The sequence below is a fragment of the Colossoma macropomum genome, unplaced genomic scaffold (genome assembly GCF_904425465.1).
Source record: "Colossoma macropomum unplaced genomic scaffold, Colossoma_macropomum, whole genome shotgun sequence".
Taxonomy (NCBI): domain Eukaryota; kingdom Metazoa; phylum Chordata; class Actinopteri; order Characiformes; family Serrasalmidae; genus Colossoma; species Colossoma macropomum.
Window position 1 is genome coordinate 10,388,651 of NW_023494809.1, and position 211,953 is coordinate 10,600,603.

Below are 211,953 nucleotides of genomic sequence, written 5' to 3' on the forward strand. Positions count from 1 at the left end.
AAATGTAATTAGATCTCTAAATGACTGTCAGACATCTTGTTCTCCATTTTACTCTTATTCATTCAGCAATCAGACAGTGGCTGAGAAAAGAGTGGTTTAATTTCCTGCTGGGGAAGCCTCAAATGTGTAGGGCCGGACTACACCAATTGGCTGTGTTGCTCACCACTGCCAGTGGTTGTTTATGTTGCCTGAGAGAAGCAGCTGCCGATCATTATGCGTTCTGACACATCCACACAGCTCTGAGTAGGAAGCATAGGAAGCATATAATGCATTAAATTATATGAATTTCTGTATGTGTTTCTTGAATAGAACGCTGCAAAAATGCCTTTCTGCAGCATATCTTTACTTTTAAAACAAAAAGGCAAACAATTAAAATCATGTTAACAATAGTTGATAGATCGATTGATCACGTTATTAATTCCAGAGGGAAAGTTGTCAATTACAGCAGCACAAAGTACAATAAAGAGCAAAACAAGAGCAAAAGTATTGCCGTACGCTATTATACACATGCATAGATAGAAGAAGTAAAGATGTATAATAAAATATACTAATACAACCAGAAAATATGATGTGCAGTGTGAGAATAAGTAAAATCGCATAAATATTACGCAGGTGACAATGCAGTGGAGTGACTAAACACTGTAAATGACAACATAATTTTAATAGTTGTGCAATATGTCTGGGAGTATAAACAAGTGACAGAGCAATATGCAGTATTTATGGACGTATAAACAAAGTGACAGTGCAGTTTGCAATATCTATATGTAACTATTTAATCAGTCTACATACAGAGAGATGTGATATCAGTCCTTTTAGCCAAGGGATAGATCCATGCACACGCCATTACTCCTCTGTAGCAGATTTAAATGAATTTAAGGGCCCATCACTAAACTCACAGAATGGATCACTGGCAAACTTCTCGATTCGACTGGATTAAACCTGTATAAACGTGTGTGTTGTGTCTTATTAAGCTTATTAAATTGTAATTATGATTTGTGTTAAATTTAATGTTTGTTGTTGATCCTCAGGAGAGATGGCGATCCCTCATTACACAGGTAAAATGACTGACTGGATCATGAAAGAGGACGAACCTGAGGCTTTCAGTAACGCCATCAAGGTCATGTCTGTCATGACAATCATGAGGTAAAACACAACTCTGTGGGCCACAAAGTGTTACAGATGTTACAGCTACATCTGCATTACAACCAAAGCACAACCTTTCTCATAAACTGCTGCATTTGTCTGAGGAGCATTACTGTATTATTATTATTATAACAAGCGATACAGTACCTTAAATGCTAACGTACCACTGTGTCCACCTGTTTTCTCTTGCAGTGCTGTGCTTGAGTTTGTGTGTGACCTCATCTATAACATCACCATGAGCCTCATCCACACCTCCATCCAGAGTCAGGTCTTCCAGTGCGTGCTCAAACAGGAAATCGCCTTCTTTGATAAGATTTCAACAGGTAACTATCCTATACATACTTAGGTCTACAAAGTCCTGCAGAAAATGATGCTACTTACGATTGTCCAAAAATCACTATATGTTTCCATCTCATTCAATTTTTAGAACGGTTGCTAAATGTTATATAACAGAACAAAGCCTCATAATCATTTTAGCAAAAATACCAAAATAAATAAGTAAATTTGATCGTTATTGGTTTATCAGTTTAGTTTATCAGAGACATTGTTGGTCTACCTCTTATTTATCAGCTAATAAAACTATTATGCGTTCTTTAGTTCCTCCCTTTGCCACTATGATCAATCTGTGCAACAAGCTGTTATGTCTTTCATGGTGCAGTAAAATAATAAAAGCCATATCAGCCACATCCTTCTTGCCATGTACTGCTGTCTGTCAGAGTGACCGCGCAGATCATATAACCAAAATAGGACATTGTAAAGTGTTTTTTTTAAAGATGTATCAGTAATAAAACTGTGTGTCGCATATAGGACTGAAATACGAAGCAAGGTTAGGCCTTTTTAGCAGAATGGGCAGTTAACCAGTATCTATATTTTTGAGTTTGACTGGCTCAAAGAAAAATGATAACTTTGCTGTGGTTATTACTCATCCATTTCTTCTTCTACTGCCTCTTCCTGCATTTCCAGCATTAATGATTTCAGTGTTTTCAGTCGGTAAAAATGTAGAAATTTCGGTAGAAGTAGTTTCGGATAGTGGATTGGCACACAAAATGAAAAAAAAGATTAACTATCAACTTAATTTTTGTTATGGATAATTCTAAGTGGTTCCAGTCTTAAGTGCCCACAAGAAATATATCGGTATCACTTTATTTTGAGGTGTTCCTTGGCAGGTGATTAATAAACTCCTCTTAAGAGTATATATTTATTAGTCGTCTTGGGTTCTGCGTAGGTGAGATTGTGTCTCGGATCACCACGGACACCAACACCATGAGCGAAAGCCTGAGTGAGGAACTGAGTCTGCTGATGTGGTACTCCTTCCGCATGCTCTTCCTGCTAAGCTCCATGCTGTATCTCTCTGCCCGGCTGACCATCTTCACCATCCTCGGCCTTCCTGTTATTTGGATCATCCCAGAGTTTACTGGAAGGTTCTACCAGGTTGGTTAAAAAAGATTGGTATCTGTACTTTGTCCCCAGTTTACCACAACCCAAATGTCGATCAGCCAAATTTAGCCTTTTCGGCTTAGCGCTGGAGCTACGAGGATAATGTTGCTAACAAACTGTAGAAGTTCAGAGTCACCCAAATCAATTTTTTTAAATACATCCCCAAAACTTCTCTCAACCCACTCAAACTACCTCCAGCTCTTCAGACTAGTCGATGTGGTTTAGGACACAGTGTGACTTACTGTGAACTATACAACAAACAAAACTTAACTGGTTTGGGTGACTATTGAGTTTTAGTGTTTGTTAGCGATGTTAGAATTGCTGCTCCAGTTCTAAAGAACTAAACAAGTATTTTATGACGATATATACAATGAATACCAAGTTCACATGCAGAAAACAACTCAGTTTCGCTTAATGCATCCAATGTCTGGGTGGGAGTATTCATGTTTTAAGTACATAACCTGGAGATTAGCTAAAAATATTGCTGCATTGTGGTGATGTAACTGCATCAAATTTTGTAATGTAAAATTGATTGTAAGCTATTATAACAGTGTCCACTAGTTATGTTTATTCAGTATATTTGAAAAAATATTTTTAATGCATGTGTTTAACAAAAATTAATTTCCTTCCAAATTAATGTGTTGTTTAAAAGATGCAAAAACATTTTATGATATTTGTTGTTTTGTTTAACTGCAGTCTTTTTAACTGCACCTTAGATACTGCTGATGTGTTTTGGCAAAAAATTTAATGTTATTTACATTTTTTATAATTAGCCCAGACGTAGTTGTTCAGCTGAGACATCAGCCAAGTTTGGAGAGCAAATTTTGCTTCTTTAGTTTAGAACTGAAGCTACAAATCTAATGTTGCTAACAAACACTAGAACTCAATAGTCACCCAAATGGTTTCTGTAAACATAAACCCAAATTGCAGTGAATCATGGTGAAATCTCAGATTTCATGATGCACTGATTCATTTTTCGTAAAGAATCAGATCTTTAGCAGGTCAGAGGCTTCAGTGACAACCTTTAATGTATCTTTCCTAGACACATTCTGTAAAAGTGCAAGAATCTCTGGCCAAGGCGAATAATGTTGCCATGGAGACGTTTTCGTCCATGAAGACTGTGAGGAGCTTCGCCAACGAGGATGGAGAGACGGAGAGGTACAGGAAGTGCCTGGAGGACACCTACTCACTCAACAAAGTTGAAGCTGCTGCTTACGCTGCCTCGACCTGGACCAACAGCGTAAGACTCAGATCTTAAATCTACTCTTCAGACATTTACATGTGAAAAATCTAAAACAAAATAACGCAAATTACAGTTTATTGATTTTCTAAGTGATTATATGTTAAATGTCATGCACAGAGAATAAACAAGCATTTTACTGCAAATTTTAGTGCACAATTTCTTTTTTTTTTTTTGATGAGTTAAAATATATTGGAAAAAAAATAAAACATAGAATATTTGAGCTGCACGATAAATTGTATTTTTTAATTTCTGTGATGAACACATTGTTAGAGCGACAATAGACCACTGTAGTCGTACGTCATTCTGTAGACCTCGTTATGCCAATATTAGGAACTCCGGGTCTAAGCTCCGTTGCTCTATGGCCAGAATAAATAGGGTTTTCGAAAAATCGCCTCTATCGCACGCTGTGTTAAATAAAAGTGTTCAGAACCCGATACGTTTTGTCCTGTGAACATTCTTTTATATATATATATATATATATATATATATATATATATATGTATATATATATATATATATATATATATATATATATATACACGTGTGTGTGTGTGTACAGTTCTGTGTCACTGGTTAAATGACAGGTTATGTGTGAGTATGTGTGTGTTTGTGTTTATTGTCTGCTGCTACCTTTCATTTATCGCTGTGCACTTTAGATGTTAGTGTATTTCTTTCTTTAAACATGCTTCTGAAAATCACTCTTTTTGATCAGATGTCTACTCTGGCTTTGAAAGTCTGCATCCTGTACTATGGGGGGCAGCTGGTGGCAGGAAATGATGTCAGCAGCGGCGATCTGGTGTCTTTCGTTCTTTACGAACTTCAGTTCACTTCTGCCATGGAGGTAAAGTTGAAAACTGTTCTAGTTTCTAATAAAATGATTTAATGTTAAATTAATATCCAGAATGAAGTTCTTATAAAATTAATTCCTAGAATGAAGTTGATAAAATGAATATCTAGAATAAAGTTCTAAAAAAATAAATAGCAGGACGTGTGTTACTGAATCAGTGTGCAAAAATTTACATGCAAAATGAAATTCTAATAAGATAAATATCTAGAATAAAGCTATTTAGAATGCTTTGTTTTTGAAAAGTGGTGATCAGGCAGAAAACTTAATGAAGAAATATAAATAGATAATATGGTATAGTTATTATGTAGTCATTTTTGTTGTTCTGTTGTTATTCTAAAACTATTGATTGTTCCCCCAAAATCAAAAAGCACTATGGTGTAGAGCTGAGCAATATGACAACATTTATTGTTCATTTATTCTTATCATGATAAATTACATCATAATGTGACATGGTATGCTTTTTGAGTGCGTCGCGGACATTGTCAGCACTTAAAACCTTTCCAAACTTGGTGCAAGAAGAGCAGAATTAGTCCTGTTTAATTGGATTTAGTGCAGCACAGAGTGTGAAATGCTGAATAGAAGTCAATGGATTCATAGTTTTTCATAGCATTATTTAAATGCGGCTATTTGTCTCTTCCAGCTTATCAGACTTTTGAATGGTAGTGTATAGATTCTAACTGAGTTGCTTCTTTGAACATTCCTGTTGCTTTTGCAGGCTCTGATGTCATACTACCCTCGCGTGAAGAAGGCTATTGGAGCCTCACAGAAGATTTTCGAGTATGTGGACCGGAAGCCGGATATTCCTCCTGAAGGATCTTTAGCTCCTGAGAAACTTCAGGGTCATGTTCGCTTCAACAACATCACCTTCGCCTATCCCACAAGGCCTGAACAGAATGTTCTCAAGGTGGGGCAGAAAAACAAGCACAAACAGCTATTGAGCAGTGGACCTGAGACTGTGGATTATTTCTGTAATCAGTTAACCTACAGGCTGTTCCTGTTTTGGTGTCTGCGTTTACATGCAAAGATTTTTGCCAATCCAAGTGAATACATTCTGATTATAGATTAAGACTGAAGTGTTTATATGTTCACTCTGCTCAACAGTCTGATGGAAAATCTCTGTTTACATGCACACTACAAGTAATTCGATCCAAAATTACACGCATGCGTAGGGAACCACTTAGTGTAGATGTTACAATGACAGCAGTCAGAGTGAGACGAGCAGCAGTGAGCAGTGCTTGTGTTTTAATAACTTTAAGGGATGTCAGGATCTCAGGAAAACGTACTTCACTTGTACTTATTAAAGAAGGGTGAGAGGAAGTCGTCGTGTTCTGAGACACATAAGATGGGCGCCCGTCCCACCGCCGTCTTTTAAAGATCAAAGCATGAACGTTGTCCCCTCTGCAGACCAGTTTCTGTTCCTGCCATGTTGAACGTTATAAACTTTCGCTATGTTGCATTCGCGCAGAACGTACTTACACTTTCCGATTGGGAATATAATCAGATACAGGCGTTTACATGGTCATTATTCTTCTATTTAACTGACTATTTACAGAATTACTCACCTTGTTCAGTTGAATGGAATTGTATTGCCAATGGTCTCAGTCTGGTCTAGTCCAATTGAGGTGTTTACATGAATGTATTCTTTTCCGATTGAGCTATTAGTCGAATTATTAACGCATTATGTATGTAAATGTAGCTACTGAAATATAAATTTAAAGCTTCACCTTATTCACATTTACATTTTCTTGAAAAATGTAGGTTAATTTGCGCATCCTTAAGAATATAATAGCGGTGTTTGATTTGCAGATAAACACCATAATACATGGATGAATTTAATGAGACAAATAAATGTGAAATAGCAGTTGCAGCTGGTAAAATGAAGATGTTGTGATGGTGTTATCCACTATGCTGTCCAGCTGCTACAGTGTATTGAAATCTGTTGCAATGACAGAGACCAATTTAGTAAATGACGCACTGTTTAAAATTAAAACTGTATATTTTTTCATGATTGAGGTTGTCGACTGTGACTAATCGCTGCAGTGCTACTGAGCAGAACATTCCCTTTTCAGCTGAGGTTGAATATCTGATTATATGGGTTTGATGTGTGGCTGTGTGCAGGGTGTTTCTTTGGAGCTGAAGCCAGGGAAGATCACTGTCCTTGTAGGTCCAGCAGATGGAGGCAAGAGTACTATCGTCCGTCTGCTGGAGAGGTTTTACCAGCCCCAGAGTGGTGAGATCTTACTGGACGGAGAGCCACTGCTGAGCTACAAGGACCAGTACCTGCATGAGAAGGTAATTACATCAGTGGCTGCACACAGACGTAATTTTTATTTCTGATTTATGTGTTTTTGTATCTGATACATGTCTGATCTTTGGATTAGATTATATTAATTTTTTCTGTGATGATATGAGTGACCACAGTTATTACAGTATGATGTTATTGCTAAATTGCTAAAACACAGGGAAAATGTTTAAAAAGCGTTAATGTATATTCTAAAGTTATTATATTATATTTTAATCTCTCACAGTACATTACCCTAACCCTAACCCTACAACTCCAAAAAAGTACACAAAAGATGATGTGAAGTGCTTCCTTTAAAATTAGTTTTGAAAAAAATACTAGATATTTTAGAATATACTCAAGGATTCAGTGGTATCGTACATCTCTACCACACACTACACTACAGTTTAAATCATGGCCAGCACCGCTAATGTACATCATTAAACTCGGTAATCATCTCATCCTTACTCTTATCTAATTTTTAAAATGTCTGCATAATTAAATCTGATTCAGAGTCATTCAGAGTAGTTTGATGTGAAATTGTACAGAAGTTGTACAAAAACTTGTGTACAGCACAAATATATATTTTATTTACTACTGAAAATGACCCATGAACCTACATGTGTCTTCTAAGCTTTTATATGTAATATTAAAGATGATAAAATAGTGGTGAATCTGAAAAAAATACATTTCCTTTAGGGACTATTTTGCCTCACAATGCCCTGCATATGCTTTATGCCAAAACCTTCTCAAAACTATCCTTGAACAATGTTTCAGGCATCAGGCAGTGTATTCATAACCATTTCATGTAGTGACTTTCTATAAGGGAACTTTTAGAGGTGGACGTCTGGTTCCTGTCCCTACCACTGTGAGCAATTCTGACTCTGTATGTTTATCTACAACAGAGTGTTTCATACCAAATCACTCTGAATTACTTTGTTTGCATCTAAAGCATTTAAATCTGTGGAAGTTTTGTGAAATGGTGGATTTCCCCTTTAACCTCTTAAATGGCCTGGGCCCACTGGTGGATCCAAAGTTTTGTTACACACTTCTATAACTTAAGAATAGCTGAACCAGTCTGTAATAAGCCTGGGATTGTAAGAGGTTAATTATCATATGATGATAGAATAATTCAAATAGAATAATATAAGTTAATATTGTAAGTTAGTTTAGGGTGCCTCTCAACATTAACAACCTTTTTGGCTAACTCTGCTTATTTACAATGCAATTTATATTTTTTATTAGTGGCCACTGTGATTTGTGACTTTGAAAAATTGGTGGAATTCCCCTTGTATTATCCATCTTACCTTGTTGAGGTTATCTTGCTAAGAGATCTTGTTTTATGAAATGATCCCTAATTGGCTTTTTAAAAAATAATATAAAAAGCAACAAAAACAACAGGTCTGTTTTGAGCGTTACAGATAGGTGTTAACAATTACAGGCCATAGATACATTTCATGTAACGATTGAGTGTATTTCAGTATACAGTTTATAGAGTTTATTATCAAAACCTGAAGGATTTTCCCAAACAGTACCACCTTTACTACTGGCCCTTGTTGTACTCAGCTTGTTGTTTCACGTCCTGTTCAGATTAGCGTGGTGTCCCAGGAACCAGTGCTGTTCGCCCGCTCCATCAAGGAGAACATCAAATATGGCAGAGTGGCCGCCTCCAATGAAGACATGCAGAAAGCTGCCAAACTGGCCAGTGCACACGAATTCATCAGCAGCTTTCCAGAAGGCTATGACACCGGTGAGTTAAAGAGAACAAGAAATTTACCACTATTTAAAGCCAAAAATGACACTTACACAATTTATCTTTTACCTCATGATAGATGATCAGTATCCAAGGTTTTCTTCTTTAGTTTTACGCTAAAATTAAAACTTCTTTAGTTTTATTTCACCGTCTTTGTTCATTAGCGCGACACTATACACTCTATCTACATCACTTTGTATCAGCGAGTATCAGAATGTTAGTATCGGTAACAGTATTGGTATCGATGCAACTCTAGTTTTAACTGTGCAGTTATTTTAATCATTCTACTGGTGTGTGTGTGTGTGTGTGTGTGTGTGTGTTGAAGATGCTGGAGAAAAGGGAGGCAAAGTGTCTGGAGGTCAGAAACAGCGGATAGCCATAGCAAGAGCTTTGATTCGACAGCCGCAGATCCTCGTGCTGGACGATGCCACCAGTGACCTGGATGACCACAATGTACATTTGGTGAGAAACTCTACCGTGTCATATCAGATCATGCGCGCAACAGCAGATCTAAGGGCTCATTATCTTATCGTGCTTGTTATATTTATATTGGAGTTGAAGTTGACTGGCGTCACTGACAGCTGCAGTGTCTACAGGCGATCAGCCAAGCAGCACAACACCTTCACAGAATAGGTTTTTAGAGAAATTGAAACTGAAAATGGTAGTGTGAACAACACTGCACACATCATAACTTGGTAAGTGAAATCATCTAGTGAGTATATCTAATATAAAGAAACCTTCAGGGCAACTTTGGAGCCCTGTGTGTCAAAGAGCCTTTAGCTCGTATAAGAAAAACTGACAAGCACTTGCAGCGGCTTGCTTAATAGCGTACAGGTAGGCCCAGCTTGATCACAGGCCGGTCCAGTCAAATTGATTTGAATAGCCCCGTATGGATCTGATGAAACTCAGCAGTGTTAAGATTAGGATTAGGGTTAGGACCAGGGCTAAATTTAGGACCAAGGTTAAGATGATGTTTAGATGTTTGGTTAATGTTAGGATAGGATGAGGGTTAGGGTATTAACACAAAATAATAATAATAATAATAATAATAATAATAATAAGTCCTGTCATGTGGTAGGCAGACATTTTGAAGAAAATAATAGGTAGGAGAGTGAAAAGGAAAAAAATCCATGAGGTCCACGTTTTCTGAATTTGTCTGAAATCTGAAAAAAATGTTTTCACACGTTTTGTTCACATAGAAATACTAACTTTTAATGAAACGTAAAAATATTACATGTAAAAAAATTCAAATGGTTTAGATGTTCATCCAAGGCATCGGATAATTTCATTGTAGACCAACCAGAACGAGTTCAGTGGCTTTTTTCTTTATCATATTAAAATTAGTTGTTGGACATGAATGGGTTAATTATTTACACCCTGTCTGAGTTATTATGTAATTTAATTTACTTTAGGCTTCTAAAGCTTAATGTTCATTTTTTTCATCTTGGTCTTATGTATATGGGCTGAGCAGTTTGAAAGTAATCAGCTGAATGAATGTTTTCATTGGGGCTTTAGTGCAGTAGAGACTCAACAACACAGGTCAATTTGCTTTGACTACTCAGTTAACTGACGATAACAGCCTTACCCTTCAGACTAAACGACACCACAGTGACTTGTATATGTTCGTGTTCCAGGTTCACCAGGCTGTGCTGAACTCAAACTCGGACCGCACGGTTCTCCTCATCACCCACCGGATGAGCGGAGTGGAGCTGGCTCATAATGTGGTCTTCCTGCGGGCTGGCGAGGTGTTGGAGCAGGGCAGCCATGCTGAGCTTCTGAAGAGGAACGGACCCTATGCCGAATTCGTACAGCAGCAGAGAACCAGCTTCTATCGCAAAACGGATGAAACAACGGACAGCAACTCGTCTTCCTGAAAGGCCTGATGCATGTTTAACAAACCAAACAACCTGACAATAAGCAGAGTCTGTAGGTCGTATTAGAAATGCACTATACACTGAAATGTAGTACAAATGTGTCAGAAAAAAGTAGTTATTTGGATTTGTTTGATTTAAATGTGTGTATCAGTTGCACATGAATAAAATACATTACATGAGCAATTACTGCCAAAAGGAAGTAAACTTAAAGACAATTTTGAGGCATATGATTTAGGTGCGACTGATGTTTGAATCAGGTCAGTTCAAAGCACTATGTACTGCATAACAGTGTGCTATAGACATGCATATCTAAGTCTATGTCTAATCCCAGAAACATACTTCATACAAGTATGTAAATGCATGCGCTTCAAGCTACACAGTTAGTTTCACGCCTTAGTACTCTATAATCAATAGAATGCTCAAGCTGCATTCTGAGCATGACAGCAAGGGGGCGCTATATTGGCAGCCAAGCCTGGCTGAGCAGTCCTGTTCTGGCAGCTTGCTTTCTCCTGGTCAGTGCTCCTGGCGGACCAGCAGTTTGACAAGTTTCTCGCAGAACCGGTTTATTTGTATAAAATATAATACTCTGTCTCCTCTTCATTCCAGTAACAAGTAAAGCAGAACGCACTCGTCTACTATCCACATGTTTAGTTGTTGTGGCTTTTGGAGAAACAGAAGATCCTGTTTATAGATGTTCTGGACTGAGCTTTCCAAAAGCATCTTAGCACAAAGACAATTCCTAAATGGTAGAGCGAGCATCGTAGTGAACACTGTCTCTAACAAGATGATCTTAACGCTAAGATGCTTTTGGGAAACTGGGCCCAAATTTGTCCTCTCTCTCTCATCCCCTTGAGTACTGAGTGTTTTAACTATCACAGTAATGTAGAAACTCACATTGAGCTTGTGCATTTGCAGTGTGTTAGCTTGGTGTGGTCATTTGCGTTCGCATATTTGCATTGAGTATGTTTCTGGCCTAAGAATATTCCAAACAAGCTCATCCAAATATTCTCCCACTGAAGCTGTATTTATAGGAATGGTTTTGGTGATATATCCAATTTACACACTTATCCACTTAGTCTAGATGTACTTGATCAGCCAAAGACATGTTTGATGTCCAAATTTCTCAGTTTAGCCCTGGAGCTACAAGGCTAATGTTGCTCACAAACACTGGAAGTCAATAGTCACCCAAATCTTTTCTGTAAATATATCCGCAAAACTCCTCTCACCCCGCTCAAACTGCATACAGAACTTCATTAGGAGCACTCAGACTTGTCGAGGTGGTTTAGAGCACAGTTTGACTTACTGTGAAATACAAAAATGTAGCCAAATGCTGCAGGCAGCCCCTTTAGATAGCAAGTGTGGTTGGTATAGTGTAGTGGGTAACACCTCTGCCTTCTACACTGTAGACTGGGGTTCAAACCCCACCTTGGTAAACACCCTACGCTATACCAGTAAGAGTCCTTGGGCAAGACTCCTAACAGCACCTTCGCCTACCTGTGTAAAAATGATCAAACTGTAAGTCGCTCTGGATAAGAGCGTCTGCCAAATGCCGTAAATGTAAATGTAAGTGACTCCCCTTCGTGTGCATGCACCTCACGCAGGCATATGGATGCTAGGTCACATTTATGATTTCTGTTGTTTCTGTCTTTTAAAATATATCCTCAGTTTAAAAAAAAAACGGTTATTAAAAAATAACCGGTGTGTGCATGTGAAGTCGGAATTCGTCACAACACTTTTTTGGCTTTCAGGAGTAAATTATAAGCATATAGCAATATGTGTATGATCATAAGACACATTTTCTATTAATTTGAGGGGACAAAATATAAATAAATAAATAAAATAAAAATTTACATTTACTTCATGCGGTTACTGAATAATTTGCCTTTGATCGTGTAAATTCAGATGGAAAAACCAAAGTATACCCTGGAGAATAACAGGCTAAACCACATCAAGTCTGTGTGACCTTGATGATGTGGTTTGAGCAAGAGCAGTTAGTATTACAACACCTGAGGCACCAGAATGTAACTGCTGTGCTGTTTAAGGTCGAATGAGAAAATTTGAACAAGAAGCTGGCAAATATGAAGCCAACTTCAGCCTCGTTGTTCTCTGTGGCTAAAATCAGGCTGGTTTGTAACATTACTGTCCTGTCTTATATGTACAACTCAGAACATGTAAAAATTATTTTATGCACTGAAGTTGACTGCTCTGAATTCCCAAGCTAGCACCAATGCTAATGATGCACTGCATTCAGATAGAAAGATAATGGTTAGCGCAAGTAAAATAATGGCTAAATTAAATGTTTTAACATCTTTTCTACTCTTTTTCTGGAGAGAAGGTGGTGCATGAATCGAGTAGTCCCTCCCATCATTTATACCGAGATGTAATATCCCGTGCAAATCGCTTCCTGAGGTAAACTTTCATTACCCCACCTCCCCATGGACAGCTAATCCCATCCGGGTAGGGCTTTAGAGAGGTCATTTGACCAGTGTTAACTAAATATTTGTATTGTGCCTTGAAATGTGTTTTTTTCAGTGTGTTTGTTAGCAACATTAGCTTTGTAGCTTTACACTCAGAAAAAGAGGTACTCAACTGTTACTGGGGCAGTACCCCTCTTGTCACTGGGGTGGTACCCCAGTACCTTTGGCACATCTCAGTACCTTTAGTCAGGGAACATAATTGTACCATAATATTGAAATTATATTGTCGAAGTTGTATTGACTCCACACACCCCGTCTCGTCTCCAGGCTTTTTATTTTATTATTATTATTATTATAAAACATTAGGTTATGAAAAGATACCTGGGAAAAACGCATTTAAGGTACACAATCGGGCCTCAAAACCACTGTTTGTGGTTGTACCTTTAAGGTACATTTACATTGTTTGTGCCTTGATGAACGAAAAATCCACCTGCACAATATCCTTATTTCTAACAGTGTAATGCTAAACTAAAGAAGCAAAATTTGGACACCGAACATGTCCTGGCTGGTCTACTGCAGCAGGCATAAGTGGAAAATTGTATAAATGGGAATATATAGTCAGCCTCTTGTATAATATCTCCACCCACCTTTTGCATGCCATTGTCATTGTGAACAGTCACATTCATGTGTCTAAGGATAAGAGGCGCATTGTTCCATGCATGCAGCCTGTAAACTGCACATTTTTAAGCTTGTTGATATGTAACTTGCAGACAGAATGCGCACTGATGCTGCAAAGGGCCAAAACAACTGAATAAACTTTTTACTTTGCTGTTAGAAAGAGGTGATAAGCATGCTTTCAATGGGAGGAAATTTCAGAAACTGTGTTTGGAAATATCGCGAGTACTGTATGACCCCAGATACACAAACACAAAATTTTCATCAGTAAGTTGTTTGAATGATTGACGTTAAAGTGATTTTGACTTTACATTATTTGAGAAATTTGCTTGTTGCTGTTGTTTTTCACTTTATTTAACTTTCCTATGTCTGCATTTCTTTCTGGTTTTATGTTTTATGTCTTGAGATCATGTTGAATTCTAGGATTTTTAAATTAGGTGTAAATATCATAAACACTTATTTGAAGAGACAAAAACAGTAGAAGAGCTTAGCTGCAGCACAGAAGAGTAACCACTTACAAAAGGCCAGCCATGAGACCACAAGCATGCCTCTTATTATTAAACGTGTTTGCTATGCTCTAGATTTAAATCTCCAGCTCTTTTCTCTTGTAAAACACATTTAAATTTCCCATGAGCACTGTAGCACATCATATGTATCACAGTGGTTGCTGCTGGGAAACCTGTTAGAGGTCAGTCAGAAATGCTGGCCCTGCTGTGAATGCTTTACTTGCTCAGTCTGTAAGTTTCTCATAGATCATTTTTTTCTGTTAGGTTTTGCATAAGAATTATGGGTAATAGATTTAGTGACCAGCTTTAAAGGTACAATCAGTGCATTTTGCAGAAGAAAGTAAGAGAGATCTGTTGACCAGTGTTAACTTACTATGTATTTATATACCAACAAACTAGAGAACTGGAGATTTAAAAGGACTCGAAGAATAAGAGCTGAAGCTGTTTTATCTGAGAAAAGGCTTACTTTGCTTCCATAACACGAAAGATACAGGGACATGAAGTCCAAATCCAAAATGTTCTGATTGTAGTTTGATATTTTTGTGCTGTTTTGTCAATAAAAATTCTCAACCCTGAGCTAGTCTGTTGAAGCTCTTCTGTTATATTTCCACAAATGGCAGAAAACAGAAGTTTACTGCTTCCGGAAACTCCAGGGGGAGTTTACAGTGGATTTACGAAAACTGTTACCTTGCTCTGGATCTGCTGCGGTGTTTCTACATATGTTCTAGCAAAAAAGCCAATCAAATCCTCATTGCTAATGAAGTAATGTGTATTAATGAGCAAGTCTAATGAGTGAAGGCCTGTTAAGTGCCAAAATGAGCATGTTATGTCTACAATGACTAAAAATCTCAATCATAACACATCTTAGAGTTATAGAGCTGTCATATTGGTGCATTATGCTTGCAATCTATGTTAAACCACTGTAAAGAAACAAATTAAGTCATTTAAAAGAAAACAGTACTACTGATAACATGTCTGATAACATGTCCGACAACCTGTGCGCTGCAGGAGCCTGTCCCAAATGCGCATTTCTGAACGAGAAAAAAAAGGTTCTTTAGTAACGGAAATGGTTTTATTTAGAATCATGAATGATATATCGGACCATTTCATGCTTGAATAAGTTTTTTTGCAAAACGGTTTTCTTAAATGTTCGGACAATTTCTATATAGAACCATGTACAGCACATTCTCCATCAATCTGAAGAACCATTTTATGACGCAAAGAACTATTTAGGCTCTATATGTATTACGTTCTATGTAGGACCCATGGGTGCCTTTACTAAAGAACCCTTGAAGAACCATCTGTAGCCCCTTACCCTGCCCATATAGTCATTAAATCACTAAAGTGTGGACTTGGAGCAGGGCCATAGGGCTTAGGGTGCCTTTAAGCTACAGGGCCATACAAGCACCACCCACACTACCATGCCAGGATCACTGCTGTGTTGAATGGTCCACAACCCAGATAATAATAATATCTAGTAAACAGCAGCCTTGTGGTCAAACGATGTAATGACCCAGAGGGTGACTCACCATGCATATGCTACAGTCTGTCTGTATTAACTGTATAGTGGACCTACAAGGTAGGTGGACCTCAAAATGTGGTCAGTGAGTGGAAACATAAGGTAGGTCTAATAATGAGAGTTTAAAGCCATTCACAACGCAGCAAATGTCCTCACAATATCAAACACGAGCACTAGACAGCAGCACTGAGCTGAGAACCGGCATCTGTAATTGTACACAGTGAGGGTTGTGGGGGTGTCCGCACCTTGACCGGCAGGGAGTTTAGCCAATGAGAAGCAAAGGTGTTAGGTAGGGCTGCGCTGTGATTGGCCGAAGGTGCGCCGCTATTTAAAATGTGGAGGGTGGAAAGCGAAAGGCGCCATTTGCCGTAGCGGAGCGACGGAGTAAAAACAGACAAAACCTGCAAACCGCAGCGCGGATTAAAGACCGGCCCCGGCCTTATGGAGGCGGCGGGCAAACCGTCTGTGGACAGGTAACGTAAAATCGAGCTGTTTTTTTTACATGAACAGCAAGTAGTGCTGTTTATAAAGCCTGCAGTACTCGGCTTGTTTTTTAGACGTAGCATTAGCATCGTTAGCTAGCTCGCTTCGCCAGCCGGTTCGAGTCCGCTGCACCAACGGTAACTACAGACTCGGAGATAAAATGCTGTTGGGCATTAAAATGTTGTGGATTAATTAAAAACAGGCAAGGATGATTTTTATTTGGGTGTTGGGTAGAGTTTTTCTTTGAATTTTGTGTTTGTATGTTGCTCGTTGTCTACGAGATTTCGTTGTTATTAGAATTTTCCGTTCCACCTTAAATAGTGCAGCAGTTACATTTTGGCGCCTGCACGGGCGCCAGAATGAGACTGCTGCACCATTTAAGGTGGGACGGAAAATTCGACAAGAGACTAGCTTCAGTCTCTGCTCACGACAACAGACGGGCTTCATTCTGATTGTAACGTGAAGGAGACCCCATAAAGTGAGCAGTCAGTGATAGTAGGAGTTAGGGGCTTCTTAATAGGTTGAATCGTGAGGGTTATTTCCCATTAGGGAACCGTTTGGGTCTCAACAGTAAATCGGTAATCTGGCTGCTGCTGTTCTGCCGTGTTGTTTTTTTGCAGCTCTGTGTTGTAGCTAGGTGTAATCTGTGGATTCAGGCTGCAGTGTTGTAAACAGTCATTTCTTTTGGCGGGTAATGGCACCAGAAACCTCTCTAAAGGCCACCATAGAAAAGGGAATCTGTGCCTCCCAAGCTGCGTTAGCCAGCTAGCTAAATGTCTGCATTAAAGGGCTCCATTTAACGTCGCTGTACGGTGTTTGCTTTATTATCTAACGTTACAGCTTGGAGGTGGGCGGGATGGCAAAATGCAATATCACGATACTTCAGGAAGATTTTTGTAATAGACGATGAGTCACGGTGTTTATTTTTTCTGACATCTGATAAGTTAAAACAGACAAAGTAGTGCCACATATTTATAAGTAAAAAAAGAATCCAATTACTCATTCAGCATTTCTCACAGTGTGCTGCACTAAATCTCCTGAACAGGACTAATTATTCTGTCTTTTTAATCAAACATGCAGTTGGGAAATGATTTTTAGACCTGACAATATGCTCAGAAAAGCATAATGTGACATATTGTGGTGTCATCTGTCAAAATAATGATAAATATTGCCACATTTCCCAGCTGTAGTACGATATAAGACTGTATGCTTCCGCTTGTTATTACAAAACTTCCCATGTGTATAGAATGGTAAGACACTGATATTAGCTTTGGAAATAGTGTAGTTGTCAGGATGATGTCTGGTGATCTTTTCATCTCATGTGTTTAACTTGCATGTAAATAAGCTTTGAATTTGGGAGCTGGATGCAGTGCATGACTTGATTTTGTAAGAAAGTGTATTGTGTGAAACTGTTTCTTCCAGCAATGAGTGACAGGTTTATACACAGGGAATAGGTGGGGCAGCTCAAGCAGTGGTCATCTGCTGAACCTGATTTACTTAGAGGGTATGTGTTAGACTTTCTGATGAGGCCACCTCAGCTTATTTCCCTTGCAAAAGGTAATGGACCTCACTAAGGTCAGTTTCTCTGAGTTATTCAATCAGGTTTTGGCTTTTTAAATTAGAGATGGCATGAGAACACTTTCTTTTTGAATACTGTTATGGAAAGCTTGAGTATTGGCAGATACTGAGCATATATATGTATTTATATGTACTACTCTTTTCTTGCTTTTCATATATTCCCCAACGTTTGTGTGTTTTTATGAACCAAAACAGTCATATTACATTTTTACATGACCTCTCTTTATCTCTTATTACTACATAGACTGTTTTTGTTGCTGTGCATTTGAGTCTGATTAATGTAACAATTTCCTTTCTGATTGGCTATAGTATGGACTATATGGACTGGGAAGTGAATGGCAAAAAAAGCAAGAAAACTATTAAGCTTTTAAATGAGCTATTTTTTATTTGAAGCTCTTCACTTAAGATGAGCATTTATAAGTAGGTTATCATGCTCAAACTACTCAAAAACATGGCTACCCCACAGGAAGAGCTACACAGCTATATCAGCTCTCACCTCATACAGTGTGAGTGAGTGCAGTTTCAGGACAGATTCGTTACAGGATGAATTACATTCATTCTTTTTTTCCCTCCAACATCTGATCCATCATCTTCACCTGACATAAGCCTGATACCCATCAGTATTAATATGCTGTCGAAAATTTAAATTAGTTTTTTTCTAGAATCTCTCATATCTAGATTTTGTTTGGCTGTGTTTTCAAACTTAGTTACAATATTAAACCTTACTTTAAGATAACATATTGTCTGTGCTGGTTAGAACATCTCTGGCTTTGAGCCTTTTTTTATCTTGACTGATTTTTTTAGTTATCTGACAAATAGGCTTAATTTCTACCCAAATCTGGTTACTGTCAGTTTTAAATATTTGATCAAAGCTGCAAACTGTAATCTGATTGCATAGCATTCGGGGAGAAAAGACTTCTTGTACTGAAACTCAGTGCCTCATTTTGCAGTCTGCTATCCTGGGGCAATATGTGTAAAATATGTATGATCAGCTTGCCTGTCTGTATGTGTTTTTTAGGGAAAGAACCTTCTTGAGTTTTCCATTCATATGTTTTACCATTGGCTGCAGTTTGATTGCTGCTTTAGGCTCACTGTGTATCATTAGAGTCCTATTAAACACAGTCGTATGTCCCATCACTAAAGTGATCCTAGATCAGTTCTCCTAGCCTGCATTTACAGCACCTGAGAACTTATAATTTTTCGTTTTGGAACATCTTACTTTTTAGCTCTGGTTTTCTAAATGGGCTTTGAGTTAGAAGGCTGTTAAAGTCAGTGTTTTTCCTAGATTTTTTTTTTTCTTTAAGCAGGGTGGTAAAGTCTGCAAAGCTACCACAGTTGTATTGCTTACCTAATGTCATCAAATGCACATGCACTGAATTGTTTTTAAAAAGACAATTTAAACATGTATTTTTAGAAATTCAATCATGATTCTACAAATAAAATTCTAATGAAAGTTGTATCAGAAGAATTTATGTAGGAATGAATGTTTTAAAGTTCATTACTTGTCCAAAGAACAATTCTCATTTGTTTCTATAAAAAAATGTTCTGTAGATAGTAGTTCCCTAAACCATCATTGTATACTGTTTGGACTGTCAAGTCTACAAAGAAGCACAAATAGATCAGCTTTTGATTATTATTTCTTAAAGAATGCTGTAGTAAGTTAATTGCTAACGTCTGCAGACGTTCAGAAGTGTCCTCTCTCTGGTTTTACTCATCAATAAAACAACAAAAGATGAAACACCTTGATTGAGTTTGACATCTTTTCAACACTATATTTCAATAAATCAGCACCAAACTAATATTTTAGTTTGCACAAAAACTAAAGCTGTTTCTTCAAGGACCAATTTTGTAATTAAAGCCTACTGTGACTAACTTGGACACTAGAAGACTAGAGCTTGATGCTCACACCGTGGTGTATCACTTTGCTATATCACTGAATTGATCTGCCCCAGACCTGAGATCTGAATATAGTGCATCTTTACACTCACCGAGCACTTTATCAGGAGCGTCTGTACACCTTCTTATTCATGCAGTTATCTAATCAGCCAATCTTGTGGCAGCAGTGCAGTGCATAAAATCATTACCTGAAGCAAGCAGCTTCAGGTAAAGTTCACATTAACTGAATGGGGTGAAAAATTGATCTGACCGTGGCATTATTGTTAGTGTTAGACGGGCTGGTTGGAGTATTTCTGTATCTGCTGATCTTCTGGGATTTTCAAGCACAACAGCCTTTAGAGTTTACTCAAAATGGGAGCAGAAAAGAAAAACTTCCGGTAAGGGGGACTTCTGCTGATGGAAATTTGTTGTTGAATAGAGAAGTCAACAGAGAATGGCTAGACTGGTTTGAACTGACAGAGAGCCTGTGGTAACGCAAACCTCTTTGTTCAATTGTGGTGAGCAGAAAAGCATCGCAGAACGCGCATCATGTCAAACCTTGTGGCAGAACAGCAGAAGATAGTCAAGTTCCACAAGTTTGCCAAGAACAGAAAGCTGCAGTGGGCACAGGCTCACCAAAACTGGACAGTTGAAGACTGGAAAATATAACCTGGTCTGATGAGTCTTGATTTCTGCTGAAGCACACACACGGTCGATTCAGAATTTGGTGCCAACAGCCTGAATTTATGAACAACCAGCCTTGTGTGAACAGTCCGGGCTGGTGGAGATGGTGTAATGGTGTGGGAAATGTTTTCCTAGCACACTTTGGGCATGTTAATACAAATCAGTCAAATTTCAGTATTGTTGCTGACCATGAACATCCCTTTTATGGCCACAATTTACCATCTTCTAATAGGGAATTCCAGCATGATATTGCACCATGTTATCTACTCAAAGGTCAGAAATTGTTTATGACTGAAGCAGTCAGTATACTTCAAATGAAAACACCTCCTGACTGCGATTGGTCTTTTGTCATCTGACATGTTTTGCCTGCTTTAGGCATGAATGTAGCATTACTCCTCAGTTCCTGTGTGTTGATGTGAGCATCTTCTCTTCCCTCAGCAGGTCTCTGGGAGTGGGGCTGTCTTTGGTGGGCGGGATGGAGTCCAGCACGCCCAGTTCAGGAAAGCGCATCCGCAAGCCTTCGCTTCTCTTTGAGGGTTTCGAGGGTCCGGCTCTGCCACACGCCCCTGCACCGGGACCGGCACTTCCACAGCAACCTCCCGTCAAGGACCCCAGCCGGCAGGGCAGGATGACCAACCAGCTCCGTTACCTCCAGAAGGTCGTGGTGAAGGCCCTCTGGCGCCATCATTTTGCCTGGCCCTTCCATGAGCCTGTGGACGCAGCCCGACTCAACCTGCCAGTGAGTGAGCAGGGCTGTTTTTGCTAGTAGCTAAGGGGTTTCCAGTCTTTGGGGACCATTAGCCAGTCCATATTTTTGTTGTTTTCTACTTGCTAATACACATGAGCCGAGCAATCAGCATTTTACAGCACTTGATTGCCTGGCTGAGGTGTTTTGGAGATGGAACAGAATGAAAAAAAATAGACTGCCTGGGGGTCCCTGAGGACTGGGCCTATAGTTTACAGTTCTTTTTAAGTTTTGCACAGATCCTGTTGAGGGTGGCCCTGCTTTCTTTTGTAAAGCATTTGTGTATTTATTTAGACTGATGGGCTTATACAAGATGATTTTATATTCACCTCGGGAGCAGTGTCGGCACCTATGATGCAGTTAAAGTTAGACTTTGTTTCCTAGGACTACCATAAGATCATCAAACAGCCCATGGATATGGGCACCATCAAGAAACGACTGGAGAACAACTACTATCGCAACGCCAGCGAGTGCATTCAGGATTTTAACACAATGTTCACCAACTGCTACATCTACAACAAGGTGAGAACACACACTTAACCCCGACACTCAAGGTCTCCTGCACCAGAAACCATTAGGGTTGCTATGGAAACGCTCTCTAGTGATCTATTTATTACACTGATGCAAGCTAGCCATGTTGTTTACAGTATACATGACTTATTATTTAAGGAGCATTTTTCCATCTGTAGGTTTATAGCATCTTTTAGTCTTAGCATGCATAGAGCCGAATAGGTTTACGTTCATGTTTTGGGTTGGTGAATGTGAGGAACTGAAACAACGCTGTTTGTATTTCAGCCTACTGATGACATAGTGCTCATGGCCCAATCTCTGGAGAAAGTTTTTCTGCAGAAGGTTGCACAGATGCCCCCGCAGGAGATAGAGTTACCGCCTCCAGCCCCGAGAAGTAGAGGAGTTAAGGCTGGGAAAAGCCGGAGAGGCCGAGGTGAGTCAGGAGGGGCAAGAGAGAGTTCTTAAAGAAGTACTCCAGCATTTTAAAACCTAATCTCTTTCTGTCACATCTGATTATCAAGCATAATAATTTCATTGTGTACTTAGGAAAAAGCAGGAAACCAGTGTAACAACACTTTTATTTTCAGTATCTGTCACCAAAATTTTGGTGGATCCCTATTTACAATTAAAAAGCATTTTGTGTTGCTTTTTGAGGCCAACAATTTTTTTTTATTTTTTATTTTAAGTTTTGTCCTACTCTACCAAACAAACTAGGAAATAATGTTGAAGAGATTCTTAGGGGTTCTTGTTTTTCACAACATAGCCATAACAGGGCTCATGTTAAAAGCTGTGGCTGTGCTTGTGAGTGATGTGTTTTCTAAAATAGTTACTGTGTGTAAAAAATGAAGTTGGTGCCTGCCTGTGGTGGAAACTGACAACATAATCGACAAAACATTACATCCTTCTCAACTCTGTCCCTCCCTTTTTTAACCACACTTGTTTTCTTTTTTTTGAATAAAGAATAAAGAAGTGTATTTTAAGCTATTGCAGTAGTACTGGTAACGTAAATGTAACAGTTGGCCAGATCTGACAGAATCTGTTTTGATGCACTTAGGTCCGTATCTGACCAGGCAGGTGAAAAGTAGTTGTTTTGTTATTAATGGTGGGTAAAAACAAAAAAAAATCTCCAAATCAAGTGACGTTGCATGGCAAGTGCATTTTAGTGGCCAGAATTTAAAATATTGTGACCAGGGGCACCATGCAATATGTAATGACAGCTCCTGGTAACATCTCTGTGCGAATGGGAAGTAGTGTCAGCTCCTCTCTTTTAAATAAATATACTCTGCTGCTAATGTCCAAGATTTCTTCTCTCTCCCTCTTTTCCAGGAGGAAGCGTCACTGTAGCCCAGCAAGTCCAAGCTATCTCGCAGTCTGCCTACTCACCGTCCTCTCCAGACACTCCAGACTCCAGCTTTTCCGGGTCTCCTCATATGATGCTCAGCAAACCTGCCCCGCCTCCGACCCTCATGACTTTGCCTCCCACACAGCCCACTGCTAAGGTATTACATAGAGCTGAACCAAATACTGTGAATATATTTGTAGACACTTTTGAAACAGTATAGAAGAGGAGATGGTAACTTGATAACAATGAAATGCCAGGATATGATGTAAAACAGGGCTCGGTGTTGTGTGCATGATTTTATCACAAAATGGAGTTTATGCCATCGTCAAGCCCTTGTGTAATGTTATAAACATGCAGATCATCAATGTTACGCAAAAACCTTTTGTCTCCATTTTGTTGTGTTTTACTTTTGAGAATAATTTGAAAACTCCAGGGAACATTTGCATTGTGTTAAAATTTCACAGAAATTGCGCAAAATTACTTAGAAGAAAATCTTTATACATTAACTTCCATTACAAAGCTTTTCTTTTTTTCCCCTTTTTTTAAATAAAGTTTTTCCTTCTCCTCTAAAGTTACCATTTTGGATATGTAAGACATTTCCAATAGCAATTAAGTATTTTTTTTATCTATGGATTTTGAAAATTAAGTTAAAGTATAGAGAAATTAAGGCAGGTCTACTGTCACTTTTATGTGCTATGACCTCTTCCATTCTCTCTTTTTTTATTTAAGTATTATTCTACATTTTTCTTGGTTGTATGTACTAGAACAGTTAATTCTTTTGTTTACATGACTCTAACCAAACTAATATGTAAATGAGCGCTTTTCTAAATGGCTGAAGGGGTGGTTGCACAGTCTGTAAAGGTTTGGGCGCCCCTGGTCAAATAACCTGTTTTGCTAAATAAGTTAATACATCCTCTACAGAGAACACACTTCTGCAAATGTTAATGCACAATTACTGTTTTTTATACTGAATTTATATTTTGTGATCATTTTCAAATATGTTGAACTCAGCAAGTAAGTAGAAGCTGTGCACTAAACTTTGCAGAAAAAAAAGCAATTTTTAAGTTTGTTCCCTGCGGAGGATGTCAACTTATTTTCACTTGGAAAATCAACAAAATGTGTAATTTGAGAGAGGTTAATATGTGAACATGTTTAATTTTAAATTGGCAGCTTATTTTACATTAAAATGTGTAAGCTAAAGAGGTAACAGTACATGTTGACATTTGCCCCTTAATAAGAAAGACACATGAAGTCATATTTTTATTATGATAGATAACCTGTTGGGGCCAGTTGGTTCATTAGCATGACTCTCCTCTCATGCCTCACAGAAAAAAGGGGTGAAACGCAAAGCGGACACCACCACCCCCACCACCATGGGCTTTCCTATGGCATCTGTTGGGCGTGTCGGGGGCATGGGTAAAGGCCGTGGGGGCGCAGCCGGAGGTCTGCCCATATCCCTCTCGCCCATGCCCCTGGACTGCGTGCCCAGCCTGGTGCGGGGGGTAGGGACAAATGAGCCTGTTCACCTGCAGCCCGTCATGGGCCGAGCCCTGAACCGCCGGCCCATCAAACCTCCACGTAAGGACCTGCCGGATTCGGTGCGCCCCAGTCAGCCATCACGGCGAGGAAAACTGAGCCGGCAGCTGCGTTACTGCAGCGGCATCCTCAAAGAGCTACTGTCCAAGAAACATGCCGGCTACGCATGGCCCTTCTACAAACCTGTGGACGCATCAGTGCTTGGCCTGCATGACTACCACCACATCATCAAACACCCCATGGACCTCAGCACCATCAAGGTCAGTCCACGGTACTTGTTTTGGTGTGCATGTGGTTTCTTTAGATCTGTAATGTTGTCTCGAATCAGCCCTGATAAGTTGTCTGGGTTTAGAGTGTTCTAAAGCAGTGCGAGGTAGATCTCAAACCAGTTGTCTTGTGTGTTAAGCAGTTAAAGCTGTGCAGCAGCCTTTCCAATGGAGTGGCTTCACCTAACATGAACAGAGGCTTACCTACTATTAAGGGAGCCTTAGAAATATCCCTATTTCAGATCAGCCCTGTGTGAGACACCATGTGTAGATATTCCATCATGTCCTGTGGAAACAACTGTGTTTTTGTTGTTTTTCTTAGTATGGAAGCACCCCAGAAAGCATTTACTTGTTCACTGTGGACCACATCAAGACAATATTTGTTGTCTTTCTTCAAGTATATAACTTTAAGCATTAAAACGTTTAAAATGACAAAGAATTTATGTAATGATGTTGACTAGTTCATTAACCATAAACAGCCAGAAATATTACAGACATCCTGTGGTAAAATCCTCCACCTCACCGTAGACGTCTTCTCCTAAATAAATAGTACTAAAGTGTGTCTCTCTACCTCTTTTCTCGTTGCTCTGTCTCAGAGGAAGATCGATGAGCGGGAATACAGGGATGCACAGGAGTTCAGTGCTGATGTCCGACTCATGTTCTCCAACTGCTACAAGTACAACCCCCCAGAGCATGATGTGGTTGCCATGGCGCGCAAACTACAGGTACGCACAGGCACACAGCTGTAAACAGCAGGCATTGTTTCATGTGCCCTCATCTGGTGTAGAACTGTAAGTGCAGTTATGATATGTGTATGTAGTTATATATTTATAGTTGACTCATCATTTATTGATTCCTGTAATGATGTAATGCATTTATTCAGCAGATAATTTCAAGGATAGCTTATGAAAGACGTTTGTGTGTTAGAGTTGAAAATTGTGCAGCATAGCTGTCTTTTTTTTTATTTTTATTTATTTAGTCAAAAATTATTATTGTATGTATTATATAAAATTCCGTTTCAGGATGTGTTCGAGTTCCGTTTCGCTAAGATGCCGGATGAAGTTCTGGAAGATGAGGAAGAAGATTTGGTTCCTGCATCTTTAGGCCATAACATGGGCATTATGGGAATGCACCACTCCTCCTCATCTTCATCTTCCTCATCGTCCTCGTCATCATCCTCATCATCATCGCCTTCCTCTTCATCAGAGAGCGAACCAACCAGCGAGAGTGAGGCAAACAGCGAGAGCAGCCCGAGCTCGGACAGTGAAGAGGAGAGAGCCCAGCGCCTGGCCCAGTTGCAGGACCAGGTGTGCACTCAGGTAAGGCTCATGCACAGACATGCAGTTACAAGTGCTTCTATGTGGTGTATCCAATATAGGTGTAAATACTCTGAGAATAAAGCTGACATTCTGCTCATTGACCGTATATTCAAATCCAGTGTGCTGGAGTTCACACTATAGTATGTACAGGAAGGTAATTCATAAACCTACGCGCAGGTTGGAGGAAATTGGTACAGCAATTCATTTTGATTTTATAGCACAAAAAATAAAATCTTTAAAAAAGGACCAGTCTTTGTTATTGAAGCAAGAAGGTTATTCTCAGTCCAGCAATGACACTAAGGTATGAAACTCCAGCAACACTGCTGTGTCTGATCCACTCAGCACAACACACATTAACACACCACCACCATGTCTGTGTCACTGCAGTGCTGAGAATGACCCACCACCCAAATGGTACCTGCAGTGGTACTGACCATTGAAGATATAAAAAGTAAAAGAAGTATAAAAAGTATAAGAGAGAAACAGATGGGCTGCAATCTGTATGCGGGTGTGTGTACACGTATACGTGTATAAATACTATTCCAGTGATTTAACAGTATGTCATTTCTTGCTATAATTAAATTTGTTTTTAGCAGCTTGTGTTCTCCATGGCACCATATTAGAGTAGACAGTACGAAGCTCATTTAAGATAAAGGGATGAGTGAAACCTCAAGATGTTTTGTGCAAGTGACCACAGCTCCTTATGGTAAAAGTGGTGCATTTGCTGGTTGAACCATCTGTGCAAGTGTTGAAATGTGTGCCATCTTTCTGTTGCAGTTAAGGGCGGTGCATGAGCAGCTGGCAGCACTGTCGTCTGCTCCCATAGTCAAGCCCAAGAGGAAGCGAGAGAAGAAGAAGGATAAGAAGAAGAAGAAAAAGCAAGAGAAGCGCAAGGGCAGCCGGAGTGTGCCGAGCAATGAGAGAGAGAGGGAGAAAACAACCAAACCCACCAAAAGCAAGTCCAGCAGGGCGGCGCCCTCGTCCACTCAGAGCAAAAGATGCCCCACCAAGAAGAACAGCAAGAGCAACAAGTAAGAGATACTTGTTTGTATTTTGGCTCTTTACTTCTTTTAAAGTGAGCTTAAATTATGACAGGGCAGTATGAAAAGATATATTATTATAGGCGACAGTATGCTTTTCTGAACATATTGTGGATATTGTCAGTACTTGTAGACACTGACCAACTGCATGTTTCATTACAGAGCAAGAATAGTCCAATTTAACAGCACAGTATTGAATAAAAATCATTGTCATCAGTTTTTGATAGTATTTTTTTTAAATATTGCACTGCTGGTTCTTTTTTTTCCTCTCTATTTCACCTGATCGGATGGCTGCAAAAATAAATATCGGGACATATGTGTGTCATGAAAATCTCCTAAAGTATAGTAATATTGTTTTTGCCATATCACTCTCCTCTACCAGGAACTAGTCAGTGTTGGCGAATGCTAACTACCTTTGTGTAATGGTAAGCAGGCCTACATATTAACAATTAATGGGTATTGTTGTTTTTGAACTATGGCTGTTGCTAATAACCATATAATAAACTATGCTTAGCTAGATTCATTTATTGAAGCATTTATTGATCCAAACGATTCTGCCGTGTTTGTCACAATTTTTCTTCTTTAGTTTAGTGCTAGGCCTTGTTTAGTGCAAGGCTAAGGTTGCTAACAAAAACTAAGTCAGTAAATATAGAAATCTTTCTGTAAGTTTGTCTGTAAAACTTCTCAGCCCACTGTAACTTCATTTAAGACCAGGGAAGTGTTTCACAAAGCAGGATTTCTGAGTTCAGCCAAATAACTTAAACCCAATGTCGAGCCTGTCCAATAGGAAAAGAGCTGTGGGGTAATTCTCATATTTGGGCTTAAGTTCTCTGGCTGAGAAATCTTGCTTTGTGAAATACCCCCTTGATGTGGATATTGGGCAGACAAGCTGTGGACATTGTCAGAGAGTCTCCTCAGTCTGTAGACTAAGGTTAAGAGCAGCCTTTGTCCACTTTTTTGTTGTTTTTGTTTTTGTTTTTTTATTTGTTTGCTTCCATTTACACTGTGCATTTATAATCATAGTGTTTACAACTTTTACATGATTGATTGACGTCAAATCACAGCGGCTCAAACCTGAACTCTGTTGGTATGGCACACTATATTTGGCAGCTTAATGGATGTGCTTTTGTGGTCCTGTCACAGCCGCACTGCTATTACTAAGACAGTTGCTATTCTTGCGCCTGTACATTTCTGTTTAAAATAGCAGAGGGTGGCCAGACTTAATTTAATTATAGTGAAATAATTTAATCATGCTAACTGAGCTACGTTTGTCAAAGTGCTACTTGATGTTCCCAAGGAAACCTTTGAAAGTCTGTACCAGCTCAGGTTTTGTCATTCTGTAGAAATGCTGTCAAAGTATTAGTGCCTGGGAGTGTAATTACAGTGTAGGTGCAGCCTGTACCAAATAATAATAGTAATAACTTTTATTTATATAGTGTCTTTCCTAAGCCCCAGGTTGCTTACAAAATCAATCACAGAGAACACATTGGAACATACAAATAAAACAGCAGAAAGTACAAAAGGTATTAGGATAACAGAAGTAAACAAGCAAGCAGAAGAAAACAATAAAAACACTACACGTCATAAGGTAGCAAAGAGAAAAACACAAGACACACTGTTTATTCTTTGGTCTTGTTTGCTGTTGTCAATCCACTTCATTTTCTTTTCTCCATTTCCTAGGACCACCAAGAAATCCTCTGCTGCAGTGCCTCGTTTCACTGCAGCCACGGCCACTGTATCTCATTACGACTCAGAGGAGGAAGAGGATGTTCTGCCCATGAGCTATGATGCCAAACGGCAGCTCAGCCTGGACATCAACAAGCTCCCGGGTGAAAAGCTGGGTCGTGTTGTTCACATCATTCAGTCCCGTGAGCCATCACTGCGTGATACAAACCCCGAGGAGATCGAGATCGACTTTGAAACTCTGAAACCATCCACGCTGCGTGAGTTGGAGCGATACGTCATGACCTGTCTGCGCAAAAAGCCAAGGAAACCCTACGGTGAGCCTGCAGACAGCGTGTACAAACACCACCTGTAGAGGTGGTAGAAGAGAATTTATTGTTTTATGTTAAATAATATAACGGTGATAATATTTTGCCCTTAATTAATTTCTTTACACCAAACTGGCTGTTCAGAGTGACATTTTCTTTATTAGCTCAGAGTTATTTAAGTCAGCTTTCAATTTATGCTCATATAATAAAGTTTTTACTTTTTCTGTGTGTGTATAGTGGCGAAGAAGGCTGGTGGTGGGAAGTCTCGTGAAGAGCTGGCTTTAGAGAAGAGAAGGGAGCTAGAAAGGAGGCTTCAGGATGTTAGCGGCCAACTCAATTCTGTCAAGAAACCCCAGAAACCCAAAGGTGAGAAACATTCTCGGTATCCAGAGGTGCCCAATACTGGCACTAGATTACTTTGGTTTCAGTGATAATGAGCATTGTGGTTCTCTAGCACATAGGAAAAGAGCAAAAATGTGGAATTACAGGGGATCGCTTAGGAGTGGTTTTAGGAAAAAAAAAAAAATTAACATGTGTGATGCACATAATATTAATAGTGATGCAAAGCACTGCCCTTACGAAGCGCCAGAAGCTTCCTGACAAGTACTAATAGTGCCCCTTTGTGGAGAACGTTCAGCTTGCAAAATGTGGAGAAGTTAAAAACCAGGTCCATGAGGTGCATTTAAAAATGTCACTAGAGGAACTTGAAGTAGTGAAATACATACAATAAAAAAAAACAAAAAAAAACGCAGTTTTATTTTGGCCAAAAAAGCATCATATACTTTATGGAATATTATTATAATGGATTAATTGATCATACCATTTCAAAATTATTGTAGTTGAATTACTACCCACACATTATTGCTTCACAATTCGTTTTTACACCACTTTTATCATCAGATCCAGTTATCAGTGTTGACTGCTGGTAAAAATGGTTCTGGTGTTAGCTGTTACTCTGCAGCTTTTACAGTTTCGAATGTCCTGAGGTTTGACAACAGTCAATATAATATATTCCCTGGGGTTAAAACGTGTGCCTTTTCCTCTCTCTCTGTCTCTCTGTCTCTCTCAGTGGAGAAATCCAGCAGTGTGGAGCAGCATGCAGTGCCCGCTCGACTCAGCGCCAGCAGCTCCAGCTCTGACTCCTCTTCATCATCATCCTCTTCATCCTCCTCCTCCTCAGACACCAGTGACTCTGACTCAAGGTGATCAGTCACACAGAAAGAGAGTAAACTTGGCCTTATGGGAGCTCCAGGTCCTGCAGGCTGAACTGTGGAAAATTCTGGCACAGTAGGCCCTTGTATGCCTTTGGAGGGTGATCCAGAGATGGAGGGATAGAAAAAGGAAAAAGAGAGGAGGGAAGAGACATTCCACTTCATTAAATTTTTCCACAGTAGACACAGTGATGTAATGGCTGCAGATCCCTGAAAACAATGTGTTTTTGTGATTCGTTTGTAAAAAAAACAAAAAAGCAACAAACTTGTACATAATGTATTGGATTAATTTTTTCTTTTATAAAGAAGACTTTTATAAAAACGCCCATAGTGGGAGACTTTAAATGGGATTACATGGACATAGAAGCTGCGCTGCTGTCTTTAGTTGGTAATATGAAAGTTGTTTTTGTTTGCATTCTGTGTGGATTTAGCGCTTTGTTTGAAATCCTGTTCCCTCTGAACCCCAGTGTTTGAGGCTTAGTCTGAGTGGAGTTCCTGAAAGCTTACCTCTGAAGCCAGCAAAGCAGTGATAACTGTAATGTCCTTTAAAGGAGTTTTCCAGAGCTTTTAAATCTAATCTATATCTGCTACATCGATATTGTGTCATTGATCACCACATGTAGGTCCCTGTACTGTAAAAGAACAGGAAAAAAAAAAGTATTCACATAGAAGGCAGAGCTGGGCGATATGGTGAAAATTTAATATCACAATGCTTTAAGAATGTTTCACGATACGCGTCATTATCTTCATATGTTTATTGGTTTATTTTATCTGAAATCTGATAAGTAGGAACAGACAAAGTAGTGCTGCATTTAAAATACTGTCTAAAACTATGAATCCAGTATTTTTTTAACATCTCACATACTGTGCTGCACTACATCTAGTTAAACAGGACCATTATGCGCTCTGTAATCAAACATGCACTTGAAAGGTGTTTAAGTACTGGCCGTTTCCACGATATGCTCAGAAAAGCTTATGTAATTTATCATGATAACGATAAATATTGTCATATTGCCAAGCCCTAGTAGAAGGTATTGGGCAGTTGCTGATTTCCATTAATAAACATTTTAAATGCATGACTGTGTAACACAAATTTGTTAATGGTTATTAGCTGTTTAAGTCGTACGATGAGACAGACATAAGAGAAAAGCTGCTTTTCTGACATTTTATCCATTTTTGAACATTGGAACAACACAGTGGAAAGTAGTTCCAGTTACTTTTGCTTTCCATATGGTTTTGTGGTATCTGCAGTGATCAGGCAAGGAGCTTTATGCTGATAATAAACCACCTGGCAAAATGACATCTTTGATGGGGATAATTATGCAGGTTTATAGCTTAAAAATACACATTTCGCATAAACATTTGTTTACAAAATTCAGCACCTGCCCACTAGTTTCTATTATAAGCCTGTTTTGAGTCAGTAGGTATTTTCTGAAGACAGGGACGTTTAAAAATGCTGGTACACTACAGACTTTGTAGTACAGATTAGGCTGAAAAACGCTGGAGTGTTCCTTTTATTCCTTTTAAGACTGGGTGCTTCTTGAGGTGAGCAGTTTGGAGGCTGTACAAAGAGAATATGTGCTTTAAATCTGAACCAGTAAGCAAGAGATTCCACTGAATATCTGAATGTGGAAGAAAGCTCATGGCCTTGTGCTCGTTTGCCGACTCTGCTCAGTCAGAGTTTGATTTTCTTGAATTTCTTTTAGTGTGTAATGACCAACCAAAGGGAGAAATAGCTGTTCTAAAACTTGGATGGTTCAAAATAGCCAGTCTTCGGTGTTCCAGTTAGTGTGCTGCAGCTATTGCAGTGACCAGTAGTGTGTTTAAAAAAAAAATAGATCACTTAATTTCTTTTGTTCCTTTTTTATGTGTTGAAGTTCATTTGTTTGATTGTTTTTACTTCATCAAATATGAATGTGACCTCCCAAGTTTTGGACCTTTCAAAAGATCGGCCTCGAGCCAAAGTTCATTACATTTATCCATTAATTTCCTTCCCTTACGCAGTAGACAAATGAGGTGCGTCCATCCATAATTTCCAGTGAGGCCCACATTATCAGTGCAGGCTGGAATGACCTCAGTTGTGTAATGCTGACTGTGTCTGTGCTAGCTGTCGTTCAATATTAGCAATAGTTTTTTGGGTGAAGTACTGCTTTAAGGGGTGGATCCAAAACTTGAGTATTTCCAAAAGGGAAATGGCATGATGTACAACTATAACATTGTCAGATGGGCTTTTTTAAGTTGGTTTGGTGCTTTTGGGGAGGGAAAAAAAAACAGCTAGTGCATTAAAAGCAACAGCGTGATCTTTTATTATCTATTCACTGTATATAATGTCAGCTGAACGTGATTCTACTTTTTCTTTCTGCTTTGTTTGTAAGAAATGTCTTTTTTGCCCCCAGTGTAAAGGATATCACCAGTTTCTTGTGACCCTTGTAAGCTGCACAGATGCAACATTCCGTTACTGCTATATTTATATTATACCCTTTGAATTGTTTGGTTTTACTTGGGTGCAAATACACATATACCAACTTCACAGAGATGGTGTTTTTTTCATGCTGTTGGCCTCTTCTATTCATTGCTTCAGTGTTGCTTTCAATTTCTGTTAAAGCCCTTGGGAAATCCAGGGTGTTTTTTTTTTCCTCCCAAAGTTGGTTAATCTTGCTCTTGTGGGCACGATTTTTATATAATATACACACACACACACACACACACACACACACATGTACAAAGCATGTCTTGTGAATAACCTTGCAATGCCCAATAAATGGCAGACGTTCTCCTCTTTTGGTGTAAACTGGGCAGTCCTAATCTTTGGGTAGTGCTTGCGTAAGCAGTAATCCCACCAATCACAAGGCTGATGTTGTCCCATTTCTGTCCCCCTGCATTCTCTTTCTGTTCAGTCACAGAAATTTCCTGAGAGAAAGCTAACAACCAAGCAGAGCTGAGCTATCAAGCTTTCTTATCTGTCTGCCTGTCGTCCATCTGTTCGTTCTTCTGTCCATCCGACCGTTTGTTTGTTCCTTCATCCAGCCATGGCAGCACTCCCTGAATACACATCCCACAATTCACTTGATCAAAAAGTTCTTTGCACCATGATGGAGAACGTGTTTTATATGGTTCTGTATAGAACCATTTAAAAAAAGGGTTCTTTATAGTACCGAAGGTTCTTCTGTTACAGGCATAACAACAGAAGAACGCTTTTTGGTGCTATATAGAACTATCTTCAAAAAGGTTCTACATAAAACCATCTATGGCACATTCCCCAACAATCTGAAGAACTCTTTAATGATGCAGAGAACTCTTCAATAATGCGGAAGTAGCAAAAGTGCCAACCAGTCAGCACTACTTAGGAGTAACACAGTTGTCCTGCTGCCCAAAACCTGTTTGCTGTAGAAAGCTGGAAAAGATACAGTTTTAATGTTTTAATTTTTTGTTTAGCCCCTTTCACACTCATTTATTGAGGACTCACTCATGGGCACCCCCTAGCCTTTTGCAGTTTTTATATGTATGTATGTATATGTATGTGTATATATATGTATGCATGCATGCATATATATATATATATATATATATATATATCATATATACTATATATAATACATATATACTATATATATATATACACACATACATACATAATGGCTGAAACAAGAAGCGGCCAGGCCCTTAGATATAAATACAGTATATAATACTATGCATGGTACACGTATATAAAATAGATACAAATCTATGTATATCTATGGCCAGGCCACGGACATGCCCAATCTGTCGTCTTCGTTGTCACCTTGCCAATGCTGGAGATGACCGAAAGCCATTAGTGAGTCACAAAAGTTCATAAAAATGGGTTGAATAAAACAATGTTGCAATTTATAGACACGAACAAAAGTGTTTAGTTTTTCTGAGGTTTGTGGACAAGCCGGAAAAGACCAAATGCACCAGTGCAAAGCAGTGTAACATATAAAATGAATTAATATGAAGACTTTTTAAGATCAGCATTACAAAAAAAATTAAGAAATAACAGGAGTAAAACGCAAACAGCTGATAAAAATATTGTTTACAGGCTCTAAAATTGGTCTAAATCTCTTTTTTATGATCCATGTGGTTCTTCCCTGTTCTAGAAGTACTTACCATACCCATCATATACACTGATCAGGCATAACATTATGACCACCTTCTTGTTTCTACGCTCATTGTCCACTCATCCACTCATACCAGCGCAACACACACTAACACACCACCGCCACATCAGTGTTACTGCAGTGCTGAGAATGATCCACCAGCCAAATAGTACCTGCTCTGTGAGGATCCATGGGGGTCCTGACCACTGAAGAACAGGGTAAAAGGGGGCTAACAAAGTATGCAGAGAAACAGATGGACTACAGTCTGTAACTGTAGAACTACAAAGTGCACCTATATAGTAAGTGGAGCTGATAAAATGGACAATGAGCGTAGAAACAAGGAGGTGGTCATAATGTTATGCCTGACCGGTGTATTTAGAAAAGTGTGTTGTGACGTAATTTATCGTATCAGTGATAACATATTGTAATATCACCCACTCTTAATACAAATCAGGATGCAGTGTTTTCAGTGCAATGTGCAGGCAAAAGCTCACAGTGGTGCACTTGTATCACAGGAGGTGCATGTTACTGAAAGGCACTTTGCATAACAGGAAAAACCAGTCAGGCTGTCACTGTAATGAGGGAAGCAAAATCTTACAGCCTTACATTTTACACATGCAAATAGCTCTGCTTTGTTCTGTAGCTGTGGCCTCTGTTCTTACACTTAATGCATTTGATATCAGCACATTCATCTCCACACAATAACAGCTAAACCGTGTTTACGCTCAGACTTTATTATACACTGTAGTTTAATGTTTGTCAGTTTAATTCCTTCAACAAATAAATGCGCTTCACTGGTTTCTAATGACATCCTAGTCTGACCATTGTTATCAAAGGGCTTTGTTAAATGCCAATGCCACACAACTCTCACGCAATAAGAGAACAGAAAGCTGAGCTGGAATTTATTCTGTGTTTTCCGAGATCCATTAAGGTATTTACATAGCAGAGACAGCGAAACAAGAGGAAGTGCCCGAGTGCCAGTGAACACCTTGTGTTTGGTGAGAAGCTGCCAGTCGAGTCACTCACTGTGATTTGAACAGACAATGTGGTGTGTCCAACACTGTTTGGCCTGTTGGTGGTCTTAAGTTTACATGTGGCTGGTAAGTTAAGACGTTTATTGCATTGGCATGAATATCTGTTCAGTGCACTATGATCTGTTGCTAACACTTTTAGATGTTTCACTATTAGGTAAATAGTGAAGCATTGATCTTGAATTTAGTGGTTTGTCTGCGTTGATTCTATAATATTGTAAACAAATATAACTAATTCAAATAATTTAGTTTAAAATTAATTTTAAAACAACCCCACAACGTCTTGGATTTCTGGTCTGTATTCAGTCACAGTTTCTCATGTTTGTTATATGAATTGAGTAGTAGAGATTGCACTAGGACTTTCCAACATTCAGATGTTTTGTGGTCACTTGATGATATAATAATGTCTGTTAAAGGGGAATTTCTGCATAATTTGGTCACTAAGAGGTGGTCATTCAGTGCAGTTTGATGTGAAATCAGTATAGAGTTTAGCTTTGTTAAAGACTGAATACACTGATAAATCAATGTGATCAGTCATTAATCTGTGTTACTGAGCTCTGCTAAAGCCTGAATAGACTGATACATCAATGTGATCAGTCATTAATCTGTGTTACTGAGCTCTGCTAAAACCTGAATACACTGATAAATCAATGTGATGATCAGTTATTAATCTGTTACTGAGCTCTGCTAAAGCCTGAGTAGACTGATAAATCAATGTGATCAGTTATTAATCTGTGTTACTGAGCTCTGCTAAAGCCTGAGTAGACTGATAAATCAATGTGATGATCAGTTATTAATCTGTTACTGAGCTCTGCTAAAGCCTGAGTAGACTGATAAATCAATGTGATCAGTTATTAATCTGTGTTACTGAGCTCTGCTTAAGCCTGAGTAGACTGATAAATCAATGTGATGATCAGTTATTAATCTGTTACTGAGCTCTGCTAAAACCTGAGTAGACTGATAAATCAATGTGATGATCAGTTATTAATCTCAGTGTTACTGAGCTCTGCTAAAGCCTGAGTAGACTGATAAATCAATGTGATGGTCAGTTATTAATCTCAGTGTTACTGAGCTCTGCTAAAGCCTGAGTAGACTGATAAATCAATGTGATAATCAGTTATTAATCCCAGTGTTACTGAGCTCTGCTAAAGCCTGAGTAGACCGATAAATCAATGTGATCAGATAATTAATCTCTGTGTTACTGAGCTCTGCTAAAGCCTGAGTAGACTGATAAATCAATGTGATCAGATAATTAATCTCAGTGTTACTGAGCTCTACTAAAGCCTGAGTAGAAATCAATGTGATGATTAGCTATCAATATCAGTGTTTCTTGGCTCTTTTGAGGGATGATCACTCCTCAGTAGTGGACATATTTGCGACTGATAGGTTTAGTATCAGTGTTGTACTGGACTCTTACTCTGTACATCACTGTAAGCAATTCTGAATTGGTAAGTATCTCCAGAATGGAGCACTCTCACTCTTAAAAAAGATGGTTCTTTGAGAGTTCTTTAGTAAAGAAAATGGTTCTATAATGAACTATGAACATTGAGAACCATGAGAACCCTATGCATGATTAAATGGTTCTTTGCATCATGATAATGTTCTTCAAACTGATGGAGAATCTTGTGTACATGGTTCTATAGGTTTCTTCAGATGTATGGAGAATGCGCTTTGGATGGTTCTATATAGAACCTTTTTGAAAAGAGTTCTATATAGCACCAAAAAGGACTCTGCTGTATAGAACCCATTTCAAAATGTTCATGATTCTATATAGAACCATTTTCTTTACCAAAGAACCCTCAAAGAACCATCTGTTTTTGGTGTGTACATCAAACCACTCTGGATGACTGTGTTTACATCTTAACCAGGCATTTTGAAACATTTTCCCCCTTTTAAGGCCCCAATAGCAGCTGTTCAAACACTGATTAATTCATTTAAAGCGTTAATGTAAACCCTTTATTGTTCTCAGAAGGTAAGCATGTGATGCGAGGGCTCACGTTTTGTCAGCTGAAGGATGTAGACGCTGGGTTTGATCTTTCGTTTGATGAAGACGAGCTGTGGTACGTGGAGCCGTATTACTATGAAGCGCACCAGCGCTTATCTGAATTCGCAGCAGACTGGAGCCTTAATCCAAGCTTGCCCTCAGATGCCTACTACTCCATCGGAACCTGCTTTTACAACATCCCCCGCTGTAGTAAAGGGGAAGAATACCCACTGGAGACCATAGGTAAGCCCCTCATGTCTGAGATTAAAGTAATCGTATTTAAGGGGCCTGAATTCCAATCAGAGCCCTTTAACTGAGTATCTGCCAAGTACTTAAACGTTTTTTTCGTAGATCATATAGTCACACAGCACTGAATAGGCTTCTTTTGCTACTTTTCTTAGTTTTACATAGATGGTGTTTTCCCTTACCCTAAATGTACAGCCAAGACATGTTTAGTTTTCTTTAGTTTTGCAACAGATCTGCAAGGCTAGTATAATGGAAGTCTATGAAAAAGATTTGGGGTGCCATAGACTTCCATTCTCTCTTTACCTACTCAAGCCGTGCAACTTCAGTGCTGAAAAAAGCAAACATTTTTGATGTCAAACCACCAAAAGCAGAAAACTGTGTTTGATTTTCTTACTGAACCACTTCCTTAAACTTGCCGTAATAGCCACATACTAAAAGTTTACATGCAGCTAGTTCAGAGGTCGGCAACCCAAATGTTAAGAAGAGCCATTTTGCCCTTTCAACAAAAATCAAACCATCTTAGGAGCCACAACATTTTATGTCCATTTTACCATCTTGGGTGTAAGTATGTCTCAGTATGTGTTAATGTAGTAGTATAGTTTAAAAATATAAATGAAAACACAGACATACTTTACTCTGCTGTAAGTTTAGCTCAGCTATAGCTGCTTTTCTCGCATCTCCAGCAGGAAACTTTTCTGCAAAAGTAGAGTTTCTTGTTAAATATTTCTCAACGTTTGATTTTTTACTAGGCTGACGTCGCTTCTCATTCGCCAGTTTCTTGTTCGAATTTTTCAGTTCCAGCTTAAATGGCGCCTGAGCCACCAGAATGTAACCGTTGACTTTTTAGTGTTTGACAGTTTCTCTTTGCATATTAAACGTCTGAAAAAAACAGCTGGAGTGATTTAAAAAAAATAAGTCCATTCGTCTCCAAATTATTGATGTTCATCATAAATCTTTCTCTTTGCCTTTTCGTTAGCTACTAGCTAGGAGAGATTGTTGTCTGCATTTCTATGGTGATCAGCAGTCTGCGTGCCAATCTTCAGGGTTAAAGGGTGAATCAGCAGTTATACTTTAACTCCAGCGTTTTAAGCCCATTTATTGTTAAAACTGTGTTGAACGATCAGCAGAGGTTTATTTTACTGCAAAGGAGGATTCTTTTAGTTTTATTTTTTATTTTTTGACCATTCTGTTTATTGGATATGGAGGAAGGAAAAGGCTTACAATGCTGAAACAAGATACATGCACAGATTTTGTTTGGTTATTCCTGACAATTAACCAAATAAGCCATCCCCCAGTCCAACTAAACCCATCCCAACTGCCCACCCACAACAAGGACATAGGAATATGCAGCTCACATAGTAGAATCTTTGGGTGATAAACCAAACAGAGCGACCAGGGGAAAAGGTTCGATTTATGAATCGAGAATAAAGGAGAAGCAACCAAACAAAGACTGCCAAAAGGATTTTAAAGCAGGGCAAAACCAAAACATATGAGACAAGGTAGCTGGAGCTTGGGAACATCGATCACAAAGATCATCAAGATCTGGGTTAAGTTTAGCGAGTTTAACCTTTATCCAGTAAGTTCGATGAACCAACTTCAACTGAATAAGACTATGTTTAGCACAGATTGAAGAGCTATGGATACGGCGAATTATCTTGTCCCAATCATCTTCCTCAAAAGTGAACTGTAGTTCTTTTTCACACTGCTGTTTAATAACAGAATCCCATGGTAGGGGCTAAAGAGGAGATGAGGTTATATAATTTAGAAATAATGCTTCTGGCATTAGCATCTATTTCCAGAATATCATCAAGGGGTGAGTTTGAGGGAGCGCTAGGGAAGTCTGTAAAAACATTTCTAACGTAATTCCAAATTTGCAAGAATCTAAAAAGATGAGATTTAAGAAGAGGAAATCGATTACCAAGCTGTGAGAAAGTACAGAATGTGTTATGGATTATTTTATTTTTACCTGAAAATCTAATTCTGCAGTAAAAGAGCCACATGTTGCCAACCTCTGAGCTAGTTTAACCATGCATTCAGTCAAAACACTATACTGCAGATATTGACAGTGTCTACTGGGCCACTTGGGTAATTTTCCTCTTTAAACTCATTCCACTGTGAAGATATGTATCCTCAGCTTTCTTCATATCAATCAACCCTGTACAACTAACCCAGTATAAAATGAATGATAAAAGCACTTTAATAAATGTTGACTTGCTTGATCAGGTCCAGTGCTGACTTCTCAGATCGGATCAGTGTTTTGTATCACATGAGCTACAGTTAGATGTCACTGAGGCCTGTTTATCTTCACCCCCCCCCCACAATCAGTGCTGTACCCCAAGAGGGAGGCTCGACTCGGAGTGCAGAACACACTCATCTGCTTTGTGACCGACTTCCACCCTGCACCGGTCAAGGTGACGTGGACACGTAATGAAGAGCCGGTGAGCGAGACTGAGGTCAGATAAACCCAGTATTACTCCAACCCGGACTACAGCTTCCGCACCTTCTCCTACCTGGACTTCATCCCGAAGCTCGGAGATGTGTACGCCTGTACTGTCCGACACCGGGGCCTGCAGGACCCTACTGACCAGGTTCTGGGGTGAGAGCTTTTCAATCCACACTTTATTGGTCCTTCATAAGTTTTCTGCATAATGAAATGGTCAGGATGTAAACAAAGGATCAGAAATGCTTTGAATGATGTGAGTCAGAAATGTTCACAGTGGTGGTGAATGGAACCAGACCAGTTTAATGCTAGAGTAAGGTCTATAAATCTGATTAAGAAATCTGATAAAGAGAGCTGGATTTTAGCTCAGTAATCAGATTTCTCAGTGCATGTAAACTCTGACTCTGATTTCTTTCGGATTTCTCAGTCTGCGCATGTGCGAAAACAGTCCATGATACGAAATAAGTAAGCAGTGTTGCCACTAGATGGCAGCAAAACACTTTTGGAGCGGCGCTGAAACCAACTACATGCTTGATGAAATGAAGGATTTAAATATTCTTCATCTTCTAGACGATGTACGTTCATAGTTTCAGGTAAAGTAGCGCGACGTTTTGAAAAAATGCTGTGGCATGAAGTTTGAGTTTTACGTTACGTTTATGTCACGTCTTCTTCTGTGAGTTTATTGGCTGGTTGCAAAGCAGAAATCCGATTATTATCTGATCATGTGGACCCGAAGTTTCACATTATCTGGTCACTCAAGTGCATGTAAACGTCTTGATCGGATTACTGACAAAATCAGATTTTCTGCAGTTATTGGGTTAATTAAGTGCATATAAATGCACTCAGTGTTTTATGATAGTTTTTAGATAGACTTTTAGAAACATTTTTAAAAATTTTTTATTCATGGCAGAGAGATAAATGCATCATGAACATGACATATAAAAACACATTTAGATTCACTGGTCGTTTGGATAGTAAGTAAAATAATATAGATGTAATGTAGCTGTCAAAAAGCCCTCACTGAGAAAAGGAGACAGACAAAAGACAATTTGCATAGAACACAAAAACTGGTCATCTGAAATGTGGTGTGAGGTTTAATGAACTGATGTGTCCAAAAAAAGCAACCAACTTCTAAGACTAAACTTTGGAGGTGTGGCTGCTGATTTCTTTGATAAACTGAAAGCAAGTCTCCTGCAAAGAACGGAAGCTGTAATAAAGGGAGAGTGAACACTGAAAAATGTGATATTATATTTAGTTGTTGAGGCGTCTTTATCATTTTCTGTTAGTATAACTTTTCCTTTTGTTTACTGAAACTAAAAAAAACATACAGCTTGTGTTTATTGTTGGCTGTTTGTACTGGAATACTGGAATGTATAAATGAAGGATTATACAGTACTGTACTCATCATAAGTCAAAATGATTATGTTGCAATTGGAATTGAAATAATTTGCACTTTCACCAGCAAATGTTTTGTTTATTCTATTTCAAGGGGCTAAATTTACTTCTTCAGAATTGTTCAGATATTTTACATGGGAATATTTGATAAAAATGATCAAAAATGTAGCGATATTGTTTACTGAAACATCTCACTTATTATATCTGGGGACTTCTTTGTGTTAAAGTGACAGCTTGCAAACAGGCCATGGAGGGTTTACAGACAACCTGCAACCATTTGATTTCAAAGAGGCTTCAGTGGCCTTCGGTCATGATTTATTATGCACACCGCCCTAGTTCCCCCATACTATTATAGAATAAGCAGTGATGCCTGCAGCAGCAGTAGCGTAATGCCAGCTCCATTAATTAGCAACATTTTTCACACTGCAACACAATTATTCATTCTAATCATCCGTAACAGAAAGTTAGACATTGTTTTCTATAAAAGTGCATTCAGGGCAGCTCAATGTATGAATTATGATTATCCCTAATGGCCCGTCTGTCATATTGTCTACTTTAAAGAGATAGTTGAGCCAAAAATGTAATTAACACAATTTTGCCCTTATTTCAAATGAAGTCAATTAGCCAAGACATTGTTTAGTGTCTGACATTTGCCTCTTTAGTTTTGCACTGGAGCTACAAGTAATGGAAACTTACAGCCACTGATCTGTACATATCTGTATAGATCAGTATATATATATATATATATATATATATATACACACACACACACATATATATATGTATACACATATATATATATGTATATATATGTATATATATATATATATATATATATATATATATATATATATACATATATATATATATATACAGATATGCAGTTATGTATATTCTTCCAACTTTGTTCCCACAAAGGTTGGAAGCATACAATTATCCAAAATGTCTTGGTGCTGAAGCATTTAGATTTCCCTTCACTGGAACTAAGTGTTCTAGGCCAACCCCTGAAAACAACCCCATTGCATTATCCCTCCTCCACCAAACTTTACAGTTGGCACAATGCAGTCAGGCAGGTAACGTTCTCCTGGCATTCAAACCCAGACTCAGATTTTGATTTACAATTGGACCAGTTTTTGAGAAAAACATTACTCTAGGTCTTCTGGAAGTTCTAGATATGTTACTGACTTTGAATACAAACTGTCTTTTAGCCAGGTTTCAGTTAGTTGTCAGGACTCCTTACTGAAGGAGTGACTTTAAAACTGCTACAAGGTAAAATATGTTAATGTCTATTACAAGCTTTAAGTAAAACATGCAATACAAGCTTCCACGATTTCTGTGTTTAATCTAGAATGGACAAAATTGTCTGTTAGCTTAGCGCTAACATGCTACAAGAATCCCATAGGTGCACCAGCAGAAATTAATATTTTGTGGAGGTGTTTTTTGCCTTGTTTTGACATATATGGCCTGGACCGAAGGCCTAGTTCTAACAGTCAAGGCTCACCACTGTTCCTAAGTAATCTTAAATAGACTGTTGTCTATAAATAATGAGTATATTGAATAAGTGAAACTGATTGGAGCAAGCACTTTGAAATGGGTGGGATGGGGTGGGTGCAAGACCCCAGGACATCCTCGTCCAGAAAAGGCAACCATTTTTTAAAAGCAAGTTTTGAACATGGTGGAAGAAATTGAAAATAAAAAAAAATTGCCTTATTAATATGAAATAGCCTATTGTCCTGAGTCTTTGATCCATTCCGAACCCTGCAGTCTGATGACCCCCAAGGCCCCTGGCAGTCTCAGGCCTCTGGGGACTGGCCTCACTGGCCTGGTCAGTAATCCATCTCTGTTCTTAAAGCCTGAATTTTGTCCATTTTTAGTGATAACAGTATGTCATACAATGTCAGAAACGACATAAGCAAGACTATTAGAGATTACTGTGCAACTCGACATGGTTTAAGGCAAATATGTATTGATATAGGCATACAGTTTACATGATGATAATTAGTATGCTGTGTGATTTTGTTCATATCACCAGATATATATTGTTAGCAGCAAATAAGCATTGGAAACTGTTGTCGTGATATTCATCGTTACCATCACCACTTCCCTGTTTCTGCAGAACTGGAGCTACAGACAGACTCCCAGGTGGTTGAGACGACGGTATGTGGCCTGGGTGTGACGCTGGGAATCTTGGGAGTGTCTGCTGGCATCTGGCTCATCATCAGAGCATGAAGGACATGAGCAGAGTTGAAGATTTTACTGTATGGTTGGGAGACTAATCCTAACTACACCCTTAAAAATGAAGGTTTCTAAATGTTTAGATGTATGATTCTAAAAAAGGCTTTAACTAGTAAAGTTCCAGTTCACTCTGTATGGTCTGTGTATGGGAATAATGAGGGCTGGCCCAACAGCATTTCCCAGGCTTCGGATAAACATTGGTGTTTCCAAATTCACCATTAAAAACAAGGTCATGTTTAATAATTAACCATAATTTTAAGATTGTTCATTACTGCAGCTGAAAATATGTCCAGTAGGTGGCAACGATATATTAATAGCGTATATTAGTGATAGTAAAATTGAACTATATTTAGATATACATACATACACATAAATTATGACATAATATTTGGTACATAAAACCACATATAAATGAAAGGATAATAATTGCCAGGTTCGGTCCCTTAAGAGGAAGTCACATTCATGTGAATTTATATCAATAAATGAGGTAAACTGTATCGTCCTAGCATCCTAGTATGAAGTTCTAGTATAACACCCTGTAAGAAAATAAAAAAGAAGGCCGTTTGCATGAACTTCTGGAATTAGAAAGAAGTTTGATAGCAAGAAAAACTGGACATGAATGATGTAGTACTATTATAGTAATATTTATTATATGGGGCGTACGCACACTAAGGCCAGATTAGAGCAATGTTTTTGACTTCTTTAGTGTATTTAATATAATACAGCCACGCCTGTTGCTCTTAGGCTGGTGGACTAGAGGCTGAATCCATTTATTATATTTGTCTTTCAATAGAGTGGATTGTAAAACTTAAATGACCTTTTACGACTTGGGGAGTCCCACAGGGCTCAGTCCTAGGTCCATTTATTTTAACACTGATTGCCATTTATTTACAGGGCATGTGTCGCAGCAGTTTTCTGATCATTCTGTTGTTTTGGGTGTATTTTAAGAAAAAATGTCACAGCATATATATGAATTATTGATTTTCTGTTCATGTAGTACAACAGTTATGATCTACATTTGAATGAGTAGAAGTTAGGATGGAGGTGGTTTTAACTTTAGGAAAAAATGAGTGCTTAGATGTCCATTTTGGAGAGAAAGCTAGGAAGGAGAAACCATCTAGACTTTTCTTTTTTCTCAGTCGGGACAAAGCTCTCCAATGTTTTACATCTATAATGTAACCTATTTTCCTAGGCAGTGTTCTCAATCCTGGAAGACCTGATGTAAGTAATAAAGGAGAATGTCAATATGTGTATTTTGAATTTGTAGCTTTATTTTTTACTTTGATAATAAATGTAGAAGACATAACTGACTGCATGCCTGCATTTCTGCATCATGTACAGTAAAGGGGTAAATTGTTTGCACTGTTCAGGTCAGTAGCAGTGCCATTCAAAACAGCATCGTGAGAAAAGCACCTGCTGTTTATTTCACTCTTACTGATGTTAAACCCTTTCTGATAGGAGTCACAGTGAGCACAGTAAAATATTAATAACACAAGATTTGAGGACTTAAAGGGGAATTCCACCAATTTATACAGTACAAATGTATGCAGCGTTTTGTTTTGTAAAACATGACAAAGGGACAAAATCTACACCACTGTAGCTCCAATACATTTTTCATGCTCCAGTCATTTTGACTCGAACATGACACAAGAGTTAAGCATTGGGGAATCTATTGGGCCTTCTGTGAAACAATACTCTTTAATTTCTAGTTAATTTTTATTTTATAGAATCATCATACTTATTGTATTTAAACACTACATATTGTAGTTATGCTCCTAATTCATTTTTTAAGTTTTGGTTGGAAACAAAAGAGTTAAAATCTTGAAAGTACCAACAGAAAATTGTCCAGTAGTGGTATCTAAATCGATACAGCCAAGGTGGCTCTCCCATTGGTTAGGACTTCAGGAGCTGAACTGAAGGCTTTACATGCCAGATTAACTACCAACATAAATAGGGAGTAACAGTGGAATCAACAAGTCACGTTTTGATTTACAGTCAAACCAGTTTTGTGAGAAAAACATGACCCTAGGTCTTCTGAAAGTTCTAGATATGTTACTGACGTTAAATACAAGCAGTCCTGTAGTCAAAATTCATATGCAATTCGATAGTTAAAATGTAAACAGTCATTCAGAGTGGTGGTGATAGGAACCAGAGGTCACAATGCATACAACACAAATATAGCAATTTTATTCACTATCAAAAATGTTTTTCATCTCTTCTATGTACCTCCCTGTCGTTAATGGATCTATAACAAAATGTAAACTATTTAATTATGCAGAAATTTAGAAAAAATTGTGGAATGGCCCTTTAATGTTCCATTTAGCATGTAAACAGTATTTAAAGTTATGCTGCAAGTTTATAAAAAAAATTACCTAAAAATAAAATGTAAAAAAATTACATACAGACACGAAGTTTGGGCGCCCCAGTGAAATTACTTTTACACTTTGTTGATGGAAAATCAATTATTTTCTAAAAATGTAAAGCATATTTATAAGTGAACACATCCTCTACAGAGAACTCACTTCTGTACATTTTAACGCACAATTACTGTTTATTTGCTGAATTTAACATATTGTAAAAAAATAAACATTAAATTGTGACCTGCACAAAAGTAAAAGCACCTTTTATATTTAATATTTTATTTTTTCTAATATGATTAACTCAAACAAATAAAAACAGTGCACTAAAATTTGCAGCAAAATTCCATTTTAGGTGTGTTCACTGTCTTATTTTCAGTCAAAATGGACAAAATGTACTTTCACTTTTGCATACGATTATATGCACTTACTTCTATTCAATTGCATGTTGAATAACATTTCTAATTAACCTAATTTTCATGCATTCTAAATATATACTCCTTTTTATACTGTATCTAAAGAATCTTATCTAGAAGAATTTTATTTGCTACATTGTCTGAAAAATAAAAGTATGTAAAATAGGACAGTATCTGCCCATTGCTATCAATCTTCCCAAAGATTATTATTATTGTATTCTATTATTATTTCAAATGTGTTTGAAGCACAGCGGGCAGGCATTCTCTCTTCTCTTGAGTCGTCTGATTAATCTCTCTCGAGGCTGTAGGATATAAGGTCATGCTAGTTTCTCTAGCTGTCTAACAGCAGCTGTGTCTTCCCAAGCCCTGCAGTGGAGTGAATGATTAACAGTGGTAAGTGTGTGAGGTGGCAGCGTGATGACCCTAATATAAGCGCGCCGTAACCCCACCACCTGCGTCCTGCACATCTGAAGACCTGAACATGGCATCGGTCCACGTATCAGCCCTGTGCCTGCTGGCCCTGGTGGTCATGGCCCAGGGGGATTCATTGGAGAACTCCTTCGTGGTTAAGGCTGGGACAAGATTCTCATCCCGCTCCTACACCTCCATGCTCACCGTGCCCAATGGGGAGCAGTTCGGCCTGTGGACGTGGCCCGAGATGTGTCCCGAAAACTTCTTCGCCGTGGGCTTCAGTCTGAGGGTGACATCACTGCTTCACCAGCCGAGCTTTATATTCTCTATTTAATCTGGAGCTGAATGAGTTCCGTTTACAGCAAATCACCAGTCATAAGCAATAATGATAAAACCTCTTCATACTAATATTTTTTTCATATTTTATAATTGATTGACAGTGTGAACTAAACATCAGAAGTTGTTTATGTTTTGAGATTAGTTTTAACATCCATGATGAATGTTACTTACATTGGATTTTAGTTCTGGATATTAATTTTATTAGAATGTGATTATTGATGTTGAATTTATTATAAATGTATTATAAATGTATTATTCAGTCAGAACATTACTTATAATATTATAACTATTCTTGATACTACTTTATTACAATTTCAATCTGGAGGATTAATTTTTTTAAAATTTAACTTAATACTGATTTTTATAAAAGTTAATTCTGGATATTATATTATATTATATTATATTATATTATAAATAACCCCTTTCTGGTTGTTATATTGGAATTTAATTCTGGATATTAATTTTATGAGAACTTCATTTGGATAGTCATTGGATGAGAACACCACTCTGGATATTCATCTTTTTAAATTCATTTGTTATATACATTTAATTACAACTTCACTCTGAATATTAGTTGTATTGTAACTTTGTTTTTTGCAGGTTGAGCCTAATCAGTACGGCGGGGACGACACGGCTCTGAATGGAATCCGTCTGTTCTGCAGTCAGAATGACCGGAGCTACATCTATACGGTGGAGTCCAACACTGGACAGTAGGTTCAGCTCTGACTCAGACACACAGCTCAATATGCAGCGCATACAAACACTCACCAGCACAGTATCAACAGTTAACCCTGCAAACTCGACTGGAGATCAGATGAGCTTTGTTGGATGTTGTTGGAAGAATTTTGACTTGCGTTATTCAAATGTCTCATATTAATATTGAGTGAACAAGAAGTTTGTTCGTCCTGGTTAGGGTACAAGTTTTGTTCCAACTGAAAATAAGACAGACAGGCAAAAGCTGCCCACCGTTCCCACATCTTCTCCATCATCAGAAAACTTAGCCGTCTTTCCTGTCGTCATAACCTTAATCTTCTTCATATTGAGCTGAATAGTGTGGCGTAAAATCCAGTTTGGTCCTGCATGATTTTCCCCTTACCCCAAAATTAGTTGATCTGCCAAGTCATGCGTCAAAGTTTAGTTTGGGACAAAAGCATGGACCGAAGTTTCAAAGATGGCTGCTTTAGAGGTGCGAACTTTTTGCCATTTGCAATTTTATTAATAACAGTGTGTCATACAGCGTCAGAAACCACTTAAGCAAGTCTATTAAAGGATACTAAATAGCTTAACCTGGCTTGAGGTAAGCTGTGATGATTTAGACCTGCAGTATGCACAATGGTAATTGATAGCTACATGCTTGTTAGCCACATTAGCCTTGTAGCTCCATTCAAAACTAAAACTAAAGAGACAAAATTCAGACATCAAACATCTCTTGGCTGATGGTCTATGTTTGGGGGAAATAGTGTATATTCTTTGGCTGAACTACCACTTGAACCTCTTTTTCCTCAGTTTTGGGGAATGGACCGACCCTCAGTGGTGTCCCAACGGTGTTCTGACCTCCTTCCAGCTGCGAGTGGAGCCACACCAGGGCCTGTTTGGTGACGACACGGCCGCCAACAACATCAAGTTCCGCTGCAGCAGCAACCCGGTGCTGGAGGGCCGGGGCATGAGCTGGGGTGAATATGGCCACTGGAGCGCAGGGTGCACCAACGGGGGCATTTGCGGCATCGAGACCAAAATGGAGCCCTACCAGGGGGGTCTGGATGACTCGTCACTGAACGACGTGCGCTTCCACTGCTGTAGTAGCCAACAGTGACACTGGACGGGTCACTAATTATAAAGAGGTGAGATACACTACTTAAAGGAACACTCCAGCCTTTTTCAGCCTAACTGTACCTGCTGTTTATGTAGCTTAAGACCATGAAAAATATTTTTTCTGTATTTACAAACAAGCAGATAACTAGTTGACTCAAAACACGCTTATAACAGAAGGGGGCAAATGCTTTAAGGGGTTCCTGTTCAAAGACAGTAATTTCTTTCCAGGGTAATCGACCTCTGGGTCAGTGACATGATGTGTACTTTTTTCTACCCAAGTCTATTATTTTCATATTTAATAATTTCATAAATGCATGCCAATACCTCCTGTATGTGAACACATTGGCAGTGCATCAAAATAAAATCCATTTTCTGCATTTAGGTCTCCCAAAGTGTGAAAGTGTCAGGTGGTGTGACCGTCTTACCATACATGCAGATTAAAAATAAATAAAGTAAAATAGTTTCGCATGTTTTTATGTTTGAAACCTTTGAAATTATTACACATAATGGAAGCTTTAAACGTATTCTCATTGGAAAATATTTTTCTTTAAATTTTGATATTCTCAAATGTAATGTGGCACAACCCACATCAAAGGACTTTTATTCTGACATTCCTTTAACAAAGACTGAGTTGTGTATGGTATCATTAAGAAGACCTGAAGTAACCTTTATGGTGTGGTGCCAAGGTCAGAAGCCCTTTCACAAATACTGAAAAAATGATCACTTATGAGTCTTCGGTATGGCTGGTTCAGGTTATCAAGTCAGCTGGTGTGACCCAGGAAGACCATGAACATTTGTTATTATTATTTTAATGATGGTACACGGACGCCTAAGTACAAAGACTAGTTTGAACATATTTTCATTAATGGTAAATATATTGTATTAATGTGTGGTTACACCAGCTGACATTGTGGCTGTGTGGCTGCACCAGCCGACTGTGTGGTAAAATTGATGATCCTGTATAAAAATGAAATAACACTATTAAAAAACTATGAAACTAATAGATTCATTCAGATACAAAAATGTGCATCATATCATTTTAAACAAAAATATTTAGGCTGTGATTTGACAAGGCTTATTTGTCATTGACCCATATGTGGCAGACAGAGATTAGGCTGAAAAACACTGGAGTATCCCTTGACTGAATCACTGATATTAGAAAATTTGTGCTCAACTTACACTGAAAAAATGATGCACTGAATTTCTTTATTCATTTCTGCATTAATATAATACACACAATTTGTCTTTTTGTACTTTTTGCAATAATTGTGTTAATGTAATATATTTTATTCACATATACACAGTTCAATGATATATTTGGTGCATTAGTTTTAGCTTAAGATTTTAACCCTTAGAAGTTGCAGTTAAAAGAATGGTGTAAATTTATATGAACTATTTTTCATTGGTAGCTCACTGAAACAAGCAGAGTAATTGTTTGGAAAGTGCAGATTCTAGACTTTCAAACCAAAGTTGTGTTTGTAGTAGAAGAAAAGATATTTTGATAACACTTTATAACTATAGTTATAACACAGGTGTCACTGTTTATTACAATGCATTTTAAATTGATAATGACCTGTGCATTATTATAAAGCACTCATAATACTTACTAACAATTCCAAATCATTCTAATCATTTAAAATGCCATCACTGAGTGCGTCAGGTGGTGATATTTTCAGTAATTCTTTGTTATAAATAAGTTATAAAGCACTATAAGCTTTGTTTTCAAGGTAGAAATGTTGAATTCCGAACTAATTACAAAAGTTTTGCCATTTAAAATTTTTGATTTCTTAATTTCTCAAAAAGGTGACAATTGTTATGTACAGTAAGAAAAATCGTTGATCATTTGTTTGTCCCACAATGTCCAGAATTCATAAGTGGCGCCTTTTTAGCTTTGCAGGGCAGCAGGGGGCGTAGCTAGAACATTTAGATTGGAGTTGCCAGGTAAGACCCAGAGATTTGATTAGGGTGGCACACTGCTGGGAAAAAAACTGAATAAAATTTTGTTACTTTATCAAAATGACATAAAAATGGATGTATTGGCTTTTCTCTGAACATAACTAAGTCTGCCCATCATTTCCACATGAATAAATTATGGAATCACACAATTATAATTATTATTACAAAAAAAAAAGGAAACTTGTATTGATGCAATGTATTTTAGTCATTCTTGAGGAAAATATGTATTTCAATAAAGTAAAATACATTTATTACTTTTTTTGTGTTTACAATGTCTAGATTTCATATAGACGGGCCATAGAAGTTATTAGTTTGGGCTGTTATATGAGTGTAATGATTAGAAAGCTGGCCAGACAGCATATATTGTTGTTGTCGGAGGAAAACCTTGTATCTCCAAAATGATAACTTTACAGGAGAAGGAAAAAACCTACTTTACTTTTAATGTAAGTCAATGGAACCAGACTTTTTCCCAAGTAATTTTGGGCTGTTTCTTTTAGTCCATTTGTCATATAATTTACACACAATGTAAAGGGCAACAGGTATTTTCAAGTTATGTTAAAACTGAAAAATGTCAAAAATGTATCCATAAGTGCAACTGCTCAAAGAAATTAGCAAGATAATCGATAATGGTGGACTAATTTTTGATAGTTATGCATCTTACCATCGAACTGGACTCACATTCGTCACCTGTTTCATCAGCAAACTAGCCAATCACAGCCAGATATGCTAATTATTAAATGAAGCCTCATCAGACTCATAACTGATTGATACCCTGATGATTCACCATATAGCATAACTGATTTGTTATTGATGATGGCTGACTGACTCACTTTGCCTAATTGGGGTGGCCATAAAGGTGTCCTTGCTTCATTCTATGGTGGCACTGGCCACCCCTGGCCACTCCTCGGCTACGACTCTGCAGGACAGGAAGTTCTCAATACAGTATACTATAGAGCTCACACTGACTGACATGAACAGTACAACATAACATCATAATTGTTAAAATTTATTATAGGTGTTTTATAATTATATACACTCATTATAATTACAATTGTGAATTGTGATCAAGTACAGGTTAATAATTCATCAAATAGTTCACGCTATTACAGTCTTGTGAGGCATTATTAAAGCTTATAAGTATGTTTACCAAGCATTGCTACCACAAACAAAGAGTTATAAGCGCATTTATTTATAACTATTTATGAATATAGTTTGGTTTTATTGTTGTGTGCTGTCCTGTTTAGCATAAAGAAAAACCATCCTTTATGTTTTTACCATGTTTTTTCATTCTTTGATGCAAAAACTGACAGAAAAGTGCAGACGAAGTGTAATTCATTGTGCAAAGATGTACTTAATAATATCATTATGATAATATGTATAGCAACCGTGATAAGTAAAACTTCTAACGGTTAATGATTGAATCAACTGATACCACTTGATTTAATCACGTTAACAGATGTTGAACAAATTTCTCCGTAAATTGTGGAGACGAGCAATTTGTCATGCTTCTTCCTTCTGTTCTTTTTTTAATGTAAGATTAAACAAGCGTTCAGATTTTGCATGGCCTGAGCACCATTTACATCAAACTGGCTTTCAGCAGCTTCAGTCTGAGGGGTAATATGATGAGATCAATCTGAGATAAAGCAGAGCTCGCACTGTTGTTATTTTTCCAAAGATGCTTCAATATTGCTGTTTCTTATCTCTGGGGTTTGTTCTGTTGATTTAGGGGATCAGCCTGCAGAGGCCTGGCAGACTTTCATCACAGCAGCACCGTCGAACAGCAAATATAACACAATGAGAGCTGAATAAACACTCAGAATGTCACCCTCATCTTTCTGGTGCCAAATGTATTGTTAAGGATTGAGCCTTCTCTCACATTAACACACAACTAAGCGACATTATCTTTAGTGATTACGCATTTGAAGCAATGCTTTACTGTTATGCATCCATATATTCTGCTTCTTCCACTTGGTACACATTTATCCTCTAATTTGTCCTGCAGTTTTGAAATATTGACACCGTTTCAGTTTAGGAATGTTCAGTCTGATTGGGAATGGTGTGTCTTTACAAAGCTTTTGATCCGACGTACAGTTTTCTTACAATATTTTTGTAATTATTGCAATGTTTGTCCCATAGGAATGAATGGGGTGTAAAGGTTGCATGTGCATCTACTGTATTTCTGCTCCACTGAAAGACAATGTTTCCTATATATATATCCTATATCTTTTCTTTTAGGGCAGGCCCCTGGGCATAAATTCAGCTGTTCTGACCTGCACTCATCTGTTTATCATTTTTTTTCATCCCTCGTGCCTCACATAGACTCCCATTCATTTTTGCCCCAAACACAGGCCCTATTACTTTTTAAGACCAATATTCACCAAACTGCATGCACACACTCAGGGCAGGTCCTCAAACTCTAATCCACAGTCATACTGACCTGCACTCCTCTATGTGTTGTTTTTTCATTCCTCGTTCCACCCAACACGCAATCACTTGGCAACCCCCTAACAATCACTCAGTAAACACCCCGTACACCATGGCAACCTTCTAGCAACCCTATACAAACAACCCTTATACTATAGCAACCGCTTAGCAACATCTTAGCAACCACTTGAGATACCTTAGCAACCGCCTAGCAACATGTTAGCAAGCTGGTGCTTCTTCTTTTTCTTATTTTTCTGCTGAATTGTTGTCCACTAACTCATTCACTCCGGACCCAACTCCGGATTGTTCAGTCTGATTGGGATACAGGTTTTGGTTGGACACACAGTTTTCATATAATCATGGTTAAATGATGTTTTTCCCTTTGGAATAAATGGGGGCAAACATTTGTACATGTATATCATCATAATACAAGTCCATTAACAACAACCTATTAATCACATGGGGTATATTTAGCAACTATTAGCAACCACCTGGGATACCACAGCAACCACCTAGTGACATCTTAGCAACCACCTGGGATACCATCGCAACCACATGGGGTACCATAGCAACCAGCAACCACCTAGAAACACCCTAGCAATCACCTGGGATACCATAGCAAGCACCTAGAAACAGCCTAGCAATCACATGTGAAATCATAGCAACCACAAACCAACGCCTTGGCAACCACCTGAGATAGCATAGCAACCACCTAAAAAACCACAGTAACTGCCTGGAAACACCCTAGCAACCATCTTAGAATTGATTAGGTTGCACAATCTATCTGCATTGTCTTCAGTTTGTGTTCCCTCTGTTAGCATTAAAGGGTAGTATGATATGGTTTATTGTAGAGACACTTACAGATTTCTCAGAAAGCCTGATTTCTTTATAGTGGTGGTGATAAAAACTAGGAGTCACAATGTCTACAACACAAATATAGCCATTTTTAACTTAGAACTTAACTAACTTTTTCCAAAGAAAGTTGTTTTGATTTTTGAGTTATGTGTAAGTCACAGAATTCACTCCTACATTATTTGAATCTCCCGCTTATAACCCACTCATTGTGAAGCAAGTAAGTAACTCACAGTGAGAGTTAGTTAGACTAAAGTGCAGCTTCCACTCTGCGGAGTTAGTTTTAACAAATCACTTCTGTCGGAACAAAACAAAAATCTCCATTTTTGTCATTTCCAGTTTTTGACAAAATTTGACAGTACCTGTTGCTCATTAAATTGAGTGTGTTTACTTGCTCTCAATAATCCAGATTAGTCAAATGGTCATCTAAACAGCGCACTCCGATTTCTTAGATCAGAGTAAGGTATAGAAATCTGATAAAGAGAGCTGGATTTTAGCTCAGTAATCAGATTTCTCAGTGCATGTAAACTCTTACTCTGATTTCTTTCAGATTTCTCAGTCTGCGCATGTGCAAAACAGACTGCTGTACCGGAAATAACATTCAGCAAAACACTTTTGAAGCGATGCTGAAACTAACTACATGCTTGATAAAAAGGATTTAAATATTCTTCATCTTCTAGATGATGTACGTTCGTGGCATGAAGTTTAAATTTAAATTACGTTACATTTATGTCACGACTTCTTCTGTGTGTTTATTGGCTGGTTGCAAAACAGAAATCCAATTACTGCTTGACTCATGTAGACCCAGAGTTTCCCCATTATCTGATTACTAAAGTGCATGTAAACACGTTGATCGTATTACTGACAAAATCTGATTTCCTGCAGTTATCGGATTATTAAGTGCATATAAACGTGTGTACATTTCATGATGAATGGACCAAATGTAATGGCCCAAAGTGACGTGGAAAAAAGTGTGATTACACTGACTTACATTAACAGTGAAGTATGTTTTGTCCTTTTCCTGTAAATTCCTCATTTTGGAAATGCAAGGTTTTGTTCCGACAGCAGCAAAATGCGTTTTGTTTTTTGATACCTCCATTCTATAAACTTAGAAAAGGCACTGTGGGCACTGAGTGTATTTCAAATTGACCCCCATATATGAAGTAAACTAACTAGATATTGGACCATTTTAAAAAGTATGACATTAATGCAAGGCCGCTGGAATGCTTTGTCCACTAATGCACTGCAAAACTGCATTAATTGCTAACCACTCCAACACTCAAACGTAAATGCAAGGCATTTTAAGGTACATTCTAAATGTTGATGTTTTTAAATGTTGAGATATGTAAATGCTGCCTATCTGCAATGCACTTAGGAGCTAGTTAAAGGGAAATCCACTCTCTGGCCTGCTCAGTGCTTGTTGTTGGATGTGAAATGCTTCATTCTAGAGAAACCTGCCGAGTCAGTCACGGTAGTGGTGAATGGAACCAGATGTCTGAAGAGTTTAATGCCTCTAAAAGCTCCCTCACGAAGAGTTGTCATGTGAAATGGTTCTGAAAATGCAGCGGAGGAGTATGTGCATGGCGAAATAGTCCCCAAAGAAAACTTTAGCACTATTTTACCATCATCATCATTACATAAAAAAACCTAGATGACATGTAGGTTCACTGGTGGTTTTAAGTAGTGAATAAAATGTTAAAATAAAAAATTTGTGTTGCAGACATCATAACCCTGGTTCCAAATCAGTCAGTAAGCTTCTCTACGATTTCACACCAAACCACTCTGAACATCTCAACCACTGAATGATGCTGAAATTTTGAAAAATGGGTTGAATTCCCCTTTCACTGCTATGCTATGGGCTTTGAGGGTGTAGTTGGTTTATGTTTGATGTTAAAGGTTTTCTGGAAAGGTTGTGTCCCACTGTAAACCTAGCCTCCTCTTTGTGACCTCACTTGTGTTCAGGGCACTAGAGGTCAGTGCGAGACGCAGCCATGATCCCTTCAAACGGGACGCACTGCTCTGGGACGCACTGCTCCACTCCTGCTGACGAGTGAGTTCAGCCTTCCGTTCAGATTCTAATTACGGAGACAGAGACAGGCAGAGGTAATTAATTCGTGTAGAGTTTGGAGCCTGACAGCGTTAGATAAGCAGCCTCATCGGGAGCAGGAATGCAATTGTGTTAATTAATGGACCAGTGGATAATGCGTTAAGACTGAGTGTACCTTCAGTATTTATTATCTGAGTTTAAAAACACTAACGTGATGCTTTCCACTAAGATTGCAGCTGAAATTCACCCCCCACTTTATATTACAAGACAAATACTGATAGCTATGCCTAAAATAAATAGTGTCTAATCTCTAATAACACCTGTGTATTAATGCATTGCAGTTATATAACAGGTAAGCTGCCTGCATTTACAAACAATATAATAACTCACACTTACATTATATAACGCAGCTCTATCATGTACTATAAGCAGTGTTATCATGCTTTACACCAGTGCACTGATATATGTGCTCAGCCTCTCTACTTAAACTGGCCTTAGGGTAAGAAGATTAAACATGGCATAGGATGGGTTATTTATAAAAAGGGAGTAAATGGAACAGATATGTGACCCAAACCTGGACCTGAAAAGATTATTGGATCTTAAACACTGGTTGGTTCAAATGTAGGTTCGGTGCACCAACTGCAATTAGCCACTAGACGGCACTGTGTCCATTTGCAAATGTTAAAGAGGTTGAGTCTTCAATTTTCCTGTTTTACCATCACCTGAGACAAACCTCTTACCCCTAATGTTATCAGCCGAGACATGTTTGGTGTCTAAAGTTGGCACTGAAGCTACGAGGCTAATGTAGCTAATAATGGCAGCTCACATGAATCAGCCATAACATTAAGAATCTCCTTGTTTCTATACTCATTGTCCATTTTATCAGCTCCACTGACCATATAGGTGCACTTTGTAGTTCTACAATTACAGACTGTAGTCCATCTGTTTCTCTGCACACTTTGGTAGCCCCCTTACACCCTGTTCTTCAGTGGCCAGGACCCTCATGGACCCTCACAGAGCTTATTGGGGTGGGGGATCATTCTCAGCACTGCACTGACACTGATGTGGTGGTGTGTGTTGTTGCGCTGGTATGAGTGGATCAGACACAGCAGTGCTAATGGAGTTTTTAAACACTGTGTCCACTCACTGTCTACTCATTTAGTACCACCTATCCTGGTGGGCCACCTTGTAGATGTAAAGTCAGAGACGACAGCTCAACTGTTGTTGCACAGTTTGTGTTGGTCATCCTCTAATCCTTCATCAGTGGTCACAGGATGCTGCCCACAGGACGCTGTTGGTTCGATGTTTTTGGTTCTCAGTCCAGCAGTGACCCTAAGGTGTTTAAAACCTCCAGCAGCACTGCTGTGTCTGATCCACTCGCACCAGCGCAACACACACTAACACACCACCACCAGCACATCAGTGTCACTGCAGAGGCAATCATCAGAAACCAAACATATCTTGGCTGATGAACGACATTTGAAGCAAGGTAGAATTTTATTATTCACCAAACTATCGCTTTAATGTTACTGTGCACCTCCTGTCAAGTCCTGCCATCATGTTTCTCAGTGTTTTCAGGATAAAGTGGCAATTTTCCATACATTATTTAGGAGTCTGGTCTCCCTGTGGAGAGGAATTTGTGCCAAATTGAAAAGCAATCACTACAGAAGAAAAATGTGAAATGCAATGTACACATGACATTACTCTTCCATTGTGACATGCAAAATATGTGCCAAAATGAAAAACAAAACCTCCATTACATTATTTACACGTCACTTGACCTCTTTACTGAAAAACAGTATATGCAGATTTGCATTTAAAACAAGAAATGCTATTGCCTTCCACCGTGCAGTTCTTCAAACAAGGTTAAATCAGTGTAATGGATCTTTTTTATGTTTAATTTTGGAACGTTATTTGTTTGAATGCAATGTCACATCTGCACTGCGTTTCACTGTTATGACTGCATTTCAATGAGCCAAATCCAAGTACTGCCAGGCCCTGATCATTCAATGGAATTTTATGGGTGCATGCATGGGGGCCCAAGCCACTAGGGGGCACCGCTGAGTAACTATGAGAAAATGACTTGCTGTGCCAGTAGTGGTGGGAGATTTACTAGAGGCACAGTGGAAAAAATAGCTAATCACAATCATAATCCTGACATAATCATAATCCTGACACTCTCTACCTCTTTCCTAAATGTCTGCTTCATTGTTTCCTGTCATCAGAGGTAAGATATAAGAGGTAAGATGACCTGCTGTGGCAGTATGCTTTAGCTAGAATGCTTGACGGTAGAGGTCTACACTCTCGCAGGATTCCCACTGGACCCCAAGGGGAGCGGGTGGGTAACCAGTCCACTGCAGGCGGGAGCGGGACAATCCCGCAAATGAATGAATAGCCTAAATAAGTAGAACGATCACTAAATCATATATATAAACAATATAAAATGATAACAGTGATACAATTCAAATGAATTAAGTCACTCTAAAGAGTTGCGAAGCAGCCGATCCTGTAGCTTACAGAGATGGTGGAGTCTTCAGCCCGATGGCCACAGCTGGCCAGCAAGACAACAAAAACAACCGCTCTGTGGTTTAATTCTTGCTTTGTGTTTACTGGGAATAAATGGTGAAGTTACTTCACAATGAACCCAATGGCCATGTCATAAGCCAGGTAGGCCCATTGAATTATTGTGCCTTGGGGCTGATCGCTGGATGATCTGGGCCTGAGTACTGAATGGTGGAAAGCAATATAACTATGCATTCATTACATTTTAGGATGGGTATTTAATTCTGACACAAATTCTGCATTTTTCAAATGCAAATCAAGTTTTTTTTTAGTTAAGAGGTCAAGCGACATGAAACCAACATAATAGAGGTTTTGTTTTTCATTCTGGCACATATTCTGCATGACACTGTGGAAAAGTAATGTCATGTGTGCACTGCATTTTACGCTTGTCCATTGTAGTGACTGCTTTTCAGTTTGGCTCAAATTCTCCTTTGTACTCCCTGGGTGTCTGTACCATCATTAGAGTTGTTGGATAATGGATACACCATTGATTTGCTGTGGTTGTTGTGGTTATAGTCCCACTGCTGTTGTGGTTATAGACTTCAGTCCCTCTGGGCTTTCCAAAGAGGCTGCATGTGCTGAAACCGGTCAGTCAACCCAAGACTCTTCACAAATGCTCATGGTAAGACCCGCTGAGCTGTGAAGAGCACTTAATAGCTTGAAGGAATGCTTCACACCAAATGCTAATGAAGCTAACAGTCAGTAAAAGATGGTAAAGACCAGTCAGCATGATGCTAACTGGTTCCATGCTAGCTGGCGCTCGATGTTAGCAGTGTTAGAGTTTTCTTTTAACGCTGTGGTGGTCAGAGAAGACTCTGCAAGAGTCTAAGAGCTGTTTGACTGAGAGTGTCTGAGTAGCAACATTTGATAATCTAGTTTATGAATTATCATGAGGTTGAAACAAGGACACAACAACATGTTAGAATAAGCATATTTAGAATATTTATGTCAGAAGTACTCAAAGGCAAATCAAATATAAATCATATTTATAATATACAAATTGTACAGAATACATTAACGTATAGTGCGGCCCATAAACCATTGGACAGTTGCAAAATTTCTCTTGTGGCTCTGTACTCCAGCATATTGCGTTTGGAATGAACGTGCAGAATGTCAGCTTTGATTAAAGGTGTGTACGTCTACAACAGGTGAAGCACACAGGAATTACGGTTTTAGAAATATTTCAGCGAACCATAAATAATTTGACAAATTAGCATGAAAGTGTCAGATATACCCTCAAAATCAATGGCTGCGTCAATTCTGTGAGTCACAGATACTGGGTATTTCCCCGGTGATGCCCTGCCAGGCCTGTAATGCAGTCATTTTCAGTTCCTGTCAGTTTTCAGGGGCTTTTCTCTTCAGCTTTGCCTGCAGGAAGCGAAATGCTGAGCAGTGCGATTCAGGGTGACTGACTCAGTCAGTCAAGAACATTTCAATTTTCAACCCTGAAAACATTTAGTGGTTTGTTTTCAGGTCTTTCTCCTTCTGGAAGGTGAAGCACTACTCTCTTTTAAACATTTGGGTGGATTTTCCATTCACATCAGTCACGACATTCAACTTAATGAAAAACTTTTTTCTTGTAAAAAAAAAAAGAGAAAATATATATATATATATATATATATAGCACAGCTGATCACAGCCATCCATGGCTGGGAGTACAAGAGAGCATAACTGTTCTCGCTCTCATGGTGGGTAGGATGGCCCTCCCTCACCCCCTACTCAGCGCAGTGGTAGTCAACGTAGCAGCCTGTTAACTGACGTAACAAAATTAGCAGTTAGCGTTCTCCTCCAAGCGTGTTGAGCTCTGCAATGGCATTGCGCTAACAGCAGATCAGAAAAATGTGGTGGAGCTTCACATGTCTCGGAGGAAGTTTGGGCTAGCATTGCATGAGAGAGAGAGACTTAGCTAGAAGGTAGAATTTGACAGGAGAAAATATGGATAAAAACAAAAGAAAGAAAGAAAGAAAGAAAAAATGCTACGTTATTTAAGTTTTGGTGATTGGGGGAATTTGGAGACCTCTCTGGTGGAAATGTGTAATTGCATGGAAATTATGGAAGAACTTGTTGCAACGTGGGCTCTGTTTCAGTGTGTCGAAAGAGATTTCAAAGAACACAAAGGACGTGTCTTTCGCAGCTATTTTAGCGTGATTTTTCTTCCTGACTTAGCAATGCTATTCCTTACAATTCTAACAAAAAACATAGTACAGCTAATGATTTTTATTTCATATTTATCTGTGTAAAAGACCACACTGTTAGGAGGGACGAGGTGTGTAATCGAGCTAATGTTAGCACAGCAGCAAATTCACAGTTATTTCCAACCCACAAGTCCCGATTAGCTTCCACAGTTGTGTAGCATTTTAAACTGGAACCTCTGGAACCAGCTAGCCTTTCGTAAACGTTGTGCTAGAACATGCTTACATGTTCGTTGTGTTCTTTTTAGCAAACTGTAAGCTGGGCTTTCAGTGTTTGAAGCTAGAGTTCTTCAGTTATTCACTACTGTAGCCTTCTGTGATCTACGAGGTTATTTGCTATTGCTAAGCTAACCAGCTTTTTGCTCTTTCTGTGGTTGACACAGTCTAACAATTCTGAATTAAAGCTGACAGTTCACACTTTGTCCTGTCATTGCCTTATTCCAAATCCAATATGCTGGAGTGTAGAGCCAAAACAACACAAACTACTTTGCTGTCCAGTTCCTTATGGACCGCACTGTATTTGACCTTTCCAAACAAACAGGAGATAATGTTTTACAAATGGCTGCGATGGACAACAATCGAAGAAGCAATCGCCAAAATGGCAGCAGAGTTCAAAATGTTTTCAGATATACAACATCATTTGTACTTCACCAGTGGAAAGAACAACAACAAAAACAAACAAACAAACAAACCAAAGGAAAAACAAAACAATAAAAACCCTTCAGTACACAGCCTTCCAGTGGTTGAATGAACCGAAGGAGGTGCGTGTTATTACGAGTAATAAGCTCACTCTCTCCACTGATGGAGGTTCTGACACACGAAAAGGTTACATAAAAGGAGCAAAGCGAGAATTAGCTGCGTTCGAGGGGAGAGAATGTTCTAGAAAGGGGCCGAGTGCTCCATTAGCCGCGGGTTGCCGTGGCGGCCAGGACCGGGTGGTAAGGGTTACTCGGCCTTATTTAGCAGATGAAGCAGGAGATCCTGTTTCACACTGCTTTTCACACCCTTGTTTTTCTGTCTCATTTGTGCAAGAAAGCAGAGTCTTCTGTAATCGCCAGAGGTCAAGCTGAGGCCTGTACGGCCCACAGTTGGACGCTGCTGACCAGACATGGACCCTTGGTGTCCCTGGATGCCTTTGACTGCAAATACATATCGCCGCTGTCATAACAAAACCTGGTAACCTTTCTTTAATGTACGTCAATGTAATGAGTTGAGTACAAGTCGTTTTGGGCTGCTCTTTATGAAATGTTTCACACAGTGTAAAGGGCAGCTGGCGTTTTCCAATGTTGTAAAAAAAAAATGTGAAATTGCGAGATTTTGCTTTGACAACGACAACATACTGAGGAAACACCGGTGGTGTTGTGCACGATGTACACAGCCAATCAAACGTTTGGGGACCCCTTGCCTTATTTCTGAATTTGAATTTTCTCACTGTTACTCTTCAATTAAGTGAAAAAAAAACAAAGGTTTTGCTCATATAAAGCAGCTATATGTTAATCCTTTGAAGATATTTAGCTTAAACAATCATGTTCATCAAAGCACCTTCCTTCATATGAAGATCAGCTTTTGCCTGAATAATATTTTTTCCAAACAACTGTTAAAGCACATATTAAAACTCTTTTGGCCTGAAAGATTTGAGTGTAGGTTTGTGAGGTTGTGTGCAATACATATCACTAATTGATGATATTGATGAGGGGGAACAAGGGTGGTGGTTGGTCTTGGTCTGGTGTGGTTGTTGGTCTTGGTCTGGTCTGGTTGTTCATGATCTGGTTTGGTAGTTCTTGGTCCGGTTTTGGGAGATTTAGGTTGGGTTTGGTAATTATTGATCTGGTTTGGTAGTTCCTGGTCTGATTTGGTGGTTCTTGGTCTGGGCTGGTTGTTCTTGATCTGGTTTGGTAGTTCTTGGTCTGGTTTGGGAGTTCTTGACCTGGTTTTGGGAGTTTTAGGTCTGGTTTGGTAATTATTGATTTGGTTTGGTAGTTCTTGGTCTGATTTGGTGGTTCTTGGTCTGGTTTGGTAATTATTCATCTGGTTTGGTAGTTCTTGGTCTGGTTTGGTTGTTCTTGGTCTGGTCTGGTTGTTCTTGATCTGGTCTAGTAGTTTATGATCTGGTTTGGTAGTTCTTGGTCTGGTCTGGTTGTTCTTTGTCTGGTTTGGTTGTTCTTGGCCTGATTTGGTAATTATTGATCTCATTTGGTAGTTCTTGGTCTGGTTTGGTAATTATTGATCTGGTTTGGTAGTTCTTGGTCTGGTTAGTTTGTTCTTTATCTGGTTTGGGAGTTCATGGTCCAGTTTGGGAGTTCTTGGTTTAGTTTGGTTTGGCAATTATTGATCTGGTTTGGTACTTCTTAGTCCAGTTTGGCTGTTCTTGGTATGGTTTGGAGTGTGCTGTAGGTTTAATAAATCATGTTTACAGCTTATAAATTACTTCTAGTTAAAATCATAAATAGTTATTACATACTGCACATAATCAGTCTCTTGGCTACTGTTAGCCTACTATTATTAAGCTATTAATTACAGTAATAGGCTTTGTCTTTTTCATGTCAAACAAAATAAATCAACGTCAAAATAATTTAAGCCCTCGTTTATGTTTCATAAGGGAACGTGTTCTGTGTGAGGAAGGCTGCAGCATAGCTTTAGTTATTTAACATTGTAGAGAATGTTTTGAAACCAAACATCATATTTACGTTGATATGATATGGACTATGTTAAAGGACACATTAAAGAGGAAACAAAGACTACAAGACAAATATGGTAAAAGTTATTATCCTAAAGCCGCCAAACAGCACATTTTCTGACATTCAACTGTCCAACTTGATTGAAAATTGTGATAAATGAAATCTATCTGCAATTCATGATATTATCATTGACTGAATGTATGCTGACATCACAAGGGGATAAATGTGTGGAGATCATTATTCGCAATTACGTCTCATATAAAGTTGTTCCTCCAGTTTTGTAGATTTCCAAAAAAGAAAAAATGGCATAATTCTATTGCAAAATGATCATTTGTATTAAAAACATTTTGAAAAGCTGGTGGTCCCCAAACGTTTTGCTGTGTACATACACTTCAGAAATGCTGGAGGTGATGTGTATTATGTATTTTGCACACAGAGAGATCAACACACAGCGCACATGAAATATTCATCACAGCCAACTAACTCGTCCCATTTGACGTCCAGCATCTACAAAGTAATAACGCAAAAAGACCCTTTCAAGTCGGGCTGACCTTGCAAGTTTTCTGAGGTTTTACACTGGAGTTTGTTCAACATTAAGGAATCTCATCTGAGAATTACAGACATAAACCGTATGACACATAGCCAAACCCACACGCGCAGAAGACGCACTGACAGCAGCGGAAAACACAACGCATAATTAATCACCTGCCAGGAGAGCGCAACAATCATAAGCAACAAAAGAGAAGATTATATCAGCACTTCTTAATTTATCAGAGTTAAGACAGCTGAGAGTGAACAGATGAATACCAGTTTGGAATGTTTTTTTTTTTGTTCAGTAAAGAAGAACACGGTAGTCATTATCACGAAGAAACGTTAATTCTGCCATCACGTTACAAAGACAAGCAAACCATGTCTGATCCGTTCTAACAAACTATGTGCCAACTAGGAGCAATTAAAATGATGAACACATCAGAAAAACAGCTTTGAAATGACATGCATCGCCACTCAAAGGTTTGGAATCAGTTTTACAATAATAAGAAAACAATTTGGCTTTAATCAAAGATGGCACTAACCTGATACCAGGTATCGGTTTTGGGCTGATATCAACAGGAAACGTTGGGTCGCCATACTCAGCAAATAAACAGTAATTTTGCATTAAAATGTGCAGAAGGTTATATACTTACTTTCAAAATTACTGAAAATCAATAAAAATAATTTAGCCAGGGTGCTCAAACTTTTGCATATGACAGTATAAAGTTATTTTAATATGCCAACCCTGCACAACTTCACAGGTTTCAAATAATTAATAGGAAGCTATAAAACAAAGAAACACAGTGTCATTCGTGTAAAGCGCCAAAAGCTACTTGATTGCTAACAGCACCCCCTTGTGAAGAATCTTCAGCCTGCTAAATGTGAACATGAGTTACAAGCCAGGTCAATCAGGTGCTTTCCATCTAAAAATGACAAAATCTTAGATGTGCGCAGACCAAGAAAGTTGGATAACAACACACTTAATGTTAGAGCTGTATAATGTCAGTAATCCATAAATAATAATATTAATAAAATAAACATCCAGAATACCCTGTATTTCAAAAGTGGTAGAGAGAACAAAAAATTTGCTACTCTTTCAGTTATTTAAATCTAAGATGTCTATGTTGTTACTGCTTGTAAAATATCCAAAATAATAATATGACAAATGATTCCAAACTTTTGAGTGGTAATGTAGATAAGCTCTACCCATCATGATGCATGGGGACATTGAGAAAAAAGATGTGACTGAATCATACTGAGATGGACCGGACAGTCGCTGTTCTTTATGAAGTCCAGGGTGATGCCAATATGGGCACAGTAGGCAAAGAGGGCCGAAACACTTTCCCCCTGGGAAAAGTGCAAAAGCTATTAGAATTTTACACAGGACCTCTTTGGTTATTTGAGGTCCAAAGGAACCGGCCCTTGGGCCCTTGCCGGGAGATCTATCAGACCACACACACACACAAAATAGGCTGGACATTAGGAGCCAGGATTTATCGCTGTGGGTAAACAACGCTGGTCCACGCTCCACACACACTTTATCTGTTATTCCATTCCCTCTGACACATTAAATAACTTGCAGATAAAACCTTAGCTTCTTGGCTGCTTTCCTGGGCATGGATTAAGCCTAGTCTTGGCCTAATTGACAGCGTCATTGGTGATTCTCTGTGGAAAATCCTTTTGATTCCGGGGCTTAATCTTTGTCCGGGAAGCCAGCCCGCGAGGTACAGTCAGCATCATGTGAACACTAAACGTCTCTTCCCTCAGTCGTCTTTGATCATAATCCCTACTGCCGCAACTACGCAATACTGGGGGACCTTTTGGAAAGACCGCAACGCCACCTTAAAAAACCCCATGACTCTTCTTACATGATGCTTTTGAAATGCTAACACTGAGAAAAATCCACACTTAGAGCCAGTATCCTTCATCTGGCCTTTTGTTGAACCAGTCAAAGGTTTGGACACACCCAGTCATGAAGGGCTTTTCTTTATATGAACAAGTCTTCTATTTTAGATTCCTCAGAATAGCCCCCTTTTGCCCTGATTTAGATCGGTAATGAAGAGCCTCCTTGGACACTTTCCAACAGGCTCAAATATGCTGAGACCTGCCTTTCAAAAATCTTTCAGTTTATAACTGATGTTTTGGAAATGAATTAATACAAAGGCATTGGCCTCACTATTACCATTTGCTTTAGAAATAAAGTTCTAGCAGAAGCCTTTATATGAAAATGTCAGATTATGAAAAAACATACATCTGGTGTGTCCAAACCTCTGACGAGTGCTGTATGTCTCATGACATCGTCAGATTATGAAATGAATTATGAATTGAGATCAGCTCCCATTGCTAATTAGAATGAATGAGAGGTCATGACATTCAGCTAATAGGTGTAACCTCATCCTCTGATGAATCCCTTGACACAGGCCAAAAAAGGTCAGACCCATTTAGCTTCGAGATCAAGCAAATGGATTCTACTCTGGATGCTCTGTGGCTTGCAGGGTAACACTTGTTTTCTGATAGGGAAGATTAGGACCTCATTTGTCTGGCATGTTATTGAGTCATGCTCCAACTTTTTCAGACTTTTGTTTTTTTTGGTTTCTGTGGATCGATGGGACTCTGGGATTTTGACATTCATTACCTCGGCGAGTGAGAAATAAGATAAAAAATAAACAGTCTGTTGCAAAGTCAGCACAGATTGTCTCTGGATTTCTCCGGCTCGTGGTTGGAAACGTGCTCCGAAAGCTGACAGCTTGAATGCAAACACATGTTTTCGATGTTATTCCAATGTAATTCTGCTCAGTGTGCATTTAATACTTTATGCTTGCTGGGAGCGTGACTGAACATATTCATAAATGTAAACAGAAGGACAGAACAATATCTTCTTTACTCTACAACAGATTGCCTTTCGCAACAATAGCCACCTCCTCCTCGTCTTATTTAAGCACACTGGATGCACCCACTGCTTACACAGCACAGTCTATTTTGAACTGAAGTGAGGTTCAAGATTATGGACATCGCAGGAGTCAGTATATTTCATCAGCCCTGGGCCTCTCTGGGCTTATACACAGTACATCCATAGAATTTTTCATATCCAGTGCTTTTACTGCTAATAATCTCTCAAGTGGGGAAAGTCTGTTTACACCCCACTGTTGTGGTCAGCATGGGCTATAAGAGGTCAAAGGAACAAGTCTGACATTTTTCTGTGATGTCTCCCCTGTTCATGTGTCGAAATGTTCACTTATCCTGTCCCCTACAAGCAGAGGCAAGGCAAACGGTACGCTTATTCCTAAATGTCTGACTCGGCCAGCGGTTCCGATTCCTCGGCAGATGGTGGGTGCTGTTGGTGAGTGTCCTCCTCTGTCCTGTCCACTCCAGGTAGGTCTGTTTGTTCTGTTTCTACCTTCATCTCTGTATTCGGATCACACTCCATCTCTTCATTTCCCATTTCTTCTTTTTTAACTTCAGTAGTTGAATCTGGCACTTTCCTGCCCTCTGACCCTTCTTGTTTCACTTCTACACCTTTTTCTTCTTGGTCTATTTTGGTCCCTAACTCTCCCCTGACCTCTCTGTCCCTCTCTACCACTTCCTCGCCCCTGTCCTCCATCTCTACTCCATCTCTCTCTCCATTTCTGCCCTCATTTTTCCCTTTCTTTTTATTCATGCCTTTGCTATTCTCTTCGGCCACATCATTCTCTGCTCCGTCCTGGATCTTCGATGGGTCATCCAGTTCTTTCTCTGTGGCCGTGCTTTTCTTCTTCTTGTTTTTTGGGGCGTCTTTGACCGAGTTCTTGGCGGTCTTGTTCCGCGTTCTGAAGATGAGTTTCTGCAACACAAGGGTGGGTTTACATAGTCTGTTTCATTTATGCAAATCAAGGACATCACTAATGAGTTTTCATTCAGAACAATGAAAGAGAGGTGGTTCTAACTGATGTTGGGAAATGAACTGAGAAAATATCAAGGGCCTGCATTTGGATCCTTAGGGACACAATGCAATTCACAAGATAATAAAAAAGTGTAGAGAAAACTCATCAATAAAAAGATTTGCAAACAACACATACCAATTTGCAGCAGTGAAATAATTAGTGAGCTATGCAATACAGAGGCAATACAGTCCTGTTTGAAAAGGTGCGAATACTTCTGAGATCCTTTAAAAATATTTCTACATTTAATTCTCATACGGCCAAACTATCTTCTAAATGTTTCAAAGGCTTCTAAGAAGCGTTTATCACCTCTAGAAGAAAATCTGGGGGTCACTGGTGATGATGTGTCAGAGATTAAATTCAGTTTATATGTGAATTTAACAGAGATTGCCCACAAGTGGTCCACATGATATTTTGACTTTTGACACAACCTCAACCTCATCTTCGTCTGGTTATAATTAATTGATAGTATTTTTATCACCCTATAATCCTTTAATATAGCCTAAAGTTTTTTCAAATAAATAACTTTTTCTGACATCTTATTTTGATCTGCCATGAGTATTAATCAGGCATTTTCAGATATAATATAGCATTTTTATAAGCTTACATTGTTAACAGGCTTTATCGGTTGCTGAACAAAAATTTACCACATATATCAGATAAAGCTAACTTAGCCACTGTTTTTTTAATGCTAATGCTTTAGACTGGATCCTCTCAAGAAAGCTGCACGTGAAAGGGCATGCTACCTTGTTATGGCAAATCCAAAAAAGCTTTGGGCTTCATAATTGTTTTTTTCTTACAGATATTAACTGAATACCTGAAATGTAATTTTGCTCATATTCAACATTCAACAATGCTTGGGGTCCCCAAAATGCCCATAAGAACATTAATGTGGACCACCGGTCTAGTGGGTGACAATTTATCCCTGATTTGTGCTTTAACTGGTTATAAAGTGCATACCATGAACTATCAGGTATATTAGAAACAGCCAGCTGAATGTTTGTCCAGCACTCTAAATGTTAATCTAAGGTAAACTCCAAGCATAGGTGTGCTTAAAGGCGCTTCCTGAAATGTACAGAATTTACAGAATTTTCATATAAGTAATTTCATATAGACTTGCTTATGGGGTTTCTGATGCTCTATGACATACTGGATCCATATACTTGGACAGAAATATGTTACATAGCTAAAAACAGTAGTATCAGCCATCAATGTCTAAAATCTCTACATTTTTGCCCAACATAACAACTTGAGGCTAGAGTATAATGATATAAATGTGCTGTTAGCACCATGCTAATTGGTGCTGGGTAAATCTCTATTACTTACCAAATATGACTACATTGCATTAGCCTCATAGCTGCAAAATGGCAAAATTGTATTCCTTTTATTTTTTGCTAAATTATTCCTTTAAGTGTTGAGTTTATGTGCCTGCATAACAGACTGAACTGAGGAGTTCTGCACCTTGGACTGTTTCCTTTTGAGAGGCAGCGCTGGTCTCTGCAGGAACACGATCTGCTTGGTGGACAGGCTTCCGTCACTTTGGGGAAAAGAGAGGGAGAAAAAAGCGAGATGAGGAAAGCGGCATTAGTTAAGGTTCAGAAATTTACATACTTGTGGGTCGTTAGCGATATTTCTAATGGCTTCCTCTTTCATGGCAGTCCTGGGGCCATTTCGATTAGTTACAGCCTGCTAAACTCTCAGTAACCACTTTCCCCAAAGCATTGTAGCCTTATTATGCCAGAGAAAGAGTTCAAATATGCTCTCTCAGCTATCTTTTGATGGTCTTCGCACTGTAATACTTTTAGGGACCTCAATCAGTTGCGCAAAGTAACACCTCCAGTGTACCATTAACACAGCAGTGAACACTGGAGGCCTGTTTCAATCAGTACATGCTGTTGCTAAACCTCTTTTTCAGACATAAGTAATGTCTGTGTATGAATTAAACCTGCCTATCTATTATGTGCATTTATCTAAAATGTAAAAGTGAATAAGATTTGGTTAACAGTCTTTTTTGTCACTAACTTAAGTCGTAAATGCACTAAAGAGAAGTTCGAGAATAGCAGCACAATAAATAGTGTAATTGTAATCATCTTTGTAAGACACACCCCTCTAAAACTTGTCAAGACCTTTATGACTGACAACCTCTGCATGAACTCTGAGTCTGCTGGAAGTAACCGGACATTCTCTGGCGTGTCTCATCCTGAGATTTTTAGAGTGAGATGGTTGTAAAATAAAGTATTTTAAATATTTATTTGATCAATTCAGCAGATGCCCAATAGCTTCTGCTGTGAGTATCAAGTCCATGTGTTTTCCATTGTTTTTCTAAGTACAGATAGTAGACATTCTGTCATTCTTGTTGATTTTAATGCCTGTATGTAATGGCTATGTTTTATAGATGTAAATGCTAAATAAATGTAACATGTATATCACAAATATAGCCAATTTATTTACTATCTAAAACCACCAGTGAACCTACACGAGTCTTCTGAGTTTTTATATAATGTTGATGATAAAATAGTCATAAATCTGAAAATAATACGTTTTTTCATTGGGGACTATTTTGCCTCACAACACCCTGCCTGTACCTCTCCATCATGAATGAATTAAAATACATTCTGAGCCAAAGCTTTATCACAAAATTTGGTGTAATAACTTTCTGTGAGGAAGCTTTTAGAGGTGGACATCTGGTTCCTATCACCACTACTGTGAGCAATTCTGACTCGTTAATTATCTCTAGAACCGAGCGTTTCACACCAAACCACTCTGAATGACTTTGTGTGTGTCTTAATCATTTATACAGAAGTTTTGACAAATCGGAGTTCCCTTTTAAATATAGATCAGAATTTGTTTTTTCATGATTACTATTAACAAAACTACATTTCTGCTTGTGTGCACTGTTGCAAAACTGTGACACTGAACTGAATACACTGCATATCAGTTTGCTAAATCACAAATACTGTATCAGACCACAAAGCCCAAAGGATGATGGTTGTAGAGACAAACTGCTGATTAAATGCATGTAAATAAACCAGTCAAAGCTTTTTCCCATCTGAGCTGACGTCCTACTCTGGTGAGCATCTATAAAAAGGCGTCACTTCTGGAGCTATTCTGTTTATAATGGACGGTCCATTATGGACCCTGCACATAAACGCAAGTGCTTATTTGTATGTGTTTAACCCTCTGGGGTCTGACGACATTGGCTGCCCTGTATCCATTCAAAAAGCAGTCCATGCTGAAACATTTCTTATAACTGTATAACTGTAGAATGGGTGGGGCTAAATTGATATAGGAAGAATAGCTAGATTTTTTTATGACATCACAAAAACAATGAATTCCAAACTGGCTGCTTGCAGCTTAGTTTCCATATATGGACAGTAAAATGACAGTGTTTACATACTACACACTTAAAAATGATGGTTCTTTAATGGATCTTCATTAAAGAAAATAATTATATATAGAACCATGAACACTTGAAGAACCCTTTGCATGATTAAAGGGTTCTTTGCATCATGAAAGGGTTCTCCAGATTGATGAAAAATGTTCTGTAGATGGTTCTGTATACCATTCAAAAGAGTTCTTCTATTGTTTCAAGCTTGACGTCGTAACAATAGAAGAACCCATTTTCAAAAAGGTTCTACATAGAACCATCTATAGCACATTTTTAATAACCCTTTCATGATGCAAAAAAACATGTTAATTATGCAAAGGGTTCTTTAAGTGTTCATGGTTCTATAAAGAATTGCTGTCTTCACTAAAGAACCCTTTAGGCTCATATTTAAGAGTGTACATCACAACAAACTCTTTTATTCCAAAAATTTGTTTTTTCCATGATATTGGCCTTTAATTTATTAACAATGGTAATCAATGATACTGTACAGATGTGGGAGATAGAGATGAGATAAAAATGCAGGTATATTCCTTTAAACCTTTAAAAACCCAAAATATTAATGTTTTCAGTGTTGCAGAGCAAGAGTTTGGGACTTTAGCCCTGCAGAATTTCCATGCGAAGGTAATGTGAGGAGAAGCTAAGAAGGAGATTCATAAAGAAAAACACAATGTCTCCCTGGGTGGGATATCTGCAGTGGCAACATGAAACTCTCTCTCTCTCTACTCTATCATAATGAGACAGTAGGAAAGATAAGCTGAGTTTGAACGCCAGGCTCTTGGGCCGCTGCTGTGTGGCTTTGAGTTTCTGGAGCACCTCATATAAAGTAGGGCCTCAAGAGCAGTGCAGAGAGCAAGAGTATACACACATGCACTTCAAATAAGGTTTGTAATCCTCTGAGGACTTGGAGTTGTGTTTCTAAACATTCTTCATCTCTCTCACACTCCCTTACCACTCCCTACCCCTCCGCCCCCTTTCCTCTTCCACTTTCTTTCTTTCTTTCTTTCTTTCTCGCTCTTTCTCTCTCTCTCTCTCATAAGCTCCCACTCTCTCTCTCTCTCTCTTTCACTTCAACTCAACCTCTCTCGCCCTCTCTGCTGCATGCGCCTCCCTGAATCCATACCAGAAAAGTACTTAGAGGGTCTCTAACGTCGTGGAGCTCAGAACAAATCCTGCTCCTTACTTTACCTTGCTAAAACGCAGTGGTCTACGAGAGCGCCTTAGCTACAATCCTCCAACATCAAATGGGCTTTAGATCACGGCACAAGCTGACAATCAACACCAAATGCCTCGTTTACCCCCTGCTTTGCCTGCTGCTGGTTCACTCTACTGATGGAGCCGGATATTTAAACAGAGGGATTCCTGCTTAAAAGTCAAAAAGGAGAAAACAAGACTTTCATAAAGAAACTCTAAGCTTCACCCCATTAAAGGGCCCATATCACTGAAAAACAAAGGTCTTTCATGAAACAAGAGTGTGGTCCAGAGAGCCACAAGTCAAGCCCTGCGTCCTAAACAAGTCAGTATGCATTCTTCAGCAAGTTTAATGCCATTTCAATACTGACCACCAACAATAATATCAGTAATATAGACTTTTACTGACAGCTTTTTGGTAGTGTATAGATCAGGGGTCAGCAACATGTAGCTCTGTAGTCGCATGCGGCTCTTTTACTGTTCTGTTGCGGCTCCACTGCAGAATTAGATTTGTAGGTAAAACTAAAATAATCCTCCTTCGCAGTAAAATAAAGCTCTGCTGATCGTTCAACACAGTTTTAACAAAAAATGGTCTTAAGGTAGGTAACGTAGAACTGCTAATTCACCCTTTAACCCTAAAGATCAGTGCGCAGACTGCTGGTCAACATTGCAAAGCAGACAACAATCTCATCTAGCTCGTAGCTAGAAAGAATTAAGACAAACATCAACGAGCAACGAGAAACTGTCAAACACTAAAAAGTCGCGAGGCTGAAGTCAGTTTCTCATTTACCAGCTTCTTTCTCATTCCACTTTAAATAGTGCTGCAGTTACATTCTAGCGCCTCAGGCACCATTTAAGGTGGAGCGGGAAAATTCAAATGGGCGAATGAGAAGCCGACTTCAGCCTTGTAAAAAGTCCACGGTTAGGAGACATTTTACAAGAAACTATTCTACTTTTGAGGAAAAGTTTCCTGTCGGAGATGCGAGAAAAGCGGCTATAGCTGCGCTGAAGCTTATAGCAAAGCAAAGTAAGGCTGTGTTTTTGTTTATATTATATTTTTAGCCTATACTAGTATATTAGCACATACTGAGACATATTTACAGCCAAGATGGCAAAATGGACATTAAATGCTGTGGCTCCCAAGGTGGTTTGACTTTTATTGAAAGGACAAAACGGCTCTTCTTAACATTTGGGCTGCTGACCCCTGGTATGGTTAATTCCTTGAAATAAGTGAGGCTATTTGCCAATCAAATGACACTATCATTAAATAAAGTTATTAAAACGAGAGAAACTCTCAGGAAATAAGTTGAAAAATCTTACAATATTCTCAATATTCAGTCTCAAAGGTAAGCAAAATTATATACTGGACTAGATTTGAGATTATTTTACTTTCCAATATATATATATTTTTATTTACACACAAAAAACAACATAAAAGTAGCTAATGACCACCAATCTGTATCTGCTGTGATCTAGTGGTCAGAGACTCTACAGACGATTAAGGCTAGGACTGGGATTACCACACACAATAACACATCATCAGAAAACTCTTCAGTTTAAGGGGGAATTCCATTCATTTCTCAAAACTGTTGCGTAATTCAGTTGTTAAGATGTAAACAAAGTCATTCAGAGTGGTTTGATGTGAAATGCTTCATTGTAGAGAAACTTACAGATTTCTTTACAGTGATGGTGATAGGAACCAGGGGTCACCATGTCTACAACACAAATATAGCCATTTTAATTACTATCCACAATAATCATTATACCTACATGTGTCTTCGTAGTATGTAATGATGGTGATGGTGTATAATGATGATGGCGGAATAGTGACAGGTCTGAAAAAAGCTTCTCCTAAAACTATCAAAAATCATAATCATAAATCTCAGGCATGAGAAAGAGTATTGATAACTACTTCATGTAATAACTTTTTGCGTGGGAGTTTTTAGAGGCGTAAATCTGGTTCCATTCACCACCACTGTGACTCGGCAATTTCTCTAGAATGAAGCATTTCGCACCAAATCACTCTGAATGACTCTGTTTACATCTTAACCGTTTAATTATGCAGAAAAAAAGACGTACCTGAAACAATTTAGACCATAATTAATTGACAAATGTAGTCTTCTGCACAATGCCTAGCAATTTTTGAAATATGGATGGTCGTTAGTACAACACGAGTGCATTGAAATCTTAGGATGATTTGAAACGGTCAATTAACCCCCCCCAATCCCTCCTTAATTACCAAAGCAGTGCTATAATAAAGAATAAGCAGCTCCCTCTCAACTACGGGACGTGAAGGCTCTCTCGAATCTGGGACAGCTTTGATTAATTAGCCGTATTGGTTGGCATCGTGTTGTGGTATTTCGTGAAAGTTTAAAACGGCCCCATAATTAATCAGAGGAGACCATGGAAGGGCTTGGAAAGCATGACAGTGTTTGGGTGGGGGCGCTCGGGGATCAGGTGCTGAGGTGACAGATGGAGATTACGCGGCCTCGCCTACACCTAGCGTCGCCGGAAGCTTCCAGGAGCCATTACAGGAATCATCAATTTGCTCCATTGACGTTCCATTACACTGAACAAACAGGCCATGCTGCCCCCCAACAAACATTACACCTGGCTGAATGAGACATTTACTATAGCCCCAAGCCCTCTGACTTGCAGACTCGCAGTCTATACTCCAGCACTACCTAGCCCACTACGGAAGCCTGGGCCAGATATCAATCACTTTACTCTATAGGAACGCATTACACGCTATGTTCCCGCGACCCCACACGCTTCCAGCTGAATACGCTGCTGTTAAAACTACTGAGACTTCTGACACCTGCGTATATTGTAAATCTCGCTGGTGCTGAATGAACTCATACAGTGTTCATTCCAGTTCCATTTACTCCACGCAGAGTTACGCTGGAAAGAAATGCAAGGTGACAGATTTGCTTTGAGCGCGCATAAATCCAAGAATCAACGTCTGAGCCGAGTCTAATACAAACCCCAGAGCTTTTCACTACTCATCTGTCTCGATCCACGCTGTGACATGAGGGAAACGGAGCCAAAGGGTGACTCTACACATTTAAACCTACGTGAGGTGAAATTCCACACGGCTTCTAATTCTGACTGAGAGAAATGCAGTTTTTTTTCCAGTGTAAGTAGAGATATTGAGCAAACTAGTCTTAGTTCATCAGTGAAGACAAATTTCCCTCATGGAACGAATAAAATAAATAAATAAATAAATTGCTAAAATAAATAAATAATAACTAAATAATTAAATACATTTGGGTTTTTGAAGACAGATGGTGGATGAATGCTGATTTATACAGTCGTGAGCAAAAGTTTGGGCGCCCCTGGTCAAATTACCAGTTTTACTGAAGCAAAAACAAGCTCACACATCCTCTACAGAGACCTCATTCTGCAATTTAAGATATTGGAAAAGAATAAAACATAAAATGTGGGATGTGCACACAGTTATAGCACATTTTAGGTTGTATTTTTTCCCCATAAGTTAATCTTTGTCCATAGAGCCATCAGGCTCTTCAACTCTTCCCAGTGGGGCCAGAAGAACAAGAGAAGAGAGCTGAGGGATGAGGATAGATGAGGACTGAATCTGAATCTCACGCTAAATCATAGGTTTATTTTATCCATCTGCAGATATGGACACCTTACTGTACAATAGGGGTGGGAATCTTTAGGCACCTCACATTTCGATTCGATTACGATTCAGAGGGCTGCGATGCGGTTATAAAACGATTATCGATGCATCTTTTTTTCTATACATGATTTCTATTTTCTCTCTGTCTGAGTACTTTGTAGTTTTAAAACAAAATATTTGTAATGATCCGTAATGCATTTACGTCCAATATCTTTTATTAATAAAACAAATGGAAGTGATGTGGTAAGTGAACTGGAAGGCTCTCATTCACTGCTCTGGTTTGGAGACGCTGCTGCCACTCATCTGCGATAAAATGCGCTGTTAGGGTGAAATAAGGTCCAGTGGTCATGGATGGCCACGCAGCACTTTATAGCCGTCCTGCCTGTTTTCTTTAGTGATTTTATAACTTCGGTTTTGGTTTCGTGATAAGGGGGGCGAAAAACTGCAGGTCACGTAGCAACGAGGTTTCGCCGAGCGAGTAGCGAACGAAAAGGAAAAGAGAAAGACAGACGAACATTTGGAGATGAACGGACTTATTCGCATTTATAAGCAGCGCACTTGGTCTCCTGGTACGTTAAATCTGCAGTGAGAGACTTTCAAACACTAAAAAGTTGCGAAGATGAACTCGCTTCTCTTTCTAATTTTCCTGTTCCACCTTAAATGGTGCCGCAATTACATTCGGCGCCTCGGTCAGAATTTAAGGTGGAACCGGAAAGTTCAGCTGGCGAGTGAGAAGCGACTTCAGCCTCGTAAAACAACCGAAGCTGAGAGACATTTAACAAGAAACTGCTCTAGTTTTGAGGAAAGGTTTTCTGGCGGAGATGGGAGGAAAGCGGCTGTAGGCGAAGCTTAAAGCAGAGCAAAGTAGGTCTGCGCACTTGTTTATATTGTTTAGCCTGAGACATACTGGACATTAAATGTTGCGGCTCCCAAGGTGGTTTGATTTTTGTTGAAAGGACAAAATGGCTCTTCTTAACATTTGTGCTGTGACTCCTGACCTAACCTGGCTTTAATGCAGAGGGAGCCGGTCGGATTTCTCGCTCATCCAGTTGTGTTTTTGTTATGTGCCGCCACAGACTGTCCGGGCGCTGCACTTACCCACTTCCAAGTTCCGCCTTTTGCGTTCCGTCAACATTACGGTATAAATTAAATATTTAGAAAATCGATTTTTAACGTTTGTGAATCGATTCAGAATCGTTCACGTCCGCATCGCGATGCATCTAAGAATCGATTTTTTCCCGCACCCCTACTGTACATATTGCACTTTCTGTACCCCCTATCACGCATCTTGCACATCTGGACCCTCCACACCTAGACACTTTATTTCAGTACCGATATAAGCACATATATATTCAATATTGACATTATATGCCGTTACCTGCACATCCTTCTATCTATCTCCAGTAAACAGTGTGCACTAAAGTTTGTAAAAAATACGGGGCATTCAAACTTTTGCAGGCGTACCTGTTTGCCTAGGCAGGCATACCTACTTGCATGAGTAGTACCTACTAGATGAACAGGCTACCCCCCTCGTCAAAAAGGACTCGTAAAGTGCTCAATCCGAAAAAGGTAAACAAACGAAAAAAGTTGGGATTAATTAATTTGTGAGTTTAATAAATATTTGGGAAATTATAGAAGTGCTGACTGAATTATTTTAGTGGTCCACATTACACATTAAAGGGCCATTCCTTTATACGTTTTCAGTTATCAGTGTTCTCTCACTACAATATGCAGCATGCATTACACAAATGCATCATACAGACTACTGGAAAGCCCCTCACTGCAATAAAGAAATCATGACTGCTAGCGTAGCCCCTCTTACAGAGGCTAATAAACACAGATGTCACATTCAGCTTCCTAACAGTAACATTAGCTATCTGTCTTCCCTCTACATTAGCCAGCTAAAGCCATTTCTAACAGCCCACCTTCATCTATCTGCCTCAAAGCAAAGTAGCTTTCCTCCCACCTTCAAGACACAATAGAAGGGGGTCTTCTAGTCTTTAAACTAGAAAACCTCACTCTAGAGACTACTGCAGCAACGCTGTAAGAGGCTAAATGGCAGCTCATTGCCAGTGTACCTACAAGGCTTCCACACATTTCTTCCAGTGTGAAAGTAATGCAGTTTTGTGCTGTCAGTTGAAATATATCAGGAACACTAAGCTCTAGTTTGTTAATGTGTGATGAGGCTTTAACAATTAGCCACATGTTTAAATAGTCACTGACAATGTGAGGAAAACATTAATGCATAAACGCATTATTTACTTTAAATAATTGCACTCTGTAATGCCTTATAATGCTTATATGGTCATTCTGACAAGCTGCAATACATTACAGGAAGTGTAGAGGGCAATATGACTTCTGTTGTTTCACTGCACCTTCAAAGCACATCAGAAAGGGTCTTCTAGTCTTTAGACTACTGCAGCACCACTGTAAGTAGCTAAATGGTATGTTTAGAACAGATGTACTGATGGTTACATTTTTCATTATTGCCTACAAGGCAACCTACAAGGCTGCAACTAACAATTATTTCTTTTCTAATAACCAATCTATTGACTATTAATCAACTAGTAAAGTTACCAGGCCTTGAGTCTTTCGTCTCACTTTTGTTACAGTGCATCCAACATTCAGAGTCTCATGTGCGTGACAGGCGATTGTTCTATGGTGCAGTGAAACAACAGAAGTCATGTCGCTCCCTACACTTCCTGCAGTGTATTGCAATCTGTCAGAATGACCATATAAACCAGGGGTGCACAACTCCAGTGTCCAGCAGAGTTTGGTAGCTTACTCAAACACACTCACTAAACCTGGCACTTAACAGATGAGGGTAATCAGGCACGTCTGAGCAGGTAAATCACCAAACTCTGCTGGGCGCCAGCCTTCCAGGCCCGGAGCTGTGCACCCCTGATATAAGAGAGTGCATATGTTTTAAAGCAAATAATTCACGGTTAATTTTTCTCACATTGTCAGCACAAAACTGCCTTACTCTCACACTGTGTGGATGCCTTGTAGGTACACCATCAGTACATCTGTTCTAAACATACCGTTTAGCCTCTTACAGTAGTCTCTAGAGTGAGATTTTCTAGTTTAAAGACCCCCTTCTGTGTCTTGAAGGTGGGAGGAAGTTTCGAAAAGCTACTTTGCTTTGAGGCAGATAGATGAAGGTGGGCTGTTAGAAATGGCTTTAGCTGGCTAATGTAGCGGGAAGACAGATAGCTAATGTTACTGTTAGGAAGCTGAATGTGACATCTGTGTTTATCAGCCTCTGTATGAGGGGCTACGCTAGCAGTCACGATTTCTTTATTGCAGTGAGGGGCTTCCCAATAGTCTGTGTGATGTATTTGTGTAATGCATGCTGTGTATTGTAGTGAGAGAACACTGGTAACTGAAAATGTTCATGCATTAACTGCATAATTAAATATTGCCTTAGTTTCTCAAAACAATTAGTTATGTTCTCAAAGTATTGACTTAATTTAACAAAATAATGATTTATTTGTGATAATGACTGATTATTTTAAATTAATGACTTAGCTTCCCAAAATATTGACTTACTATGTTGTAATAATTACTTATTTTCTTAAAATATCAACTTTCTATCTTGTAATTGTAACTTAATTACCTGAAATAATTACTTTATTTTGACATAGTATCTGAAAAAAATCTTGTAAAAATTAGTCAAATTTCCAGATATTAAGTCAATATTTCAAAATAATTAATTATTTTAAGATATTAAGTCAATGGCATCATTTTGGCAGAAACACAGAAAGAGAACAAAACAACATAGGTTATTCTCCTCGTCCACCTGATGTGAATGTGCCTCTTTGGAGCTGTTCACAATTCACATGATGAAGATGACCTTTATCACTGTAGTCTGGGATCATTCTGGAAGTTCGAGAATTATCCACAATTTCTGTCCTTATTCATCCAGCAGACCAAATACTACTAAGAAAAAAAGTCCTTTTACATGCTTTATGACAGAAAATCTACGTTCGTAATGACCTGCTGGTGACCCTCCTTGACTGGGAGCTGGACACACTGGGGCTGAAGAGCGCCAGTAATCGATTGACCCCTCCTGTGCCCTTTCTTTAACAGTGTTTTGACAGCTAGAACCTCGTGTAGAATTTCTCCTAGACTTTCTCCACCCAGAAAAGGCACTGAACACTGCGCAGTAACAGTATTTAAACCTTTTGTTTTCTTGAAAGTTCCACACAGACACACAAAGCAGTACATTCTCCACAGCAGAAACTCTATTCCTACACTTTAGAGAAGACAACACACACATTCTGACAAAACACATCTTTTCAACACAGAGTGAAACCGGTGGTTTGATAGAGCCGTTCACATTCACTCATTTGCATATTTCATTCTCAACCCTGTGACGCTTTACGAAACCAGTAGTTCATTTTCAACGCGACGTGTGAGATTTTGCATATTGTGCATTCTGAGAAATGTGTTGAGAGTTAAAAACATGCAGGATGTTTTTTTCATGAAAAGTGAGAATGGGGAACGTTAATGCTGCGTTTGGTGCAGGTGTGAATTGGATTTGCTTGAAAACAGAAAGACTGTGTTAATGCTATAAGCAGGGCTGGACTAGGAACTAAATTTAGCTCAGGACTTTTTTCTAGACCAGCCCACTACAAGATAGCGACCCCCAAAACCGCAACAACCCCTTCTTGTGACTAAGCTTGCTACACTACACGGACAAAAGTATTGGGACACATACACATTACACCTACAGCAGCTTTTCTGACCTCCCATTCTAAATCCATAGGCATTTATATGGAGTTGGTCCCCTTTGCAGCTATAACAGCTTTTCTTCTGGGAAGCTTCCCACAAGATGTTGGAGAGTGTGTGTGGAGATTTTTGCCCATTCATCCAGAAGAGCATTTGTGAGGTCAGACATTGATGTTGGACGAGAGGGCCTGGCTTACAATCTCTGTTCTAGTCTGTTCCAAGGTGTTCTATGGGGTTGAGGTCAGGGCTCTGAGAGGGTCAATCAGGTTCACCCAATCATGCTTTTATGGACCTTGCTTTGTGCACTGGGGCTCAGTCATGCTGGAACAAACTGTTCCCACAAAGTTGGAAGGATACAATTGTCCAAAATGTCTTGGTCTGCTGAAGCATTAAGATTTCCCTTCACTGGAACTAAGGGGCCGAGACCAACCCCTGAAAAACAACCCCATAGCATTATTCCTCCTCCACCAAACTTTACAGTCAGGTAGGCAATGTTCTTCTGGCATTCGCCAAACCCAACCATCAGACTGCCAGAGAGAGAAGAGTGATTCATCACTCCACAGAATACATTTCCACTGCTCCAGAGTCCAGAGGTGGTGCTTTACATCACTCCAACTGATGCTTGGCATTGTACTTGTTGATGTAGGGCTTGCATGCAGCTGCTCAGGAATGGAAACCATGCCATGAAGCTCCTGGCTCACAGCTTTTGTGCTGGTGTTAATGCCAGAGGAGGTTTGGAACTCTGAATCAGCAGAGCATTGGCAACTTTTATGAACTATGCGCTTCAGCACTCTGCAACCCGCACTGTAATTTTACATGGTCTGACACTTCATGGCTGAGTTGCTGTGGTTGCTAAACGTTTCCAGTTTTTAATAATCAGCTTATCGTGGAATATCTAGGACGGAAGAAATTTTGTGAACTGACTTGTTGCAGCAGTGGCATCCTATTACAGTACCACGCTCTTATTCAGTGAGCTCTTTAGAACGACCCATTCTTTCACAAAGCAGACTGCATGGCTATGTGCTTGATTTTATACACCTGTGACAATGGGACTGAATGAAACACGAGAATTCAATGATTAAGAGGTGTGTCCCAATACTTTTTTCCATATATTTACAGTGAGTGGAGGCATATTTCCAAATAACATGAGTGTGGACATGTCAAAGATGCTGTAACTTGGCTAAGAACTGGAGTGACTGCTGGTTAGCTAGTGTGTGATGGTACATAAACATTAAGCTAGCCTTCTGTTGCTTTAGTGTACTGAATGACCTGGCTGACCAACCCCATCTGTACAAATTGTGTACTTTCTTTGTTTCTTTGAATCTTGTTTACGTAATTGTCCTTCTCATGGCCAGTCCATCCTTGGGTATAGGCCAAAGGTTGGTCTGTTAACTGTGGCTCTGTAAGGTCTTGCACTTTGAGGAGGCTCCTCCATCTCCACCACAGTTGGTTACAGTTGTTATCAGAATTTGCATAACAGAAACCCATTCAATTCTACCAAGCATAACGTCCCACAGCTGTGAATCAAGATTACCGCAGCACCACTATTAGAGGTCAGTAGACATGTTTACAGTGGATGTGGGAATGGCTGCATTTTTCATTTTGGCCAGAGTACCCCTTTAATTCTAATAACAGCATACAATGAAACAGCGTCCTGCTACCTGTTGGTCTTGACGACTGGTGTGGGCAACACACAGGTCAGCTTCCATCCAAACGAGGCCAGCGACTGCAGGAGAGGGATGTAGTCCGACTTCACCTGCACTCCCTGTATGAAACACAAACACACAAAACTTCATTATTTCTCAGACACATTTGAATAGACCAAACTGCTAGAAATGAGAACCGTGAGGATATCAAAGGCGGTGAATTCTGAAAGAGACTTTAATCAAAGGGGAATACGATCTGGGCTTCTTTTCATTGCGGCTCATAAAGACAGATGTTAATATAAAAGATGTATTGTGAGGAAGCTTCACAAATAAAATTCGGATTTTATTCAGAGAGCCTGTGTAATGAGTTGTTTTGAGCGTTTAGAGACGCTGTGTGTTTTGTTAGTGAGCTTCGGCTGGTGAGCTCATCTTGATAACTCAGGAAAAGCAGTGCGGTTTAACTGCACCTGCCACAAAGGAAACCATGTCGCGTGTCAGCCTGGCGTTCAGTCACTCACAAACGTGCGCACAAAATGATGGCGCTCACACTTATGCACCACAGAACACTGTCACAGATATGCACGTACGCACGCAGACAGATGCCATTCTCTTGCGGAAACTGTAACGGTCCCAAAGCTAAAGCTGCTACTTCCGAAGTTGATTTATGGGCAGTTGAGTATACGCTTACAATGGGAAGTACAATAGAATGAAAAGGACTGCTACAGCACAGTGTGCATATATAACCAGCGGTGGGCGATGATATATTATCACTACCATGATGAATTACAACAAGATGCTTTATATATCATGAGTATCGTCTGTACTTCTATAACACTGAACAACTGCATGAATCATGAAGAGAAGTTTGGACCAATTTTGTTGTAAACAACAACTACAACAAAGTAGAATGACTAAAAAAATGTATATATATAGCCTTTCATAAACTTCGCACTGCAGTTGTGCTGGCGAATTAGGCCTGTTCCAATTTGTTGGCATTGTAATAATTTAATACAACTTCAGAAAAACTTAGTATTATTACACTGAGTTCACACTGGCAGAGGTGTGGCGCTACAGGTGAAATCAGCACTCATTGAAAATGAAATCATTCATTTTCAATGAGCGCTGACAATTTTCAGCAACAGGAGGTAGCGCGAACATTGGTGATGTGAAGTGGGCGGAGTCAGTGATGCGACAAAGTTGAACAAAGTTTAACTCTGTGCAAATTAGAAGTGAAGCAACATGGCATTTACCAATAGGAATTGAGCAGGATGGTACGTGCTTTATCTCCGGCACAGTGACGTGTTTTTTTGCTTTTTTGGTTCCAAGATGTTTGTTCATATTAGAGTTGGAGGAATGGAAGCGGTGCTTACGCTGCAAATAGACAGCATAGAAACACAGAAGAGATCCACTTCTAAACTCTAATTCTCACACTGAAAAAACTAAAACTAAAGTTGTATTTTTTCTCAGTAATTCTTGCATTCTAGCCAGTTTTGCAGTGGAAACTGTAGTTTTGATTTAGTTTCAATGTTTTTTCAAACTGTTTAGTTAACTATAATAACCCTGATCAGTGGAACCATGGCAACCAGAGGTCAGCTGGAGTCCAGAAACAATCAGAGTCTACTGGCAAAAAGTCACTGCTGGTGTGAATGCATGGTGACAATGATTTTATATTTTTGTTATATTGCCTGGCCTTAACCCAAACAACAAAAAAGATGGTTGAAAACGTTGCACACTTTTTGCATTCAGTTGTCGCTGGCTGCTGCATGAAGCAGACGGGAAGGAGCCATTAGAGAAGCTGCAGTTTGCGAAGTTCAAAATAGACTTACTATTTTGGACATAACGTTGTGCTTCACATCACATTTTGAATGTCTGTAGAGGTCTGTCATGAGTATTAACCCAGCATTTTCTGACATAATTTAATTGTTGAAGACTTTTTTATATTAGCATACATAGTTGATTTTTATAGGTCTACATTATTTGATTTTTATCTTAAACTGAGAAAAACAAAATAAAAGTTCTTAATTGTGGCTGGTCTAATGGCATGTTGGTGTATTCAGCTACTACAGCTAGCTAGACTAAGTATGCTAACTCAGCAACTCTTTCTAGCTAATGCTAAGAAGAGTAAGGTGGGGTGGTGTAAAGCACGCCACCACTGGACTCTAAAGAAGTTGAAACGTATTCTGTGGAGTGATGAATCACTATCACATCTGTCAGTCTGATGGATGAGTCTGGGTTTGGCGAATGCCAGGAGAACATCACCTGCCTGACTGCATTGTGACAACTGTAAAGTTTGGTGGAGGAGGGATAATACTATGGGGTTGTTTTCAGGGGTTGGCCTAGGACCCTTAGTTCCAGTGAAGGGAAATCTTAATGCTTCAGCAGACCAAGACATTTTGGACAATTGTCTGCTTCCAACTTTGTGGGGACAATTTGGGGAAGACCCTTTTCTGTTCTAGCATGACTGAGCCCCAGTGCACAAAGTAAGGTCCATAAAGACATGGCTGGGTGAGTTTGGTGTGGAAGAGCTTGACTGGCCCTCACAGAGCACTGACCTCAACCCCTTTGAACACCTTTGGGATGAACTAGAATGGAGATTGTGAGACAGGCCTTCTCATCCAACATCAGTGTCTGACCTCACAAATGCTCTTCTGGATGAATGGGCCAAAATTCCCATAGACACGCTCCAGATTTTGTAGAAAGCTTCCCAGAAGAGTGGAAGCTGTCACAGCTGCAAAAGGGGGACCAACTCCATATTAATGCCTATGGATTTACAATGGGACGTCATAAAAGCTCCTGTAGGTGTAATATGTAGGTGTCCCAATACTTTTGTCCATATAGTGTATTTTAGTATAAAAATTACAGCACTTTTTATATACAGTATATATACAGTTCCACAAAGTAGTCTTGGAACACTCTCTGAATACAATGCATGTCTGGTTTATTTTTTACTTTTCAAGCTAAAGTGATCATTTGCTCATTCATATCTCTCCAGTACTGGCCCGGCAAATGCTGTTTGTCCTTGGTGGTCTCCATTCATTTTATATAGGACCACATTAGAAACAACCATGCACTTTCTCAGCGGCCCACACACTTAGCTGAACATCGGGAATTTTCTTTGTCCTCTAAATGGCCAGTCCATGCCTGTGTGTAGGCCAAAGGCTGGTCTGTTAATTCTGGCTCTATAAGGTTCCTGAACTGCCTTTGAGGAGGCTCCTCCATCTCCAGCACAGTTGTTAACAGTTGCTATCATCATTTGCATAACAGAAACCCATTCAACTCTACCAGGCATAACACCCCCCATCTGTGCCTACAATACTACTGCGGCACCACTGTAAGACGTGAGTAGCCAAAAGTGGTCTTGGGACAATCTCTAAATACAATATCTGTCTGGTTTATTTTTTAATTTGCAAAATAAATTTATGATTTATTCATTCGTATCCAAAAAAGTTATACAACCAACAATAACGACCACCATTAAAAACTTAAGTAAAGCAAGTAAAAGTACTCAAACAGTAGTGGAACAAGCATTAGTGTCTCTTTCCGTTATGTAGGTCAGTATTAAGTATTCTATTTAGGTTAGTATTTTTTGCATGTCCCTTCATTTGGATGACAGATTAAAGTCTTCTAAGCAGGGAGTGCATGAGTTTGTACAACTCAACATTCTCAACCAGGCTTGGTGGATTTTCTCTTTTTCTCAGCCAGAGGTTTTGAACACATCTTCTTTCCATCACTTCAGTACATTTACATTTGATTTTGGGTTTACCAATGTATCTGCAATCTTTCTCACCTACATTGTATTACCAAGAGACACTGTTTTTGGTCAGATTAATTCAACTCATTAACCCCTAAAATGACCTGGGTCCACTGGCAGGCCCAAAGTTTTATTACATGCTTCTATAACTAAGAATAGCTAAACCAGTTTGCATTGAAGTCACTGTAGTTACTGAATAATAAGCCTTAGTATGTAATAAGCCTGGGATTTTAAGAGGTTCATTTACATTTTGTAAAGCAATATTTTAATAACATTTTGAGTCAACTATGTTGGACAGTGGCTTTCCCAGGATTTGGAGATCCCTGGTCTGAACATGATGTGTGCCCACATTTGCTTTAGTGTCCCAATATTGCTTTTGGGGGTCAGGTCGATGTCTTCTACACTCACACGTTCTTTATTAAAGAAAATGCTTCTTTAAAGAACCATGAACACTCAATGAACCTTTTGCATGATTTAAGGGTTCTTTGCACCATGGCTTCTACAGATTGATGAAAAATGTGCTGTAGATGGTTCTATGTAGAACCTTTTTGAAAACGGTTTCATATAGCACGTGTTCCACTACTGTTACAAGCCAAAGAACCCTTTTCTGGTACTATATAGAACCCTTTTTGCTAAAAGTGTTCCCTCTTAAAAAGATGGTTCTTTAAGGGTTCTTTAGTAAAGAAAATCGTTCTATATCGAACCATGAACCTATTGTAACAAGCTTAACATTGTAACAATAGAACCTTTTTGGGTGCTTTATAGAACCCTTTTCCAAAAGGTTCTATATAGATTAGTCTACAGCACATTCTGAAGAACCCTTTCATGATGCACAGAACCCTTTAATTATGCAAATGGTTCTTTGTAGAACCATTTTTATTAAAGAACCCTTAAAGAAGCATCTTTTTTATGTGTGTCGTTTTCTATTGTTCAGTTTGCCCCAAGGTATTGATTGATTTCGTTTATGTCAATAGATTTATAATATAACTGAAATAATGTACTTTTGAATGTAGTAAAGCACAGTTTCCACAATACTTTATCAAATTATATCATTCTTTAAAAACAAGTGATAGAAAAGACTACTTTTGAGTGTAGTGAATATGAATTAATGAGTGAACCTTGAGAACATGGCATGCGTTGTGGCCGCCAAAATGCACACATGCACATACACTATATGGACAAAAGTATTGGGACACCTACATATTACACCTACAGGAGCTTTTAAGACATCCCATTCTAAATCCATAGGCATTAATATGGAGTTGATCTCCTCTTTGCAGCTATAACAGCTTCCACTCTTCTGGGAAGCTTTCCACAAGATTTTCGAGTGTCTGTGGGAATTTTTGCCCATTCATCTACAAGAGCATTTGTGAGGTCAGACACTGATGTTGGATGAGAGGGCTTGCCTCATCCCAAAGGTGCTCGATGAGGTTGAGGTCAGGGCTCTGTGTGGGCCAGTCAAGTTCTTAAACTCCAAACTCACATGCCTTTATGGATCTTGCTTTGTGCACTGGGGCTCAGTCATGCTGGAACAGGAAAGGGTCTTCCCCAAACTGTTCCCACAAAGTTGGAAGCGTAGTTCTCCAAAATATCTTTTTATGCTGAAGCATTAAGATTTTCCTTCACTGGAACTAAGAGAGCCAACAACCTCATAGCATTAGAGCCTGACTTTAGACACAGAATAACATACATCATGCTAGATGACTAAGATTCAATTCCAATGGTGCAATGTGGAGCTGAACTTTGGGGACCACTGAGCCACAATTACAACATCCCATCTAGCTGAGTCGCCCTTTTGCCCGGACTGGAGCGCATAGTTGTGGGCAGTGTGGTAAACGTCTGAGGCAGACTTCAGAGGCTTTAGGGCCCTGCTGGAGCGAGCCTGGTTATTTACATTGGCTTGAGCTGCGGTGGTTGCCCAGAGGGAGTGTAGATAAGGTGAGGAAGGGTTTGTATTGGACCTGGGCCAGTGGAGCACTGCGTTTTAAAACAGCCAGGCACATGAGCTAAGGAAAACTGTGGATGCCTTTTTAAATGCCTTTTCATCACTCTTTTACCATGGTGGACAATGAAGTACAGCAGAACCAAGACCAGAAGGGAGGTTAACATTGCCATCTGCACTGCCTATGCACTGCCATTGCATCGATCAAATGATTTTATTTGTTCCATAATATGTGCAGTAGGTGTTACTGTGCCTTCAAAACTACACTACGATGTGTTTTGTATTTTCTTATCTACCACACAATCACCATCCATTTATATTTATGGCATTTTAGCAGATGTTCTTATCTAAAACGACATACAAAATTGATTTGTTGTTCACTCAGAAAATGTATCCTTAGCTGGTGCAAATAGGTTAGAGTCCAAAAATGCCCTTGAGCTAAGATACTGCTAGAAAGTCAGTGCTGATATCTGGATTAGTAATGCACGCCGGCAGTTTTTTGGATTCGACTCCTGCCAATGAAATTCAAATCCACTTCATTTAAGGCCCAATTCCATTTCACCCCTTGCCCCTACCACTTAGCCCTTAGCCCTCCGTTTTGCACGTTCACACCTAGGGGTAGGATGTCCTGATTTTTGTTGAGAAAGAGGGGGGGCTACGCAGCCCTCCAAACGGAGGTTTTCAGAGACACACTCCAAACAGAGTGTTATGAAAAAAATGAAAAACTGGCAAGATGGCTGAGCGAGCGACCAAAGAAACCCACAAATGTGAGTATTTTCTCAGTTAAAAATGACGACAACAATTGTATTCACTTAGTTTAATGTCGTCTCAATTTATTATGGTTTTATTCATAACAAGCTTAAAAAAATGTTAATAGTATGCTAATGTCTTGGTAGTTAGCTAGCTAAACTTCACATTCCACCTTAAATAGTCCTGCAGTTCTGAAGTGCCAGAATGTAACTGCTGCTCCATTTAAGGTGGAACAGGAAAATTCAAATGGGGAGCTGGTGAATAGCTGACTTCAGCTTCATATCACTGAAGAATTAGGGGTGGGCGATAATAAATAATTGTCGTATCCCCTCTTTGAAGGCATATGATTCCCTATATGTAACTAAAGCCCAGCAGTGAGGTTGCTGAACTTTACCCTCCGCTGCTATCACTGCAAACTGGCAAGGTCACCTACAAAGCACTGCTAGTAGCCTGTTAATGAAGTGACATTGTTTTTGATTTGAGGGTCCCATTTCAAAGGAAAAGATCTCAACCACTAGGTGACACTCAAAAACAAGGGGTATGGGTAAAAATAAGAAATGGGATTGGGCTTAAACCAAGAAAGCACCAGAGCTGGTGGTAAAGTTACACAGCAGAGATTGAGCCATCCTAAACATTTTTGAGTATCTATGGATTATAGTGATATGATGCAAATTATGCTTATTACACATAATGAGGGGTGGAGTAACGTCCTGAGAGAATCACTACTGTGGTCAGAATTCTTTGATAAGGAACCAACTGTTATCTTGTTTCTCTTTTCAGGAGACTGAAGTTGGCTTCGTATTCACCAGCTTCTGGTCCACCTTAAGTGATGCAGCAGTTACCTTAATGGTATGCCAGTGCCAAAATGTAACTGCAGTGCCATTTAAGGTGGAATGTAAATTTGAATAGGAAGTTGGGAAATACAAGCAAATTGCAGCTTCTTTTCCACAATGTTGGTTATTTTGTTGTAGTACCAGCCAGCATTGTTTAAAGGTGGTAATTATACAAACTCACACTACTCAAACTCAGACTCTTTCCTGTATTACACACTCCTGCCGTCAAAATGTCCCTCAAGCCAATTACAAATGAAATAAAAAAGACACAGAATCGACAGAGTCGAGGAGTCGACTCCAAGCATTTCGACTCTTAGAGCCATTGGCTGAGAGTCGACTCTGTAGAATTGATTCTTTTGGAATTGACTCACCATCATTAATCTAAATAGAAAGATACGCATACAAGACATTTTTGTAAGTGCAAGACTAGTGTTCACAGGCTCAAAAAAAGGTTGAGCTCAATGTTTAGATCTCAAATGCATGAAGATATGATGACAACAGTGGATAATTCACTCACATCCTCAGAAGATGCATTTTTTACCAAGTTTCAGATTCATCCACTTGGGGAAGGGGACCGAATCACAACCCACATTATAAAATGTACTTCTGCATTTTGAGTACAATTACACATTTCCACCAGAGGGGTCTCCAAATCCCCCAAACTTACGTAGCTAAATAATTAAGGTTGGTCTCTGATTTTGCATTCATAGGGGTACAATTTAGGACTCATGTCATTTTGTCAGCCTTCTATTTCATTCAACATTGGTCAGTTTCTGAGTTCAGGACTGCTGTTGACCAGATGTTATTTGCATGGTCCAACACCCAAAAATATCCAGATTAGAAGGGCTTTGTGGTCACTGATGAAGGTATTGAGGATGGTTAATACAAACTGAGTTACAGTCTCTAACTGTACTCAACCAAGGTGACACTCCAAGGGGTTTCCATTAAAGTGGTCTTTGAACATCAGGACCTTGACTTCCTCCTCAAAGACATATCTAGAGGCACATGGGTAATAAAGATTGACCTCTTATGATGAAGTTACGTGGAAACTCAGATAAGAAGAGATCTACTTATTCCACTAAGTAACTAGAGTTTCAATATTTTGAGCTGGAGAACCTCTGACCTCAATCAGACTTCTTTTTTCTTTTGAACTGCTCTATCTTCCCCCTTTGAGTTCAGTAGGGTATATCCGGATGTGGACTCACACAGAGAGAGTGAAAATTGTTCTTTGAAAATGTGGGTCACGTGTTTTTTTCTCACCTCTGCAGGAGTCAGAAAGGATACCATTGCCAAAGGACACGTTTTAATGATCTTTCTGTCTTTCTGATATCACACTGGCCCGACGTCTGAAACGACCTTCAAACTTCGCTTTCTGCTTGCACTGTATGACAGAAGCACAAATTAGAGTTGAGCTGACTCTTAATAAGTACAGTCACGTACGCCAGGGCTGTCCATACTTTTTCAAAGAGGGCCAGATCTTACCATGTCAAAATATCTGATGGCTGAAATATTGTTCACAAATGATTCAAATGATTAAGTTTTCAAAATATCAAAAATACAACCATGCAGAGCAAATAATCGAACTGAGAGTCTTGTTGCTGATCCATTCTGAGAATCCGTGTATAGCTCTGCTGCCAGAGGAGTTACGGCATGTGCATTGTGAACTACTGTGTTTCCTATCACTGTATAAAAGATGCACGAGGCTTCTTTTATTGTTGGATTGCTCATTCAGAGTTATTTTCATCGGTAAGCGCTTATAACAAATTATTAATTTGTTTATTCAAAGTATCAATAAAATATGTCTAATGTATTAAGTATATTCCTATGTAAGTGTTTACATTTTCAAAAATATGCATGAGACAAACCAAATAAAAATCAACATTTTCAGTTTTGTTGGATCATATTCTTTACATATCAAATAAATACAGTGATAGAATTCAGAAACCACTTTATTAAACGAAAAGAGTGGATTAAACAGCTTAAACAGTCACATTATTGTTCGGCCTTAAAGGGTTAATATTTACTGAACTGCTGAAATTGCTTTGATAAAAAGTTGGCGCTGTCAGACTCTGAGAGCTGCAGGTGCTTTAGTTTCTCTCCTGAATATTTACTGTAATGTTCATGCTTTGTTTCATGTCTATTGATCTTAAATTCATTACAGTCTATTGACAAATGAGGGCACATTTGCTGTGGCTCTTTGAAAAAGTATTTAAATTTCTATTTCGGTTCTCAGTGTTCAGGTTGTGCCTTATGGCCGAAGTCTAAATGCCACCATCAGGTGAAAGGAAGAACTGCAATGTATTGTCTGGTGGGCCACTTACAACACACTCTACAACAAAAACAACGGGCCACTTAAAATTTGTCCATGGCCCGCATTTGACCCTAGGACCAGACTTTGGACACCCCTGACATACGCGCTTCATGCTAGGCTATGTTTAACACTTGCCCCCTCTGTGACTCCGGCCTTCAAAGAATCTTTATTGGCATCCTGATGTCACAACTTTGGGCCAAATCTAATCTCAGATCTAATGTGGTTTCCTTGGACTGATAAGGGGTATTACATTTCCCACCACAACACACAGCTTTTGTATAGCTGCGACACACTGTACTGGGCTAATAGCATTAGCGCTGGTAACTTTCCTCTGTCTGGCCGTTTGAGCTCGGAGAACCTAAAGCAATATTTCAGTGAAAATCAAATTTACACAATTTTCCTCTTTATCCTGATCAGCCGAGACATGTTTGGTGTCTGAAGTTTGCTTCTTTAGTTTTGTACTGGAGCCATGAGGCTAAAACAATGGTGGAAGCTTTCAGCCACCAGGTTAACAATGGGAAAACCTGCATGCCTAAATTATCTGGCACTTGCAAATTATTCTATAATATCAGATATGCAATTTTGACATTTTCTCATGTCAAGGAATCGTTTTTTTGGACTTTCAGTTACATGTTGGTCCTTCTAAAAAACAAGATGTGTTATTCAAGTCAAGTAAGGTTTATTTATACAGAACATTTTGCAACAGACATTGTTGCAAAGCAGCTTTACAGAAAAATCTGGGTCCAAGCCCCCCATGGGCAAGCCAATGGTGACAGTGGCAAGGAAGAACTCCCTAAGAGTAAGAGGAAGAAACCTTGAGAGGAACCAAGACTCAAAAGGGGAACCCATCCTCCTCTGGTTGACACCGGATACCAAACAATAACAAAAGAGCAATATGAGCAGAGAATAAGGTTTTACCATCAGTGTAAAATATTAAATTACAGAAAAGGGGAAAAGCAGGTTATGCAATGGCTATGATTAAATAAAATAAAATATTAACTTGTTTAAAATCAACTACAAATGTATTTTGACCAAGGGAGCACCAAACATTTGCATACATTTGTAGTAGTGGGCTGTATGGCCAAAAACACAGTAGAATTAAAAATCATTTTGTTAAGTACAGGGTGGCACAGTGGGTAGCGCTGTCGCCTCAGAAGGGACAGGGTTCGATTCCCCGGCCAGGTGACCAGGGTCTTTTCTGTGTGGAGTTCGCATGTTCTCCCCATGTTGGCATGGGTTTCCTCTCACATTCCAAAAACATGCAGTCAGGTGAATCGTAGATACTAAATTGGCCATAGGTATGAGTGTGAATGTGTCTACCCTGTGATGGACTGGTGACCCTCCCCTGAGTGTTTCCTGCCTTCCTCCCACTGAGCACTGGGATAAGTTCCAGCGCACCCCAAGGATAAGTGGTTTGAAAATGCGTGTGTTTATTAAGTATCGGCATTTAACATGAGCCGCTCTGACTTCATTTACATCTTAATCATTTAATTATGCAGACATTTTGAAAAATTGGGCCCACAACTTGGTTACCTACTCTCATAGCTACATAACTTACATATTTTGTAGTAGTTGTAGTAGTCAAATAATTTATAGAAAAAATATCGACTTATAAGTCTTTATTGTTGCCTTTTTATGCATATTTAATCTTCATTATCATATTTTAAGATTACTAACGATAGTAAGTCTAGGGTTTTAATGGGTTTCAAGAGTTCATTAGACGGGCAGCTATACTGCAGGGCAGTTACACTGCAGGTTGAACTGATTAAAGAGAGATACGAACATGGCACCAGTAGCAAAGCATTAGATTTCTCCACAGATACACCAAGACACTTCAAAAATATGAACGCAATCTCCTTTTTTTTGTGAGGAAAGCACAGATGCAGAAGAAAATCACTCCATGAACATAGATTGAATTCTGAAAATGTAGCCTTTGGACGCCTCAGGCAGACAGTTTCATTTTTAGTAGTCTGTGGATTTATTCCAAAGATATCTCCCAGCCCTGCTCTCGCTGTGTTTATTAGCAGAATGTTCTGGAAGCAGGCGTCATAGATATTGTGGAGGTCGTTTTTGTGTTAAATGTTGCGATTTTTGCTCCTTTCACTTCCCAGAAACCTGCTGAGAGGACCACACCTCTATCGGAGGCAAAGTGGTGATTACACTCTAAGAAAAGCGTCTTCCTGAGCTCGTCAACACCTTTCTAGCTTCGTTGGTGGCAAAATGTCAGCCTGCTACTTGCAAAGCTCCAGAAAGCTGCACTTTCAGCGAAGACTTCTACCATAAACTTCTTCCAGTGGAAGATGTTTCAGCCTTCGGACGCATTTTAAAATAGTTCTCACCTTAATTGTAATCGATCCAAAGTTTAATTATAGGTTTTTTTGGAGCTATGAAGCTAATGTAGCTAATAAGCAATGGAAGTGCAGCAATTAGCACTGTACAAACTGCATGTGTCAATCATCACAAATTTACCTCAAACCATGCTGCATTGTGAAGTAAAAGGACTTGCTTATAAAAAGGAAAGAAGTAAGTCACAAGTAAAAGTTTTTATAAACTATATAGATAACAGTACGTCATACAGCGTCAGAAACAACATAAGCAAAACTATTAGAGAATACTCAACAAACTGAGGTATGTGTGATGATGTAGGCCGGCAGTTAGCATAATGCTAATTGTTTGGGTATAAGCTTCCATCAGTTTAGGCCAAAAACTTGGTCAAAGATCGAGAAAAACAAATCATAACAGCAATGATATTACTAATTATCCTTAGCCCCCCTATTGGGTTTCTAATAGTATGTTAGCGCTAAGCTAACACTGGTAAACATGAACACGAACAACATGAATCTTTTTGCTGTTTGAGATTAAATATGAACATTTGAGTCTTGTAAAAGATGTTTCATATGTTTTTTTCTGATGCTTGTAACAGACATGAACATATTTTACCATACCCTGACACTGAGCTGCTGCTGTTTTCCTTTCCTAACAACCAATTGAAACCCCTGTTGGGCTGCCACTCATATACACAGTCAGGGATATATCTAGAACTTCCAGAAAGCCTAGAGTGAACTAAATTGGGCCCACCCAAAACATGAGGGGAAATCAAAACATGATTGGCTGATTCTACTGTAATTTCCTGATTATGTTAGCGTTTAGTCTGACAACTTAGGCCTTCAGTTCATCTCCTGAAGTCCTAACCAATGGGAGAGCTTGCTTGGCTGTATCTACCTAGAAACCACTGGGGAAAATTTCTGATTGGACAATTTTCTGTTGGGTTTATTTCCAACTAAAACTTAACAATGAATCAAGAACATTATTACAATAACAGAGGAGCTTAAATACAACAATTTTGATGATTCTTTGAAATAAAAAACTAACTACAAATTAGTCAGTAGGTGTCAATGATTACAGCAATCATTAGATGTCCTCTGAAGGTCCAGAAGGCTCCGAGGGCTTCCATTACCTGTTAGCTACTTTAGCTTCATGAAAAACTAAAGAAATATAAACCCAGATTTTGGATACCAAATATACCTTGGCTAAACCACTACATTTTGAGTAGGGGAAACTATGTAAATGGGATGTTTTGCTGAGTGATTTCTCTAACAGCCTTTGTTTTTAGACGGTGGAAGTTCACCGCGAGTCTAATAAAATGTGGTTTAGATGGTTTCCTCCTCAGCGGATCAAAACTAATAAGTACGTTGCCAAGGAGTAAATCTTGGAGGATTGCTCCTCAAGGAAATGTGAAACGGGAGAACACTGGCTGTTCAGGGGGGAAAGCGGGGGGGCGCCCGCTGATAACGGCAGGCCTTCATTGCATTATATATCCAAGGTTGCGTTGTCTATTGATTTTCTTCTGCGACCAAGAATAGAGTGCTCGCTCAATTTGGACTGCATTGTACTCGCATTGAGTGATGTGATGCAACGCGAGGAGCGCCGTTAAAACTGGCACCTCAATCTTTCGTCCTCGGCAGTTCCTTTTATGCAGGTTGACATTACCATAGAGCACTTCATAAAGAGGCTATGGGGACATCTCAAAGGGAAATAAAGACTCCGCCGAACATTGCAAAACAGGAAATAGCGTAGTAGTGGTAGTAGTGTGCTTAAAGTGCACTAGTTTGACTCACTTAGTGTCATTTTTTCCAAAGCCATTTCCTTGCCACCTAAATCAAAGCAATCAGTGATTCCTGTGTTCAGTGAGGCCGCTGGGATAATTTGTCACGAAGTGCATGAATTGCTCATTATATAAGAACAATAACTATCAGTGTAATAACATCCTGCACACGTCCTGGTCTCTAAATTGAATCGTAAAGAATGGGGACGTCAAGCTAGCTTAGATTTGAATTCGGCACATCCAGCCAGAGCTGGAGTGAATAATGTTAAGACAGTTGCTTTGTGCTCTTAGCCTTAGCCAGTGAGCAATGCAGGTCACGGCACAACACAGAGAGTGAGGTGTGTGTGTGTTGGGGGGGGGTATAGACAGACAGCTGTAGTGAATACGAATGGCAGCTGTGGCTACAGGGTTAAGAAACTCGATTACTGCGATAGCATCAGAATACACAGCGATTACCACCACACACACATACACATACACATTCACACCCCACATGCTCAGACTGCAACCCCGAAACCAGCCCGAGCGTGACCAACTTGAGAAGAATCAATGCCGATCCGGCGCAACATCTCATCAGAACAAAACACGTCTGGATCTCGCCCCCCAGCCCCCGGCCCATTAGTGCCACTCAAACAGGTGTGGCTGAGCAGAACTCCCACTCTCCACTAGCTCAGTATTTGTCTTTCTTTCTTCTTTTTTTTGTTTTTCCTTCCATGTGAACAAAAATAAAAATTGCGCTAAAATGTAGCTTCTGTGTTTTTGTATGGCTGTCAAGCAATTAAAATAATTGTGATTAATCATATTAGCTTACAGTTATTTTAATCATGTTTTGTCTTAATCACATTGTGTCCTTTTGCTCTGATTGACCCTTAATTATGGCCTCACAGCAAGAAGGGACTGGGTTTGATTCCCCAGCCGGGCGACCAGGGTCTCCTTTCTGTGTGGAGTTTGCATGTACTCCCCATGAATTTCCTACCACAATCCAAAGACATACGGCCAGGCTTGTGGGATATACAACCTAGGTGTGAATGTGTGTGTGAATGTATATGTCTGTGTGTCTGCCCTGCAATGGACTAGCGACCTGTCCAGGGTGTTTCCTGCCTTCTGCTCAATGACTGCTGGGATAGGGTCCACCACCCCCCCGTGACCCAGGAGGATAAAGCGACTTAGATAAGCTGCTCTAAAATGCAGGGGTGTGGCTAAAATAAGACTCTGCCTATAGACTAAAACTCTGTGTTGCGGTAGTGACATGAAAACATAGCACAGAATTTTTTGAATGTCTTTTTTATTTAAAAATTAAATGATTGTTTAAAAAAATGTGAAAAAATTTAGGGGGTTAGGGTTCAGGACAGACACCTCCTCACAGAAAGTGCCCCATAAATAATGTTTGTATGTTGGTCCATGTATGTATATAAATATGCTGCAAAACATACCGTTCATCCCAGTCCATAAAGTGCATATATGAGCTGCAGAAACGGCCTGTTTTAAATTCACTGTTTCTGTGATGCCACTAAAACCTACACATTCACATTTATCAGCCAGTTCAGCCTAAAGCAGTTCAGCTCCGCCCATTGGTGCTGAAGTTATAAGGTGTGTTTCAGGTTGGACTGCTTTTTGAATGAGTCACAACAATGCACAGGGTCTTAAAAGCACAGTAACAAAAACAGCCTGGAAAAATGAATTATGACTTGTTGGTGCTGAGGAGAGGAATAAATGTGGTTTTCAGGTGGAAAATATAAAATTAATAATAATCACATTGAACACTACACTTTTTTTAAGAGAAATGTGTTTGTCCATGACGAGCCCTTCAAAAAGTAAAAAAGTCTAAAAAGTGCAACATCACTTACATCAATAACGGTCCACTGTTCCACCACGATGGCATCATAGGTTGTGCTTGCGTTGGAGTCTCCTTCCTGGAAGATGAATACGCTGTCAATGACCTTTGGCGGCTGATCTGCGGGGGGAGAGAAGAGGAAGTCAGAGAGGCTCTCTCACTCAGAGGTGCAAACAGGGGTCACATGGGTCGTGGGGTCAACTCACTGTAACTAAGCTAACAGGAAACAGCAGTGAAGTCCGGCAAAGCATACTGAAATGAGAGAGCAATAAAGTGAGGGAGGAGAGAGCTAAAGAGAGAGAAAGAAAAACAAAGGCAGAGAGAGAGAGGGGTAATAAAGAAGAAAGTGGAGAAGAAAGACACCTGGGGGTGCCGTTTCGTCTATTCCCTCAAAGCGAAATAGGTCTTTAACTCGTGACAGACGGCTCTAATTAAGAGCGTCCTTACGTTATGAAACATGAATATTGGAACGTTTTCAGTGTCATAAAATAAAGAAGCCGCGTGAAGCTCGTTTTCAAAAGGAAGCCAAGCGTCTCAGGCGGCTCCCGCTGTCCCCATGCTTGGCCCTGATTTAGAGCCATCGCTGTGTATGCACAGTTAATAAGCTCAGCAGGGCTTTCGGAGACGATGTATGTTCGTGAGGGAGTCTGCTCTCGCGTCCTCCTGTTTCCAGGGGTTAAATTGGGCCAGAATGATCCAAAATGGTGTTCCGGCACCTTAGTTATCTTTGAAGCAGGCCTGTGCCTGGTGACGGTAAACTGAGTTACTGCAGTGACAGCCCACAGTAATGGTAAAAACACACTGTCAGTTTAAAAACCCATTCATTTATTGATTGATTTCATTAAAACCATAGAAAGACAACACAGTAACACTTTATTTGATCCCTGCCTTATAACACTGACATAACCATACTATGAACGTGTCATACATGTAATATTCTGTCATGCATTTTCATGTCCCGTTAGTTGTTTCAATAATATACAGGTTCATCCAGTGTACCAGGTGAAATTCAGGTATGGTACTGTTATATCACAAACAATCTCAGAAAATGCAACACACAAACAGTGCAAAGCACGCTAATGTTAGCCTGTTTTGCTAAATGGCTGAGTCTGAGGTGTTTCATGTTTCAAATTAAAATGAAAATGCAGCAGACCCTCGATCACCTCCCCTGTCTAGTCTGTTATATCTGAAATAATCCACTTTGTTTTCGGGGTAGCTGAAACGTAAAGGAATTGCTCGTCTTTGGGATTAGCCTCAGCCACCTTGGTCAGCTGCATCAGACAGCATCATGCTCTCCCAGCATTGTCCTTGCAAACAAGCTGTGGATCAGCTGGTAAGCATGAATAACTGTAATGTTTTCCAAATTCCAGAAGTGTCTGACGGTCGGAGGGGTGAGTAGATGGGACATAGCCATGAGACAAAGCTCAAATTTCCTGTTCCACCTTAAATGGTGCAGCAGTTATATTCTAGCACCTGTAAAGGTGTCATGCCACCTCCTGCTATGTTCAGTAAAGCCCATTACTATGTCCAGTATGCAATGTTACACTATACTTCAGATTGATGAGGTCGCAGGTAAAGTTTCCTTCGGATCTCTCTTCCATGCACATCATGCTTGTATAAGCAAATCTGTACAGATAACTGTGCACCACCACACATGTGTCAGCCAAGCCTTCTTGCAGGTCCTTTGCTGTCATACGGGGGTTTTGCTTTACCTTTTTGTCTGGCCGACAAGCTATTCTATTTGAGAATTCTCTTGGTCTTCCAGATGTTGTCTGACCTCCACAATTCTCCTAAGCTGCCAGTTCTTAATGACATTTTGCACAGTGGAAATTGTGAGCTGGAACTGCTTTGATACCTTTTTTATCACCTTGCCCTGCTGTGCAGGCATCAATTAGCTTCAGTTTTAGAACAAGGTTTGAAGAGTCAGAGAATTTATCACACTCTGAAACTGTCATCAGCTAACAATTCCTAATGACAATTCTTGACTTGCCTAATCAGTCCTACAGAGCAAATTAAGGGCATCCACTCCCAGGAATGATTCTGGGCTTGTTTAGGGGAGGGGTTCATTATTGCTCATTTGCTTTCACACACAAGAGTTCCATCCAAACCGTGGATCAATGTCAGAATTCCATATGTCACTTTTCTGTGTGCAAGTTTGCAAACTGGTAGGCACCAGCTTGATCCACTTAAGTAGCAAAGGCCAGTGGTTTTTAGATAATTGGCATTTCAACATGCAGGAATGAAACTTGAAAAGGAAAGTGACACAATAAGACAAAGCAGTCACATTACAAAATGTGATACAAGGCTGGAAAGCAGCTTTCACACTTGACCAAATGCACCAAACATGCAGAGCAAGCGGTCCTGGCTCTGGAAAAAACCTCTAGCATGAAAATGCCCAAAGTTCTGAGACTTCACAACTGAAAGGGAGTCCAAACTTTTGCACATGACGCCATTATTATTCCGTTTTGTTCTCAACAAAAGAAGTAATTTGGCCAAAGGAAGCATATAACTGTAGCTAGTTAGTCGGTTTGGTACTTACACGGTGGAGCCTTGGTGATTAGCTGGCTAACAAAGTCAATTTCATAGCTGCCTAATATTTCACAGCCTCCTCCTCAGCTCATTATGAAGAGCCCCCCCTCCTCCCAAACTCCAATTTAACCCCCGCCTGCTACTCTTGTTATCCTGGGTCGAGCATCCTCTCCCAGTGCTTGCTTTCTCATCCTGGTCCCTCCATCTCTACTCTAATGCTGTTTGTGCTGCTTGTGTCTGCTCGCCTGAGCCTCTCCAGATTTCATTAGGGAAGTCCGGGAAGAGAGAGGGGGCGGGAAAATGAACGTGGGCTGGCCTTCATCGGCCAGACTGGAGAGAGAGAAAGACAGAGAGAGAAATGGGGAGGACAGCCACTGCCTCTATTCTCCCATCAGAAAAACCCATTTAAAGCTCGACTTACTCAATTGAAGACATCTCGATGCCCTTTTCAAACAGGGGCCATTGTTCTGGCCACTATACATCAGATGTGTTCGCCTCGGGGGGCCGTAATTGGAAAAGTCCACTTGGGAGATTGCCTCAGCTCTTACAGGCAGACACCGACGTCTCAGGCAAAGCATCTATAGCATCTATAGACCCACAGAGTGTCTGTTCAATAAAGCATCCAAGCAGCAGGAGGTGCTGATGGAGATGGTCAACAATGGGACAAGGAGTTGTGCTGCAACTATTTTTACTATTGTTTACTTCTGTAATTGATAATAATTTGGTGAAAAATCAAATGTACACAATTTTTCACTTTACCCAGATATACTCGATCAGCCAAGACATGTTTCGCGTCCAAATTTTGCTTCTTTAGTTTAGCGTTGAAGCTACGAGGCTAAATTTGCTTACAAACACTAGAAGTCAATAGTCACCCAAAAACTTGTTTGTGAGTACATCCCTAGAACTTTTTCTCAACCAGCTTTAACAGCATCCAGAACTTCATTAAGGTCGCTCAGACAGTTTTAGAGCACAGTATGACTTACTGTGAACTATAAAAATGAAGAAAAATCAGAATTCGGCACAAACATCCTGTTGTCTATAGTGGCTGCTGCTGTACTGTGAGGTTTTGTTCATGTTTATAGTTCACAGTAAGTCATACTGTGCCCTTAAGCACACTGACAAGTCTGGAAGACCTTAATGAAGACTGGGATGCAGTTTCCAGGAGAGAAGTTCTATGGATTTTTTTATGGAAAAAAGTAGATGTGTTATTTACTTCTCGTGTTTGTTAGCATGTTAGCCTTGTAACTCCAAATTTGGACACCAAACATACCTTGGCTGATCTACTACATCTGGGATAAATGGAAAATTGTGTAATTTAGATTTTTTCACCAAGCCACAGATATTTATTCCAAGTACTTTTAGAGCATTGCTATTGGTCCATTCATCATGAAATTTGTTGTGTTCAAATGATGCAAAACATTAAAAATCAACAAAAAATGGACATGTTTTTCTTTAGACATCGACAATATACAGAAGCCCCTATACCTCTTATAGAGTACTGCAATCTGCCAGAATGACCACATGTATCAGACTACCATTAGAATGCATTATAGAGCACTTTTTAAACAAGATAGATGTGAAAAATCCACATTGGGGTTAGTTTCTTGCTTTATGAAGCAATGAAACAAAGAAAGCCATATCATTCCTACACTTACTCTCATCTGCAGTTTGCTGGAACTGACCACATATGAGCATTACAGAGCACAGGTCTTCAAATCTAGATCTTTTATTCAGTTTCCGGACCTGGATTTTGCAATTGCTGGTATTTGAATTTGACTAGTCACCCACCCAGCAATTACAAAATCCAGCACTGGAAACTAGGTTTGAGGACCTCTGTTACAAAGCCCTATAGAGTACATTAATCCTTTCCAGGGGCTTATTAAAATTTTTGTCCAATTATTATGAGTGATTTTAGCGCTCAGTGACCCCACTCCGTAATTTTGCGTGGTCTATGATTTGTGGTGGAAGTGTTGTTGCTCCTAGCTTCCTAGATGCTTTCATTTCACAATAATAGCACTTACAGTTGTCTGGGGCAGATCTAGCAAGGCAGAAATTTAACAAACTGACTTGTGGCAGAGGTGGCATCCTATGACAGTGCCACTGTTTCTATGGAGATTGCGTAGTTTTACACACTTGTTAGCAATGAGTTTGGCAGAAACACCTACCCTCAATAATTAGGAGGTGCGTCCACATACTTTTGGCCATATAGTGTATGACCAGATTATCATATGTACTTTAGTTTTAAGCAAACAAGTTTCTTCCATAATTGACATTCCTTTGCGACTAATTAACTTTGTTGACTAGTCTTCACAGCCCTACTGAGAAGGTCCATCTGACGGAGCGGAGCAGCTGATGGAGTACCACATGCTAGCCTGCCTCGGTCATCAAGCCTTGACAGCTTGATTTAAACATGTGCGTGAGAGAGCCATGCACTGCTTGAGACAGCTTATGTATATTTTAATAAAAAGCACAGGTACAGTGTAGGTAGCAATGCACCTGGATTGAATGTGACACTTCATTCATGAGGCCAAGCTTCAGGATGGTTGCAGCAGTGGGGGTTGCTGGGCAGATTTTAGAGAGGTCAGCGTTTGGGAAATCGCATGTTTTATGCAGGATTAATCTCCGGTATGAGTGTATAACCTTCCCTTGGAGATGAATGCCAGGCTTTGGTGGTTGTAGGTGTGCTATGTGTTTGTGCATCCGTCATCCCTCCCTCTCTTTCTCTTTCTCTCTTTTCTCTCAGCAAATTTAGCGTCACCTAAACTGCTTCATTTACAACCGGATTTCTTTGTGTCTCCATAAAAAAAAGCCGGTCGAGGTATCTCCAAAAAATCCTTTCAGAGCTGTATAATACCTTATTGGAAATTCATATGCCGAATACCAGTGCCTGAGTGGCGTCTGAATATAGAAAGCACAGCTTGAATAGTTATGCATATGAATGTCTCACAGCTGTGGATACTAATCCATTTCTGAGGAGGGTGGGGGAGGCAAAAGAACTCAGACGGAAAAGGAACCTTTTTAGTCCACATTGTCGGTATCTTTTCTGCCGGGAATGGTGCGGTGGGGCCCTGTGGCGGTCCGTGTGGCTCCTGGTCGCCGCATGAATCTTTAATCTCTCTCGTCTCCCGACGCAGCCGAACAGTGGGCTGAGGGCGCCGCATCTGCAAAATTCAATAAGGAGCTGATATCCGACCCTTACCGGAGTCTCCGGCAGGCCCCTGTGCCCCCGCGGGTACACCCAGTTCTGTGCCGGGCGTTAAATATACCACCCCCCTCCACCCACTCTCCCGCTTGTTCACCATGGAAACGTGTCCCGGAGGGGGAGAGGGGGCAAGACGGGGCCATTCTAGAGGTAGGAGACTCACGAGCCGCCTCCGCGTGTCAGCTAGATGGCGCCGCAGCGGGAGGCAGGCGGAGAATGAGGTAGCAGAGCGGAACGCCATACAAGCAACAACAACAACCCCCGCCTAGGTGCATAAACCAAAGGGGGGAAGGGCGAGGATGTTGAAATGAAGTGATTTAGTCCCTCACAATGTAAGGCTAAAGTATAAGAAGTGGCAAAAAGCAGAAAAACGCGTTCAATGGGTCTTACGAAACCAACTAGATCTAACTTCTAGCAGTGCTGAGTAATATGAGAGAAGCCAGTAGCCGACATAGCTGAGTTTGCAGGGCATCTAAATCTTAATAATAACTAATTATTATTCGGGGGGGGTGGCATAGATATAAGCACTACTATGTAACCTATAAGTGCACCAGTATTAAAAAGGAAAAGTTTGGGAATAAACTTTAAGTTGACTTGACAAAGCTTTTGCTACGAAATTCCAAGTGGTTGCTACAGTGTTGCTGGGGCATTGCTATGGTATCCAAGTTGGTTGTTAAGGTTGCTTGGCCACTGATATGGGGTCCCACATGGTTGCTAAAGTGTTGCTAGGCCATGCTACGGTGTCCCGGGTGGTTGCTAAGGTCTTGCTGGGTTGCTGCTATGGTATCCCAGGTGGTTGCTAATATGATTGTATATGTGTGTGCTAGTATGTATTTAAGCCTGTACGTAGTGTCTAAGAGTGAACACTGTCCTGAAAAGGTTTATGGTTCTAGCTTGAAAACTGGGACCCGAGAAAATGAAAACCGAAATCCAAAAAAAGCATAGAATAATAAAATGAAGAACAGTAAATTAGTTTTGTCAAGCTAGTGTCTTAATTGCTACCTTTAGAGTTTGCTAGGATAACGTTAGCTAGCTAGGTAGCTAACACTAGCATTATTAGTATGTAAACTAGGACTGTCCCACTTTCACTCTCTCAATCTTAAATAAACAGTTTCTGTCTCTGCAGACTTGAAGAACTCATCAGCATCTGAAATTTATTTCTAGCCAGATTAATCTTAAAAATAGCCAAAGAGTTTGGCCAGCGAGACTTGTTGTGCATTCCCATAATCCTCTGGGTTTCTTTGCTTTTCTTATAGAAACTAAAGTTGATTTCATGTTACTCAAATTTATCACCAGCCAACATTCTCAAAAACCACGGCAGTACAGTAGAGCAAGCTGGAAAAGGTCCATCTCAGGCTTTTGTTTATGATAAATTTACCCATTGCAGATGGCCACTAAAAATGGGGTGATTGTCTGTCTTTATGAGTTGATGAGGAGAATCTGAACACTCAGTGAGAAAATTTATGCTATGGCACCCCTCTTCTGAAATTATGTTTTGGAACATTCTGGCTCCACCCTCTCATTATCATCATCACCTTTGTCTTGTTTTTTCCTGGTAGTATATATGTGTAGGCCCCTCCTTCAATGTATCTTGGTAAGTGAAATCATCTTAAATCTAGTCAATACTATATTTCTAATATTTATCATTCTAAGATTGATGTAGGAATATTCTAAAATTATTTAACCTTTTCGTAACTTATTTCTTCTTTTTGTATCTAGTGAAATTGTATTATTCTATTGGCAGAAAACTTTGCTTACTTAAAAGTGTTATTTCTTGCTATAAGCCATATTATCTGCATTATAACAAGCAAAATAAAGACAATTTTCTAGATATAATTACTTAAAACAAGTAAAACATCTAGAGATAAGTTGGATAATCTTTTAACACACTTCAAACAGTCTCAAAATGAGAAATATTACATATATTGACAATTTAAGATGTTTTCACTTGACAAGATACATATATTTTTTGTTGTCTATTGGTTGCATATTGTTCTGTGCATGCATCCATTCAAATATTTTGTTACGCCATTGGGCTAATGCTAACTGTTGTCAGTTATGTGATTTGTGGACTGTTTTGTTTTACTTTTACTTTGTTTTTTCACAGTAAATGGCATATGGTTCCACAAACTGGAATTAATAGCTTTTACAAGAATTATAAGTTTTTATTTCAGTGCTTCAATAATGTCATTTGTGCTAGAACTTTTCTAGCACCAGTGCTACCTGCTCAAAAGGTTTACATACAGCCCTGCATGTGTCCAGTTTTCAGTATGTGTTTCTAGCCTTGCCTCATTTCCTTGTTTTGCCTTGTCTCTTATTAATTCCTAGGTGTTTCTCACATAATATGCAGATAAGATTCAGCGGGTATCGGTGGGATTTTCATTGTGTGCTTCTTCACCGGAAGAGCTGTGCCGATGTTTGCAGTGAGCCCACACATTCAAAGTGCACCGGGGAGAGTTCCTCTCATTAGGAATTCAAAGACTAGACTGAAAAAAAAACCCAGCAGCTAAATTTGGAGCGATGTGGAGCACGTGATCTGCGGTCTGATAATGCATGCGTCTTTGCCTTCTCCTGCAATTAGACGCCTCTAAAAAAGAAAGAAGACACGCTCGTGGTCCTTTGATATCACGTCGTTCCTCAACAACTCGGCGGGACTCTTCAAACGCCTCCCTCCTCTTTCGCGCTCCTCTCTCGCTTTTGCTGCACCTGCGCTCCACTCCGAGCCAAACAGGTCCTTCGGCGCTAATTGGCGGGGGTTATCCTGAAGTACTTTCATTTTAAGCACAGTTAGGTGATTTATGCTTCTCTTCAGCGACTATCAAGTCGGGCCAGGATTGCCACAGGGACACCATCCGTTGCAGGTTCTATTGTGGCTGCTCAGAGTGAGGCCTTGAAAATTATCTAATGAGAAGTTGAGGTTGATGTATTGCTGTTGTCATGAACATTCTGGTGCCATATTGTTTCCACCAAAAGGTCTGAAATATTCTCAATGATGACAAATGTCTTCTTTTAAGCAGTCCACCAGCTTTACCCACCCGCACAAAGCTTCCTACATCAGGCCAGCCCCGAACAACATGAGGCCTGACTCAAATCACTCAGCTCTTTCTACTTAATAGAAATGCAGTCAAATAACACCTCTTTGTTTCTGATGCCTTTCCTGATTGCACATTCAGAATGCACTGAGCTGTCTGCACTCAGGTAAACTAAATCTCAAAAGGCATTACGGTGAAATGCTTAATTATTGAGACAGAAAGTAAGGCAGGGTGCGCTAATTTGATCGAGTTAATTGTATGTTATAATAATTGCTGATCCTTTCATTTGGAGGAGACGAATTAATGAATTTAATGTTATAATTGCTTGCAAAGTAAAGATGATGGAAAAGACTGTGGAAAGTGATCAAAATAAGTTCCCTAAATGGAGTACAAACAAGAGAGTGAAGGTCTAAGACTATAGGTGAGGTCTACCAAGTCATGGGTTTAGCCTTAAATCAAGAGTTATTGCTGTCATTTTGCTACACAATTGATTTACACTATACATTATTTAAATGCAATTATATAATTGCACTGTTCACTATATTCGATTTACAGGTTTAAGACTTCTTTACTCTTTGTTTCAAAGTGAAGAAAATGACCAAAAATACAGCAAAAATGTAAAGGGTTTTCATCAAATTCAAATCATAAAAAAAAAAATTCCACTTTTCACTCAGAGTGAGGAAAGTGGAAAATTTCTCTGCGTGTTTCAATGAGTTTCCAGAGAGAAGTAATTCCCATAAATGTACACTGTGCTTTTGTTACTGCCAGCAATATTTGCATCTTCTAAGGGTTAAACCTTTCTCTGACCCCCATCCCCCACGTTTTAATGCACTAATGGAAAACCCTCACCGTTGTCGTTGCCCAGATGGAAGTAGCCATCCACCAGGGATGCCCCGCTGTTGAAGTGCTGAGTCATGTGGTCCAGCCAGTTGGCCTCGACGGCACGGGCCCCCTCCTCCTTCTGCTGCACCCTCAGGGGGACTTTCACTGTGTAATACTTCAGCGGGTTCCGCTGGCCACCCGGGTAGTTGAACAGGCCGAAAAGCTCAGCGCCTGTGAAGGACAAGAGAAAATGCTCTTAGCAAAATGCAGCACAGATGTGCTTCATGGTGCGTTTAGATGTTCCTCATAAACTCGTAAATTTCTCAGTTAACCTCAAAAAAGTTGCGCTTGATTGACTGACAAGTTCCAAACTTGAACAAACAATGTGTTGCCCAACTTTGCAAGTTACCACCAGCCAGAACATTTTATTATACCATGGCGACACAATAGACCAAGCTAGCTCTGGGCCATGTCAGCACATATACTTACTGTTAATGTGATAAAATTGTCAGTCACTGATGACCACCCAAACGCATGTTATGGTTAAGTGGCAATTTTCTGTATATACGAGTTGACGAGGGCTGTCTGAGTGCACAGTGGAACAATCCTCTCCTGGAACATGCTGGCTCTGCCTTCTCGTCTTCACTATCACCTGTGTCTTGTTTTGTCTGGTTGTGTGCTGTATTTATTATCTGTCTTTCTATCTGTTGGCTGCAAATTCTTGCATGTATCTAGTCTGCGCCATGTCTAGCCTAGCCTAGTTCCTTGTTTTGTCTTGTTTCTTGCTAATTTCTAGTCCTTTTCCTAGTTTGTAGTTTTTAGTCCTGTTTGCTAATGTTTTCCTGTTTCATTCCAGTTTTGAAATTGTCACGTTTTTATTTATGTGGCCTTGCCTATGTACTGAACTGAAATTATTTCATTGAAATGTGAAAGTATAACTATGAGCTAGATGAAGCTAATGGCTAGAAATGAACATACAAAACAAAACAAGGAACAGTACAAGTAAAAGACGAGGTATGCAAGGCAAGACCAGCCTAAGCTAGGCTTGACATAACATTACATGTTATGGTCAAATTATATGTTTTGTTCATTTTTAAAGTGAAAATAAGTTAACACATCCTCTAACAAAAAACACATATGTTCCAGTATGTTCAACATACTGGAAAAGAATACATATGTATATATAGATGTACCATAACATTTTGCGTAGGTCACATCTTATGTTTTCTTTCCATTATATTCAGCAAATGAACAGTAATTGTGCATTACAATGTGCAAAAGTGTGTCCTCTGTACAGAATGTGTTAACTCGTGTTGTGTTATGTGTTAGCAAATCAACAAAACGTCACTTGACCAGGGGCACACAAACTTTTTGCCTGTGCCTTGACTCCTGCTATGCCCTTTGGCCATGCCGTTTGGAATAACCACAATAAACAGACCACATTTTCATACAGAACGGCATGCGTGTTTTCGATGAGTCCGGCATAAGGGCGCCTGGTTGAAACCCATTACAGACGAGAGTCGAGATGTTAAAGGTGCCCTTTATTCCAGAGGAGCCAGAGAGCATCAAATATTGAATAATAACTGTGCTAGTGGTGCTCCTTGTGACCAGGTCTATGGCTCCAGTTCATAGCTATTCAATTATGCTCTGGGCAGCTGCGGCCTATACAAGCTCTTGCTCTCAGGATGCAGTTCAGCTATTAATTGATCAAATTTCCAAAAGGAAAGGAGGGTAGCTAATTAGTTAAATCAGATGATGCACTGCAAAGCCTGAATGAGCGCTTAGGACAAGCAGGCCAATGCAGAATCTGCCTGGTGACCGTCTGGTCCTCTTCAATATTATTCCGCTTTTGCTGAACACCAAATTAGCTTTTACGTCTGAAAGAAAGTGCACCTAATGGATTCAAATAGGCTATGATGAATTTGTTTGTGTTCTCGACTGGACCACACTCAAGCTCTCCCTTTTCAAATCCATACAAGAACTAATGGCTATTTGACCGAAAAGATAAATACAGATGCACTTTGGCTCTGGCAGCGGCCGTTCGGATTGCCACTGGCTGCGTCGAGCCATTTACCGTCTCTCTCAGGACCAATGCAAAGCAAATGAGGGAACAGGATGTTTTCCACCCGCCCCACACACACACACACACAGTCACACACGCGATCAGAAACCGTCATGCCTCGCTCGCCGCGCTCCTCCGTCAAACATACAGTCAGGGAAAATGAATCATTAATTGTGATTTCTCTTCGGCTCTGGATGAGTGATGTGACAGGCAGGCAGTAAATTCACAGCTCTGTCAGAGGCCCCGTCCCACGACCAGCTGTGCACATATCACCACACCAACTTCCAACGCAATTACGCTAGCTAAGAGCGCCATTAAAAATGCCCATATCTTTGCAACATCTTAGATGAAAGAAGTAGTTCAGTTGAAAAATCTAATGAACACGATTTTCCCCTTACGCCAAACGTACTTCATCAGCCGAGTTGCGATTGATGTCTGAAGTTGTACTTGTTGCACAGCAACTACAGTGCTAAAGTAGCTAGCAAGCAACAAGAGCTTATTTACATGAATTAGCATTCCGCAATAATGCCCTGTCATAATGGCACCTGTCAGTGAAATTTCACAACCGCAAAAACATTCATTTCAATGAGCGAAGCTAATGATGGGCCCCTTACTGGACCTACACTACATGTCCAAAAGTATCCAGATGGCTACTTTAGGGTGCACCCATTGTTGACAGTGGAGTTCTTTTTTTAGTACTTTTTCCAATTATCTCCCCAATTTAGTCGTATTCAATTCCATCCACTAGTTAGGACTCCTCCAATCACACGACACCACCAGAAGGGCGAAGGCTAGCACATCATGTGACGGCAGCCACCACATCTTTATGAACTACTGCTAATGCAACCTCATTGGACAGCTGGACGTGCTTGGAGGAGAACGCTAGCTGCTAGTTCTGTTACATCGGCTAACAGATACCTGAGCTGGCTAGCGTCGCGCTGAGTGATGGGGGCAGAAGGAGGGCCTTCCTACCCACCCAGAGAGAGGCCAATTGTGCTGTCCTGGACTCCTGATCACAGATGGCTGTAGCATCACCAGGGACTGAACTCACGATTTCCTGATGACGTTTAGACAGTTGCGCCATTGGGAGCCCCAAGACCCCAAAAGCATTGCCAACAGAATGGGACCAATCCAGATGAATGTGCCCAATGCCAAGCACCTACTACATAAATTCCCCCCCTGGGATTTTGTATCTGGTTCCCAGAATTTTTCAAGTGAAGCTAGTGGAGTCGAAAAGAGTCCATTCCTTAACTACAACATGTCTGGGAGCTGTTGTCGACTCCTGGCCAGTGACTCTGAAAGTCAAAATGCTCGGGGTCGACTCTTCAACTGTTTTTTTTTATCATAATTGGCTCGAGGGGCATTTTGAAAGAGGCGTGAGTAATACAGGAAAGAGTTTGCGTTTGAGTAGCGTGAGTTTAATTACCAGACTTTATGATATGCCAACGCTGCTCACCAGCCACTATGAGCACATGATTAGGGATGCAATAAACAAGGATTAGAAACGGTCCAAGGAACGAAAACCAAAAATAAACAATATTTTGTTACTGAACGTTGTGGAAAAGAGCATGAAGTTGAAGTTTGCTTCCTATTTGCCAGTTTCTTATTCGAATTTTCCGTTCCACCGTAAATGATGCTGCAGTTCTTATTATCCGCTTATTTGCATCATGCAATACACCTGTCTGAAAGCATCTGAACCTGAAATGTTTCTCCACTTGATGGAGTTGATTCCTTGACTCCATTTCATTTTAACCAAGACAGCGCATGGGATGGAGATAAAGGACTGCAGCGGAGATTAAAACATCTTAAACATTTTGAGTGCCTACAGACATAGTGATGATGAAAATTCATAGATTATACCAGGTAATATCAGGTAGTCTGAGAAAATCATTACTGTAGTCATAATTCTTTGAAAATGAATCATTATTAACCAGTTAACCAGATTTACAATAAAAAATATCTTCATTCTAAGGCAGTCGGATGTTATATTGTTCCTCTTTTCACGAGGCTAAGGTTGGCTTCTCATTTGAATTTTACATTCTACCTTAAATAATACAGAGGTTACCTTTTATGGTGCTTAAAGAATTAGTTAAGGATGGTTTAATCTCTGTCATTTCCTTTATCCCTGGTTCTGGCGCTGTCTTGGTTAAAATAAATGGGGTCAAGGAGTCAATGCTTGGGGAGACAGCACAGTGCGGCTTGATAAAATAGCACGACTCGAAGCAGAATCATGGCCTCTGCTGTGGCTTCTTCCAAGCTGATTCAACAATACATACACATGTATATATCCATAACTATATATCTACAACCATCTATCAGCATATACACCGATCAGGCATAACATTATGACCACCTCCTTGTTTCTACGCTCATTGTCCATTTTATCAGCTCCACTTACTATATAGGTGCACTTTGTAGTTCTACAGTTACAGACTGTAGTCCATCTGTTCCTCTGCATACTTTATTAGCCCCCTTTTACCCTGTTCTTCAGGGGTTAGGACCCCCATGGATCCTCACAGAGCAGGTACTATTTGGGTGGCGGATCATTCTCAGCACTGCAGTAACACTGACAAGGTGGTGGTGTGTTAGTCTGTGTTGTGCTGGTCTGAGTGGATCAGACACAGCAGCGCTGCTGGAGTTTTTAAACACCTCAGTGTCACTGCTGGACTGAGAATAGTCCACCAACCAAAAATATACAGCCAACAGCGTCCTGTGGGCAGCGTCCTGTAACCACTGATGAAGGACTAGAGGATGACCAACACAAACTGTGCAGCAACAGATGAGCTATCGTCTCTGACTTTACATCTACAAGGTGGACTGACAAGGTAGGAGTGTCTAATAGAGTGGACAGTGAGTGGACACAGTGTTTAAAAAAACTCCAGCAGCACTACACACACTAACACACGTACCAGCACAACACACACTAACACACCACCACCACGTCAGTGTTACTGCAGTGCTGAGAATGATCTACCACCCAAATAGTACCTGCTTTGTGAGGGTCAATAAGCATAGAAACCACATAAGCAAGTCTATTTAAAGTTACTTAACAGCTTGACAGCTTGGTTTGAGGCAGGTACATGATGATTTAGCCATGCAAGCAAGTTTTCATGATGCTAACTGGTGAGGTATAAACTTTTATAACTTGTTATTAGCCTCATAACTCCAGTGTAAAAGTAAAGAAGCAGACTTCTTCACTGATCTTGACTAATCGACTACATTTGTGGAAAGTGGAAAACAATGTAAATTTGAAGTTCTTTAGGATGTATTATTCAGTAACTACTACAAAACCACTCTGTATTTTGTAGTTCTGAAAGTGGAGAACTGAAGTGTCCTACATACTGGACCCTGCAGCTTCTTAATCACACAGCTTATAGTGTGTGTTGTAATGCGGCTCTTACTTGCATCAAAAGACGCAATGCCAGTGCTGGAAAAACCTGAGCCTCTCGAAACATGAAAGGAGTCAGATGACAAACCGGCTGCATGACGTTAGCTTAGCTACCTTGCGAAGAGGCCCTGTAGTGTAAGTGCCAACATGCCGCTACAAACAAGAAAACAAGCACATGAGCGCAATTACAAGCCTTCACATCTCTCAACATCTCTGTCTGATCAGCAATCATCTCCGTGACAGGGTCACAGTGCTCTGCATCAGTGCAAAGCGCTGCCAGAGAACATGACATTCCATCAGCTGCTTGCCTAATCCTTTCTATCTGAACTATTTCAATCAACACAAACACATTGCTAAATAAATCCCTCATGTCTTGACCTCTGTCTTCTCCAGGGCTTAGAACTTCGGGAACATTTGGACATGGATGCGTTTGGCTGTTTACAAAACAACTGCCTGTCAGACCATAAATAGTTTTCAATAAAACATTCTGACAACACACGCCAGCCTAACTGGCTGCTGTGGTAGCTTGTTTGGAGTAAGATAATCAGTAAACCAGGACTGCATCCCTCTTTTTTACCCCATGTTACATTAGTGGCCTGCTTACTGGACACAAGCTTCCTCTGAGACCTATGAAACGCCACCGCATCTTTTCGAACCACCCCTAACGCAATGTCATTGGACAGCTGAGCATGCTTGGAGGAGAACGCTAACTGCTAATCCTGCGCTGGCTAGCATCATGCTTGGTGGAGGAGGGCCATCCCACCCAGCCAGGGAGAGTGAGGCCAATTGTGGTCTTTTGGACCCCCAGCTACGGATGGCTGTAGCATTTCTTGATTAAGGGCCAACGCTTAGATGGCCACTCAGGAGCCCTGAGACCCCCAAAAGCACTGCCAACAGAATGGGCCCAATCCAGATGAATGGGCCCAATGCCAAGCACCTGCTAGAGGGGTATAAAGGCTGCCAGCATTGGGCTGTGGAGCAGTGGAACTGCGTTCTCTGGAGTGATGGAGCTTCATCAAGTACCTCTGGGATGCGCTGAAGTGATCCAGAACTGGTCATCCAACTCAGTACTTGACCTCACTTTAGATCTTGTGGCTAAATGCAATCAAATCCTCTCAGCAGTGATCCAACATCTTGCTGTTACAGCTGCAGAGCAAACTCCCTATTTATACTCCTGATTATAAATACCATTGATTATATAGTATTGATTACCTTTGATTAATACCACTGTATATAATGTCACAATAATGTGACATAGTTCAAATCTTATGAATGGTAAATGAAACTCACTTCAGCATTTTAAATGCTCACTTTTGTTCAACCAGCAAGCTATACCATATTATCTGGGTTGTATCACTGTGACATACACTGAGCTACGAAGTCTGTCATTCCACCCCATAAAGTGTCATGACACAATCTAATGCCAGAAAATAATTAGTGATATGGACAAATATGACTTTTATTACAAAAAACGCTTATTGGAATATGTGTTTTTAATCGTTTATTTAGGTCTATGTCAGCTGTCAAAAAGGGCTTATGTAGGTGTCATGTAGTCTAATGACCTACAGTCGGGCTTATGTAGGTGTCATGTAGCCTTATGACATACAGTAGGGCTTATGTAGGCATCTTGTAGCCTAACGACCTACAGTAGGACTTACATAGGTGTTATGAAGCCTAATGACATATAGTAGGGCTTATGTAGGTATCATGTAGCCTAATGACCTACAGTAGGGCTTATGTAGGTGTCATGTAGCCTTATGACCTACAGTAGGGCATACGTAGATGTCCTGTAGCCTAATGACCTACAGTAGGGATTAAGTAAGTGTCATGTAGCCTAATGACCTACAGTGGGGCTTATGTATGTGTCTTATATCTTAATGACCTACAGTAGGGCTTATGTAGGTGTCATGTAGCCTAATGACATACAGTAGGGCTTATGTAGGTGTCATGTAACCTAATGACATATAGTAGGGCTTACCTAGGTGTCATGTAGCCTAATGACCTACAGTAAGGTTTATGTAGGTGTCATGTAGCCTAATGACCTACAGTAAAGCTTATGTAGGCATCATGTAACCTAATAGGCTAATAGGCAAAATGTTACCAAGATAATGTTATCTTTGTTGGAATCCCCCAGAGACCCCTTAGTCTCTAGCTAATTTTCTCAGGTAGCGCTACAGCATAAGCTAATTTGCACAATTTGCAGGTTAGCAGGTTATTCTAGGAGCTGATTAATTTGCACAATTTGCAGGTCAGTCCAGTCCACGGGGACCACCAGACAGTTCACATTGTTGTTCTAACTCAGTCCAGCACCGTTGGTTTCCCAGCTCAGACCTGCTAACTAATAGCTGAGCTGAATCAGGTGTGCTCATAAGGCTGCATGCCACCTACAAAAGCCCTTCATGACAGCTGGCATAGTCCTACAAAAGCATTTATAAACACCTATTCTAGGAGCTGATTAGTTGCAAATTGTGCAAACTATTAGCAGGTCTGAGCTGGGAAACCAATGGTGCTGGACTGAGTTAGAACAAAAATGTGAACTGTCTGGTGGTCCCCGTGGACTGGACTGAGACACACTGCTCTAAAATGAAGCTGTAGAGCTCTGATTGACAGGAGCTTTTGGCAGGGGTCATGGCATCACCGCCTGAGTGGGATCGGTGCAGTGTGTGGGCCGCTGGTGGGCTAGTGGCGGGATTACTCCGCTCCTGAAGCCGAAGCATCCCCATCCAGATGGACCCCAAGCTGCCACTGCAGGCGTCCCAGCATGCCTCGCTCACACTACACGGCATACGGTACGCACAATGCCACATTTTCAGCAAAAAAAAAACCTCACAAAACGGCAAGGACGAGGGCCGCCATCTGGTTTTTCCACAAAAAACAGTCTGAACAAAGCCCCATCTAAAACCCACTGTGTGTTTATTGGAAATGCCAAGGCTGTGTGGTCCTATATCCAGGCCATTGTCTGTGTCCACTGAGTGACAGTACGTTTAGAGTGGAATGAAGGGCGAATAGATGCTGAAGTTACATAATCTAAACTTCAGAAGTTAGCATGTAACAGAGGCGCTCAGCATCTAATCCTGATACATCAAAGAGCTTCCCTGAAGACAGAGGATTGGGAGGATCATCTCTCGTCGTAATCACTTCAACAAAAAAAAGATGTTTTTCTTTTTGAAATGAGATATTTCAGAATGAAAGATATTTCTGAAAGCTCTCCAACTGCGTCAGATAAAGTGCGGTGTTGTGAGAAGTTTGTGAACAAACAGAAGTCTTGAGTGAGATTAATTACAGCAGTATTTCCCGATCCTTGCCCTGAAATATCCTTTCGTGTCTGCCTTGCTTTAAAAACACCTACTTCAAGTGATGAAGGATTTGTTCATTTGAATATAAGCCCCTTAAACGCTAGGCTTTTATTCACGTTCATCTATTTTTAAGACTCTATTTGTAATATTTGGCACTCAAATAAATGTATTGTTGGAACTCGAATTTCCAGAAAGTAACTTTACATGAGAAGAAAAAAAATATTTTTAGAGGTCTTTCAGTGTCAGTTAATGTAATTTTGGAAGTCAGGTTGGACCAATTTTATTCATCTGTTAGAAAATTTTGACACAGTATAAATGGCAAGTGGCATTTTTGACCCCTTAGATGGCCAGCACTCAGCAATGGGTCTAAAGTTTTTCTACACACTTCTATAACCTAAGAATAACTTAGCCAGTTTGCATTGTAGTCCATGTAGTTACTGAATAATAAGACTTAGTATGTAACAAACATGGGATTTTAAAGGGGTTATATAAAAAAATTAAAACCATTAAAGATCCAGAAATAAGGTTTTGATCCAACAGCGACAGTATACTGACAAAATCTGGGTTTTGTGGCTGCCCCAGGCTCTGTAAACAGGAGAACAACCCTACTATGACTCCAACATCCCAACAATCAAAACAAGGAGGCATCTCTACACTGTCAATCATGTTGTGCATAGCCTAGGGCAGGTGTTTGCACCCCAAATGTTAAGTAGAGCCATTCTGTCCTTTCAACGAAAATCAAACCACCTTGGAAGCCACAATGTTTTATGTCCATTTCACCATGTTGTCTGTAAATATGTCTCAGTATGTGCTAATGTTCCAGTATTGGCTGTAATATAATATAAACTCAGACTTACTCTGCTCTGCTTTAAGCTTTACCTCAGCTAGAGCCACTTTTCTCGCATCTCCAGCAGGAAATTCTTCAGCAAAAGTAGAATAGTTTACTGTAAAATGTTTCTCAACATTCAACTTTATACGAAGCTGAAGTCGCCAGCTTCTTGTTAGAATTTTCCTGTTCCACCTTAAATGGTCCTTGAGGTGCCAGAATATGACTGCTGCACCATTTAAGGTGGAACGGGAAAATTCGAACAAGAAGCTGGCAATCAAGAAGCCGATTCAGCCTCCTGACATTTTAGTGTTTGACAGTTTATCGTTCTAGACTAAACATATCCGGAAACCAGCTGGAGAGATTATAAATGAAAATATGTCCATTCATCACCAAATTATTAATGTTAGTCTTAAATCTTTCTCTTTGCCTTTTCGTTAGCTACTAGCTAGGTGAGACTGTTGTCTGTTGCTATGGTGACCAGCAGTCTGCGCGCCGACCTCCAGGGTTGAAGTGTGAATTAGCAGTTATACATTAACTCCAGCATTTAAGACCATTAATTGTCAAAACTGTGTTGAAGGATCAGTAGAGCTTTATTTTACTGCAAAGGAGGATTATTTTAGTTTTACCTACAAATCTAGTTCTGCAGTGGAGCTGCAACAGGACAGTAAAAGAGTCGCATGTTGCTGACCCCCTACCCATTGCCTAGCCTTAGCATTATATAGCAAGCTAGCTGTGTCTATACAGTTTAGACGCCCTGCTACAGGTTAACACCAAAATTGCCAATTCTGCCACTCCTTAAGGTGCTGCTTTAGCTGTTATTTGCAAAGCAGAATGGGAAAGTGGTTGGTTCCTAAGCACTCTTAACTTGATGTTACTTTTTTATTCATATCATTTCACAGGGTTTTTGTTTTAACATGTTATTCTTACTACAAAGGTATGTTTAAGTGTATTTAAAATGTTTTATTATATTATTTATGACAGAGGTTCGTGTTTCAGTGAAGTAGTTCATCCTTTAATGTTATAAATAATAGATATACTGCTGTCTTTGTTGTCCTAATGACCGCTATAAGTGCAGTCACTGCTGTAATGTGATGTTCAGTTCACTTTGTAATATGGTCAAACTGGGGATCCTTAGACAGCTGTGGGTGCCTGTTAGAGCACATACAAGCAATACATTAGAAATACAGGAAAGCAGGAAAAAGCAGTATATATACAGTAATCAACTGTATTTAGAAATACAGTAAAGTGCTGTTATTGTATTATACAGTTTGAGTACTGTAAATAAACGGTAAAATGTTGCAGAATATGCTGCCAGTAAATTACTGTAATTTTACACTGAAATTTTTAGAGTGCATAGACTGCATGGGCTTGGGAGTGAGTATGTAAATCTAGTTTTCAGAGATATGGGCCCCTTTAAGGCTTATTATCCAGTAACTACAATTGATTATTTGGTAACTACTATGGTAAAATGTATAGTTACAAGAGTAAAGCATATAAGTCTGGACTTATCAGGGGATCCTCAGAGTTTAAGGGGTTGGATCATATGTGTCAGAGCAGGGAAAACACCAAAGCCATGCAGAACAGAGGTACTCCAGGACCCAGACTGAGGGTCGCATTACAGCAAGCAAAAAATAAAAAGACAAGAAATCTCCTCACCACTCTTGGACAGGGGTGGCCTGCCGGCTTTTTCAGCCGACTCTGTGTCTTTGGCCTTGTTGTTGTTGTGAATCGGCGTGTTTTCCTGTCCCTCATGGGGCTCTGGTGTCAAGGCGATGGACGTCCCGTCTGAAAGAGCGTCTCCACCTGCATCCCCTGAGGCTTTCGGGTCTTCCGTCTCTGTTTGGCTGGCCCAGTCCTCCGGCCCACTCTCAGTCACCTGGTCGGGGTCGCCCTGGTGGCTGGGGCTGGCCGTTAACTCGGAGCCACGCAGTGAGCTGGGGCTAGAGTGGAGAGAGAGCGACGCCTCTCCTCCATCTGCCCGTGCTGACACGCGGGGGTGCAGGCCAGCGGGCTCTTGGATGAAGCCAGCAAACATGATGCCCTGATCTGCTGCATCCTGAATCTGCTGGAGGTAGACAGAAATCCACCAGATGACACTCTACACACAAAACTGGTTGTAAATGTTGGTCTCCAAATTCTAACTAATGGACAAAAATTCACCGCAAAGCAGTAGTATAAAACAGACAGTTCCTTTCATTAAATCCGATTTAAAGCCGTTGTAAAATCTTCGATGTACCCAAACCTATGGCACCTCACAACAACTGAATTGCATATTACTGCATCACAGCACTAAAAAAACCTTGTGCTCTTAATGGAATAATCTTTGACTGTCGTGCTCCTCACATGGACCACCGAGTGCACTGATGATGTAAGAACCCATTTTTTGTTTAAACTGAGGGTCTGGCGACTTATTTTCTTAAATAGAACTGGGCTGGTCAGCTAGCTAACAGTCTAAACATTCAAGATTCAAGAGTTTTATTGTCATATGCACAGCAGAAACAGGCAGTTACACTGTACAATGAAATTCTTACTTTGCTGTTCCTCCAGTCACCAAATATAACCTTAATATAAAGTAGAAAAAAATAGAAAATAGAAGAATAACACTAAAAAAAAAAGTCAAAAAGTACAGTTATGTGCAAAGTTGAAAGAAAAATTAAAGTTGCATGTGTGTATGTGCAAGACAGCAAACAGCCTAAACAGCTTCATAATTAATATCACAGGCCAGAATTAAAGCACTTACGGTATGATTAACTGTAAAACGGCAGTATAAAAGTCTGAACAATGTCATTTAAATGGATTACACGCTTCAAATGATCATAATTCAGTCAGAAGCAGCGTCAAACCCAGGCTGAATCCCAAACGGCTCTGTATTCCCTAAATATTGTGCTAGCTATGAAATTTTGGATATTCTAGCCTCTAGAGCCAAATAGTGCATCATTTATCGAGTGTGGATGTGTATCAAATGACTATTTCTTAGCTATATTTTGCATTGTTGGGGTGCAGGATCTAGTATTTAAATTCCTACGTAGTGCACTATGTAGGGAGCAGGGAACCATTTAAGAGTCTGCCCCAGCACGAGAAGAGGGGCGTCGCTGGATTGGTGCTAAATAAGACTCAGTGGTAATTTGGTAACCATAAAGTACTTATAAAGCAAAAGTTTTTGTATTAAACAGTGCTGTGTTACCATATGTTCACTGTTATATGACAAAAAGTTAAAACATTCAAATTTAGTTACAGCAAAATTAGAGCAAAATTAGTCCTGTTTAACTGGATTTAGTGCCAAATATTGAATAAAAATAATTGTGTTTGCAGTTTTTGATAGTATATGTTATTTAATGTAACACTACTGGATCTTTTTTTCTCTGTTCCAGCTGATCAGATGTCTGAAAAAGCTAAATAATTTTAAATATTCTTGATGTATCGCGATATTTCATTCTTGCCATATCATCCACCTTTATTGTTAAGTTTATTTAAAATGGAGCATTTCATATCAAATCACTATGACTGACTTTAACATCTTCACCATTTAATCATGTAGAAATTTTGAAAAATCAATGGAATTCCCCTTTAACAATGCTACACGATTTGAGATGAAGATGCAATGACTTGGCTGTGCAGTTTGCACAATGCTATGAACGTTGGATACCAAATATATCTCGGCTGATTGACTACATGTTACATTTGACTACATTTTCACTGTCACCTTAATGGACAAGATGGCCCAAATAGCCCATCTGTTAATGCACAGTTTGTGCGAGCCATCCTCTATGTCTTCATTAGTGGTCTGTTTCTAACCACAGGCTGGATATTTTTGTGTGGAGGATGACTTTCAACATAATAGCGACACTGACATATGTCAGGCTATGGTCTGTAATTGCACACCTTTGCAGTGGACCTATGAAGCAGATGGACCTCAGAGAGTGGGCAGTAAGTGGAAGAATAAGAGAGGATTTTCTAATAAAGAGGATGAGGTGGGTATGTCAGTACATGAGAAAGTGCAAATGTCGTTTTAAAGTGCTTGTCTTGGTTCTTGGTTAAGATTCATTCATGATTCAACATCAACATTGTGTCATTATGTCATATTAGAGACAAAATGAACTACAAAGTAGGATGCATAACATGCTGTCATTTCAACCTTATGTCAATACAAGGCCATCCAGCTTCGTAGGTGACATCAAATGGACAAAAGCAACACTTATGACTGCCGACATCAACTGGAATTGTCCTTTAGAAAGCCTTATGTACTTTTACGCCCCTTATTATGAAGGGCCTACGCAGGTGTCATATAAACTTATGTGTAACTGTTGTGAATAAAGTCTGTCAGCTTTGTATATAGCAAAAAACGTCAAGCTTGAATAACACTCCACATTATTCCCAACAATCGCACAATGTCCAAAACAATTATTTACAAACCCAGCTGCCCCTCCCTTCCCGGAACAGGCTATTCAGTATTAACGACGTCTGATTAGAATGGCTGCGGTCCACGAGGGCTCGCCATGCTCTCCGCATCGCGAAGAAAAAAAAACGACCGCGCGCGTCTGCCCCTTTATTGTCAGTTAGCATTCGGAGGCCAATATTTGAATTCTCATCAAATGAAATTGAATTGTTAACTGTCAAGGAATGCTAATGATGCCATTTTCCATTCTGCTGCTTTAATAAAAGCCAGCCCGAGGCCTCAGACGCCGCTATCTCCGCCTGATGCCTCCGCCGACAGCGGGAGAATCACTCTGGCGGGATGCGCCAGTTTATTCTGTCGAAAATTAAACCACGGAACAGGGCCCGTCCTTTCCAATTGCATTGTTTAATACATATTGAACATTTACGCCCAGGGTACTGTCATTATATTCTCCAACAATAAGGCAAATGAAATTGCAGAGATAAGAAACCATTCCTCTATCGCTCTTCGGGGGTGATAGTAATTCCTTCGTCAGAGAAAGGGCAGTGAATCATTTCCGTCTTTTTGATGCGGGCGAAGGAAGATTGATGTGCTAACGCTTCATTGAGATTAATAACGCTGAAGATATGCACATCAGAGCAGCGGGTTCATGCAGATACCCAGCCATAGTGGCCCCCTGCTTTCCAATATCAATCCATTCAGGGGATGAACGATGACTGTGTGGATTCAGATTACTGTTTTACGCTCATTCATATGGACAACGCGTCTGGATCTGATACAGGAAGTGGACGGGACAGCTGTGGGTGGTGCCAAAAGGAAAAAAAAAAGGGAGGCTTACTTTCTTCACGTAGCCTTGGATGTGCTCTGGGGTGGGGGTATGGTCAGCACTGAGGCACTCCTCCAGTTTCAGATGGTAAGGCTCGAAGTCTGCTGGACTCTTCTCGGAACTAGAAATGAAAAAAGGGAGAATCATATGTTACTGTATTTTATCTTGGATTTGTGGGTTCAAATAGAGGTGGGCAATGTGATGATATGTTGCCATTATCGTGATAAATTATATCACAATATGCTTTTTTTTTTTTTTAGTTTGGGTCACACATTCCTACAGCTCTGAAGTGTCCATAAACTCCATCTCCCAGAACCCTTTGGGAGATCACGTGACTGATGACGCTCTCTTATTAACTCTTATTAAAGTTAGTATAAAGTCCAGGCTTTTAGTTTAGGTTCCTTGCTAGGCATAATTTCTGCTTGCGAGAACTGCTGAGCATTTTTGTTTCTTTGCTGTTTGTCTTTTTTCGATCTTGCCTTTGGACTCTTTGACTTTGCGTTCTGTCTTGTGCCCTTTAGATCTGGTTGCCTGGTTTTGTGATGTTTATCTTTCTTTGTTTTTTGGCTTTTCTGGATTTGATCTTTGCCTGTTCATCGACACTGAGTTTTAAAGATACTGAAATGAACCTGCAATGGTCAAAATATGATGAAAACAACAAAACAAAATTACACAATTTCCTAAAAGACCAGGGCCCATAGGCAGGCCCAAAGTTTTATTACAGTTCTATAAGTTAATCTATAATTTCATTGCATTGAAATCACAATATTTACTGAATAATAGACCTTGGTATGTAATAGGCTTGTGATTTTAAGGGGTTAAGAAGCATTTCTTCAGACATCTGGTACCTATCACTATCGCTACAAACAATTCTGGCTCTGTAAGTTTCTCTAGAATGGCACATTTCACACCAAAACATGCTGAAAGACTTTTTTTTACATCTCAACCATTTTATTTTGCAGACATTTTAAAAAATCAGTGGAAATCCCATGACAAAAATATTATATTCATATATTGCATTCAATATTCTTTTTTAGAACTTGCCACTGTGTTTTGCTGTTGCATTTTATTCAGTCCAGTGTTTTTACAAAACAAAATATTGTGTTGCATGTTGTGTATCGTGAAGTATTGTGATGTTTTTGCTCTGTTGCCCACCTACAGGTTCAGAGTATGCATTGATCATGTATTGCTTATCAATTTTTTCTAAGTTATTAGAAAGTCTGCCATATGGGTGTACAATTACAGACTGTAGCCCATCTACTGCTGCACAGTTTATCAGGCCCCCTTTGCGTCCTTGTCAGTTTCTGACCACAGGACTGCTATTAACCAAATGTTATTTAAGTGGTTGCCCATTCTCAGTCACTGCTAGGTTGAGAATGGCCACCACCCAAAAATATCCAACCTACTGACTACTGATGAAGGGAAGGTGGCTAGCACAGGATGTGCATCAACATATAAGCTACAGGGTTTAGCTGTACAGCAGCAAGGTAGGGGTTTCTAATAAAGTGGCCGGTCACATATATAAAAGTGTATTTCTGTGCTGTGTTGAAAAGCTCAGTCCACAGTCATAATTTACTGGACACTAATTCATAAACCACATTGTCTTAGCAGTGGCACCAATTGAGCAAAACATATTCCAATGGAAGTGTTCTACACCTTATTTGCTGGGTACTTTACCACACTGCATAGACTGGCATCAACAGAGCATTCACAAAAGTGCTAGACTTGTACTTCCGCGAGCAAATTTTCTATTCTCCTCCCTTCTCCAAGAATGGCTCTTTGTAAGAGGCCCTTTACAAGTGTCTGTTCTTCAAAGGCAATTCAAAAGCTTCATAAAAGACACGAAACCGTGCAGCTTGATAAAACATGGGCTGTGCATAATTCAGTGGTATGCATTTACAAATGCAGACAAACACTGGCATTATTTAATAAAAGGATATAAGAAGCTCGCACGCATCAGATACAGATAACTCTGTCATCTGAGTGAAGGAGAAAAAAAGAAAACAGAAGCTAGCCAAGTCAAAATTCTCCAGCTTAGCGTCTTCCGAGCCCTGTTTCTCTCTTTCTTTGGAGGACATGTACATTTAACTTGTACGGGGGCCCACATCCTCCCTCCATCCTGTTGACAACAGACACCCACCCGCCCACACCTCGGCTCCCTCTTCCTTTCCCCGTGTTTGTGTCTGTGAAAGCCAGACAGGATAGAGAATTCAGCCCACTAGCCTAGATATTCCCGCTACACAGCCCAGCAGGAGCCAGGCTCACCTCGGCCTCAGATCCACTGCAGGCAGAGATTCACACCTCCTGCTGACACACGGCCATCTGCTGCCGGAATACAGCTCTGCTCATGTTGCTGTGTGACCGAGTCCCTGGACGCACACTTAAACATGCTCCTTCAGCCTTCACACTTTCACTGAGTCAGAAGGTGAAGCCAGGCTAATCAGATTTACCCAAAACGAAGCGAAGAGGACCGGTCCCAAAAGCAACACAGCTTCATATAATGCGAACATGAAAGCGAAGGGATCATCTCTTTTGCATAATGCTAACTGGGAATTTCTAGCTTAACACTGTTATTAGCATTTAGCCTATTCTTTTAACACCTTTAGTTACCTCAGGTGAGCTGCTACTAATCAAACATTCACTGAGGTAAAGTTAGAACGTAAAGTAGGACCGAAATAAAAATGAAATGAGACCTGTTTCAAAGTAATCACACCTTAAAGGAATTCCTTACCAATAATGGTAATAATCATCTCTTTCGCAGAATGCTAATAGGCAAAGCTTAGCTTAAATATGTTATTAGCATTTAGTCTCTTCTTTAAAATACCTAAACAACTTTATCCAAAACTATACAATCTAGACTGGTTTCAAAGTCATCACAGCTTTTTAGGAATACTACCAAATATTGGGAAATGTAGTGAAAGCTGATGATCATCTCTTAATGCTAATGCTCTCATAGCGCTAGCTAGCTCTTACTGGCTCTGTTATTAGCTTTTAGCTTGTGCTTTTAAAGGAATATTTGGGCAAAAAGTCAAGTTTACACAATTTCACATGTTAGCCCAGATGTAGATGATCAGCCAAGACTTGTTTGTTTTCCACATTTTGCTTCTTTTGTTTTGTATTGGAGCTATAAGGATAATATCAAACACTACTACAAGTCAATAGTCACCCAAAATATTTTCTGTTAATACATCCCCAGAACGTCTCTCAACCAGCTCAAACCGCATCCAAGGTCACACAGACTTGTCAGTGTGGTTTTGTGAGTTATGTAGCTATATTAACAAAACTTTATCTTGTAGCTGAACGCAGGAGCAGACATTTTAGACAACATAACAAGTCTGCGCAGCCTGATAAAGACCTGGAAACGATTCAAGCAGGTTGAGAGGTATTCTGGTTAGCAATGTTAGCCTCATAGCTCTGGCACTAAAATAAGCAAAATGTTGACTCCAAAGATGTCTTAGCTGATGGACTACATCATATGAGTATGTGGAAACTGGGGTAGAGTAGATTTTTTTCGCTAAATTATTTCTTTAAATACTTTTAGTTACCTCATGTGATCTACTGCTTCACACATTAATGGGACTAAATACATTTACTCAACATGAAACAATATATACCTGTTTCAAATTCATCACAGCTTTAAAGATACCTCTCTAAATAGTGCTAACATGGCTAGCAAGTTTAGATAATCTCTTTTTGTGTAATGCTAACTGACTCCTACTAGCTTGAATACAATGCTGGTGTTTAGCCTATTCTGTCAAAGAGCCAGGGAACATAAATCTGTGTTTTCTTTCTAATTAGGTTAATCTTGTTATTGCAGCAAACAGTGAACAGGTACCCAGTTTACCCTGCAAATAATGTTCTAATAACCAATAAATATCATATATATTTCACCATATTTCTCTCCTCTTGATGTAAACTGGGCAGTCCTGCTCTTTTGTAAGCATCCCCCTGTCCAATCACAAGGCTGATGTTCGTTTATTCATATGCCAACATTGTTCATTTGTCCGTTCGTCTGCACGTCTGTTCGTCCGCGACTGTTTTCGTTCAGTTACCGTCACATAAAAGCTGATTAATGATTTTAGTCCTGTATGAGGGGCAGAGCAGGCTTGGAGTGTTGGACAGAGAGCTGTCAATCAAGCTGCTCATTAGCCATGCCCACACAGTTCTCAGGTCTGAAAAGTGTTTTTTAAGACACAATTTATCACATTTATATCTTATATTTTCATTCAAGCTTTGCTAGATGTTTAGTACAGCACTCAAGTTTAGTATCATACAAACATTTTAAATATTTTACTCTGTGCTCCCTGGGACTTTAAGCTGCACCGTGTCTGATATCGGCTTTGATTATCTTTGGTATTTCACACTGAAGTAAGGTTCACTGAGGCACAGTCAAAAGGGGGAACTTAGCTGAATAAATTTACCCAAAATGAAATGATCTAGACCTGTTTCAAAGGTGTCACAGCTTCACAGAATACTTCCCTAAATAATGCTAACATGGCCAGCAATGAAAAGCCAAGGAGGAGAACTGTTTTTGTGTAATGCTAACTGGCTATTACTAGCTTACATTTGTTTTTAGCATTTAGCCTATTCACTAAGTGAACCACTGAATCAAATATAGCTAATTGCTTGTGTGCTGCTGCTCCAAACCTAGATAGGTTATGTTTTAATGCACATTGGTCTTATTTCTCGGCTCTTGTTTGTTGGGATTAAGAGTGCCAAGCCCTGATCAATGTATGGAAGCTGCTAGGATGTTAGGAGGTTTGTAGTCAGTTCAGTTTTTGACTTTTTTTAGTCTTTTTATCCAGCAAAATCACAGCTGGGTAACACCACTGGCAAATGTCTGTTTGCCTGCAGCTGATCTAAGTGCGAGTGTTTGTGTCTTTGCCTACAGGACTCAACTGATCCTGTCAGACAGACACCATAAGCAACGTTTCTGGGTCTTGAGGTGGCATCCTGCTGTGTGTGTGTGAGTCTGTGTGTGCACACATGTGTGTCTTTGTGCGCCTGTTTATGCATGTGCCCCCTTGTGCGTGCGCCTATGACCGCATTTCCATGACAACGTCGTCACCACAGGTCCATTAAACCCGTGTTTCACAATCTTTCATCAGTGCATTAATTATGAAGCGCATTTTCCTTGATGCCTGCCTATTTACCCAGCCATGAATAATATTCCTCAAGCAGATCACCCTTAATGGGATCCCCCCGTACCTCTCCTAGAGCGAGGTACACTACAATTACCCAATGACGTTGAATAAATTACCCAGCGGTCCCCACTGAACTGGAACAGTAATGAAAAAAGTGAACTTGGACGTGTTTGACGGTTGACATTTGAAATTATAAATGGCACCAGCCCGCTCTCCACCTGACTGATGCCCAGCAATTTGTATTTAAAATTAGCACCCCCCCCCGGAGCCTGAAATATTTGTCCGAAGCTGATGGGACCGGAAGATTTGCGTTAGTATCAGACCTAATTGCTTAAGCATTTTTTGGGCTTGAGTCACGTTCAGAATTTAAACAACTGAATATAAAATTTTGTCAAGCTACAGTCGGGTTCAGGCAGAACTTTAATGGGCTGCAGTCGGGTTCAGGCAGAACTTTAATGGGCTGCAGTCGGGTTCAGGCAGAACTTTAATGGTCTGCAGTTGGGTTTAGACCAAACTTTAATGGGCTACAATCTGGTTCGAACAGATTTTTGTCGGGCTTCAGTCAGGTTGGGTCAGAAATTGTGTCAGCTACAGTCGAATTCGGACAGATTTCTTTGGGGCTACAGTCAATTTCACACACATTTTTTTGTTGGGCTACAGTCGGTTTCAGGTAGAATTTTGTCAGCTACAATCGAGTTCAAACAGATTTTTGCTGGGCTAAAGTTTAGACAAAATTGTCGACTACAGTCAAGTTCAGACAGAATTTTGTTGACTACAGTCAGGTTCAGACAGAATTTCTCGGCTAGAGTTGGATTAAGGTGTTTTGCAAATCAGGTCTGGACAGAATTTGGTCTGGGTGCAGTTGGGTTAAGAAAAAAATCAGAATAAATTAGGCCTGATTACCTTTTAGTGAGAGAGTGAGGAACTGAGGTGTGAGCCTACATACAGGCCCTTAGAGTTTAAGGGCTAAAGCTCTCCCCTGCCTGGCAGTGTTGATATGCCTGTTTGTGAGTGTGTTGCTCCTGTGCCTATAGGAGGTGGGACAGGAGTGTTGATGTATTAGTGCTTTAGCATGCATGCAGGCTGGACTCTCAGGGTTGAATTGTAGCAATGTCACCTCCTGCTCTCCGTCATAGGGCCACGCACAGCAGCTTTGCAGTACAGCTAATCCTCAGAGGGAGAAATGGGACTGTATCCAGAGACTCAGCCAGAATACTAAACACTCCACATCCGGCTAGCAGCTAGCAGCGCACAGCGCTAATGCTGGTGACTCTCCTCTCAGCTCCTTCTCTTCTCCTCAATTCTCCTCTCGTCTCCTCTCCTCTAGTCGTCTCTCGTTGTACCAACTTTTTCTTCCTATCATTTTTACCAATTTTCTTTGAACTTTTCACCTCACATTCCTTCTGACCATCTTCTCCACTGTTTTCTTCTTTCTTTTCTCCAATCTCTCATTTTCTCTTCTCAACCTTCCTCTCTTCTGTTCTGTCCAGTCCTGTCTTCTCTTCTTTTCTCCTCTCCTTTCCTCCCCTTCTTCTTTTCTTGTCTCCCTTTTTTCTTTTTTCTCTATAATTGCTTTTCTCATTTTATCCTGTCTTGTCTATCCTTTCTTCTCTCTCCCATTTTCTGCTCTCCTATGTTCTGCTTTCCTCTTCTTTCCTTTTTCTCTTCTCTTTTTATTCTATATTCTTCTTCCATTTTCTCTTCTTTTCTTTTCTCCTCCCCTTTCCTCCTATCTCCTCTCATTTTCTCTTCTTTTTCTCCTCTCTTCTCACTTCTTCCTCTTTTCTTCTTTTTTTCCCTCTCTTCTCCCATTTTCTTCTCTTCTCTTCTCTTCTCTTCTTTCATTTTTTTCTGCTCCCTACTCTACTTTCTTCTTTTTCCCTTTGCTCTTTCACTTTGTCCTACTCCCTTTACTCTGATTTACTCTTCTTCTGTTGTTCTCTAATTTTTTTCTTTGTTCTCTTTTGTCCTCTCCTCCACTATCTACTCTTCTGTCATTCTCTTATTTTCCCTCTTCCCTCTTTGTGTATGCTTTCTTCTCCCATTTTCTTTTATCTTTTCTATTCTATGTTACTCTTCTCTTCTCTTCTCTTCTCTCATTTTCTTCCCACCTCTCCCTTTTTGTCTCTTCCCATTTCTTCTTTATCTTCTTTGTTGTCCCATTTTCTCTGTATTCTTTCTTGGCCCATCTTCTCTTCTCTTCTCTTCTCTTCTCTTCTCTTCTCTTCTCTTCTCTCTCTTCACTCTTTCTTCTTCTTTTTTCCTTCCTCTCTTCTCTATTCTTCTCTTCTTTGTTCTCTTCTCTCCTCCTCCTCTATCTCCTCTTCTCTCCAGTGTGCTGTTTGGCTGTGTTTTATATTTTTGAGGTGTGAATAGGTGCGTGGAGTCGCTCTTTCATCTCCCTTCTCTCTCCTCCTGTGTTCTCTCGCTGTATTTTGGGTGATTGGCGGGTGAACAGGAGCGGCGCTGTGCCCCGTTTGATATCTCCTCTCTCTCTTTTTTTCTGCAGGTTTATCCCCCAGGGCTGCTGCTGATGCGAGCAACTGTCTCCACGGTGACAGACACTGGTGATAAAGCGGGGCAGCTTGGCCGGAACCATCAAAGGATGGCAGCCCCTCACCCACCTTTTCAGCTTTTTCCCCTCTCTCTCTCTCTCTCTCCCTATCTCTCTCTCTCTCAGACACATACATCTGAAACCCCACTGTCACTGCTTTCCCCACTTTACAATTTTTTTTTCTTGTTCTTTCCATCTCCGTCTTTCCGTACGCGCTCGGAAAGCGTCCTCCCCATCGCTCCTATCGCACCGCTTTCAAGCACAAAAGAGCGCACGACTTGTTTAGTTGTCAAGGATTATGCTTGAAATGAAGCCGTGTGTGCCGTTTATGCTGGCAGGGTGCTTCTCTGTATCACATTAAAGGGTAATTCCACTGATTTTTCCAAAGTTCTGCATAATTCAATGGTTAAGATGTAAACAAAGTCATTCAGAGCGGTTTGATGTGAAATGCTCTGTTCTAGAGAACTTAGCGGTGGTGGTGATAGGAACCAGACGTCCACCTCTAAAAGCTCCCTCACAGAAAGTTAATACATGAATAATAACAGGTTATGAACACGCTGCCTGATGCCTCATTCACTCTTCAGTCCATACATGGAAACTAAACTGCAAAAACAACCTGTTTTCATAAGTCATGTCACAAAGCTGATGCATTTACATGCATCAAGTCAGCCTATGACAGTTTAGCAGTTTAGACAGTCATTATATTAGTTATTTATATATAAGCCTTAAAGGCACAGTAACAACATAGCTTGTTTAATTCTAAAGGATATAAAAAAGGTGGTCATGTAAAAATAAATAACGATTGTTATTTTGGATCTATATCCATAAACATTGTGGTGCATGAGGTGGAACCAGAAAATTGAGATGCCAGAATGCAACTGCTGCACCATTTAAGCTTTAAATAAGAAGCCAACTTCAGCTTTGTCGAAAGCTTTAAGGCGGGGTAGAAAGCTAATTTTCCAGTTCCACCTTACATGATGCAGCAGTAACATTCTGGCACCTCAGTAGTTGCTGCTCCACTCAAGGTGGAATGGGAAAATTGAGGTGCCAAAATGTAACTGCAGCACTATTTAAAATGGACTGGGAAAATTCGAATAAGAAGCTGGTGAATAAGAAGCCGACTTCAGCTACGTATAAAGTTTTAAGTCAAAGTAAAAAGCTGAATTTTCCAGTTCCACCTTAAATGATTCAGCAGTTATATTCTAGCACCTCAGTAGCTGCTGCTCCGCTTACGCTGGAACAGGAAAATTTATGCACCAGAATGTAACTGCTGCACTATTTAAGGTGGAATGGGAAAACCGAAGCACCAGAATGTAACTTCTGCACAATTTAAGGTGGAACGGGTAAATTCGAACAAGAAGCTGGCGAATATGAAGCCAACTTCAGCCTTGTCTCTTTGATATGACCTGGTTTTGTTATTCCATTATAGAGACGTTGATTTGAGCAAGATTACTTTTACTGAGGGAGCTCTGAGTTTGGAAAATCATAGTCCTCATTTGATACTAATCCAGCTCCAATAGGGCTTTAGAAACTGACCAAAACATGATATAATTTTATATAAATTAATTCTCGCCTTTGCTCATTGAAGCAAGAGGAGAAATTTTGTTAAAAGTGCAGATTCTAAACTGTCAGTTAACACCATAATTTCAGTGTAAGTAGAAGAGGAGATGTTTTATAATGATTTTTATCTGATGAAAAGTTACTGTTGTGCACTGAGTCTTGTTTTGCAGAAAGGAAACACAGTCAGCATTGTCCTCAGTGGTGGTTAATGGAACTAGACATCTGAAGAGTTTAATGTCTCTAAAAGCTTCCTCACAGAGTTATCACATGAAATGGTTATGAATACACTGCCTGATGCCTTAAACATTATTTTGAGATAAAATATGTTTTATTTATATCCATTCATGGTGTTAAGAAAATGTTACTATTATTTTACCATCATCAACGTTCCATATAAAAACTCAGAGGACACATGTAGGTTCACTGGTGGTATTGGATAGTAAATAAAATGGCATATTTGTGTTGCTGGCCTTATGTATCTGTATGTGGGTCCACACTTCAGTTCCTCACTCAGAACTACAGAACTCACACTGCAGCCTCATGGTAGTTACTCAATAATTTATAGTAGCTGCTGAATTCTAAGACTAGAGTTCAAGGGGTAAGTGTTACCCTCCTGTCCTGAAAATGAGCCCTCAGAGAAAAGAGGGGCATCACTATCATCTGCTGCTCATAAAGGGATCAGCCATAGAAGGTCAGCGTCAGATGCTCATTTGTGAGGAATGTGCAGTATGGACTCCTGGTGTGTCCATAAAGTCCAAGAGATTCCAGGGAATTACTGAGTCTGGAGGAGTCTGACTGACTGAGGAGAGAGGGGGAGAAAGAGAGAGAGAGAGAGAGGTAAAGAGACAGACAGTAAGAGATAGAGACAGAGAGGGAGAGAAAGGTAGAGATGAGGGAGAGAGGGAGGAAGAGAGAGAAAGAGGGAGAGAGACAGGGACAGAAGACATGAAAGAGAGAGAGATAGAAATATAGGGAAATAGAAAAATGAAAGAAAGAAGGAGAGAGAAAAGAGAGAAAGAGAAACGAGAGAGATGGCCAGAGACAGAGATGGAAAGAGAGAAAGAAAAGAGAGAGAAATGACAGATTAAGAGAAAAAAAGAGAACAAGAAAGGAGAGAGAAAAGAAAGACGCATAGAGAAAAAAGGGAGAGATAGAGAAAAGTAAGAGAGAGGAAAAACAGCAGGTAGACAGAGAGTGAAACTGAAAAAGAAGGAGAGAAAAAAGTTAGAATAGAGAGAAAGGAGAGAGATGGTCAGAGAAAGAGAGAACGAGAGTAAGGAGAAAGAAAGAAAAATAAGAAAGAAAGAAAGAAAGAAAGAAAGAAAGAAGAAAGAAAGAGAGAGAAAAAGAAGAGATTAACAGAAAAATGAAAGAAAGAAAGATGTGAGAGAGACAAAAAGAAAGAGAAAAGTGAAAGAAGGAGAGAGAAAAAAGGGAGAGATAAAGAGAGACAGAAAAAGTGAGAGAGAGAGGAAAAAAGACAGAGAGACACAGACAAACAGAGAGAAAGGTGAGTGACAGAGAGAGAAAAAGGAGAGAGAAACAGAGAGTGTTTGTGGGAGAGTAGAATAGAGTGAAAGAGAGAAAAAGTAAGAGAGAGAGAGATGAAGAACAGACAGTGCTGTGTCCAGTGTCCCTCTCTGTCTGTCAGGCTCAGCAGAAAAGGCCATAAAACACACAGACTGAAGCTCAGCCTGAGGCTCTGGATCCTCTCTCTCTCTCTCTCTCTCTCTCTCTCTCTCTCTCCTCCTCAGGGGAAACTCTGTCTATTCTCAGAGATCTACACATACAGCACGCCTGCAGCCAGACAGACACACACACACACACACACACACACAGCACTATTTGATTGGGATTTTGTCAGTGTTCTGTCCATCTTCACAACAGTAGCTACGATAGAACGCATTAGTGGGTGGAGCATCACAGATCAATCAAGCTCTAAAGTCTTGCATCATTTGGTAGTCGGAGTCTTGTCAATGTAAGGAACTAAAAGTGAATGGGGTTTCCTGCTGTGGTTCACCACACTGTGCAGAACAAAACGGCTCCAAACCTGATATGTTTTGTCCTGTTTTCCACTGAGTGTTTCTGGATCCTCTGAACTAATATTTAATTCAAAATCTGCTGGTTTACAGAAGATCAGAATGATTCGCTTTGCAAAATTATCACAGCAGTGCGAGGACAACCATTTAAAGCAGATGAAACAATACTTTCTATGTCAGTGTGTGCACACTGATTTGAGGGCCTTCTGGGAAATTAGGAATCACATTGTGCCTGTAAGGTTTGGGTTGGACAGGATACAAATATCGAAATATTAAAGCTTAATGGAACATTACTGAATTTGTGCAGCCTTTAGTTGAACATTGTACCACTGTGTTCGTTTAGTGATAGACTGCATATGAAACATCTGATCAGGATCATTTATTTACAGATTGGGAGGCTAACTTGCTGTTGCTCTGTATTCTTTTCCTACTGGCCAGGGAGTTTGAGCACTGCATGGACTTACATTGGCATTATTTTACCTTTCGGGCACTTTGTTCCCTTTCAAACATTTTTGGGATTTGCTTAGGACTGCGTGTTTTTGGGCAGTTTGGCAAAGACTGTGTATCGTTCAAGTTGGGAGAGAACTGTGCACCTTTCAGGTCCGTGCCTGTTGGGCAGAAAAGTCCTGAATGAATGGGATTTTCACAAATCGCTGCCCTGTGGTTAACAAAAAGGTTCTAAACCTGGTATGATTTGCCTTACATGCATTTTCCCTGTTACTGGATCCTCCAAATTTATATTTGGACTCCTTAATGACATCGCAATTTAAAGGATCCAGTCACATTTAGAAGAAAAATGTGTTGTGGATGAAAATCTTGTTCATTTTTGCCATAGAGAAATCTATCTTAAGCCCAGAGTTGCTAATCTGGGCCTGATACTGACAACCGAAGAATCATATGAGTTCAAAAGTCTATAGAAGTCTGTGGGATGATGTCTGAAAAATTGCTGCCCAAGTTCAAATAAATTGTTCCAAAGTTGTTATGTTTTCTTCTACAAATATTTTTTCCTCCGAATGCCTTTGAATCCTCTGAACTATTGTGCCAAGAAGTCAAAATGTAAGACTCAAATTTCATGCCGTGGCTTTTTTTTAAACATCGTGCCATCTCGCGGCAACGCTGCTTGCTCATTTCCGGGACCGCCGTCTGTTTCCACACATGTGCAGACTGAGAAAGCCGAAAGAAATCAGAGTAAGAGTTCACATGCACTTAGAAATCTGATTACTAAGCTAAAATCCAACTCTCTTTATTGGATTTCTTAATCAGATTTCCAGACTTTTCTTTGATCTAAGAAATCAGAGTATGCTGTTAACATGACCATTGAAACAATCAGATAACTGCAGAAATCTGATTATGATGAGATTATTGAGTGCATATAAACGCACTTATTGCTATAATCTGAACTGATTGCTAAGCATTCAGCCTCGCCAAAACCAATTGTCAATTGTGATAGAAGGTAGAATTGAAATTAAATGGTAGATTTACTTTCACACGCTATCGTTTTAATGCGCAGGAGTGTTAGCTTGCTTACAGCATGTGTGTTTTGACTGCTAAACAACCTCATAATGCAGTGGATCCACTGACATTTGGAGAAAAAAACTTAATGAAAATGTCGCAGTTACAATACGGCACAAATGTAGTGATTTTTAACACCACCACTCATTTTTTCCATAGAGAAAAACTGCATAGACTTGTTTTCCCTTATATGGGCGTGACTGTGACTACAGAATGACACAGGACTTCATTGGTCTATTCACAAGCATGCAGAAAGCATTGACTGGTTACAGATACTGACAGTCCAACACAGAAACACAGAGACTGACAGAAACACAACACTGCACACACAATAAGAAGCCTGGCTTTGCTTAGTGATTGGCAGCTGTGGGGTTGGGGGGGGTGGAGGGGTGGAGAGGTCAGTCCAGTGCCCGCTGGTCCTCTCCAGCCATGTGCCTTTCACCCTGTCACATCAGCCTGTCTAGCTGGATACAAACCATGGCTGGACACGCACACACATGCCCACGTCGCCTCGGACTCCAGGTTGTAGCCAGCAGGGCAGCAGGGCAGCAGGGCAGGGGGTGGATGTGACTTTGACTGCTTAATGCTATGTGCCAGAGGATTAGTGGCCCTCTCTTCAACTTTCACACAATCGCTGCCTTGCCGACCGCCCCATGACTGATACACTGCAGCGTATAACTGGAGGCATTTAGAAGATGCAGCTGGGAATTTACTCCTAAAATCTGCTGGTTTGAAAAAGATCTGAATGCTTTGCTTGGCAAAATTATGGCAGCAGTACTTGGACATAAATTTAGATTTCAAAGTCAATGAAACAATGCTTTCTACATCTGTGTCTGCGTACTGATTTGAGAGCCTTCTGGGAAATTAATAATCACAACATGCCTGCTAGTTTTGGGTTGTGCTGGAAACATACGGCAAATAAATCTCAACATCTGACAAGCTTGACATGTGATAAAGAGAAGCAACAGTGAAGAAGGAAATGTATTCAATAATTAGTTGAACATTCTGCCACTGTAGCTAAATGAAACACATGATCAGGATAAATTCAGGCTAGACAGGCTAACCTGCTAACTTGCTGTCACTCTGTACTGTTTATCTACCTGCATGGAATTACATTGACAGTATTGTGGACTATTTCATTATTCTTTACCTCTGAGGCAGTTTGGGGAGAACTGTGTAGCTTTCAGGTCCTTGCCTTTTGGGTAGCTAGGTTAGACTGCCTACCTTTCAGGCAGGTTGCCAAAGACTGTCTTCCTTTCAGGCAATTTGTTGAGAACCACGTACCTTTCAGGCTCTTGACTTATAGGCAGTTTACTGAGGACTGCTTGTTTTTCAGGCAGGTTGGCAAAGATCGTTTTCCTTTCAGGCAGTTTGTTGAGAACTGTGTACATTTCAGGCCCTTGAATTATAGGCAGTTTACTGTGGACTGCTTGTTTTTCAGGCAGGTTGCCAAAGACTGTCTTCCTTTCAGGCAGTTTGTTGAGAACTGTGTACATTTCAGGCCCCTTGCCTTATAGGCAGTTCACTAAGGGAATGTTTGCTTTTCAGGCAGTTTGGCAAAAAAAGCTATCTACCTTTCAGGCACGTCGGTTTTTAGGGTTGTTTTTTAGAACTTCTTGCCTTTTGGGGAGTTTGAGAAACCATCTATTTTTCAGGCACTTTGGTGAAAACTATGTGTCTCCCAGCCAATCACTGAAGACTGCCTACCTTTCAGGCAGTTTGGCAATAAGCTATCTACCTTTTACGCACTTTAGTTTTCAGGATTGTTTTTTAAGACTGCTTGCCTTTTGTGGAGTTTGGGCAACGCTTTTCTTCCTTCCAGCCAGTTTGCTGTGAAATGTGTACCTATTGGGCAGTTTGATTAGGACCATTTATTATTCAGACACTTTGGTGAGGACTGTGTGTCTCCCAGCCAATCTCTGAAGGCTGCCTACCTTTCAGGCAGTTTGGTGAGGACTGCTCGGTAAAGCTGTCGTGGGACACTTGCAGGCTCTGGACCACACGGATGGACAAAGGGGTGGACAGCTGTGAGAACGAAGCCCTGCTGGTAAAGATCCTTTAGCTGGGATGGCAGCTCCCGCACCGAGGATAGACACAGAGTGGACGTTCCTTCTGCCGGAGGACACAGAGTGGGAGAGAGAGATAGAGAGACAGGCAAGACGTGAGAAGACACAATGGAACATGACATGTGGTCACACTACTGGAATTCCTGGTGGAGTTCCCATACAGAAAAATACAGTATCCTATGCTAAAACTGGCTGCGTTCCAGACCAACAGCTAGTACATCCCTGCTCACTTCTCTTAGCCTCTTCCCATCAGCAAATCCATGATCCAGGGATAAACAAGCTTCTGTTTTTTAAATGTAAAAGTGTGTTCACTGATTCTTTTTTAGATTTGATACTCAAGGATGGCGCCTAAATATTAGCTCAGAATTGAGAAGCCTTTGATGGAATTGGAAGAAGTCGCATAGTTTATGGATTATCTCTCAAGTGTAAATGAGAAGTGAGAGAGGGCTTGATTTTTCTGAATTGGAAGCCGGCCATACAGTTCACAGCGCAGGACGCTCTACAACATTGCTCTATTTTGTATTCTGACTGGGAAAATTGCACTGCGTTGTTGATGCACGAGGCAACGGAAACGAAAATAAAAAAAGCAGCGATTGTTTTAGCAATTAGAGTCATGCTGGTGGCTTTCTGTCCTTGTCTATGATTTAATGGGCCCGGATGAAAATCCAATTAAACATGATTGTTTAGCTCGACGTGAAACGAGAGCCTTTTAAACTAGGGCTTTGATACCTTTCTCGGCAGGGTTGACAAGGCCAATCACAAACCCTCAACTGGCATTAATGAGCTGTGTTTGATAGACTGACCAGATATTCTGACCGGGGAAAGGGGGGCTGGGGGGCTCTGTTTTTAGCCCAGTCTAAAGTGAGAGAGACAGGGCATGGCGAAAAACAACAGACAGGAAGTGTCAGGCGATCCTCGGAGCCAGCCAGCTGTGCAACAACACGTCCAAAAGCAGAATCAAAGACGGCCATATGCTAATGAGTGAGACAGAGAGAGAGAGAGAGAGAGAGAGAGAGAGACAAAGAGAGAGAGATGTGAATGGGCCAAGACTTTGGCTGGCGCTCTGCTCCCAGGGCACCATTCCCAAAACTGTAGCATTTTAAATGAGACCAAACAGCTGGCCGGCCCGAATCCGTTCCAAGATCAACACACAAATGGACAGGGCTGGCCTCTCTCCCTCACACTGCAAGTCACGTGCGGACAGCATGGTGAAAGGGCACGGCCTGCAACTTGGGATTCTGACAGGCTGGTGAGAAGGCCTGCTCCCAGAGGTCATTTCTTTCCAGATGAAGGTCAAAAGGTCAAGGGTGAACCTTTCCCTCCACCGCTAACATACGCCTCTACATTCTCAGAAATAAAGGTTCAAGAAAAAACCTTTAACTGGAATAGAACTTTTGCATTATATGGAGGTTCTTTTACCTTTAAAAAAAAGGTTCTCACTCACACATCTCTTTGAAAACAATACTTTTCATTGAAAGGTATTTTTAAAAGGGCAGAGCATCCCAACCACTGGGCCACGGATTGGTGCCAGGGCCGTGACTGGGTTGAGACAGGGCTGCAACAATGTGGCAGCGTGCAGGGGGAAATTTAGTAGCCTAACAGCCAAAATACAGTTTTATTATGATTATGATTATTATTAAAGTAATTAATATTATTACACTAGTATTTTTATATTCATTCCATTAAAATATTCATCAACTATTCTATGTTATTTTAAACATATTGGCCTACATCATGTTTTGTAGTCTTTTGGGGCCAGATGGGATCTTGTGATAAGAACATCTAGAGTCCACTCTGGGAAATGTTAGGTTAAATGTGGGTGGGAACTACAGGCCTCATTTACCAACCATTTTTAAGAAGAAATTTGTACCCATTTGCACAGTTTTCACGAAGATTCTGACATTCACCAATGTTTTCTTATTTAGATTTGTACTTCGGTAAGAATTTACACACACTTGAGCACAAAGGTGCGAACAATTCTGCGGTTTGAAAAACAAGTCATGAATATGCTTTTTCTTAGGACCTTTCTCAAAAACAAATTTAAGAAATATTGTTGAATGAGGCACATTGACTTTTTAGGGTGGGAAAAAAATCGGTGTGAAATTTCTAAACCAATCCAGTGCTCGGTGATAGATATGCTCAGAGTAGGTGGTGATGGTGCCTTCGCCCACATTGTCCACTGGACAACAAGCCTATCACTAGCCCATGGATGCAACCTAAGTGAGCATGACTGAAAAGTCCTCTAAAAACTCAAGCTTGCAAAGAAAAACAGTTCTGTTAGCTAATGACAGCGTATCACTTGCTAGCTTTCTTTACTTCTGGATGTTAAAAGAGCATGGAGTAGATCAATTTGGGGTAGATTTTAGGGGTGGCGGACCCTTGTTTGCAGAGATTTTACCATGATCCAGTACCAAATGTTTAACAAGTTGCCCCAGACATGTACTCTCATCAGGAAATCATGTCTTGCCTTGCCAGACTAGCATGTAGGTTGCTATTGGCTGCCTTTAGTTGATTGCTAATATAAGTGAGGAAGTCACAAATGAATAAATTGACAGCAAACTTTTTACTGAGGCTGCAAACTCATCAAAGACAAGCAGGAAAACAAGACCAACATTCAGGCAAAATATGATGACGCCTAAAAAAATTGCGATTCATTGCACTTGACATGCTAATACACTAAATCCATTGTGTGTGGTACGCAGGGACAGAACATTCCTCAATGATGGCAAAACATTGGCTAATTCTATGTGTTCCTGCATCAAAGCTCCTCAACCGGGTCCTAAAAACTGTTGTGGGCTGCGGTTCGGTCCCACTTCCCAGAGAGGTTGGGAGCCTCTTGCTTTAGGGGACCAAAAGTGGTTATTCTATGTCATTGCTCCAAAGAACCCTTTTGGCACCTATTTTATTCAGCGTTTGGTCTTAAGCAGACAGTCTGAAGGTGAGCAGAGTTAATGTGGCTGCTCTTTATATGGCCTGACCAAAAGGGCAGATAAGCATATCACAGAAATGTTCCCTTTTGCATGGGACATCAATTTCCCATCCAGTACGGCCCAGTGATCCTCCACAGCAAATTCAGAAGCTGTGCAGAATTCGGTGGAAGGTGAAGGGTACGAAAGTGCGATGATGGAAAGAGAGAGAGGGAGAGACAGAGAGAGAGAGAGGGGAAAAAGGCAGACACAGGACTAGAAAGAAACAGCTGATTCCAGCAGGATCTCGGCCCTGTCTTAGCCGGGCATAATTCCAAAGCTCCATTGTAAAAGCGCATCGGAAAAAAAGAAAGAGGTCCCTTCAGGCAAGTTGTTGGCCGGCTAAAAATAACTCAGGATTTCTCAATCACATTCTCCCTCGGCCTGCCACGGAAAAACCACAACGTCCGCGAGATACGGCGGAAACGGGAGACAGTCTCAGACGGCTCGAAAAACGTTCCTTTCCCCGGTCGGGTGTGCTTTAGTATAATTAAGCCGAGTCTGTTTGATTTGATTTTTTTTGCCTTTTTGGTGTGCAAACAGCAAGATTCCCTAGAGGCTGCGTGCTGTGTTTGCCGTTCGTTCGGCAGAGTCGGAGGATATTAACTCGCTCCGTGCACTCTCACATTGGGCGGAATGAATAAGGAATGGTTTTCATTACATGCCACTGGGAAAACAGCCACAGGGCACTCGCTTAAGTTGGCCTTAATCGCTGTGAGAACTCCCACTGAAATGTGAACCCCCGCTCTCTCTTTCTGTCTCTCTCTCTCTCTCTCTCTCACTCTTGCTCTCTCTCTTGCTAGCTAACGCTAATGTTTTTGATGCTAATACAGCTTTTGCTGAAAGCTTAGGGTACCTTCATCTGAGCACTGGTCTGGAACATTAAGCTGGTCAATAAGAAAACAGAAGGAGGCTGAAGACATTTTGAAAGAAATGAACAGACTACACCTCATCTCGTTTGAGAGAACTCGCCCAGTGCTAACAAGGTCACGATAGCGCTAGCTTGTTTGGCAAACTTTCAAAATGTCAGCCCTGACTTAGTAAAAAGTTTATTACCTTAAAAATTGCCTGCCTCGGAATAATAACGATAACAGGCGTAACCTTTGCCCAGAGACATAAGACAAGAAAAAAAGTAAATTACAAAGGCAGTCTCTAGCCATACTCCAGAGACTATTAATAAGAAATGTAATTATTTCTTCATTTACTTTTAGATGCTACTCATTGAAGTGGAGCGGGAAATTACTCAAGGCAAAAAGGACAAAACCAGTCAGGAGACTTTTTTTCAGTCGTGTAATTTTTATAATATTGCTTTTCCTCATGCACACACTGGGCTTCAGCTTTTGAAAGAGTTCAGCAATGCCTCGATTAACCTTGCCTGAGCCGGTGACCATTAGCCTGCCCACTCTGATCTGATATCACCGTCTCCCCCTTATTAATCCCTGTACCCACTCTCCAGAGCCGTTGTATTCACAACCCGCTTCCATTTTAAAAATAACTGAGTAAATATGAAATGAATCAGGCTGAGGGATATGAGTGGGGGAGTTAGGGAGTGAGCTCTGTGCTGTTGCCGCTGGGGGACATGGTTCAATCCGATTTGCGCGAAGCCTTGAGAGGAAGGCATGGGAGCAATAAAAGACGGGTTGGAATAAATGTGGAACGGCGTAATGCAAGGCAAGAGGAGCCGCGAACGTTTAACGATTAGAGACCTGCTTACTTCTCAACAGCGCTATTAACACGATTTATGCAGCGCAAATGCAGCTTCACCACCGGCGAGGACCCGACACTGAGGAAGGCAGAAAATGTCTAGGGCCGCCTTTATGGCACGCAATAACAGATTCGACACAGGCCTGCTGGGGTCGCAGCAGGAGTTCTGCTTTTCTGTGCCAAATATTAAGTGTGAAAACATGAACAGAACTGAAAGTATATTTTTGATGTGGCCAGATTGATGAACAGAGCTGTAGCTGATTGTAAATGATGGACAAGGATGTAGAACATTGAGAATGAAGTTATAATTAAATGAATATCCAGAAGGCTGCATAATCCAAAAGTGCTGATGGGATCTCAAGGCAAAAACATAGTATACACTCTTATTAAGGTTCTGTGCAGGTACATTTTTCATTCATCAAGGTACAAACAATGTAAATGTTCCCTCAAAGGTACAACAGTGGTTTCAAGGTCCAACTGTGTACCTTAAATAAGTTTTTTCAGGTGAAAATTATGTGTAATTGTACCTTTTCATAAGCTAATGTTTTAAAACAGAACAATAAAATAAAAGCCTGGAGACGAGACGGGGTGTGTGGAGTCAATACAGCTTAGAAAATATATTTTCAATGGATTATGGTACAGTTATGTTCCCTGACTAAAGGTACTGAGATGTACCCTTGAGGGTACCACCCCAGTGATAAGAGGGGACCTGCCCCAGTATTAGATATTACTGAATAAAAACTATTGCTAACATAATGTTTCAGTGTATATAATGTTTAAAGCCCAAGGGAACCTATACTGTTGATTTCTTTCTAATAAAGCTTATCTTGCTTTTGTGGGCAAACAAAATACATGTACAATGTTTTTGCAGCGAAAAGTGTTGAACACATGACTAATGTAGTTGACCAAAGTTCTCCATTTTGATGTAAACTGGGTAGTACTTATGTAAGCTTTACTCTCACCAATCACAAGGCTGATGTGGCTTGGCTCACTCACATAGATTTAACAAAAATATACTAAATATATTTCCCACTGTCTTTCAGTTCAAGTCAGTAAAACGTACTGCACAAAAGCTAACAACCAAGCGAAAGCTCACCAAGGAAGTATAACTAGCTGAAGTGTTGGACTGAGGGTTGACAATCAAGTGTGCTCATTAAAATATTCTTTTTCATTCAAATGTTTAATATAACACTGAATTTTAGTGTTAAAAACATTTTTGATGTTTTACTCTTTCTACTTTCTCTGGAAATCTGTGCTGTGTAAGTTAACAGAAGTGTACATAAATCTGTATGAATATGTCTGTAAATAGTGAGTAACTTAGAGCTAGGCCTTAGCTGCTCTTCCATTGCATGGTATAGGTTTGACTCGAGTCGATTCTACTCGCCCTTTTTGGTTTTCCATTGGGCAAATCTGGTACTTGGTACCTTATACCAGGTACTATTTTTGGTATCACCTCCGTCAAGGTTCCAGGCGAACTGAGCGTGGCGTAAAAGTGCTGCAGCCTACTGAGTAGTCAGACAGAATCACTAAACACATATGCTAACAGTAGCTACCAGGTTAGCATACCCCCTTGCGTTGCTTTTGAGCAACCAGTATCCAAACCCGTCGTCTGAACTCTGATGTAGTTTTTCCTAAACTCTCCTTTTTTCAGCTGACTGTTGTCTTGCTGCCTCTTCTGAACAAAAATTGTCTCCCTCATATCACAACAGTTTCATTTGGCAAAGCTATGACGACTAGCTACATCGAGGGGGTACTACATCTGCAGTGGACAACGAAGTAGCTTGTACCTGAAGTGAGTCAATTAGAGTCTATGCAGTAGAAAAGTGGCTCTTGAGGCAACTGGAGCCATGAATATCCAACTCTCTGTTAAAAAAGGAGAAAACACCTTTACAATAATACTAATTTCAGCTAGCACCCCTGAGGGGTTTCTAATAGTATGTTAGTACTAAGCTGTTTAACCTTCTATGTTGCAATTTTACAGTGACTCCTTCAGTAAAGAGCTACAGCTGTTTTCCATTTCTAAAAACTGACTCAACCTGGTTGGACTGCAGCTCACATTGGCAGTCAGTGATGTATCTAGAACTTCCAGAAGGCCAAGAGTGACATTTTTCTCACAAAATGGGCCCAATGCATGGAAAATCAAAATGTGTTTGGTTGATTCTGCTGTCACATCCTTATTATACTGGTAGTTAATCTAAACTGTAAGACCTTCAGTTTAGCACCTGAAGGCCTAACCAATACCACAGAGCTCAATTGGTTGTATCTACCAAGATATCACTGAGAAAACAATCCTGATTGGAGAATTTTCCAGTGGGTGCTTCATGAAATAACCCGTTTGTTTCAAACTAATTTAACAAATAAGAGTATTGCTACAACGCTATCAGGGTTTAAATACGACCATGATAGTTCTAATAAATAAAAAGTGAGCTGAAAATTACAGACATGTATTTTTTAATTCCTGGAAGTCATTAGGCCTCCTCTGAAGGCCCTGAGGGTTCTCCACTGCAAATATTACATATGAAGTGTAGCTGAATGTATGAGGGCTGCTGGCAAAATGTATGTGGAGTATAAATATCCATGCAGTGGAGCTGTGGTTAGCACTGTGTGGGTACGGCTGGTTCCTGTCATTAGTAGTCATTGCTCACAGTGGGCATATGAGCCCAGGGGCACAGCCGCACGCGTTAATTACCTCACTAATGACCCTGTGTGAGAGCAGCCTGCTGGGGCCCGGGAGCGCGCTGCCCTGCACCTACCGTTCTGCCTCCAAATCTTTCACTTTTCCTCCCTCTTCTGTACTCTCCCTGCTCCTTCTTCTGATCTCCACTAAACCACTAGGTCTCTCAAAAACTTCCTAACAAGAAACCAGGTAGTGGTACGTCCTTGTAACATGCCTAGTTGGAAAATGGTCACATGAAGGGTCGGCAATATGACAATATCTTATCGCTGCATAGTAACAAGTAGCTGATTGGATGTCAGCCCGTTTGTGACATGTTTATTTTATTTATTTATTTATTATTATTATTTCTTTTTACCAGTTCCCCATTTACTTCATTTGCATATTATTTAAATACAAAAAATCTTATACCCTAAAGACCATCGCATTGTGCCGTGCAGCGTCCAAAGACTTGAAACCACTGTTTTTAATGATACATTTTACTGTTAATGTGTTGAATTAAACCTACATGGAGACCATGGAAGGCCACAATAGACGACATGTGGCTTGAAATTTACACAGTCGATCAGTTGATCTTTTATATAAACAGAAAAATGCTAATGTCTGTTACCTCAGCTAACCTAGTCTTTTTTCACCTCATCTTTTAACTTGAAAAGAACAGTGAGTTTGTCTACAAGAAGTAAACTGGTGCCTGATAAGTGCTTGACATTTATCGGCGCTCTTACTGCAACATTCTATGTAATATGGCAGCACTTTGTTATGTGGTGGCTTTTATGTGATGCCACCGAATCATAAGTACCGGTTGTTTACATTACATTTCCATAGTTACTGGCAACTTGTGAATATTTCACGAGAACAATACGTGTATATATTCTGGGTGGACCATGCTTACAAGTGGACCACTCGTCAAGCCTGATGCCAGAACAAAATCTTGAATGAGCCACCCAAAAGCAAAGGAGGGGCCAGGAGGTTGTCGTGAGGCTGGATGGTAGATCTAGAGCCACGTTTATAGCAAATCATCAAAGATCTACTTATTTAGGAGATCTGCTGACCTTCATGCAACATTCAGTGCATTCCTAAAATGCAGCTAATATAAAATGATGCATGCAAAGCCTCCTATGTTAATCGATAGCCTCTTATATCAGGTACATGTGGCAAGGAGCTGCAGCATGATCGAACCTTAGCTTCACTTTGTTTTGCTGTCTGCCACCACAGAAGTATTTCTAAAGAAGTAGAGGGTTTATTTGGGAATAAATATCAGATAGCAGAGCACCGCACCACCAAATGAGCTACTTGTATGCATGAGTTTGTCAGCCATTTGAGTGCAATTTGAGTGCAACCCTAAAATTCACTAGTCATGTGTCTGGTTCTGAGGAAATGTGTGCATTTTGCTAGAAAAAGGACTAAAATTTCACACTGTAGGCAGTTTCATAGGCTGTTGCAAGCTTAGCTTGCGAGCAGTTAACAGCTTAGCTTGCTAGCCGGCTTCAGATGGCTGAAAGAGATAAACTTCACAAATTTCTAACTTCATTCGACGTTTTCTGTCATTGATAGTGTGATAAATAAAAGCAAATACATGTATACATGTGACATCATACACAACTGTTCAGAACAGAACGTTACCATGCGCTAGCTTAGCATTCTGTGTTGTTTATGGTGGTACAAGATATGATGTTCCTTGCAGGCAGCTTTGAGCAATGAGAGGAGAAACACGTCCTTCCCATTATGAAGGAAAGTCCTTTCACTGAAATGCATTATGTTCATTAGGTAGGCCGTTTCAGCGCAGGCCCTTGTCTGTATGTTAAAAGCACTAAAGATTTACAGAGAGATAAGTGGAAGAAAGAGAAATTCTAGTATAGAGCCACTACATTTTGTCCCCTTTCAGATTTTGCAAGTAAAAAATAAGACAGTACTTCACCAAGACCACTTATAAAGAAAGAATCTCCTATAAAATGCATTATTCCAACTGGAGCCTTGACTTCATTCTTAGCCAAAAGCCTCAAACATTCAAATAAATTCTCTGAGCCTTTCTACTAGTTTTCCAATTGTTTTACAAGAATTCATGTCACAGATTTTGTTCGGTGCACTGTGCACTTTTCTTTGTTCAAATGTAATCAAGGCAGTCTGCTTTCCACCCGCAAACAAGTTTCTTGATTTTCTTTAATGGTACATTTCTAGCAACATGCTGCAGAAGTGTTTACTTGACAAAGATCATTTCAATTCTGATTGGTCTTATTCAAACAAATTGCAACCTACCGGTGCAGGGTGTTTGCCCAAAGACATTTTTTTTGTGTGCGTGTTTTTGTGGACTCACATTTCCAGTATAAAAGAACGTGAGCACATAGAACGTCTGAAATACCTGGAAACATTCTTCATCTACCCCCAATACAGAGGATGCATTGGTGGGTGACTTTAAGGCCTACACCTGAAAGCTTTGAAGTATTTTAAGTCAACAGCACACCTACATTTGCTTTTGAAGAGATGAGAAATGGGTAATACTGTTTGCTTGTTGGAACGAATGATGCCTAATATGAAAGTTTATGAAAGCTACCACCACAGTTGAAGCTCATGAGGCTCCTATGGTGAAAAGGCTAAAGTCACAAGTTCAAATAACAGTGTACTTAGAGGCCCTAACTAGAGCTGGGAAATTAGAAAATATTATTGTGATGAATTACATCACAATATGCTTTTCTGAGCATATTGTGGATATCATCAGTGCTTAAAAAGTACTTTCTGACTGGATGTTTGATTAAAAGACAGCATAATTAGTCCTGTTTAATGAATTCAGTGCAGTACACTGTGTGAAATGCTGAATACAAGTAATTTGATCCAGTTTTTAATAGTATTTGTAAAACGTGGCACTACTTTCTCTATTCTAACTTATCAGATGTCCGATAAAATAAATTTCGTGACATACAGTGTATCGTAAAAAACTTCCTGAAGTGTTGGGATATTGCATTGTGCCATATCGTCCACCTCTACCCATAACAGTGAGATAACAATCTTATATATATATATATATATATATATATATATATATATATATATATATATATATATATATATCGCTGTTGTAGGAAGAAAACTAAAAACTTCCATAATGACAACTTTACAGGAGAAGGAAAAAACCTACTTGAAAAACCTGTAAGTCAATGGAACCAGACTTTTTTCCAAGTAATTTTGGTCCATTCATCATGAAATTTACAAACATTGTAAAGGGCAACAGGCATTTTTAAATTATGTCAAAAACTGAAAAAATGGAGATACGAGGTTTTCTTCAGATGACAGCGATATACATACATATATATATATATATACACAGTTGTTTGGGCAGCCCTGGTCAAATGACATGTTATTCTAAGTGAAAATAAGCTGACACATCCTCTATAGAGAACACACTTTAATGTACTATTATTATTTATATGCTGAATTTAACATTGGAAAAAAATAGCACATAAAATGTGGCCTGTGCAAAAGTTGCGGCACATTTCGTAATTTTACATATTTTTTCCAATAGAACAGAATAAAATAGAAATTGTGCCTAAACATCTGCAGAAAAAATGGCATATTTAAGTTCATTCCCTGCACAGAATGTGCCCACTTAGAAAATGAACAAAATAGGCTGCCACTTTATTGCTGCATCTCTCTCATGTCCACTGAACGAGGAACGGCTAAATCTCTCATTTAACTCTAATCTATCATTTAGCCTTTCCAGCTTTAGAAAGGCTAGAACCTGACATTACTCAAGAGAAACACTTTTTTGTTTGTGTTATTTTCCCTAGGAATGACTCCACTGCAACCACATGAGATCATCACAGTGTGACAATGGTGGTCGTCTAGTAGAGGAATTCTGCCTATTGGCCATTTTTCTATAGTAAACAAAACATCCATTCGGTTTACCCGTCAGATTTTAATAGTATTGAATGTGTACAGTGTTTTAAGGCATACAGCTCTTAACAGTCAGGGTTCCCTTTAACGTCTGTTCTTTGTTTGGATGTCATATTTTGCATTAGCGTGCATTCTAGCACCTATACTTTCTGTTTATTGCACCTCCCCTCTGCTAATAGTAGAAAGCGTGGGCTCTTTTGTCTCTTCACCGATCATCGCACAAAGATGTTACATTTCTGGAGAGTTGAGGGGTGTGAATTGGTAATGGCCTTAAAAGAAGCATTAATGCGCTGCCAAGGCACACGCTACCGCTCATATCACATTCACTCCAGTCCCGTGGTGAATTTATGCTGGATCCAGTCGCCATTGCGGAACTAATGATTGCTGTAATCAAGACTACAATCAGGCTGATACTGTTCAAGCAGAAAAAAGCCTCGATTCAGAAGCGTAAAAATAATTGAGACCATTAATGCTGGTCAATTCAAAGCCTTTCTTCGTCCATTTTAATCAGACGGATCTTTTGAGCACTTGTTGGGTCTATTTATTCCCATCTGATTCGGCATGCCTCTGTGCCAGGATTTGATGGCTTAGTGATAAAGGTCTTTTGTTAGGCTTGGAAAATGTAGTGAACACAATGTTATAGATGTTACCATTGAATTTGCTTTAGGAAGTTCTTTCTCAAACTGGGTTTCCTTACGACTGTCACACAAAGAAATGTAATGAGCTGTCTGTCTATACTCTTAAAAATAAAGGTTTTAAAACAGGTCTTAGCTTGAAAAGAAGGAAAGGCCTTTAATTGGTATAGCGCCTTTACATTGTATGGAGGTTCCAGCAAATGTTTTGCAAAATTCAATTGTAAAGGTTGTTGAAGTATGTAAACATTGTTTAAGTAGAGTGTGCATAAACACCTCTTAATCTATAATCGGAATCAATTCAGTCGGATCTTTGCATGTAAACACAGCCACTGTTACAGTTTTAAAACATATTGCTATCACTACCCAGTCCATACAGTCTGTATATGCAAATTAAGCTGCAAAACCAGGCTGTTTTGAAGTCACCACTTTTATGATGTCACAAAAACTGACACATTTACATATATCTGTCTATTCAGCCTACAGCAGCTTAGCCCCGCACACTTACACTGACGTTATAAGGAGTGTTTCAGCCTGGACTGCTTTCTGAATACAGGGCAGCCAATCAGAACAGAGTAGGTCAGATGTGTGTTCTCTGTAGAGAATGTCTACTTAAAGCTTATTTTCACTTAGAAAATTAACAACATCATGCAATTCGACAAGAGGTGCCCAAACTTTGGCATACGACTGTACACCGATCAGGCATAACATTATGACCACCTCCTTGTCCATGCTCATTGTCCATTTAATCAGCTCCACTTACTATATAAGTGCACTTTGTAGTTCTACAGTTACAGACTGTAGTTCATCTGTTTCTCTGCATACTTTGTTAGCCCCCTTTTACCCTGTTCTTCAGTGGTCAGGACCCCCATGGACCCTCACAGAGCAGGTACTATTTGGGTGGCGGATCATTCTCAGTACTGCAGTGACACTGATGTGGTGGTTGTATGTTAGTGTGTGTTGCGCTGGTCTGAGTGGATCAGACACAGCAGAGCTGCTGGAGTTTTTAAACACCTCAGTGTCACTGCTGGACTGAGAATAGTCCACCAACCAAAAATATCCAGCCAACAGCGTCCTGTGGACAGTGTCCTGTGACCAGTGATGAAGGACTAGAGGATGACCAACACAAACTGTGCAGCAGCAGATGAGCTATCGTCTCTGACTTTACATCTACAAGGTGGACTGACAAAGTAGGCGTGTCTAATACAGTGGACAGTGAGTGGACACAGTGTTTAAAAACTCCAGCAGCACTGCTGTGTCTGATCCACTCGCACCAGCGCAACATACACTAACACATGACCACGTCAGTGTTACTGCAGTGCTGAGAATGATCCACCACCCAAATAGTACCTGTTCTGTGAGGGTCCATGGGGGTCCCGACCACTGAAGAACAGGGTAAAAGGGGGCTAACAAAGTATGCAGAGAAACAGATGGACTACAGTCTGTAATTGTAGAACTACAAAGTGCTCCTATATAGTAAGTGGAGCTGATAAAATGGACAATGAGCGTAGAAACAAGGAGGTGGTCATAACGTTATGCCTGATCTGTGTATGTGTAGGTCAAAGGATTTGGAAAAATAGTGGCCCAATACAAGGCCGTCAATCAGAACAGAGCTCATATACATATATCAGTCAAAATAACAGAGGCACAGCGACAAAACAGCCTGTTTAACTCTAAAAGATAAAGAGAGGGTGGAAAATGATCATGTGCAAATGAGTTATGATGGTTTTGATACATAAAACCACACAAATGTTATAAGTGGACTTTAGCACAAACGAAATAAAACACAAGGAAAATGGAGGATATATCATTAAATACAAGCAACTTCACAGAAAGTTATTATATGAAACAGTTCTGAATACGCTGCTGATGTCTGAGACATTGTTTCACAATAGTTTTGAGCAGGTTTTGGCCTAAACTGTATTTTTTTAATACATTATTGCCAGAGAGGTACATGTAGGACTTTCTAAGGCAAAATAGTCCCTAAGGAACCATCATCAACATGTGGCGTGTGTAGGTTCACTGGTGGTTTTGGATAGTAAATAAAATGGCTATATTTGTGTTGTAAACATTGTGACCTCTGGTTCCCATCACCACCACTGTAAAGAAATCTGAGTCGGTAACAATCAACCATTTCACAGCAAACCACTCCGAATGACTTTCTTTTCCCAACCATTGAATTACACTGATTTTAAAAAATATATATATAGAAATGATGGAAATGAGGTTCTTCACACACGTCATTTAAAATATTTCCATCCACTCAAAGGTTCTTCTATGAAATGCCTCCAAAAAAGCACCTTTATTTAACAGTGCAAGCATGTTGTGTATTGGTGTAATTAGAAAACATCACAATCGCATAATTAAGGTGTCTCTCTTGGGTGAATTTAGAATTTATTTTGTGACTCCAAATCATTTTAGGTCATCTCGCACTCGCAGTGCTTGTTTGTGAAGTTATTACCTCAATCGTCTCTTTGAACCCTTCGAGGTAGGTCAGAGACATTTTCAAAAATTGCTGTGAAAAGTCAGAATGGAGCAAATTGCTGATGGCTCCTTATATAGACATTGTTATTCTCTCTTTCTCAGCCTCTCTGTAAAGGCTTGGCGCCTTCATCCCAGTGACCTTTTGATAAAAAGGGATACTTATCTCTCTAATGAATATAATGCATTTCAATGCACTTTCGCCTGGAAATGCCTCAAGAAGGACAAGATGCTCCTCTCACGGCATAATGCTAACAGCTCATAAAACAGCTCAGGGGTTTAATAAATAGCTCTTCGAGAAAATCAAATTTGTGTTCTTGAGGGTTTTAAGTGGTAAACATTAAGGGCTTGCTTCCCAGACCAAGATTAAGCCTCAGCCCAGACGAGATTTTTTTCATGGTGAAACACCATAGGTATTGCGGCTATGTTGTGCATTAAAATATGCAGACGTGTGTTCTCTGTAGGGGGTCTGTTAACTTATTCTCACCTGGAATATTAATAAAAGCAGGTAATTTGATCAGGGGTGCCCAAACATTTGCATACAACTGCAAAATTTTCTAAGTTTCCTAATAAATTGTCAATAATATTAAATAACTTTATAGAAGAAGGCAGAAAGATTAGGCATGCAGCAGAATTTTGGCCACCAAAAATTTTAGTAGCCGATATTGCAGTGGATCTCTAATCTTTGTGCCTTATATGAGAAAACTAACAAGATTAAAATACACCTACAACAAAGTGGCAACATCTAAGACTTAACAATTACTTTCACTGTTAATAAAATTGAAAAACAGTACTTATTAATGCTGTTTTTTTCCTTCATCTTCATGTGCTGGTCAGCAAACATGCATTAAAACAGTTAGAGCCGTAGCAGATCAACGGTGAAAATATGAGCCATGTGAAATTGTTTCATGATTTTTATGAGAAACTTCTCCATTTTAGGTTTGATATTGCTTCAAAACATGACATCCCGCTCAATATTATCAGAATACAGCAACAACAGCAATGGAAGCTCAAATTAAAGTCCCTGCTAGCACGCTAACGCCATCTGAATCCAGTTTTTAAAATGATGAAATAATTAGTGTATGACAGTCCTAACAATTGGACTCTAAGGCCCAATCCCATCTCGCCCCTACCACTTAGCCCTACCCCTTTGTTTTGTGCATTCACGCCTAGGGGTAGGGTGTCCCAATTTTTGTCGAGATAGAGGGGTAGGGTGAAGCATTAGGGCTACATGGACCTCCAAACAGAGGTTTTTCAGATGCACACTCTAAATAGAGTGTTATGAGAGAAAAAGTGACCAAAGAAACCTAGAAATATGAGTATTTTCTCCGGTAGAAAATACCACTGTATTATCTTAGCTTAATATCATTTTAATGTATTACGGTCCTTTTCTTCATAACAAGCATAAGAAATCGCTAAGATGTCAGAACTGCTGCTCCATTTAAGGTGGGACGGGAAAACAAAAACCAGGAGCTGGTGAACAGCAGACTTCAGCTTCATATCACTGAAGAATTAGGGGTGGGCGATAATAAATAATTGTCATATTTACCCTCTTTGAAGGCATATGATTCCCTAAATGTAACTAAAGCCCAGCAGTGAGGAGCTGAACTTTACCCTCCTCTGCTGTCACTGCAGACTGGCAGGGTCACCTACAGAGCAGCACTAGTAGCCTGTTAATGAAGTAGTGTTCTTCTTTATTTGAGGGTCCCATTTTGCAGGGGAAGATTTCAACCACTACCTACTGTAACTCAGATCCAAGGGGCAACGTGACACTCGAAAACAAGGGGTAGGGGTAAAAATAAGAAATGGGACTGAGCCATAATGTTAATTCTAACGTTTAATTCTGAAGTGTTTGTGTTTGCTTATTTCTCACTCAATGTTCACACAATGTGAATAAATTAATGAATAAATAAAGCATGAATAAAATTGCACTAGGTTGTGATAACAGTGACAGTGTGCATCATGAGCGCAATTGATATTAACTGCACTGTTTTGATCATAAAATTAGCTAAAATTCCATTGGGTTAGCTCTGGATTCCTGCTTGACAGCCATGGATAACTGCTATGTCTACAAATCCTTTTTTGGGCACTGCCCAGCTTTGTGTGAAGTCCGCTGCCTTTAGCAGAAAATGGACAATTTCAAGCTCTAGCAATTTCGAGCTCCTGGTAAAACACACACGGCTAACTTCTCCCCGCAACCCCCCAACTTCCGTCTGTCAGCGCTTTGTGCCTTATGCCACCTTCCCTGGGGTCTTTCATTTGCCCCATCACGCTAATTCCCCCTCGCTATGGCCGCTCTGACCTACGGGCTGACTTTCCCGAGAAGATGCAAAGAAATGGAAGCAGTGTCTGCACCCCAGAGACCCAATCAGTCTTAGTCTTAATGCAGTGTTATGGGTTTACTTAATTCCTCTTGCATATTTCCATGTATCCTGGGGAATCTGCTAGCTAGCAACTACACTTGAAATATCCTGGCATTCAAAGCACAAGACTTTTATCATGGATTTCCGTGAATATATCAGATGAAGCCAGTGGACATGAAGGTTAATAGAACAGCTCAAGGAAAAATGCTAGTTTTGCAGCAAGAAATGAAAGCTAGCAACCACCAGATCATGCTAACTGGTGCTAACTGTAGCTTTCATCTATTATTAGCCACATTATTATATTTTTTTTCAAACTTTTTTTGTTGAACAAGTCTTTTGTGTCCTTTGTCTCTGATAAAAGTCAAACTGGTGCGCTTGTTAGGCTAACTGCTCCATGCTATCTTTAGCAATGTAGGCTAAACTAACACATTCTAGCGTGGATTACACAAGAGGTCCTTTTGAAAGATGCTTTAGAGACAACAGAAGAACTTACATTAAGTTTCAGTTTGAGTCTTACTTCATGTTTGCCACCAATGATTCCATATTTAAAAAATTTGAATAAGAAAAGGTTGTATGGAACGTTTTTAAGGAAAGTATTTCATGTAAAAAGATGCAGACACTTTGTTCTGAATAGCCCTGGTTTAATTAAGTGATAAAAATTCGAAATACTTTCTGCAGAATAAAAAAATCTATTTTTAACAAAGCATGCCAGTATGTTAAATTGGCATTTGGGCCTAAAACTAGCCTGTTTACTTGTCATTTTATGCATTATGTATTGCAGTAAGATATCCCTCAGCCTCAGTTTGACAGAATTCATGTTTTTATGTTGTTTTCATGCTTTTGCTCATGAATGTTGTCTCACTATAATACTCATGCATTATGCAAATACATCATGCAAAGATTAGGACTCCCTTAGGTGTCAACCAGTCCTGACTGCTGACTTAACCACCAGGCTATAGGCTATTAAATACATCAGTATTTAAACAAAACAATAAAAAAGAAACAATTAAATGTCCTTTAGTCTGGTTGTTCGGGTTCTTTCTGGACGGTAGTGTGGAACAGGCTGTAGCTGGGAACCGCAGGGTCTGAATTATGAATGGAAATTTGAAAAAAAAAATCAAAACGGTAGGATAGTCTATACATAGAAGAACTGCTCTTTTGAATGAACCATTTTTGTGATGTCCTGAAAACAAACACATTTACATTTTTTCACCCTAAAGCAGTTTAGCTCCATCCATTTACTCTGAGGTTATAAGGAGTGTTTTGCTGATTTTTGAATGAGGCAGCCAATCAGAATACCCTATTTATATTTAAGTGATAAAAACAGGCTGGAATATGGTCTTGTAAGAATTAATTCTGACTGTTTTTGGTACACACACATCACAAGTGGACCTTCAGGAAATAAACTGCAGGATATAGCCCCTTCAAACTCTTCAAAACTTTTGAAGTAGTGCACACCAACGGTTAATCCTGCAAGTGCCAATGTTTCCTGGAACTGAGGCCTCCAGCAACAAAAAGCCTCAGAGCCTAATGGAGAGAAGCACAAGTGATTTGTTTTGCAGGTAAAAAGGTCTATTAATAGCCACTCTGTGGAATTCAGCCACGTATTTGCTTGACAGGATATCTCAGACGCTAGTTTTGCCCAGGAGTCCGCTGACAGCCCTGTTGCTTGGAGACGGCTTCTGAAAGACAAGCTGGGCTAAATGGGGAGGCTTGTTCATCAGCGTTATTCCTTCCTCCATTGATGAGCTTTCTGAAAATGGTGGGCTGTTACTGTGCCATTGTCACGCTGCCTTTAATGATTCTTATGCTTCAGTCATACCTACTCCAACAATCAAGTGCTATTCAAGCACACCCGCCAATCATGGCTTCCGTTCTGCCGGAATCAATTTGATGCATTCTGATTACAGACTTTTTGACATTTCATTGGCGTGGTGTTGGCCATTTGTTTCACAAACGTGTAAAATATGGTGCCGTCACTATTCGTATATAATTTATATAGTATAGATCGGGCAGTAAAGCTCATGTGTTGCCCAATTGAGCTCCTCTTGAACCCTAAGACAGTTACTGCCTGCTTGTATATATAAAAAATCCTACCCTCAGTGTCTGAAGCACTATTCAGACAGGATTAGTCTTCCACTGGGAGGTGGGGTACTGCAATTTTACCACAGCATGACTGTAATGTTTTTGACTAATTCACACTGGATAAGAAATCTCTGTATAAATTAAGTTGGCTGCTCATGTAAAAACATGTCCAAATCATAATTTCCTTCACCCTGACCATCTAACTAGCTGTATTAAGTGAACGTCTTTAGCATTGCCATTAGCTTGGGGAAATATACAGCCAGAAGTCAACTTTGCCATAAAATTCAATAATTTTACATGTTTTATTGTTCTGAGTTGTACACTTGGTTTAGGACAATTTATTTTTGCTTGATTTGGGCCACAGAAAATGTGGCCCAAATCAAGTAAAAATAAAAAAGATAAAAAATAATAAAGTAAATGCTTTTTTCTAGTGTTGTCTGTAGTAGCTGCCCCCAGCATTCGGCTACATGAAGTTTTGTTCTTTTTTACTTGTAATGTAGAGGTCGCACTGGACTCTAAGCCATACTGACCTTAATGTGAGACATCAATGAAGATCTAGATGTGGTTTGAGAGAAGATTTGAGTGTATGTTTACAGAAAAGATTTGACTTCTAGTGTTTGTTAGCAACATTAGCCTCATAGCTCCAGAGCAAAACAGCACTAAAGAAGCAAAACTTGACACAAATTCTGACTTGGCTGATTTACTTTTGCATCTGGGGTAAGTGGAAAATTGTACATTTGCAAAAATTCCTTTTCCACAGGATATGATGAGATATTTAGCAATATGGCGATTCGCATGGTCTTAATATAACCTGGGGTTATTTCTGCGGTGTGTTTTATAGCATCTTCTTAAGTTAGAGCAGAAAACTGTGTAGAACTGTGGTCGTCCAAAGCTCTGCGTCTACACTTGTTGATGTTGGCTTTTTACAAAATGCAATATGCAGTAAATCTGTAAAGCATAAAGTGCTCCCTATCGCTGAGAGATCACAAGCTCAATCTCCAGCGATGCCACAGCCATCTGTAGTCAAAGAGTCATCTATGGTCAAACACAGCATAACTGCCCACTCTCTCTTAGTGGGTAGGATGGCCCTCCCTCTCCCACCATTGCTCAGTGTGAAGCTAGCCAAGGTGGGTGTCTTTTAGTTGAAGTAACAGGATTAGCAGTTAGCACTCTCTTTAAAGTGAACAATCTGTCCAATGATGTTGCGTTAGCGGCAGTTTAAAAAGATTTGCTTCATCCTCCCAGCTTGGTTTTATCTTATTTTAGCGTGTTTAAGAAATGCTTTTGCATGTTATTTTATGCGTTCTCTAGCCTTTATTGCACTTGGTTAATTTTGCTGTGGGCTCTTATTGTGGAGGGTGAGGCTAAGTACCACCTAGGGCCTTTGTGAGTGAGTGTGCGTGGCGTGAGCTGAGTGGAGTGAACTGTTAGGGTAGGCATAGCTGTGGCCAACAACAGCTGGAAAATAAAGCATCACAACTCTTTTAATAGCTGTGAACGCTACTATGTGATAGAGGGAGATCTAGCTAGAAGGTGGGAATTGACTACAACATAAATAGGTGTGCTACTTACTGTTCGATAATGCAAGCACTGTTATCTCAAGGATTGAACTATATCTTTGCAATTTTGTTCTACTTTAAAGTATAAATTAGTAATGTGAAAAGCAGCAACTTTATGTGGTGATCATCTGCACTTTGGGTCCTTGAAGAGACTTGAGTATGACTGTGCATTGGTTGTCCTGGATTAAATCCACTCTCTTAGGGTTGGGAAAAAAACTTCTGTTAGCGATTTGGGGTCTGAGGGCATTTTCTCAATTTTTTTGCATATCTTCTTAAATTAGCCATTAAAGACATTTACATATAACATATGTTTCATATCAAAATGCTCTGTAATCTTCATCACCACTTTCCATAACTTTTTATGCACCATTAGCGTGGATGAGTCTGAGAACCCAAGAGGGGTAATGCTCTTTATTTTCTGCCAATTTGTGCTGCCTTTTATTATTTACTCTAATCTCCCTTTAAAGCACTTGGTGAACACGTGTAAAAAGGTACCACATAAATAAAATAAATCCTTTTTCCATGTTTTTAAGAGCAAAATGTCAGGAAAGAAAACCCCTGATCTTCATGTCTCACGAATGGCATCAGCCCAATCCCAGCATTCCCCTGGGATCTGCAGTTTAAACAATCCTCTGAGAGCTAAGATAATCACAACCAGAGAGCATAGGCGTGAACGCACCGCTAAAGCACTTTCAATGCAATTAGCACCCACGTGTCATTTCAGCATTCCAGCGTGAGAAGCATCCTCTACAGTTCGCTCAAATATTTATGAAAGGAAAGACGGAGAACCCTAAAAATAGTCGCTACTTACAGGAAGCATTTTTTTTTCACTTGAATTTTGCTAATGCTACTATGCTAGTTAGATATTCTTTCTTGACAAACTAAGGCTTGACTAATGGGCCAATGACTCATTAGTCTGGAATTTTCTCTTAGTTGAAGCGTAGTATTCCAGTGGGAAAACTGAACAAAAGGTCAAAAGACACAACTGCATTTCACACAATGACAGATGAGAGGTTTAGGAAAACCGTTTGGTTTTTCATGTTGAGTAGGCTGATTCTTCATGTGTGCTTAATGCATTTACAGCATTTCCACGAACAGCAACAGGATATAGTGCATATTCTTACACCTCAACATAAGGACAGAGCAAGCAGTCTTAAAGGGGAACTCTGCCAATTTTGCAAAATTACTTAATCATTCAATGGTTTAGATGTAAACACAATCATTCAAAGTGGTTTGGTGTGAAATGTTCACAATTGCAGTGCTAGGAACCAGACGTCCGTATGTCTGCTATTCAAAATGACCAGTGAACTTACATGTGTCTTATAAGTTATATATGTCATGCTGATAATGGTAAAATAGTGCTAAATTAAAAACAAAATGTTTTTGGGTACTATTTTTTTTCATTACAACGCCCTGGATGTACATCTCCAGCCTGCATGCGATTCGTGTTGTTTGGGTTGGTGGGCGTTGCGTCGTACAGTGTCAGTAAAACTCATAGCTTATGTAAGTAACCTTATTCATCAGAGGAGGTGTGACAGATCTCAGCTGCACCTTGCTGGTTAATTGTTCAGAGTGGTGGTGAACTGCGCTGGACCAGGATGCAAAAATAAATGGAGAAAATACAGGATGGTGTGTTTTTTTTGGTTGCCATTACAAGTTCCAGAAATCCTGAAGTTGTGGCTAATTGTGTTGAAGCTACAAGTAAAATACTAAAGCCGAACAACTCTACAAACTGAACTAAAATCCGACCAAGACTAACTTACTCAAGACCAGTGAAAAAATGTGAAGCAGATTTCTTCAAATACCGAGTGCTAAAGAAAACTGCTGCTCCCTCTGTTGTATTTTCCAGCACAGAAACTGGAATCATAGTAAGAAAAGTTTGTGAGTGAAATAAATTCGTCGTTGTTTGCGACCGTGCATATATCGGTGTTAGCCGTTAGCTTACAGACTGCCTAAAGTAGGCCTACCTCGCTATCCTGCCTCATAAACTGGTAAGCAGAGCAGCAAGTAGTTAGTTGTTGTTAGGTGACACCATCAATTTCCATTCTCCCTGGCACATTTCACACCGAACCACTCTGAATAAGATTGTTTACACCTAAACCACTGAATGATTTTGCAAAATCAGTGGAGGTTTCCCTTTAAGTTGGGGTGCAGAAATTTTAAGCAGCATATATGCAGCATACACAGTGACTTCATGCAGAATTAATTGCCTTTTTTGTAATTATATTTAAATGGTTTGGATAATTTACATCAAACAGAGGATCTCATAATGCTTAACTGTGACAAAGGATGACTATACACACATAATAGGCACATCAAGCTGTTGATGCAACTGTTGACCCTTCTCACTTCCCTCTCTCCTTTATGCAAATGAGCCTGTGGATCTGTGCCTTGGTAACCATGTGTGTCACACCTGGAGTCAAGCTACACTAAGCAGGTGAAGCAATGGATGAAAAAAACGACTGATGTTTTGAAAGTGTGAGAGAGCATTATTATTACGCTAGATTATTGTTTTTTAGGCTTAAAAGATAATATTAGGCCATGTTGGGGCTCCTCTACCTTTAGCAACACCACCTTAGAGCTGCCAGTGGTCGCTGAGGGTAGTGATTTGTGAAAATGCATATGTAAATGCATATAGAAATAAAACATAAAATAAAAACTCCACTCTTTCAGATCTTTTTTATTCTCAGTTAAACGGGGAATTCTGCCAAATTTTCACATTTTCTAAATATTTCAGTTATTGAGATATAAACAGATTTGGTTTGATGAGAAATGGTTGACTATAGAGTAACTTACAGACTCTGATTTCTCTACAGTGGTGGTGACAGGAACCAGGGGTCACAACGTCTACAACACAAATATAGACATTTTATTTACTATTCAAAGCCACCAGTGAACCTACACATGCCTTCTGAGTTTTATATGTAACTTGTAATGGTATATGTATGTAAAATAGTAATAAATCAGACAAAAAAACTTTTCTTTGGGAACTATTTTGCCTCACAATGGCCGGCATGTATCCTTCCACTGTGAATGGACTGAAATAAATGGATTTATCACACAACTATCAATAAACAGTATGTCAGACATCAGACAGCCTATTTTTAACCATTTAATGTAATAACATTCTGTGAGGGAGCTTTTAGGGGTATTAAGCTCATCGGACATCTGATTCCTGTCACCACCACTGTGAACAATTCTGACACAGCAAGTTTCTCTAGAACTGAGCATTTCACACCAAACCACTCTGGATGACTCTGCTTACATCTCAACCACTTAATTACATAGCATTTTAAAAAACAGTGGAGTTCCCCTTTAAACATTCCTGATATCTGGGTTTGCTGCAGCCCCCTCAGCAACCTCTACTTCCCACGTCTCTGCTTCCACCATCTTTTTGTAGGACAGAATCTTCTGTAATATTTTGAACTTAAAACAGAGGAGAAATTACTGGGTGGGTTCCACATGTCATTGCATTGCTGCTAAGTTAGCAGTTAGCTGGTCTTAGTAACAGGCGCCTTGACTTCCTCAAGAACGTGTGGTGACAGGATGAAGTTAGTCTTTCAGATGTATGCCATGTCCAGCGTCCTTGCTGGCTTATCTTGAATTCCCACTGTTAGAACCTTGGTGGCTGTTATTTGCTAGGAAAACAATGACCAGTGGGCTGGTGCTAGCCTGCACTCTGAGCCAGCGTTAGCAAGCTAATGTTAAAGACATGAAAACGAAGCGTTACAATGGAACACCAAGTAAAGACTTTTGTTCTAAGATATGGAAGAAAGCTTGATACTAAAACTCACTGGTTTCTATCAACTTGAAGTTTTTGCTGGGCGAATTAAAAGGGGACAGACCCTGCCTCCAGCACGTTTGTTCCAAACCTGTCCATGTTCAGTTGAATCCTCAGTGGTTGCATGATTTTTTATGTCTTTGCTAGTAGTTACTGATATAAAACAGTACATATTTTAATTACAAGCATTTCAAGAGGCCCTCTGCTGGAAAAACACGAGACATCCTTCAAGTGGGCTGATTCCATATGGATCCGGGCAGTGTTACACAATTTGAGGCTAGCAGTTAGCTAACATTAGCAAGTTAATGCTAGCTATAACATATCCAGTTACAGCATTCTGAAATCTTTAGCTCTGTGTCATAAATAGCCTTCAAATAGAAATACAGGTATTGAAGGACAAAGACAACTAACTTATATTTTGAATATTATTGGAAATAGCAGCTACCACTGAAGTCATGCCATCATTCTATAGCTGGCGTCAGGACTATATTAGGAACTCTTCATCATGAGTTTAATTAGCTTTAGTAAAGAATTCTATCTCGCATTTTTGTGTCACTACTGAAACACAGAATTTTAGTCTGTAGGCGGAGCCTTATTTAAGCCACACCCCTGTATTTTAGAGCAGGAAGTGAGACTGCATCCCAGTCACTACTAAAATAATCGATAAAATGTTGGTAGTGTTATGATTGTATCGGTGGGGGGGTTGGAAAGTTCAATCATTTATATACAATAAACATATATACAATACGGTCACTCAAAGAAAAAGGTTTAGCGTCTGAAATGTATTTTGACCAACACCAAATACTAACAGCGATGTTCTAAAATGGCTTTCTTTTTTCCCAAAGAGAAGCTCAGCGATTTCCTAATACGGGCATGACACCGAGCACAGAATGACAACACGACTTCAGAGGTCTATGGCAGCCTGCGGCCAGGGAGCGTACACAAAATGACTCTTCATTTTACTATCGATTTGAGACGCAGCAAAAAACCTCTCATTCTAAACAAAAGGAAAGCCAGACTGGGATATAACCACACATTTATTCTAGTACTTGCTACTTTTGTTACCATATGGAATTCTGTCAGATTGAGACACCACGGATCTAACACCTCCTAAAGCAAAATTAACCCATGTAATGTGCTATTCCCAATGGCTAGTCATCTCCTGACAGACGTGTGAAGGCCTCTGAACAACAGGTGGCGGATCGTCATGGAAACAGCAACGCGATTCCAGCTTGGAGACGGATTCCATGGAAACACTCGCAAGTCCAAAACTCAAAACAAGTTAGGTGCGGAGAAATGAGGAATCATGCATTTCTTATGTAGCCATTTTATATCCGTTCATTCAGAGCAATGTGATTGTTCCTTAACCCATTTACTTTAATGTGTTTGCTTTCTGGTCTACTTGTCTACAGTTTCCCATTTTCATGATCCCCCTCTGAGCCAAACTGGTCGGATTTTAAGTGGGTTATTTTTCAACATGCTGCAACATGAAATCAATGTTGAATGTATTAGTGTTAAAATGCAGTTGATTTTGCAGGCGTACCTGGCTGTAGACATCTCATGCGTGCTTTGAGGATGTGAACTGATTGAAATATCTGCACTGAGACGAGATACTTATGTTGTTAATGTAAATGCATAATGAATTTTCAGAACACTGAGAAGAAACATATCACAATGACATTTCTGTTGGACTGGTTTTCTGTTATTCTCAGTGACTCAGTGTGTAACGTGTGTCTGTGATGCTGTCCCAGCAGGAACCACGCCTTAGGCTCTTATTTCTTCTAAGCACTCATACTGTCTTGAGGTGAAGATGGAAAATAACCGTTGGGTTCTTCACTTAGCAACAACCGCCACTTCCTGATGACGACCCCCGACTGCCTGACGTACATTCAGCTTCGCTCTGAGCAGGTCTCAGTGAGTCAAGCTGAGCAGACTGTTAGTGTAGTTTAACATCCTCACAGCATATGACCAATCAGACTCCGGCACATGGCACAGCTTGGATTTGATCCTGGCCACTGATGAAATGTAATTAAGTCTCATAAGTAGAACTGGAAGGTATGAAAGCGTATATTGGCCGTAGGGGTGGGTAATACGACAAAATTTATCATTATTGTGACAAATTACGTCACAATAAGCTGAGCAGCTGCATATTTCATTACAAAGAGAGCATCATTAGGCCTTTAAGGTGGATTCAGTGCAGCACAGTGTGTCAAACACTGAGTAAAATTTATTGCATTGTTAGTTTTTAATATTTGTAAATGTGGCACAACTAGTTCTTTTTTTCCTGACTTATCAAACCTCAACATCATGATGCATATTAGGTATTGATAAAATGTCTTAAAGCATTGTTATATTATATTTTTGCCATTTCACCCATGTTGCACCTTTATATTATCATTTTATGGATATAAAATATATCATTTTATGAATACCATAACAAGACCAAAAAAAGGGCCCTGCCCCAATAAAAACAGCCCCGCCCGGGACAAATGAAATATGAACTTTGGAAACTTGAACAATTACTGCTATTATTTTTTCCATATTTAGAAATCATATGGTTATTGTAAAGATCAGAAAGTTCAACCCCTGATTAGAAGCAATTATCGCTGATGACCACAAAAACATGTAACTTTATTAGGGCTGGCAAAAGATTAAAATAATTAGAGAGTAAAAATCACATTATTGTTGTGCAGTTAAATGTGAATAATTGCATTATTTTGTGTAGTTAATCACGATTAATCGTATTTGTCTTTGTTCTGGCCCTAAAGAAAGAAAACCTTTCTTGAGATGTTGATGAATGAGCACCAATGTTTTCATTCTAAAAGCATTTCCATTTTGTTATAGCTATAAGCTTTATCAGAATGTATTTATTACATTCAGTAATTCAATAACATTAGATTCATTGTGTGAACAAAGGCTTCACATGAACCTGAATATGAAAATCGCAGTTGCAGTTTCCAATTTTCATCACCGACAGTTCAATGAGAGCAACAGCGGCTGCATGTTCCAATCAATGAGTGAATATTTCAGATGTATCATATATGAATGAAATGAATGATTCAGCTCCTCTGTAATTGTAGCCTGTCGCTCATGTTCATGCCGCTTGTGGATTAAAGGCTCTCGAGGGGAACTGGAGCTCCACTTTTCCAGTTCTGATGAAGGTACTGCGATCAGAGCAACGTTCAGCACATTGCAGCTGGGCTTTAGCCTGCACTACTACAGATGGTTCAACTAGGATTTAACAGCGTTAAAACAATTAGTGCTGTTAATAATTCATCTTGATAACATGTTATTAATGCATTAGCTTTGACAACATAAAATTTTGCCTCATTAAAAGGAGCCAAGTGTGGAAAAACAGACAAACAGAAAAGTCAAAGTGCAAACACAGCACAAAGATTGAGTCCTATCAATATAGAATGTAATAATATAAAGACAATTCCTTACATGACAAATTTTATAAAGTTATATTCTTATTATTACATTTAAATAGTGTAGACAATAACAACTCTAGACTCAGAACCAAGCGCTTTGATTGAACAAGATTCTTGTATATATTTATTTATGTATGTATATAAAACATGGACAAATACTTGACACTGAAAAGCACTGGTTTCCAACAACCTGGATACATTTTGCTGGGTGAATGAAAAGGGAACAGACTGTGACTTCAGCATGTTTGCTCCAAACCTACGTGCGTTCAGTCTGGTCTCTGGTTGCATGCTTTTTGAAAATTTCTGATGACTATTCATAACTTTTAGCGAGCTAAAAAATTACTGTCTGGGGTGTTTATTATGCATCCAGTATCAATTTTGCATATGATGTTTGTGGGTTTCTTCTTCAGGCGGCTCTAAAAGTCTCTGTAGTTGTTCCAAAAAGAAACTTTGACAGAATAAGTCAACCTGAAGTCACAACTGACCTCATGCTGCTGGTCATAATAGGCACTACTAAATATATTGCATCATATAAAAGACAATTTATTTTGTTTTTTTGTAAACTTCCATTATTTTTTCCACCAGATTAGACCTGTAGTCCCTTGACTTGTCTCCTGCTTTTTTGCTAAAACATCTTTTTGATTACATCACTGTGCACCAGCAGGTGGGAAAACATAAACAGCCAATAAATTCATGTTCAGAGAAAGCTTTTTGATTTATGATACACACTGACTTTAAGAAAATAAAAAATATAATCATGTAATTTTCTGAGAAGTCCTATAAAGACGTTCTGAGGGTTAAGAATAAGGGTATCTCAAAGGGAACTGTAGTGATACTTTAAGAAATGATACAATTTCTATAGGGCCACATAATAATCTAACATTTGCATGTCTGTGTAATACTTAGCCTAGTACTGTCTTATAGTAATGGATCTTAAAAGAGCTTCATTCAACGCTGTATACACATTTGTAACAAGTTTGGATATAACAAGATTTTGGAAAGAATAACAGTCGACGTGTAACAGAAAACACATTTGTGTTTTCCTATTAATTATAAAAAAGCATTGTTATTTCTTAAATATTGTCGCTGTCCAAAGAAAACCATTGTTTGCATTTTTGTTTTTCTATGTCCTTTATGTTGTGTGAAAATTTCATGATGAATGGACCAATAGAAATGCTCTAAAATCACTCAGAAGAAGATCTCTTTACATTAACTTACATTAAAAGGTAAGAGTGTTTTTGCCTTCTTCTGTAAATTTACTATTTTGGAGATACTTGTTTTTCTTTGGACAGTGACGATATGTATGGCCACTACCATCAACATATATTATTAAAAGAAGTGGGCTATAGCAGGGGTTCTCAAACCTCTTTGCCTCGAGGCCTATTTATCACCACAAAGCATGAAGGCCCACAGGCAAACCAACCTATTTTTTTGCTTAAAAAAAACATTTTTGGGGAATTTTCGATGCAGTTGTTTGGGTGCCAACCCCCGCAATACATGACTCATATGAGTGAATGTAAAATATCAACAGATTAGGCTAACGTAAGCTAGTTTTATACCAGAAATCAAGGAGAATGGTGAATGGTGGCAAATGAAGTGGAATGTCAGGGGGATTGTGTTTTGTTTCCAGAGGCAAAGAGCAAAAAACTGACAAACCTGCCTTGATGTGACTTGTATTAAGAATTAACACGGTTTATAGTTTGAAAACATGTATATTTTCACAAACTTTTAAGACAGAGTGCCATCACTGGCCCACTATGGACCTCTGACCCTCTCTCAGTATTGGCCTAAAGGGTGCTTTGTGGCCCACTTGTTGTTTGCAGCCCAGTGGTTGGGAAACCCTAGTCTATAATGTGTTTTGGAATGAAACTCTTGAATACTTGTGTAGTATCATGTGAGAAACTATAGTAATTGTCTTGATTAAGATTCTTTTTACCACTAGGCCTTCATTTTTGGCCATTAAGGTAAAAAAAAATGAGAAAAACACCTCTACACCAGTACTAATTTTCCAATGCGACATTAGCGCTAGGCTAAAAATGGTGCATGTAACATTTTTGGGCCGTTCTAGATCAAACATGGATATTTGATACTTGTAAAATATTTGAATCTATATTTTATGTTGTGTCAGTTTTACAGTGACTTCTTCAGTAGTGAAAGCAGCAGCTTCTGTTTTCCATTTCTTGCTAACTGAAACCTGGTTAGCTCATATTTACAGTCAGTGACATATAAAGAACTTCAGGAAGGCCCAAATTGGTCCCAAATCATTGTAAATCAAAATGTGGTTGGCTAATCCTATGGTCAGTTCCTACAGACGAGCCCCTGCAGGCCTAACCAATGGGAGAGCTCCTGATTGTGGAGAGATCCTGAATTGACAATTTTAAGTTGGCCGTTTCAAGAATTCAACTCTTTTGTTTCCAACCAAAACTTGAACAAGAACATTGCTACATTACTATTTGCAGAATTTCTAGGCCTAATGATTCTATTAAACTACAGCTCTCAGAAATAATTAGGCCTTCTCAGAAACCATTAGACCTTCTCTGAAGGCTTAAAAAGCCCTTAGAGTTCCTTTCTGAATACTGGAGACCTTATTCATACTCGTAGCTACGTGCTATGTGAAAAATCCAGCAAATCTGCAGATATATAACCCCCTTTGGCATAACAAGGTCTGACAGGAATATTATCACACATATGTGCATGTGATTAGCTAGAAATGCAAAGAGTGACGTGGTTTAGCTCATTTGCAGTGTGACTCTACACAAATAGAATTTCCTAAGAAAACCACGGGCAGTTGTAGAGAATGCGTGGGCCCTCTTTATTCTGAAAATAATGTTCAGTTCTCATTCGGTTCCTCTGCAAACAAGAGGATGCGAGAGAGACGCGCACACAGAGGGAGAATGAGAGAGAGAGGGGGGAAAGAGAGAGGTTGAGGGGGGGGGGCCTTTTGTTAAATTCATGCTGTTTTCTCCACTGCCGCAGATTTGGAGATTGCATTTAGACGTGATCAATAATGTCATACTGGATAAGAGGAAGAGGACAATGAGAGACAGCAGGGATATATGAGAGCGCTCCTTCTTGCTCTCTCGCTCTGTGTTTCTCTCTCACGTAGAGGAAAGAGCAGATGCTCTGATGTAAAACACAAGCCTGTAATGACAGTCAGAGCCCAGGGCAAACACCCCCGAGCAGCTACACAAACTAAACCAGCTTCAGCGAGACGCCTGCCAGGAAAATCAAATCGAGGGGGGAAAGAACCATTCAACCTCCCGGCGAAAAAAGGGGGGAAACGTTTTAGTGGTGTTTTGCTTCACATCGGAGATGAGGCCCAAGCTAGATCCCTGAAAAAAAGGTCTGAAAATGAAAAAACACGTTTCAGTTGCGTGACGCTAGCACTCCATATGATCAGACAATGCATTTTGGTCACACCTTACTGAAGGGCAGCATTCATGAGACTATGTGACACCTACAAAACAGTTATATGAGATAATCTGAACACAAATTACATGTTTTGTTAATTTTCTAAGTAAAAAATATTGTTGAGCGGTGGCGGTTTTGGCAGTAGTAGCCTACGGTTGGAGTAGCCAGTGTTGGTATGTAAACGTATAGTTGTAGCCTTAGTTTCATGCGATGCCGTTTCAATGGACAGGACTGCTACTTTGCTTATAGCATGCAGGCATTCTTTGCATCTTGACCACTTAATGACCTTGTAACACAGGAGCCAGCAATATTTATAGGGGAAATGTACACAGAACAGAACGTATTGAGTTTGGGATGTTTTGGTCCAACTTTGGCTGCAATAGTGCTGATTTTCAAAAACTACATTAATTTTTCCCATAGAGAAAAATGGCTTGGACTCAGAGCCCCTTATATGCACTGCTGACTACAGAATGACAACATGACTTCAGAGGTCTATAAAGTTGCCAACCTTCAAATCTCAAAGAAATAATTGGCTGTGGCCATTTTAGAATTAGTCCCATGTAAAAGTTTGGGCGTCTCGGTTGTTCTGAATGAAACACGTGCCCTACAATGAACACACATTTCAGTGTTTATTTGCTGAATTTAACACACTATACAAAACGAGACATGCAGAAATGACCATAATTAATATTTAATGTCTTAATTTTTTTACCTACATGATAAAACCAGCAAATAAATGGAAATTATGCATTCTAATTTGCAAAAAATTATAAATTTAAGTCTCTTCTCTGTCACTTATATTCACTTAGAAATTCAACAAAATGTCATCTGACTGGGGGTGCACAAACTTTTGTTAAGAAACCCTCCAATCAGTTAGAAAATCAGCACATTTTCCTCAGTGAGCTCAGTTTTTATGTAGCCAATGTGAGTCAAGTGGAACGTAATGACCAATACTGAGCTAACTTGCCTGCTAATGTCAACCTCAGCTAGTTATTTGCTTGAGATTTGAAGGTTGGCAACTATATAGACCCCTAAACCTTTGCATACGGCTGTACTGAAACTCAACATATGAGTTTTTGAGGTTGCATTTCCAAAAGAAGATGTCTGTAGTTAAAAAAATGGGAACAGAATCATAGTAAAATGTGTCTCTTCTTTGATAAGGTAACCAGTAAAAAGAAAAAAAACCCAGAGAGCAGCTGACTCCAGCTCTAAAGTCAGCTGCTACATGTGAAAATCTCATGCAATCAGTTTTCACAGCCTATGATCGGCTGTCGCCACCACTGCCGCTGTCTAACACTCTAACCTAGCTAGCTAATTCGATGAGCTGCAAATGAGGCAGTGATGAAGGAGCACGGAGGAGCCCACGAGAAAGAGATATTTTTGTACGTTTAATGAAAAGTGCCAGATTAGCAGCAATAAAGCCTCTGCAAAAAAGAAAAAATAAAAATCCAGCGGGTCCTGTCAGATTGAATTGGCCTCAAAGGTGAAGCGTATTGCAGCGAGCAGAACTTTGACACTGCCAGCGCACTCAGACAGGAAGGAACTGTGCACAGATCTGCGTTTCCTGTTGACGAGAGAGCTGTCATGGCGCTCCTGACATCTAGGAGGGAAATCTGCTGATGACTTCATATCGCGCACTGCAAGTTTGTCGTGAAAAGTAAGAGAGGAGAAGAGCTGTGCAGGAGCTCAAGTTGTCATCTGACTGCAGTCGTCCATACAGGCCTGAATATACAGGCCTCATGCAGCTTCAGCCATCTGACTGAAACTGAATAAAGCTTTTAGAAGATTATATGGGTGAAAAATCTATTTCACACGTTCATCTTTGGCCCAAATGTACACTAAAGTTCGCTTCTTTAGTTTTGCATTGGAGCTATGAAGCTAATGTAGCTAATGTAGCTAACAAGTAAAGCCTTATTAGCTAAACTAACTAGCATCATGCAATCTGTGCACTGAGATCATCACACATTCACCTCAAACTGTGTTAAGTTGTTGAGAAATCTCCGATAGACTTGCTGATGTGGTTTCTGACACTGTATGACACACTTCATGCATTTCACTGTTTTTTGTGAAGCACATTTTTAGATAACAATTCAAGACAGATACAGTATCAGACCACATAAGCAAGTCTATTTAGATTACCTAGCACCGTGACATGGTTTGAGGCAAGCTTGTGATGATTCAGATATGCAGTTTGCACTAAGCTAATTGGATGGTGTTAGCATTAGCCTCGTAGCTCTAATACAAATCTAAGAACGTAAACTTCAGACAGACGACTCGCTTGGCTGATTAACTACATTTGAGGCAATTTCTAAGATATTCCTGAGATACTTCTATGAATATGAGATATGAGATAATCCACTTGCATAAGGAAGGAGTAAGTCAAAGGAAAATAGAGGAAGATCTGAAAACTGGAGTTTTCAGAGAGAAAAAACAATTAAAAGATACAGAGACGATGGGACTCCTAACAACCACCTGCAAGACATGGTAGACACCAAAAGGGCCAGATAAACAGTACTTAAAGCTTTCATCTTTGAGAAAGAGGATAAAATCAAGATCAGATCTGAAAAAAATCAACAGCCCTCGCTCCTGCCAAAAAGCTGTCAAGAAGCCCTTGTTGAGAAAAGGAAACAGACAAAAAAGAAGAACATCTAAAGCTGCTGGTGTTCTCAGCACAATAGACTGACCACCTCAAAGTCCAGGCCTCAACATAACTGAAAGTGTTTGGGATTACTTGGAACATGAGGCAGAAAATGCAAACCAACTTCTAAGACTGAACTTTGGAGGTGTGGAAAAATATCCCTGCAGAAAGAGAGTCTCCTGAAAAGAATACAAGCTGTAATTTGTGAGTTCAGTCTATGCCTTCAACATGGTGGTGGTAGTATGAGGAAAGACTGATTGGGGGTGGGGGGGGGGTGGTGGGTGGAGAACTCTGAGAACTTGGGCTGGATTTCTGGGCAGCTTCTGACTGTAGCCAGAAGGGCGGACCCCCTCATAGCTGTAGTATGACTGATGTATGACTGAGGAACAGGGAGGAGATGGGGTGGCAGTGGAGACTGTGAACCATTCCTCAGGGGAACGGAAGGTGAGGATGTAAATTTATAGGGCGTTTGATTGGAAGAATGAAGGGTTTCAGGCATGTTCCTTATTATAGTTAGAACATAACTACATTGAAGGCAAAGTTTGGACACACTAAATAAGCAAAATGATATCATATTCAGTTGTTTTATTTCTGCTACGTACAGATTTACTGTCTTTTTTGCTGACACTGAACATTAACTGGCTGATTAACTGGCTGTTTTGACTGGAAATGTCATAAATGCACTGTGGTCTCTGACTTTTGCAGGTCTATTTTAGAAGGTATGAGCCTCTGAAAAAAAATTAATAGCATTAACATCCCTGCAAAGGTCAGGCACAACCAAAAAACGAGTGAGGGCTTTGTTAAACACAACCCAGGCTGGAGAGGATGTGCTTGGATAAAATCAAAGGAGAAAAGATTTAGTGCAAACATTCACTGTTTGCATTCTCAGTATTTAAAGTAAACATGCTGCGGTGGACTACGCCGTGCCAGTGGAGCGGAGAAACCAAACCTGAAGAGAAGTGACATCAAATCTCCACGGTGCCGGCGATTTCACTGTGCTTTTAATGGCTCGTTTTCATGCCCATGTTTATATGTCTGTAAATCATAGTGATGAGCCACAGGAGGAAAGTAGAATTCGATTGGACGTAACGGACGTGATTTAATCATTTTGAAAACATCGAGGAAGCGCACTTTGGGAATATGAGCACAATATAGATGTCAGCGCTGGAGAGAATTGGCCAATATAGTTTTATTGCCAAACCATTTCAGAGAAATGACAGTGAGGTCAAACCGTATACCACCGCCGAGGGTAATGTGATGTAACTGAGCTGCCTTCGCTGGAAAACGAAGGCCGAGAGAGCTAGACGGTGCGGCCGGCTGGGATCGCCTCGTGTGAAGGCCTGGACTCATCAGAACAATGGCGGTCCTCCATGCGGCTCGGGCGAAATGGGGAAAAGTAATGCTGGGAACTAAATGGCCGTGAATTCCTCTCTGAATGCGACTCCTGCCGAGTCCCTTTCCGGCTCAATTTTCACCGCCTGGCGGTGGGATGAAAAGGAGGGCATCCCTGCGTCCACCTGCTCTAATCCACCACAAAAACGCAGCCCATTTATGTGTCCCCCCTCATACTCGGTCTGCACTGAACAGGATCCTCTACTTTATGGACCAGCATAGCTACTAGCAGCTCAGTTACCTTCGTATTGAATCAAATGTACTCACTTTTCCTCTCAGCCCATATGTAGTCAGTCAGCTATGTTTGATATCGCAACTCTGCTGCTTTAGCATTATCTCATTTTGCAATGCTAACTGACCCAATTGACCCCTTACATTTTTTCTGACCCCTGATACATTTCTTTTCTCTTATTCAAAATACACGTGCAATATTTTAGAATATATATGTTCTAAAATAAATGTGCTAAATATACACTGGCAATTTTTAAGTACCTAAATATATGGCAATATATGTAAATATATATTAACATGTATATATTAACATTAGCAATTTATGCACATATATATATATATATATATGTGTGTATATATATATATATATATTAAATATGTAATAGTGTATTTTTTATATTTCCATATATGTCAAAACTATACTGACATGCAAAAGTTTGGGTGCCCCTGGCTTTCTGCACATTTTAGTACACAATTACTGTTTATTAGCTGAATTAAATTTTAAGTATATTAAAAAAAAATGCACTAATATTAGCAGAAAATGACATATTTAAGTGTGTTCTCTGTAGAGGATGTGTTCACTTATTTTCACTAAGAAAATCAACAAAACATGTAATTTGACTGGGGATGTTGCACTTTTGCATACAACTGTATGTAAAATACATTTAAATGGGACATGTTGATATATGTAAATATATCAGTGCTCTCAGGTAAAACCTTGTATTCGTATGTGTTTTTGACATAATTAAAAAAAATACTTGTTGCCCTTTATATTATGTGTAAATTTCATGATCATTAGACCAAAAGAAATGATCCAAAATTACTTAGAAAAATGTCTGGTTCTATTGACTTACATTAAAAACAAAGTAGGTTTTTTCCTTCTCCTGTAAAGTTACCATTTTGGAGATATGAGGTTTTGTTCCAGCGCATAAATGTCAATATACTGAAACATATATTCATATATGTAGATTAATTATATGCAATAGTGGTAATTTTTTTGACATGCACATATAAATAGTGTCATTATTACACTGCAGTTATGGTGTTACTGGACTTTAATGAATATATTTCATAGAGAGGTCAGTGTCAGTGATGACAGCCCAGAATCACCATTTTAATGTACAGACATTTGAAGTGTTTATGTGATCATTTAAATGTTAAATTTAATCATTTTATTTTAAATTAAAGTACAGATCTCTTCAGTTGTATGGAAATAATAAAAACAATATTGCTTTTAAAAAAAATATGGGACATAAATTGCACTCTATGGAAAAAAACCAGGCAGGTTCTAAACTTCAGTTACTTGCTAGCTACATTAGCCTAGCTTCAGACACCAAACATTAGCTGACAGACTACATTTAGGGTAATTGTGTACACTTTATTTTTTTACAAGCTACTCCAGTGAGCACTGCTAATTGAGCTCCTGCAAACTGGTTCCCTGTAGCTTTCGCTCACAGTTAGCCATGTTTGCACCGCAAGATGAAATGTTCCTTTAAGGACTCGGGTGATTAGACATCTTTGCATATAAATACGACGTCACACTCTCTGATCACGTCAAATTGCCTCACATGTAAGGTGGTGCGCAGACACTTTGGAGGTGCAGGGGCTTAGACAGGAAATCACCCCTTAAACCGCCTACATGCTAAAGTGGCCGCCATGACCTCCACTGCACCCTTACAAATCTGCCATGTCGGCTGCTTCGCTTTGATTAGCATGTTGGCCCTTACCTCAGGTTGAGCTTTTCCTATCAGTCTTGTATTTTAAAAGGAAAACTCAAACTAGTCTAAAATGCAACTGCTTGCTCTAAGGAAGTGTCCACTCACTCCACTCGAAGCTAAGGAAGTCAGCTGTTGACTTAATAATCGTCTGAGAAGGTTGACTTCTGCTGTAGCATGGTGAAAACAATAGGATGCAAGTGGCAGGTGAGGCTAGCTCGCATCATGTTTGACAACAGTCGAGCGCAGAGCATGGCAGGAGGGCGAAGGGGTGTATTTTAGGGTGCCATAAATAATAGGCTACTGCTGCTTCAGTGATTGAAAAGGAGGAAGACGGCCACCACGAGCAGACACTTTCAGACATGAAGGGCAAAGAGGTAGACCTCATGTGTATGCATTACAGGTCAAATTTGTCTGTATGGTGCTAATTTTAAAGCTACAGTTAAAAAGTGAAAGTGTCCTACAGTGTCAAAAACCACATAGGCCAGTCTATTTGAGATTACTTAGCACCCCCAACACGTTGTGGGGCGAGTGGGTGAAGGCATGCAGTCAGCACAACAGGCCCGTGCACAAATCTGATATATGGCAATACATGAATTTCAAATGTATGGCATATATTAGCATATCGCTGCTGTCGGTAACCTTTGCATCTCCATTTTGGCCGCTTTTCAGTTTTTTGACATAAGTTAAAAATGTGTGTTGTCCTATACATTGTGTGTAAATTCCATGATGAAAGGACCAAAAGAAACGGCCCAAAATGACCTGGAAAAACGTTTGGTTCCATTGACTTACATTAAAAGTAAAGTATGTTTTGTCCTTATCCTGTAAAGTTACCATTTTGGTGGTATATACTGGTACTGATACTGGAGGTTTTGTTCCGACAGCAGCGATATATGGATTTCCCTAATATCCAACACATATTTGTCATATATATGGACATATATGTGACATTTATGCCAACCTATTTGAAATTGGCCATTTACAAATATTAGACAAATAGACTGACGTGCCAAAAGTCATGTAACAGGAACTAGTATCAGTGCAGCAACGCAACATGGCATCGATTCAACAAGTGGACGGAAGATGTCTGGAGGGACGTTGAGCCATGCCGTCTGGACAGCCACCCACAGTGTTCCAAAGGGGTTGAGCAAATGCTTTGGGAATACATGCCTCTGGGAATGTAAGTCCCTGGGATCACAGGAAAGCAAAACTAGAGAAGCAAACTAAACATCTCCTGGCTGACCGTCTACATACGGGGTTGGGGAAAATGTGAAATCTGATTTTTGGATTGTTGGCCGAACCCTTACTTACAGAGCAAATACGATGCGAGCTTAGCTCCGGCTGCTAGCACAGAGGCTTTCGCTAAGTGTGTGTTTTCTGTCCCTCATCCTCTTGACATTTTAAACATTTGAAATCACATTTGAGGGAAATAAGGAACGTGACGAGCATCCAAAGCGCAGTGCTGGAACATTGCGCGCCGTGCGTTTTTGCCCCGCGACTTAATACACGGCCCATTCCGCTGACTCCCTGGGCAGAGTGATTCTTTAATGCTGCGATGCAAGAGAAAGCCTGCTGAAAACATCTTTTTAGCCCCCCCCCTCCGATTCTCCTTGGGGGGAAATTCTGCAACCACACGCCGTTAATTCGGCCTACCGTTCAAGTGCGTGTCACATCTGAACATTCTAATAAATTGATAACTTTGCTGTCTGATAGGAGGCTACAACATAATTATAACATCTGGCACACTTCACTGTCTGTGTGATCTATGACCGGTTTGTCTGCTCCTGCTAATCACTGTAGATTGTAATGCAGTCAGTTCGATGTTGACGTAGTGACGTCCCCCCTGTACACGTCTGCAGGGAGATGAATGTACGGATTTGACCAGGGAACCATAAACTTGATTAATATGATTAACAAATATGCAATCTAGTCTCTCCAGCAGAGCAGCGTTAGGGATCATTAAGCTGACTGAGGCAGTCTAGCATGCTGGAGCTTATTGTACTCATGCTGGTATGATACATTTGCTGCTTCTAATTTTAAGCACTTTAGCTTTTGGCTTTTATTATTAGCAGTATACAGTACAGTTTGTACAAACACAGATGGGTTACAGAGCCATGAGCTGATGAATGCCAAAATTTACACTGTCAGAAATGAGAAGTTTGCTCAAATCTCTTGGGTTTAATCTCTCCGCAGCCGATCGTATCGTTTATCTGTTAAATAAGCTCTCGGAAGATAATCAGTTGATACGTTTAGGTGGTTAATCATCTCTGAGCTCATTTAAAAGTTTTAGTCTGGGTAAACTGAGGACATCTTTCCTAAGTGGAAAACTTCTACAGCATGTAAATACAAAGCAAATCACAGCAAATCCCCAGCATAACTGTTTGCAGTGAAGCTGAGATATTGCATTCACGTTCTTTAAACACTCCTGACCCCTATTATGTCTTTAAAAGACCTCACAGTTCAACACATCCTGTCACGCGAGATACCAGCACCTCTGGTACTGTAGGTAAGTTTTTGGCCGTGTTGTGCAGAGTTCTGTAGCGCAGCATATCCCTCAGCCTCGTCTGTTGGACCAAATATCATTTTCATGTTTTTGTTCATCATTGTTCTCTCACTACAATTCCCAGCATGCATAACACATCTACATCATACAACCACTGGTAATCCCTGTGTTGTCAATCATGACTGCTAGACTAGCTACTGATCTAATAAACAAGCTAGCATTGGTGCAGCTCTTACTTTGCTCATCAACACAAAATCATGAAGAAAACAGCGATTCTGATTTTATTCAGCACAAAACTGATACCACAAACAAGTTTTTTACTCCGTCAGTCAGAGAGCAACAAACAATCCAAATCGAGCTTCTAGATAGCCAGGTAGCTACATTGCTAACTTTAGCTTTCAGCTTGGTGTCCTCTTTATCTGATGAGTCATCCTGGCCTTGAGCAAGTCAGTCTTTCCTTTGTCACAATGACTTAAAGATTGTTATTTAAGTTATATGGTTGCACTAATTTTCAGCTTACTAGCAGTGACGTTAGCTCTCAACATTCTTTCTGCATTTACTAGATCAGGGGTCGGCAAAATGTGGCTCTGGAGTTGCATGCAGCTCTTTTACTGCCCTGTTGCGGCTCCACAGCAGAATTAGATTTTTGAGTAAAAATAAAATATTAAATTGTCATAATAACAAATGGTCTTAAATGCTGGGGTTAATGTAAAACTGCTAATTCACCAACCTTTAAACCTGAAGTTTGGCGTGCAGACTGCTGGTCACCATAGCAACGCAGACAACAATCTCACTTAGCAAGTAGCTAACGAGAAGGCAAAGAGAAAGATTTAAGAGGAACATCAATAATTTGGAGAAAATGGACTTATTTGCCTTTATAATCACTCCAGCTGGTTTCTTGAAATGTTTAATCTGCAACGAGAAACTGACAAACACTAAAACCTTGTGAAGCTGATTCATTCGAATTCTCCCATTCCACCTTAAATAATGCAGCAGTTACATTCTGATGCCTCAGGCACTATTTAAGGTAGAATGGGAAAACTCAAACAAGAAGCTGGTGAATGAGAAGCTGACTTAAGCCTCGTACAAGTCAAACATTTAAGAGACATTTAACAAGAAATTGTTCTACTTTTGCGGAAAAGTTTCCTGCCAGAGATGCAAGAAAAGCGGCTAAAGGTGAGCTAAAGCTTAAAGCAGAGCAAAGTAAGTCTGGATTTTCGTTTATGTTATATTCTTTTATCCTATACTAGCACATTAGCACATACTGAGACATATTTACAGCCAACATGGTAAAATGGACATAAAATGTTGTGGCTCCTAAGCTGGTTTGATTTTGTGTTGGTTTGAAGTACAACCCCTGCACTAGATGTTGGGAAAAAAAAACACCCCACCCCAAAGCAATCACAGTTTTTCATTCCTCCAACCTTCAAGGTACATTAGGGGGCAGTTTTTTCTAGTCTTTCTAGTCTACTGCGGCACTACTGTATGAGGCAAGTGGGCATGTTTACAACAGATGTAGCAATGGTTGCATTGTCATTGTGGTCAGAGCGTTCCTTTAAGCGTTTTGTTGCTACATTCTGAGATTATCTGTACAGTTTCAGGCCAGAAAGGAAGGACTGGAATAAGAATGTGATTCTCTGGGATTTTAAACTAAAGTGTTTCAGCACTCTGCTGAGCTCACACACCAGTCCAGAGTCCTAATACTGAACTAAACTGAAGATCCAGTCAACTCGATGCTAATACTAAATGCTATTGCTAACACTAATGTGGCTAACACTCAGTGAAACCTTGTGGATGGGGCTTATATGCATGATCTTACTAGGCCTCAAGCTCAGAGCAAGGGGCTGGCTAGGAAATGAGACTGGAGTAAACAACGAGAAATAATTATTTGTTCCCCACAATTTTCACGAGGCAACGTTATTGGTGTGCTAGGAGCTGACTAACTAGAGAATAAACCAGGAGAAGCCACAGCCACTTTATTCAAGGACATCGAGGCAACTCAGTGCTGCTCACTGTATAGAATGCGAGATAATTTATTGGTGCCTATCGAACTATTAGTTCTTTAATCAGGGTTCTATCCCACCTAACAACACTTTCCACAGCAATTACCAATAACATTTACAATATCAGACATGATTACATCCATCACTTTAGCGTTAACAGCACTGCAGCTAATCTCATTTTGGAGAGGCAGCTGGCAGTGCTGCCTTTCTACATTACTTACCTTTTATTTAACTTAATATCAAGATAGTCCCTGAAGATTATAGGCTCCAATTTTCAATTTTCATACCTGTTTTTCTGCAGGTCTTGCTGTATTTTTTAGCATTCCCTTTGGGGGCTGGGTTGCCAAGCCCAGCAAACATCTCCATCCCAAGGTTTGCCTAAAAACTGTCCAGCAGAAGCGGAAACTTTTTTTTTTCTCTAAGATAGCATTTTCAAACTCAGTTTGGTGGGAAAACTGCTAACCTGGCAACCCTGACAGCAGGATGGCGTTATTTCACTCAGTTTGAGCCCTGAATACAACCTGCTAATACTGTGTTTCATTCAGGAATGCCTCACAATACAGAAGGAATGCTTTGTGATTTCTGATTCACGCTGACTTTACAGCTGCAGTGTGTAAGATTTGTTTGTTAAGACTGAAAGAAGTATCATTACTTTGTCAGGAGGGAAAAAACAAATATGGTGTGTGTGCACTGCTGTGAGTCGCCGTATAAAGCCTGAAATAGTTATTTTAAAGTCAGAGGCGTTGAGTCGGAAGTTTTTCCGACCATGTTGCACGTGTTTATTCGTTAACTTCACACACACAGGCTCAAAAAGAGAGTCTGGCTTGTTTTTTTAGGTCTCAAATGCAAAATCAACATCATACTGATGAGGACAATTCACTCACATGCTTGGAGGACACATCCTTTGCCACGTTTTTCATCGCCTTGGGGAAGGGATTGTTGCATGCAATTACACATTTTCACCAGAGAGGTCTCCAAATCCCCAAATCTTACGTAGTGTAGCTCTAAATTTATTAACTGAAAAATAAGCCTAGGGTTCAAGGGGCTAAAACAGCCCTGGACACCAGTTAGCTTGACTAAGTGAGGTCACTTAGTGTTCTCCAGTCAAGCTAACATGTGTCCACAAGCAGAGATACTTTCTTTAGCATAATATTCGGTGTACTATCTCTGGGCCAGTCATAGCACTAAGTGACCTCTCTTTTATATAGCATCTTTAGCATTTTGGGGTCAAATTCTGCTTTTTAAAAATCTCACACGGGGAAACCTATGATATTTATATGCTACATAAATATGCTACATAAGCATCTTAACTATCAGGAGAGGAGCGCATTCGATGGAAAGAGGGAGACTCAGCCGTGGATGGAGCTCAGTGTTGATCTGAAAGCTCCATACAGGATTAATGTGATCTCTGGGCTGAATTGTCAGCGAGTGCACTGGCTCGCGCCGTTCGAGACGACATCCCATCACACCCTGCTTTTGTTAGCTGCAACACTCTGACAGCTATATTTAGCCACGGCCCTCTAGAACGTTCCTCAACCGTTCTCCTCAAAGTCAGCAGGGTTCAGGATTTGGCACATAACCACCGCCCACCCCACGCTTCCCCCACTTAAATCTCAAGAAACACATGTGCTGGCACCTTGAACACCCTAGCAGGAACAAACAGCGCGGTACGAGAGGAGAAACGGTGCAGGTACAGGCTGCACATTAGAACCTCTGTCTGCTAGAGCTAGAAAGAGAGTCAGTCTTGGAAGGATTTGCTTTGATAATTTGCAAGTGTCATCGTTTTTTTTGAAAAAATGCGAGCATCATCAGCCTGAGGATTTGTGAAGCAGCAGGGAATCGAACAGCAATTTTCGGTCCACATTAGGCTGTTTGAAAGTTACTTTGAAGGATTTTTTTTCCCCAGAACTTTTGACGCCTTCTTCCTGTGATCATTCCCAACCATGACGATGGACTGAAGCATGAATCTGATGGTGGGACGGGTAGCCAAAGTGGACACTACGTGATTTTATTCTCTTACAGCATTTATTACTTTCAACTTGTTGGTTTGTCGATGTGTTGCTCACGCTACACAGTCAAGTGCAGACGAGGCCCAAAATTGAGGCCTACACCATCTCTAAATACTACTGCCTCACGAAATTAAACAGATACTCTGGGTCAAAATGAAAAATAAAACCTTTGCTACATCTTTTGTAAAAACAGTAGCAGTAATGCCAACCAATCAGCACTCAGTAGCAGTAATCCTAACTAATCGGCACTCAGTAGCAGTGACGCTAACCAATCAGTGCTTAGTAGCAGTAATGCCAACCAATCAGCAATCAGATACAGTAATGCTAACTAATTAGCACTCAGTAGCAGTAATGTCAACCAATCAGTGCTCAGTAGCAGTAATGCTAACAAATCAGAACTCAGTAGCAGTAATGCTAACCAATCAGCGCTCAGTAGCAGTAATGCTAACCAATCAGCACTCAGTAGTAGTGATGCCAACCAATCAGCACTCAGTAGCAGTGATGCCAACCAATCAGTTCTCAGTAGCAGTAATACTAACAAATCAGAACTCAGTAGCAGTAATGACAAACAATCAGCACTCAGTAGCAGTGATGCCAACCAATCAGTTCTCAGTAGCAGTAATACTAACAAATCAGCACTCAGTAGCAGTGATGCCAACCAATCAGCACTCAGTAGCAGTGATGCCAACCAATCAGTTCTCAGTAGCAGTAATACTAACAAATCAGAACTCAGTAGCAGTAATGACAAACAATCAGCACTCAGTAGCAATAATGACAACCAATTAGCGCTCAGTAGCAGTAATGCCAACCAATCAGCACCCCGTAGCTGTAATGCCAGTGTCCTACATAGTGTCCTAGTGTACCCAATACATGTTGGGTAATGTATTGAGAGAATACTGATGAACAGAAAATTGAAAATCGAATGAAATTGAATTCTGTCAAACCGATGAGGCTGAGGAAAACAACGCTGTGGTACAACACTGTGGAGCGCAACCATATTAAGTACTAATATTGAATGATCAATTAAAAATAATTGAATAACATAAAGTACTAAGATGTAGTTTTAGGACCTTAATATTTTGACTCGAGAAGAAGAAGTTGCCGTCATGCACAATGGAGGCTGACCAGCTTGCTACTGCTGTCAGTTCTCCACTCATTTTGGCAGTTCTGATAATTCACATTTTGTACAGGCTTATACAAACACATATGCAAATGTACAAATGCAGTGGCTATTGCTCAATGCTGTTTGTACTACTTGTACAAGTGGTTACATGTGGGTAAGTGACCCACTTCTGTCTTTAGTGTAAGCACACCAGCGACCTGTAATGACCTGCCTGGGCACATTTAAATCAACAAAATCACATGGATGAACCATAAGCATCATAAACAATAACATCAAATAAACTAACTAGCAGCACGAGTGAAAATGATTTGCTCTGAAGAGTTCTCAACTGTTCGTTATTAGAGTAAGGGGTCCGAAGCACTAAAGCACAACCCACGTTATAAAATGTTCTTTCGCATGTTGCGTGCAATTGCACATTTCCACCAGAGAGGTCTCCAAATCCCCAAAACGTACATAATGTAGCTTTATGTTTCGCAGTGAGCCAAATCATCAACCTCAGCAAATGCTAGATGCTCTTGGGTGGATGTGGTGAGGTTGGGGGATGTTGCTTAAACAAAAGCAGCTTTCAGGTCAAGCAGGTTAAGTAAAGCACACCCACACACCCACACACACATTTTCTAAGCCGCTTATCCTTCTGGGTCCCAGGGGGAGCCGGAGTTAAGTAAAGCAGCTTAATATATATTTTTTTAAACTTAAAAAATAACCCTTTACTAAAAAGTTACTGCGCCAGACATCTACAATCTGATTGGTTGCCACCCATTTTCAAATGAAAAAAAAAATCACCATAACATTTTCTATGATATGAATGTAGCTCAGATCTAATTTTAAAACGTTGTGCCGCATTGTGGCTTTGTAATGTGAATATGGCCTTTTTTTCACCAATCTGGCATAGGTTTCTTGCTAATCCAAGAAACTTGAGCTAAAGTTGTGTAATGTTTACTCAACTTCCTACACTTACCTTCTTTTCCAACCAGGAAGTCCAGGTGGCAGTACGTGTAGGCTACGCCGATCTTGGTCTCCACCTGCGGCCTCTTGAGGGTGGAGTAGATCTTCCCTGGACTGCTGTCTTCCGTCTGACGGATCTTTCTCAGCCCGCAACCCATCGTTCCTGTCCGAGTGTGCTTTGATCCTCAACTGAGAGACAGAAGGAAAAACAGAGGTGGTAAGCTTGGTGGAAACTAGAAGCAGCAGGTAACCTCGTGACTACATCACAGATGGCAATCAGCTGTTTGAGCTATTTTATTTGGTTTCATTATGAGTAAGAATGTGGTGTTCTATTCTCAGAGGTATTTATTTGGGGAAGTGAGCACTCTACTATAGGTACCGTTCCAATTCCATATATCTCACTAAAAATGTCACACTTCTGCACTCCTACTAAAAAAAAACAAAAAAACTTTTAAAAGGAGATTCCAAACTTTTGACCAGTAGTGCATGTGCACAGACTCTGAACAGGCTGTTATTTTAGCTGTCTACCACAGCATATTGGCGTTATAATTACATAATGAATATGGGCTCAAATGTAATTGGACCAACTAACAATCATATTAAATTGTCATTTTTAATACTGGGTTGCAACTCCTTTGCGGTCAATGACTGCCTTTAGTCTGGAACCCGCAGACATCACTAGACTCTGGGTTTCTTCCCTGGTGATGCTCTGCCAGGGTTTTAGTGCACTCTTCAGCTCCTACTTAATCTTGGGGTGTTTCACCTTCAGTTTTGCCTTCAGAAAATGAAATTCATGCTCAATTGGATTGAGGTCACGTGATTGACTGGACCATTGCAGAAAGTTCCACTTCTTTGTCTAGGGTACCTTTCACAGAATGCTTTGGGCCATTGGCCATTTGCATTTTTGAAGCATTTGGTGGACATTATGGTCCTATACACTTCATAATTAATCCTGCTGCTTTTGTCAGCAGTCATTTCATCAATAATTACAAGAAAACCAGTTCCATTGGCAGCCATACATGCCCACACCATAACACTACCTCCACCATGCTTCACAGATGAGGTGGTAACTCTCATACTGAGAGGTAACAGCAACAGATTGGAAATGCCACACTTGGAATCACCTCCAGACCTTTTACATGCTTACTGGTCAGTACAATAATGTGGGAATAACACACCTGATCACAGAACAGCTGAGCAGTCAACTGTTGACATCCCAATATTTATGGCCATGACTATATGTCTGAACTATGCTTTAATATGTTGGAAATCTGCTGTTTGGTACTGGTATCCAAAACATAGTGAAGAATATCCAGTACAGTCCCACAATGCACTGCAACAAACAGCAAACAAAATATGTACCACAATAGACATGAGATACCCATGAATACCCACTTAAATCAAATACAGTGGTGTCTCAATTCTATTCATTTTATATGATACAGCAAATGCTTGAAAATGTGCCTTACATGAATATGTTAATGTTTCTATTTTGGATTTGTTTGAGCATTCAACATTCTAAAAGTACAACATTTGAAACAAAAGTTGTGCTTTTTATCCTGATCTGACACGCTAGCCACAAGTTAATGTTAGCCCCAAGCTAACACCCTAGCCAAAAGCTAACATATAGTTACAGTCATATGATACAATGCAGTATGATGCGATGTGTTACAATACGTTGGACTGTTGTATGTATAGTTACATCCCTAATAATGCACAGTCCTTTTTCAACGATTCATGATCTGAGGAGGTTAGCAAGTCGACTCAATGCTTGCAGCAAGCACTAAAAACACCTTGTGGTAAAAATGTTCGAAAGATGATATATTTGGCCGTACAGACTACCCCCCCCAATGTCCATGAATCAAATGAATTAAAGGTTGCTAAGAAGCCAAAATATGCTACATATAGCTGAATATTGCTACATGCAAGCTAACACAGCTATGCACTGAATTGATATCATAAGACTGGCAACCTCACCAAGATATATCCTATGCAATAAAAGCAAGCTTTTCAAACGTGGGGGTTAAGTTGCTTTGACACTTTTAGGCTGCTGGTGTTGGTAAGGTTACTTTTATGTGATGTCATTGCAGTGTTAGCGACTCCTTAAAATCCTTTCAGAGAATCCAGTGACATTCAGGGAAAAGATATATGGGAAGTTAGGAGCATGTTATGCTTACCAGAGGACACAACAGTGACAATTCTTCGAAAATGCAAGAAATCTGCTTAGACTTGGAGTCACTAATACAGGCCTGGCTCTGATTACAGAGGTCCTTCGTAGTGTTTCAATGTGATAAGGGGACCATTTTTATTCCCTATAATCGTGTCCTACATAGTGCTCCTTTCTTTCCCCTGTAGGGAACCATTTCCACTGCGATGGTAACACCAGTGTCAAACTTCTGTGTGTTTGAGAGAGAAATAGCCAATAAAAGTCCACTTAATCACGTCTGACTGCCACTAAATAAATAAATAAATGAAGTAAATGAGCTGCGGCTCCTCGTTGGTGTCCATTACTGCAGCAGGGAAGGAATGAACGCGGACAGCCACTGAGCGTCCTGAGCCTTCACGGAGGGAGCCCCACTCCCCTCCTCACCCAAATCTGTTGTGACAGCGGCACGACAGCCGGGTGGCCGATCTGATATCCCCCATTGTGGCCGGCTGATTAAACGACAGGGGAGCGGCTGATGGAAGACGCACTTTATTATGTCCCTTTCTAATTACGCCGCGCGGCTTCAGGGGCGGCCCGCTAATCTAGGAGGCGGCGCTGTCCGAGGCCGAGAAAGAAGAGGCGGGTAATGAGGTGAGCGGTGAAAACGAAAAGGTGAGAATCAATCACGCGCAAATCAGGGGCCGCATTGTTCATTAAAGGAGTCGAGGTAAGGCGAGACTGACTTTAATTAGGACCCCGGTGTGCAGCCTTTGGCGGATTCGTGAACAGCACCTTAAGAACCGATGTTTTTGCATGACGCGAAGATGAATAGATGTGTTTTGTTACCCGTGGCGGCGTTAGGCCCGTTGGGAAAATTGCGTTTCCAGTGGAGCGATCATGTCTGAGGGACGGGCGACCACCCAAACAAATGAAATGAGCCGTGAATCATTACATGTGGGATGTTAGAGATCTTCCCATGGTGCAGTGCTTCTCAGCCCTGCTCCTGGAGTGCGCCTGCCCAGCACATTTTAGCTTTTTCCAAGCTCTAACACACCTGATCCAATTAATCTGCTAATTAAAGTCACAGTTGGGCTAAAAATCTACTTCATGCCGTTTTCCCCTCACCCCAAAGGTAGGTGAGCTTGGCGGCCACTCTGTTGTCCATTTTTATACAAAGCAGTGTCACACAGCGTCAAAAACCAGCTAAGTAAGTCTATTTGAGATTACTTAAAGAGTAAAATGAGGGTTTAATACATTGTCATGGTATTCTGTAGAGCAGCACTGTGTCTTTCAGTAACATCGGTTTGACAAAATTCATGATTTTATAACACTTTCATGTTTTTGTTCATCAAAATTCTTTCACTACAATACCCAGCGTGCATCACTAATAGGCTAATAAACACAGAAAAGCTAACATTATTGTAGCTCTTACATGTCAGAAATCATAGGAACATGGGGATTCTATCTTATTCAGCACAAAGTGGATGCCAGAGAGATGTTTTTGCCCATTTAGCAAGAGAAAAGAAGACAAACTGAGGTAAGATACGTAGGCAGCTACCTTGCTAACTTTAGCTTATTGTTTTCCCTATCTGACAAGTCATTTCTGTAATTGAATTCCTAGCTGTAACATTAGCCATTAGGCTTCCTTCTAAGCCCACCCCCAAAGAAGTGTAGGTTTTTAAAAGTCCCACCTTCAAGATGTATCATCAAATGATTAAAACAAAAAGGTTTTCTAACCTTTAAACATGGAAAATATAATTATGAATTATTGTTGAAGTTTCATTTCTCGCTTTAGAACTTGTTATGCTTTGAGGTATGTTTGTGATGATATAAGGGTTTATATAGAGTGCAAAATATGTCTTTCCCATTCAGAAGTATTAGTGAAGTTGGTGAGGAAATGGTGAAGTATTATCTTGTACTACTTGTTAGCGACATTAGCTTTGTAGCTCAAGTGCAAAACCAAAGAAGTAAACTTCAGACTCCAAACATGCCTTGGCTGATCAACTTCATCTGGGGTAATAAGGGAAAATCAATACATTTTGGCTGAATTATTGATTTCACCAGCTCTTCCTGAGCCAAAGTGGGTGTTGGCACTGGGAAAACACCAAAATGTGTGGAGCGGGGCGTATTTCAGGACAGATATCGGAAACCACTGCTGTAGCGTAATGCCTTGTGAACAATCAGAGACGGAGTTTCATGCTGACTTGTAATTTTCCTTTTTGGAACGTTTTGTTCTGTTTGCTCTGTGACATCCCTCGGAGCCAAGATTCAAGAGGAAAGAAGCCAGAGAAGGAAAGGAAAGTGGGAAAGAGAGAACTAGGGAACAGACAGTAAAAAAAAAAAATTGTGATTCTGCTCCGGCTCTCCCTCAACAGTAATCTCTCCTAAACTGCCACTGAGGACTTCTAGCACTCAAACATCCCCTGCCAATGAAAACATCAAAACTGTTCAGTCATCAAAGACAGAGAAAGAAAGACGGGGGGGGGAGAAAAAAAGCCTCTAAAACACAAGTCTCAGATATTAGGAGTAGCCCAGAGTGGCTCTCTCCGAAATCTCTGCACGCTTGGAGCTTTAGACGCTGGTCTCTGGAGGGCCAGAGGCGCGTTCACCGTGTAATCTGAAGGAGTGGGAGCAGCTTGAACAAAGCCGGTGAGAGAGAAAGAGAGAGAGCAAAACAAGACTGGATGGAGGGGCCGCTATTTGCATAGCCTGTAGAGACTGGAGGGAGGTGAAGATGGCGAGGTATTTTTAGAGACGACGGAGTGGGAGATGTTTATGATATTTCAGAGCGACTTCTGGCTCCCTGAAGTTCAGCTGCATGCTACTTGACGTTCTTGGCAGCTTTTCTTCTTCTCCTCCCGGGCCGGCCTCTCTGCATCTCCCCCCGGGCCAAGGAGATTGACAGAAGGAGAGGCTGTGCCATTGGTTGTTGAAGAAAACAACAAAGAAGGAAAGAAAGAAAGTAAAAAGTGCTCTTTGAACTTCGTTTTCAGGGACCTTGGTGCCCTGGTGCCTTCCGTCCATGCGTTTGCAGTACGAGATGCTGCTCCAGCCCTGGTGTTTTAAAAGCTTATGGCTCCAATCATTTGTTCCACCACCAGCTTGCGCTTAGCTAGCAGCTTTTCCAGCTTGCTTCATGTTAAATTGTGCCGCAAGAAGTGTTTTCAAAAGCGACCTTCTTCCCATGTGAGCCTCGACTGCAGAGAAGTGATTCACCAACGGGATATGCTAATACCAGTTTCCCCAGAAATTCATTACAGCTCATGGTACCATTTCCAAAAAGTGTTGCGGTGTTAATCAAATCAGAACAGTTAGAGGGAGTGTTCAAAGTGGGGCTTGCTTTACCATCTATTCATGATCTTGGAGTGGCGCTTTCAGGGGAAAAAAGTAGCCAGAAGAGCTAATTCAATAACAGGGTGCTTGGAAAGGACAGGGTTTCAATGTCAAGCTTTCAGCTTACAGAGATCTCTGGGCTCAGTCCAGCAGGCAAGCCGGAATCAACGGATCAAGAGTTCTGACCAGAATCTTTGTTCCCAGTTGTATTACACACTGAAGGCTCTGAAGCATGGTGTGCAGTTCTGATCCTGGAGTTAGTCCAATACACCTGATTCAACTTCAGCAGTTAGTTATCAGGAGCTGTATTACAGAAACGTCCCACTTTTAGTCCTAAATTAGGATCTGACTACATAAGATTTTTCATAAATTATAATACAGAAGCAATTTCTATCCTAATATAGGAATGATATCTTACAAAATCTTATCTCAAATTGGAAAATCCTAAACAACTCAATCGAGATAATTATTATCAAGCAACGAACTACACAGAGGCCATCTCTTTGTCCTTCAGTCAGTGCTTGACCATGTCCCTGCTTGCTTTACTCTTCAGCTATCTGTTACTGAGTTTAACACATGCAGAAAGAGAAATTGGATACATTAGACAGGTTCTATAAGTGTAACCGCAGGATTGCATCAAACTCTGAACCTGTTGTTGCCCCACAGCAAGATTTTCAAACAGTAGCCATGTTGTAACTGAAATTAACCAGAAACTTTGGAATAAAACTCAGCAAATAACAGGGTTTACTGACTGATTGGATCAAAACAACATTCAGGTTAATCTGGAAAATACTGAAAAAGTTAAGCTGGATCTGATATTGTAACAGGCCATATCCGTAACACAAAAGGTAGTACTTTTTTTTGGTGGAAGGAATTGCTGTTATTACGGCACATTAAAACAATATTCTTGGCTTCTTTGATTCACTTTTTCTTTACTTTGCAGAACTGTTATATAAATGCAATAGAACACTCAAGCTTGTGTGTTATTGTCAATAATATCACGACTGTGATGAAATGCAGGGATCAAATTACAGCCACGATATTCAGTTACTATTTTATTGCTTAACTAGATAGTTACTGTTATTAAAAAGTAAAAGAACAAAACCGAAGTGTGGTGAAGTGTGGTGAGGTTTTAGCAACCTCAGCCAAAAAAAATCTATCTGCGAGACTGGGCCTGTGCTGTTTGACGGGGATGCCCCCACGCTCCGGTTTTAGTTTCCATTTCCTAAGATCAAGGGTAGCAACTCATATGCTCAAAATCAATAACATTATGTTTTCAGTAGAGCACCTAACAGAAATGGAAACTTAAAACAGAAGATTTGGGGTAAATTTAGGACAGTTTTTAGGAAACTTTGTCAAGTTAGGATGCTTTTGTAACACTCTTTCACTATCTGGAGATGAAATAATGAAATTAGGAAGTGTTATTCTGTCATAGCCACTGTCCTTAATCCTAACTGAAGTGGTCATGGCCAATGTTGGGGTAGTTATGCAAACAAAAACAATTAATTACAACTTACTAAAATTTACTCAAAATTAGACTCACATGGTGAGCTGTTGCAGGTACAACATACACAGGTTACAAAAAGGGACAGGTATGGATGATGTATATAGGGGAAATGTATGTTTTAATTTATCATGAGTAATTAATATTGTTCTCACACGAGTAATAAGAGTAATGCACCCCTGCACAGAAATTTTGGAGGCAAATACAGTGTTTGTTTTTTTTTTTCTTAAAACAGCCCAAATTACTAGCGTCACTTTCTGAGCAGGGATTTGAACCCCAGTCTCCAGCACACAAAGCTATAACATTCTGCATTATAAGTTGGTTTAGAGAGTTTTAGCACCCCTGCTGTTGTTGTTCAAAGTAGCCACATAAAACAATGTGATGCTTTTTAAATAGACTCTACCTCATGTGCATCTGTGACTGACTTAAAATCTCCAGCGGGGGCACTCAAGAAGCTCTGATCCATGAGCTCTATTCACCAATGCTGAGCTGAGCTTCACTGAAACGGATCTTAAAAAATGGCTATCTAAAACACAATTACTACACACTGACCAAGAGGGCACTTGTACAGTCTGAGGCCAAAAGGCCAAGGACTCAAGCCTCCCTGGGGTCTATCTGAGCACATGCCTGGAAAGTAATGAGTTCCTTACTATGTCAATAACAAGAATTTGAACTGTAATGTGTAACAACGTAAGAAAAGTTGAGGTACCAGCATTCTAAATGGACAAAGATTTCTAAACCTCTCTTGTATTGACCCTTGCTCTTGCTAAGTGGCAAACAAGGCCGGAGTCAACGCAAGGCGCAGTTTCCTGATTGCTGTTTTTGTCCCATCAGCAGGGAGGCCGCTCTCCAGAGCCAGGAGGAGTGAGGAGGAGCAATGTTGTTTGGACTTCCTCCTTCCTTCCTTCCTGAGCTTCCTGGCTGTGTTAGTCCCCTCACCTGGGTGGGAACAAGCTGTTTGTTAATTAGGGGTGGCTCAGTCATTTGAAGCACTGCTTAAAAAAAATTACAATGTATTTAGAAAATAGAAGTAATATTTTCTGTCTTCCTTCCATTTTTGACAGGCCTAAATAATATTCTTTTCTCAAAACAGCACAACCTTATGTAAAAAAAACTATATTAAGCACACTGGCATCATTCTAGCCGTACTTTTGAAGACTTTCTTGGACAGTTGACACCTTAGACCCTACTGTTTTTAGCGGGCAGTGTGCATAGCTGCCTTCTAGCCTTCACAACTTCAGAATGGTTTCAGAAAACCAGTACATTGAGCTGTGACGTCAGCATCAGTGAGTAATATGGCCTGAAAAAACACTACAAATCCTGATTTTACTGCTCTACTTTTAGCCTTCATATTACAACAAATGGTTAAAAGAGCGATGATTCCAACATCACAACACTCAGCAGATCCTGCCCCCACTATTCAGAGTGATTTCATCCAGCTGTGACCAAGCATCAGTCAGTAATCCAGCTCCAAAAACTACTTAAATTCAGTCGCTTCGGTTATATTAGATCTCTGCTTTTAGCCTTCATATTATAACAAAGGGTCAAAAGAGTCACATGATTCACATATCAGAACACTCACAGGTAAATATGCAACTCAATTTGTAATTAAATATTAAGCCTGTCTTGCTGTGTGAGTTTTAGCTCTCAGCACGACTCCAAGAGGACAGAACATCAATAAAAAACATGGACATCTTATGCTAATTATTTATTTTACTCAATTATAAGCAACAGAATGAACCACCATCAATATTCTTGCATTCTCAGCTCACAGACATTAAACAAGGTATCTGAGGTGACACTTGTTTTCAAGATCTCTATAAGGAAAGATTTACAAAATTTTGCACAATTCATAAAGAAATCAAAATTCTATTAGCAGTTCCATGTCACATATCTCAGTAGCCCAGGGTCTACTGAAAATAACAAGTTATAGCATGTATGATGGTCTCATGTAAATACTTTGAGTGTAATTGTAAGTGACCAAAATGCCAAAACAATTACACAATATTATCATAGGGTTTTATGAGTTAAGCACTGCTTTAAACTGTTAAGCCATCTGTGAGCCCTACTTTCTAAGACAAAACTCTTCAGAACAAGCCTGCAGTGAGAACGGCAGTGGCAGTAAATCAGTCAGAATTATTCAGATAAGAAATGGCTGAAAGGTGTTACTGAGGAACATATCAGTCAAACTCATGCTGTCCTGATTATCTGACAGGTGGTGCTATTTTTTGTTTAATTCCTGACACTGAAAAAGTTTTGGATTCAACTGTATGAAAGACTAAACTCACAGCTCAGCAAGCAGCTATAAGGTAAGCTAACCTAAATCTAGTGTACTTTAATATCATGCCTAAAGATAAGTAATGTTAAGAACAATGTTAAGCTCATTAGCGGGCTAACTAAGCTTTGAATAAAGTTGAAAGTTTGGCTTGATAAAAAAGACCTTGTGAATAAAAAGTGTCCCCGAATAGCTCTAGATAGGATAGGGCTGCCGGTGGGAATTTTAGGCCCCTTAAAAACTAAAAAAAAAACATTAGAACATGCCAAAACTTTTATCCAGTCATTTTGTTATAGCTCCAAAATTCCAGCTCTTGGTATGGTTAGCAAGTTTAGCTTGTTAACCGCAACAAAATGGAGGATTTTTCTTTTTGTCGCTAATGTTCAGGTAAGGTCTTAGTGTTTGATGGGAGAAACAGGGTTCTGCAGACACCACAGCTTGTGGGTGTTGGGGTTAGTGAAAGGGGGCATGTGATGGGAATTTACCAGAGTGATGGTGAGTCATAGATATTGTCGAAATGCTCCATACAGCTGGAGGAGATTGAAAGAATTAAAAGGCAAGAAGGAGGAAGTTGGGGAGAAAGGGGGAACTGAGTCAATGCAGTTTTTAGAACCATTTGCGATAAAAAAGGCATCTTTTCATGGTCAGGCTTGGGTCAGGTGTTTGGGGTGCGTCAAATTACCATGACGAAGAGGGAGAATTCTCTCCGTAAATCCGTAAATGTTGTTTTTGTTTTACTTTATTTGGGTGGTCCAAATGACAATTAAAAGACACGTAAAAGATGATCTTTTGACTTTGAACAAGCATGAGATGAAGTGGAGATACATAAAATTGAGAGTCAACCGACGCACAGTTGCCCGTATTGATTTTTTGCCACTAAATATTATTAGGGTGTTTGAGATACATGGATGTCTTATTACAGTTAGTTGATAATCAATAGAGAGAATGTTGCTATGTAGCTGGGAACATATTGATATACAGCTCTCTTGCTGTAGAAAAGATGTTGAGAGGCAGTTGACAGTCATCTTGCTGTCTGTATGATATCATTTGATAACACTTATGGCAGCATGAACTGACGGTCATAGAATAGCTCTATGACATTTGATCGATAGTTAATATGTAGTCAGTTTACTGTCAAAAGTGGACCATCCAAATAAAGTGTTACCATTTTTTTATAAAGACATGTTTTAGGTCAAAAGCTTATCTCAAAACTATGCTAAAACAATGTCTCAGGCATCAGGCAGTGTATTCATGACCATTTCATGTAATAACCTCCTGTAAGAGAGATTTAGAGGCCTCTACAACAGAGAATTTCACATCAAACCAATGTGAAAAATTGTAAAATTGTACATTTTGTACAATTACATCATTTGATTTGATTTACTCTATATTGGCTGGTTTGAGTCCACCCTTCTAGATCTTTTTGGTTGTTTTGACATCAAAAAAAGAGAAAAAATATCAAAAATACAAAAGGTTTTTCATCAAATTCAAATCAATAATAAAATGCAAACCGTGACATTGATTGACAGTTTCCAATCTGCCACCTTAATGCAATTTCTCCACTTGTTTCACGGAGCTACGAAGACATAATTAAACACAACGTTAGAAGAGTCATTCAAGGCCTGTGTGCCAGTGAAAGACCTAGGAGGGTTAAAAAGCTCTCTCTCTCTCTTTCACCCGCGCCAGGAGGAGTGAGAGACACTTTGCCTTTTGTTCAGCGTGAACCCAGCACTCCCATCCTTTCAGCATCGCAAAACCTGGCCATGGCCATCCTGGAAACCCAGACACGGCCGATGGAATTGCCATGGGAACCGGCCCCTTGACAACGATTTCATACACGGGAGAATAAAGGACAAGCAATATCTCTCCCTCTCTCTCCCGTCTCTCCACCTTTATCCTTTTCTCTCCCCCTCTCTCTCTCTCTGTCTCCTTCCGTCTGCCTCTTCCTTCCCTGTCCAATTTAGATTTTTTGCGCACCGTTCGCCTGGACAAATATATTTCCGCTCCGCAATTCCGCTCACACTTTTACCCGCCCGGTGGCGAGCTGTGGGGCAGATAGCAGGTTGAACGCAGCCAGTGGTCTATAAAAGCCAGTAAATAAGCCAGTGAAGCTGATTAAAAAGAAATAATGGGAGGCACAAACGCACATTTTTCCTCGCTTTCTTTCAAAAACAGCATGTGCGCATTCCAGGGGAATACTCGTGGTATGATCTCAGTTCGCTCCCGGCCATTTCTTCATTACAGCAAATGGAGGCCAAGTTCTTTTCCTCCCAAATAGACTATTGACATGTCCTTCTTGAACACTGCTGGATCAATGGCGCCACAATTTTCCCGACCACCCATTACAAAGTGAGTCGATTCGTCTTCGGGAAATATCAAAGGGCTCTTTCTCCAGGCTTTACCGGCGCCGGCCTGATAAACTCCACAAGCCCCCGGTGTCCTGACACCACTGTGTAGACCTTCTGTTAAAGCCATGGTTCACTTTACATGCACTCAGACTGTGTCGAGTTGTTAAGAAAGCTCATATAGACTTGCATAAACCTACACAGAGGCCTGAGCAACTGAGTATGATAACATTTTTCTCAGTATTTAGTGTGTCCACTTGAAATTTGCAGGGATATTTTGGACTGAACTGCAAAGTTTTTGAGTTGTTGAGTTGTCTTCTCACAGTGGAAGGATGGCTGTGGATTTTTTCAGATCTGAAGCAGCTTGATTTTCTCCTCTCTCTCAAATATAAGAGCTTGAAGTGCTGTTTATCTGATGGGGACAGTTTCAATGGCCAGTCTTCCAGGTGGTTGTTAGGAGCCCAATTCTCTCTGTATATTTTAATAAACTACAGTTTTGGAAACCTCTGTTTTCCTTTGACATTTTCTTTCCTTCTGTGGAATATCTTATATCTAACCTCAGAAATACCACCTTAAAAATGAATAAATTGCTTTTATTGGCTGTTTTGACTATAAAGGGTGGTGTCAGACTTCTGCACAGTTCTGTACTTTTGTCTATTTGTATTATTTCTTTTTAACTTTGTGTTTTTATGGTTACAGTCCCCCCAACCTTCCATCCACCCACTGCCCTGTCCAAAGCTTATATACAGAAAAACAAAAACATCCTCAGTGAGATATGAGACAGTATGAAAGGTATCTCAAACGCTATAGTTTGTATACTGTTTGTTGATATCAAGAAAGATGCGGTTGCATCTCAGCACATCTTTGTGGAGAGATGTGAATTGTTTTCACAGCAAGTGGTCCTCAGCCCTCCTATTCCACCCCTCATTGCTCACTAGCAGCTCAACACAGAGTCACAACATTTCACACAGAGAGACAGAAGTGTCCTAGTCAATCTGATAACAGACGTTATGAGGAAATATTTTATTTGATAAATTAGCAAAAATATACAATCTATTTATATTCAGCCTGGCTGAATAGCCACTAGGGGGCCTAATTAAACTTCTAACTGTTGTAAGTCAGCACCTCCTTAACCCACTGAGCAAAAGTCGTGGGCTTTTTTAGATTTCCAGTGCACTAAAATGAGACACAAATGCTCTTGTCTGATGCTGTTCTCCACTTTTATAGATAACACTATGTCAGAACTTAACAACTTGTAATTTGAGACACCAGTGTGATTTTACTGGCTCAGGGCCCATCCTTAGTCTAAAGCCGTGGCTAACTTCAGTGCCAAACTGGAAAGGGCCTGCTAAGGTTGTTAAACGCTGGGTAGTGTCAAGTACACCACCTATTAACATAAAAGAAGAACAAAGTTACTGTAAATTAGACCACAGCTACAAACGATTTGCTGTTGGTTTTTATGCCCTATAGAAGTATCAGCTGAATTGTAAGATTTCTATATTGGGGTTTGGAGACAAGTGTATTGTTTTGCTGATGTTTTGTTGCATTTGTTTTCATTTGTAGACAGACTTTTCCTCTTTTCTATTTTATCCTTGTTGCATCCTTTGTGGATTTGAGTGTCTCTGACTCAGGACTCACAAGCATAAGCCTGGGAACATCGGTCGGGCATCGTCAACTAGCTCGGACGTTGGATTAATTCTGGACAAGTTTATCACTTCTCTTTCATCTCACAAACACAGGCTTGGGACTCAACTTTTCACCTGCTGAAAGCGCTCCAGTTTTCTTTTCTTGCTACTGGCCTACAGGCTCTCACTTAAGAACTTTTCTAAGAGCTAAAACATAATTCATGTTGGATCGTTGTTGTGGGAACAGCTTTTGTATATAACTGGATGAAAATACATGCTTTATGCATGCAGCATTTGCTGTGAGTCAATCTGTGCAGAGTTAAAACAGTTAACTAGGTACCAACCCCGCTATTTGTAATCCGAACGTTCCCAGACTAGCGGGTTCGTTCATTACAGCATCTCCTAACTCCAGTGCAAACCTAAAGAAGCGAACTTCAGACACTACACATGTCCTAGCTGATCGCCTCCATTTCGTATAAGGGAAAAATCGCGTCAATTTGATTTTTTTGCTATATCGCTTTCATATGCTTATGACAAGCATCAGGAATTGAAGAACCCAATCTTGGCGGCGAATCACGAGAGCATAATCCATTCAAAGTGCCAGGGACGCAGTGCAGAGGAGCAGAAATTACCATTCATCTTCCATCAAGGCACACGGCCGTCGCTTCCCCTCCGCCACTGCCATCCGCCGACTCAGCCGGTGAGGCGGCATCGAGAACACGAAATGACATCTGATTTGTAGGCTGCCTCGTCAGAAGAGAGAGTCTACTTCATTTTCTCCTGGAGTGGGAGCGCTGTTCAAGGAACACTGCAGGAGAACCACTGCCCTAATTACAGGTTGCGAGAGAGCTCTCTCGGAGACTTCAGAAAAGACGAGGACGGGGGAGAGGAAAATATATATGAGGGAAAAGATGAAGAAGATGGGGTAGGTGTTACATGTCAGTCATTTCAAAGTCACGTCTGCACGGTATGGAGTAATTAAGTTTCCAATGCACCGAGGCCTTCCAATTAGCTAAATTAGATTTAATTGGGCACCAGAGATGGATCCTCTGTCCTAATCAGGTTACCAAAATATTGGAGCTTTCACTTCCATTAATCACACGCACACTCAAACACAAGAACAGCTGCTGACTCGAACGCACAGGTACCGACTACAACAAGACAAAAATTACACTTACAGATTGAGCTCCGTAGATCATGTGACTGAAGACTCCCTGGGCTTATAACTCATTAACACGAGTCCAACACATTGCTGTTAGTTACCAACAGACAGATGGAAGAGACAGTTAATTGGTTTTAGTGCCTCGGGGAGTGTCACTGTGTTCATATCAGATTACTGAACCGGGGAAAATTTGGGCTTAGCCTTTATAATAAACAGCCAAACATTTAAATACAAAGCGATCCATCAAAACAGATCTGGCCACTATATTAGAAACCCCTCCCACCTTGCTGGGATACTGTTAGAAACTGTAGCCCAACTGTAGGCCATCCTCTAGCCCTTGAGTTTCTGACCACAAAGCTGCTCTTGGCTGAACGGTGTAGAAGGAGGGCTGGATAAACTGTGCAGAGACTGGGCTACCATCTATAACCGTACACCTACAGCACTGCACAAAACTCAGAGACCTCCCTTCATGTGTTTGATTTCTAGTCCAAACATCCATTCAGTACAATTGATTCACTTTCAGGAGATAATTCTGGGATTAGATATAAAATATCTCGTCACTAGCAGGAGTTTCCACAACTGGATTAGGCGATGCTGAGAAAATGGGACTCTTAACAACCACCTGGAAGACCTGGAGGACCCCCAAAACTGCCCCCATCAGATAAACAGCACTTTCATTTTTGGGAAAAAATCAAGCTGCTTCAGATGTGAAACAATCCACAGCTAGGATGCTTCCACTGTGAGAAGACAACTCAGCGCTGTGGGTCTGACAGGATGTGTAGCTGTCAAGAAGCCTCACTAAGAAAAGGAAAGAGACACATCAAACAAAGAAGATGAACAATGGACTGACCACCCCATAGTCCAGACCTCAACATCACTGAACGTGTTTGGGATTATTTAGAACCGAACAGAAAATGCTAGACCAACTTCTAAGACTGAACTTTGGAAGTATCCCTGTATAGTTCTTTGAAAAAGTGAAAACGAGTCTCCTGAAAGAATGAAAGCTGTAATAAAAGCACTAAAGGCAATGGCTCTAAATACAGATGAAAATTGCTGTGTAATTTTCTGTTAAACATCTATTTCCTGCTGAAAATGAATAACATGTACTTACTGTCCATTTTGACCAGAAATTAAATGACTTTTGCGCGATACTATATATAGTACTATATATAATAGAGTGGACCTAAAGGGTATGTGGAACTCTTAAAATGACCGAGAGTGGAAGAGGAGGTATTTCCAACAAAGTGGCCAGTGAGTGGAAGTACAAGGTGGGTGTTTTTAATAAAGTGGCCAGTAAGTGGAAGTACAAGGTAGGTGTTTCTAATAGAGTGGACAGTGAGTGGACATACAAGATAGGTGTTTCTAATAAAGTGGCCAGTCAGTGGAAGTACAAGGTAGGTGTTTCTAATAAAGTGGCCAGTCAGTGGAAGTACAAGGTAGGTGTTTCTAATAAAGTGGCCAGTCAGTGGAAGTACAAGGTAGGTGTTTCTAATAAAGTGGCCAGTCAGTGGAAGTACAAGGTGGGTGTTTCTAATAAAGTGGCCAGTCAGTGGAAGTACAAGGTGGGTGTTTCTAATAAAGTGGCCAGTCAGTGGAAGTACAAGGTGGGTGTTTTTAGTAAAGTGGCCAGTGAGTGGAAGTACAAGGTAGGTGTTTCTAAAAAAGTGGCCAGTGAGTAGAAGTCCATGTAGGTGTTTCTAATAAAGTGGCCAGTTGGTAAAAGTTCAGGGGAGCTAAATAACAATAAAGTTTGGCCAAAGCAGATCATGCTTGTTGCGTAATCACAAATAAACCAGCGTACGTGATTTCTTTGAGAAACAACACAATCAAGTCCATTTAAGATTATGTAAGTTTTTTTGTTGCAGTTTGAGGCTAATGTGTGATGAATGAGGCTGCAGTTCACACAGTGCTAAACTAGTGGCTACAAGCTTCTATCACTTGTTAGCTACATTAGCCTCACAGCTCCAGTACAAAACCAATTAAGCAGACTTCGGGCACCAAACATGTCCTGGCTGATTGATTACTTTTGGGGCAAAAAGGGGAGTTGTGCAAATTTGATTTTTAGTCAAATGATTGCTTTAAGTTGACGCAGTTAGGCGGACGCTGAGGAGCCGGTGGTGCCCAGTAGCTCTCGATGTTCCAGATTCCACAGTGACAACGAATCCTCTGTGTGAGTTCTCCTGAGGCACATGGCCCAGCATGGCCAAACACTGTCTGCCTCATAGGCAGCCGCTGGAACTGATTAATGACAGTTTACCCCCCTCTATTTTCTTCCATTGCCCCACATTTCTCTGTTTTCTTCCTCTTTCTTAAACACAATAAAAATAAAGCTGCCAAAAATAGAGCGTTTCTGTAGAAGAAACACTTTGATTCCCTAAAGAACCTCTCACTCCTAGCAAAAATGATTCAAAGAAGGTTTGTTACAATAGCAGTGCCCTTTTTAAAGCTGTATAGAATCTTTTTAAAGGGCTCATATTGTGGAAAACGGACTTCCTTATATGTTTGAAACAAGAGTTTGAAATAGTACATAAACACTCTTTAGATTAAAAATGTACCATTCACTCAATACAATCTATACAGATTGTATCTTAGACTGCTTTTCAAACCAGGCACAATACAGGGCAGCCAGTCAGTTTAGAGATCATTTACATACAGTTGTATGCAAAAGTTTAAACATCCATATTCAAATGTTTTGTTGATTTTCTAAGTGAAAATAAGTTGTCAGTGTGTTCACTGTACACTGTTAGAAACAAATGTTCTGTGCAGATACATTTTTTATTTATTAAGGTACAAACAATGTAAATGTTCCCTCAAAGGCACAACAGTGGTTTTAAGGTCCAGTGTACCTTAAATATGTTTCTTCCAAGTGAAAAGTACACATTTTTTACATTTTCATAACCTAATGTTTTAAAACCGAACGGTGAAATGAAAAGCCTGGAGACGAGACGGGGCGTGTGGAGTCAGTACAACTTAGAAAACATAACAGTGGATTATGGTACAGTTATGTTCCCTGACTAAAAGTACTAAAATGTACCCTTGAGGGGAACCACCACAGTGACAGTCTCGTACCTTTTTTTTCTGAGAGTGTAGAGGATGTGGTAACTTATTTTCACCTAGAACATCAACAAAACATAACATTTGACTGGGGGTGCCAAAACTTTTACATACAACGTTTTTGGTTTATAAATCCACACAAAAGTTATAAATGGAAAAATACGAAATACCAAAAAGGGAGGCTATGGGTCCTTTAATGTCCTTTAAAGATATATAGGTATATAAGAAGTATATTAAAGGTATATTAAATGTATACAACAACAGGTTCTCCATTATGGAGAGGAACCATATGACCATGCAGAGAACACTTGAAGAAGTAAACTGGTTCTTTCGGTTCTAATAGTTCTATATATAACAATTGCCTTTGCCAAAGAACCCTTGAAGAACCCTTAAAGATGTTCGATGGACTGTTTATAAACCTACACAAAAGTTATAAATGGAAAAATAGGAAATACCAAAAACAGGAGGCTATGGGCCCTTTAATGTTCTTTAAAGATATATAGGTATATAAGACATATATTAAAGGTGTATTAAATGTATATTAAAGGTCTATAACAACAGGTTCTCTATTATGTAGAGGAGCCATATGACCATGCAGAGAACACTTTGAGAAGTAAACTGGTTCTTTCAGCTCTAATAGTTCTATATATAACCATTGCTTTTACTAAAGAACCCTTGAAGAACCCACTGTAGAACCCTTAATGGTGTTCAATGGGCAGTTCTTTAATAAAAACATTTTTGTAAATTAGATATTTTTAAAGACTTCAATGTAAATGTTCCATAAAACTGTATTCTTTATTTTTAAAGGGAAATTCCAACCATTTTTCGAAATTTCTACATAATTTAATGGTCAGAATGTAAATAAAGTCATTCAGCATGGTTTGGTGAAATGCCCTGTTCTAGACATACTTACAGTCAGAATTGTTCACAGTGGTGGCGATAGGAACCAGACGCCCACCTCTAAAAGTCCCCTCACAGAAAGTTATTACATTAAATAGTTATGAATGCACTGCCTGATGACTGAGACATTGCTTTATAATAGATCTGAGACATGGTTTTGAGATTAAATCAAATCCTCATCACCATCATGATGGTGAGGTACATGCAGGGCTTTGTAAGGCAAAATAGGCCCAACATTACATATAAAACTCAGAAGAGTTCACTGGTTATTTTGGATAGTAAATAAAATGCCTATATTTGTGTTGTAGTCATGGTGACCCCTGGTTCTCATCACCACCACTGTAAAATCTGAGTCAGTAAGCTTCCCTACAGTGAAACATTTTACATCAAACCACTCTGAATGATTTCCTTAACAACGACTGAATTATGCGGAAATTTTGAAAAATCTGTGGAATTCCCCTTTAAGAACATACTTCTTTGTATTGCTCTCTCTCTCCCGCTCGCTCTCTCTCTCTGTTGCACTCTGGGCCTGCAATTGTTTTCTTGTTATGAGGGCAAACTTGACATGAAAGGCATGTGTGATCTTCTAGAAAGAGAAGGAAAAAAGAGGACGAGCAAGAGGTCAAGCAGCGGAGTCAGGTAGACAAGACGTCCGGCTTCTCTCACAGATGCCTTCCAGATCATGCTTTGCACATGTGACTCGCAGCAAATCTGCTGGGCTGTGTGATGTGTCTGTTTGTGAGTGTATCTGGGGGGGTAGGAGGATCTCAGTTAGCTAGACAAGCCAAAAGTTGCCGCATGTCCATCACGTCTGCTCCTACTGGACAGTCCTGAGCATCAGTCAACAAAACCTCTATTTGCTGCATTTGTATATGATGAGTAAGTTGGGCTCAGATGGCTGACACAGTCATAAATACAGGTTGTAAACTCAGACAGATGCCATGTTACTTGAGTTTAAGAGTTGTGACATCACCATGAGCCAGAAACACTGAGATGTGCAGATCGCTCCAGGACCAGGACCAGGGCCAGGACCAGGGACCAGGGCCAGGACCAGGACCAGCAGGACCAGGCTAACTGAGAACAGTGTACTTCGTGAACTAACCTGCAGGAGCCCTGCTGTACAACCTTTGCACACAGTGGAAGACCTGTGGCTTGTGGCTAGCCATGATAGATCACTGGCACAACCATGAGGGCCACAGGCGTAGCCCTTATCAGCTCCACTGCTTAATAATAATAATAATAATAATAATAATAATGATGATTCAGTTTATTTTGATGGTCTCATGTATCTTCTGTACAAATAGTCAAACTGTTAACAAAACACTGATTAGTAGAGTTAAGATTAGGATTAGAGTTGGGTCTAGTTAAGGCTAAGTTTACGGCAAATGTTGTTGAGGTTTAAGGTTAATGTTTGAGTTTATGTTAAGTTTAATGAGGTTTAGGTTTAAGGTTTGGGTTAGTGTTAGGTCTAAGTTTAGGTTTTGGGTTAAGGTTAAGGTTAGTGTTAGAGTAAGTGTTAAGGGTTTAGGGTCATGTTTAAGGTTGATGTCGAAGTTAGGCTTGTGTTAGGTTTAGGTTTAAGGTTAGAGCGTGTGTTAGTTTTAAGGTTAGGGTTAGGTTTAGAGTGTTAGGTTTAAGGTTTAACGTTTGGGGTTAGAGTGAGTGTTAGGTTTAGGTTTAAGGTTAGAGGGAGTGTTAGGTTTAAGCTTAAGGGTAGAGTGAATGTTGGGTTTATGAATAAAGTAAGGGTGAGTATTAGGTTTAAGGAGCTTTGAGGTTTAGGCCTAAGGTTACAGGTAGACTGAGAGTTGGGTTTGTGGATAGAATAAGGGTTAGTGTTTAGGTTTACATTAAAAGTTGAGGTTTAAGGTTAGTGTTAGAGTGAATGTTGAGTTTACGGTTTAGGTTTTGAGTTTTAAGGTTAGGTTAGATTAGATTCGGGCTAGAGTGAGTTTTAGGTGTAGGTGGCCATTATGATTTAATTATTTATTTATTTTTTTATTTGGATGTTAGGTTTAAGTTTAGGTTTAGAGTGAGTGTTAGGTTTGGGTTTAAGTAAAAGTGAATTTACAGACATCTGACAGTGGACCATCAAAATAAAGTGTCCTAATAATAATAATAATAATAATACAGATTATAAATAAATAATAAAATATATTGTGAATTATTATTAATGTATAATTAATCACAATAACAACAGATATTCTTAGTTAATATAATCAGTGCTGTGTGCAGCGAGATCAGCTCTGTGGATAAAACTTGTTCTTAAACGATCTTCTGAAAAAAGAACTGCACGAAAAACAAACCAGCAAAAGGCTCCGCGTGAACGTTCAGAAAGTGAGTCACCGAGAGCGCGAGACAGACAGACAGACAGACAGACGGAGGAGGCAGAGCAGTGTTACCTGTTGGGGGGCTGTGGACCCCGCAGGTGCTGGAAGTTGGGCTCGCGGATCAGCGGAGCGTCTCTGCTGTCAAACGCATGAACGGCGCGAGTGACGCGCTTTCGGAAAAAAAGCCTCCGCGCGAAAAAGGTTCCCGCGCGCTTCCTGCGCGGAGTCGCGAGGCTGCGGCTGTGCGGAGAGCTGAGGAGGAGAAGGAGGCGGCGGGAGCGAGGGAAGCCAGGCTCGCGCTCTTCTTTAAAATCCCGCTCGGAATCGGTTGGGAAGCTGAAAGCGTAGCGAGAACGCACTTTCCTCGCGCGCGCTCGTGTTTAGGTCATGCTCAAACTATGCCTGCGCGCAGTGTGTTCTGCAAGCTCAGGAAAACCACATCCTCTGACATATCTACCTCTCTCTCTCTCTCTCTCTCTCTCTTTTTCTCTCCTCTGTATCTCTCTCTCTCTCTCACTCACTCCCTCTCTCTCTTTCTCTCTCTCTTTCTCTCCTCTGTATCTCTCTCTCTCTCTCTCTCTCTCTCTCTCTCTCTCTCTCTCTCTCACTACTCTCTCTCTCTCTCTCTCTCCTCTGTATCTCTCTTTCACTCACTCCCTCTATCTCTCTCTCTCCTCTCTCTCTTTCTCTCCTCTCTCTCGCCCCTTCGCTGTCGCGCTTTTGATTGTGTGAGATGACAGACCACGCTGACCCAGACGCAGCTCGAGCCCCTCCACCCGCTCTCTTTCACTCTCTCTCTCTCTTTCTCTCTCTCCCCCCTCCCTCTTTATCCTCTCTCTCTCTATCCCCACTCTCCTCTCTGTCTCTCTATCTCTCCACTCTCTCTCTCCCTCTCTCTCCCTCTCATTCACTCTCTCTCTCTCTCTCTCTTTCTCTCTCTCTCTATCTCTCTCTCTCTCTCTCTCTCACTCTGGACTCCTCCAGCAGCCGCTGCCTGCAGTTCCAGCCCACCGACTGAGGACTGAAGAATCCATCTGAGGAGACGAGGAGGCACAGAGAGAGAGAGAGAGAGAGAAAGAGAGAGAGAGAGTTGGGGGGGCTGAGAAGGGAAGGGAAGCGGGGGACAGGAGGGAAATGCCTGAGAGAGGAGGGGGGATAATGAGGGATTTTGGGAAACAAGAGTGGTTTAAAGAAGCCCAACAGAGACCGAACCGACTGAGAAAAGCAAGAGAGCAAAGAAAAGGATCAAAGGGAGGGACTAAAAAATAAATCGTAAACAGAAGAGGCAGAGTGGCGGAGCGGTGGGGGGGTGGTCAGAGGAGTACGCATGGATACACATGCCCAGAGTGACCAGGTCACTCAGACGGGGTGGCGTCTGCTCTGTCCTGCAGCTAGATGTATTTTTTATTAGCCCCAGACGAGACCCCCTATGGCTGCCAGTTCATTATTCAGACTAATCAGAGATAGAGTAGTCAGTGGTGGGATGGATCACTGGTGCGGAGCCAGTGACCCATTAGAGACCTTCACAAAGCCGCACAGACCCAGCAGGGTCGAAGGCTCGAGGCCACTGACCACACTTAGAGGAACGCCAATGGAATTAGTCCAAGGCTACGTTCACACTACAGTGATTCAGATTGTTTCTGTGAGAAGACAACTCAGCGCTATGGGTCTGGAAGGATGTGTAGCTGTCAAGAAGCCTCAGTAAGAAAAGGAAAGAGACACATCAAACAAAGGAGCTGCTGGTGTTCTCAGAACAATGGACTGACCACCCCATAGTCCAGACCTCAACATCTCTGAATGTGTTTGGGATTATTTGGATCGTGAGAACAGAAATTGCAACCAACTTCTAAGACTGAACATTTGGTGTGGACCCACACTTCACACATACACACTTCTCTGTGCATAACTGTGGTCAGCATCCTTTGTGGGCAGCGGGTCAGCACCTGCTGTAACTTGATGATAAAATGTGCACATGTGGGTCATTTCAGGGTGCACACACTAATGGCAGGTATGGGTCACTACACACAAATGTGAACCATTACGGCAGAAAGATCAGATTTGAGAAAAAAATCGAAATTGTGCAATAAGGCTGCGTTCACACTACTAAACTTAATCCCATTTTAAATGATTTACTGCCATATGGGTATATATCCAAATTAGGAGCACATATGAAAGCGGCTTGAGTGTGATTTTTCATATTTGTGATTTGCTCGGAAAATCACACCTGTGTCACATTTAGGCAAAAAAATCTGAATTGTAGTGTGAACGTAGCCTTTTACAAATGGTCACATAGTGCCATTCGTCTGAGAGGGTCTTTGACCCCACTGGCCCTGTGTGGCCTTGAGAAAGTCTCTGGTGGTGGGAACAATGGCTCTGGACACATGATCCATCCCACTGCTGACCACTTTTTGTTATGTGTTATTTTTCAAAAAATCAGAAAAAATTGATCTGATCTACTTCACTGAAAGATATTTCAACCCTGTAATGTGAACATAGCATAAATTACCCTGCAAGTTGACTCGACTCTCGCTGTTCGACATGCTCGACCCAGAGAACGCACATAAAAACGTTTCCCTGACTCGAGGACACAAATTAACAACAAGTCTCAGACGAAATAAAAAGAGATCACACAGTTCCAGGAAGCGCTTGAGGCAGCTGACCTGCTTCGCTAGCGCATCTTAGCATCTCCCCAACCACCCCACATAAAAAGACTGCTGAGCTGTTCGAGCCAGATAACGACTGAAACAGAAGTTTGACGATGTGGTACAGATGATAATCCAGAGCCCGCAGGGTTCCGTACAGTACATCTGGATCAACACTAAGTTACTATTCATTACAATAAACAGAAAACCACTAAGAACAGCCTGATTCTGACTCATCAACAAGTCTTTCACTGAGGCCTGAAGAAACAGAGTGGTGATCTACTACAGAGTAATTATGGCCTCATTTAGACCTCAGTAATCTTTCCATGATCAAGCTGATAGCTGCCCATCAGCTAAAAGACTACTGCACACAAAAATGCTAATGTCACTAATTATGAGTAAAAGCTAGTAGGGGTGAGTTAGCGTTATGTAAATGTAATCAGGCTAACTTCACCCACAGAAAAAATGATGTAGGTAATTATGAGTGAAAGATAGGAAGGACAACTTATGAGCAATATGATCTCCCAGATAGCGAGCATATATCGGTCCGCTGGCTTGATAAGGTCAGCACCCCGCTAACTCTACGCCACTGCTGGCCCACCCTCGGACCACCCAGATTACTGTCCTGCATACAAGCTCTGACTAGTTGTTTTATCTCCCCTAACAAATTTTAAATGCACACAGACTTTTATTTTAGAAAATAAACCTCAACAAATATTACAAACAAGTGAAAGAAAAAAATAATAATGACTAGGCTTGATATAAAATGATTTTATAGAAAATGTTGTTGCTGACTCTGTGCTAGATTAAAATTATTTACTAAACTATTCATTTACAAAGTATAACTGAAGTAAAGAAGGAAAAAAGTAAATTGGACTGTGAGTTGAAAATGAGCAATGATAAGTGGACTATTACTAGTAAGTTGTCTATTACTCTGCTAAACCACTGGTGGACCGCCCAGAAAATGCTGAGCAAAACGCCGCTGGACCGCCAGCTTTGACGACAAAGCCGACAAGTGTCCATCATCCCCTTGCTATCAGGGCTATGATCATGCTAACTTAAAAGACTATTTCACCCCAAAACAGTGATGTCACTAATTATGATTTAAAGTAAGGGGACAGTTACCAACATGTAAATATAGTTATGCAAAGTATACCTTCACCTTAAAAAGATGATGTTGCTATTTGTGAGCAAAAGCTATTAGGAGAGATTGAGCATCGTGCTAGTTTAAAAGAGCACTTCACCCAAAAACACTGATGTTGCTAATCATGAGTAAAAGGTGAGTATAATCATGCTAACAAAAGAACTGCCAAAAACACTGATGTTGCTAATTTTGAGTGAAAGCAAGTAGGGGCAAGTTAGCATTAGGTAAATATGATCAGGCTAGCTTAATATACTACTTCACCCCAAAAGAGCAAAGTTGCTATTTGTTTTGAGTAAAAGCTGGTAAGGGTGACTTACTAAAATGGACGTGTAGTCATGCGAACTTAAGAGACTACTTTAGCTTAAAACGTTGCTAATTATGAGCAAAAGTTCTCAGGAGCGACTCAGCATAATGTAAGAGTGATCATGCTAATTTTAAAAGACTACTTTCCAAAACAGTAACGTTGCTAATTATGAGTAAATCCAGAGGTGAGTTAAAATATAAATATAATGATGCTAACCTGAAGGACCTCCACAAAACTCTGATGATGCTAATTTTAAGTGAAAGCTAGTAGGGACTAGTTAGCAAAATGGAGTTGCTGTCAAGCTAAAGTATTGCCTTATCCTAAAAAGATGATGTTGTTCAATATGAGTGAAGCTAGTAGCAGCAAGTTAGCGCTATGTTAATATGATCATGCTAACTCACTCTAAAAGAGTAAGGTTTCTAATCATGAGTAAAAGCTCATAAGAGCATGTTAGCAATATGTAAATATGATCACGCTAACCTAAAAGATTGCCTAAAACGTTGATGTTGCTAATTCTGAGTGAAAGCTAAGGGGCAAATTAGCAATATGTAAATATGATCATGCTAACTTAAGATTACTTCACTTTAAAAGAGTACGGTTTCTAATTATGGGTAAAAGCTAGTAAAGGTGAGTTAGCAATATCTAAATGTAATCATGCTAAGTTAAAGAACTACTTATCCAGGAAAAAGATGTTGCTAATCACGAGTGAAACCTAGTAGGGGTGAGTTAGCATGATGTAAATGTGATGTCACCTTAACATTTAGCACTTTGCAAGCTACTTTGGTGGATTAAAACAGTGTAATACAGGATCATTCCCACCGTCTGCTTTTGGCTACCTCTAATTAGCTTGGCTACTTAACCATGATGACCCAAACATATTGAGAAACAAATCCAACAAGTGCAACAGACCTAACCTACAGTATTAAAGAGAAGTAAAATGGCTCTAATTTGAGGCCTGAAGTTCTTTTTTTTTTACAATAAAAAGTGCTTTAAGCAATTTGCAGGACATCTTTTTAGCTGGGTTATCTGAATTAGATAAGAAGGGCACAGATAGCAGAGTCATACAACTCCAGTCAAGAACAAAAATCCAATCAGAATGACTTCATAAAAATAATGAGGTTTGCTTAATGACTAGCCCATTAGCACCAGCCTCTGACAGATAATGACAAGAAGGAATGTTTGGCTGGAAATCCTAATGTTGATGCCACACTGCCCCCAAGTGTTCAAGATATATCATTTTCTTTAGGAGCTTTACAAATATCTAGTGCATTTATGATCAAAAAGAGTGTTCCAAGGCCATGAGAAGGTCCTCCAAAAGCGGCTGGCAGGTACGTCCAGTGACTGCAGCGAGCACGTTGACCAAGAGTAAATGTCAAGTGGACCACTATGTACAGCCCTACCCACTAAACTAACTCCAAGGACACTTTGTGAAAAGTCAAATGCAAAAAGGCTAATCTGAATGGAAAGAGTGTTTCGCGGTGTGCAGTACTGAGAGTACACTTTAATTTGTTTAATTTCCAGTCAAAATGGCCATTAAGTACAAGTTATAGATTTTTCAGGAAATATATATATATATATATATATATACATATATGACTAAATATGGTTCTTTAAGGGTTCTAAAGGGTTCTTTGCATGGTGAACTGGTTCTTCAGATTGATGGAGAACATGCCTTTGATAGTTCTACATAAAACCTTCTTGAAAAGGGTTTTATGTAGCACCAAAAATGGTTCCTCTTTTGTTACAAGCTTGACATCACGACAATAGAAGAACCCTTTTTGGTACTATATTGAGCCAGTTTCAAAAATGTTCCATATAGAACCATATACAATGCATTCTCCAAGGCAAAGAACCATTTAGTCCTTTGAGTGTTCATGATTGAATATAGAACCATTTCCTTTACTGAGGAACCCTTGAAGAACCATCTTTTTAAAGAATGTACTATTAGGCACTGCACTGACATTTCTATATGGTATTTGCCTTTACTTTACTAATACTTGTTATACTTACATTAGCATTACTTCATGTGCTTGCAGTTTGAAAAGTGTACAGTTAAGGCAAGAACAAACTAACTCCAAGGACACTTTGTGAAAAGTCAAATGCAAAAAGGCAAATCTGAATGGAAAGAGTGTTTCGCAGTGTGCAGTACTGACAGTACACTTTAATTTATTTAAAAAAAGTTGGGACGGGGGCAACAAAAGGTTGGTAAAGCTGTGTAACGCTAAAGAAAACACCTGGTGGTTGATTGCCAACAGGTCAGTAACATGATTAGGTATAAAAAAAACATACCAGAGAGGCTGAGTCTTTCAGAAGTAAAGATGAGGGGTTCACCACTCTGTGAAAGACTGCATGATCAAATAGTGCAACAATTCAAGAATAACGTTCCTCAACGTAAAATAGCAAAGAACTTTTGCTTTTCATCATGTACAGTACATAATAACAATAAAAAATGCAGAGACAAAGGGACAAGGTCAAAAAACTGTATTTTCTGGCTGTGATCTTTGGGTCTTCAGGCGGCACTGCATTAAAAACGGACATGATTCTATAAAGGAAATCACTGCATGGGCTCAGAAACACTTCTGATAACCACTGTCTGTGAAAACAGTTTGTTGCTGCATCCACAAATGCAAGTTAAAATTATAAAACGCGAAGAAGAAACCAAATATGAACAGGATCCAGGAATCCTGCCACCTTCTCTGGGCCCCAGCTCATTTAAAATGGACTGAAGTGACGTTGAAAAGTGTCCTGTGGTCTGACGAATCAACATTTGAATTTCTTTTTGGAAATCATAGACACTGTGTCCTCCGGGCTAAAGACCACTCAGCTTGTTATCAGCGCACAGTTCAAAAGCCAGTATTCATGATAGTATAGCGGTGCACAAGTGCATAAGGCATGGGTGATGTGCACATCTGTGAAGACACCATTAATGTTGAACAATATATGTATGTTTTGGCAACATATGCTGCCATCCAGACAACGTCTTTTTCAGGGAAGTATTTGCTTATTTCAGCAAGACAAACATTGTGTCAAACCACATTCTGCATGTATTACAGTAGCATAGCTCTGTATTGAAAGAGTCTGGGTACTAAACTGGCCTGCCTGCAGTCCAGACAGGTCACCCATTGAAAACATATGGCACATTATGAAATGAAAAATACAACAAAGGAGACCCTGAACTCTTGAGCAGCTGAAATCCTATATTAAGTAAGAATGGGAAAACATATGACTTTCAAAACTGCAGCAGTTGGTCTTCAGTTCACAAACTGAAAGAAAAAAGAGGTGATGAAACACAGTGGTAAACATGCCCCCGTCCCAACTCTTTTGGAACGTGTTGTTGGCATCAGTTTCAAAATGGGCATATATTTAAAAAAAACAATAAAATTTCTCAGTTTCAACATTTGATATATATATTGTCTTTGTACTATTTCAATGAAATATAGGGTTTAAATGATTTACACATTATTGTATTTTGTTTGTATTTACATTCTGCACAGTGTCCCAACTTTTTGGAAATAGGGTTGTAAGACAATCTTTTCGCATAATTAAGTGAAAAGTCAAAGAAAAATAAGTGGAAAAACAGGAGTTTCCAAAAGTTATGATTAAAAGCTACAGAGAAAATGAGACTCCTAACAACCACCTGGAAAACCTGGTAGACACCAAAACTGCCCCATCAGATCAACAGCACTTAAAGCTTTCATCTCTGAGAGAGAGGACAAAATCAAGTTATCCGTCCACTGTAAGAAGACAACTCGAACAAAAAACAAAGAGGCTGCTGGTCTTTAAACCACACACTGACCAACCCCAGAGCCCACACCCCAACACTACTGGACACACTGGATACTTTAAAAAATTATGTTTAGTTGTTGAGGCTTCTGGTTAATATGGGCTTTCTGCTCTTTTTTGTACACTAAAAATGAAGAAGTGGAATTGAAATGCGCTGCACTACAGTCCCCACACTAGCTGCATTTTAGCTGCAGTTCAACAAACAAAAACACCACTCAGCAGCTCAGAAACTGATCCCAATGAATGAACTTACAGCAAAGAAAAGATGACAGGTGCCTAGT

The 211,953-nt window shown here is 40.0% G+C and overlaps 4 protein-coding genes and 1 pseudogene across 8 annotated transcripts in view; 4 read left to right on the forward strand and 1 right to left on the reverse strand.

Annotated features, from left to right (window-relative positions):
• Positions 1-13,190, forward strand: part of tap1 (transporter 1, ATP-binding cassette, sub-family B (MDR/TAP)) — a 19,066-nt gene extending 5,876 nt beyond the window's left edge. For both annotated transcript variants that reach the window (XM_036558527.1, XM_036558528.1), the window contains exons 4-13: positions 1,029-1,143; positions 1,336-1,466; positions 2,369-2,574; positions 3,623-3,820; positions 4,536-4,664; positions 5,386-5,574; positions 6,789-6,962; positions 8,542-8,701; positions 9,030-9,166; positions 10,339-13,190. In XM_036558527.1, the coding sequence (XP_036414420.1) occupies positions 1,029-1,143; positions 1,336-1,466; positions 2,369-2,574; positions 3,623-3,820; positions 4,536-4,664; positions 5,386-5,574; positions 6,789-6,962; positions 8,542-8,701; positions 9,030-9,166; positions 10,339-10,578 (1,679 nt within the window). In that variant the 3' untranslated portion in view covers positions 10,579-13,190. The remainder of the gene's footprint in view (positions 1-1,028; positions 1,144-1,335; positions 1,467-2,368; positions 2,575-3,622; positions 3,821-4,535; positions 4,665-5,385; positions 5,575-6,788; positions 6,963-8,541; positions 8,702-9,029; positions 9,167-10,338) is intronic.
• Positions 13,191-16,056: 2,866 nt separating this feature from the next.
• On the forward strand, positions 16,057-32,805 carry brd2b (bromodomain containing 2b). 2 transcript variants are annotated; one of them, XM_036558490.1, is made up of 12 exons: positions 16,057-16,168; positions 20,754-21,054; positions 21,445-21,582; positions 21,856-22,003; positions 22,897-23,069; positions 24,241-24,708; positions 25,311-25,439; positions 25,737-26,033; positions 26,811-27,064; positions 28,754-29,073; positions 29,302-29,430; positions 30,134-32,805. In XM_036558490.1, exons 1-12 carry the CDS (start codon positions 16,137-16,139, stop codon positions 30,268-30,270), a joined length of 2,526 nt encoding a protein of 841 aa, XP_036414383.1. In that variant the 5' UTR covers positions 16,057-16,136; the 3' UTR covers positions 30,271-32,805. The 2 variants fall into 2 exon arrangements, with proteins under 2 accessions (XP_036414383.1, XP_036414384.1); XM_036558491.1 differs by having other exon boundaries at positions 16,068-16,168; positions 20,757-21,054.
• A 1,160-nt stretch (positions 32,806-33,965) lies between these two features.
• On the forward strand, positions 33,966-43,891 carry LOC118798525 (annotated as a pseudogene).
• A 3,045-nt stretch (positions 43,892-46,936) lies between these two features.
• LOC118798680 (vitelline membrane outer layer protein 1-like) lies at positions 46,937-52,842 on the forward strand. The gene is made up of 4 exons (XM_036558163.1): positions 46,937-47,194; positions 47,845-47,954; positions 48,751-49,085; positions 52,739-52,842. The coding sequence occupies exons 1-3, from the start codon at positions 46,976-46,978 to the stop codon at positions 49,055-49,057; spliced, it is 636 nt and encodes a 211-aa protein (XP_036414056.1). The 5' UTR covers positions 46,937-46,975; the 3' UTR covers positions 49,058-49,085; positions 52,739-52,842.
• A 5,199-nt stretch (positions 52,843-58,041) lies between these two features.
• Positions 58,042-204,341, reverse strand: LOC118799217 (raftlin-like). 3 transcript variants are annotated; one of them, XM_036558956.1, is made up of 10 exons: positions 203,872-204,341; positions 183,139-183,314; positions 137,460-137,634; positions 122,729-122,837; positions 119,151-119,559; positions 107,947-108,150; positions 98,348-98,454; positions 82,824-82,927; positions 69,677-69,752; positions 58,042-68,118 (listed from the first exon to the last, which is right to left on the reverse strand). In XM_036558956.1, exons 2-10 carry the CDS (start codon positions 183,281-183,283, stop codon positions 67,582-67,584), a joined length of 1,866 nt encoding a protein of 621 aa, XP_036414849.1. In that variant the 5' UTR covers positions 183,284-183,314; positions 203,872-204,341; the 3' UTR covers positions 58,042-67,581. The 3 variants fall into 3 exon arrangements, with proteins under 3 accessions (XP_036414849.1, XP_036414848.1, XP_036414847.1); XM_036558955.1 differs by having other exon boundaries at positions 119,151-119,556; positions 137,460-137,637; XM_036558954.1 differs by having other exon boundaries at positions 137,460-137,637.
• Positions 204,342-211,953: the final 7,612 nt, after the last annotated feature.

Excerpts from the sequence above, each read along its gene's own strand:
- brd2b (XM_036558490.1), top strand. The coding sequence starts at position 16,137 with ATGGAGGCGGCGGGCAAACCGTCTGTGGACAG. Across the intron at positions 22,004-22,896 it reads GAAAAGCCGGAGAGGCCGAG|GAGGAAGCGTCACTGTAGCC; the intron begins GTGAGTCAGGAG and ends CCTCTTTTCCAG. Across the intron at positions 25,440-25,736 it reads CCATGGCGCGCAAACTACAG|GATGTGTTCGAGTTCCGTTT; the intron begins GTACGCACAGGC and ends ATTCCGTTTCAG.
- LOC118798680 (XM_036558163.1), top strand. The coding sequence starts at position 46,976 with ATGGCATCGGTCCACGTATCAGCCCTGTGCCTGCTGGCCCTGGTGGTC. Across the intron at positions 47,195-47,844 it reads CCGTGGGCTTCAGTCTGAGG|GTTGAGCCTAATCAGTACGG; the intron begins GTGACATCACTG and ends TGTTTTTTGCAG. Across the intron at positions 47,955-48,750 it reads GTGGAGTCCAACACTGGACA|TTTTGGGGAATGGACCGACC; the intron begins GTAGGTTCAGCT and ends CTTTTTCCTCAG.
- LOC118799217 (XM_036558954.1), bottom strand. The coding sequence starts at position 183,283 with ATGGGTTGCGGGCTGAGAAAGATCCGTCAGACGGAAGACAGCAGTCCA. Across the intron at positions 119,560-122,728 it reads TCCAAGGCTACGTGAAGAAA|CAGATTCAGGATGCAGCAGA; the intron begins GTAAGCCTCCCT and ends GTCTACCTCCAG. Across the intron at positions 82,928-98,347 it reads AACAGTGGACCGTTATTGAT|GGAGTGCAGGTGAAGTCGGA; the intron begins GTAAGTGATGTT and ends TGTTTCATACAG.